This window comes from Sebastes umbrosus, chromosome 5, assembly GCF_015220745.1.
Source record: "Sebastes umbrosus isolate fSebUmb1 chromosome 5, fSebUmb1.pri, whole genome shotgun sequence".
Taxonomy (NCBI): Eukaryota; Metazoa; Chordata; class Actinopteri; order Perciformes; family Sebastidae; genus Sebastes; species Sebastes umbrosus.
The window spans coordinates 9720220-10008577 of NC_051273.1; the positions used below are offsets into that span (position 1 = coordinate 9720220).

Here is a 288358-nt window from a genome sequence, read left to right on the forward strand (position 1 = left end):
CCATTCAGTCATTCAGCAAGCGTTTTATTAAAAAACAAGACAGGCAAAATATATCTTTACTTTCTCCTTTTGCAATGTTGCCACACACAAAAATAACATTTTATTTACTAGTTGCTTTGAGCTATACCATCTTGCTCGGGGTTTTTGCTTTTGCTTTGCTGGTAAACGTGTAACTCAAGAGCAAGAGAGGGTGCTCAGTTCAGATCTGTGCAAATCTCTCCAGTGCTGTGTCATATTTATTTTAGCAGCCTAGTAGATAGAGATAGCTGCTGCTGACTGCTGCTCAATAATAGATAACCGTTCATTCCTTAAAAAAAAAAAAAAAAAAAACGCTCACTATTCATCGTTCTCCTGCAGAGAGTTCTGTGAGGGAAAGATAGAGGCGAATGAAAAGAGAAAGAAACAGAGCCGGAGAAGAAGAGAAAGAATCACGTCGTCTCATCAGCTCCAGGAACAAAGTCCGGAGAGCAAAATACCTCACACCAGTGGACCAGTGTTAGGAAAGAGAGAGTCAATTATTTATCCGGGGGGGTTGTTGGGGGAGGAGAGGAAAGACAGATTTGTGTTGGTGAGGTTGTGTGAAGATGACTCACTCTATGTGAGACAAACACACACACACACGCGCAAGCAAACACACATTTCATAAAGAATATCTTCTTTTTTTTCCTCCCTCCTCCATCTTCTCTCATCTTCACCTCTTTCTGTCATTTCCACCGGTGATGAAGTCATGCCACCACGCCTGCAGTTGTGCCCCCCTCTGACACTCTTTGGTCGGTTACTAGTGAAAGCCATTAACCCTTGAAGCAGAGGGTGGGGCGACACGCACGGTATCATCCATAAGATATGAGCTCTGGTCCGTTTCTTTAAACTCTGAAGGCATTGAGACGCGTTGCTCTGGCTTTGTCTGTTTGGCATGGAGAGGAGGTCGTATTGCTCTGGCTCTCTCTGTTTGGCAAAGAGAGGAGGTCGTGTTGTTCTGGCTCTTTCTGTTTGGCGATGCCGGGAAGCTGCTTGACATCCTCCTGGATCCACCTTCTCACATATGTTCACATTATATGTATTAATATTTGTCATATGGATTGTGTACGTTGTTTTTTCATCATGTTGTTATTCTGTACACACGACATCTAGAGCACGTCTGCCCATCCTGAAGGGGGATCCCTCCTTTGTTGCTCTTCCTGAGGTTTCTTCCATTTTTTTTCTTTTTTCCCTGTTAAAAGGATTTTTTTGGGAGGAGTTTTTCCTTATCCAATGAGAGGGTCGCACTGTAAAGGACAGAGGGTGTCGTATCCTGTACAGATTGTAAAGCCCCCTGAGGCAAATTTGTGATTTTGGGCTATACAAATAAAATTGACTTGACTTGACCCAAAGTATGACCTATAAGTAAAACCTAAAGATGAGGATTGGTAACACTATACTAGGCTGCTTAATTATGGCAAAAATCATAATAACGATTATCTTGGCCATGACTGAGAGCACTTTGTGCTCTTATAAACAATTTAATCATCAACATATTGGTTGTATAGATATGAATGTTGATGTCACACCCACAAAGCATGGTAAACAAGACGGGCTCTGTGGTTCAAGACAGCAAAAGCGCATCGCTGTAAAGGAAAAGGGTGCGCTGGATTTATAACACGAGACAAAACGAGAGCATCATTGTGAAACAAAATGCGGCAATAATCGTTTTATGTCAATTATCTTGTTTTCATAATCGTTAGAAGCCATAATTGTCATTGAAATTTGATTAATTGCACAGCTCTACACTACACACTACACTAAAACTGGATGGAAATTGTACAAGTTTGAATTACGTGGCCTCAATGTATTCTTCGTGATGTGCAGCTGTCCTCACCAAAAAAGGACAGCAGTGGTCATTTGTTCAAATGGTTAAACAACTTGTTTTCATTTTTTGGCAAGCCTCCGATTGCTTTCATGCAACAGTCAAGCCCGATATTGTGCAGAGCAAGGCCATTATTTTCAATGAAGGGTATGTCTGCTGGGCAGCTGTGTGAGCCATAGTGGTGGTAGACAATATCAAACACGGCAGAATATGTCAGAGATGGTGGGAATACTAGATAAAAAAATACAACATTTTGAGCTTGTAATCGATTACATTCCAGTGTAGCATCCTTGTTAGCTCCTATATGCTTCATCCAGACTCAGCCACGGATTAATTAACATTTGGTGTTGTAGTGAGTATTTACAGCAGCAGGATGGTGTATGAGGAATTGACTCCAAATAAACTACATTTCCCATGTCCATAGTAATAAAGGAACATGTCGCCAAGTGGCACAGAAGATACACATGTACATCAGGCTTTGATTCATATCAATAGAATCAATTGGTTTTGGTCTTTTAACAAGATTTGTTGACAATGTCTTTTCCTTTAATCATACAGGTGTCAGAGCAGTAAAACCTCCTATGAGTTGTTTTTTAAATGGTCGTTTTAGAGGACAGGTTGATATGAATATATAGCTGATTAGCTGTCGGGGCGTTTGACTTGCATTTTCAATTCAATGCTTCAGTGAAACAAATGGAGAGAGTATTTAATACTTTTCACTCGCAGACCACACTTTATTGTAATCAAATTTCATTCCCTGTCACTTAGCTACAGTTAACGGCTTTATGTCAATTACACTGCTAACGTGTATTTATGGCACTCATTAGCAATTTGCAATAGTTCCTGTGCTGTTAATCTGTTTCATATGAATTGATGGGGCTCTCACTTCTCTGAATAATACAGTGCACCAGACTCCACAGGCTGTCAGGTAATGGGTTTCTTTTATTAGTGAATCTAGCTTTAAATGTGATTCAATTTAGCTCGCCTTGTGGGTTTTTGAGCTTTTGTATATTTTTTTGTGGGCTCAGCCGTAGTAAATGCCTCTATAACGCTCTGAGGAGAACTACACACTATCATTCAAAGTCGTCCTCCCAGGTTATAAACTTCACCATTCATCAACAAAGAGTTACAGTCAAAAACTTGAGTCACTCACATTTAAAAAAACTGAGTCTCACTCCCATAAATGATTAATTTAGTCTTCTGGCATACAAGTGGAACTCATTATGGAGTTTTAATACCTTTTTTTATTACTTTTCAGTATGCAGTTGTCTTCTATAATCTACTGAGGAATTGATCGTACAGTGTGTCAGGTATAGGCTTAATGTTGCCTCCAGTAGTGAACATCAAGCAAAGAACATTGAGTGGCCCCATTATTATTATTTTTATTAACAATATGACCTACCCAGTTATGTGCCATGTCCTGAGTAGACTTAAAGCGACCTCATTTAGAAAACTTCAATGTGTCTGTAATCCTCAATACCTGATGTCATTTTTTTTTTACATTAGCTATATTTTCTCATGGTTTGGGGTCCCACAAACCCAACTGCATTATGCTTAATAATAATAATGATAATAATTGGAAAATCATCCACTTTTTTTCTGTTTTCAAATCTTCTGCCATTATTAAAACCCAATATGTAGAAAAGTATTAAAATGGTGATGGTGACAAATAAATCAGTGCTTCCCAAATCCCAAGATGACGTCCTCTAATGTCCTGTTTTGTGCACAACTCAAAGATATTCAGTTTACTGTCATAGAGGAGTAAAGAAACCAGAAAATATTCACATTTAAGAAGCTGGAATCAGAGAAGTTTTGATTTTTTTTCTTAAAAAATACTCAAACCGATTATCAAAATAGTTTCTGATTAATTTAATAGTTTACAACTAGTCAATTAATCGTTGCAGCTCTATCTTAAACTCTGTGACAATTTCACTTGCAAAACAAGCAGAACAAATATAGCACATGCAACAGTTTTATTACTCACGCAGTCAGCTGGACAAAGTGGTGGTAGCCGAAAACAGGATCTTCTCTTCTCCAGAAAAAACCCAAGGAAGGTCTTCTGGTCCTATCCTTTAGTGAGCACACACACGTTTCTTTAAGTCAGTTTTTCTCATCTAAAAGTCTATTAACAAGCTGGGTGTGCTAATTGTGATTGGCATATACATTTCACCACACTACATCTTACTGAAACAGTTTAAAATGATCACACACACAAGTATTTACCATCCGCAAACCTCATAAGTCCCATTACCCGTTGGTAAACTCAGCATCCACCATGGTTATGGACCTAATTCTCCAGTAGCTTTAATATATACACACAGCATGTCAGCTCAGCTCATAGCAGCACTTATCATCTCTCTACCAGTTGTGAATGCAACAGTGTTGCCAGATCAGATTGCCAGTTTCCAACCTAATCACATCTTAAAAGCTGCCCAATTCAATAAAAAACAGCCCAAGTCACAACTTTGCCAGAAACCCGTAAAACTTTAAAGGTCCCATATCGTGCTCATTTTCAGGTTCATACTTGCATTAAGTGTTTCTAATAGAACATGTTTACATGCTGTAATGTTAAAAAAACACATTATTTTCCTCATACTGTCTGCCTGAATATACCTGTATTCACCCTTTGTCTGAAACGCTCCATTTTAGTGCATTTCAATGGAATGCAACGGAATTGCGTTGCTAGGCAACAATTTGGGTCCATGTTTACTTCCTGTCAGCTTATGTTATTTACATACACTGCAACAGGAAATAAACTGGGACACAATTAGAATGTTTACGTTTAAAACCGAGTAATGGTCTAAATAGTGTATATTTGTGACATCACAAATGGACAGAAATCCTAACAGCTTGTTTCAAACGCGTGTATTTCTCCGTATATTGAGCGTTTTGATAGTTTACCAGTATTTGTAAAGCACTTAAACCTGCTTTGTAATGTAAAAGACCTGAAAATCTCACTTTTTACAATATGGGACCTTTAAAAACCATTACATGCACAATATAAAACACATCATACAAAACTTCGTATCTGCAAATAACCTAAGAAAATGTTAAGATGTTAGATTTATAGGCTATCAAAACCCACAAAGAGTGCAGTCAGTTAGTTAGTTATTAGTGAGCATTAGAGGGGCTGTTTTTGTTACCTTCATAATATATAGAATATAAAGGCATACCCTTCAATTTCCTCTTCTCTGTCCTTCATCTTGAGCTTGTTAATTGATTACCAAAGCTGATCAGTTTGATTGATTTGTCTTCTTTATTGACAAACAGTGCATTGTAAATGTAAGACTCAGAAAGTTAACAGCTACAAACTCACACACACACACGCACGTTGTACAAACATTGAACTGCACACTGAACAGCACACACACATTATATTACACACACGCACACACACGCGCACACACACACATACAAAGATGCACAGGCATACTCACATTATATTACAGCATTATAATACATTACAGTGGGATGCTCTGACTATATGAGCAGTAACACCTATAACAGTATTGTAGGTAAACAGAGAAAGGCAGACTACAGCTGATTACTGAGCTGTTTTTCTTTTTTCAAGAGAAACCAATATACAATACATACATACTGAAAAGTATGGCAAGCAATATAGGAAATCAAATAAATTAAAATTAAATAATTAAAAAGGAGGAAAAAAAACTTTTTCTGCATGTCCACGGAGTGTTTACAGCCAGGCTGCTTTAGTTCAGGTTAGTTTGATGAAACACCGTGCATGACTGAACACATGGAGGCTAAAATGAGATGATAAACCCTTCATTTTTGGGTAGAGAAGACCTTTACCTTCACAGTTTTGGGATGAATGCTCTCATGAAAACCCACAGCTGATACTTGCCAATACATCATTAAAAGATATAAGTTAAATAGTGCACCTAAGAGTAAAACTGAACTTGCTTGCCTTCACACTGTTAGTCGGTGGAGAAGCAGACTGGAAGCAGCAGAGTGAGTTGTGCAGAGAGGTTGTGGGCATTAGGAGAAGAAAGAGGACAGCCGGGTAGAGCAGGGAGAGAGAGGGAGACAAAAAGAGAAAGAGTAATCTCTCCACACCCAGCCTCATTTTTATTCAAACACGAGTGTCGAGCTCTGCCTCTCGCACCTCCTTTTCCTCTCTTCTACTTCCCTTCTCCTCTTGCCCCTTCTATTACCTATTCCCTTTCACTTTTTTCCCTCTCATCTCCAGCCTCTCCTACAGTATCTATTACACCAGAGCAACAGGAGAGGAGAGAAGCAGCCGAGTCGGTCCAGCCTCCAGAAAAAGAACTGCAATTAAAAGATAAATCCACCCTAAAGCTCTTAAGAGGTCCTTCAGGTGACACACCTTGCATTTCTGGGCCTATTTTATTGTGTATACTTTCCCATTTCAGTGGTTAATTGGCCAAATATAATGCAACATCATGTTGACATATTTCAAGCACAGTTAGAGTGGAGTCTGAATGGAGTTCTCTATCTAAAACATCTGCAGTAAATGCCAGGTTTCGGTGTCAGTCCCTCGGAATCAGAGAGCGAGGGCTTTTGTCTGCAGCTGCCATTTGTATCGCCGTTCAACAATGAGAAATTCATCATAGCCGTCCCCATTGACAGAAATCCCAGCAGACCAGAATGCATTGCGGCTGCAAAAATGCAGATGTATACGCCAACCTTTTTCAGAGCAGCGGGTTTCCACACAACACTAAAGTATCATGCAACACTTCATAACAAAATGACGTCCTAATAAACAACACGTATTATAAATAGAGAAACCTTAAAGGATATTCATGGGTGAATCTTTCATCTTTAGTACAGTAGCTGTGTCCCAAACCAATACTATATACTGTAGAGATGTTAGGTGGGAGAAGATATTTCGGTGCTCCTGGTTCTGCAAGTAAAACCATTAATTTTTCCATTAGACAACGACCCCAGTTACACTCAACGTTAGGATCGGATAGCTATCTGATCTCAAGAAAGATAAGTGTAAATGCGTCCAAGAAGCATTCAAGACGGACTGAAATCTGATTGTTCAAACCAATTTTGGAGATGGAGGTTAGCCTAGCTAACACCAGCTAAACTGTTATGGTTGTAACTAAACTGAAACTAAAGTTTTACCATACAGCTTCAGCTTCGTTACCACCTCCTTGTGGACTGGAGGAGGGCCGATCCTGATTTGCAGTTCGCCCAGAAAACCAAGGTCTGGCCAACAATGTCATGACGAAGTGCAATCAAAAGTGCCTTGAATCTCATCTGGACTTTTTGAGTGGTGGTGTCCATTTTTTCTTCACATGCACAGGCACATGGGTGACATGATTCACATTCCTGCCAATAAGTTTCACATTACTACTGTACATTTTAAACACAGGTGGTGATAATGTGCCAAGAAATGCTGCATTGCGCTAGTGAAAGGCAGAGAAGAAGAAGAAGACAGTAAGCAAGTCAACCTAGAAGTAAAAAAAAAGGCAGATTTAAAATGTTAAAACTAATATAATGTGTTCTGTAGACCGTTTCAAACTTGACAACATAAACATTTTAAATGTACTTCCTGTTGCAATGCTTGTTAATGCAGACAGGAAGTAAACTTGGACCAAAGCTGTTGCCCTAGCAACAGAATGGCAATGAAAAGGTCTATAAGGAAAGAAAATACATTCAACGTGCTTGTTATACCTCGAGGATACAAACAAAGAGTTTTGGCGAGTAACACTGAATACATGCACCGACGCATGTCAGTAAAACTGCAACTTTCAAATGTCAAGAGTCCAATAACAGCTCAAAAATCAAGATCTTTTGAGTATACTTGTCACATTTCCAGCGTGAACACACTACTCCATCTATACTTAAAACCTGCTAAGATTGTAGCATGTACTGTAGTATGGCATTGGGACACAGCTAGTTTCATAGGGAAATATTGAATCTTTAAAAAGTCTACAGTGTATTAGAGCAAAATATGCTGTAAAATAGAAAAAAATAATAAAGAATGGCAAAAATTTCAAGGATGGACTTTCATTGGAAGCTTGGTGATTTTGTTTTTTTAACATAAGACCCTTCACAAAAAAAGAGAAACATTTTAAAAGCATGATGTCAAAACGTCCTACTTTCAATAAAAAAGATTAAAAAATGTAATTTAGCCTTGAAGTACAAAAATGCGCCCGACATTCAGCATTGATATAATCATAAAGTGTATTAACTCTGGCTACTGTTCATTGCCTGAAAGTGTATCTCTCTGTTTTCTTGTATACGAGTCTAGTTCACATACACAAATAGAAAACTCTCAAAGGATTTAGTAACATGTTCCTCACTTTTAGGGGCTGGATTTAGGGTGGATTTAACTTTTAATAAGCAAACGAACATCAAACACAGTTTTCTCCATGAACTCTTAAAGCACTTCATCTTGTATTAATCTTTTCATATAGTGCATGATTTAACAATAAACGATCCCGTTTTATGCAGCAATGTGGACGAAACTGTTGTGTTCCTGAGAAATCCTCTCTTTGTGCTCAAACCAACACGTCGGTGTATAAATACAAGACGTGCTGTAGATCATTTACGCCTTCATTGTCTTTTCACGAACACTGACACAGGGACATGTGAAATGCCTCTGAAAGCTCACATCTAACCTTGTTAAATAGAAGAAAAAAATGAAGCAAAGGATAGACACATCACACTTAGCTACATGTTACGTAATGTATTAAGAAGCCTGCCTGTGTTGATAGCTTTTATTTCTTCTGGGTGATATTGTTTAGATGGCGTTCAATATGAGCTTTTAGGCACACTCATCTCTCTCCCCGAGCCAGCGCCGAAACTGTTTTCCCACCGGCATCTATTTACAATGAATTACGCCTCCGAACCACTGACAGTTGATCTCAATACCTCCTAATAAAATGTTCAATATGCTATCGTTTCTGGGCAACAAATTCAATTCCGGTCATGCTGGCAGAGCAGAGTTTTGCCAGAAAAGTGGAAACTGAAATGTTTAAAATAGTCGCGGACCTCTCAATGTCACATAAATAAAAGAGTTTGGGCCGTCCCGGCGCTGGAGAGCATTGGTGTGAGACAAACACAAACACGTCGTCCTGTAGGACGTGTCAGCAGTAAAAAAACGTGTTGAAAGCAAACAACTAAATACTGTCACTTCTGTCATTGTGAGCACACGGCTCCGAGGGGATGACAAATAAAAATCACGACATCCAATCAGGGCTGCAGACTGGTAATCCTCGGGATGTGGGGGCACACGCATGACCAGAGGTTTGGGCTAAAGGCGGAGCGAGCCTGCTGTTGTTTCGCAGCTGGTAATCTGCTCAGTGTTGAGATAAAAGAGATCTCCCAGTGCTTCTCCACCAGTGTGCCCCAGAGTGAGATCAGGCCTTCTTGATACTAATATATTTTGTGAAGACTAGTGAGTCAAACATCACATTTCGGCACCAAAACATGATAAATACGCCAGCGATATCCTTCTTGACCCCCCCAGCATTTTGTATTTCACTATCTTTCCTCTGACTTGTCTGAGAAATCAGTCTTTGCCGCTTGTAAATTAGTGTTGCGTAACACCCACCATGGAAAAGGTTGCTGTCCGCTGATGTGAACGTGGATAAGTCACTTCATGTCGTTTCATCTGCAAACTGACGCGACAGTATTAATCACTGATGTCAATCGGGAGGAAATGCGGCTGTCAAAACAGACTCTGACAACAGTGACATATCCGGCAGCCAATGAATGAAAAAATGAATTGATACAAAGGCCCCGCCTGCCTGGCTGCCTGCTGTAGAGCGATTACCATCTGGACGGCGGCCATACCGTTTTGACTGAAATGAGATTTGTTTCATGCGTGGACAGTACATGAGCATTGGATTTCTGGTGTGTCCATGCGTTGTATTAATGCCTGACTGGCAGTCGGCTTTAGGATTTGCAGCCAAATCACAAGAACATTGGATGAGAATACCTTTTCTCTGGCCACTGCTGTGTGTTCACAACAGGTGCGTCTCAGCAGCTGGTAATGACTCAATATCTGCAGTCTGCTCTTCTTCTTTACTTTGAAGTCTGCAGTTGCTTCCTAGACTTATTACACTGCTATGGTTTAATATGTCTTTATCTGATTTTCTTTCTGTTTCCCAGTCTGTAATTGCCTTTACTCATGGGGTGTATGTGCTGATTGTAAAACATCATCCATTATGAGTAGCCTCTGAATTAAGTATTTTAAGTAGGCCAGGCTTTGATAGCTTACTGCGTGGAGGAGTTTATCTTTTCCTTTTGCTGCATGGAAAGCACAAAAAATAGAACCTATTTTTCCAATTTTTTTTGTCTGCAGTCCACAACAAAAGTTTGTTCCAGTGACAAATCAGGCGGAGGAAGATAATCATAGAGAGCTCACAAAATACTCCAGTGGCAATTAATTGTTCAATACTGTTGGCAAAAAGTGAAAGCAAACAGGAAATAAACATCCCATATCATAATATGTACAGACTCTTCAATATGAAGATGGATTCACAAAGTCCCATTTAACTGTTGGCTCTTGTCTGGATTCAAATGGTAGCAATTTTCACCAACACACTGAAGTAGTCTCAACAAGACATACTGGAGATAACGAAGCCTACGATGGGTCTCCAGGAACACTGTTTTAAAAGACCTCTTGTCAGCCTTTTAGTCCAGCTTGTGTCCCTTCATATAAATGTCAGTTTCCTCTTCACAGTAGCGTTTGTGTGATATATCCTTACATAAAAACCAGGCCATGTCGCCCTTGACTCAAACAGTCAAGCTGGTAAAAACTGGTCTGCGGATTTCACTGATGTGAGTAATCTTGCAGGGAGATTTTGGTGGGAGAGGGAATGGCGGGTTTGTGATTGTCCCCGACAGAAAAGTCCAGACACTAGTTTTTTTTTTGCTTTTGCAGTCACAAATCATGTCTGCCTTGTTTTTCCTCTAGCACTAACTCTGCATTGAATTCCCTCCAAGAGGCATTTAGTTTAAATCAATTTGCTAAATGGTGTGAGAGAAGTCCGTCCAATGACTGAAGGAGGGACCTGCTGAGGCCACGCAGACACACAAATGGCCAAAGTGATTGTTTAAAAACACGTAAAGTGGTTTAGAGTTCCAAGACTGAAGTGTATGTGGGTAAAACAAGAAGTGTAAAGATGACAGCCTGCTCGTTCAGACTGTACACATGTCAAATATCTCGTACTGTGTCACTCCCCTGTGTGGTTACACAGATTCAGTAGGAGACTGGTCATCGACGTTGTGCGTCATCGACTGAACACTGGTCAGGATTTTCTTCTGGTGTCCGGCAAGAGACACGCCAATCCTCTGAAGATCTCTGGAAAAACACGGAGAGAGGCACAGATGTGAGGTTGCATCATCTTCAGCCACTTTTAAAGGTGGTATTTGTCAGCCCTATCTCCTAAAAATGACCTTCCCATACAACTAAACTGCATTCTCAATTATGTTTGGAAGGAAACGTATTTTGTCGTAGATTACGTTTGTCATTGACCTCATACAAATACATTTGTAATGATAGTCCACGGACGGCCGAAGCAAGTAGTAAAACGAGCGACGCGCAGAGCAACATACCTATTTAGCCTATATAACATCATATACATCACTTTATATGGGCTATATGGGCAGATGACTCTTCATAGGATTCTACACAGGCCTGAATTTTAAATTATAATTTAACTCACACAACACAACATTAGTTTGTGTTACTAAGTTTAGTTTAGTTTAATTACAAGGAAAAATTGGTCAGAAAGATTTAACGCCTATTTCATCCCTGAGTAGCTGTTCCTCATCCATTAAAAGTGTTTTAAATACAGTTCAGTGGCACAGAGTCAATTCTGTGTGGCTTTATCTGCCGTCTCCACACTGGTGCTATGTTAAAGTATACTTAATTAATCCCTGTGGGGAAACTCATCCTCTATGTTTGACCCACAGTGTAGCAGACAGGGAACAGCTCCAGGTCTGGGGTTTGTGCCTCGGTCAAAGATAATGGCAGGAGAAGTGGCCACATCTCAGAGAGAAGCCTCGTTTACCGGCCTGTTTAGGCAGGAAAAGCAACAATCGACCCATTCTTTAAATAGCTAACGACACAATGCATCCTCACACTGCATTATACTTAGTAAATGAAGCTAAAACCCCCAGAATTTCTCACAATGGCAGATGGTGAAAGGAGTGAAATGCTGATTAAAAAACTTGCTTCCAACACATTCACTAGATTCAAAGAGAGAACAAACCACAAGCAGAAACACCAGGTACGCCAGGTACATGAAATAGCGACATGAAATCTTTAAAGAAACAACAGCATCACTAATATCACTTGGAGGAAAGAGGCTTGTCATTAGTTTCATTTTCAAATTGTTTACAGCAATTACAGTTTATCTGACAGAGTTACATTGATGTTCTGTAATTGTATTTTATATCATGATGAAAAGAAGAACAAAGGATAGAAGTAAGTAAAGTCTGGGAGATTGTTCAGAGAGACAGACTGGCGTACACATGGACCAGCAGACAGCCAACCAGCCGCCCTGCCAGTTGTCCAACTAACAAGACACCGACTTGGCAGGTGAGCAGTGTGAGACGTAGGCAGGAAGAGACAGACACACAAAAACAGAGAGGCAGTTAAACGGGTAGACTCACTCGGCCGTGATTTGTGTGACGAGCGGCAAGGAAGTGAAGCCCGAGCCCAGGAAGGAGTCTCGATATTGGGTCATCTTCAACGCAGCCAGCCAGTCTTCCACAGAGCTCACCCTGCTCAGATCTGGAGCTCCGCGGTCTAACAAGGGATGATGGGGAGGACTGCAGACAGCGGATACAATAGGAGAGACAAAAATAGTGTTTCACTGAGACAGGATGAGTGTGTTTGTGTATGTAAATGAGTTCGTATCTCTACTCACCCAGGGGGGACGTTGTTGGTGCCGGCTTTGAGAGATGCAGGGTTGCGTATCATTTTGTCCAACATGCTGACAATATCGGGGAACTTTGGCCGTGCGTTCCTGTCTTTCTGCCAGCAGTCCAGCATCAGCTGGTGCAGCACCACCGGACAGTCCATGGGAGCTGGCAGCCTGAAGTCCTGCTCGATGGCATTTATCACCTGGGACACAGTGAGAGCGGGGAGGAGGGAGAAAAGGCAAGAGACAAACCCACAGAGGATTAATATATGACTCTCAGCTCATTGGTTTTACGGCCCATAACTTTACTGTTTTGGTTCAGTCTCACAAGAACACGAACGAAAGACATTTTAAGGTGACCAAAATGTTATAATTAACGTTCTTGAACTGAAAACACACTGTGAAAGGGTTAAAGTTGCAAAATGAAAACACAACTCCCAGACCGGACAACGCCATGGTAGCGACCTGTCAATCGTAAGGTATCCATGCCCTAAAGCATCCCCTGCTTTATGGTCTATTTGACTCTAAATGGGACCATAATCGACTAAATGAACATCATGCTGTATTGAAGAAGACTTGAAACTAGCAATTGAGACCATAAACTCATGTTTACAATGTTTACTGAGGTAATAAATCAAGTGAGAAGTAGGCTCATTTTCTTATAGACTTCTATACAATCAGACTTCTTTTTTGCAACCAGAGGAGTCGCCCCCTGCTGGTTATTAGAGAGAATGCAAGTTTAAGGCACTTCCGCATTGGCTTCACTTTTCAGACCCAGAGGCATCAAACAGCAGACAGACAAAGTTAGCAACTAGCTGCTGAACATAGCGGAGCATTTAGAAGCTAAAAGGCCAGACGTTTCCCTCAGGAGACCAAAATAGAGCTAAAAATTGAGTAATTACTGGATTTACAGGTCGCCAGATACACATGTCCAAATAAATACTAATGTCGCTTTGTATCTGCTAGATGTGTAAATAGCAACTTTACTGTTAGCAACTGCTAATGCATTCATTATATCATCTTTGTGAGGTTATAATATGTCAGTGTTGTGTTGTAGCTTGTTCCGCTGCCCAGCCAGAAATATCAACACTGCTTTATGTTATAATATAAAATACAGTGAAATGGCAGTTAAAGCATCTTACACCTTCTTATTGTATTATATTATATTACATTATTATATAGTTCCAGGGTTGATGGGATATGTGGGCAGGGTATAATTTTAAGAGGGATTTGATCAAATCATTCAAGGATTTGATTGCTGGGAAGCGATTTAGTGAGCACAGAGTCTCTGGGGAACTACTGCAGTTTGAAACAATTGTAGAGAAATGTTTGCCTCCACCCACACCTCCATCACCCATATTATTGAATGAGGAGGCAAAGAAAGAAGGAGAAATTAATAAATTCCAGCCACTTAGACTGCATCTACATCTTTTTTTTTTGCGTACTGATATCCAAACACTCGTCTGTGACCCATGATAATGTTCAGCTAGCTATTACGACCCACAAATTAATGAGGTCAAGTGTTGTCTAATGTAATGGAAATGTTAGACAGTGGCTCTAAACTCACATTTAATTGGATGAAAAATATATTCACGGATATATTTGACATGTATGAGACACAGGTTGAGGACTATTCTTCTGTGTTTTTAAACATGCCGACTTTTCCAGTAGGGGAAATGAGAAATATAAATGACAGAGAGGAGAAAATATTTTGAAAGAAATTTATTTTTGTGATCAGACATCAGTAAATTGCCCCCAGCATGGTGCTTGTCTGTGATACTCAGGATATCAAAGGGATGAAAGAGGCAAAAAAAGCAAAAGTTGAGTCCTGCTCTCTCGCTGCTGTTTAAGGGACACTTTATATTTTACTCTCAAGTTTTGATTTGTGACTTCCTGTTGGCAGAGAACAGTTCAGTCTTCTTTGTGACAGCTCCTTTGTGAGTTTGAAAGGTGTGTTTTAACAGAAGAATCTTGCCTCGTTCAGCTTTAATTAAAACTACAGAAAAAATGAAAACTTGGATTAGTTAAGAAGATTCAATTTCCATTTGAGAACTCCATCCTCACACGGCGTGCAGTCGCACAGTATATCATCCAGATATTCATCGCTAAGCAGTGGTGACGCCTGCTGCAGTCTCTGATGTCGAGGCAGGTAGTCTTACACAGAGGAGCTTTTGATTTCATTATGCCAGTGCAGGTATTCAGAATGATAAGGATCTGTCAAGGCTTTTCTCTGAAAACTTTTAGGCAAGAATTTTGTACTGCAGAGAGGTTGGGCTAAATACGCCGGCATAACTTGCAGAAGTGCAGAATGTAATTATCCCGAACATCACACAATCCAAAAACTCCTTTGACTCAAAGAGTAACTAGCTGCCTTGCCACCTACAAAATGTAATCAAAGAAAGAAAAAAGTTCTGTGATCATTATCTCAAATCATTCACGCCCCCTGAGCCAGGAAAGTGAGAATAACTATTTAAATATCTCCCAAACTCTAATTATGATAGTTGTAATGTTAAAAACTCACATTGTTGTGTAACCTGATGGCCTGAATTAAAAACATTTTCTGCTTGGAAAGATTTAATATCTATCTTTCATCTTTCTTCTCACCCTATACACTCTATTCTTTAGAGGCCCGATGAGTATTTTTCATGTAAACAAACCCTTTATGGCATCAGGAATCAGATGGGCTGCAACCTTTTGTAATGACAACCGTGTGGAAGCTGACAGAGTGTCAGCATCAGTATTGTTTGAATGTAACAAAACTGAGCAATATGAAAAATTAATTCCCAAAGTACTACTTAAACCATCCATATATTCAAAGGAAATGTTTAGGAAATCAGCTTATTTGCTTTCTTGGCAAGAGTAAGACGAGTAGATCGATGCCACTCTCTTTGTACAGTAATTATGAAGCTACAAACAGCCGCTGGTTAGTTTAGTTTAACTTAAAGACTGGTCTGCACATGAGGTTGCCACACAACAGTGGACTCCAGGAAATCACTGCACCCGGCCAAGAAATAGTCACACAAACCCCCGCAAAACCACCTTGGTCGTTTTTACACTTCAGTTTTTGTACATATTAAAAAAACAAAGAATAAGGTGATGAATTCTGATCTTTAGAGGCGCTGGTAGTAGGGCTGCACGATTATGGCCAAAATGATAATCCCGATTATTTTGATCAATATTGAGATCACAATTATTCATAGATTTTAGGCACATACTATTTTTATTGCAATTTCACATTTAAATAAACAGAGCGCTGCTTTCACTTCCATGTTGTGCTGCATTTCAACCGTCAAAAATTCTAATTGTCTAATTGTTTAAATTGTTATTGTCATCTATAGTGGTTACTTGCATTAAAAACACACAATTCAAATGATTAGAAAATATATGACTGTAGTTCTATTTAAATATTTGCTTTGATTAAAACAAATCTTGGCAGTAGTAGTTCTAATTATATATTATAAGCTGCTTGGAGCTAGTGTTGGGAAGTTAAACAGGTCATAATTCCCTCTCTATAATCTGTTTTACATTGCTGTGAAAACATCTCCTTCGAAAAACTGGATGTATTCAAGTTTCTCGCAGAAATCGGCATTTTACAAGATTACATCTGAACATGATAGTCGTATATTTTAACATCGCCCCATTAGTCATTTTTACTGAGTAGAGCTTGAACGCACCATAAGCTCCATAAACTCCGTGCTGTCGGTCACTGTGATAACTCTGAGCAGCATTATGGGAATGCATTACAATAACAGTCTGATTAAGTGAGTTGTTCCAGATGTTTGAAGGTTGTTCCTCCACGGCTAATTTTGGACTTGCAGTTGTTATAAATTGCAGCTTTATGTCTTCTTCACTCACAATGAAGAACTTCCACACCGACGACATGTTGTGTGTGTGTGTGTGTGTGTGTGTGTGTGACGTTACTGACTGTGACTAAGCCTAACTGATATCACTCCTCATGCCTAAACCTAGCCGATCAGAGGCCGAGTAGGGCGGGTCAAGCCTACACTAAAGCAGGATTTGTAATTCAGCTTGCAGGTAGGCCTCGATCTCTCTCTGCAAGATAGCACATAAGCGTATTTCCCAAAGTGTTAAACTATTCCTTCATATTAACGTTATTATTACAGTCAGATTAGCCAGAAGTTATAGGTAAATTAGTTTAAGGTCAATAAATTCAGAATCTTTTTTTTATGTTTTTTGTCTGCTAGTCACTACCCTGCCATTCCCTCAGTTGTCCCCAGTGTGTTCCCAACCATCCTCCATCACCTGCTCATTATCCTCCCAAGTTTACCCTGTAGCAGTGCTCTGCCAGATTTTCTATTGTGCCTTGCTGCCAAAGCGTTCCAGTCTTTTTTCTTGCCTTATTTTATGACGTCTGCCTGTTTCTGGACTTTTGCCTGCCTGCTTTCCCGCCTTTCTCCTTGCTTTTGTCGTTGACCTAGTTAATGTTGTACTAACTCCACCTGTTCTGTCTGTGATTCAAGCTTTTGAGTGCAAACCTTGCTTCAAAATCGAATCTGTTGCATTGTGTCTTGAGTTTTGGTGCTGCTGCTGGATTCTGCCTTTAACAAAGCGGATGTGCCATAAAGACTCCTTGAAATAATACCTTTTTTTTATTTTTTCAGCACTCCCCGTGAATCTAAAGTTACTAGCCCATGTCAGTGTACTTGTAAGCCTACCTAACAGTAAGCTGAGGGGAATGCGGTGCTTCAACTAAATTCAGCACCGGGGATTTGTCTGCTCGCTGCCTGAACTCTACTTGACCCCGACACACTTCTCAGGCTTTGTGCCGCATAAATTCTCTCTAAGCACCGCTGTCAATCAAAATAGCAGCGAGTGTAGTAAAACATCACAGGTCTCTTTCATGATTAATTCATGTCGAACACAGCACCTGTGGTGGCTTCCGCTGACAATTTCACCGTTCGGTGTTCTTTGAAATCCTATGTGTGTGTGTGTGGGGGGTGGTGTGTGTGTGTGTGTGCTTTTATACATGTCTGCCTGCATGTGTGTGGTTCAGCTGTGTGTGTGTAGCATGTGTGAGTTTAGGGTGTGAGGTTCATGCATAGTTAATGCCCCAGCAGACCCTCGTTAGCTACAGTGGTAACACACACTTTCCCCATCATTATACACTGTCTGTGCCATTATAAAACTGTCTCTGTCATTATAGTGGCTCTCTGTCATTACTGCTGCAGAGACTGCTTCTATTGCTGAGGAGCGACCGTAGGGGAATGAGAGGTGAGGCTGCAAGGGGAAGAGGTGAGGAGAGACAGCAGGGGGGGAGGTAAGAGGCAGAGGGGAAAAGTGTGAAATAAGGAGAAAGAGATGGTTAAGGTGATGTAGATGCTCGACAGGGAAACGGTTCTCTGCTGACAAAAACGGAGGAATTATTTATTTTTATTAGCTGAAAATGTGTGTCTGTCTTACAGTTGGAAGGACTAATTAACTCCTCATCAATGGGACAGCTAACCAGATGGAGAAATGTCTGAAAATGTGAAAGATTAGACAAAAAAAGCTGACAATTTTTCTTAAAAGAACGTTATTAAGAGTATTTCCCAGGGGATAAACACAACTGAGGCCAATCAGCAATGTTTGGTACGATTTTCCGCGGCAACAAAATTTATGTCATAGCTTAAATTCAAGACAAACTGGAGGCTTGTAAAATTCCCAGGCTCCTCTGTGTCACAGCCATTAGATATATAGTTTCAGAAAGCAAGAATTGAGATTTAGAGCCTCGGTGCTTTGAAGTGGGTTTTAGTGCCAAAACTAACTATAATCTGAGTATCACATTTCTTCTCGGAAGAGAAACCTAAAAATAAAAATGTCAGCAATCCGATCTTCTGGAACCTCCTTTTTCATGTACTGTACGGGATCCCCTTTAGGTTTAAACTGTAAAATTGAATACTCATCCTAAAGAATGATACATAAAACTGCACTTCTTTTTTAAAATGTCAATCATTTCCAGCCTAAAAAACACACAATAAGGATAAATGAAACCTCAAAAAAGAAAAAATAAGGTATCAAAATGCTGCAGCAAATTGATCACACTGTGCAGGTAATTGGAATAAAGTTGTCAAGACAATGAAAAATTCCCAGAAGAAAAGATCATCTGGAAAACAAACTCCTGATGCCTTTTTGGTCTGATGTTCCAGGGAACAAACATTTCTGTGACACTTAAATTGATATCCTCATTTTCCGTGTGTTTTCCAAGACATGCAGACACCCCGCTGTGAGAGACGGCAAAGGAAACAAACAAGCAACCCCCAACCCACACACACACACACACACACACACACACACACACACACACACACACACACACACACACACAGCCTCCAGAAAGGCAGTATGTGACATAAAAAATGGGTAAACGTATGCAATCTTATACAGTCGCAGACATCAATGAGAACACAAGAAAACAAGCGAAAGACTCTTTTTCTCTCTCACACACACACACACACACACACACACACACTCACACACACAAGCATGCAGTGACTCACATCTTGGTTGCTCATGTCCCAGTAAGGCCTCTCTCCGTATGCCATCACCTCCCAGGTGACGATCCCGTAACTCCAGACATCTGAAGCCGACGTAAACTTCCTGTAGGCGATTGCCTCCGGAGCCGTCCACCGCACCGGGATTTTACCGCCCTGAGAGAAAAAGCAAAGGGAAGAAGAGAGGGGAACATAAATGAAGGGGGAGAAAATAAGGAGAACATCTTTTGCTGTATAGTTCCACTCTTGACGTGCACACTTACACATTCATCACAGTACTAAACAGAGGCCATAGGCAGCATATATCTGCAACAGTACGTCATAAAGGTGAGGACTGACTATTAATGTAATGGTCATCACAATCCTTACAAGGACATACGGTATGTCACCATATGCTGTTTTCAATGGGAGAATGATACTGTAGTAAACACCTGAATTTTCCTAAATTTTTACCTCTACTGTGCAGGTGAATACAAAGCACATGTTTAATAGTGTAGTAAGAACGATAACATACATCCATTCCACTCTTTCTCCAATCTTATCTCCTCTAATTAAGGCAGTGTGAAGACACGGTGCTAACTTGGGAGTCCAGGAAAAAAGGAAATGCTGCTACGTGTTTGTTTGACTTCACTTTTCATAGGAATATATCAACTGTGTAAACTAGGGTTGTCATGATATCAGATTTTCACAATTATCGCGGACAAAATAATTCTCAATAATTAGGGCTGCACAATTATTCTGAATTTTATCGAAATCACAATATGGCCAACTGCAATTTTCAAATCGCAGGAGGTGCAATATGTGTTAAATTATATATTGTTGTGCTGCTGAGGTGTCCTGGCCTATACACAAAAAAAAAAAAATAATAATAATTTTGATATGTTTTTCAGTGAAAATGAGAATAATGAAGTAAAAAATATGATTCCCTTTAATATTGCAAATCATCGCAACTGCAATATCAGTCAAATAATCCCATCTATAAAAAAATTTGAAGAACAGAATAATGAAAATGCTTTCAGTCAAAGCCGTCTTTAACTTTGTTTATTGTGCGTTTTGTTTCTTTTTTTTGGCAAATGAATGAAACTCAAAATACGAGTGTAAGAGGTGGAGAGAGAGTCTGTAACCATAACTGTACAAAAACGTGATTTAAGAGTCGATGGATTATTTACACGATATTATCATATATGTATTATCAACATGATTATCAACATGATATTTTATTGATATCATGTGTGTCAAACTTTACATTTATTGTCCAACTTGTGGTAAAGATCTAAGATTTGCAAAGTCATATATTTTTCATCCACTCAGCAATTTAATTTTCTAATAGCTTCACTTTAACTATTGTTTTTTTTCAATGTGTATGGAACGGTCCAGCCTCTCACATAGTTATTCAAATTACCAGCAGGAAGTTTGCCATCTTTTGGCCACTGTAGAAATGCAGCGTTAGTGTATCGTCTTGAGTGTACGTTTATTGCGTGTTCCTTGTGAGTGTGTGAGTGTGTGAGTCCTCACCAGTGAGCTGGTGTAGGTGGGGTCAGAGGTGTCGTCCTCCAGATATCGTGATAATCCAAAGTCAGACACCTTACACACCAGGTTACTGTTAACCAGGATGTTCCGAGCAGCCAGGTCCCGGTGAACATAACTCATTTCCGCCAGGTACCTGTAACATCAACAGGATTTATTGTGTGGATGTGTGTGTTATCCATTGCCAGCTACCTGGGCTACTAGAAAAAGCTGATGGGATTTAGTGTGTGTGTGTGTTATCACCGCCAGCCACCTTTGATAAAATAGGAATGGGATTTAATGTCTGTGTACATGTACATGTTTGTGTGTTATCACAGCCAGATACCTGCAATAAAACAGATAGGATCTAGTGAGTGTGTGTGTGTGTCTGAGCAGTGTATCAAGCTGCCAAGCCGACAAGTTGTGGTGTTCTTAACTTGAATAAATAGAGTTTGTGTTTGTTCATGTGTCTATGAATGTGCGTGTGTATGTGTGTGTGTGTGTGTGTGTGTGTATGTGTGTGTGTGTGAGAGAGAGATCTCAAGCTGCTGATGTCAGATTGCGTAGAACACAAGTCCAGACAGTATTAGATCACCATATGAAATCTCAATGTGATATAATTGGTAATGTTACATAAAAATCTAATTTCACAATGTCTGAAAAAGTTTCTTCTTCTTCTTAATAAAAATGGATTTCTGTGGCAGGAGTGTGTGTGTGTGAGTGTGTGTGCGTGTGTGTGCGTGTGTGTGAGTGTGTGTGTGTGTGTGTGTGTGTGTGCGTGTACCTCATTCCAGACGCGATGCCCCTCAGCATACCAACCAGCTGGATCACTGGGAACTGCCCATCATTTTGCTGCAAAACCAAAAAGCGTGACAGGATTATTTTTATTTTCCGTTATCTGACTTTTTCACTTTAGTTATTTTGAGGAAGTCAATATGTCAGTTTTTCACATAAAATGTCATGAGAGGAGCTGTAACAAACGACTTTGGGAGAAAAATAAAATACTTTTTTTCCAACCAGATGACAGTTCCATGTTACAGAGTGTGGCTGTAATGGGATTAAGGTGATGTGCGAAACAGAACTGGTGTTTTTGAAATATGATTTTCATGTTTCAACTTCAACTTAACAATTTTAGTGATTAAATTCTCAATTTTCTATCAATATTAAGGCCCTCGGTCTTGGGTTAGGTGTTTGGGTTAGGGTTAGGATTGAGTCAGTATGCTTAAAAGTGCTTGTAACATCATAAAACAGAGTCTAAAATCTCCTGCCCCCACAATTTCCAGTATCCAGTGAGCTTTGTTCAACAATTTCTGTAACTTTCCTAATGCGTAGTTTAGACTGCACAACTTTAGTCTTGATTTTCCCTCACTGACAGTTTTGGAGCTCCCTGACAAAAGCCACAGATCAGAGGCAAATCGGTCTTGGTTCAGTGCTTGCAAATCGGCGCTCAAGCATCATGTGTGAACTGCTCAAAGATGCGAGCCAGCCAAAAGGTTCGCCAATGCATTGCAGATGCATTCCAGATATCTAGCCTATTAAATATGTGGATCTGTCGGGGACTCTGTCAGGGAGCTACAGCCAATGAGAGCGCAAGAGACGAAACACAGACCAAAGTTGTTGTTGGACCTAGAGAAAACTTGCAACACTGACCAAAGTTGCTGTTGGACCTAGAGAAAAACAGGCCCGGAATAGTAAAGACGTGTGGAGACAGGCAATTTTTGTGAACATGTGTGCCGATGACAACATCAACAAGCACGACTACGCCTGTGTCATTTCTCGTTTCATGACAAAACGTAGTTTGGAGACCTCATCTGGGATTCCTCCCAGTAAAAGATGTTGTAGTGCGTGACCCCCTGTCTCCGGTCAGTCATGTAATGTGAACACCGACTTAAAGTCTCCCGATTACAAGAGAACAAGTTGTGTAGTGTGAACAGTACAGCGATCTGATGACTTTGAAAGTCATGTATTGTGAACTTGGCTTAAACTGACACCGCATTTTTGTCATCTTAATTTGAGAACTCATGCTGCATGTCTATAGTTTGTCCTGTACAGTACGAGATGCTAGTTAAATCGGTTATTTTCACTTTGAATAGAATGAAGCAGGTTGACCAACACTGCACACACGAGGCTGTAAAACAGGCTCGTAGAGTTAATAAAGTAAGAATTAATTATGCTGTTTTTTCCCTTTGGAGAACAGTTCAGCTAACCAAAGATGTTTTTAAGCTGGAATAATTAAGCAGGGACTTTGATATTACTCATGGATGGGTTTTAGCTGTCCCGTAGATGTACAGTATGTGATATGATATAAACGTGGTGCATCATATAATTGCAAACATTTTATTCAGATCATTAGGAGGAGCTGTTTATAGAATGATGAAACCATTTTTGAGAATTAATCCTTAATGTGCATGAGCAAACATAACATTCCTGAACAGAATAATAAAAAATCAACAGTAGAACCAGATATTTTGAGGAGCTGGAGACTTGTTGTTGTTATGAGACATGTTTACGAAAACCTTTTTGCTATTTTGCTCTTTGCAGCTTTGGGCCAGACAGTCTCTGTCTCTTAGAAACATCCCTGCTGACATAGTTGCAGTTGAAGGTGCGTGTGTGTCTTTTAATTCACTTTGTGCATCAAACCGCGTCTTTGATGCTCTTCTAGCCTAATCCTCTGCAGGCAAAACCTTCTTCTACGGGCACACACACACACACACACACACACACGCAGACACGCATACACACACACACACACACAGATTGATCCTCTGGGTCTTGTGCCTGCAAGATGGTCACGCTAGGACAGCAACACCAGTGAGATCGATCATCGTGTGTGTGTGTGTGTGTGTGTGAGTGTGAGTCAGCGGATGATTTCTGAGTCAAAAGGGGTCACGCTGTGAGAACCAAACATCAAAGAGTTTCTCTTTCTGTCTTTAGAGGCACCTCGAAAGGAGGGCAGATCAAAGAGACAGACAGACTGACAGACGTGTTCGCAGGAAGAGGAGGAAAGAGCAGCGGAAGGAAAAGAGAGGAGAGGAAGAGGAGCACGAGGTTGTTTCTGTCTTTGTGTCTCTTTCTCCCAAAACTCCCTCTCCACTCCTCCCCTCTATGTCTCTTTTCTGTTTGGGTACTTTATGTGTTTGGACTATAGACCATTTCAACGGAATCACATTGCTAGGCAACAACTTGGGTCCATGTTTACTTCCTGTCAGCTGATGTCATTCACTTACACTGCAACAGGAAATAAACAGGGGTTGCGTCTGAAATCCCATACTAGTACGCTAAAACAGTATGTGAGATATTTTAGTATGTCCAACACCTTAGTATGAAACCAATACTACGTGAATTGCATACTATTTCCTATGAAATACTACAGTATGCAACGCTGGATACTACGGAGCCATAAATATCCCACAATGCAATGTGACAACGTTCAAAACAGACGTTGACGGACAGCTCTGTAACGTCAATAACGCTTCAGTTTAACTGTAAGTAGATTTCACTTTGCTAGGCGTGATATGTATTTTGAATTAATTCAGACTTTGATTCTCACAAGTTTTGGTCACATGAGGTTGGCACTGGTTACCATGGTTACATGTCTTTCATGGCAGCTAAACTCAACACTAGAAAGCTGATAAAAGTATGTAGACCTTAGGTTGAGACTCTCAACTGCTGGTTCCAAGGTCAAGAATGAACTGTTAGAAGCTAGTTCACTGTTGTATTTCCAACATGTCTTATCTGTTTTATTATTGTTGATTTAAATAATTTTAATATTATGGTTAGTTACTTTTTTCCATTTTATTTTATTATTATTTTTTATTGTCTGACTTTATTTGCCTCCTTTCAGTCCTGATGTTTATGATTTAACCCTTGTTCAACCATGTAAAGCACTTTGTAACTTTGTTTTGAAAAGTGCAGTATAAATACAGTGTATTATTATTATTATTATTATTAGTAGTAGTACTAGTCGTATACGATATCTGACATTTGCAGCTTTAATACATAAATATTTGTATTGAAATCAGAGTTTGGGGTAATTGTAGTTGTGCAGTACACATTCCTGCACTTACACTGATAAAATAGCTACACATGTATAGTATGTGTCTGTGTGTACAGTGTGTACGTGTTATTTACCCTGAGAAACGAGTCAAGTGCTCCGTTCTCCATGAACTCAGTGATGATCATCGTAGGCCGGCTCTTGGTGACCACTCCCTCCAGTCTGATGATGTTTGGTTGGTCAAACTGACCCATGATCGACGCCTCGGACAGGAAGTCCCTCCTCTGCCTCTCGGAGTAGCCAACCTTCAGGGTCTTGATGGCAACGAGAATTTCTTTTTTCCCGACCGGCTTCAGGCGACCTTTGTACACCTCCCCAAACTCACCTGAGGAAGGAGAAAACATTATGTGGCTGAATTTAAAACATTCTGTCTAAAAGCAAAATTAAAAAGGTAGAGTATACATTTAAGGCTCTTCAGAAAACAGTATGTTACACAGCAGGGAAACACAGGTACATTATTAAGGAGGATTGTTTTTTTTTAATGCTCCTTTGAATTCAGAACCCTTAAATAAATTATTACACATTAAAAGGGGAGAATAAATACTGTAACTGCATTTTAATCACATTTTATGATGTATAAATGAGTCACCAGGCGATCAGATGGGCTGAAGTTCATACCATTTATCTACCATTTATTATTAAAATTCCTCCAGCATATTGTCCTTTGCAGCAGGTGAGTGGGTCAGTAGCGAGAGGGGCAGGGTGTGTTAAACATATAAACACTCTCAGTCGTGGGAGCTGCCCTCTGCACTCTCACGGGCAAATTCACAAAGAATGGATTGTGGCCGCTGACACCACCACGAATTGCACATCACTTTCAACCGATACCCGCCCCGTCTCAAAGTCCAATTTACAAAAGATATTGTGCTAATGATAATACAGCACAAACATGTCCATAAAGTTTTGCAGTAGTGTGCGATTTATCCTTTTTTTTGCGTGTGATTGCAATTACCCATGTGGCAAAGTATAAATGTTGCCTTTGCGGCAAGAACAGAGAAGTCAGAACGATGGCAGAGACGAAAAGAAGAGTACAATTTTCAGACTGCGATCTACAGGTCCTGACCGACGAAGTGCATAGGCATTCCTCAAAACGTCAGCCAAGGAAATTTAAACGAGAAAGAGAGAAACCATATTTGAGATTTAATATCCCAGCCTGTCAGAGCTCTTCAGTTACCACCAACTCTCTGAAGACACTAATAATTCCACTGTAACTGCGTGTGGCTATTATCGCTGATCTTTGTGAATTGGACTGTTTTTAGAGTGAGGCTCATTTGCATAGAAAGGGGCCCATTTTGCACCAAATGTATGCATATTGCATCATTTTAATACATGCAAATAGCTCAGGAGCATTGAGAGGCTATTTCCTTGGCAGCACAGTACATTTCACCCTTTGCAGGTGCTTTGAGATTTACACGGTGGCTTTTTGTCTAATTTGTGCAGGTTTAGCGGTCGCAAAAGCCACGCAATCCTTTTGTGAATTCACCCCTCAGTGTCATACTGATGGCCATTCAGCAGCTTTGCTCGAGCAGATTGAGGTCAAGGGCTTTGCTCAAGGGGGCACTGATGGTATTTTTTGCAGACCGAAAGAACAACAGCATTTGAATCCCCTCAATAGCTCCTCTCCGGGGTGAGAAAAGGTTCGTAGAAGAGGTGGCAAACAAGATAAAAGGGACAATGCCATTATTATTATTGGTACAAGGTGTACACCTGAAGTTTTAGCTTGTGGTTTAAACAAAGGCAGCCGGATGACCTCATGTATAAAAGAGACTGTGCTGAAACACAAAGTTCATAGGTTCAGTCCCTGTCTGCAGTTTAAATTGTCTAGTAGGCTAAAACATTTCCTAACTCTGTTCATGAGCCTCGGAGCACCAATTTATTGTCCTGAGGTCTGTATGGTCACATAGGATTGTTAGCTAGGTAAACTACTTAGTATTAGCCTCCTGAAAAGAGGTAATAACAGGTGTTTTCAGTTATTCTGGCTGATTAGACCTCTGCAAAGTTGGGCCAGAGCTTCAGAGGTCATAAATCTCATCTACCAATAAGAATGATGAAGGTGTAATTTGTCCCGCCTTAACAGGTGCAACAAAGCAAACTGAAGACTCAAGAAGATGTCAGTCAATTAAAGTCTATACACGCCAATACAGTCCTGAAAAGAGGTCTTATCAGCCAGATCAACTGAAATCACCTGTGTGGGTGTTCAGAGGCTTTAATAACATAACGTATTTATGAAGAGTACTTCTTTATAAGTTTCATAAAGCAGTACTGTGACCCAGTAGGTGTTCCTTATTGTTAATGTTAAACTGACATTGTATGAGACTTGTTCAAATTGGACCAGTCTGTGCAATGTCCCAGAATTCACTTGTACAAAACAAAAGCCACACAGTGTGGAGGAGACAAATGCAGTCCTGTGACAAAAAAAAAAATATTATTTTATGATTCTCAGTTTTTCCAACATTACCTTTCATAGTCTTTTTTTTGGGGGTGGGGGGGGGACGGGACATAGAAATCGAATAGGAGTAGAACAGACATTGAACTGTTTTCCGTGGTCATTTGACTAGTACAAAAAAAAAATGGCGACTGTTGTTTGTTGTTATGGTAACAACAGAACACACGTCAGTGGGGCAGTTAAGTGTGGTCGTAGCTCATGGGGAGGAGAAGCCGTAGCGCTGCCGATGGCCACCAACCCACTGTTAGGCTCATTTTCTGTTACCAGTGTAGCATTGAAGCATGGTGGAATTAGCAAGCTAGCTAATAACGGCTGTGTCTAGAGGGTAACCCACAAATTGCTAAATCTGATCTGAAATCTGCAAAAACTCTCCCGAGACTCGCTGCCGGAGGACCAATCCTAACCTTAACTATTCAAGATCAATGTCTAACCTTAAACAGCTTCGCGACTTGCCATAAATTGGTTTAGTTAAGACGGAAGTTAGCCCACTACAGCTGTCGCAATGGCAACGGCACACAGAAAAATGTCCGCCGCTCTGACCTTCCTGCTACGTTGATTAGAGGGATGTCGGTTCTACTATTCTATGGGCAAAACTGTTAAACTAAAATCTTCATGTGTCTTTCGGTATTGATTTCTATATAGGTTGCTATATTGATCTGTGAATTAGTTGGTCGTGGGTGGTTGCAATGTCAAAAATATGAACCTAAAATATGAACCGTCTTGAACTTGTTCAATGTACAGAACATTTCCTGCCGTGCTGGAGACACAGATGTCTTTTGTCAAAATAAATGCAGCCATATGCTGCTTGGGGACATGAAAATTGAATATCACTTCAAAATAAAAGTCCTCATCTCAGAGATATAAATCATGTGTGAATAATGGATGAGTGATGGGAATTGGATGACAGGCTGTGTCGTCCTGTCTCACTGTGATCTCTGCTCCACATCTCACTGCTCATTAAAAACTATCTACTGTCACTGCCGTAAACCAGCTGAAGTAGAGATGGATGGAGGGCAAGGAGGATGAAGGAGGATGGAAAGAGAGGATGGGTGGAGGAAGGAGAGATAGGGGGGTGTAGATATGAAAGAGTGAAGGATGGAAATGAGACAGTGTTGATAATAAGGGAGAAGAGGAAGGATGGAAGGATGGACGTAGAGAGGCGAGATCCGGTGACATGTCACTTCCTCTTTTTCTAAAATAGAGGTGGTCAAGGGGAAGATGGAGCATTAGAAGAAATGTTCATTGGTTTTATTCTTGACTTAAATCTACAGTATATCTAAATACAGTTTAAGTAAATTAACTGGCCTGTCAGGGGAGATATTATTGCCCCTTTCTATTGTAAATTAATGTGTTTCAGGGCTTAAAGTGCTTTTTTAAAATTGTATTTCTTACAGTGTGAATGATAGTAATAAGGAAAGAGGAGAAAAAAGGGGTGTTATCACAGAGAGAGAGGGGAAGAGAGAGTGAGGTGAGATATTTTTATCATCTCCTTAGGGTGCCTTTTTCTTTTATCTTCCCTCCTCAATCTGTTGTTCTGCCTTTTCCCCCCTTGGTTCTTTGTTTTAGCATTTCTCTATACGCAAACAAACTCTAAAACTCCAGAGGGGCTGAATCACAGAAAGAGAGACGAAGATGGGAGGAAGTATCAAAGAAATACAGAAAGAAAAACAAAAAGAGAAAGTCGGAGAGAGGGGGAAAGAGAGTGAAAGAGATGTGGAAACATTTTGACTTTCTATCGCAGCAGAATGGGAGAGATTCAACCGTTTAAGGGCTCAAAGCCCGGCCACATCTCATATCACCCGGTTCATATTTTCCCCTCCCTCCCTGTGGTTTTCATCCCTCCTCTGTCACCTCTGGTTGAGGTGAGAAACCTTCCCCTGAAAGAAATAAAGCGAGAAACGGAGGGATTACGGAAAGCCTCTCAGAGTGGCTCAACAGACCAAAGCCGAAAGCACATACTCTCAGCGGTAAGGGTCTGAATCTGGTTCATGACCTTTATCACCCGGAGCTCCATGGCAATTTGGGTTTGATTGGTTTTGGTCCAATGACAGAAAAAAAAAGAAGTTATGAGTTAACTGGGGGATAACATTTGGAGTAAAAACATTCCCCCATCTATTATGGCTAATTAATCAAAAAGTAAAAAATAATTAATTATTGTTTATTAGGAAACAACAACTGGGACAATTGACCACGTTGCTAAAAAAGCCTTGTGCCTACCCTTGGCAATGGCCAGATCAACCTATTTGACTGACTACGTCCTGCTGTGTTGTGTTTGCACTCTGTTAAAATTAAGTGCATTGTAACAGAGACCCAGAAAACAACCAATACTTCTAGGCAAGAAATATTACTATGTAATGATTTTTTCTGATTAGTTTGCAGTAATTCAATTTAATTAAAGGTACAGTGTGTAGGATCTGGCGGCATCTAGTGGTGTGGTTGCAGATTGCAACGAACTGAGTTCCCCTCCGCTCACTCCTCCCTTTCCAAGACTGTGGTAACGTGAGAAGCCAAGTGCAAAACCGTGGTAACGGCGTTCGCCTCACTCAGAGGCCGTCCTTACCATAATAACACTACTTCAAAAGCAACGGAAGTCAGGCGGTGGTTGGCGGTACCACAGTTTTGCACTCTGGGCTCACGTTACCGCAGTTTCACAAGCATGTCGGAGAACTACGGTGGCCTTCAGGTAACGTAAGAATGCTTAAGGCTTTCTCTGGAGTCAGTGTTTGGTTTGTCTGTTCTGGGCTACTGTAGAAACATGGCGTATTCCATGAAGACCAGCTCCTTATGTAGATATGAAGGGCTCATTCTAAGCTATCAAAAACACAATTCTTAGTTTCAGGTGATTATAAACCAATGAAAACATAAACATTGTATTCCATTTCTGCTAATAGATCCCCTAAAATGTTACACACTGGACCTTTAAATACAAATTTACTAAGAAATATGCACAATATGAACTGAAATAATTCACTAGATTTTGACACAAGGACTTTACAAGACAGGGCTACAAGATGAGGTCTTAATGCAGGACACATCTTAGTTTATAATTGTAAATTAATCAAAGTACCAAAAAGCGACTGAGAGTGAACCTGAGCTTTTAGAGTTGTGGGGTCCTGAGGCAGTTAAATGCTGTGACGGTGCTCCTATAGTAGGTGGCATTGAGCTTTCATGAAAAAGAGTTCAATATTTAATGTGGAAATGATATGGCCTTATGATATGTCTTTGAGACCTTGAATAGGTTATTTATTGATAAATCTGATGCAAAAAAACAAAATACATTAAGCATTAATATCACCTGCAGAGCTTCAGGTTATTCTTCAGTATTTAGTATTAGCAACAGATTTTAAGGCAAAATGCGAATTAATTAATGAACAAATGTGAGTTTGATCTGAGGGGCAGTTTTATGATAGACTTTCGGATATCCAAATGTCTCTTTTTACAAATGTAGCCCAACCATTGATGAGTAACTGGATGATGCTGATGTCTGGATGTACTCCTTTTTTTACACTGCATTTTGTGAATCTATTTATGACCTTGTGTGGTGGGTTTTGGCATGTTTTACATATTTGTATTTTAGGTTTTATGTATTCTATTTCTGCTCAAATCTGTGTGTGTTCTGTGTTTCACCTGACGTTGAACTCCTTTGGGGGAATAAATCTTAAGTGAAATGATTGAAGATGTTGCATAGTTTCAGTACTCAGGGATCAATGGTAAAAGAAGGTATTTCATCTTAGCAACTGTAAACTGTCTTTTTTGTTTCTTATTGCCATCTTTTTTTTCCTTTTTTTCCATCTGACAGCTAACCCCCCCCCCCAAAAAAAAATGCAGAGGATGCTTTGGGACTCCATTTCACATCCAACTTTCTCTATTTGCCAAACATCACACAGCATTTTTACAGTTCAGATCAGATAGCCAAAGAGAATGCACGAAGACAGTTTTAATTTATTCCTGTGAAAGTTTTCAGCATGAATAAAACATCTCTCCTGACTTCAAAGGGAGAAAAAATAAAGCAAAAGCAATAATAAATTGGCATTGCACGTTTCCAGATCTTTTTCATTGACACACACATCTGGCACAGTTGAAGAAATTGATTAATTTACTGTAGACTAGCTGATGTTTCAAGTGACAGTTGTTGGTCTTATTAGAGGAAACCAAGGTTTACTTTTCTAACATTCCCTTCTGAAGCAGTTTTATAGTAGATGTGAACATGGACTGTGATTTTTTTTTGCACAGTAATCATGCATTTTCATTTGAGGTATTTTTACTCTACCTGATCCAATGACTTCTTCTATTTTGACACAGGAGGGGTCAATTTCCTTTGCAAACTCCCGAACTGCCTCGTTGGGGTCCTCGTAGGTGAAAGGGTCGATGTAGATCTTGACCCCCGGTGAACTATGACCTTCAGACAGGGTGGGAAAGGTCACCGTTGGGGTGGTACCACTGAACATGTCGGGCCTCAGAGTCACCTCTGAGGAAGAAAAATAGAAAATGTAAATATAAACGCTGTTTTAGAAGTTTGGTGTATGTAAATGTATGGCTCATTTAAAGTTTCAGCACTGGTCGTACCTCCTCCTGCGTTGTACTGCTGCAGCTTGTCACCGTATACGCTCTCCTTCAACTGCCTTCTTCTGCAGACAGAAACACAAAAGGAGAGATTTTGGGGAAAGAGGCAAGCAGAGAGAAACGTTACACAAAAGTTAGAAAAGTTAGAAATACTAATTGGATGTCTTCTCTTGAGCTGAGTTGAGGTAAAATAAATAGTCATCCTGAATGTCAAAAAAGATTCTGCTTGAGGGAAGGAAAAAGTCTTTTAAGGAATTCATTAGTATTAGGTGGCTTGTTACTGTTCTGTGTTGTCAGCTCTCGTTTCCTGCTTCACCTGAGGATGGAACCAAAGAAATGCACCCTGTAATATTTTAATACGTCAACTGATCTTCACAACAGACACCTTATACCACATAAAGGAGAGACAGCTTGTCGCTTGCTATTTCTGGGAGGTCACATTACACATTACAGACACTTCAGGCATATCGGAAAGTCCTGATCTACTTTAAAATCGTTGTGGAATCAAAAGTAAATCAGTTTTGTGCAAAAACCATATTGTCATTGTTCAAATCATGCATCTCTAGTAATTGCAAATTTTGTAAATTGCCACGTCAAGCAAGCTTAGAAATACTTTCTCCTCATCTGCATTATATCCAAAACGTTTTGTGTAATGCATCATAACAGTAAGTCTTATTCAATACAGTATGCAACGGCATATGGGGGCACAAAAAGTAAATTTAGCAGTTTATACCTGATAGGTTAATTGTTTTAGGTTTTTCCCAAATATCTCTAAAAAATTCCCAGATTTTTCTAAACTAGCAAATTGGTTTAAACCAATATTCACAGTAAAAACTGTTCTCTTGTTGTAAGAAAAATTATTAGAAAATGCAAAAAAAAGCTGTTCAAAATGCACCAGACGCCCTCAAAATAATGCATAAAACAATAAATGATTAATGTGAAAGTTTATTTTTGACCTTGGAAACATTATTTTTGACAAAAGGTAGACTTAATACCTGTCAACCACATCTCACAGTGTTCGTCAGCAGTTTGCTCAGTTGTCATGGAGATGGCTCAGTTTTCATCACATGACCAAAGTATGGAGCTTCACATGATAACAGATGGTCGTATAAGGGGGAGGGGATCCTACACCTGTTACCACGTGACTGAGGCTCCAGACTGTGAGGTGTGGTTGAAAAAGTCTGATTTCCAGCCCTACTTTTTTATAATTGATTTTATATCTGATTTTCACACATATCAAAAGATATTTAAATATATACAGATACATTCCCCGATTAAAAAAAGGGAAATGATGAGCCTTATTGAATCCTATCAAGTCTGTACATGTTCAATGCCTCGATTAAGGACATTTTGATTGGACAATTGAAAGTATGTAATCAATGTAACAGGATAGTACCTCTACCTTTTTCTTTTAAAACATCGTCTTTTTATCCATCACTCTTTTAAACATCATCTTTTTATCCATAATTATTTTACATATCTATCTATCTATCTATAGTCTTGCCTTAATTTGATTTGCACCCTGACTGCCTACCACCCCACCCCCTCTCAAGTACACACACTGTACACAGTCACATATACACTCCTTGATTTTGATCTTTGCCCAGTTCTGTTGGCTTTTTAAGTTCTTTATTATTATTTTTAATTAATTTGTTCATGTTATTTTTTTTTAAATTTATTTGTTTATGTTATTTATTTATTATTTATTTATTATTTTTAATCCGTTTTTATTTTGTTGTTTTATTCATATTTCATTTTATTTTATTTGTTATAAGAAAAAACAAACAAACAAAAAACTATTCAACTGGCCCGACATGGGACATACTGCCTCCCTACCGAGTGGGCTCCTCCACCATCAATGACTGCTTATGGATAGAAAAGGGCAAACACCCTGAGCTATCTACCAGAATCACGATCTACTACTGCTGCTGCTGCTGATACTACTACTACTACTACTACTACTACTACTACTACTACTACTACTACTACTACTACTACACCAACTACTACTACTACTAGTACCTCTACCAGTTAGGATATACCTGTGACACACACATGAATGTAGCTTGTGCGTGTGAGAGAGTGTGTACATGTATGTCAGTGTGTTACCTGGTACAGATGATGGCAATAGCTACCAATGAGACGATACACACTCCACCTACTAGAGAGCCGGCAATCAGAGAGAGCTGCTGTCCCAGCTCTGACTTATACTCATCTGCAGAAACACACAGATTGAAAAGAGACGCATTATTTCTATATTTTTGATATAGACACTCTCACATACACACAACTGAGCAAAATATACACGTAGTTTCTCTCTCTCTAATACATATAAAATATAATTTACAAGGCTCATTTTACATGACTGCAACACACAAATTCATGCACACACACACAAAGTAGGGCAGAATTTAATTACTTCACAGCCAGATTTTCACTCTTGCTCAACCTCTCACATTCCCCCTCTCAGTCCTGCACTCTCTATCCTCTCCACCACAAAACCCCCACCGACACACTCCACTGCCCACTTACCGTCGGTGAGCGTATGGAAGAGCATCTCCTTGCTGTAGGCTCCGTAGCCGGCCACGGTGCGAGCCCTCACCTGGACCAAGTAGCCGGTCCCGGGCCTCAGACCCTCCAGAACAACATTGGGTGTTTCGCTCAGGACCACTGAACTGTTCAATACTGCCGACAGGGACTGAAGAGGAGGTTGGGAGAAAGATGAATATGTTTCAAAGTGAGCCAAGACAGACCATAATACTTCCTCAGCCACAGACTAAGGGAGACTAAATTTAGTACTCAGTTTTGGCCTTCAGCTAAGACAAGATTAATTCTTCCAAAGTTCCAGTCCAAACTGAGACATTCACCATTTTCAAGCTGTGATACCCTGGCAGGACGTAACGGCAACATCTTGAAATTGAATTTATCTGGTCATTCATTCATCTTGTCACACCACACCAAGTCTCCATCACATTTTTTGTCATTTTTCATTTCCAACAATAAAAAAAGAACAGTCCAAATACCCTCGACTACAATTTGTGTCTGTGCTCCGTACTCTTAAAATATCTATACTGTATATATGTCTGTATGTCTCCATCTATCAGTTCACATCTTAAAGGGTCAGTTCATCGAAATTACTAGACATTTTTACACTTGCCTTGACGGTACAATGTCTAGTCGTGGAAATAGATTTTATTTTATTCGTCCATATTGAGGTATCTGCCTCTATAGAAATACAGTGGAGGAGGATGGAATTTTTTGTGGTGCTCAAAGCATAGAAACAAATAGTTTTCCAGAAATATTGTCCCAGTTACTCAGAATAATCCACAGACCTCACTGTGAACAGGTTTTATTGGAACTACTTCCTATTGAAGGAAAGTCATTATGAAAACTGATGTGTAGATTTTCCACTGGGTCATGTTGCTTTTCCCATATTTTTCACTATTTTGAGCAGCATAAGCAAAAATCTATTTACACTCATTGTACTGGGGTGGGGCAGGAGTTCCAAAAAGGGCATATCTCAAAAACCTCAGCACATAAAAGCGCTGCACTGTAAGGCACCACTGGCGTTGAGTGATAAAATATGTGTAACGCTTTGAGGGTGAACTGAACTGACCCTTTAAAACCGTAACTTAACACCAGCAAGAAACACTTTTTTACTGTCCTCATTGCCTTACATCCAACAGTGATGTCATTATAGCCAGGAGTACACTTCTGTATCACAGCAGTAAGGTGAGAAGTTAAAACAACTGAAGGCCAGCAAAAACAAGATTTTCAGCTGTTGTTAACTTGCTCTATTCAATTCAATTTCAATCTATTTTTATATCGTGTTAAATCATAACAGAAGTTGGTAACACTTCATTTTATAGGTCTGCAAATTTCATGGTAATTAGATGATAATTAGCAAGTAAACTATTTCAAATTGAATTGGAATTACTGCCAAATTACCCCAATATTTACCTAAAGAATTATCGAAAATTATTTTGTTTGGCTGTCTTGACTTGGGACTTGACTCAGGACTTTTATTATTATTATTTCATATCTATTATAAACATTATTTAATAATAATATTCCGCTATTTCCCAATAGCTGGTAATTGCCATTCCAGGAAAAAAATACAAAGTTAATTGATATGCTTTATTTCCATGTCTGCTGGTAAATAGATAATAAATAGCAAAAAACTTCTTTGAAATTTCTTTAAAAACTCCCTGAGTCATGACATTAGCTACCAGGTTACATTTGTGTAGACAATAAGTCACACAATGGTGAGATATGTGCCTGATCAGAAGTGTTTATTAGTTTTGGTTTTCCAACTCCGATGAACAGCAGCGCACAGCAATTTTTCAAGCCTAAGGGCCCTATTTTAATGATTATATGCTATTTTAGCATATAATTATCAACTCATGTTTATGATAAAGGAATTTTTAGATACATTTTGAGGTAAATATTATGGTAATTTGGCAGTAATTCCAATTTCAAATAGTTTACTTGCTAATTATCACCTAATACCATGAAATTTGCGGACCTGTAAAATGAAGTGTTACCCAGAAGTCTCAAGACACTTTTCATATGGAGCAGGTCAAGACCGTACTCTATAATTTAGAGACACAACTAGAGATCCCTCATGAGCATGCATTCTATGCAACAATGCCAAGAAAACACTCCTCTATAAGTACCTAGCCATGTTTTTAAATGACATTTAAAAAACTCAAAAACAGCAAGTTGTCTTTACAGAAATATTTTACATTTTACTCTCTACTGGATAATCGTCACGCCTCGGTGGGAACAGATTTGATGCAAACTATAGTCTACTGAATAAGTAAGTTCTGTAGATATACTGGGTCATTGTCTCCAGGAAGACATATCACCATTAAATTTGACAAAATGTAATTTTTCAGTGTTTTGTGCAGCACAAACGGAATTCCATTTACTCCCATTTAACTGGAGCAGTGACAGAGAGGGCAAAAAGTGAATAATTCAAAGCTTTGGCACATAAAAATAAAACCATTTGCATTGCAAGACACCACTAGAGTTGAAAAATAATATTTTGTTTTCAGTCACTCACTCATTTTGTCCCTGTACAGTACCTTCTCTCTCCTCTTTGACCTCTTTGACCTGTTCTGTCCTCCATCTCATGCGAATATAACAAAGCGATAATGCAGTTAATTAGTCATTGCTCTCAGGGACCGGTCTACCAGAGCATTTGTGCCTCTTTCCGTCCAGTCCTCCTCCTGAGGTGAATTAGACATCAGACCTATCAGGCCTATCTTTATAAACCCAAGGCTTCAACCTTTTACCTCTATCTTTTTTACGCCGGTCGTCTATGCTTCCTCTCACCCATTTCATTCAGATAAAAAGATTTTATACTGCAGCGAGATCGAAACGGTCCAGAGGGAACGACAGATACGGTGTGGTGACGGCATGAAAGGACTGGGGGAGGCAGTCATGTCATGAGGATGAAGGAGGTGGAGGGGTCGACGGCAGAGCGAGGAGGAGAGGAAGAGAGACGATGAGGAGGAAGGTTCAGGAGGGAAAAGAGGGTTGGGTCAGTGAGGGTTGGGGGTGGAAAGAGAAAGAGAAGAGAGAGGAAGAGGGAGGGTTCTCAAAAGAGGACATGCAAATGAATAAAAAGGGGTTAAAGATGATTGAGTTTTTATTACTGGTATTATTATAATTCTTAATAACAATCCCCTTGATTATCTTAATCCCTCTTTGTTGTTGCTTGTGGCTATTTTTTATTGTTACTGTTGAGATATGAGATGTCTTGTGTCATGTATTAATGTTATTCCTGTGTGCCACAGTATCTTAAAGAGGACCTATTTATGCTTTTGTGCTTTTTCCCTTCTCTGAAGAGTTTGGTTCGGTTGACCAATCACAACAGTGGGCCAGCTGACCAAATCAGAGCAGACACGGACAGAGGGTGAAAAAAGGTGCTGCAGCACAGCCGGTATGAGAAAAGTAAAGTGTTTTTTGAACATTAGCGCATGTAAACATGTTCTAGTAGAAAGTAAAAAGTATGCACCTGATAGGTCCTCTTTAATATACTGTTTTTAACATCACTATGCTCTAATTTCTTTTACTGCACTATTATTATACTGTACTATGACCAGCCAGATTCCTATTGTCATAATTAGGACACAACACATGGATAACTATAGAGTTTGCAGTGTTAAAACCTGGGGGAGAATAAGATAGAGTTATATTTGGAAGTGGCCACAGAAATGGGGGTATTGTGTTGTGCTGGGGTTTGGATTTGGAGGTGTGTGTGTGTGTGTGTGTGTGTGTGTGTGTGTGTAGGGGGGTGGGGTGGGGCTCTATGCTTGCCATAGTGAGAAGGTTAGGGGGCAACCCATCTGGGAAGGTCTGGAAGCCAGAGATAAGTAGTGGGGAAAAATCCTGCCTCCCTGTGCCATATCAAATTTACAACATTAAAACCTCATTATCTATAGAGGGGCTATGAGGGAAGGAGGAGGTGAGGGAGGGATGGAGGGAAGGAAGATGGAGAGAAGTACCAGAAAAGGTACGGTACAGCTGTCTGGTAAGAAAAACCTGTCCTCTCTCTCTGTCTCTCTATCTCTCTCTCTCTCCAGGCTTATCAAACTGCTCCCCGAGGACTTCTTCACTTGAAGCCGTGAGCTAAAATTAGTCACTTCATGTGGTTGGCTCGTCTACAGCGTAAAATGCAGTATTTCTCCCTTCTTAAGATGCGTATCAAGGAAGAAGAATGACAAGACGAAACAATGAAAAGACTTAACTGCCAGCTTTTGATTCTGGGTCTTAATTGGCTTCCATGTTAAATAATGTTAAAGCAAAGGCAGCAGCAAATAAGGCCGGCTTACAGTAAAGTCGTTGCCCTGATTTTGACAATGTAAGTGTTTTATCTGTGACTGTCAGACTGCAGCTACAGAACATCTCTCAGCAAGTGCACTTCTTCTCACTCTGTCCTAAACTCCAACTCTAACTCACTCTAATTGCTCTCCGAGAGGCAGAATCTCAACTTTCTCTCTCTCCCTTTGTATCCTCTATCTTTCTCTGGAAGTTCACTTTTACCCAAACTGTAGGAAGTAGCATCCCCATCCCCAAGTGCAGCACCCCCGCCGCTTGTTGCATTTTGCATTATTTATTTCTGTGGCTCATTACCGGTCCAAGCTTATCAAAAGTTATCAAATGTTTGTTGACATCTCATTGCGTTTTGAAGATATTGACCAATGAACTTTAAAAGGGCATGGCTCAGCACATCAATAGACCCAACTCCACAACAGTCGGGCCAACCATCAACGAAACATGTAAGATATGTTTAGGAAAGTACTTGGAGCATACCCTAAAAGTTTTATTCAAATCGACCACTAGGAGGGGCGCTACAAATGCAAAAAAAAAATGGGCGTGGCATATACAAATCAGACTATAAATCAGAAACTGTTTGTCCAAACATTACAAAACTTGCAAGATGCTATTTCATACAATGTTGAACCACGTGTGTAAAAGTATTTTGAAATCGCTCAATAGGGGGCGCCACCAGTTCCAAATTTGGCCATAAATCAATGACAGTCGTCCAAACATCACCAGACTTGGTGGATATTTTTAATTAGGCTGATGTAACATGTGCCCAAAATTATTTCAGAATTTGACCAATAGGGGGCGACAATGTTGCACAGATTTGGCCGTAAATTAATAATCATCTGCCCGATCGTCATAAAACCTGTTAGTCATCTTTAATGCTTGTATCGGAAACTGTCAAAGGTCTAGACCCCTCGCAGCTTTCAACCTCTAACGGTCTGTATTGGCTTGAACAAAAATTTAAATGTAATTATCGGTAGCAGCGTGAGCTTTTCAGATGGTTTCCTATAATATTGTGTACAATGTCCTACATATTCAGACAGCCTCTCCAGCATGAACATAATATTAATGTTTAAATGCAGTTTTTAACCAAAAGCACACTTTAAAGTGTCATGAGCGGTGACTCCTATCTTTATGACTAAAGGACATTTCCTAACTTTGACATTTTCATATTGACATACTGTTTGGCTGACATAACGTTATGAGGTGCTGTCAAAATGGGATTTATTATGTTGCTAGAACTCCATACTGTGCATTTTTGTTTGTCTAATGTTCCAATATGTAAAATTTCCCTTTTTTTATTCCACTGGCATTTATTGTACATGATCACAACAACACAATTATTTTTCAGTACCTTCTAAAATTACTGTTATATATGAGCATATTTGGATCTGCCACCAATACAGTCGAGGTTAGGGACACATAAGAAACCAATGTTGACTGTTGGTAGGAGACCAGATGTAAACTGTGGTTTCTGCTGACAAAGTCAGACAACCTAAGAGATTTTGCTCCAGTAAAACAATTTCACAAGAGAGTCTAAGAGGAGACAGTCACCATTTGCATGATCACAAGATGTTAGTTGTCAGGAAAACTTGGTGTGGACAGTCTTAATATCTGAACTACAGTGAGAAATCTGCAATGTTTCTTCTTTTAACACGCATGAAACACATTCGGATAATGGCATGAATGCATTTCACTAATTGGAAAGCAATAACACTCAGTGAGCTCTGAAAGATCTTTTTGAATTACAGTACATTTCACGGAAGAAGATCAGCAACGAGGAGAGTTACAACCCAGCTATCATTATACAGGAGATTAGACACCGGAGCTGCATGTGTTGACCATATTAGTAGCATTTCAAAATGTGAGAGTAAGACAGGAAAGAGCGGTTGAATATAATATGTAAACACGAATGAGGTAATAAGGGTAGAACTTTTGTAGGACACCAAGATTATACTGTGCATACTTAAATGCATATACCAGCATACATACATTATTACTTAATTTGGTTGAATATTTATCAAAAGCATCAACATACGTGAAGGCAAACTTAGTATATAAATGATATAATGATGAACAGTTGTGTAGGTAGCACACACTGAACCAAGAGAAGCAACCACACTAATAAAAAACGACACACACTCTCTTTCCCTTGTGCAGCACAGTGAAATTATAGCCCATACACTATGTTGTGCTGGAAAATTGGAATCTGTGAGTGAGCCCTCTGGAGGCATGGACTTTAGGACTATGCCTGAGTGTTTTCATCAAACAGAATAGATAAGAAAGAGAGTTGTCAACAGTCCTGAGCATTTACAGTTTGCAGTTATGATTGTATCCCAGAATTTTAGTGAGTTATGGAGGCACCAACTCACCGACAATATGCATTAAAAAGAAAGAAATGAGCGCAGAGACTAGCAGTGGTATCCCCTCCAAAAAAAGCCAAAAAACAATTTTCTTCTTTTATAAAAAGAATAGCTAGATGGCAAGAAATCAAATGTGGGCTGTGGATGAGGAGGCATGTTGTTCTTTTTGGTGTATCTCACACAATCCCTTGTAGGTGCATTGCTCTTTGTTTTTTAATTTGTCTGCAGTGAAAGTCTATCTGTTTTTGCAGCTGTTGGCTCAGCTTCAGAAAAGATGAGGGTATTCTTATGTTTAGCTTTGGGTGATAGATATGCTTTTAATTTAACTTGCAGTCTCCAAATGCATTGCTTCCCACTGACTGAATTACAAAGAAGACATGATATGTCTTTTCTTTGGAGTTTTTTTTTCTGTCCTGGAGCAGCAGTCTTTGATGGGAAAGAAAATCAGGTCCTGAACGTTTCACCCCTGAATCAGAAGCCCTCATTGGTGCCCCGGGTTTGACATTTTTTTATGCAGGCTAGTTTGATCATTGGACTCTGGCAGTGAAGTGCTTTGTGCCTCAGTCTCCTGGTTCACACACATTAGGACCTTGTCCACTACAGGACGGCTGGAGGCTTGATTGCTTCAGTCAGACAGAGCAGAGTGGTAGAGGAGTTTTGATTTCAGCAGCATCCACTAGCGAATAAATGGGTGCTTTTGGTCTTCTTGTCTTTCAGTGATTCAGCTAGGGAGATAGAATGACCTTCCAGTGCTCTCAAGGTGTTGACATACACAGCAAAAAGGAGTGAAGTGACATTTTTATCATCACATTCACTGTTTATTCTCTTTTGCAAAACACTGAAAACAAGCCCTTAGAGACATGGGTAAGGCGCTCAGACATCTGGAGGGAGATTGGAGTAGAGCCGCGGTTCATCCGCATAAATAGGAGCCAGTTGAGGTGGTTTGGGCATCTGATAAGGATGCCTCCTGGGCGCCTCATCTTGGAGATTTTCTTGGCATGTCAAACTGGAAGGAGACTGCGGGGAAGACCCAGATCATGCTAGAGGGATTATATATCTCATCTGGCTTAGGAAAGATTTGGGATCCACCAGGAGGAGCAGGAAGACATCCTTAAGTCCAGAAGTACTGAGACTGTTTTCTTCCATTCTTACCACAGTGGGAAGGATAAAGCAAACTCCCAAAGAGTTTTAATTAAAGGACATAACGACAACTCAATAAGCACCTTTTCTATTAATCAGTAAATCTGCTGATCATTGGCAATGGAAAAGAGAATACCAATAGTCAATTTAGATGTCTCTTGTTTCCCTTCAACCTCAACATCCTGGGGCACACAGATCTTCAACATCCAAGCCTGGATGAATGGATTGTTTCCTGCAGAGATGTGCTACTCTCTGTGGTGGTGTCTTTGGGAAGAAAAGGCTCAAACCTTCATAAATAAAGGTAACTATAAAACAAACCGGTTGTCTGTGATGTCTTCTGGCACATATTGAGACACCAAGGTCCACAGAGACTTTGAAGGCCACATCAACAGAGAGCTGAGGATATGAATCTAGGAAATAATCTCTATTAGTGGCTGCAGTCCACAAACACTGTAACATTCCTCCCCATGGCCCTTGGAAGATGTGCAACCATCACCATGAAGAGCCTATAGTGGAAAAACTGCACCCAAGCTGCAAAATGTGTCATGATATCATTGAGAAAATGAATAAGACTTGTATATAAAACATGCATTTTCATCTCCTGCAGTCATCATCATAACCTATTTAATGATTCAACTAGGATGGCAACAGAAGAACATTTCTTTGGTCTAGTTTATTTTTCTATATATAAATTAATTTGTCTAAATAATTGTCTGAGGTTCTGTTTCTTCTGGTGCTTAAAGTGAAGAGTGGCCGGCACAAGACACACAGGATGAGTTACTTGACCAATTAAATGGGTTTAATTGGATCTTCCAGAGCGCACTGATCTTAATTAGATCCCATATTGTGTGTTACAGCTATGAAACTGTGGCACCTCAAACTACATCAGTTGTTCGTGGAAGACACATACACAGCTTTGTTTGATTCAATAAACCTTTCTTTCACAGTTTACTCGGAGTGATGCAGTCTTACAATTTGACAGGATCCCACTGTAGCCACTTATTAATGAATAGATGCTCATCTTTGCTGCATGACTACGATCAACAATTGATGTGTACTGGAATAAAGAGAGGCTCTCCATCACTGTAAAACCCTGTAAGTGTCACTGCAGGCTCCATGAAATATGCATTGATCAATCCAGACCTATTAGGAAATTATACTGTATGAAAGATGATGCATGAACCCATCGTTTTAACAGACATTGAGCACAAGTGAAGGAGAAAATACATCAATAACGGGAATTAAATCTAAGAGATATGTTGACACGTTTCTGTTTTCAGGTGTCCTCCATTAATCATCACGTCATGTCTATGATGAGCAGCATTCACCACTTTCCAGCCTCTGAACTAATAATAATAATAATGATTCTTTTTATCAACCATTAGTATGCGACAGAAAATAATGAATAATAACAATAGTAATGTTTAAAGAACTTCACATTATTGAGTGATTATTATTATTTTAATGAGACATTGTGGTCAATGGACACATTCAAATACACACCACATCTGTCACATCTGTCATGGTGTCACCGTTTTGTGGTCTAACAGCGGACATTGCTTTATTTAGTTAATAATTTTAGTTATTTGCTGAAGCTGAAGAAATATCTCACAATATGAATATCTAAATCATGACAGGTGCCTCGTAGGGCAGCAATTTGTGTGTGTGGGAAAAAAAATAACTACTGCACACTGTTTTGCTTACATTAGGTCAACCCCAGTTGTAAGGTATAAAAAACCTTACAATTACGCTTGCTGGACTATTATACACGTATTTATTTATTTTTTAGAGTTTGGATTGTTTTAAGGATGAAAAAAAAACAGTTATTTTTTTATATATATATATAAATATATATATATATATAAAAACTGTTATATATTTTTATATATATATATATATATATATATATATATATATAAAAAAAAACAGTTATTTTTTGTATATATATATATATATATATATATATATAATGTCAAAGTTAACGTGATAGTTAATGCAAATTCATAACAATCTGCCTTCCAGCACCTCTAAAGTTCACTAATTAGCACATTATATCACACAAGAACTAAGTCACTGTACAACAGTTATGTGCCGGACTGTTTCTTTGCCGGGAGAACTGATTTCTCCACTGGCAACCTTACATTGACGACAGGACTTCAGTTTGTGTATGGAATAAACAAACGAGATATTGAGTTAATTAGTGAGTTAAGAGGAGCCCTGGACTGAGCCAGCCTAGTTGTTCCCCCATGTATCCACTCTTTATGCTAAGCTAAACTAACCACCCATCCTGGCTGTCACTTAATACTACTGATTCAACAAACAGATATGAGATTGGCATCGCTCTTCTCATCTCAGCAAGAAAGTGAATGTTTTTCTAATAACCTGGACGGTAATGTGTATGTTTTCTCAAGGTGTTTCATTCACCAACTTGACCTCATTTTTTGTGGTCCTTGATTGGTTAATTTACCAATTTATCTGTCCATGCATAATGAACTGTTGTAACTCCTTGTCTTTATACCTGTGAGACTGTTGCTGCTTCTCAGCGAGTCCCGATAATAGATGACTTGGATGTAGTTGATATTGATTTGCCTGTTTTATCGACTCTAATGGATTACTGTCTGTGACCATAACACCAAAAAGCACACACACACACTCACAAACATTTATCATCCCACTCTACCTTGTCAAAGTATCGCATCTCGTAGTCAAGGATAATTCCGTTGGGCTGCTCGGGCGGTGGCCATGACAACGAGAAACTGCGGCTCGTTGAGCTCACTTGGTGCATTATGGGAACTACTGAGGGCGCTGTTAAAAAAAAACACACACAAGAACACACAATCAATTAGGTAGTTAAAAGATTCCCTTGCATCCTTAAACTTCATAAATATGGAAATAGAATGTGTAATGTAATGACATATTACCAAGGATTATTTACACCCAAAGGAGAAAAATGTTTCCTCATCCAAGCTCATGAAAACAAATTACTGCACTTGTCACTGATGGGGAAGCAAGAGTTATGTCTGCAATGCATTTTCACCCATAATTTTATGAACCAGAAGCTCTTGGCTATAATGTATTTCATGGTTTCGCCTCCCGGATCTTTTTACGAGATGGTTCTCATCACATTTGTACTTCATTTGACAGCGTACAGTGAAGAGAGGACGGAATCAAGACACGGATATTGATGCTACACCAGTAACAAATATCAAATTGATGCAAGTTGTGTTGAGGATGTATGCGTCTTACACAGCTGAGTCATCAGGACATCATGGGGCAGCCATACTGTGATACCCCATGAGCCAAAGACTTCCCCTGTAGTCAGAATTTGACAGCCTGAGCGAGTTATCACCTGAAAACCTCACAGTCATTTTTAATATTGCCACAATTGACATTTTCTATATGTCGAGTGAGTTTCATATCCTAAGGTCCCATGAAATACGCTAAAACCTATTGCATAATTTAAAACCTCCCCAGTGCAGTCAACCTGAAAATAAATCTTTTTTTTTTGTTGAGTACTAAAAGATTTCAGGGATAAGAGAGTTTTGCATCCGGCAGCGGTAACAAATGCGCTCAGAAAGCGGCAGGGTGACAATGGATCATGTTTCGATTAGGAATGAGCCCGGGTTGCTGTAGATGAGGTAAATGATGTGTTTTCCATCAGAGCAAAGCGGCTTTTAAATCTAAATTTGGGTAGCGGTGGAAATATCACTTGTGTCTGTCTCTATAAAGTATTGATGGAGCTGTAACTCAGCTCACTTTATAGTCTGTAAGAATTACACTGTCAGAGACGGAGAGAGAGGGGGGGACAGAGAGGGGCGGGCAGGGACAGGGGATAAAGGCAAGAAAGACAGAACAGAGGCAGAGGGGAAGAGGAAAACAGGATGAAAGCTGTGGATGTGCAGGAAAAAACACAGAAGGGGTGAGAGAAAGGGAGACAGAGGGAGAGAGATGACACGCTTATAACATGTTTTATGAATTAAAAAGCTGTAGCTCAATTTCCTTTATCCCCCTTGCCATCCCTCCCTCGCATAATCCTCTGTGCCCCAGGGCATGCTTACACACACATACACAGATGCTTGCACACACAGCGTTCGCACTCACCGGCCTGATTGGTTGTAATGTTGATTGACAGTTGCTGGGCGGGATAAGGGCTCTTGTTGGAGACTCCGTTGACTGCCTGTGGAATAAAAAATGTAATGGTCAGCTATTCCATCGTACAGACATTAACCACCGTAGTTACTGTTGCTAGGCCTGTCAAGCTTTCTGTTCTCACACAGCACATGTGTAGTTAACAATGTTGACGGTGGCAGATTTAACACTCAATACTCTTCTTAAAACATTAAGTGTGTGATTTGACAGAGGTAAATAAAAGCAGGCTTCTCATTTCAAACTAGCAGCTGATTTTGAACGGAGTTGGTTTAAAACTGATGTTTTAATGTTTCCAGCTGACTCGTTTTAAAAGGAGAACCATATAAATTGATATATGATATTGTCCCAAAAGAATGAGGATAAAGCTGCATGTCCTTGGCAAAAAATTAGACAGTTTCACCAGTGGATGATTCATGTAGGAGACGTGGAAATACAGAAACAACAGTGTTCCTGTGTTTCACTATAGAGGTAGTTAGTTCTAGTATAGAGTGCTACAGGAATGAGTCCTAAAACCCGGAAATGAGCACTTCCGATTCCCCCATCTGGAAGTCAATGGTTTTTTTTATATATTTGTTTTGGTTAGATGCCTGAAAAAAGGTCTGTGGTTAACACAAGCTTAAGGGATTTTAACGTGTTGTTCTACAATATAAAATACATCAATAAATATCCCACTCATGAATTTTGAAGCCTTTATGTGTCTTAAAAAAGGCGGTTGCTGACAAGTGGGTAAATGAGACTACTAAACATCATCACGCCGACTCGTCCTCCTTTACAGCCCTGTTGTGTATACTTTTCCATCTAGCGACTGCATTCACGCTTCAAAAATCATAGAAGTGATGTTCATTTATGAAGATTATCTTGCTGAACAAAACGTGTAAGTATCATAAACATGTGTTCGCCACAGATCTTATTTTCTGCAATAATCCAAAACCCAATAGAAAAATCCCATTGGCTTTTTGTCGAGATGCGAGACTGGAGTTGGAGTTGAGAGACTACGTGTACGACTAGATTTTTTTCACAAGTAGCCAGTTTGCAAGCTCATTTTAAACCAATAAAAAGCTAAATCATTGTCAGACGAGGTAGTGTCAAGTTGCGAAACTCTCGCAAGATGGTTAAGTTAAGGCATTGACCTTGAATTACGAGACTGCATTTCGGCCAATGTGTTCTGCCTTTTCTGCTCTCCACACGGACTGTTTACCTGCATTCAACCGAAGCGTGCTCGACCGTGATTGGTCAATACTACTCGGACTACAAATGGAAACAAGAATGCTTCCTATGCCAAAATCTTGTCCCGTTGCCTACAGATTCTACATAATGAATGCAGAATCTGTTTATAGAGATTAGCTTAATACTAAGTAAGTACAGATGTAAGCAAACATCCTCTTGCTCATGTATTTATGGATTTGGAAATGTTAAATAAAAAGCCTTTATATCTTTATATAGGGTATATCACTCTGACTGCAGCCACATGCACTCTACTTTACGACTGCTAAGCTATGATTGGACGATCGCAGTTCAGGGGAGGGATTCAACAAAAAGTCAATTATCAGCAACAATGAGATGGTTTTCATGTCGGTGTAGCAGCGCTGCCAATGTCTTCTTGAAACGGTCCCACCGTCTGTCTCATCTTACCAACACAAAGACACAATTAACAGGTTCCCAGTGTGTTTTAAAGACCACCTAATTAGCTGCCACATATTGTTAGTCATGAGCTCAGTTAATCATTTTGACGGTCGAAACAATGTCTTCAGTCACAGCAAATCATTAAACAAAGGCGTGGTAATTAGTGACGCTAGCTTAATGGCTTACTCCGAGCTCTAATTCTGTTATTTTGTTTGTTTCTTTATCATTTCACATTTTTTATTTTGTGTTTTCCCTTTCCTTGAGTCTCTGAGTATTCAAAAATATCACTTTTGCCAACATATAAAAAAAGGTTTTCTACATTTCACTAATAAGTATTTCCGAGATACACAGATATTTCTACTATCAAAAACTAATTTTGCAAGTCAAGGTCTTCAGATGACAACCAACTGTGATGCCACCATTTAGTTTGATGAAGCAGTTGTGAGTGTTTAACTTGGTGGATAATTTAGTTTTGGGGAAAAAAATGGATGGATATCTCAATGGATATTCAGCTCTGTCTTTAATGGTGGCTGCGTTCAGTAAACACATCAAATCGCAATCAATACTTTCACAATCAGGTCAGTGTTTAAGTCATTCATTCATATATCATTATTGATCCGTCCGTCCCACATCAGACTGGTTCCAAAATGGATCAACTCAGGCTACACTATTGATTAGATTTAGAAAAGAATCATGAACATTATGTTGTATTCCTACACAAATCGGTAACCTTTCCTTTTACAGTCCCCCAATTACCAGGTATTTACCTGGTAAATACCTGGTAATAGTGGTATAGTAGTATTAGTAGTAGTAGTAATAGTAGTATAGTAATAGTATATTATATTATTATTAATATTATTATTATATATTATTGGGTAATTGCCTGTAATTACCACTTAGTATGTAAATACAAAGAAACTATAGCTGAAATACTAATAAAAACCTTCGCCATTACCCATCAACTCAACTCAGTTCTGTGTAGTTGTGACCGGTTTAGGCTGGTAATAAACTCAGATATATATGTGTACTTTCTAGGAAACTATAGGCAACCAATTCTTTGAAACACTCCCTTTATTAACAATCAATTCAAGTTACAATTGCAAGGTTTATGTTAGTCTAGGTTTAATTATTATTTCTTTGTATGTACCTACCAGTGGTGATTACTAATTATTAACCAGGTAGGACTGTAAAAGGAAGGGATACCCAAAAATCCTTCGACATTTACCAACAGGAGATTTGGCCACATTTATATAAGGAGATTAAATTTCACAATCCAGGACTAAATGGGGGGAGTAAAGTAACACGCTTCCTTCCTTTAACAATTACAACGCAGGTGACCTTGATTTAGACACATAGCCTTGATAGTAAAGGCGGATGATAGCAGAAGATTGAAGGTCCACCATCGTACTGGCTTTATAGGCTTCAGGGTGGCCTTGTGGTTTGAGAGAGCATGATATAACTGGAAATTGTGCATAGAAAGCCTCCATGTCAGCAAGCATCTATGTAGCCTCAGTATCCTTGAGCACCACAGTGAATATCTGGCAGCTATTTGCATATAACACAAGAGTTGATCCAAACCAAACTACAGACTTTCAACACGCCTTTCAAGCGTAAAGGCAGTAAGCGTGTGATACTCAAAATAAAGATTTCCATTGGAGCAGCATGCCTGCTGAATAAATAAAGCTTCAAAATGGCACAAAATGGACCAACCTGTATTTCGAAGGTGTACGATGTGTGGGCCCGCAGCTTGCTGATGTCCACCCTCGTATCCTTTAACCCTTGCCTGCCTGAAATGAACGCCACGCTGTCGTCACATGGCTGACACGCCCGGCGTTCGCTGCTGTGGCACCGGCGGCACAAGACGTTATATGACAGGTCTTCACGATGCCCGATGTCACGCGGTGGGTGCCACTCCAGCCGCACCGATGTCTGGTTGACGACTGAGACAACGTTGCGAGGAGCGGAGGGGACACCTAGAAAAAGATGGTTGGACGTTAATAGACAACATGTTTTCAATGTCTGTTTCAGAGTCAATTTAAAGCAAATCACCGCTCCACACCTGGATGCAATCAAACTTCACTATGGCAAGCACTTGAGAAATTATTAGTTTTTTCATCAAGCAGTGCTTACTAAGTACATATGGATACTTTTTTTATTATCACAGGATGTCTGGTATTTTATAGCTAAGCAAGCTGTTGTATAAGCAGAGCATCACTGCACATACAGTATGCAATAAGCTGATGTTTGGAAACGTTTCCGTTGATAAAATATCACAGTAACTAGCAGGCCAAGAAGTCTCATACTGTATTGTCATTAATGTAAATGTGTAATGGAAGGGTACCATATAAGATGTATTCATTTATACAGTATCACAGTCCTGTTACCAACAATCTTTTCGATAAGCAAATCTGACCTATTACCGAAATAATGTAAAATAAATCAACACAACCAACGATAGTGCAGTTTGAGTCCCGTAGCTCAAGATTAGATATACAAATACTCATTTAAATTGTGGCTGCCAAAGGAGGAAAAAAACATTAACTCCACCAGTACTAACTTCAGAAACATTTGAAGCGCAATATACCTCCATTTCTCTACATTTCACAGGGAAATATTTATCTAATGGCAGTAGTTACTGGATACTTTCTCAATAAAGATGTGACAATAGAGCAAAAACAGTTAATCAATTAGTCAACAGAACAGAAAATGAATGGGTATCAATTGTGACAAGTAATTTAATTTTAAAATGTCAAAACAATAAGTGGGTCTAGCATAGAAAATGTGAATATTTGCTGTTTTTTTTCTAGTCTTCTATGATGGACAAATCAATTGTGTTGTGGACTTTTTTTAGACAAAAGAAGCATTCAAATGTGTCAACTTGGGCTTTGGGAAATTTTCTGACAGTTTAAGGACCAAATGATTAATCAAGAAAATAAATTGAAGATTTTTTGATAATGAAAATAATCATTAGTTGCAGCCCAATTTTACATAAAAAACACAAGATCAATCTGTCGAATCTGAAAACATATTCACCACTGACGGCTGCAACAGAAAAGAACATGTCCCATCCCATCTTGTGAATTTGAGATCCTTTAATTCACCCTGTCTGCCAGGATTTTGTTCTACATTAAAGTACAGACAGCGGTACAAAAAGTGAAGAATCAAATCTTAGCTTAGAGTGAGATCTCTGTCAAGTAAAACACTGAGGAAACCTTTCTGCTAGTCTGACTCACCGAGTGTAGACTGTGGGTATAAGCTTGCCATTGGCCACCTATGTCAGCCGCCATTCTCTTCCCCTTTTGCTAGGGTTGACGCTATAATGGATGGTGCAGAGGGACGAATGGGTCGGGATATCCTATTGGTCAGAGGATAGGAAGCGCAAAGGAGGCACATGCGCAGAATCAGGCAAGCATCCCTCAGTCAGGACCATCCCTTATAGCATCAACCTTCCACTATCGGCGCTAAGGCTGGGTAAAATGACGATATATATCGTCAAACAATTATGTTTATGTTTTACAATTATGTACAATTTCTATATTGTTTCTATCGCAATATAGGCTAGGCCTATATTTATTTATTTTTCTCTACAATTTCACTTAAAATGTTCATTTTGCACTTGAGTTCTTAAAATGAGTAAATACTCCGTATTTTCATTTTTCAAGTATTTTATTCACACAAAAATGGGCTTTACCATTTGGTTATTTCATAGAGACTATATATTTATTGATAAAGCAGAAAACATGCTATATCATGACATATGTCGTTATCGAGATATGAAATAACCTATATTGTGATGGAATATTTTGGCCATATCCCCCAGCCCTAATCTACGCTTTCTATTTTGCAAGGACATCGTCGCTGCATCCTGTGCTTTAGCGCTGCCCAAGATGACTGTGATTGGTTTAAAGAAATACAAAAAGCCAGAGCATTTCTTCCCCTATAATACCAGAATGATAAAGTGTTGAGCCAGACCTTTCTGTAGCGCTGACACAGCACTGTGGAAATAGGTCTGGCTATGCAAGACTACTTTCTCTGTACACTGACCAGTGAATATGAGGATGATTACTTTACTTTCACTTTACTGACTTCAACTGCCAAGTGCAGTTTCCAGCCAGTACTGCTGGTACAGATGTAGGGAACTCAGCCAACTCTGTCAGAAGATGACCTAACAGCTCACCGCCAGCCAGAGAGTCTTTCTGTCTGTCACTCGTCTCTCTCTTGGTGGTTCTTTCATTTCTGTCAGCTCATCTCTTTGATCTGAGTAGAAATTCTGGCTTTTAGGGTGTTAAAGTGAGTCTTAGACGCACACCCAGAGTTTTCACAAGGTTAAACCTAGCGGGTTCACTTCTCCTTCACTGTTCACACACACATCACACGACACACAGACACACCCGCACTACAACATGTTGGAACAAGACGTGAAATGGATGTTAAACATTGGCATATGTTAAATCAGAGTCATAAGAAAGATCTGAGATGGCCCTGTGGAATATGTATGTGTGTGTATTAAACCAACGCTGCAGAATCAAAGTGTTAACAATCAATGATGGATTGAAAATCTAAGTAGCGTCATCTTAAAAACATTACTGAGAGAGAAACTGTGCATTCATAATTATACTCACACAATTATCGACACAGATTTTCACTCAATCTTACTTTTGATCTGAATGGCATACGTAAAAAGTATTTTACACTGTCAGATACTCACAGAGTTCACAGCAAATGCAGTACACATTCAAATGCAAAAAAGTAAGAAAGGGGATAATGATCATTTTAAAATGACCATTTTTACTGCTGCGACGATAGAAACTGATTCACTACAAAGGGTTATCTGTACTGCAGTCTACAACCACACTCTGCACTTCCTCACTGCAAGTGGCTTTCACAATATATGACCTAATCTGACACAAAAATACACTTAAAAAAAAGCAGTACACACACACACATCTCTGTACCTACGCAGCCCATGAGGCAAGTTGAGGGAATGATTTTCTGTCAGGCAAACTATCCGCACACTGCGCACTCACTCTTCCATTTCACTGATCTGATTTTATATCATATTGAGTTCATACCAAATAAAAATAAACTGACGCTCCTTCCCATATTGAAGTTCTATCCCACAGTTTTTCAGAGTTTTCGCTCTTCTTTTTCATCGCTGTTGTGTTTGAAGAAAAAAAAACTTGTGACTCAATTTGTTTTTGCCCTTGACTTAAAAGTACCAAGGTAATTCACAAAGCTGTGTAGGCTGAGTAGGTTGACACCTGACACCTTTTCACTGGGAAAGTTGATTTTTTTTCTCTCTTCTGTCAGCATCAATTTGAGAGTGTTCTGCTGCTTGTTTGAGGTGAGGCTTTTCATGTGCTTTCTCTGTTGTCAGCATAGGTTAACCCCACAAATTGTTCCATAACCACTGTGGCAAAATCATTTATGTTCCCTCTGTAATATGCTGCGATAAATGATCACCGTGTGATTTCAATAACAGTAAAGGAATAATATATAATAATAATATATATACATACAATATATAATAATAATAATAATAATAGTTTTAGTGTAAAACATGAAATGAGCTTTAATCCTTCTGAACTAGATTGCATCTATTGTTGACAAATCGTTTCATTTGTTGCCTCTATGGATGTTTTCATGGATCACTATGTCACTATTTTACAACACTGATTATGCCTTTAAGGCTCCTTTCACACCTAAACACATGTGCATTTGACCTTTTGGTTTGGTTTATACAGACCGGAGAGGAAGCTATCAATCGAACTCTGGGGCAACTGGAACAAGGCTACCTGAAATGTTGTTTCTCGATCAGCCTCTGGTGCGGTTTGTGATAGCAGAGAAGTCATTTCAGCATGAAATCAAAAGATAAACCACTATTAAATCAATCTGATGACTGGGAACTGTCAAAAAAGTGATCTGTGATCTGCATAGTATAAACGATGCACTGTATAGGCTATAGATTGCTGCAGGGATGACACATTTTTGTAGGCCAACCAGGAAATTAGCATCGCTCTGGTTCCTGTGTCACTTCTAGTTGCAAAAAAAACAACAAGGCGACGGGCAAATACCAAGAGAGTGACGGCCAAAAACCAGGATAGTGACAGCCAAACTTAATGCTTCAAAACGGCAGTCCACAAACCAATGGGTGACATCAAGGTGACTATGTCCACTTCTTATATACAGTCTATGGTCTAGACCAACTGAACCAAACTACGGGTGTAGTAAAGCCATCCAAACTGTGTGCAATTGGATGACTTAGTATAACATCATTCAGTCAACATAGGGAGATCAATCCTAATAGAATCCAAAACTAGTAGACAGATATCAAAACCAGTTCTTAATTGGACGGACAGGGCTAAAAGTAGTGCCTCGCCAATATTCACTGCATAATCCAAACATTATATTGAGTTTTTACATTATAGAAAAGACAGTTTTGGGTTTACCTTTTATATATTCTTCTGGCAGAATGTTGCAAATTCATTCATGAATGTAAGACAGTAAAATAATGATCTGCCCATGAATGAACCAGAGCTTTTTATAGCCTTGAAAAACATGAAGTTGTATCCAGGTCACCAGGACGTGCATACAAACACACACATGCACCTATGCACGCAGACACATACACACAGTTTCACAGTTTGAGACTAGCTACAGAGACAGTCCAAAATGATTCATGTCTCAACCTACTTTCACCATCTCTCTGTGGAACAGAGAGGCAGCGTTTTTCAAACTCTGTGCCTCGTCTTGCATAGCAATATAGCCTCTTCGACACACTAAACACATATTCACTTCAATGGGAAGCCTGAGGAGTGTGGCAGTGTTATTACTTACTGCTCCCCAAATCCCCAAACAAGGACGGGAACATTACAGCACACTCGCTCTGAATGAGGTGCATGAAATTAGGGGTGGAATGATAAATCAGAGCAGATATTGGCCTTTAATTCAATGATGAGATATTGGATTGTCTGTGATGTCGACCACTGATACGCTGTAATATGTCAGCGAGTGGTAACTTGAGTCCAGAAATCGGCCTTCACAGCCCTGAGGCATAACCACACTCTGCTACATATACAACAGAGAAAGGTTTATCGAGTATGTATTTTTGTTTTTTGTGTGTTTGTTACACAGAGAGAGAGAGGCAGACTCACTGGTGCACACGTCCTCCGGTTTGTCCATGTCACCACGGTAATAGCCGTTACGACAACCGCAGAGGGTGGCGGCCTCGATGGTGGAGCGACTGTTGAGCGGACATTGCTGACATAATCCTGGCCCCTGGAACGACTTAAAGGTGCCCTGAGGGCAAGCTGAAGAAAAAGAGAGAGAGAGAGAGAGAGAGAGAGGGGAAAAACGTATAAAAAAAAACAAATATACAACTCAGCTTCCTGAACATGAATGAAACATGACAAATAAACTGTGCTTTTTGTTTGTCTTGACTGCAAGACATTTGGCATACTTTGTTTTAGAGAGACACTTATCACAGAGACAGTTATTACTGGTAGTATAAAGGTTGACAAAGCACAGAGGGGGATTTTCTTGTTATAGCAGCACATTATCTTGACAAGATAGACAAAAACATTTTGTATAAGTCCACAGTGTCGCACTGGTTATCTGTGGTGTAGATTATAGTTCAATTCCTCTGGTTCCTTTATCTGGGTCACAGTTATTTCCCTCCATACTGAATTATTCTTTGTGACATGAAATACATATATGAATTCTTAAAGATGATGTTCCCCTTTATTTTATTCATCCGGCAATGGCTTGTTCGGAGCATACAATACATGCTCTTTATTCGGCTCTTATATACTAGTATGGCCTTCCATCATTTGCACTGCAGTCCGCTTGGGATGAGACAAGCCCAATAATGGAGGTCGGAGTCAGTAGTGTCACTTCTGTAGTGAAATTAAGGTGATGCCTGTCTCTCTCATCTACAGTGTTTAGTAGGCTGTATGAAGGCTGTCCCTTTCACTTCATTAAATGTAAATGCCACAGCAGGTCTTGTTATGTGTCCCTCTGCAGCCTTAAATTTGAGGAAGAACAGGACCCATTTTAAAGCAATGTCTGGGTCTTTGTAGTTACCTTCACTGAATCATGTACATTTAATACCCATCTGTTACAAAATAACCTCACAAACTTCCAAGCTTTTGAACAGCTTTTAGACAGTTCTAACTCTTTGTTGCTGCAACCCGATCCCATGGGAAGGCGTATAAATAGAACAACATTTTAAGGACATTCCACGTGTCGTGATAACGCATTTTAGGCTTTTTGCCTGTCATTTATACGCCACAGAATTAACATTGTGAAAAGTACCTTTTGCGTGTCATTTAATGCCAACAAAACCAAAGTAACAGCTGCTGTTAGGTTTAGGCAACATGGAAAATGGAAAAACAACGTAACTTCAAAATAGCTCAACAACTCTCTGGGACACGAACACCGGTCTCCTAGTTGAAAGTCCTGTGTTTGTTGGGCCCATCCATTTCCACTGCCGCCTGCCATGAGCAGTCTTTCTCATTTTTTATTCTACGTCACTAGCTCAGAGCGTAGCATATTCACACAGATGCATTTACATTGCAGTCAGTACAGACTACATGGTGTACACATGACATGCCAAAAGCAACAAAGGCGTTGTTATTGCACGTGAAATGACTTACAAATTACCGTGTCATTCATACGGGCTGGTTGTGCATAGCTTCCCTGTTCATTCAGGAAGAATCTTCAGGAAACGTTCACACAGTTCCACAAAAAAACAGTACAGAAATTAAAAGTTCTCACTCATCATCATGACTGTACTTCCTCTTCAGAACTGCCCATTCACACCACTTCCTGTATTGTCATCCAAAAACACAAAATTTCTGGGATGCCTCCAATGTATGCATCATCCCCTTTTTTTCCAGCTGCTCTGCTGAAAATAGCGTTGCATTTTTAATTTCTGGCATGAATGCTTAATAGCTAGACCTTTCCCTGAACATAATGTCATAGACCAGAATCATGGTTTCGTTTAAATGTATCCATCGGTATACATATTCTCCTGGTTCTTTAAACAAAATGAGCACAATGTGTAAGTAATAGTGCTGCTGATCAATGGCAGTCATGTCTCTGTTACCTCCAAGATGTTTTCTGAGACTGTGTTTGCTGGGAATTTTTATTTAACCTTTATTTTACTAGGAGGGTTTCTTGAGATCAGAATATCTGCTTTTCAAGCAAGCAAAAATGGTAGCACAGCTTATAAATAATAAACAAAGCACAGCATCAGCTGAAATATGAAAACGCTTTCAGAGCAGCTGCAATCACTTTCTAGGTTTAAATCCCTAGTAAAGCCCAAGGACAGCAACTGTTTGTGTAGATTACTTAATATTACATGCCGTGTTTGAGACATTTTGATAGCAGCTCCAGTTAACCATTGAACATTTTCAAGCAGGTTAGCAATTGAACCCTTCAAAGCTCCAATTTGTGCAGAAACACCGCCACCACAGCTGCACTACTATGTCTGTGTGACATTGGATACTAAAAAAAAAATCTAGTTTGAAGCAGTAGAAAAAGTTAACATTCACTAAACAAATTAAATGTGACATGAAATATATCATGTCAATTCAAGAGTACTTTAAATCCCAGAAGGATACCTTTAATTAATACATGGGATTTCGTAAATGCCTTTTTGGTGAGGGCAAACACATTCTGAATTATGACTACAAGTAAAATAAAAAGCCAAACAGGGAAACAGAGAAGTGTGAAATGAGAAATTAGACTGAAACGAAGGCTCTGCCAAAAGGCTGAGAAAAAAACAAATGAGCTTTTTTTAATGTTACTTGTTTCCAGTTTTGATTAATCTTTAGCACTTTGTTGTCCCTTCCTCCGCTGTAATGAATGTTCACTTTATCTCAGCGATGCTTCAGATGCTGTAAGACCAAAATGCAAATGTTATACAGATTTATGGTGGAAGGCAGAGGAGGAGTGCACAAGCAGGCTGTTACCGAGTCCATACAAACTGGAGTCCAGATGATAACGTGAACTGAGTGAAAGAAGTAAATGAGACAAAGTGCCAGCAAGTTAAGAGCTGCAGAGTGTCACTTAATCAAACATTAAAGAGAGAGAAATACAAAGACGGAAACAAAGAAAGAAATACTCAAAGATACAAGAGAAAAGACAAAGAAATGGAGCTGGAGAGAATAAGAAGAACAATAAAACTGCTGTTTTTATTCTTCCCACTCAATATCACTATTTCTGCAGTACTACTACTCTATTGTGTTCATTCTCCTGCAATGTTATACTGCTACTTCTTGGTCTTACTGATTTGTTCTAACCTGATTTACAATGGAAGATGCTCTTCTCTGCCCCCATGTTTTACTGCATATTACATTGTACATGAACCACAGAGCTTGAAGAAACTACTCACAACTCAGATATGAAGTACACTTCATATCACATTGCAGGACTTGATCAAGCTTGTATTAAATGTGAACAACTTTATACATCACTGGCCCCAATGATAGCATGGAGTAACTGTTTCACCAATTATATAACATCAGTGAACTGCACTCCTTACGTTTAAGTGCCCTCTCCTCACTGTGTGGGGTGGAGGAGGTTGTGAGTCCCGGTTTCTCTGAGTAGACCACTTTTATTTTAGTTTTAAGTTGGGATGTTTAGATTTTTTTTTTATGGTAGTGCTGAGGGCTTAAAATGTGATTAAATGTGGTGAACTAAAGAGCAAACAATTACACAAGAATGTGTAAGAACATGCACTTGAACAGTATGCAAATCCCTAAACTAGAGCTGGGGCTTATGGCTGAGATATATATCAGGATTATATCAGCTTTATAGTGAGTTTCAGCTCATTGTTTAGCTGCCTGGCTCACATTTGAGTTAGTTTTGGTTCACTTTCACCGCTCTCAGGGGTCGTTCACATGCCCCTCGTCTAAAATGCGTAGAAAACGCCAGCCGTGCCGCTTTCATCCTTCTATCCAAGGTGCTTTGGAGGTTGCACTACTGTTGCGCCTGCCATTACTAAGTAACCAGCGTGTTGTTGCAATGACGATGAAGTTGCGGTAATTTAGCAGTAAAACGAGCAGTAACATTACTGCTCGATTTCTCTGTGTCAAGTTGGCTGACCTTTCAACCGGATGTTGTGACGTTCTTGGATGGAAAGGGTGAAGAAAGTAAAATAGTCCGTGGGAGAGCCCTGCACTAAAATGACTAACTTGTCTTCCCTATATTTACCGTAGACTGATATTTACAGAAGAAAGAAAAGAGCTGTCCATATCTGCCGGCTGTGATTGGTTGTTCCTTGTCACATGACATGCAGTGCGTGCTGCAGCATTCCAAAAGTTGAACCTTTTTTATCTCGGAGCGCAGCCATCACACCCTGAAAAAAAAACTGACTCTCATGGTGTCATTTTCAGCTGTTTTCAGTGAAAAAGCTTGAAAAACCCACTGTGCACTACCTGCTCTGCACCAAATAGCAGACAGACACAGGTTTGTGTGATATCTCACGAAAAGTTATTCCTCTTTTGTCGTGCATTTTCCTACGAATGTCAAGCAAGAAGTGACGTGCGTTTCCACTTCAGTCTTTTCAAAATCAACTTAGGAAAAGATCGACTTGGTTAGGTTTAGGCAACAAAACTACTTAGTTAGGATTAGGTTTAGGTGTATAAGATTGTGGTTTGGGTTAAGGTAACTCCGGAAGTGGCGTAACTTAAGTACGGAAGTTATGTGACAAATAAATCAATGTTGACTTCTGGTTTCACGCGGGTACAAACACCGTCCTCCTGGGCGAAAGCCCCCGACTTCCTCCCTACGCTGAGTTTGTCGTTCTTTATAATTCCTGGTTCATGATTACGTGGATTACATATGAATTGATTTTGGTTGATTTTGTTTTCTTTTCGTAGGTATAGCTACAAACGGTGTATGAGAACAACCTGAGCAGCTCAAGAGTCAGATATTTCCCTCAGGAGTTGGTAGAGACCAAAAACAGAGCTAAAAGAGAGTGAATATTGGACATAACATTTGCCTTGTGGCCAGAAACACGACTTCAAGTGAATGATAATGTTGCCCCGTAAAAAAAATAGTTTGCTAACACATTCACCCTAACAACTTTATGAGGCGATAATATGTCAACGCTTTGCTTACAGCGTGTTTCCGTTGCCCCCAAGTGGCCAAAAACTCAGTTATTGCAGGATCTAAGAGTAAAAAGCTGTGGGGCACACCTGTAGCTTAGGGGTTAAGATGCCGGCCATAAACTACAACGTCCCCGGGTTTGACTCTGGCCGGGGACCTAGTTTGCAGCTTTACATCCCTCATTTCCTGTCATCTCTCTACTGTCTGTAATAAAGACATAAAACTGCCCCAAAGATACTTTTAAAATAGTAAATAGCCGTGAAAGACAGAGGCCCGTACCCTTGAAACGGCTGCAAATTATTTGTACTACTTGAAATTCAATAGCCATTATTCTTTCTCGCACATTCAAATTATCATCAGCTACAGTTTTGCCAATGTTTCCCTTAATCCCCCTATTTGTCAGACACCCTCTCTCTCCGTTTCTCTGTGTCTGTCTATGTCACGCTCCCTTTCTGTTAGTTTCTTTATATTCAGACCTTCCTTTGAAGTCGTCTCTTCAGGAGTGTCAATGACTTGTGCCTCTGTGTGTGTTTGTGTGTTTGTGTGTGTGTGTTTGTGTCTTGAATAGGCAGATAGACATCTGGCTTGTCAAGGTCATTTATTCAACAACCTTGCTCATACACATGGGGCGTGTCACCATGGCAACAAGTCTTGCTCCCTCTCTCTTTTAGATACCTCTCTGTAGCCTATAGTTATCTCTCTATCCCTTTGTGTCCAGCTGTCTCAGGATTTTCAACTATGTTACTAACACCACATGTGCTGCATGTTGTTTGTGTGTACACGTGTACAGACAGTTATATGTAACATTTTTATAGGACCAATAGGCCAAAATCTTACATAGATACATGTAAATTAGTTTGGTGTCACTGTTTGTTGTTGAAATGTCAGATTTTAGATACTGAATATTAGGACTGAGACAATATCAGATTTTCACGACACCATTATGGCCGAAAGAATTCATAGTAACGATATTGACACGATATCTATTGAAAGTTTAAAATAATAATAATAATGCTATCAGTCAAATTTATCTTTAACTTTATGTATTGTGTGTTTTGTCTCTTTTTTAGAAAATTAATTACACTTAAAATACGAGTGTAGGGAGGTGGAGAGAGAGTCTGTAACCATAACGGTACATATAAAATGATTTATAGGTGCTGGATTATTTACAAAATATTATCATATGTGTATCATTACCATGATATCAATATTACATTTTTAAATATCACAGTGTATACCGGTATATCGCGACACCCCTACTGAATATCAGTAAATGAAAAAAATATATGATTGGTACAAACGTAGGTAGTATAGATATATTTACTGTTTTCATAGTTTTATGTATCCAGTTTGGGGTGGATAGAAAATGACAAATGAATATGCCTTTGAAGATGAACTGACGCAGCTCACAGAGCAGAAAATTCATCATGCAAATGGAACAAATCTAAGAACGGATGGTGACACAAAAACAAGATGGAAAATGCGAAAGATAGGATAGATAAAAAGGAAAGCACAGAGAGTTACAGAGAAAGAAATAAATAAAGAAAGAGTTAAAAAGGCGACAAAGAGAGAGAAAAATATCATTCCCTCTGTGCCTTTAGCCAGCTGTGTGAGTCACACAGCGACCATGTGGATGACAATTGTCTAAAGTTGGCATACAGGCTCACTGATCAATTATTAAAGACTTGCATGAGTGCATGTGTGTGTGTGTGTGCGTGTGTATGTGTGCGTGTGTGTGTGTGTGTGTGTGTGTGTATGTGTGGTAAAAGGCTGCATGTTTTAAAAACTCTCAGAGCATTGTCGGGGTCCACAGCAGGGGTAGTTTGTGTGTATTCAGTGGTAGTGCTGACATTTGTAGTGTGGTGCATTCGAAGTAAGGGTCTATTTGAATATGTTTACTTTACTTTACACGCACACACACAGTACTTTGATGTCAAGCCACTTTTGCCGGATGGTTTGCACAATATGCTGGTTTGGTGCAAAATAAACACCATCTCTGTGGCCTGACACACACATACATACACAGACACACACACCCACACACACACACAAAGACAACCATCTGTTCTAATAGTGAGTCCAGTTTCCTGCCAACTTGTTATCAGCTGATTGGCAGAAGAGCACACCAAAAAGACGGCAGCTCGGTGGAAACAGACGGGACAGGTTCTGTCCCACGTCATCTTGAATCACTGCTTATGCACAAAAGCTTTGAATAAAACACACGAGGCAGGTGTACATAGACACGCCATCACGGAAACTGTCAAGTCACGCCGACTGAGTCGGTCTTTGGACTGCATCCAGTAAGTATCTAGTCTGGCCGGGTGATATAAACAATATAGCGATCACAATGGAAAATGTTCTCTGTCAGAAAATAAGAAACTTCAATATAATGTCTATAAGTCGCATTGCTTGACAACATATTAATAACCCTGTCCCAATGCAGAAACAAAGCCGTTTCTAACCAATGATATGGACGTCTTTTTTAGTCTCTTTTAGGAACAGACCGCCTACTTCCCAAAATAGGTACGAAAAGATGGCTGAGTAGCTAAAAACACCACTTTCTTTTGATGGGAGAGAAAAGCGCACCCCTTTGAGGAAACAATTTCATGTTGGCACAGAGAGCGACAGCTCAACAGTTACAACAACCTTAAAGGTAAAGAGCTGTAGTGGATAATATACGTAACAAGAATTTGGTGGTGTGAAGATACTAGGGCTGACCCGAATGCTTCAAAACTTCGACCGTTTTGTTTGTTTTTCAAAATTAATCATTATTAGTTATTCTCAGATAGATATCGCTGTTTTGTGTAGAGGTGTGTGAATGTGCAGTAGTGCGGTAGCGACGCTGTGCCGGGCACTGAAACGGGAGAGATAGAGTCAGACAGACAGAAGGAGCTTCGAATACCTTCAAATATTTCTCACCCAAGCTTCGAAGCCCAAAAAATGGTATTGGGGACAGCCCTAGAAGATACTTTGGCTACTTAAAGCCTTGTTTGGCCACGGAGTTGATGAGACAGACTCAAAAAGGGCTAACTTTAAGTCTGACACGAAACAGATGGATTAAGAAAGAGGAAAACCCTTTGCCGTCAAAGACAGGATATACCAAGAACTAAGTTCATCACCTGAGGCATCACCATCTAATAATGCACACAAAGTGCAAGTGCAAGTGCAGTCTCGCCAGCAATTAGACCCATCCACAGGCCCTAAGAGGAACACCAACAAACTGTAACATCAGTACGTGTTTCCCCAGTTTCACACATGCTGTTACTTTTTTAATGGCAAAAGACATGGTGCAGATAGGTGCAGTTAAAAACTAGATTTTAATTCATTTATTCAAATAGATATTCTGCTTTCTGCTCATGATTCTAGGTCATTCTCCTATGGGGTAATTTCAACATAAAACTCAACTAATTTATACCGTCATGAATATTCAATTTATTCAATGTATAAACTGATTGGAAAACTACTATTGTGATAAAAATGTTTTGCGCTATCTTCTTTCTAGTTTTGTTTTTCAAGGGCGACAATTTACAAGCTCAATATTTTTTTTTAGAGATCGACAGCAAAAGACTGGGAAGACTTAATCAGTCCAAATTTCACCGTAATTCCTTCTGCAGTGGCAATCAACATCACAGTAATATTGTCAGACTTAATCACTGTCTCCCATGAATCGTGTCTGGCTTACCTTCTACCCACTCAAATATTATATGAAGAAAGAGTATTTCTGTGCAAAAGAGACACTGACACCAAAGGCAAAGCTAACATTTCACAGGAGACAGATAGAATACTACTCATCAGTCCCTTCTGTGTTCTCGATCTCTTTTATCTCTCACAGTTATTTTACCTTTCTGTCCTTGGTTTGTCCTTTTTTCACTTTCTTGCTAGTCCATCTCTCTAGAGGGCTCAACTGTTGTACTTTCTTTTTCCTATTTCCTTCCCTCCCTCCTTCCTTCCTTCCCTCCTTGTGCCCCTCTATCTCTTCGACACTCTCTGGCAGTTCAGGACTAATTTGCAGGAGACTAATCTGGCTGGAACACGCTAAACTAATTAACATGGGATGAAGCAGCCTCACTTATCATTTCACCATATGTATATACATCACACACACATGCTCACACTAACCCACACACACTCTCTGGCACACACACACACAAAATGGATGAGACTCTCCAGGCAGAATAAGAAATGATTGGTACTACTTCGGAGAGGAAATGGGGAAGGAGGCCAGATATAAAAAAAAGGAGGTAAAGGAGATAGACGAGCTATTTCTGTTCCATGTTCAGCCAAGTCTGCTTCTACTAATATTAACATAGGGAACATCGTGGGCTGCACCCGTGGGCAAAAAATACATCTGAAAATGTATACATGCATGTGATTATTCAGCTAGGACTGCCAGAAATGACACACTTTGTTCTCCTGCACACAATAACACATTTGCATTTTCTACAGAATTGACTCAGCAGAGAAGTCTAGTTCGTTTTGTAAACAAAGCTACTGCAGGACTTAAATATGGCACATTTCTCATAGTGAAGGAAAACAAAGCGTATTGATATGCACACATTTTGTTCAAAAGATCATTTCCATACCATATTTGTAACACACACACATTGAATATAAAAATGAAGGTTGTAACTATTTGTTTGATTCTAGCGTGCTTGGTGGTACTTTTTTCTTTTGTTGTATGCTTTGTGATATATTGCCTGCTGCAATAGCATGTTTTCTATGGTTGATTATTAGAAGCATGTCCGCTGGATATTGATTTGCTGTCCTGCCGACTCGTTAGCTTTTGTTACAAAACAATATGAAATGTGTGTGCAGCATGCAACAGTGTTTACTGTAGCAAGGTCATCAGAACAAGTTTTAAAAAAAAGAGTTTCAGCATACATGTGCTGTGATGCAGTTTACTATTTGCAGCCGTTTTAATTTTGTCATTCATTTTTTTACGAGAACAGTTTGAACTAGCAGAGCCTCATTAACGGGCAGATTTACCTCGACACACGTTGCCGTTGTCTGGTTCATAACCCGCCTTGCAGCTGCAGCTGCCGATGGGTACCATCCACTCTCCGTCTCCGTTACAGTAGAGCTTTATGGGCACGTCTACTTCCTCAGCGTTGGGGATACAGCTTCCTCTGGCGATGACTAATGAGGTGGATTCTGCTCCAGTCAGTGTCTGCACAGAATCAGAATCATACAAAAAAGGTCTACTTGCTTGTCTGTATTCATGCCTGATGAGAAGAGTATCACAGTTTCCAGTTAGTTCTGGTTCATACCTCTGGGAAAAAAGCAAAGTTCTGCACCACGCTGGGGCATTTCTTGTAGAAGACTCTGACAGCCAGAAGGGACATGCAAGCGCCCAGATCCTGGAAGGCTAAGTGGAAGCCTCTGCCTTTGGACAACGGCCCGAAACTCCGAACTTCTGTGTTCACCTTCATTAGCCTTCCCCCAAAATCAACCTGGGAGAAACTCTCATCTGCTGCGATGGTGTCCACCTTACAGAGTCAGAGACAAGGACAGACAGGGGGAAGGATAGGAGAGGCAAAAGAAAGCGAGTTGAATGAATTCAAGAAAAACAAAGTAGTGTTTTAATCTGATGTATAATAATGGATAAATGCACTTGTGACCACATACCATATCATTTTATTACATTAGAATTCAGTCATAATTTGCTATTTCCCCAATGAACATCGCTGATGGCACCAGAGGAGGCTGCTAGGAGATTTCCAACACTGATTCATCAACACTAACGGTGTGAAACTACACTGAAACTTGATTAAATTTGGTTAATTGAAAAACGGCAAACACATAAGACTGAGTACATGACATTTGTACGGGAGATGTCAACTATGAATCCCAAAGAGCACTGGGAAAAACACATCCAATCAGCAAGCGTTATATTCTAATAGCTGGAGGAAGTTTGAACTTTGTAGACTTTGTTCACTAAATTAAGCATCTCTGGTGATTCACTTCTGGATTCTTGATTAATTTTTGATCAGTGCAGTGTTTTCTTCTGGATTGCAAATTGTCCCCTTATGACAAAGCATTTTTCAGATAATCTAATGGTTCTCTCAATCCAATATAATGAATTTGCACAGGTGTCAGATCTCCAGCCTCTGGCCTGCATTTTCTCCAGAGTGAAATAATGAGGCCCATGTTTACTACAGCACTTAACACTCCCCAGTCTTTGTATTGAGTAACATTGTGATTACTATCAAAATTTTACTTTGAAATGCTAATTTATAGAGTGACAATACCAACAGCTCTTCACACTTTGCTTCTATTCTGGACCCATTACCTTAAGAAAAGGGGCATTGGCCCAGTACTCCACCCCTTTAATGCTCTCCGACACGGTCCTTTCGGTCTCCAGGTAGTACAGGTTGAACGTCTCTTTGCAGGAGCCCAGGACGCTGGGGATGGAGGCGCAGTCGCGTACGGTGAAGCGGATCTCCACGTAGATGCGTTGCGCCGCCCTCCTGTCGATGTAGGTGGTGAGGAGCCAGTTGTTCTGGCTGGGCTCAAACACGTTGCACACCTGGTACGTCCTGATGGTGTTGAGGTTCTCATCATAGCCGCTCACCTCCTCCCACTGGGGAATGTGTGTGTGAGAGAGAGGAAGGGGCAAGGGGCATGGATGAGAGGGGAGGAAGTAGGGGAAGAGGGGAGAGGAGAGGCCAAAATGATTAATGGGTTTACCGAGACCTGACACAAATTAAACTTTCTCTTTCCCTCCCTACCATTTTATCTCTCTCTCTTTACCTACCTCCCGACTGCCCTCCCTCCTCATTCGCTTTTTTTCTCCCCTCTACCTTGTTCTTTTCTGAAGAGGGACAACCATTCATCACAATTAGAGCCGCTCACCTCAAACACACACACACACACACACACACACACACACACACACACAGCAGACTATTGTAACCAGCTAGTAGCCAAGCCACCATTTAAAAAATCCAAGGAGTTCAAGAAAGTGGGTGGAAGACCCTTATGTATGTTATTCTATTTTATTTTATTCTATTCTAATAATTTGTCTCCTGCGGACTCTTGTGAGCTACACCTCCCTGATCTATTGGAATCCACTCTATTCTGCATCAATAGCGGTTAATTGGTGTCACCTTGCAACTGTAATTAGGATTTTGACAGACTCCTTAATGGAGCACTGTAAAGTGTACTCAAACTGCTTTCCCCAAGGGTACACACACATGCATATACACATACACACACACAAGCACAATACACCTCTGCACATTGTTCTTACTCCATTGGCAGGGAACGATATCCAGCCGAGCTCAGCTGTAGCTGTCCTTGTATCCATCACTGTCTCTGTCGGACAAAAAGAGAGACAGACGGAGAGAGAGAGAGAGGTGAGACAGGGAGCTGCAGGAAGAGGACAGGTAAGAGTTTAATTAATAGTCAGCTCAGATGCCAACTTTCATTCATATTCATAAAACTCCACTTTGCTCTGTTTTCTGTAATGCTTCCCCCCCTCTCTTCTTTCCTCCCCACCCTATCATAAAAGAGATAATGGCCACAAATAAACATAAACAAATAAACAAGCCTGTGGTTATGCTAAGCATAAACAAAAGTAACACAATGACAACAAAGGTTATACAATTATAAACAATGTCAGCATGTCCTGCTTAGTCAGCATCCGTCTCATATTGCACAGTGCCAAAACATAACACTATCATTCAGTGTTATCTGCACACATATATCACATATTACAGTAGGCCTATATAATGAAGTATATGTTGAAATCCTGGTGTATCCTATAAATAATAATTCAATTATCCAGTACTTATAAAATTGCAATGATGGCTGCTGGACTGTAAATAGCAGTTGGCAACAGTAATAACAACAGAAAGCGATTTGCAGCAGTTTACAGCAGCATTAGCAATTAGAAACTGAGAGCAAATTAAGAGCTAGCTTTTGCAACAGCCATACCAGTTAGCAACAACAGGGGAATTAGCAACAGCAATAACCATCAGCAAAAGAAAGCAAGTAACAGCTAGCTTTGCAACAGCTATAACAGTTCGCTATAGCAACAGAGGGCAGTTTAGCACCAGCATTAGTAGTTAAAGTGGCAGTAGGCAGAATATTTTTGGCATCATTGGGCAAAAATGCCATAATAATCTTTCAGCATATTGTAATTCAAGTGTTCTGAGAGAAAACTAAACTTCTGCACCTCCTCATGGCTCTGTTTTCAGGCTGTAAAAAATCTAGGCTATCACCAATCACAGGTAATTTCAGAGAGAGAGAGCGTTCCTATTGGCTGTGCTCCGGTCATGTGACCAAAACTTGGCGTTCCTTCACCAGATTTACCAATGGCGGTGGCGTCACAAACTTTCTCATTTCACAGCTAAACCGTGCACTACAAGATGATTCTGAAAACATTTGAGGCGAGAAATAGTCATTACAGTAACAGAATATTGATTCATATCTGATCAGCGCTGCCTAGTTTGACTGTTTGGTCAGAGTTTGCGAGTGACTGACAGCCGGCTCTCATAGACAGCAGCTGGACAGCAGACCTCAGATCAGCTCTTACTGCTTGTTTTCCTCCAGTATGTGAAATCTTGCAGATGCCGTTAGGAGCACCGGAGGACGGAGAGGCACATGATTTTTTTCCAGGTTACCTGTGTCCTGTTCTACTGTCATAATCATATTTGCTCCAATCTCGCCTACTTCAACTTTAACAAAAGAAAGCAAATTGAGAGCTAACTTTGCAACAGTCACAACCGTTAGCAGCAGAGGGAAGTTAGCAGCATTATTAGCAGTTAGCAACAGAAGGTCAGTTAGGAACAGCCATAGCAGTTCGCAACGAAAGCAATTAACAGCTAGTTTAGCAACAGCTATAACGGTCAGCAACAACAGGGGACATTTATAGCAACAGAAAGCAATTGCCAGTAACAAAGTCTTACGTTGAGTAAAGGTTGAGGGTGAAAACAGTGGTAGCAGTCTACCGTTTCAACCACTGGCTATTGACTAGTTAAATAATAGGCTAATTACATAAAGGTGAAATCAGTCAGTGGCAGCAATAGCAATTAAATAGACAACTCCATTGTGTGGATGTGTGTAGGCAGCACTCAGCTGATCTGGGTGCCACTAATGACTACATGTCCCCACCTGAACCTACACAATCAGCTCTATCTGCTACAGCAACCTCACATAACCGGACTCATTGATTAAATCACATCCGGGTGACACACTGACACAGTACTGTGCACCAAGTCCTTTCTTAGATGGCTACAAAGATGTGTGAAATTTAAAGCACAACAAAGCTATAGCCTACTTAACACCAAAAAACTCAGATGGCCACATTCATTGTAAAAGTAAGACACTTCATATTATACATTGTAGCCTATACTGTGTTTATGGTGAAATATTGCTATGTGAGCTGACCTAGTTTAACTATTTTCTGCACTTTTCTGTTGAATATGTGCAAAGCATGGCAGGCTGGGTCATTGGAAAATAAGGAAAATATGATTTACGGTAACATGTCCATGCATGTTAATGTTGGTATAGTACTGTAAGTGGAAGGAAAACCACATACTATCAATAATGTAGGATGACAGTGTTATGGAAACTTTTCATTACATATTGGTGCTTTCAAATGGGGTCGTGTTTACCGCGTTCACGAGAAAAGCGCATATGAACGTCCCCCTCTTGGTATTCAGGACCTTGTAAGTGGAAAGTTTCTGAAAGCTCTGAGTTTACGAGTTGTGACGTGTTTGTTGACGTTGTCAGAAATGGCGGAGGCCTTGGAAGTTAATTTTTCGGTGAATAATAAGTTAATATATTGTAATTTTAATCGTATATTGTTTTTCTTCATTATTTTATAATAGGTTTGAGGAAAATGTTAATATTCCCAACATCCTCATTTTTTTCCTCTGTCATTATGCCTTTATATTTCCTGCATTATGTTACCCGCTTGCTAAATTGTTAGCCTCTGTGGCTTCTAGATGCCGACAGTGACGTTAATAGTGCCGTTTCTCAGCAGCGGTGTTCTCACGACTTACCCACTTGAACGTCAAGAATATCGTGTACACGACTTCCCATGTTGTAAACACGAGCTCTCGAGTTGCATTTGAAGGCACCATATTGCTGGTAGCAGGCCTACTGACAACTTAAAAATGTGCATGAAACGCTATTTGCAACTAAAGCCTGTTAATAGTGTTTGAACCACACAGGAAGCTAAAAATAATAATAATTTCCCTTTTGTTGTTTCAGGATTTTTTTAAACATGATTTTGCTCAGGCGGCTTCTTAGCTCTCCTACGTTACTTGTGGGTGAGCTAAACTGCTCGCAAAATTAACAGCGAGCGGACAGGCTGAAACGCTCAGGCCGAGATAAGTTAGTCGGCATGCTGACAACACAGACCCTAACACAGAGCCCTTTGTAATAAAACATGGTGAGAAGATTCAACGACATCACACCACGAGGCAGCTGCAGGCAAACAACCTCCCTTGATTCTTGACATGCTCTCCTCCTCTTGCACTCTTTCAATCTGTCACCCTGCCTCTCATTATCCCCACCCCTCCTCCTCCTCCTCCTCCTCACATCCTCCCCACCTTCATCCTCTCCTTCACTCTACTTCCCTGTCTTTTATCTCACCCTCTACCTTGGGTGCTTCTTTTTTTGCCAGCGAGCGAGCCTAATTACAGCAGAACCCAATTTTTCAGCTCCCCCTTGGGAGTGAAGGTCGTTTTTAGAAAATGAAATGCTTGTCACGCGAAAATGTAGTCGACTATCAAAATCTTGGACCAAAGCTAATTCAAACGGTGACAATTGTCACTATCTAATTTGTAGCTTCAGTGCATTTAGTGGCATGTTGTCAACAGAGATTTTCAAACGCCGATCCACAGCAGAATATAGACCCAGTTTATTTCTGCCTTGCATATTTTGCCTGTTCAGATGCCTTTGAAGTTGGGGTAAAAAAAAATGAGGCTAAAAAAGAAAAATGGTAATATAGAGACAAATCCACAATGTTGACAGAAGAGATGTTGGAATAGCTCATGTAGTCTTACAAGCTATACCTTCCAGCAAAGTCTTGCAAGAAGGGATTTTTTGATTCAGGGCTTTGCTTAAAGAATGGAACAATGGCTGTGCAATGTCATACTCCACCATACCACCATATTTCTACTTCAAAAACAGGGTATAAAAGGCATATTCTCAGGCACTTTTAGCATACAATACAAACTTTGCTGGCAATACATTTATTGAAAATTGATTACACCACCATGCCCAGGAACTCTTGGGAGGCCTCTGTGATTCATCATTTTATGTTATTACATCCTGTTCACAGCTTGAGCATTAGGACCAAGTGCTGAGAGAGTAATGTGGGTATAAACATTAAAATATATATATATATATATATACAGATAGAAAATGTGTGATTAATTTGCGATAAATCACAATTAACTATGGACAATCATGCGATTAAATATTTTATATATATATGATTAAAATATTTAATCGCATGATTGTCCATAGTTAATTGTGATTTATCGCAAATTAATCACACATTTTCTATCAGTTCAAAATGTATTCAAGTATTTAATACTCTTATCAACATGGGAGTGGGCAAATACGCTTGTTTTATGCAAATGTACTGTATGTATATATTTATTATTGTCCAGAAACAGAAACACCCAAAACATATTTCATTTGCTGTCATATTGGACAAAGAAAAGCATAAAATCCTCTCATTTGAGTGGCTTGATCCAGCAAAAGTTTAGCATTTTTGGCAAAAAAAAAAAATCTTTCGATTGATGATTAATCAGCTGATGTTTCAATTCTCTTAATATCTTTATACAATTACAAATCACTTGTGCAGGAGTATGAGAACAACATAACCGAACCATATCTGCAAACGTGCCTCGTGAATTCCCAGTTTAAAAGAGAAGAAGTCTACGCTGGGCTTATTAGAGTGCATACTCATCAGTCTAATTAACAGCACACAGCACACACCTCTCTGTGCATAATAGGGTATACTCTCCGATCAGCCTAATTACTTCTGACATATTGGTGGCTGTGATAGCAGTGTGCCCACCTCCCCCGCGGTGTTGCACCTCCTCAACCAACGCTACACGGCTGAACAAAACCAAAGCCATTTTATGGCAGAAGAAACAGCAGGTAAATCTGTGCGATATTGTAGCAGTCAAAGAGGCTGTTAAATCTTTGTTGTGGCCCAAGAGGGAGGAATAAAAGTATTTCCATCACAGACGCTGAATTAGAAGTAATATTACGGTTTCACTGCCTCCACCTCTTTATTTTTTTCTATATGTGTGTGTGTGTGTGTGTGTGTGTGTGAGATGTACAAGTACAAGTGGTCAAATGGCAAGTGAGATCGGTTCATCTTATGCTAATTAGCCTAGTGTGTTCTAACCAGATTAGTGTACTGTTCAAAGACTGCAAATTAGTGCTGATTTATATCTGAATGTGTGTGTGTGTGTGTGTGTGTGTGTGTGTGTGTGTGTGTGTGTACGTTATACATTGTATGTGCCTCTGAGAGAAAGAAAGAAAAGTAAGCCTGGGAGCATCACACTCGTGGTTAAGGAAGCACACCAAAATAACACGCAGATATGCACATACACACTCGCCTAACACACGCTAAAAGCCCTCCTGGAGTGAAAGACGTCATGCCGCCAGCAGAGGCGGCTGTTGACCAATCAGGCGTTGAAGTGAAATGGCACAGCGTCACAGAAGAACAACTCAGTCAAGAGCACACACACACACACACACATTCAGACGTAGATGTGCACTTGCAGTAATCAAATATACGTAGGCTATACATGAATACACTCTCATACACACAAACATACTGCAGGACCCATGCAGAGAAGCTTCTCTTTTATTCCAACCTCACATGCCCCCAAAATCAATTATGAAGACAATTATGAGGCTGCTCTGAAAATCTGAAAAACTCATCCGCACTTGTAACCTTTGCGAACATTTACCTCTCCACAGGAAGTGATGTAATTAGAATTAAACACTAGAATGAACAGCTAAACAAGAAGATGGTCTGGATCTTTAGAAAGAAAGAAAAAAAGCAAGTGTACATAATAAATCTTGTCAAGTTTTAGCTCCTGTCAAAAATGTTTTCTTGTATTGGGCCCACAGGAGCTCCAGCAGACTCAGTATTATACTCTAGTGTCTCAAAACTGCACGCTGTTCCCTTCAGCTACACTTTGGCTCGTACACAGCCTGCAAAGTCTCACCCGATAATTTTCAACATTCAACATCAATCTGAAGTATACTGGCTAATGGGCTGACCCTGTTGTCTTAAAACAGCTTGCTCAGCAGTTCAAAAACACATTGTATCAGCAAAAAACAGACATAACTATGCAACAACAGTAGATTTACACGAGGAGCCGCGGATGTTGTGGACAACATTACAATTCTGCATCAATAGCATGACACCATCATGTCATAAATTAAAGAGAGAGTTTGGTTTTGGGGCATCTTCTTTTTTATCCATTTACCCAGAATGGAACAAACACATACTGATACTATTTTAGGTGCAATTTGAAGATATACTATACAGTATATTACCCTCAAATTATTAAATTACTGGCTGTCTATGGGTTCAGGAGCAGCTCCACTTCAAAAGTAGGGAAATACACCTACAGTACAGTACTTTACTGTATGGATAGTGAGTCTAACTCAACTACATGTTGTAAGACTCGTCAAAATCGAAGCAATTGGCTGTAATATCCTGATTTGTAGCCCTTATGGGTGAAGCTCCCCCCACCAAAAAATGGCACCTATTTTTTCGTTGATGTAGCCAATAGCGTCTTTAGTGAGACCTTCCCTGCCGGTCTTTCAAACTCTACACCTCCAGTTCATATTGCAGGCTTTGTGCTATACATTTGTCTTCAAGCCCAAATAACCAGAGCCCCCAGAAGACATCATACAATGCAGCATGCAAGTTACGTTAGTGAAGTTTGTCACGTGTTTTGTAGTGACGGTTTCCGTACTGACGTTACGTTGTTTCCTGTACTTAGTTTACATACTTATTTTAAGCCCAACCACAACGTTTCCCCTTAACCTAACTTTGTGGTTTTCTTGCCTAATCCTAAATCAGTGGCTTTGTTGCCCCCTGCTGGTACTGCATGCTAATACAGGTGTTTAATATTCATGTCTTTGCAAGGCAAAACGTGACACTGACACGCTATCCTCTGGTGGAAAGGCGGGTCTATTACAAGCTTTGGCATAATATCAGGTTGTAAACTGACCTTTATGTGTCAAATTGGTGGAATGTCCCTTTAAAACCTGTCTTAGTTGATGAATTTTCAGCATTAAGGCATGTAAGTACACTTGAGTACCTGATTTTCTGATATAAATTGAACGATTATTGATTAAAATGAGGTAGAAACTGTCTAAAAATCAAAAGCAAACAATGCCCAACTAACCAGTGTTTCCTTTGATTTTTTTTGCATCATCTACTACATGTTCCCATGGTCCAGTGGGCTCTGTGACTAGTCCATTAAGCATTGGACTACAAACCTAAGCTACGTCTTAGGCTTCTGTAATATCTGAGAGAACCATAGGTTCTGCTGTATCACATTTATCAGTCATCCTCTGCTAACTTTTCCTGCTAATACTGGTATTAATTTCCTACTTGATTTCTCCTCCTCTGTGTGCTGCACAAAACAAATTAGACACATGGGGCTCCTGGTCTTCATGTATTAATAGCTAATCTCTGTTTATTTGCTTTCAAACACTGCAGGGACTTCAGGACCCAGGCATGCCACCATATGTACCAGTTCCGCGAAAGGCCAACCTGCAACCTGACAGTTTATTAGTGTTGATGATGAACACAAAAGGACTCCGAGCCATTAGTTGAACTTTTTGGGGGCAATTAAGAGGTTGTTCAAGTGATAAATCTCACTGAAATTCTCTACAGTTAAATGTCTTCCTCTATACTTTTATTTGATTACTTTAAGTACCAGTGTTGAGAAATCTTACTGCTTCTTTCTGGCAGTCTATTGGCTTTGTTCCCATTTTCCTTTTTACTAGAGGTGATGTTTTTTTCAACCAAGGTTAGTTTGTGTCAGGAGCACAATCCTGATGATAAAATATTCCTGAGTGAAAGTTCCACTTGTGGTTGCTGAATTGCTCTTTGTGGTGTTCAGCTCCACTCTTATTTATGCACATTCAAACTCCTTTTTGTAGTTCAAGACCCTCCATCCCTACTAAAATAATAGACCATGGCACACGGATCATTCTGAAGAGAGCAATTCTGGTGAACAACATGCAATACATTATAAAGTTACATCATAGTGTTACAGTAAAACAGGCAAATATGGCTTTGAAGAAACTCCTTAAATAACAGAATATGAGGAAAGCATCAGATGATTGACTTTATTTTTTAACACAAACAAAAGGGTTTAGGTTAATTACTACGATCGCTACAGGTCGCTGCTGTGTTCTTTTATACCTTCTTTCGGTGATCTACCACGTGAATAGATGAAAAAACCTACTATTGGGTGTAGTATAGGCCCCTAATGACCCACATCTATGGTGCTTATAGCGACTGATAACTCCTATTTAATAGCCTGACAACAGTTTAATCGGCTGAATCAATTGACTAAATTGGTCATTTAAGTGGGTTTACTGTAGTCATATAGTGCTTTACTTCTTATTTAATGAACCATAAGGGCTGTAGCTGTAGATTATAATATGGAAGCCTGATACTAATGCCTTTGTAGATAACACCTATTGATTTTACGTGTCAGCCTGTATCAGTGTATCAACCTTCACTATCACTTCATATAAGTAGGTAGTAATGTGATAATCTTTCCGCCTCATCTGATCTCTTACATGACAGCAACACGCACCAGTGCACTATGTTGACACTGTTGTGATGTTGTGTATATGTGACATGTTGTGTGATATATGAAGGTGATATGTTGCTATTTATCATTGTGATATGTTGTGTTGTTGTAACTGTGCTGTTGCATACTGTATTGTCACAGATCCCACCAGCTGTGGTTAATTGAAATGAACTGATTTAAACCTGCAGTAGGCAGAATGGTTTTGGCATCATTGGGCAAAAATTCCATAATAACTTTTCAGCATATTGTAATTCAATTAGACTTCTGCACCTCATCATGGCTCTGTTTTCAGTCTTTAAAAAATCTAGCCAGTGATGGAAGACTTTGACCAATCACGGGTCATTTCAGAGAGAGAGCGTTCCTTTTGGCTGGAGGCAGCTGTCAATCGCTTGCAAACTCCGATTAAACGGTCAAACTAGGCAGTGCTGATCAAATATGACAGTACACTACAAGATGTTTCTGAAAACATTTGAGGTAAGAAACTCTTTCAAAGATTACCTGTCTCATTCACTACTGTCAGGATATAGTGACCGTTTTATAAAACTAACTTTTTCTAACCATATTTGCTCCATTTCTACACACTGCTGCTTTCAAGCTGCACTAATCAGTTTTCTTATATTCCAGTAACAATGGAGCAAATTACTAAGAAATCGCACAGCTTGCCACAAATATTCATGTCACAAATTATCGCCTAACTCAGCAGTTCCCCTCAGATCTGTGGAGAATTTTAGCATCTTCTTGCTCATTTGTTTTGTTTTTTATGGCCAGCAATTTTACATTTTCTTCAAGTTTTTTCCAGCAGCAGCAGACAGCTGTTTCCAGCAAAAGTAGCTGGAATAAACCCACTGTGTACGCTACATGCCCAACACCAAACGCCAGACGTTAGCGACTAGCTGGGGAGCATAGTGGAGCATTTAGAAGCTAAAGAGCCAGATGTTTCCCTCAGATGTTCATGAAGACCAGACAGCAAAAAAAAAAGAGTGAATATAGTACTTACACTCATAAAGTGATGAGAACAATGGCTCCGATTGAATGCTAATGTCGCTCAGCGTCTGCCAAATGTGTAAATAGGCAGCTGTTTCCCTAACGCACTCACCATATCAACTTTATGAGTTGATGTCAGCGTTACAGCTTGTTCAGCTCCCCACAAGTGGCCGAAAACATTTTTTCCAATATATCTTCAAAAAATGTGTGACCCTCCCATAACGCCAACCCAAAGCACCAGCAGCGAGCATGAACCACCTGACAACAAGGTGATAAACAGATAATAAATGGACACGGATTTAAAGACATTCATCCATCCATCACACTCGTTGTCGACGTTTTCAGGCCAAATGTGCCCACCAAGCAGACAGTGTGCTCTCTCTCTCTCTCACAGCTACAGATCTGTAGGATCAGATGTGTGCACAAGTGTAACCAATGCCTTGAGGTATCAGCTTGTTTTTCTCTTTGCTGACACGTCGTTGTTGCTGTGAATGGAAGCCGGGAGAGGCGCAGGGCCGCTGTGTTAAAAAGAACAACCGAGCTGTCACACATGAGCACTTATCTGTGTCACGGTTTCTTATTGAACAAGCAAACACACACAACACACACACACACACACACTTTCAGCCTCAGACTTTGTGGTCCCTCTCTTTGTTTCTTTCTCTGTCTTGTCCCTCACAGTCTGATTTCACCTCTCCTCTCATTCCCCTCGCGCATCTGTTGTTAACAGCCTTGACCTAGAAAATTTGTGGTGTCATGACTTCACTTGATGAAAGAGGACATGCCCGTCACTGTCGGAAAACATATTATGTCATCGCTGTCCTATATAGAAACCTTTTATCTGAAGAAGGCCTGTTAAATCCCCTGATTCCTGTGCATTTTAACAATTTACAGCTTCCTCCATCGATTCTGACAAAAACAAATCACAGTTGAGAAATGCTGGCACATAGCTCCTATAATGTGAGATTTCTTTACAATAGTATAGTTTGATGATTTGTCACAAAGACATAAAATATGTTAGATAAGTCAATACAACACCGTAAAACAGGGCAGACCTGTCAACATAGTCTTTAAAGAAGCAAGGCAGGTTAACACAGAAGATGTATCGCGGTCCTCGAGAATATGATTGCTTGTCACAGTAGAGGCTTGTCACTATAAATACAACTGCAACATATTGAGTTTAGACAACAGGGTGCGCTAGTCACTGTAAAATTAAATATATAACTAACTTATTGTCTTTTAGAAAATAGGAACGGCACAACAATAAAAGGAGAACATATTGGGTTCGTATTTTTAGAACTGAGCCCTGATGAAGCCTGTCTCTCTCTCTCTCTCTCTCTCTGGAAGAAAGCTTAACATGAAACTGCCACTACCACAAAAAGAAACGTGCACACACACACACACGCACACGCTCGCTCAGAGACACAAGCACTGTGTGAAGCATCCAGTCTGTCAATGTGGCAGAATCCTTTGTGCCTTTGTGACTAACACAAGGGGAACAGGCCTCTAACTGACATGCTGTGTTTTTTAAGGAGAGCGACGCCTGTAGACGCCACATTAGACGTCGTACCATGCCGGGTCGTTTGTGAATGTTGAGTGCATCGATGGGATGGGTAATTCGCAGAGCTACATGAGTGGGCACCGGTGAGGCCGATGTAGCTTCTGTAAGCACAAATAAAAGTTTATGTGCTCATTTGGCAGCATATGGTGAATGGGAGGGGCAGCCATTTGTCCTCTTTTGTTAAATGGGAACATAAACTGATAAAATAAACTAGAATTACTACCTTGCGGTTGTATGTCTCCGCCACCCAGTCAAGTTGCAGTTAACATCCATGTCTGTCCAAAATGTCATCACTTTATGATGTCATCCAAGCCCCCAAGAAGAGCGGCGGTCGTTGATGCCAATTTTCATAGTGGCCAAACAGCGGTACTACAACTTCTGTGTCCGTCACGTGATGCCATTGGGGCCCAAAAATACATTTTCCCATTCACCTGTTAAACCTGGGGTGTTGACAATGCCATTTGTGGTTACCATTACCACAACGTTCAGGGTAATTTACAGTACAGGTAATTTGTATATCCACAAAATTAATTTGTGTGTAATCCACGTAATTGTGAACCAGAACGACAAACGCCATATAGAGAGGAGGTCAGGATGGATGGGTGGTCTACCCACAAGACCACCCGACCAGAACTCAATGTTGATTTATTTGTCACGTAACTTGTGGACTTAAGTTACGCCAGTTCCGGAGTTATTTTAACCCAAACCACGATCTTTTCCTAAACCTAACTAAGTAGTTTTGTTGCCTAAACGTAACTAAGTTGTTTCCTGTGAAGACGGGAGTTTATTTTTAAAAGACTGGAGCAGAAATTGACATGTGGACATTCGTAGGAAAATGCATGAAAAATAAGGAATAACTTTTCGTAAGATATCATACAAACCGTTGTATGAGAATTTGTTGCAAAGTTACAGTTACAGATACAGCCTCATGTTTCTTAACCTTACTGATCCAAATGTTCCATGCAGCAAGGAAGCATTATAAAGATATGGGGAACAAAAAAAGCAGTGGTTAGGATTAGTGCTCAGCAGCATGAGGTTCGGTATCTGAATTGGTATCGGGAGAGGGCAAAGTCGGATTGACGCATCCCTAGCTGCTGCTTTCTGTTTGATGTTTATCTGCAGAATAATAATTGTACTGTAATGGTGATTAATGCACCCCTCAGCATGAGGTAACTTGATATAGTGGGGTTTGATAGGAGATGAATGCTTTAAAAAGGTCAAATATAAACCCTTCCATTAAGTTGGGTAACTCACAAGAGATAGATTAAAAACGAATGGTCAATGTTGAAGCAGAGATATCCGGATTTTTTTGTCCCTAGTATGGGTCAAACTCCACAAATGCTGAATCTTAAATTTCCCATTATACAACCGACATCATCATAAATGTGCAGTCTCCAAACCCAAACCACAACAAAACTGATTACATTATTTTCTCAGACTTGAAAGTTGGCTTAAACCCCTTCATATCTGTGTAATCTTCTATCACTCACCAGCTGTTATGCCTTTTGCAGAACAGACAAACCAAACACTGGCTCTAGTTAGGGCCATTTGCGTTTTTGCATCGACCACTGTAGTTTTCCTTTACGCTTGGTACACGGCAGAAGTTTCAGTTGGTCGCAACCTCATCGCTAGATGTCGCCATATCCTACACACTGCACCTATATGTGTAAAACAAGTGGAGTTGCCCTTTAAGAAGGTTACACTGAATGTAAAGTAATTGTCTCCTGTCTGGCTGATATTATGAGAAGAAAATTGTATCTTCTGCATTTCATCGGCTTGTAATGATTATAATGCAGTTTGGGTTGTAACTGTTAATCAGGTTTATTATTCTGTTTATTATTATTCTGTTCTCCTTTAAGGGTCATTGTAATTGATACTACTACTCCCCATAGTAGTTATTATTATTATAAAAATAATGGTGTAAAACCATATACCGTGATACTGTGAAACCACGATACTATTTGAGATGGTTATTGTACTGTGAAAATCTCACACAGTTACAGCCCTAAATGAAGTAATGCACTTCAAGTGAACTTTTACTGACATCCGTTTGATCGTCAGAAACCGTCACTTTTGATATGACAGAGTAACGCTGTAAATGAGACTACAACTTCAACTGTCACAAAACTCACAAACTCACAAAACTACATTGCAAAATCCAGTAAGGCTTTAACGGCATCAAGAGATTTCCAATGTTTTCACTGTGTGCGTCTCAGAGCTGCCAGTCAGAAATGAAAGATGAGTGGGACACGATATCAGACGAGGCAGAACTGAGAGCTACACATTGAAGCATTACAGCTCCAAACACCAACATTTAATCTCCAAGCCCCCGACATCAAAGCCCTAATCCCCCCACATTTTTCATCAACTCAATCTTGAGTAAATATACTTCCATTTTATATTTCTTTTGCATTTTGACATGTAAACTGACAATAATTTAGAAACCCACGGGAGTCCATCAAAGTGGGGTGTCAAAATGATTTTAAATGTGACTTGCGATCAGAAAAAGCCTGATGGAAAAAGGACTCAGTAGCTGAATAGAACTTAGCTGAAAGGAAATGGGCCACAGTGTGTATTGTGTGTCTAAGTACATCTACACCGCATCTCAAACGGTGACAAGCTCATCCTATTCACAAAGAATACACCCACAGCAGCATTACAGCCTCTCAAGTTTATATAAGTGTATTGAGAAGGCAATGTGCAGACTGAAAAAGAAGTCCTAAAAGAACACAGATCTCGAGCTCATTGAAGACTCCAACAAGACATTTTCAGCCGAGCCTACAATTATTAATCTTTGTATGACGAAACATTTGAAATGTTCTGAACATGGTCGAGTTCTTCAGATAAGCTCATTTTTAAGCCAATATTAGACTTAGACAAATAATACTAGGGCTGTAACTAATGATTATTTCTGTGATGACAATTATTCTCTGAATTAACTGATTAATCATTTAGTCTATAAAAAAGTGCAGGTTGGCATATTCAAGGAAATTCAGTTTAATATAACAGAAGAAAGAAAGGAAACTATCATATATTGGCATGTGAGAAGCTGAAACCAGTGATTTTTTGGCAGTTTGGCAATTGTCCTGTTTTTAAAATGGTTACCAATTACTTTTCTGTACATGAACTAATCGATTATTCAGAATTACCGCCTCATGGTTGTATGCCTCCGCCAACCAGTCAAGTTGCAGTTTACATTCATGTCTGTCCAAAATGTCATCAATTCATCATTTTATCCTGTTAGACATTTGTGTGAAATTGTCATAATTAGCATATGAATTCTTGATTTATGGCCAAAAATGTGTTTTGTGAAGTCACAGTGATGTTAACCTTTGACCACCAAATTCTAATCACTTCATCTTTGAGTCCAAGTGGACGTTGGTACCACGTTGAAGACATTTCCTCAAGGTGTTCCTGAGAATGGGTTGGATGGACAAACGGACAACACGAAAAAACAATTCCTCCTGTCACGCCTGTTAGAGGTATAAAAACTAACTTAAAACGTTACAGCTGTAAGACCAAACAGAGCTTTGATGCACATAATGAATCTATTTTAAATATCACGTTTCTTTTCTACAGTGTGTGTACAGTATGTGTTTGATGAGTTCGGCCACAATAATATCGTTATGATGTCAGCGTCAACTTATGTTGTCGAAGACAGCCGAGAGCATTAATGTTGCACTTGTTCTACTGTAATTTAGTTCTTATTTGTGTCTTTTCCATCAGTTGACATATTTGACACCCTGCCATACATGTCCAGCAAAAATGCAATTTTGTTGTCCAATGTTAATTATTGCTGAGGCATGCCGTTTACTGGATAATGATAAGACTACTAAAAGAGGACAGTCAATGTATCACAATAACAAAAAGCCCTTTTCCCAGCTGAAACAACTGTCATTAATGTTCCTGTGTCAAGACATCACCGTCCTCTGAAGTTCTGACCCCGACTGACAATGAAAACATGCCCACAGTATTTTTCTTTTCCTTGTCCTTTGTCTTTTGAGTTGCCAGGTTACATTGAAAACATAGTAAGACTGAGTGATCTGTTAATGCTGACTTTCGTTAAGGGAATCTATGTTTGTTTCAGAAGAAACAAGAAGCCTCCTGTACACACTGACATTCAAAGAAATACAGAAGAGTTGGCAGGTACAGTATGTTGTTGATATTCAGCAGTGAAATGTCAAAGTAATTTGAAAATGGATATATAATTTACTTTATGACATTGTATACCAGTACAAGCATGGCCAGCACGAAGCCCATGTACCAGTTTTAATCTTATACCATCCCCCTTCATATATAAGAAGATAATTAAAAGCACACAGTCTCCAGCTTTAAGCATTAAACTTTGCTTTCCCTTGCTTGGCATAAAAGAGGTTGCCTAATCATCTAATTTGTATTCTATTAAGGCAGACCATTAGTCACAGATCTGTTTATCACATGTCAGCATGTGTCTCCGCTTGTCTCCCCGGAGACAGCCAGAGGAAAGACAGAAATGAACAAAGAAAGAAAGAGAGAGAGAGATATCAGCTGACCACATGCCACCGTGCCTCTGCCGTATCTCCCCCAACAGTCTCAATCCATCAGCGGGTCAGTCTGTTGACAGATGTTCAGCCTGGAAGACATCCGCTCGCTCACTGAGACCCCTTGTGCTAACTCGGAGTGTGCAACATGCCTAAGAGACACATGCTCGCACAGTATGACGCTTGGTCATGTCAGCGTGGAGCTGCACACCAGACTCACTGTAGACCACGATGTGAGGGGGGGGGCCTGCTGGCACGACCCCTGAGAGGAAGAGCAGAGCATGAGGCAGCACTGGGTCGGTGTTGTCTATATTACTACATGCTACTAATGGATATAGAAAGTATATCATTAGTCTATATCCTCCTTATAGTCTCTAGTAGTGTTGTAGTACTCGAGATAATCGGTCTTGGTCTCGAGACCGGACTCAAGACCACTTTTTGAAGGTCTCGTCTCGGAATCAACGGCAAAGAGGACTCTGTATTTTATTTCCAAATCGATCAAAACCACAACTGCAGGATCACTAAATTGCCTGTGCATTGTCTGATTTATCTCTTAACATCATTACTGCAATTGCTCATAGAAAACAAAGGAAAATCCCAACACATAAAATCCATCTCTGCAATGCATTTTGGTTATTTTATGAAGACATTTCTCATGGTACATGCATATAAAGTATATATGGTAATAAAAGAGGTGAATGAAGAGGAATCTTAAAGTGTTTTCTGTGGGTGTTTTTATGGGAATGTGGATCTTTCTGATTAATTTGAGAGTGCCTATGGTTTGCATGTTGCACATTTTATTGTAAGTGTGTCAAGTATGTCGAGTCTTTTGAATTTCTGCGAACACCACAGGCTTTTCTCATACACCATCATACCAATGATACCAAATACCAAAGTAAAAAACGAAGTAGCTTTTGTCACGTAACTTCCGTACTTAAGTTATGCCACTTCCGGAGATATTATAATCCGAACCACGATCTTTTCCTAAACCGAACAAAGTCGTTTTGTTGCTAATTGACACGTGTTGGTGGACATTCGTAGGAAAACATACGTAAAATGAGGAATAACTTTTCGTAAGTATCGTATGAACTATTGTATGAGGGTACATTGAAGAGCAAAACAATTGAGGTAGAAGTAAATTTGTTTATAGTGCTCACACAGAAAAACAAAAACTCACAAATAATATACAAACAGATGATTGATTAGGCAACCATTTTGATAATCAATTAATCATTGAAGTTCTTTTTTTTAACCAAAATTGTCAGACACTCTGGTTACAGCTTCTCAAATGTGAGAATTATATAAATGTTAACTGAATATTTTGGGGTTTTAAACTGTTCAGATAAAATAAGACATTTGAAGACATAATCTTGGGTATTAGTAATTTGTGAATGCCATTTTTCACAATTTTCTGACATTTTATAGACCAAAAAGAAATCATTTGGTTTGAAAATACTTGCAGCTCTGTAACGTCTGTTTCTGGAATCAGCATCTTTATTATAAATAAGTATATAAAAGATTTAACCTTTGCGGATTGATTTAGGAAGAAAATCAAGAGATGGCACATTGCTGAGCAAACTGTTAAATAATTGATTCTTTCCAAAAGGATACTAAAAGACAACACCCAACCACAGCCTGTTCACCCGGCTACCGTCTGGCAAGCGATAGTAGCTGCCGTACCAGCAGACTACAGAGCAGCTTCTTCCCTCAGGCTGTGAGACTCCTCAACTCCACCTCATCATCCTCCGCACTCCACCAGAAATACATGACATGGAACTTTCTGTTATGCTGCTTTTGCACATCCCTGAACCTCTACCTCTTGCACTACCCTCATTATTCCCTCTATAAAACAAAGTCTTTATTCTGCACTGTAATTTAAAACATCCATATCACACTGACATCGCATGTACTGCACATACTTAATGGGTATATACGTGTATACATACTGAATATGTACATAATTAACTGTACGTATTGATTTATTTTATTCCAATTTAAATATTAGTATATGTTCTATGTGTATGCAGCATGAAGGGGCTACAACTTGCATTTCATTGTGCAACCCTGTGTGTATAAAATAATAATAATAATAATAATAATAATAATCTTTATTTATATAGCACCTTTCAAAACACAGTTACAAAGTGCTTTACAATAAAAACAGAACATACTTAAAACAAAAGGATAACGAAATGTACTGAAAGCCGATAACTAAACAACAGTAAAACAACTAAAATGTAATAAAACATAAATAAAATCACAGAAAAGTATTTCTAAAAAAGTGATTTTAAAGTCGTGACAGAGTTTGCAGCCCTGATCTCCTCAGGCAGGTCAGTAGGTGCCCGGACTGCAAAGGCTCTATGATAAATAAATGAACCTTGTAACCTTGAATGGTGCGCTCCTAAAATTTAAATTACTTTGGTCTGTAAGTGATTACACAAGCGATTCAGCAAAAAACATATAACACAATATGCAATTATTCCAACATAACACAGTAGAAAACTTAATAACACAACATGGACGGTTTTCTACAGACTGATATCATGTTGGATAAAGCAACCGAAGGGTTCCTTTTGTATTGTAGCATTATTGAACCCCTCCTTCTGTATTGCGCCACCTGCTATTTCATCATGCTCACCCGCACCAATAGAAACAAATCATCAACATATCCTCTAAAATAATTGGCCTGCCCACTCCCAACCTGCCACCACTCGCAGAGCACTGACCACAGCACACGACCCGTGCCGCCTCCTCTACCCGTACTTCACCCTCCTCGCCTCTGGTCGCAGACAGAGACAACTCCTCTGCAAAAAGAACGGCTTTGGGAGAAGTTTTGTGCCCTCAGCCATTACTGCTTTAAACAGCCTGGACACTATGTAACAGACTTATGTTGTGTTGTGTTGTTGTGATGTTCTTGTTGTTTATATCTCTATAAGTGTTACTTGCTCTGAGTGTCTGATTGTGTACAGACTGTGAAAAGAAATTTCTTCTACAGATGGACAATAAAGAATGAATCTGAAGTCCTGACGTCACATCTGGGCTCGCCTCGGTTCTACTAGCTTGTGTAACTCAATGCAATCTCTCATTGAACATTTCATTCAGTCTTTATGAGAAAATAAAGCATGTCCACAAGTGAAATTAGCATCCACTTGCACTTGCTATTAGAAATTGAAATCGTTAAAAGTAACCACAGACTATCGACTCGTCCATGGACACGCCTCTTTTGGCGAGCTGTGACATTTAACCCTGAGATGGTTAATAAAAACTACAGAAATACTAAATAAACAAAGATATTAGATAGTTTTGTTTTGTTTAATAACCGTCCATATCTAGACATATGGAGTGATCCATATAACCGTTGAGTAAGGCTCTATTCCATAATTTTGTTATTTGCATTATTGTATATACTCTATATGCATGTCAATGATATTTTGAATGCAGTTTTCTGACCTCTGGAAGTTCCAATTTCACCTTGGTTCTCTATACACAATCGATTTAGCATATAAAATAATCATAATAATATAAATAATAAAATATTAAAGGTGCAGTGGGTAGGATCTGGAGACATCTAGCAGTGTGGTTGCAGATTGCAACCAACTGAAACTCCTGTGCCAAGAGTGTTGGAGAGCTACGGTGGCTGACGCTGAAATGTGAAAGGATCTCTCTGGAACCAGTGTTTGGTTTGTCCGTTCTGGGCTACTGTAGAAACATGGCAGCCGGTTCATTTTAAAGTAACGAAGTAACGAACAGGTGATTATACACTAAAGAAAACATATTCATTAATATTATATTACATTTCTGCCAATAGATCCCCCTAAATGTTACACACTGTTCCTTTAATGTAAATGTGCCATTATGTCATACATATTTTTAAAAATACTATTGCCATGACCATTGAGCATGGAGAATTCAAGAAAAAAGAAACTCACAGATTACCTCTTTAAAATTATAACAGTGACAATTTAACAGTTTACAAATTTACTTGGAAATTAAATTTAACCGATTCTACTGTATGAAATAATATGCAAATAATTCCAAATTAAACTTGATCATCACTGTTCCAAACAGTGGAACAGACATTTTTTGATTGCTGTATGAAATGCTTTAACATGTACCATTTAATATCTCCTGTTACTCATTTAAATGCTGAGAGGCCACTTCAAACATTTTGGAGAGGTGCTGCGAAATCAAGTGGCAGCACCGAAACAGGCATGAAAAACTCTTCAAAATCCATTTCTCTCTTCATAAACCCACCAGGTTTGTGTCACAGAGGTGGAGAGATCGGATTGAGACAAGAGGTGTAATTTAAGTAGCTGAGTTTGCCAAAAGGTCGCCTGTACCGTGACACGCCACAGTTATTTTCTGAGCCAGTGAGGGTGATTATGTAAATTATGTGCATGCAAGCTAAGGTAAACCAAGCACACCTAAACAATTTGAGCAATGTGAGAGATATGTTTGGCCGTGGGAGGGGAGTTTGAAGTTTGTTAGAAACCTGAGGAGGATCAGTTGCTGGTTGGGGGGCGTTTGAGAAACGACGGGGGGGTGGAAGGAGAGACGGGAGTTAAATCTGAGTTCAGGTGATCTCAGAGAAAAGACACAAAGTGAATTTGTTAGTATACAGCTTCAGAAATGACTCAGAGTTTACTCTTTTTTCTCTGACTTTAGTTCAACCATCAGCAGTGTTTCATGTCACTTTGATGGGTACCACGCTCATCATCTTTGCCTCGAAGATGCTGCGTTTGTGTGTGTGTGTGTGTGAGAGCAAAGTGCATGCCTTTATGTGTGTGTGAGGGTCGTCAAAGTCAAGTGTTGGTGTCTAGTCAACCGCATTGCTTCGCCTGAGTGCATTTACACACACAGAGTTTGATGCGCTGTAATAGAGATGTGCCCGTGTCTCCTCCTGGATCCACCCTGAGGGCTGCAACACAGCTGCATCCAGCTCCACACATCTCAACCTCTGCACCCTTCACTGCTGTCTTTTACTTTCGGTGAGTCTCCGAGCACAGTTTGTCAGTCTTCAAGTATAAATTGGGTCCCCGACTGAGTGTTGGCCTACTCTTCGCTGTGGCCTTCCTAAGTCCCTTAAATAGTACATTCAGCGAATCATGTGTAGAGTAAGTGATGTACAAGTTGGACTCCTCCATGTAGGCATACTGAGTTTATGTTTGATAAAAATCCTGACAAAATAATAGTTCAACATTTTATCAATGTCATCAGTCGGGGCAAGATTATATTTGTCAGACAGATCGCTTAGTTTTTAACAAAATGCATATTTGAATTTGTTCACAGCTGTGTGGGTACTACTGTAGCTTCCATATCAGGTCAGGGCCACCAAATAATTATTCCCATGTGACATTTATTGTGAGCAACATCTTTTTTCTTTAACGAGCATTTCGGCAAAACTACTTGAAAGTAGCACAGCTATGCAGCAAGTTAAACATAGGCTACTTCCAATAAGAGCTGAAGACGTTTGAAGAGTTTACCTTTGAAGTTTTTATTAGAAGAAGCAATTTTGAAAAGTAGGCTACTGGTATCTCAGTACAGTAATTCAATGATATATTAATTATAAATTTAGAAAAAGATGAGATAAACACTGAACTACATAGAGAAACAAGGAAACTTACTGGCTTACTGACTAATTGTCAGATTAGTTATCTTGTACCTCATGCTAGGAAGAAGAAAAGTATTATCAATCAAAGATCAACATTAAACCCCCAAAGGAAGTATAACACCGTAACTATTCTACTGAACACATAAAGAGTCCACAAGAGTCAAAGTAAAATGAGATAAGTAAAGTAAGATATGTTCCCTTCAGATGGAAGACGTGAGGTCACGGTTTCGACATGGGAAGTCATGTACACAATATTCTTGGTAGTGTCGTGAGAACACCGCTGCTAAGCAACGGCAACATGGACACTACTGTCGGCGTCTAGAAGCCAAAGTGGTTAACAATTTAGCAAGCTTGCAAGTGGGTAACACAATGCAGGAAATGCAAAAACATAATGACAGAGGAAAAAGATGAGGCCGTGGGGAATATCTACATTCTCCTCAGACATATTATAAAATTACGAAGAAAAACAATATAAGACTAAAATTACATGAGGCTATATTAACTTATTATGCACTGAAAAACTAATTTCCATGGCCTCAGCCATTTCTGAAAACATCAACCAAAACGTCACAACTCGTAAACTCTGAGCTTTCAGAAACTTTCCACTTACAAGGTCGTGGATACCACAAGAGATTCATATGGACTCTTCTCGTGAACACGGTAAACACGACCCCATTTGAAGGCATCATAAAAACAGACGAAGCTCCAACAAGACATTTGGGGACAAGATGACGGTCAATATTTGTCAAAATGGCAGATGGAACAATGTCAGTTTAGCCAAAGAACGTACAGTATATTGCCAAGAAGTGGAGTCAATTGTTCGTTCCATTGCAACAGCAGCGCCCAGCAGCAGAGCACGCTTCCGCCATTTTGGACTGAAAGCAACCAGACGCCAATGAAACGTCCGCCTACAAAGCGCCGTACAAAAGTAAAACAAACTAATTTCTATTCTATTGTCATATTCTACCAAAATGGCCTGTGTTGAAAAATAATATAAACTGTTCAGGTACCATTGTCTGTGTTGTCGACACCAGCGCAAACGGGCCTGACGGTGAAGGGCAGTCATTGCAGGCTTCCTGGTAGCCTTATGAGAATTGGCAGAGCATTTTGGCAAATTTTTCCTGGGTGCTACCCACATATTCAGCTGTGCTGCTCATCCCACAAATGCATGATCCTTACAAGTTGGACATCATTGTGAAGGTAAATAAACAGGCTTTCCAACTATGTAAAATACAATGGCAATTAGCATTGTAACAACAGAGAAATAATACCCCAGTTTATTATAAATATAATAAGCGATTTCAGTCCAATAAGCAGCATTGGCTGGGGTTTCGTCTTTTTATAATACATTTGAAGGAATTTGTACTATTTCATCAGCCTCAGTAAGAGTATCATTACAGGACTTTTTATTGAACTGTAATACAATGTAGTCTCTATATTGCTGGTTACTCATTTTAAGTCAACAACACTTTATATAATAATAAACTAAAAAGAAACAAATTAATGTAGTCATTCTGATAATAGCTGCTGCGTAAAATAATGAATTTATAATTTGGGTCAGTGGAGGCTTACATGCGGTGCTCACCTTTCTCTATGTGAATCTTTATGAAACTCACTACCTATGAAGAAAAAAGTCGATAGTGGGTGTGGGATCACCGTCATACACAAGTCAATATACATTGTTGGTATAGCGATTGTAGATGCTCTCTTAGGTGCATCTGTCTGCATTAAGGGCTCCTGTTAGAGATGAATCTCAGAGTGAACTCTTGCTAAACGTATTTCTGCTGTGTTCATGTGGTGGCTGAAAGAAGAATAAAATAAAACTTCCCTAACAAAGAATGTGCAGTGCTGTAATCTACTCTGCTCATAACCACTTGGGCTCGCGGAGTATACACCAAAGAGGCCGGTGCTCCAGTGAAGGAGATTTCACACAAACGATCAAGTATATACTGTACGTTAGTGTGTGTAGTCCAGGCCATGACCCACATCAAAAATTCATTTTCTCATTCTGGGGTGAAGAAATGTGCCACAGCTCAGAAGTGTCCAGGTGGACCAGTGGCTTAAAGCACACACTGTATGTCTGCAATACTGAATCTGGCTCATCACCAACAGGATGTTGCATGCCCGGTACCTCCCATCTTTTCTCTTTAAAGAATAATAATATAAAAGTATTTTGATGGATGAATCAAAGGCTCACACAACTGCTGATGGAAAGAAAGCTGTTATTTTGCTTACTTGTGTATACCTGCGTATGTGTTCACAGCTATAAAATTTAAATTCCACAGTAGTCAGAAATTGCAGGGCTGGATTACAAGCCTGCTAACAGCCACTCAAACACTAAGAGCTTGTTAAAATGGCTCCCTAGTGGGAGGGACCTGACACTTATTGGCTCTCTGCTCCATATATCAAACTGCAGAGGGCTAACCGCTGGGTTCATCGTCTCTGTATTTATGTCTTTTCCTTTGCTTTAACTCGTTTCCTCTCCTCTTTCATCCCTCTTTTGCTCCCTCCATCTCTCGGGAGATTTGCTATCATAACTGATGTCACGCAGAGTAAAACTGTCAAACTAAAATTGCCCCCGTTGCCTGTCTGCTCTGCCCTGGATTCGGCTTTGCTCCTGTTGTGATGAGAATTCAGTAAGGAGGACAAGAACGGAAAAAATGTGTCCACAAAGAAGCCTGAAATGTGGGGTCATGATATGTGCACTGTTCAAGAGTGTGACATTTTGCCAGACAAAAGCCGACATTCGGAGTACACGCGTCAGACCTGAACAATAATCTTTTTCTTTTCCTGCGGTCAGTTTCCTTCTGTTCCTGAGCAGAGCCGCTGAACGGCCCACTGCTCCGGCAGAGCAGCTTAGCGGCCGGCACAACAGAAGCCAGCAGCTGTAAAATGCAGGTGTGGATGAAACCAAGCAAGTGTGAAGCTGCTATAAAAGAGCACAGTCAACCTAGCGTGAGTTTGTAAAGTTTAAACTGAAATAGAAACACCTGCACTTTGTGCAGGTAGAGAACTACAACTATGAACTGACCGCTTTTTTTTTTTTAATACTATAAATAAAAAGGAAAATGCTTTTGAAACCTGCAGTAGGCAGAATGTTTTTGGCATCATTGGGCAAAAAATCTATAATAACGTTTCAGCATATTGTAAAAAAGTGTTCTGAGAGAAAACTAGACTTCTGCAACTCCTCATGGCTCTGTTTTCAGGCTTTACAAAATCTAGCCCATGACAGGAGACTTTGGCCAATTACAGGTCATTTCAGAGAGAGAGCGTTCCTATTGGCTGTTCATTCATTGGAAGCAGCTGTCAATCACTCTCAAACTCTAATCAAACCAAAGAGCGATGATCAAATATGAATCAATATTCTGTTACTGTAATGTCTATTTCTCACCTCAAATGTCTTCAGAAACATCTTGTAGTTTACTGTTTAGCTGTAAAATGATAATGCTTGCTCTGGCTGGTGGGTGGTGCTTGGTATTTCCTCAACTGATCTCAACATGGCTGCCGGGTCACAAACTTTCTCATTTTACAGCTAAACAGCATCCGACAAACACACGACTTTGAACCAGGAGACCTATCTTCAAGACCGGTGTTTTGTTTTGTAATTTACGTTTGTGATGTGTTTTCCGTAGTTATGTCACGTTGTTTCCGTACGTATTTTACTTGGTTTACGTACTTATTTTAAGGCCAACTATGATGTTTTTCCTAAACCTAACTAAGTGGTTTTGTTGCCTAAACCTAAAGTGAGTGGTTTTTCTTACTTCTTTTCTCTGTTTTATCATTGTAAATAAATTATTTTTAGGTTTTTGCCTGTTGGTTGACATCACGTTGTATATCAGGAAACCTGTTTTTGACTAAATGTTGAAAAGATATATGTTCACAGTTTTTCAAGTCCATTTTAAAACAGTCAGGTGCCCATATGAATATTGAAAGAGGTTTTTCTTGCCGTAATTATTCCTCCTGTTCATACCAGCCATTAAAAGATCCCTTCCTAATGCATTTCCAATCCAAGTGATGGAGGACAAAATCTGTAGTCATCTAATATGAGGCTTCAGCAGTCCAAATTGGACAAATCAAGTGGATATCTTCCAACGATCTTTCTTTTTGTTATTATTCGTCCTCTGCAGCTCAACACAAAGAGGGAATTTAATACTAAGAAGATTCTAACTTTGAAAGATATCAACTTAATTTGTCTAACTCAGACTGCTGATGCTTCCTATTAGCTTCAGGTAAAGGTTTTAATATTTTTTCCACTGAACGAGGGCTGTCGATTTTTACATTGGAAGCACAGTACAAGGGAAAACGGTCTGTATCAACAGGAGGAATGATTACAGCAAACGTTCATATGGGCACCTGAATAATGTTTTGAGACAGACTTGTGAACCTATCTTTTAATTCATTCACTGATCACTTTTATACTGTTTAACATTACTAACAAATCAAAACTGATTAAAATTCCTGATGAGGCACTTTTCCCAGCAACCTTTCCAAGGTGAGGCAAATTCATTGATGTGCGTTGTCTCACCCATTTTGTCCTCTCCCCCCTTTTCTGTTGCTTCACCAGTGACACAGTCCTTAATATCCAGCAAGGCTATCTGTGAGACCATATGCCCACGGCAGGAACCCTGAAGAGGCTGGCAGAGGGCCCACTCTCAACCAGCAAATAAATAATGGGCCATTATGTTCAATCATATGCTGAGCCATAAAGGTCTAAAGCTCAGAGCTGCAGTATGCAGCATGCAGAAGGAAGAATAACAGACCAGAATAGAAGGGTTTACTTTCAATACTACTATGATACTACTATTTATTGCTCAATAGCAAAGGTTAGTTAGTTACAATACTCATTACATTACACAGCGCCATCAAAGATGCTTTTAAACAGGTTCAAAGCCTCCTCACCCACACGTCACATCCTCTGTGTTTAACACATGTAAAACAATGTGGTTGAACAAATTGTTGGTATATAGTTTGGAGGTATAACTATGAACATCTAGCTTATGTCACAGGATACCTAACACTAGCCCCAGTGACAGCACGCAGTCTGTCCATTCAGTGAAGCTAAGGGACTGAAAACACCTTCCAACTCTGAACAAAACCTGTGATTGCCGGTTGTAGGCTTAAGGCCTTTATGCACCAAGGTTGTGACGAATAAACGACACCAAAATGTGAAATACTTGCCTGCGAATATTATATGTCTAGGGCTTTTATTGTGAAAGGTAAAAACGGACGAAGTGGATCTAAAAATTACGTTTCTTTTTTGCCCGGTAATATTTACATTCTGTGTTAAAGTACTCGTGACAAAAACAACAGTTTGAAAAAATATATTGACCTGTGAATTAATCCCATGAAAAAAATTCCGCCGGTGTGTAACGGCCTTTACCAGTGACTAGCTAACAAAAACAATATGTACGTAAGACAATTTCTGAGTTACTATGAGAAGTATTTTTCCTCTAATCGCCTCCCCACACCTCCAGCTAAGCTAACACGTCCTAGACCAGTATGTCCACTGAACACGAAGAAGAACGAAAGCGAACCTCAAAAATGTCAGTTTCGGAGAGTTACTGGGATTAGTAATGGCAAAATAATTACTGAATTTCAGACTGTCATACATTTCACTACTTGTTACTCATAAAAAAGTCATCACAAAACTTTAACCCGTTATTCAGTAATGCATTACTGCCTAACTGATTATGTTAGCAATTAACTAGTAAACTCACTGCGAGGTAGAGCCAACACGTTCTCATCCCAACTCGTGACATGCTGACGCTTTGTCAGACCCCACGGCGTCACTTTTTGGTCGTAGTAAACACGTGCTTAATGTTGTGAATTAAACACAACCACTTGCTTAGGTTTAGGAAAAAACAACATGGTTGGGCTTAAACTACTACGTTTCTACAGTGAAAATTAAACTGAACGTTGTGAACACGAGACAGGAATGAACAGCTGATTGTAACGTGAAAGTGAAACTTAACGCATGGGACACGAACAGCAGCCTCCTGGATGAAAGCCTTGTGTTTGTTGGACCCATCCACCACCCTTCCCTACCGCCCTGTGTGTCTCCTTCGCTCTTCATAATACGACACCACAGCACTTTCTCTCAGCGTTTACTGTTGCCGCAGATGGGTTTACATTGTAGTTAGTGGAAAGACCGGTGCATCTCATACTGGCACTCAAGGGGTGCCTTGCGTGGCGGTTTCGAACTCCGACAGCTGCGACAAAGCATTGGTATTTGACGCCCTGGGAATGAGAACAGGCTGGTAGGGTGCAGAGGCAAAGCACAGCGCAGGTATAATATGCCATTAAAAAGTGTACAAGGAACGCCATTCACTGTTTCTAGGCAACAACAACAGTTGCAGCTGTTATCTCATTGGTTGGTTCATCGTTAAATTCCGAGCAGTGCGCCACACCAAGGGTAGCGCTTCCACCTATATCTCCCCATAGGAAAACAATGGCACAGCCAGCCAATTTTACCACTAATTAACAACATTCACTGATACCAGCTTTGCAGATGTTAGGATTTTCGTCTTTCCACTGTTTTATATCATTGTAAATTAAATATAAAAAAAAAAAAAAAGTTGTGACACCTCGGGCTCTGGGAACGTGATGGGTATTTTACAATATATTCTAACATTTTATAAATGAAATAAACAAACAAACCTAAAGAACCTTAATCTGGAGCAGTCTTTGCTTCCCTTTATGCCTAATTTGCATTTAAAAGAAGTGAATGCATATTTCAAATTCTCTCATTCCTCCTGTTTTTTTTTCTTCTCTACGGCCGGCAGGTAGAGAAGTCAGCGAATGCCTGAGGTCGAGATTAAATAAGGTGTTTTTTATTTGGGAAGTCTACCGCAAGAGCGTAGAGAAATTGTTTTACCGTTGCCTGAAACAAAACACTTTTGCCTTTGCCTGAAACAAAGGGTAATTGTTGCTATCGCTTACCTTGCATGTTGAGAAAGAGAAGACAGAACAACTCAAGGAGCATGCCATTTCCATCTGTCTAATACAGCGGCGTATTGATGTGACTCTTTGAGCTGCAAATTAGCTGAAGTGACAGCATAATGGATCCAAGTGAAAGGAAAAGGAGAATTTTAGGTGAAAACAAAGGGTTCTTTCATTCCTTTTATGCCCACCAGTGCTCTGTATCAATTATAGTCTCATATCAGGGAAATATAATCTATTTAGACTGGTTTGTTATGCAAATAACCTGAGGAGTTTGGGTGGTGGAGTGTTTTATTATGCGCAAGCCTTCTGCTTCTCTCGGCAGCTAAAATCAATTTACGCCTTTTTAAACATGTCAGCGATGGCAGCTGTGGAGGAGAAATAGTGATTGTAGTTAAATGTTTGTAATGAAGGTGCTTTAGAGGCTGATTGACTGTTGTTGATATGAACGGTATATTCACTGAGCAGGTTGCAGCGAGGACCTGTTTCACAGCACTTTCTAGATGCCTATACAAGTAAGCCTATCAGACACCAACGCAGATTTTGCATGTCAAGCTTAAAGATGCTGTATAATCCCATCAACTCTACAGGGAATTTTAGTGTCTCTCAGCAAATTGTTTTGGTCTTTTGGTCTCACCCCTCAACCTCATTTCCAACTGCAAAAAAGCTCTGATAAACTGACCGTACGCTGCCTACGGAGCACAAATGACAGACAGACAAAGTTAGCAACTATCTGGTGAACATAGTGGAGCGTTCAGCAGCTAAAGAGAAAGATATTTCCCTCAGGAGTTGGTGGAGAACAAAACAGAGCTAAAGAAAGAGTGAATATTGGACTTCATCAGGTGGACGGAAATGCTAATGTTGCTCTGTATCTGCTGGATGTACTAATAGGCAACTGTTTGCACACACGTTACATGTATATTGACTTTATAAGGTGATAATATGTAAAAGTTGTGTTTACAGATTCATCTGCTCGATTCATGTTTGATCAGCGCTGCCTAGTTTGACCGTTTGATCGGAGTTCACAAGTTTCAAGAGCAGTGATTGACAGCTCCTCGCCTCTGATTGGTTGTTTTCCTTCTGGTGGCCCCTTTGAAATCTTGTAAATGCCATTAGTAGCACTAGGAGAACACAGAGGAACATTTTTTTTCACAGATTATCTGTCTCATGCACTACTGTCAGGATATAGTGACAGTTTTATAAAAAAATACTTTTTATCATATTTGTTCAAAGTTACCAACTGCAGCTTTAACGGCTTTAGGAATCTTATAGGATTTAAACCTGTAACCTCTACAATGCTGTGAATGTACTTCAGCTCTAGTGCCACATTGTCTTCACTCAATTGCAATACTGCAAGCACAAAATGCCAAATAAGGTCTGTGTATATATGTATGTAATTCAGTTGCACACTACGGGTTTTGCTATACAGTCAGGATTGACTTGAGAACTCGGCAGCCAAAAGACTGTTGAACTGTAACATTTTAGAACAATAAAAAATGAATAAGGCAGGCCTTGCCTAGTAAAACAGCCTGAATATTTAATTATTTGGCCTATACATTGCAGGGACTGTGTCTAAGTACTATTAATACAGCGTTGAATGGCTGTGTAACTTTAATGGACTTAAAAGACTTGCATCTGGACTTGTGATTTGCAAATGAAGACTTGTGGTTGACTTGGGACTTAAAGGTACTATATATATATAATAATTTACATGTATTAATTGCTTTGTATTGCCATTGTGTGAACAGATTGTAATGTAACTTAAAAACTGAGACCTTCCGCGACTTTCTCGGTTGCCTATAACAGCCTGCGGACTGATTTCTACGTAAAGGACTCGGGACGGATTTGCTTCGTAATGTTAGCTGATGAAGTAATTGGCAAATGGCAAGCTAGTTCGTATCATGGAGATTGGACATTACAGATAGTAATGGTGATGTTATGTCACGTCACTGTTTTGGCCAATGCTCAGGATGAATGCTCGCGCCCGCGTAGTGCGAGCAACGGGATGCTGACTGCAGTTCACTTAACGGCCACAAGTGTCATTAATTACAAGGATTTCTGAAAGTTACATATAGTGCCTTTAAAGGCCACTCTATAAAAACTGGCTATAACTGCATATACAGTATAAACTATTTTAGATCACGTTGCACAAATATCATCCACAACAGACAGAGACACTGTGACCCAAACATTTGGTATGGAAACGCTGCCAAAAAGTATATGCATTAAAAAATGCTGTCTTTCCTCAGTAATTGACATGACTCATCACAAAAAGTTCTTCCCAGAATATAAGAAGAGGATGGTTGATTTGTGTGAAAATTCACAGCCAAGGTGTGAAGATGCATAGTTAAGGATATATTTTCACACTAATAGAACTTATTAATCACATCTCAGTAAACACTGAGCGTGTTTTGTTGGAAATGGACTTCCTGATCCACTGAAAGCTGTGATATTGAGGTCTGATAGCCTGTGTGGGTATAGAGAAGCACAGCAATCCAAAACCAGACTGACTGATCTCAAATTGCTTCTTGATGCCCAATTCGCCGTGAGAAACACGGCACCAAAGCCCGGGACTCTGAGTCTCTCAGCAAAAAGGTAAATATTCCCACAGGTTCCAAGTACCTCATGGAAGAAAAGTGTATTCTGAAACAATTTGAATGCTACGTGGAAATAAATATTTAATACTGACGGGAGGCCCTGAGGAAAAATAGACTTGGAAACGCTGGAATAAAAACCTCAGGACCGGTGAGAAGGATCTTCTTCCAGGCTCCCACTTTTCCCCAGTTCAACTATCTGTCTGTCACATTGATAACCTGTCGCCATATGAATATAGAAACCGCATCTTTAAAACATGAGCTGGCAGAGCGTGGTGCAGGGTACAGTATGCATGGGTATATGGATGTGTGCTGTGTACGTGCAGTGTGTCATCTGCATATCTCTTCGCAATAAGTGTGTGATAGGTTTCCCCCGAGGAGATAATTTGTTTATTATTAGTTGCACACACACACACACACACACACACACACACTGGTATCGAACAAAGTCACAAATTACAGCTTGTCATGTTAATAACACGATCTACGATGTTTAACCTTTAGCACTCCCACAGGATGACAGATGGGGCACGGCACGTATGTGTTCAGGCTTCGGGGGGGGAAGAGGACCAAAATAGTTGACATGTAGGAGCAGAAATGATATGTGCAGTGTAACCATATGTACAGTCGGTGCATATTTTACATGTAGCCATGCCTCCGCAGCACACAAATTCAGGATTTCTAAATAAGGCTCCGACTACAGTAAGCAGCTCTTGCATGCAAAAAGTCGAAAGAAATTAACTCCTCGACCCCTCGACACTCAACACTGACACAAATCAGCAATTTCAGTGACAGAGCCTGCTGCTGACGGAGCGTTTGGTTCACACACAGATGACTTTGCCTCCCTCCCGGCTTGTTCGTGGGATATGTAGCACTTATACCCAACAATATCCGCTGGGTCAGGGATTGCATTGACTTTCAAAATTACAGGGTCAAATGCTGGATTACTGTACTGCGTTTTGGGCTCTATGAAAAGGTGTAGATCCTGAGGGAAGGTAAAGGTCAGTGTATTCGTGCAGCAATTTCAGGCAATGTAGAAGACAGCAAAACAGCTATAGCCAGAGTGACGTGTTCATTATACTTTTCTTCACAAGAGCAAACTTTCACTTCATGCTTTTAAAGAGCTGCTGTTGGGAACATTTGTAAACAACAGATATGATCAAGACAAAAATATTTCAAATCTAGCAACGTCCTCCATATATATACACAGCAGTCATTAGGGTTTGGGCAAAAAGAAATGTCAAGAGAAAACAGAAAAACACAGAGGCAGATGGAGAAAACACTAAAGTATGACAGATGCTGGGTTTGTGAAGCAGATGTCGATTCATTTATCAACAGAAGATTTATCTGCAACTATATGATAATTGATTGCATAACAATTGATAAATCCTTTCAGTCAATTTTTTTAGCAAAAATGCTAAACATTCTGGGTCCAGCTTTTCAGATATGAGGAGTTGCAGCTTTACGTCACTGTCATATATGACAAGAAACAGAATATCTTTGGGTTTTGGAGGGTAGTCGGATAAAACAAGAAATACGAAAACACCTCCTTGGGATCTGGGAAGTTATAATGGGCATTTTTCAGTATTTTCTGAAATTATATACATAGATTGTCACTGTATATAAGAAGTGGACGTAGTCACCGTGACGTCACACATTGGTTTGCCATTTTGAAGCCTTGAGTTTGGCATTTCGGCCGTCGTCATCTTGTTTTTTTGCAACCAGAAGTGACACGAGAGGGTGGAGCTAAGTAAAACTGAACTCTGAATAAGATATTTTATTTCACCCACAATGTTACAAATAACTTTCATGAACTGAAAACACACTGTGAAAGGATTAAAATTGCAAGACTAAAACACGGACAACTCCCAGACAGGACAACGCCGTGGTAGCAACCTGTCAATCACAAGGTAGCCACGCCCTAAAGCATACCCTGCTTTATGGTCTATTTGACTCTAAATGGGACCCTAATTTACTAAATGAACATCATGCTGTATTGAAGAAGACTTGAAACTAGCGATTGAGACCATAAACTCATGTTTACAATGTTTACTGAGGTAATAAATCAAGTGAGAAGTAGGGTCATTTTCTCATAGACTTCTATACAATCAGACTTCTTTTTGCAACCAGAGGAGTCGCCCCCTGCTGGTTATTAGAAAGAATGTAAGTTTAAGGCACTTCAGCATTGGCTTCACTTTTCAGACCTGATTTTAAATACAAATTGTTAATCAATTAATTGAAAAAAATGCATCAGATTAATTGATAATGAAAATATTCGTTAGTTGCAGTCTAATAACGATAACATACATTAAATGAAGTTGTGTGTCTTGGACCGTCTTATGAACTAATTTTTGATTAGTTCATATAGCCTGTCGTGACTTATTCATCATAATGTATTCAAATCGTATACTTGATTTCTCCACTTTTTTGTTTCTTTCTATGCAATGAAGGCTACAGGTTATTGTACACTGTATTCAACAGATTAGGGTTGAATCTATTAATTTATTAATAAGTGGACAGACAATTAATCAGCAACAACTATGATCATCGATTAATCATTTGTCACTTTTGGCAGTTCTGTACTACAGCTTCTCGTTACTTCTTTGCTGATACTGATATATCTGTGAGAAGCTAATATCAGTGAATACCAGTGAATGTGTCGATCGGGCTCTAGAAAAACAGTCTGAAAGTTAACAGAGAAGTGTAAAAGTGTACACAGAGCAGAGATAATAGCAGTGACTGTGTCAGCAGTGGGTCTATTTTACACCATCAGTCTCAGATCAGCTTATGCATCAGTTCATTGAGCACCTACTTACCATGAAAGGGCCACCGTGACCACAAAACAACCCACCACCCACACTGTACCTATCTGTCTCTCCTCTCCATCTTAGCCTCCTACCTATCTCTCTCTCTCCCGCCTACCCCCATACACACACGTTCAGTTTAATCAAAATAGACCTGCCCTTCAACGCATTTACATGTCTCGTAATGGGGGAGACTCACTACGGAGCCCGTCATTACGCGCACCATTAAAACACAGCAGTAGACTAATCTAGCGCTTCCATAAGGCAGCAGCAGCAGCAGCAGGAGGAGGAACAGGAGGAGACGCGGTAGAGGACATGGGTCCCTGACTGTCTCTCTCACAGTGCTTTAAACTGGCTTCGATCCTACATACAGTAACTGGTAGAAAATTCAACATGCGTCTGGGTGATCACGCATCTGCAAAGCACGACTTGCCGGTATTACACACGGAAGCTGTCTTGGTCCACTGCTATTTTCCTTATATATGCTTTCATTAGGTTACATCATCAACAAGTTCAATACACATGACTACATTGAAAAAACCTGTAATTTTACCTCACAGGACAAGGGGGGTAGCTGGTCTATCGCTGCCTCGACTGGTCAGTTTGTTTGTGTTATTGTGTGACTTTGGGTAGTTTGGATTCACCAAAGTCACACAATAACACAAACAAACTAACCGATCGAGGCAGCGGTAGACCAGCAACCCCTGTGTCCTGCCAGGTAAAATTACAGGTTTTTTCAATGGAGTCTGGTGGCTTTGGTGAGAGCATAGATGGATACAACGGCTGCAGTTCCCCGTCTGAAAGAGATGTCTGACGGCAAGGTAAAGAAGCAGTAAAAGTATACACAAAGCAGGATGCAGAGAAATTGATTCATGCTTTCATCACTAGCAGTTTGGACTATTGTAACGCCCTCTTCACTGGCCTACCAAAAACGTTTATAGGAAATCTTCAGCTAGTTCAAGAACTCTGCCGCCAGACTTTTAAGAAAGACTAAGCTCAAAGCTAAAGAGAGTTACTCTCCTGAACTGCCTGAAACAACAATAAATAACAATAATACATCCGTCCACAGCTACATCAGATATGCAAGCTCTCTTGAAATCTTTACAAATCATATATTTTTTATCTTTCTCTACTACCATTTTTACTACTTTTATTTCTCTGAATTTTTATTGGATCTTTTATTCTATCTTTATGAACTAATTTATTTTTTGTATTTTTTTTCTATTGCGTTTTGTTCTTAATGCCATACTGTAAAGCACTTTATGTATGAAAGGTGCCATACAAATTAATTTATGATTATTATTATTATTATGGGAGTAGAGGCTGATAGGGGAACGCTGCAGGAGGAACAGAGGAGGAAGTAAAAGGAATGTGAAGAGGATCAAGCATGAAAACAGCATAAAAAACGACTAATCGACTGCAGAAATCTTAGTCGACTAAGACCAAAACGATTGATTAGTTGACTAATCAACTAAGAGGGGGCAGCCCTATTGAAGACTGGTAAAGAAGATACAGGGGAATAAGAAGACGAGGAGGAAGGGGATCTTGAGGAGGGAACAGCAGTGGCAAGAGCAGTAGGAGAAAATGTTTGGGGAGGAGGGAAGAATAATGAGAAGGAGGGAGGAGAAAGGGATGTTTGAGGAAGAGCAACAGGAGTAGAAGTGGATGCTGCAGCTGGAGATGATGCTTGGAGAGGTGCAGCACCAACAGCTGATGTTTGGGGATAATGAGCAGGAGCAACAATAAGTGATTTTTTGGAAGAAACACTAGAAGCATGAACACGCAATGCTCAAAGAGGAGAAGTGGGAGGTGATATTTGTGGAAAGACAAAGGGTGATTCTTGGGGAAGAGCAGCAGGACCGTCAGTAGAGGAGGTGCTTGGAGAGGAGCAACAAGAAAAGCAGTGCTTGGGGAGGAGAAGAAGAAAGAGCAGGCGTGGTTGCTGAGAGGCTGGTATAGAGTAGGTGAGTCTTAAGAAGTAGAGGAGCAGGAGTAGAATTTGATGCTTGGAGAGGAAGAGCAGGAGGTGATGCTTAGGAAGAAGCAGCAGTAGCAACAACGCAGTGATATTTGGGGGAGAAATGGCAGAAGGAGCAGTCGGTAATGCTCGGGGAGGAGCAGCATCAGCAGCTACAGTAGTCAGAAAGGGAGCAGCAGGAGGTGATGCTTGTGGAGGAGCAGGGGTTGATTATGTGTGAGGAGCAGCAGGAGCATGATAATGCTTCGGGAGAAGAAGCAGGAGGTCATACTTGGTGCAGGAGGGAGAATCAGGAGGTGATGTTTGGAGGGAGGTAAAGGTAGGTGAGGATTAGGAGAAGGAGCAATAAGAGCAGCAGGAGTCAAATTTTCTTGGAGAGGAGCAAACGCAGTTGGAGATGCAGGGGGACAAGCAGCAGTAGAGCAGCAGCAGCAGCAGGCGATGCTTGTGGAGGAGCAGGAGCCGGGTTCTGCGTGGTGAGGAGCAGCAGGAGCATCAGCTGGTGATGCTTCGGGAGAAGCAGCAGGAGATCATACACGGAGAGGTGCAACAAAAGAGACAGCCTGTGATTTTTTGGAAAGGAGCAGGGGGGAGATGACGCTTCGGGAGGGGGAAACAGGAGGAGCAGGAGGTGATGCTGAGGAAGAAGAAGCAGCAGTAGCAACAACACAGTGATGCTTGGCGAGAAATGGCAGAAGGAGCAGTTGGTAATGCTCGGGGAGGAGCAGCATCAGCAGCTACAGTAGTCAGAAAGGGAGCAGCAGGAGGTGGTGCTTGTGGAGGAGCAGGGCTAGATTTTGTGGGAGGAGCAGCAGGAGCATGATAATGCTTCGGGAGAGGAAGCAAGAGGTCATACTTGGTGAGGTGCAGCAAGAGAAGCAGGAGGTGATGTTTGGAGGGAGGCAAAGGGAGAAGCAGTAGGTGATGCTTTGGGAGGAGTAGGAGAAGGAGCAAAGGCAGTGGGAGATGCAGGAGGAGAAGCAGCAGTATAGCAGCAGCAGGCGATGCTTTTGGAGGAGCAGGAGCCGGGTTCTGCGTGGTGAGGAGCAGCAGGAGCATCAGCTGGAGATCATATTTGGAGAGGTGCAACAAAAGAGGCAGAGGCATTTTTTTTTTGGAAAGGAGCAGGGGGAGATGACGCTTCGGGAGGGGGAAACAGCAGGAGGAGTAGGAGGTGATGTTAGGGAGGAGGAGAAGGCAGCTTCATGGAGTGACTGAGCACCTGTGAGCTATAATTATGATTCACTTTGCCGCTCCAGGTGAGCAGCAGTGAGTGTGTTAATGGTGCTATACTGAAGTGCACTCAGGAGGGAGAAACACAGTAATGTTTGGCACTAAACAACATGTACATATCATAGCACATTACAGAGTAGATTATGGGGGAAATACCTACTAATATCATAATAAGGCTCTATGATTAAAAAAATGGAATTGGAATTAAAATGATTGTGCTATTTCATGCATGGTGGTATTTTGCATGAATATTATGCCCCTAAAGATATGCATGAATGTAGAATAAACATTTTCTGAAGAAAAAAAAAAGCCTGCAGGTTACTTTCTTTCCTGTGATTTCTTATTACAGAAATAAGACAGTTGCATTCCTACACTGCCCAAAAATCCTGCAGCTGAAAGGCAAATTATCCCTCACATTAAACATTAAAACTCACAGGCAAATATCACTTAAATGCATGAATGTACAATAAACATTTTCTGAAGATTTTCTGTGATTTCTTATTACAGAGAAAAGACACAGTTGCATTCCTGCACTGTCCAAAATCCTGCAGCTGAAAGGCAAATTATCCCTCACATTAAACATTAAAACTTGCAAATAACACTTAAATGTCACACTAGAAGTTTCTAGACTAAAAGCTGCACAAAGTTGAACTGTAAGTCTATAAGAATATGACAAAAAGCAGGTGAGTTGACAGCTTTAAGCACAGTTAAATGAATTCAAGCTTGCACCATCTGAACAGTGAGAAACGTCCCCCCCATCTCTCTCTCTGCACACCTACCTTCCACTGCAGACACTGAAGTGATCACACAGAGAAACACTGCGACCCGAGAGACCTGCACGGCCAACATGATGACTCCCAGCCTGTCCTCTCCCATTATATATCCTGGCTGACAGTAGAAAATATAAAATCCCACAGAAACACGCTGTATTCCTCCGGTAAACAGTCACATCTCTCAGTGTTTGTGTGTGTGTGTGTGTGTGTGTCAGTGGGGACTGGAGCGGATACTCTCTGCTGCTGCTGGATCTCCAGCTCTCTTCTCGCCTCGCACACCTTTCTGTCCAATCAGGAGACAGCTCAGCGGATCGTAAACCAATCACCCGTCCTCTCCCACCTGACCCGAGGCTGCATGCCCAATGGTCCTCCGGTGTGCTGCTGGTGGCTGCTGGTGTAACAGCGACACCCAGCGGCCGAACTGCAGTACTGCTATTTAAAGAGAGGCTGATGCACACAGACCTGTATGAGTGGCTCATGCCTCTAATGACAGGATGGGGTTGGGGTCTTTAAAGTAGCAGTAGGCAGAATATTTTTGGCGTCATTGGGCAAAACAAAATCCATAATTAAAGCTGCAAGCAGTGATGAACGGGCCCTCGCCCCTTGCGCGTCGGGGATGCTGGCGGGACGCCGACCGACGCGGCCAGGCACCGTGAAGCCGAAACTCTGACGAGCGCCACGATGCCTGCTGCAAGGCTCTACGACAAGCGGTTCACGAGTTAGAAGGGGGGCGTGGCTAATGTGTAGGGGGCGGGCATAACCTTCACCAATGAAACAGGCACTCTCTGCTGAGTGATATGACACCTCCCACAAGACTCTACGACGAACGGTTCATGAGTTATGAAAGGGGGCGGGGCTAACGTCTTGGGGCGGGGCTATGAGTATAATTTTTCATATACATGTCATCAGTACTGGACCACCATCATACCTGAGAGATTTGGGGCAGATCGGACTATGTACAGTTGAGTTACAATAACTGCCTGTTTCATGGCGAATGGCTCAAAATGGCCGCCACGCTACGGTCCGGTCGTTAAGTGAACACTCATCATTTTAATAACTTTTCATCTTCAAGGTCTTAAGATGGTCCTGACCAAATTTCAAGTCGATCAGATCAAATCTGTAGGAGGAGTTCGTTAAAGTACGCGGCCTATAAAACGCTAAAAATGACATGAAATCCAATATGGCCGACTTCTGGGTGGGCGGAGCTAATGAAATCCAATGAGGAATATGTTTCAAATGATGAGTGGGATATGCATACCAAATTTCATGAATATCGGATCAACTTTAGATTTCGACGCGTTAGGGGGCGCTATAGAGCCCGCTGGCGACGCCCGTTCCCAATCACTACAGAACATTGCAATTTTCGCCACTCCCGACGCATGTTCCAATTTTGGTGAGTTTTGGGGATGGCTAAGGTCGTCAAAAACGCGTTCTTGCAGCAGAGAAATAATAATACCGACAAAAACAATAGGTTCCTTGCACTTTCGTGCCAGGACACCGTTGGGTCCTGGCACTTTCGTGCTTGGGCCCTAATAACCTTTCAGCATATTGTAATTGAAGTGTTCTGAGAGAAAACTAGACTTCTGCACCTCCTCATGGCTCTGTTTTCAGGCTTTAGAAAGTCTATCTCCCGTGATGGGAGGCTTTGACCAATCACAGGTCATTTTATTGAGAGAGCGTTCCTATTGGCTGTGCTGCGGTCATGTGACTGGAACTTGGCGTTCCTTCACTACATTTAACAATGGCAGCGGCGTCACAAACTTTTTAATTTTACAGCTAAACTGTGCACTACAAGATGATTCTGAAAACATTCGAGGCGTGAAATAGGCATTAACATAACATTATATTGATTCATATTTGATCGGCGCTGCCTAGTTTGACCGTTTGGTCGGAGTTCGCGAGTGATTGACAGCCGGCTCTCATAGACGGCAGCTGGACAGCAGACCTCAGATCAGTTCTTTACTGCTTGTTTTCTTCTGGTCTGTGAAATCTTTGCAGATGCCGTTAGGAGCACTGGAGGACACAGAGGCACATGATTTTCAGGTTATCTGTCTCATGTACTACTGTCACGATATAGCGACCGTTTTATAAAAATAACTTTTTTTAATCATATGTGGTCCAATTACTACTACTATAGTAATAGCAACTTTATTCCATCAAAATAAAACCATATATATATATAATATTTAGGCTACGTTTGCATACTTTTTGTTTTTACTTTTTACATAGTGTTATGTATGCTTAAACTAGGGATGCACCGATACCGATACTGGATCGGATATCAGGCCGATATTGACTCAAATAGCTGGATCGGGTATCAGTGACAATGGAGCCGATCTATTCCAATCAATTCTATGTTTATATGCTATATACATTATATACTGGAATTTTAATTCCTGTTTAAGTTTTGACCAATTTTGTTGTTGCATTAAAAAAAGTTTACACCTGAATTGTAATTCCTGTTAATTTTGAAGATTTTTAACCTAGTTGTTGGTGTACGATTTATTGTTTTAATAATAAATAACAATTCAGTAAATTTATATCTGTGTGTATTTGTTACATTTTGTTTTTACAAAGTTAAGAAAGCAATGTTTAAGTGAAGCCTGGTGTTGTCTTACACATAAAAGAATGATCCCAGTCACTTCCACACAGTGAGGCATACAGCTTATTAATTAAACACCGGTATCGGATCGGTACTCGGTATCCAAAGGTATCGATACCCAAAGCCCAGGTATCGGTATCAGTATCGGGACTGAAAAAGTCGGTGCTTTCCTAATTTAAACCAATATATATATATATATATATATATATATGTACATATATATATATATATATATATATAATTGTTTGTCATCACTATTATATAGTCATATTATTTCTGTATATTAATCTGTGTTCTCTTTAACATTGTGAAATTTTAACACTATTTAGGTGGAGGCTTCAAATAAGCCCAGTTGGGTTTTTTTGCCTCTTCCTGAGCTGTATATTATTTATATATTTTTTGTTAAGTTTGTGTAGTCTTAATTTGTGCAGAATAAATAAACAAACAAATAAACAAACTTTTAGTACATACTGCAGCTGCCCTTACAAAGTATGTACGGTTTCATGCAGCATGCATACAATTGGGACATAATACGTCATCATAACATTCCGCCTTGAACTTTGACCCTCACTATATCCGCGGCACAGACAATTATGGGTAAGAATAGCCAGAAAAGCATGCTGGCTTGCATACTGCAAAATGTGACTGGATGTAGTAGGACTTCCTGGTATTGTTGGCATACTGAATTTCACATACTATGTATTGGGACATACTAAATCTGTTTCTGGCTTACTACATAGTATGGCAGTATGGGTATTGGAACGCACAGTTAGTGTCTTTGGTGATCTATAAATCACATTATTTATCAATGAACTGCATACTCTATAAGGAAACCAGCAATAACCTCAGACATAACCCCAATGGAGGCAAGATAGCTAATAATTCATGATATACTGGGAAAGACTTGTGTTAAATTTTATGAAATTACTAAACTTAACCAATAGAAAGTATCACTGCTCAGAAGCCATCCTTACCATAATAACACTACTTTAGGAAGTCAGACGGCTGCTGGCAGTACCACGATTTTGCACTCTACAGCTCACGTTATCGCAGTTTCTCAAGCGTGTCGGAGAACTACGGTGGCTTTCAGGTAACATTACGTCTCCAGAGCCAGTGCTTGGTTTGTCCGTTCTGGGCTAGAATCACGGCAGAGCAACATGGCGGACTCAATGAAGAGGACCCGCTCCCTATGTAGATATGAAGGACTCATTCTAAGCTGACGAAAACACAACGATTCTTAGTTTCAGGTGATTATACACTAATGAAAACATAGTTGTGAATATTATTTTCCATTTCAGTTAATAGATCACATGAAATATTACACACTGTTCCTTTAACTGGAAACAAAAGAACTATTTTTCATCATGAAACTCTCGCGATACATTTAGACATAAACTTTTAAAGGATTTATTACACTATTGGACTACCCTGGATTGGGGGCCTCTTTTGAAAGTGACCACAATGACCCCCCAAAAAGATCTATTAATACACATATTACAATCTATGTAACTTTTCATATACCCCTAGCAGTCAGTGAAAGTTCTTCATATTTCCAGCATCACACTGGCAGAACAATGGGTGGTGGTAAAAGGTTAACTTCTTCAATTATTTCCTTCCAGGTGACATTAAATACAGTTTCTTTGTGAATGTCACTATGAATTGAATCTTTCCAGACAGTTACAGTCATTCTGTCACGACTGACTCAGCTTTTAGTCTGGCTTCATGTCACCCTACATAAAAAAAGATTTCCTACATACTGAGGTAATACAGATTTAAAATTTTGGGGGAAAAGAGAGCATCTGTGTTGGATCTGAATAAAGGTAAAGGTAAATGTACTGGAACTGGTATCAGGAGAGAAAGAGTCGGATAGGTGCATGCCTAGCTGTATCATGGAGAAATGAGTGAACAGGAAGTACGAAAAAGTTTTTTGGCCTCTCTGCAACAACAATCTAAAAGTTGAAAACTGAAAACTCAGAAACATTTCAGCCCCCGATGGCTGTGGATCAATTTTCTCTTGAAGTTTCTGTCCTGTCTCTCGCCTCCTTCATCTCCTGCAGCTTCCTGTCTCAAAGGGAAAAAGCTGCTCAACAACACGACAGAACAGATCATTGCTGTGACACTGTGGTTTCCAGCACAGACAGTCCATTTTCAGTCCCTCAACATGACGTTTCACTCGCCAATAACTTTCATGACACTACACCATGTACCACTACAACAATCAGCTTTATTCAGTGGCATCCTTGTACACATTGACCAGCATTAAAGAGTTGTGTATATGTCTGTGTGTAACGGAGAGGCAGACAAACAGAGGGTGACGCTTCTTATCTTAAAGCCAGCAGTCGGAGGCATTTGAAATCGTTTAGGAAAAGCAGCGACATCTCTAAGAAAACACATTAGCACTGAGTCTGTTTCTTTTTAAACCACAGGTGGAGACCCAAAAAATCGATTGTAGACCTGCCGGCTGCCACATGAGCAGAACAATTATGTTTAAGCTGTCTCCAGAGTTACGTTACATCTCTTAAATTTGTGCAGCAAGAGTTGTGGCACTTTTTAGTTGTGAGGTAACTCTCACCTGGGGGACCCAACACGGACAGACAGCTCAGCTCACAATGCTGAGCGTCGATACATTTTCATGTCTAGACAAGTAAAATCAACAGACTGCGGCTGCTACACGTGTCCTCCCACGTCTCAGTGAAACTTCCTTTACTTCCACATCATTCACAATTACAAGGACAAGACACATTTCAGGAAAGACATGTGATGTAGACAAAGGACAGATGTTCAGATCAGATGTTGAGAGATGAAATGTGAGCCCTGTACACTGAAAACATTTAAGACTTTCCCATCATTTAAAGACAGAAACTTGTTCTGCTTCATTCTGTTGTATGCATCAGGAAAATCAATCATTCATTAACTCCAAACCCCCAGACTGACTGGTGCAGGATTGTCATCCCCACACACACAAAACACATGGCCCTGTTTTTTCTCCAGCTGGGACACATGAGACTTGTCAGTGCCTGTTATAAAGAGTTATAGGTTTATTTATAGCTGTAGTGCAGCTGGCAAATTGAGTTTTTCTGGAAAAAGAGAAATCAGGGAGTGAGTCGTGACTAAATCCGGTGGCAACAGAGCATCAGGCACAGGCAGTGTGGAGAAGAGAGCAACTGGTGCTTTGTCATATCTGAAAAGCTGTATCAGATGACTTTTCACTGAGAGGAACAGAGAGGCCTTAAAGGGGTACTCAAGTGATTTAGTACTGCACCTCTATAAAGTTTGGGGGACTTGCAAGAGATTTTTCAATAGCACTAAGAGTCCTGCTAGTGTGTGTGTGAGGCTGTACTTGGGCACAGTGGTACTTTGTGAGCTAAATGTGAGCATCAGCATACTAACATGCTAACATACTGAATGATACCAAGCAGGTGTAATGTTTACCAAGTTCATCATTTTAGTTTATGTACAGCTGAGGATGATGGGAATGTCATTTGGTTTAGAGAAATACATACATTTTAGACTATATAAAGATGAATGACATGAAAGCTCCACAAAAGTGAAGCCAAAACATCTGGATCGCCCCCTGGTGGCTGGCTGCAGTATAGGTCATACATTCTAAAGTCAAACTGCTCCACCCTCTGAGCCACAGCCACCACAGTCCAGTCCATACACAGTCTATGTCATAAACCAAAGTATTGGACACATTTAAATTTTGACCTGATGATGGTGCTAAATTAAAAATTAAGGGATCACCAGAGTGATTAGATTTAATCCTGTGGGGAGTGTTTGCACCACATGCCGTGGCAATCCATCCAATAGTCCAATAGTTGCTGAGACATTTCCCTTAAAACCACAAATGTCAACCTCATTGTGGTGCTAAAGGAAATGTCAGGGCATTACCAAAGTCATTAGGGTTCATCCTCTGGGGGACATGAATGTCTGAACCAAATTTCATGGCAATCCATCCAATAGTTGTTGAGATATTTCAGTTTGCACAAAAGTGGTGGACAGACATGCTTCTAGTGGGGCTAAAAATGGTCAAACTTGAAGTCGTAGAGGCAGAGAGATCCTGACTTTTAGTCCCTAGTATGTAAGCTCCATAAACACTGGATCCTATATTTGCTGTAATGCAACTCAATTATTTACTCTGACCCTCCCTGCCAGGTAAACACTCAACATCTTTTATAACAGTCTTTCTGTTATACATTTTTAGCCTCCAAGCCCAAGCTGATGACTTCCCTATGACATCCTCAGGCTTATTCTCTCAAACTTTATAAAGCTCCATCCAGAGCCATAGAGGACAATAAACAATGTTGACCTCGGTGTGTAAAACCAGTGGAGTGCCCCTTTAAATAAAGATCTAGCTTCTTATCAATGAATGCTCATCAGTAATGATCAAATCAAAGTGTACATGGCAAAATCCACTGCTACAATCAAACAGAGTTTAATGAATGAAATGTGTGATTAAATACACAGATGAACAAAAATCAGCTTTATACACAATCCCAGTGTGTAAATGTGTGTATGTGCAAGAGACTTGTGTGAATCAGGAGTCCCATATGTACCAGTATAGTAGTGTAGACTGCAAGAAAGGCATGCCGAGTAAATGATGCATCACCAGGCAAATGTATATCACATATCCTGTATTGTATGTACAAAACCGTTGTTTTCTTAGTGATGCTTTTTTTTTCTTTTCTTTAAAGTATGCAGTTAGAAAACCTGGTGAAAGGGTTGTCACAAACGTACTCGGGGCAATGTCTGCTTTCAGAAAATGTAAAAAAAGTGTTCAGTGTATTAAGTGCTTTGGTTTGACCTACCGTATATCAACCACTGTGTTGCTTCTAAGACTTCATTTAAAGTTACTGGACGCAGGTGTGCGTTCAACAAGGAGTCCTCTCTACTGCGTCTCTGTGGAGATTTTTGTGGCAACCAGAAGCGTCAGAATAATGTGCAAGTTTTCTGTCTTCGTTGCAGGAAAAAACTGACAGGACTTAAGGAAACTGCACGTCTGTGCTTTTTTACAAATGATTCGATGACGCTGCTTGTTTCTTTACGAAGGTGATTTGTTAAAAAGGTGGTCATTTCCCTTTTCCTTTGAAATGGTTGGGTATACAGTAAAAGTGAGGTCAAATCTTGCAATCACAACATCTCGTACATTTCAGGAGTGTGATAATTTATCTGCAATATTTCAAACAAATCCTACTGAATGTATCTGCCAACACACACCGAAACATCTGGACGACTACATCACAGATTATGGGGGGGGATTCATTGCCAATATTATACTGTACATTCATGGCTCAGTATGGTGCCAGTCTTTTAGCTAATGTACACAAACATTTACAACTTACACAATGTTTGTTAAGGTAGACAACCTCGACTTGAGTTAAAAAACAAAATGAAATAAAAAAAAGCCTTGTTGAACGCACCACATATCAGGGCACTAAACATTTTTTCTGCCGCCTGCTGACTGGAAACTGGCGCTACATGGACCTGATAGAGTGTCAATAAATCATCAATATCCCCATCATTATCTTCATCATCAACCAGCCATCATTCTTTTCGTCTTCTTCTTCGCCTTCCTCATCTCCGTCTTCTTCCAACAATCCATTGAAACCAGCTCAACAAACTGAATCACATCCAAACTAAGACATTGAAACCGAGCAAAACTAAATAAAGAGTATTGTCACTGTCAAGTTTTGCTCCTCTTGGTCAAAGAAAATGTCCATTCATTCCCCAAAATGTCTTTTTTCCTTTTTTGGCAAAAGTTACGTTCCAATCTTTCCCCCTTTTTGTCCGTCCCGCGGTTCAGCCCTCCTCTAGACGTCAGAGTCTGACTGGAGGCAGCGGCGGTCCATCATCGCTGAAGCAGCAGGATGGCCGACGGGAGCAGGAGTAGGAGGCCACAGAGGCGGGTTTGAGACGCGGCTGCTCCTCTGACTCGGTTGTTGTCTGGCGGGTAGGCGTACAATCCCGGCCTGTTCCGAGGACACTGACCACCTACGCACATCCCGCTACCTGAGCCGCTGATGTCATCACCTAGGGAGGTCATTAGAGAGAGACGGCAAACACATGGTTAATGGGAGATTGCTTATTACTTTTTTAAAAACAGATGAGAAGGAGATGAGTTTTTGCTCCTGATAAGATCCCACTTTTCAGTTCGTAAGAGGTAATTACTAAGTGGGGACCATTTGACCTTCATGAAATGGAATCAATGTTTTTATTACATTTATTAGTCATGTACTGGAAGTATTTGCTCTGGTTTAACATGGGAAACAGACCCTTAAATACCTTCATGTTATGTGTGAGACTGCTGAGATTGTGAAAAGGCAGAAACATAACAGAATTGACAAGCTGTGCCATGTGTAAAATATTAACACTAGGAAGTACATTCAGAGCAGCTTTTAGAAAGGGACCCACTTGCATCCTGGAAGTCCACGTCGTTGCCGTCCAGTGCGTTTTTCAGCCTGTTGCTCATGATTTTGAGTTGCATGATCTGCTGCCGGATGATCATGTCTGGCTTTGTGATGTCAAGCTCCACTTCTGGGTTGTTGATCTGATTGGCCAAGCCGTCTCCCATCACCTCTGGAAGGTACCTGATTGGACGAGAGCATGGATAGGGGTGGAATGTGTGGCAACACCATTAGGGCATTTCTGGTGTTTTTCAGTATGGGTATAAGGCCGAAAATCTGGTCAATGAAAGGGTATTTTTTTTAAACACAGCTCTATTGGAATATTGTGTTTACTTGAAAACACATGCATGCACTCACTCAGTTACTCTGCACAGCTGTGCTCAATTTTGTAGTAAAAAACAAAAACAAAACAGGATCAATATCGCTGCAGCAGAACCAGCGCCTATATTTCCCACAATGCAACTCGACCACTGACAGTTTGATTGGAGATTCGGGTGTGTCATGGCAGTGGCAGCTAATGTAGCCTCAAGCAGAAATGAGGAGCAGTCTATCAGCTTTTTATTACTTGAAACCTAACTGCCTTCCACTGTTATGTATTATATCACACAAAACTATTAACAAAACCAAAAATCTTCCTAACTACTAACTATTTTTTATTCTCTAATTGAACTTAATTAAAAAATAAAATGTCTCAATCTAATTCCAACCTAAACCCATTTTTTCGCTTGCTTTCTTGATAATCCAGACACCGTGTTTACTGACTGTTTTTTCAAAATTTCTCGCAAATGATTGGTCCAAAATCTGCCAATCAAACTTTGGTATGCATGCAAGACCTGCCACCAGAGAATCAGGCTTATGTTTCAATGCATTGATATGTTTTGGGACTTTTACTGTGCCAAATGTCCAGAACATCATGAGTCTACATTACAGCAAGCACACCTGTCATATGAGCATGTGAGACAGACTTGTAAACCAATCCTTTAACTCTCAAATGTCCCTTTAAAGAAGAGGAGAGAAGTGAGATGTGAGGAGTCAAAATGTCCTCAGGTTAAAAAATCTTTGTCTTCGCAAAGATAGAGGTACAAAAAACACCCACACACCCACACCATGTGCTTAGTGGTGGGATTTAATTTACATTCTTGCAGCTGTTTAACAATTCAAATAACCCAATTTAAACTCCATACTCCAACACTATATTATATCTTCCACTCTGAGAATTTATTAGAGTTATAAATTAGTGTGACATTTATTGAGCTCTCAAGAAATCCACGAGATGTCGCTGTAGAGTTTCACACAGTTATCATTCACTCTCTTCCCTTAATCTGTCACACACAGCCAGCCATTCATCTATATTTCATGGCCTTTCTCACATTTCTTTCTGTCACACACACACATTTATATAGCTATATTTCACGCTATTTGACTCATATATTTCTGAATGTTCTGCTCAGCACAAATCTCATCAGTTGGCTGTAATCCAACCCCTTTAAAGGATGCGAGGTGTGTGTATGTGTGTGTTTGTACGTGTGATTGATATGCATACATATCAACATGGTATCAAATTGTTCTATAATCCATTTACACGTGGATTAAGGGAGGCGTTGGGGGTGTACGTGTTTGGCCATGACTGCTTTGTGTCGCAGGATGTGAATCTCTTTTTGAGGCTGTTGAATCGCTGAATGTGGAAGAAATGTCAGTTCATAACACCATTGAATAATTTTCCATTCAGCACTGTTTTCAGTTTGTCTGAGAAGAAATAGCTTGTTGCCTCTTCTTTCGTGACACAAAGGATACAAACAGCCTTCAACGAGAAGAGAAGTGGCCTGTTTCATAACAACTTTTAGTCGCCTCCGCTCCTCGCTTTATACTCCTGACCTCCGAAGCCTCTTCAAGCTTTTAAGCGCTAAAGTATACACACGTTTTCTTTCAGTAATGTATCTTGTTTCCTTGCCGCGTCAATACAACTTGTGTTGAACAGATTTCAGACCTTGAAAGTCTTTTATTCAACACTACAATCGAGTTTTCTGCAGGAGGATGGGTGAGTGGTTGGTTTAGCAACATCGTTAACAACAACATGGGTCCAAGAATTGAAATCAGAAATGTAAAATGTAACTGACTTATGAAACACTTTTTTGATGCAAACCAAAGAAATATCTTAATGTTGAGGTTAAACGAAATCTAGTCGTCTGGATTTGATGAGATCAGGTAGGCTGGATGTAGTTGGTGCTTGAAGCCACATATAAACCTAAACAAGCTTGTGATTGGTCAGTTTTTCTCGGAGCGGGTTTCTTCCTCACCTGGCTTTGGTAATGCCATTCCAGCATTTATCCTGACCGGCGCCTCCTGCTGCCAGTTTGCTGCAGATTGCGAGAGGGAGCTGGGTCCAGTACTGCCGCATCTCCCTCAGCTTACTGGACAGATCTGACACCTGAGGACAGACACAGTGTTTTTTGTTTTACTGGTCAAAGTGAGTCTCACATCCCAAATCCTATAGTTGGGGTATACAGACCAAAACAAGTCATAATGGGTTTTAAATCACATTATCACCGAATACCTGTTGTTCATAAAATAAATGTAAAATCTATTGTAATACATGGAGAGCTTTCACAAAGGCACTCAGATACAACATTTACAATAAAAACCTCTGATGTAGTCTTCTTATAAGAAAGTAAATTTTGCAAACATAGCCAGATGTTCCAGGTTTTCTATGAAATAAATGCAACTTTTCACAGACAAAGAAATCAATGGTACAACTGATCTCACAATAACCCTTGCATTTCACTCTCTACATCTTTATCTTGACCGCCAAGGACAAATCCTGCGATACAATAAAACCAGCCCTAAAAATTGCATAAGTGCTATGACTTTTATGAATAGATGTATAGATACTTAAGTAGACTTTCTCTCATCCACATTTAGGCTCTTCTTTGTTTGCTGTGCTTTAAATAATAATAACAATATCTACCTACCACAGAGTTAGACATTATCTAAACATACAGTACATGTACATGCACACACCTGCATCTCCAGTCTGAGCCCAGCGGTTGGAGAGGGTTTGTACTCAGAGGATGTCAGGGAGCCGCTCTTCTTCCTCTGCTCATGAACAGTGGGACTTCCTGTTCCTGGTTCACCTGGAGTCCCGCATGTCTGGTACACCTACACACACACACACACACACACACAGATACACAGACGCACGTCAGCACAAACACGTACTAAAACCTGTGAACTATGAAGTTGTGAATATATAACATCGCACAGCTCTAGAACTTACTGTTTGGACTGTATTGCAACATTGTGCGGGAACTAAAAACATCCACTAGATGTCGCAATATTCAAGTGTTTAACACTGTGAGGATGTTCGGGCTCCTGGTTGCCATGTGCGGGTTGCCTGATGGCCTACATGTTCAAGAACATAGCATTGATATTGCCTACAGTTATCACTATTGACGGGGCAGATATAAATAGAAATATTACACTTGATTTTATATAGCCTAAATATGTTAAAATGAATGTACACATATATAAACAGAGCTTGAAAATAAATTGCACTTATCGAAATGTAAGAATAGAACAGCTTGGCTTTGAAAACAAGGCCAAGACTGTTCATAGCAGCACTCACTGCTTGTCCAATAAACTGGCACTGATATATACATCAGTAAAATTATGAGAGCCCAGCAATTTAAAAATGCTGCCAAGCCTTATTTAAAGGATACATCTATAAAACCTATAAAATGTAGTGGCTAAGCCCATTAACACTGGAGCACATTGTTGAGCTCAGGTATCCTCGAGGTAAAGTGCTTCTTGAGGATAATAATTTAGATTTTGCACACTCCTTAATGATACTTAACTGATCTGATAAAGAGGTGAAAGGTTTGAACAATAATTCTAAAGGGTGCAGGACTGCAGACGTGAGCTGGCATTTGACTGGAGATAAAATGCTCCCAAGGAAATTTAGGAAATGACGAGACAAAGTGAGACATCTTACTTTTGCTGTGAACGCGTCCATGTTTTCCTGCACGTAGTGAACGGCCTCGTAGATCCGAGCAGGGATGGAGGAGAGAACCACGTCGAGGCTGGGCTCTGTGCTGAAACTAGACGCCACCTGGATCATGGTGTCTGGATGACGGAAGGAGCAAAAGACAATACATAAACTGTGCATCCACTAAGCCTTATAAGAACATCTGGATTACCTCTCTAGCTTTACTCTACAATGTCTTACTGTCTGAAACTCACCTATAAGATTCTGCCACTCGGGGTCCAGGTCAGCTTGGTTGGCCAGGCAGCCCTTCATGACGTTGGAACAGTAGTTGGAGCAGGGTTTGACAGAGGCTATGCCGCGACAGTGGGGGCAGTAAACCATCTTCATCAGGGCCTTCATACACTCTGGACTCAGATGAACCTGGGAGGTCCGACAGGACAGTTAGCATGACAAACCTCAGATCCAGTAGTGAAAGAAAGACTTTTAATATTGCAAAAGTGTGTTTATAAACTTAATACTAGGTCCCTTTTCTTCCCTTCACCCTTCCTGAATCATGCTTTTTATTGTTTCCTTAAGAAAAATTATTGCAACAACCTAAACCATAACAAATAAAAGATATGTACATATAACAACAGATAGTAACTGTAAATTGAAAAACAAAGTATTCAAAAACAAGGCAGGAGAAAAGAAATGTAATAATAATAATAATAAAATTAAATAAAATAAATTAATAATATTAATTAATAAATAATGATAGAATAAAAATTATAATAAATTAAAATGATTATTTTTTTAATAAAAATACAAAAATAAATAATAATAATAATAATAATAATAATTAGAAGAAGAAGAAGAAATATAGATTAATACAAATTAAAAGATAAATAAAATAAATTCACACACCAGATTCCCAACACCTACTTATATCCCTGTGGTCCCGCCCCCACGTTAATCCACCCGCACTTCCTTTCACCCTTAATTGCGGAATCGGAAATGTAGTTGTGTCCCAATTCATTTGTCTGTTTAGCTCTTCCCCTCTCGTCTTCAACAGGGAATTTACTCCATGAGGGCCATAACAGAGTACAAACAGCTCAAGGAACATGATGAACAGCAGAGGGCGGTATTGCAACGTTAGAAGGGATGAAGTGGTGATGGCCCTTCTTGTCTTTAAACAGTACATGGTTTCTGTTACACTGTCAGCTTCTGATTATGTACGCGAGTCATGAAAGGTGTCCAGTGTCACAGTGAAGTTATTTTACCACCATCCTGCACAGATGTGATGGAGGGACAACTCCAAAATGAGGGCAGGGAGTTAAGGGATCACACCAGTATGTTTGCAAGATTTAAACAGCATTTTTGCTGACTATTTTTAATCACATGCTACACAGTTTTAGATATTTGGATGCATTTTCCGACTGGCCTTCATGCATTTTATTTTTGTGCGGTATGAAAATCAGACCACAGACTGGAGTTGAATATAATCCATCACTGTCAACATCAAGTCTGCATTAATTTGTGTCAATGCTACATTATCGTCATGTGGTAATGTGGTTTAAGTGCTGACGTAAAAAGCCTGCACTCATAACCATAATGTAGCTTTGACAAAAATTAATGCAGGCATGATGTTCACTGTGATAGATTACTCAACTCAAGTTACTTTCAAGAATGTGATCTGATTATTACATCGATTGGAAATGAATAGAAACTAATTGAGGCCTGGAACTATAAGATAAAAATACATTAAAATGTCTAAAAGACAGCAGAACCTTTTGCAAAATGATTAACTGTGTATGTAAAATGCTAAATATGGGAGTTAAACATGAAACTGTGGTCCCTTAAATTGCAGAATTGAGATGGACCTTACACAGTAAATCTAGCATACTTACTTATCGGGCATGAATGGAGACAGAAGGGTGTACAAATGCTCTTGTGCCCATATAAGCTGTGTCAAACATTAACAATGGTATTTTCACAACAATACACATAGAAGAAAACACATCTGACACGCAGCGTCTCAGCGTCTCTGAGCGATGGCAAAAAAAACCTGCACCGAGAGCTGTAAAAACATCATCACACCCGTAATTTGACAACACTGTTGTCACCTCTCCAGATGAGAGCTTTGTTTTCTGTTGGCAGAGTCTGATGCTTCATTTTTTGATGATCTTTGTGTTTTTCATTTTTAAGGGTGGAGACGTTTTCTCTGACAGTTTGGGTGTGACAACCACGCATCCATCATATCTGCTTTCTTTGGACTCAGCCCAGCAGGCCTCAGTGTCTCTCTCACACGCTCACGATTTCCTCTCACGACTAAGACACAAACACTGACTCCTGAACTCTCAGTTTCTCTCACACCAACAACTCATCCCGTCTGTCTCTCTCTGTCAGACTCACTGTGTCTCTCCTTACGTCTCATGTACACACACACACACACTCACCTGTGAGACCTTCCTGACCACCTCTCCGCTGACTATCAGCCCCTGGACAAACGACCTGGCTGTGACAAAAGCCCGGATCAGTTTCGCCCTCATGTCCCGGGGGACGTCTCCAAATGGCCGCAGCGTCTCCTGTTGCTTAGCAACACATTCAAGGTAGTCCTCTGACAGGCTGACCTGCCAGACAGGAGGTGACAGGGAGAAAAAATGTAGGAGATGTATATTATTACTAGTATTTTTCGACCTGCATGCAGTATAGAGAGCGAGATGGGGGATGACATTTAACAAAGGTCCCTGGCCAGACTCCAGGACATTGTGATTACATGATCAGCCTCGTGAACCTTAAAAAGTATTTCATCGTCATGTCAACAGATTTAAAAAATGCATCTATACGAGTAGAACACAGATCAATGTGAATCACTCGCAAACCCTGATCAAACGGTCAAACTAGGCAGTGCTGATCAAATATGAATCAATATTCTGTTACTGTAATGCCTATTTCTCACCTTAAAAGGTTTTCAGAAACATCTTGTAGTGTACTGTTTAGCTGTAAAATGAGAAAGTTTGTGACCCTGCAGCCATATTGAGATGTGCTGAGGAAATACCAAGTACCGCCCACCAGCCGGAGCACAGCCAATAGGAACGCTCTCTCTCTGAAATGACCTGTGATTGGTCAAGGTCTCCCATCACGGGCTAGATATTCTAAAGCCTGAAAACAGAGCCATGATGAGGTGCAGAAGTCTAGTTATCTCTCAGAACACTTGAATTACAATATGCTGAAAAGGTTTGAAATTGAAATTGTTGCCCAATGATGCCAAAAACTTGTTGCCTACTGAAGCTTTAAGGATAATGACAGATGAAAATAGTGCAGGTGATGCATAGACGATTTGCAAATGTTTATTCTCTTTATGAGCCAGAACAGAAGCAGGAACTGAGGAGTGGCAGTCTAGCCAGCAGCTGAATGTATCAGGAGAACTAGTTCACAAAATCCTTCAATCGTGACAAATTTCAATTATTTCCATTCAAACATCTTTTAGTATAATTCATATGATTGTTAATAAGGTATCATTAAACATCCAAAACACAACTGAGACTGCCATTTCAATCATTATCTTTTCATCATTCTGTATACCAGTCTCTCATTCAAAATGTGTCAAAAAGTTGAACTTGTTCACTCACATCTGTGGGAGCGGAGATTTTAAAGGTGCGCTCCAGGAGGCGGGACCAGAACTCAGACAGGGTCTCGTCCATGTTGAGAGCGGAGCCCCGGTAGTACTGTTTTAGGTCGTTGTAGAGATCGGCGTAGAGACGAGTGTTCTGGGAGTACAGGGGACCGAGCGGAGACAGCACCTCCTGGAGGGAGCGCTCAGAGCGACCGTGCAGCTCAGTGAAATAGGCTAGAGGAGGAGAGAAGACAAAAAAAAGACAATAAGGAAAGATAGAAGGAGAGGAGTTGACAAGCAGAGAAATAAGAGGAGGAGGATGGAGGAAGTAAACAACAACAATAGATGAGCTGAGTACACAGAGAAATATTAATATCTAATTGGAGTCGTGACTAATGTAAGTCCAGTATTCACTCTCTTTCAGCTCTGTTTTGGTCTTCACCATCTCCTGAGCTGCTAAATGCTCCACAATGATCACCAGGTAGTTGCTGCCTTTGTTTATTGTGCTTTTTGGTGCTGGGCAATAGTATATTTAGCTGACATTGGTAGAACGCTAGCTGTGTAACATATAGAGTGCATGCAGAGTGGTTCATACATCTTTTAACTAAATATTTCACAAAACTGGCTAAATATGCCATCGTACTTTTCACTTGGAGAAAAAAAATCATAAATAGAGCTGTTTTACATTAATCAATCAGTTATTAATTCTCTAATTCCACAGTGCATACGGTCTGTTATCTGCCACAAAAGTAAAAAAAATGTCAACGTACTCAAGACAAATTACGGACTGAAGAGAAAACAAAAAACAGATGGAGGAGTTTCGCAAATACATCGGACATCATGGAGGTTCCCATCAGAATTAATTAACTTCCTGTTGACTCGCATACGTACACAGAGTTATGTGGAAACAAGGCGTTATGGGGTTTTAACAGAGATGCCTGTTGACTCTGTAAATGTCACTAATGAGAACGGAGAGACTCAAAACAACCTTCTGGTCCGTAAAACCAAAACTAAAACTCTCTGTGGAGCTGAGAGGAACTGCAGAGCTGGGAGATAATTCTGTGTGGAGTTGACACTATGAGCCCCTTTCACATTAAACATAGACATCTGATCCATTTTTATTTAAAAATATTAGTGCAAATGTGTGCTGTACTCTGTTTTATGTTTTGTGACTGCATTCTAAATTAATTTCATTCATTTATCATTTTATTCATCTACTTAGTTTTATTTTCATTGTAAATCTAATTATTTTATTTCAATTTTATGCACTGCCATATGTTCAATGTGGGGGTATGTTCAGTGATGTATGTACAATGGAAATTAAAATTAAAAAAATATTTGTGGACCTTTAAGTGTCATTTTATTATATTTTATAGAAACAAATATCCAATAAATAGCAATTGAAATACTTGTGAAGAATAAAGAATGAATAAGGAATTAGATATCAATGGACAATGGCTTTGAATGTACTGTAGTTAAATTTCTGCCCATTTATTTAGCATGTTTAAAGGATTCCTTGAAATTGTCTTTGCAGCCAGATGGATACAAAGCGATAGAGAGGTCAAACAGAAAGAATAAGGGAGTCAGCTCGCTGTCTCTACAGTATATTGGTCTGGGCTTTTCCCTCATGCTTCAAAGACGTTGGACCGGTGCCAGCCTGCTCTAACCACAACCAGATGGGCGGCCACATTACTGCTACTGAGGTGGCCTGCTGCCTTGAGACTAATAATTCTGTCCTCCTCCTCCCACCGACTAGTCTTCCTCCTGCTCTTTTTCTCTTCTTCTTTATTCATTCTTTATTTTGATTCACTGTTTTCTACTCTACTAATGACACATTTCTCACTTGCTGCATTCGTCTGTCTCCCTATTGTTAGCGATGGCACCTCTCAGTCTTTCCGTCTTTTCTTCCTCCCTCCATCCCTCACTTTCTCTGATGTGCGGTGATCTGCAGCCCTCGGCTCCTCAGTGGGTCAACTGCTCATTAGCTGAACCAGCCACAGCCCCGGGGGACACCCCTCTGTGTGTGTGTGTGTGTGTGTGTGTGTGTGTGTGTGTGTGTGTGTGTGTGTGTGTGAGTGTGTGTGTGTGTGTGTGTGTGCCCCTTCGAGATCAGGGGATCAGCTTATCACGTTTCATTGTGTCTGGCTGACTCCGCTCTCATTATAACACCCGGTCAGGGGTCCCCTTGACGCACAGGACACAAACACATCCTCCCTCGCACCGTTGCCTATTGAAGCTGCAGTATTGAACACAGTCAGAGCTCGTAACCAAACACAAATTCACGAATGCATAACGCACTAATGTCATACTCCTCTGGGCCCACTGCTGAAGCTTTGGTATTGAGCTCAGCCCATAATGAGCATCTGTCCTGCAAAACACACAAACACACACCCTACTTACTGTCGAAGCTCCTGTGGAGAGCGTTGAAGGCAGACTGCAGCGACCTGCCGGCCTCTCTGATCAGTCCCTCGGTCTCTCGGGCGCTCAGACCGCCCAGGTTCTCCTCCATGGTGCTGGTACAACAAGTTGGACCCTGAGGACACATCCTCAGATGTTCACCTGGCAAGACACAGAGTCAGAGTTAATTAAATTAATTGTTTTATTTAAGCAAATTACATATTTTAATCACTGCATATGTCTTCAGCTCTTCAACAAGTACCGTTACCACCAAATCAATAGACCAGGCTTCAATAGATGGAAATGAAAGACACAGTAATTGTAAATGCAGGTGTATGGTTGTTATTATCAATACTAGTGGCTCTATGTATCTATGGCAACGGTGGTCGCTCCACCTCTTTAGTCCAGACTGAAATATCACAAAAACTATCGGATGGAGGTCCAGACATTCACGGTTCCCAGAGGATGAAACCTACTTATTGATCCACCTGACTTTTCGTCCAGCGCCACCATGAGGTTGACATTTGTGGTTTCGAGAGAAATGTCTCAACATTTATTGAATCGATTGCCATTAAATTTTTGTCAGACAGGATGAATTGCGACACATTTCTTTAATCTAACGTCTCATCAACATCATTTTTAAGGTGTCCAATACTTTGGTTCATGACTAAACTACTTTAATGACATTCCCATCAGCTGTAGTATAACAGCTTTACTGTACGCTTATTTCCATGGGAGACTTTCTCTTTGAATTCTCCCAACATTTTTGTAAATATTCAGATAAAAATCTCTCAAATTTAGCCTGTTAGGAACTACAGTATGAAAACAGTTCTGTTTTAGCCTTGTGACTTGTCTCTTGACCCCTTAAAACAAGGCAATGTCTACTTACACGGCCTTGTGAGGAGTTTAAAGTCTACCAGTTGTGACCAGTTATTTTGTTTGAATACATTTTAGAGGCCTAAAATCATCTCCACTGTCGTTTGTCTCGACTGTCAGGTTGGGAACCGGCTGCTGTAAAGGGCTGTGCAATTCTACAACATGATCTGAAAGCATAAAATTCCCCAATATTGGAGTTATACGGTTTCCGTATGGCAATAACAGTATGACACATTACAAGATGTAATCAGTACTAATCAACAAAGTAATCAGACATACAACAACATACTGCTTTTGTGTTAATCCATCAATAATTTGAAAGGAGCAAGTATTCATTAAGTATGGATACTTGTGTATATTGTTCTGCTAATATTTATTTACTTTTACTTAATTACAATTTGAATGCAGGACTGGAGTGTTTTTCAGATGTGGTTCTGCTACTTTTAAAGGATTTTAGTGCCTCTCACACCACTGCATGAATCATTTATTGGATTCCTTTTATATATATATATATATATATATATATATAGTTACCAACCAGAAAAGCACTCTGTACAGTAAATACAGTATACTGTACTTTTCTGTTCTCACTTTCAGTGTACTGTGTGCTCTGTAGTTTGTGTGTCTGTACATTCGTTTTGGGATAGTGTATGAGTACACTGAGACCAGTTCAAAATCATTGTATTCCTATTAATCTTATTAATAAACTTAATTTTGATTCTGCAATGCAGGTGTCACTAGTTTGAATTCAGCCGGAGACCTTTGTTGCAAGTTATCCCTCATTTTCTGCCCCCTCTCCAGTGATGGAAGAAGTACTGAGATGTTTTACCAATCAGAATCGAGTATTCAACACAGAAGTGTAATAAAATAAATGAATACATATGTATTATTCATATAATATTGGAATATTATTAGTGATGCAAGCATGTAAGAAGCTTTCCCATGGAGCTTATTTTAAGTTTTTTATACTGTTGGGTAGTTTTTCAATAACAATGCATTACATTTTGAAAACAAATGTTTTAAATGTAAAATTTTAATCTGAAATGTCACTAATAACTATAACCGTGAGATAAATGTAGTGGAGTAAAAAGCACAATGGAGTATAGTGTAGCATACAATCTATATAGTCAGGTAAAGTAACCTTTTCATTTGTGGTTTTGTGTCAGCTTACACGACAAAATGTTTGTTTGGCCTTAAGTACAACAAAGAAACTGCAACGATGATTGCTAAGTAAGTGAGAATAGTAAGATTGTATTTAACTGACTCTTTTTGTCCTCTAGCCAATAACTAAATGGACACGCCCAGCCTGAACCTGTGCCCTAATTGTGTAGAAATTGTAGAATAGGAGGCTAGAAAACTGCTTGTCTTCAACATTTTTTTCTATTCTTATGGGAATACTCCCACGGGGGGAGAGTAAAAATAAAGATCTTTTTCACACACACATTCAAATGTACCTCTGCGCACACACACACACACACACACTGAGTCTGCCAGACTGCCTAGAAAGCAGTCTGCAGCATCAGTCTCTTGACAGACTAGACGTGTGTGTGTGTGTGTGTGTGTGTGTGTGTGTGCGTGTGTGTGTGTGTGTGTGTGTGTGTGTGCGTGTGTGTGTGTGTGTGTGTGTGTGTATGCCCACGCCTGGAAAGGTTAAGGGTGAGTAAGTACCCCACAGCTGTGTGCATCACTGCTCTCCTTCTTCTTAACAGGTCCTGGGTGTGTGCAGGTGTGTGTGTGTGTGTGTGTGTGTGTGTGTGTGTGTGTGTGTGCGTGTGCGTGTGTGTGTGTGTGCGTGTGTGGGTGTGGGTGTGTGTGGGTGTATGTGTGGGTTGGGGGGCAGAATTTGTCTACCAGGGTAAGTGGAGCAGAAGAGGAGACGCCTTAATCATCACTCCTCCATGAATCTTTCATTGGCACTGGCTGTGTGTGTGTGTGTGTGTGTGTGTGTGTGAGAGAGAGACAGAGATACTGGCTTCCATAGTACAGGAAATAGCCGTTTATGTACATATTTACTTTTCCCACATCCCTTTTTGGGATATTTTAAGATGTCTTTTTTGCTTTTTCACAAATACAGGAAGAGGACAAGTGGAAGAGGCATACAGGTCTGCAGCTGGAGTTGAAAGCTCTCTCCCACACACATACACACACATATACACACGCACACACACACTCCACATATCGACCATGACACTCATCTAATATCATAATATATATATAATATATAAGTGTGAAGTGCAGGTCAGTCAGTCTGAGATGAGACACTCCACTCCTGCATGCTATTGAACTACCCTACAATACAAGTTCAATGATATCGGCATTTCAAAATTGGATTTTAGCAAAAAGACTTGTATTAGTTTTTCTGCAGTGACAACCCGCCTACATTAGTGGTCTCCATGGGGTGTGAAATGTTGGTGCCGACAAACAAAATTAGTGCCATTACTATAATTTGTATGGGTGAAGGAAAATATTGATTCAAATAAGAATTGCAATTTTTATCTTTTATGTGTTCAGGCCATTAGATAGGCATTATCAGTCGCTATAAGCACCATAGGTGTGGGTCAATAGGGGCCTACTATACCTACTATGTTGTAAAAGCGAAAGTGAAACTTAAAAGCAACACGTTCTAACACTTAATGAAACGTCACCTTTTGAACACACTGTTCCTTTAACTAGAAACTAAAATCCCAAAACTATAGGATCATAGTCTTATGGGGCCCTAAGGCTCTGGGGCCTGGTTGGCAATCCAGTATCGGTGATTCTTGTTGCAACCCCGTCCTAAAATGTCAGTCAACCACTGCCACCGTAGAAAACGCCTACCTAGAGGCTTCAAGCTTTCCACAGGTATGTCAAGAGAGGAGAGGACAGGAGATGTGTGACACCGCTGAGATCTGAGGTATCAATCAATGTCATTTTCTTTGATCGGGTCACCTCTCTGAAAACGTCTTCACACAGTCGGGCAGAAAGAGGACAGATTCCTCTGCTGGGATTGAAAAACACACCATCAGTGTTACACATGTGGGTCAGAGACAGCAGACACCGTCTCTGTGCGCTCATGTGCGGCAGCTAATGTTAGCGTTTAGTTGTTGGTTTGCTTACCAACCTAGACGACGCATGCAGGGCGTTTACCACAGACACATATGCTTTACTGCATTCCTGGGTTGCTGGGTAATGGAAGCAGCTGGCATCCTGCTATAAAAACTTAATTTACTTGGGAAAGACAGAACTGAGCACAGCAGTGACACACTAACACATGTTCAAAACGCAAGCTTGCCAACGTGCTAATACATGCACACGTGAACATAGGGCAGGTTATCTCACAAAGTATCTGGGAATAGGAGCCTTGCTAAAGGGCTTTGTGATGGGAAATGGAAAGCCTTTGGGCAACCATCTGCTCATACTGAGAGATTATCAAAATGGTGGAATCTCCTTTTAAGCAAAGCCTTGAAGACAAAACAGAGCTTTTACAGTTTTTCTCAATTGTTTACACACAAATACTGGTACTTGACACACAATGACCACAACATGTAACTCATGCACCAACCCCCTGAACCAATTCTGCTAAACTACAAGCACAATTCCTGCTTTACACTCAAATTGCAGTTCTAAAACACACTTTTTTCAAAACACTACACACAATTCTCTGCATTTGGCACAATTTTCATGAAGAAAATCTCGTTTTCACAAGGAACACACTGTCATTCAAAATTCTAAAGTCAATTGCCCTACTATGCACACTGACTCATCACATGGGCAAACACCTGTCACACAGTGTAACAATTAGCAATCAGTTGATGCTTTTCATGGCTGGATTCAACATGCTAAGCGATATTTCCCCCGCTGCTTGGCCAGGGCAAACATTGCTTGTGATGTGGATGAGGTGCTGTGGCCAGACCGAAACAGAAGAGAGGATGCAGCATAGTTTTTTTTACTGTAACTGTATACAGTAAATTCCTCTGTTGTTTTGTATGTAGACCACTGTATGTGCAACTTTGTGTTGGTTGGGATGTATACTGTGTACATTGTTTTTGTGGGGAAAATAAAATATATTTGTTACCGTGTATTTGTGTGTTCTGAGTATAAAAACAATATTCTAAAATATTACACACTTATGTATGCACTGTCTGTAGTAAGTGTAACACTGAACAAAAAAAAGGCCTAAGTCATCATGATGAATGGAGAAGAAGTGTTTTCCATTCATCATAGTGTTTTACATTGAGCACATCAGTGTTCAACTGGTTCTTATAAATGTCTATTCATATGATGGTTTGTGTGTGTCATTTGAAAACAAAATACCATTTTGAGAAGAAATAACATTGTTTTGAATGTAAAGTTTCATTTTGCAGGAGAATTGAGGGGTTTTGCCCATTGTGTGTGTGTTTTTTGATTTGTGTGTAGAGTTCTGAGAGTATGAGGCATGCTTTCAGAAAATGTGTGTAAACAATAAAGAAAAACTGTAAGTGCTGCTGGGAAAAGGAGTATGAACAAGAAGAGGTAGAGGAGAGGAGAGGAGAGGAGAGGAGAGAAGGGGAGAGGAGAGGAGAGGAGAGGAGAGGAGAGGAGAGGAGACGAGACGAGACGAGAGGAGAGGAGAGGAGAGGAGAGGAGAGGAGAGGAGAGGAGACGAGGGGAGGGGAGAGGAGAGGAGAGGAGAGGAGAGGAGAGGAGAGGAGAGGAGAGGAGAGGAGAGGAGACGAGGAGATGAGAGGAGATGAGAGGAGAGGAGAGGAGAGGAGAGGAGAGGAGAGGAGAGGAGAGGAGAGGAGAGAAGGGGAGAGGAGAGGAGAGGAGACGAGACGAGAGGAGAGCAGAGGAGAGGAGAGGAGAGGAGAGGAGAGGAGAGGAGAGGAGAGGAGAGGAGAGGAGGGGAGAGGAGACGAGGGGAGGGGAGAGGAGAGGAGAGGAGAGGAGAGGAGAGGAGAGGAGAGGAGAGGAGAGGAGAGGAGACGAGACGAGGAGATGAGAGGAGAGGAGAGGAGAGGAGAGGAGACGAGGGGAGGGGAGAGGAGAGGAGACGAGAGGAGAGGAGAGGAGAGGAGAGGAGAGGAGAGGAGAGGAGATTTGGTTTCTATAGGTGATTTGGTTGCTCACATTAGTTTTTTTTCCCCTCAAGCTTCAGTATATATTTATTTGAGTTCACATCCTGAGGGCACACACACACACACACACACACAGGCTTGTACTACACTTGTGGGGACCCTCATTGACATACTGTAACACATTCCTGTAATGCCCAAGGCCTCATTCAGATGAGAAAAACAAGATACTAAGAGCACTGCAAGAGGGGGAGAGATGGGAGACAGTAAGAGCTCGATGCTTAAACATAATCAAAGTTGATGGACAATGTTTCCCTGATGATGAATTGTTAATGTAAAGATATTATCTACTATTATCTGCCCGGAGAATTCACCAGTGTTTTTGTTGCTGCTCTTTAAATTTCTCCTAATGCACTGCAGGGATGCACTACTGTTTTTGTTTTGCTTTGTTTTGTGTTTTTAGCATGCAGGGACTACGATTGCAATGCATTTCATTGTGTGAACCTGTGTCTTTGTGGAGCATCTCTGGATCTCATCCCACCGACTGACCTCACCCATCTCATTACGAATGCCTGAGCACGTTTTGTAGTATAGGTCAGGTAGAGCTGCCTTCTCTTTTCGCCTGAGAGACACACTGTAAACAAGCCTGAACATTGCCCTTGGTGCCCTCTTTCAAACTGAGGGGGGAAAGCATTACTTAAACAAGTTTTAACCTTCAAAGAGGCTTTTAATGAAGCGGGGTTCAGAAAAACAACTGGTCTCCCTCTCGAGGTCTAAAACAGAAAGTGGCCGTCTCAAAGATACAGTAGAATTACAGGAGCACAGAAACACACTCTGTTATAAGGAGCGTTAGTTTCTGCCCTGCAGTGATAAGATAAACTCCCTCTGGGTGAGTGATAGTGTGAGGCTGAGTGTCCAGAAAGAGTTTTTTTTCTGTGCTGCAGCATCTTTTTTCAATAGGCTCTTTTCACAGTCATTTTGACACGTCATAGCAGGTTAAACACAGGTGATAAAGTTAATTATGGTACCATTCTATTCAGTGTTACACAGGTATTCCAGTCAGCCAGCATGCACACTACCTGGACCCTCGCCCACCTAAATGCAACAGGGCCATAATTAATGTTATTAATTACACCTGTGTTTCCATGCAATGACATGTCAAAATAGCTACTGTGAAAAGGGCATATTGTTCCCAATGAGGACAGCCGCTCCGAGTGCTTCTAATTGAAAATCTCTGAACTTTTTAAAAAGGCGCTGGTGTCGTCACTGTGGATGACAGTGTTAGCGTTCCCCAACTCCCTGGTGTGAAGATTTTGACCTTACCTTTTATTGCTTCCTAGAGGGGACCTGATCAGCAGAATTTCCTGTAGCTCTGTAAACAATGATGAAACTTGAGAGTGCTTCAGAGCTACAGAAGAGACAGCGTCTCACCTCTGATTGATATGAATTTGACGCTCCTGGCAGTAAAAATGTGTTGAAGATAAAATAGAAAAAGTAATCCAGCTTTAAAGCCTCTTGTACAATCATTGTCCACTTATATTTTAAACATTTATGTATCCAGGAAAGAACTGCTTGGCCTCCTATCCAGTAAAAGTATGCTTCAGTTTATTATAATCATCATCACAATCAACCCTGAGTGCTCCTCAGTTCAATCACAGCCGTCTATTTGTGGCTCATTCACATTCTCCTCTTCCTTTTTATCAGCAGTTCAGGGACTCAAACCGACAACCTTATGGCCTCAATCTGCTTTCTATAAACTCTGAGTCAGAATCTATTTAAACTCAGATTACCCTGCTTAATATTTGAGGTATAGTTTCTTCACCTCGTTAGGCTGGCATGAATCCTGATGAGGTAAATTCTTTACTATTGATTATGTGGAAACGTCTGATGTAATATTTATGGGTATAAATTCATTAAACGCTAGATATTGTGCCAAGTAGAGATCACAGTTTCCCACAGCCCTCCTGGTGTTAAGTGCTGCGTTAGAGAAACTGCAGAACCTTGTTCTGCTGCAGGGCATTTTTACACTTAATCATTAGTGGATCCATTTAATTCGAAACTTGTTTTTGGTTTTGCCTGCAGACGTTTAACAGCTTACACAGGTCGCCATGGAGACCACATCAAGACAACACTGCTCAGCCATTCATTTCCTTTTCCCATCAAAAGCATCTGGCTCTCACTTTCTTCTCGGTGTCACGCCCTCCTGCTCTGTCTCCCTTTTATTCCACTGCATTCCTTGTGGCAGCTCCAGCATACCTGAGCCTGTCTCAACAAGTGAGCCAACAATCAGTACATGTGCCAAGCAGGTGAACAGGTACCCTACCCTGCATCGCACCGCACCGCGCCGCACAGCACCGCACCGCAGGCTGCAGAGAGCTGCATCAAAACCACTCAGTAACAGAAAGTGTGGCATCACAGACACTTCAGAGGTGACGAGCTATCTGCCTCATGTTGCAAACAAAACATCTGTTTATCTTGGACGATGCTCAGACACCATGAACTAAAGCAGAAACTAACTGAAACTCAAATTAAACTCCCATCAATCCAAACTCTCAAATATGTCAAATTTTCTAGTTTTGGCAACACCCAGATTTAATCAAAGATACAGCAATTTATTAAACACTTGACGGCAGCTGCCTCTGTAACTACGTTGACACATTCATTATTATTTTGTTTATTGTCATGGTGCCATGCTGCTGCCTTGTTTGTGTGGCACAAGGCAGTGATCGGTTTGGTTAATCATTGGTATTTCCCCTATGGCAAATTGCATTTTTAATGTTCATGGGAAGATTTGTTTTTTTTGATTGACAAGTAGTTTTTTTATCTTCGCTAAAATAACATGGCAAGTTGTTTATACTGATTTCGGTCCAGCATTCATCATTGACTGGAGTTCGGTTGCAACACATTTTCCCCAGAGAATGTGAGATAATTTGAGCTGCTGGACCTACTGTAGCTGAGCTCCAGTGGATTGTTTTAGAGTGCAATAAATTGACCTGATCTTAGTTTAACTGTGATGAATCGCCCTATTTAAATTAAAGTCCTGATCAAACTGGATTCTACTGAGAGCCCATAACGTTATCAGCTCTAACCGCCGTATGAGAGCAGTGCAGAGAGGCGACGGAGGGAGAGTGACTTCATTCTCTGTTCAGGTAGACATTACTCCTCTATATCTTTACATAGCAAATAGTTAATTAATGCTCTTAATATCGTACAGAGAACCTTTAATAGGAATGATTTGGACATTTTTTATTTGCTTTCTTCACCAAAGTTAGATGAGAAGATCGAAACCACCCCCAGATATGAGAGTGGTATCGATCTCCTTATCTCACTCTCGGAAAGAAAGCGAATAACCGCATTAACCAAAATATCGAACTGTTTCTTTAAAATCAGGGGAATCAAATAATCCTACTTTAAGTGAAAAAGATTAAAACAATACATCAACATAAAGAAACATATAGTGTAGGTATATCGCAGGTTACAATAATACACGTCACACTTCACTTTACTATAGCATTTTTTCCTCCTTACATCAGGACACCGTGTTGCTCCTTTTTAAATACATTTAATGACTTTGCAGTTTTTGATTTGAATCCTCAACATCTGACAGTGGTTGAGTTCAGTCAGTGTATCTCCTAATTTAATCATAAACCACTATATATACAACATAATCTATACAGGGTAGGATTGATACTACTAAATGCAAAAGGGCCCATTCCCGTCACTGAAAGGGAGCTTATGAGAACACACACACACCTCCCTTTGTGGCCTTGATTAGGTGGATCAGGGTCACCAGACACACAATTAAGAAGATCAGGTCACTGTCACGCACACCAGTTATTAAAATTATATGTATAAGCTTTTGTCCATTGACACACACACACACAAACACACACACACACGCACACAAATATCACACCCACACATACAAAGGGAGGACATTTAATGTTACTGTAACTGTAGGTTACGCAAAAAGGAGAAATGTATACATAGAGTCGTGTGAGTTTTTGGTCTTTCAGAAACTGTAGAACATTGCTGCTAAAATAAATAAACATCCTAACTTATCCCCCGATGTTTTGAATTAAGATAAAGATTTTAAATAAAACACACACTTTGGAATTGTAAGTTTAATCATAATTAAGCGTGTAAATGGCTGAACTTTGCTGAACATGGTTTAAAGTTGTTTTTCGGTTGCACTTTCTTTAATCGTAAGTAATTAAAGACCATTTCTGTACCCTGATAAATACAAGATCAATGTAGTTTTACTTGAGAAACTCAAGCGTTGTTTCCAATATGTGGGATTGTTGAGGCATCCAGCAGGTTAAATGAGACGTGTAAATCCAATTACACTCTCAGCCACAAAAACGCTACCTCACACATCTAACCTGCACCAACGCTGCAGACTAATCTTTCTCAGAGGACGGACAGTATACGCTGGAGCTGAATCAGCACACTGTAAAGCATAACTGAAGTCTCTCAAATGACTAGTTTCCAGATGTTAGACCGTTGCTCAACCTGTTTCAGCTGCTGACAAAGAATAAAATTAGAGTTTGTTAAACAGCTCTCCTGTAGGGTGGAGCATCTCTGTCAGTTGTAAGTCAGCCAGAAATACAACCAGTCAGATGTTCAGACTACTTTTAAACAAATCTCCACATTAGCCAAACTGATTTGAAAGAGAAAACAAATGTGATCGGTGAAATTATTAACCTAATTACCTGTTGTAAACATCTAACTCAGTTTACAGAATGACTTCCCATGGTTTAATCCGTATAATGATGGATTATTGCAGGTGCTCACATTTAGTTTCACCTTCAAATAAAGTGGTTTAGATAATCTGGCTAAAGGGTTAGGCTTGTTTAAAACACGTTTCTTGCCCTTTTGGACTACGATGTAGCACTGTTTCTGTGTCCTCATATCTCATTTTGTAAGTACAATGTTGTCATAACTGATAGAAATGATGGCCAAAACAACACAAAATAGGACCAAAGTTGTAATAACCCAGAATTATCTGGGTTACAGTATGCAACGCTGGACACTACGGTGGCATAAATATCCCACAATGCAATGTCGTAGATGTTGACAGACAGCCCTGTAATGTCAATAACGCATCGATTTGAGTGCAAGTATAACATTTCACTTTGCTGTAGGCGTAATATATTTTTTAAATTAGTTCAGACTTAATGATTCTCACTAATCATTGTTTGGTCACATGAGATTGGTAGGAGTTACCATGGTTACGGGTCTCCAACCGGCAAGGAGGCTCTCAGGAAGTGACAGCATAAATTGCAGATCATGATCAGTGCATCCGAGAAGATACATACTACTGTTTATTCACACAAAAGTATGTTCAACGATAGTACATATTGAGTATGTAGCGCATAGTATGAGATTTACGAATACTATGTATACGCAGCCATGGTAACTGATGATAAAAAGTTATTATAATTCATAACATGATTAATATTTTTTTAGATATTTCTATCTGGACCAACGTGATGGATCAACCAATAGACATATATGTATATTTATATTATTAATATCATGATGGAATGAGTCTGAAATACATTGTCGGTCAAAATTATCATTGACGTCATCCATGTTCAATGTCATTCAACTAGACAGGCTGACAGACAGACTCGTCAACACAAGACAAGACACCTTTGCAATTTCTCTCAGCTTTCGTTTTCGATCCATGTCACATTTTATTTCCTCTAACGTTTTCCACCCATCCCTCCTTTTCTTTTTTCTCTCCTGCTGAGATGAAAGTTTGTCATAGGAAGTGACCTCGCACTGTGTTGCCACGGTAACAGTCTGTCTTGTAGTAACGGATCTGACCTCTGACCCTTGAAGCTGTAAGAACAGACACATACATACAGTACTATACATGATACATAGCACGTTATACTGTGATCACATCATGTATGAAATGTAAAATCAGTGTTAGAAGATGTAACTACTGCTCTGACCAACACACACACACACACACTCACACGCCCTGAGTCTGCCCCAGCTCTGCCATCACACACCACATCAAAGCGGCTTATTGCTGAGCAGTAAAAGTGGCGCACTGGTTTGAATTTATTCCCTTCAGTCAGACGTTTACTCGCTGCTTCCCTTTCTTAATGAGCGTCTTACAATAACCCTGTCACTTACTGCGGCAAATTACTGCTACCTAAATGAGGGGCTGATGGTGCGTCTGTGTGCACATATGTGTGTGTGTGTCTCACACTCTCTTAAGGGCACCTGTATGTGATTTAACGTTCCACATGGCCTTCCTCCCAAAGTACACTTTTGCCTTTTTACTATCCACCGAAAAGCGAGGGGGGGGGGGGGGGGAGCCACGGAGCTGTAATGATGAAAGAGGAGAGAGATGGAGGCATAAGAAGGCACTAAAATGGAAATGAAAGAAGAGCGAGAGGTGGGAGAGAGGAGTGAAAGATCCTCGGTGGAGACTGAAGAAGAAGCAGAGAGAGAAAAAAAGGGGAAATGGAGTAAATTATAAAGCTGTAATCTACTTCTAAGTGTCTAATAAATCTCGAGCTTACATCTTTTCTCTGTGATTTTGTGATTTAAAGTCACACTAGCTTTTTTTTTTGCTGATATATTCACAGTTTCTCACAAATGACAGCGTAATTGATTGATACGTCATTGAACATGATTCTCGATCATCGCAAAAAAATGACCTACGCTGCAGTTTTGTGACAGGTCATCACAATTTTCCCAGAGCAAGCAGAGCTATTCAAAGCTTTGGTCAACATGCAGATCAATGAGGTTTGCTTGTCTTGCAGCTTATATCAATATTTGCATGTTTACTGTATAGAATGCTGCAAAAGTCTCTTTTAAATGCAGATTGTGCTTAAAGTCAAGGTGAAATGATTAGTCCATCTTTTGATGATTGATTAATCTTCAAGGGATAGTTTGGGTGTTTTAAAGTGGGGTTGTATGAGGTACTTCTCCATAGTCAGTGTATTAAACTACAGTAGATGACGGTCGGCACGCACCAGCTTGGAGAAAGAGACAGGAGTACCGACAAAGAAGCAAAGCAATGTCCTGCTGTGGACGGGGCCGGCAGCAAAATGTTTTTTAGCCACCTAAAAGAATCAATATCCGTTGAAGTGTATGCTATATTTAGAATATTTTCGGTGGTTTACCTTGCTGTGAGACAGGTATACAGTCTATGTTTCCAATGGGGAACTGAGGGTGCTTTCACATCAGGGACATGGGCCTGAAGTACACTTGTCCCCAAAGTCCAGTTCGATTGATTAGTGTGAACGCTCCGTACCGTACTCTGGGACGGTTTGTCGATCCGTGCCCAAGTCCACTTGAAAAGGTGGTCTGGAGTACAGTTCATGTGTACTCGGGTACGGTTGGCATCAGATGTGAAAGCCAACCGTACCAAAACACGGAAGTGGACCGCTATTTAAAGGTAGGTTCCGAAAGGTTCCTTAAGAGACGGACGGGGTGTGTGTATGTGGGGGGGAGACAACGTGTAGAGTCGGCCTATTTTCACATCAAACTTGGTGAAATAAGAGTTTATTTCGGCCAAACCAGTTGGTTTTGATTGTTGGAAAGACTAACGACAACAATATTGATGAGTTTTATTTTGTTTCTGTCAAGTTTGAATGAAGTGTTTTACGATGCTCTGCCACTAGAACAGCTGATCTCAACATAATCAAATACACGTGGATGATGACGCAAGTGTACTCGGGTACGGAACAACTTTACTGATGTGAAAGCTGACCGGAGAGGGGGGGCAATCGTACTCGGGCACTGTACGGATCAATCTTACCTAATGTGAAAACGCTCTGAAGCCATTATCTATGCTCTCACCATAGCAACCAGACTCCCATGTTTTTTCAATGGAGTCTGGTGGCTTTATCGAGAGCATAGACGATACAACGGCTTCAGTTCCCCGTTGGAAAGGGCCGTCTGACGGCATGGTAAAGCACTGAAAATATTCTAAATATAGCGTACAATTTAAGTCATATTTTTTTTATGTGAGCCTTTCTTTTGTTGGCTAAAATATGTTTTGCTGCCGGTAGTTTTTAACATTTTATAGACTGACTTATTAATCAAATAATGCAGAACATTATCGCCAAATTAATTGATAATGACAATAATTGTTTGTTGCAGCCTTCATTCAGCAATACTAAGAGTCTACAGCCATGCTAGCAGCTCTGTGAGGCTGTACTTGGGCACAGTGGTGTTTGAGATATACGCTAACATCAGCATGCTAACATGCTCACAATGAAAATGCTGTTTAGAGATATTTTAGTCTGAACCAAAGTGGTGGACGCTAGTACTTTTTAAGTGCCACCGTTTTGCTCAGTCTTTATATAAAACATTAAAACATGGTCAAACAAATACTGTGTTTATTGTTCCCAATATAGGCATGTTTAATGAGATAAAACACATGCAACACAGAGGAATGAAAAATGCAATTGCTGATGCTTTGAAGGTCTTGAGAACGGACTTGTAAAAATGAAATAAAAAAGGGAATTAAAGGGTGAAAAAAATGAGAGAATGTGAGCTCAAAAAAAGGATGAGGAGGGAAGAGGCAGAGAGAGACGGAGAGGGAGGTGTAGGCGAACAGTGAACCTTTCCTTATTTTATACTATTACTGAACTAAAAATACCCCCCGGCCCCACAGTCCAGCCCTGTCTGCTGCCCAGCGAGTGTGTGTGTGTGTGCACACATGTGTGTTCACATGGCACCAACTTCACCATATAATACCATAATTCTATGTCATTTCTGTGAGTAGTTAAAGGCTCTTAAGCTAACTACTACTTTAACTCCCCTTCACTCAGTCTGTAAAAAGGCACAAGTGCCAACTGGTGTGTGCCACGCTGCGGAGAGTCAGCGTCTGACGGTGCACGTTTGTGCAAGTGTGTGGATAAGTCTGGTGAAGGCAAAGATCAAGTCGGCTATCTTTGACTGCTGGGATTAGCCCTTATTTACTGTTGACCGTAAACAAGAGATTGTGTTGCCCTGCTGTGAGAAATTAAAAGGAGATTCAAGAAAGAAATAATGAGTTTTTCGGTAAATGGAAACACGCTGTAGGGTCAAACAGACAGAGACAAATATGGAATAACTCAGTGAGAGATTGTGTTATTATTCCCTCCGTGGCAAGGTCAGTGCATTAGCTGTCAGGCTGTGAGCTACAAACTGTTAACACATAGATTAACAGGCCGGGATTAGCAGGAGATTAGACATCAGTCTCTAATCCAAATGCACAGTGTTGGTGGTGGTGACGGGAAGGTAGCAAACGAGAGATGTGTGTGTATATGAATGTGGGTGTTTGTTAAGTGTGAGTGGGGGTAATAGGGGCACATCAGAGGCAGGCTGCTCTTTCTCAGCAGGGAGCATCAATGTAGTCGGGGGAACATACCAGGCCACAGCCCGAGGTCGGTCGTTTCCAGGTCAAGTCTTCAATGTCAGAACAGTGGAGAAACTGAATGAATGTGGCACTCGCTGCCTGATTAGAGCTGCTGGGAGAACAGACATGCAATTTTGGACTGAAGAACTGAAGGAGCCAGTTTGACTAGATAAATAAAAGCATTCTGAACATGTTTGAAACTTTGTTAGATGATGTAATACACACAAACACACACGCACACACACTGGGTTTGAAACTTACAAAGTGAACTTCTGTTCATGAGAAATATAATCACTATACTGTAACTCTCATGCAGTTGTTAAAGAGGGGTTATTATGGAAAACAAGAGCTGTCTAAGGGGAATTTCTGCAGTTAGAGCTGTTATTAAAGTGCTGATTACAAGCGCTCCTAGCTACCTTGCCAATTTCTCACTGCGATTAAAATTGCGTCATTCAAACAAGCTAATATGAGCCGCCACTTGGTGCAAAGATATTTGGTATCTCCGCTAACCTTTCCAATTGAGGGTCTGAACATAGACTGTATATAAGAAGTGAAGCCGTGACGTCAGCCGTTGGTTTGTGGACTGCCATTTTGAAACCTCAAGTTCGGCATTTCGGCCGTCGCCATCTTGGTTCTTTGCAACCAGAAGTGACACGAGAGGGTGGAGCTATGCACAACCGAATGCAGGCGACCAAAATGGTTATAATTAACTTTCATGAACAGAAAACACACTGTGAAAGGGTTAAAGTTGTAAGATGAAAACAGGGATAACTCCCAGACCGGACAACGCCTTGGTAGTGACCTGTCAATCACACGGTTAGCCACGCCCTAAAGCATCCCCTGCTTTATGGTCTATTTGACTCTAAATGGGACCATAATTTACTAAATGAACATCATGCTGTATTGAAGAACGCTTGAAACTAGCAATTGAGACCATAAACTTGTGTACAATGTTTACTGAGGTAATAAATCAAGTGAGAAGTAGGCTCATTTTCTCATAGACTTCTATACAATCAGACTTCTTTTTGCAACCAGAGGAGTCGCCCCCTGCTGGCTGTTAGAAAGAATGCAAGTTTAGGGCACTTCAGCATTGGCTTCACTTTTCAGACCCGGAGGTTGCCCACTGAGTCTGAATCAGGTTTGTATGTTGCTAGATGTGATCTTTCAACCCTATCGCCAGACAAGAAATGCGATACTGGACGATTCTACAAAAAAGAGCCAACATTTGTGAAATTCTTGCTTTCTACATCTGTGCATGGCAACTATGGCTTAAGGTCTGTAACAGGACACAAACTGTCCTCTAGTCTGATGGGCTAAGCCACCACCACAACAACCTCCACACCACTTACTCTCCACCTTCCTATATATTGGACATGCGACTTCCTGCATTGGTAACATTGGCATTGCACGTAAATCATGCAGTGCAGCATTGTCCAATATGGCTACTGGGCTGGAAGTGACCTTTGCAGAGACTGAACAACTTCTGAACAACAAAACAAAAAAACATCACCAATGTGCTTTACAGATATAGAGTAGTCTTACCAATTTATCACAAAAAATGGGGTTTCTGCAAGGCCAGGGAAAGTTCAAGATGCTAAGCACATAATCACGCTTTGTTTTACTGCTGTATAACATGACTATACATCTTTTGCAAAGACAATGTCTGACAAGATTCAAAAGAAAAGTCAGGAAAAAATGCAAAGCAGAAATTATTCACAGAAATTCATTATGATGTCTCCCATGGTACCTTTGGACAAGACTCTGTAAGTACTGTGCTGGAGCTGCTGCACAAAATGTTGTACAATTCGAAAAAGTCATACGGACACCCCGGTGTATCGTCAGGATATGACGCGCAAATGCGTCTTCAAAATGTTATGAGCCATGGAGCCGTTTTTATGCAGTTCGCCTCCTCTATCAAATAAACTGTCACTCCCGATGGCAAACTATCTAATAAACCAGAAATGACATAAAAATAACAATAAAAAATAACAGGAAATAGCCTCTGTGCTGACACTCAGGAGGTTAAAATGATAAAAAGTCGGAGGGAGACTGGCTGTACGGAGCACAGCAAGGCTCCTAGAAACACAAACAGCAGCAGGCGTGCATGGAGTTTGGATTTTCACAGAAACATATCTAATTATAGGCCTCTATCCGAGCCTCACATGCACACACAGACACACATGCAAACACACACTGTGATGGATTCTCTCTTTCATGATATCCCAGCAAAAGAGCTTGAACACTTGGATTCAGGTGAAAGCTACAGCACGATCACTTATTGATCTGGCCTTTTAAATACAATCACCTTTTCACTCCACTAACATGTAATGTGTCATGATCACTGCCCTCTGTTGCTACTGGAGAGCGGTGCCAAGCCTGTTTGCAGAGCCGTGACTGATACACCTGCCACAGACGCCCAGTCACACTCAATAAGATCTGCCTCTGATAAAACTCTCCACCGGTCGGTGATCCTATCAGTCCTCTGGGTGTGAAGGCATATGTGGTTGTGACCTCTCAGTTAGGACACTGTTACACTTACAAAAACAATCCTCTATTCTACAAAAAGCACTGTTGCTTTTTATTTCCTTCTACAGAGACCATTCAAGCTATAAAACGAATAAAAACCCTGCTGGGGTTTCAGGAAAAAACGTACAAACTATGTGATTAGCCGTAATAATGTAATATCTCCCCTGGTGAGTGTACACTACATTGAACCGATGTACTCATTCAACACGCTGAGTCTAATTTGACAGTTAAATATTCTGGGCTGCTAACTGAATACAAATTCTCAGGTGAATATGTCTCTTGGTAATTTTCATGTTTTTACTTGACAAATTAGATTTTCCTTTATTGGTCTTATGCGGCCCGTCAAAAGTCTCACCTTCTCCGAGCTTACTTTGTGTTGTAGCAGCAGCTTGATGTTTCTATGAAAAACTTCAAAGCATCGATGCCGAACTCTTCAGTATGATGATGAATGTTATTAAGTTATCAACATTATTCAAGCCGGTATCATGCCAAAGCGTGTAATTAAGCCGCCTGTCCACCAGAGGATAGAGTGTCAGTTCTTGCAGAGGCATGAATATTACACAAGTTTATGAAGGTGCAGCACCAGCAGGGGGCAACAAAACCACTTAGTTAGGTTTAAGAAAAATGTCTTGGGCTTAAAAGAAGTATCTAAACTAAGTAAAATATGTATGGAAACTACGTAACAAGTATGGAAAACATGTCACAAACATCATTAAAATGACGTCACAAACGTCACTAAGAACACGACACAAACGTCACTAAAAAACACATCACAAATATCACTAAAAACACCTCACAAACGTTACTAAAAAAACACATCACAGACGTCATTAAAAACACCTCACAAACATTTCTAAAAACACGACACAAACGTCACTAAAAAACACATCACAAATATCACTAAAAAACACAACACAAACGTCACTAACGTAACTTACAAAACAAAACACCGGTAAGAAAAACGTCCTGGTTGGGCTTAAAACAACAACGTAACATAAGTTGATGTTCAGTTTTCTATGAAACAGTTTTAGAGAGGTGTTGATTCAATGTTATTGTCATTTTGGAGGCTGCAGTTTGTGGTGCTGTTGAACTGTATTGCATTGTACTATAGCAGGTGTTTCTATTATTGTGTCCACCCCATTTATATCAATCAGAGTAGGCTGAATAACAGAAACACCTCTCCGTGTCCTGCAATAAATCCTCCTTCATGAAAGTAGGATTTATTGCAGGACTGTTGTATTAGGCTGCATTGGTTTTAGCTGGGTGTACCTAATAAACTGGCAACTGAGTGTGTATTATATTTATATAATAATAGAGAATAATCAGTTCATTACACAATCATAAATCCATGTCATGGAAAACTGGCCTGATTTTGTTTATATCTGACCAACAAAGACTTGAATTACAACAATCCAATCAATCCTTGTAATAACCAATTAATAGAACTCAGTAGTCCTTTAAAGCCTCTAGTACATCGGTCTGTGGAGAACCCACTGAGGGCACTGCACTCGTGTCCTTCCCTGAAATTACAAACCACAATGCATGACAGTTAATAAGCCGAGCTGCGAGCTGTGAGCTGAAACGCAGAGTGAACGCACTAAGCCGACACATCTCATCCACTAAAGTCGTCTCTATTCACTGTCATAAGAAGTTATTAAAAATGCTTCAAGTGCAAGTGAAGGCTTGTGAGTGCACTGTAAGTTACTGCACATCTAAATCTGCATATAGCGTGGTACTATATTACTTAATGAAACTCAGTTTATTATTCTTCTTTATCTGATGAAGATGACGAAGGTGTCAATGCGTTTTAGGGTTACAAATAACTTTTATTTTCATTATAAACTATTCTGCTGATTTTTTTCCCTCAATCATTCAATTAATATTTGGTCTACAAAATGATAGGAAGTAGTTAAAAATCACAATTTTCCAAACCAGAGTTGACATAGTAGTAATCAAATTGCTTTTTTTGTCCAACCAGCAGTCCAAAACCCCCAAAATATCCAGTTTACTATCAATAAAGATGAAGAAAACCAGCAATTATTCAGATTTTAGAAGCTGGAACTGGTAAATTGTTAACATGTGTGCTTTAAAATGATTAATCGATTAATTTTCTGTCAAATTTTCTAATCAATTTATCAACTAATAAGCATGTCATTTGATTACATTAATGTAACTGAAGAATCAGCACAGAAACCTCCAGTATAACCAGTTCTGCACCAGTTCATTTCACTATATAAATGCCTGGTATACCAATAAATCTCCATCCCCTCAGTCCAGAAACACACACACACACACACACCGTGTATAGGACCCCGTGGAGCATTATGTATGGAGAGCGTTGACTCATAAAGCAACCGAGCCACTGCCGAGTCCACCACATCAGACAAACAGCGCATCTTTTCATTTGGAAAACAGATGGACGCTCGACTCCCAGAGAGGGGGAGAAAGATGAGAGGAAGAGGGCTGGGAGGAGGAGGAGGAGGAGGAGGAGAAAGTAAAAATAGCGGCTGATAAGAAGGAGGAAGTAAACATTAAAAGGGAGGAGAGAGAACAAGGAGGAGAGGTGAGAACTAGAGCGGGGTGGAGAGAGTAGCAGAGGAAAAGAAAGACAGAGGTTATCGAGAAACGATGCTGGTTTGTACCACATTGATTTCAGGTGCAAAGATTGATGTTAAGGCATCGAACGGTTTGTGCTTTTGCTCCTCAGTTCTTTTCTCCCTCATCTACCACTCCTATTCTACATGATCAATGTGGGGATGCAGGAGGGCTGTAAGATTCTCCCCCTGGCATTCGTCACCTCTACTTGATTGTATGTTGGCAATGGAGGAATTTAATCTATTGGGTCTTTACCCACAGTCGTTCTGGATAATAGCTATGTGTTCATATGTAAATGTGCATTATTAATGTGGGCTGCATTACATATATCAACAAGCTTCAATTTGGCATTTTATAGCCAACCACCCTTAGTTACTGTTGTCAAGCTCTCTGTACTTGCACGGCACATATGCCATTTACAATTAAAATGAATTCTTACTAGTTTTTTAAACATTTGGTTGTCCTTGATATTCAAAGAGAAGTTAACAAAAGCATTTTAGCAGACAACAGTTGATTGTGCTGTTTAAAATGATAGTTAAATAAGCTAACGTTTGCTCATGTGAGTTGGTTGAAAACGCAGCACGGGTTGACTGTTTAATGTTTACAGCCGACTCATTTTAAAACAAGAATCTTGTAAAAGAGGTCTTGAATAATAATAATCCATGTAGAAGACACAATTTTTTTTTTTAAATGTTTCTCCTCATGCCTAAACCTAACCAATAAAACCAACCAAGGCAACAAGTACTAGCCGATCAGAGGCAGAATAGGGCGGGTCATGACTTTCCCATCCTAAGAAACAAATGACAGGTATAAAATAGTATCTCATATATAGGCTATTGCAGTGTAGTGCTAGTAAGTCCTAGTATTATAAGTATGATAAGAAAACATGCAAGATCAGACTGTTATTCTGTTGTAACATAACCTTGTTTGACTGCTTAACGTTAGCCCAGGCTATGGTTTAACTTTACAAGAAAAGGCTTTTAGGATGAGAACTAACCGATGAGTCTGCCAAATGTAACACTAGGGTTGTTGGAAACTTCCCCAAATCCAATAAATACCAGTTCAGAGCTGCTAATATTAGCCTAAACTGTGAAAGCATCCAGGAACAACTCCCACACAATAGGGAAATAGCCTACTACACAGTAGATGCACTAGCCATGAATGGGGCTTTATTAACTAACTGTAACTGTAACCCCATAAACTAATATGTTTTTAGTTAATGATGCTCTTTGACCTCTGAAGAATCGTTCGGTTACTACTCTAGATAGTAATCTAGTTAGCTGAACATGCTTACATTTGCAGCTTACATTAGAGCAGAGAAACACACTTAATCTATTCGCTTTGCTCTTGTCTTTTTGGTTTAGAAAAGGCTAAAGAAAGCATCCTCAAAACACTTTTAATGTATAATATAGAGTGCTCCAGGGATGACGTATTTTGTAGGCCATCCCGAAGTTACCATCGCCCTGGGATCCCTTGACAAAAAGACAATGGAATTTTGGATTAATTCAGAAAATAAGCTTTGTGCAAACCAAACGTTTATGATTCTTACACGTTTTGTTCAGCAAGATAATCTTCAAAAATGAACACCACTTTTATGATTTTTTAGTGTAGATGCAATCGCCAGAAGTAAAAAGCTAATGTTAGGCTATAGATGAACTACACCACGGTCGCATGAGCGCAAGTATACACAACGAGGTTGTAAAGGCGGACGAGTCGGCATGATGATATGTAGTAGTCTCATTTAGCCCCTTGTTAACACCCACCTTTTTGAAGACACATAGAAGCTTCAAAATTCACGAGCGGGATATTTACTGACACATTTTATGTTGTAGAACAAAACGTCAAAATCTCTTAAGCTTGTGTTAACCACAGACCTTATTTCAGACATCTAACAAAAACCCATTAAAAAACCCAGACGAGGCAACCGGAGGTGCTAAAACTCATATCCGGGTTTTAGGACTCATTCCTACAGCACTCTGTTGCTCTAACCACACGCACACCTCCTCAGCATTTTTAGAAATCCAAAGCTTGACGGACTAACGTTAGACATGCCAAGTTAAGCTATGATTGGTAAATTGCTGTTTGGTGGAGGGGTTTATTAGCAAACTGTCAATTGTAAGACACTTAAAAAAATATGTCCTGTTACCTGCACAATCACATATTTTTAAGTATTTCATAAAAAAGCATCATAAAATGACCAAATATGGAGCACAGTAACCAGGATCAGTATCCAACCAGTTGTAGCAACATCCATCCCCTATCAATGAAGGAGAGATGACAGGACAGAGCCTCCTTCCTTCCTCCTTCTGATCTCCTCCCCTCACATCCTCTCCCCTCTCCTCCTCCCCCTACTCACCTCTATCTCTGTCTGTCTCTCTCTCATGTCGCTGCATCAGACATCATGAAAGATTCACAGCTCTGCTTTTAACAGATCTAGCCAACCAAACCCCCCTCTGCTCTCTCACAAACACAAGGCAACCCTCCACTATCTGATCTGAGCCCGTCTAGGAAAACAATGCGGAGATGGAAGCAGGAATAAGACAGACAACAAGGGAAAGGAAGAAGGACGAGTGTGAAACTTATAGAAGAGTATAAGGAGATTTCGTGTGCGTGTGTTTTTGTGTGTGGACTGGGTTTTCGGCGTTCCACTTGGTGGCTTGTGCTGTGAGCGCCTCAGTGAGCATGTGATGTGTGACAGATGACGGACAGTATCAATTTCCTCTCCCTCACACACACATACATAAACGCTCACACACACACAAGAGACAGACGGACGCTGTGGACAGATACGAGCCAACATCACCAGATGTTGCAGCAGGTAAAATATTGACGCTGGCTTGAATTCACACGTGCATTTTTTCTTGGGCTTTGTAGTATTGCAGTATTCTCATAGGTGATGGAAACATAAAAACCCATAGAACGGAAATGCAACTCAAGTAGTGGAATTATAAAATGCCGCACACAATTTCTCTCCACACATTCTTCATATAATTGTTGGACTGTAACTACGGATCATTTTCATCTATTATTTATTAATTAGGGCCCGAGAACCAACAACTGTAGGAATTATTATTATTTTTCACACAAATGAATCGCACTTAATTACAGCTAGCTTTGTATTGTTCATTTGGGAAGTTTTATTACCTCCGCCAAGGCCGAAGGCCTAGGAAGGAGGTTATGTTTTCACCGGCTTTGGTTTGTTTGTTGGTTTGTCCGTTTGGATTTATTACTCCAAAAGTCCGTGATGGATTTGAATGAAATTTTTTGGAGGGGTGGGGTGTGGCATAATGAACAATCCATTTGATTTTGGTGACGATCCGCATCATGATCTGGCTTTGGGAATTTTTTTTAATCACTCCGCTCAGCCTGAGCATTAACACCACAGGCTTTAAGACATGCGCAGTGTAACTGATGACGCGTTCATGACGCATCACCCTGTCTCTTTCCTTCTGCCTGCAGAGAGAGGGACAGAGAGAGAGCGGGGGGTGGAGGGAGGAGAGGACACCTGTAGATTCTGCATTTTTTCACAATAAACTCTGTGAAAACCGTTGAGTTCGACCAAAGCACACTTGGTGATTGTTGGAAAGAGTAACGACGACAGTTTAGGTGAGTTTTACTTTGTTTCTGTCCAGTTTGAATGAAGTGTTTTACGTACAGCTGATCCCAACATAAACAAAAATGCAAGTGGATGACGGCGCAAGCTGCACGGAGAGGGGAGGCAATCGTACTCGGGCAGCTTGGCGGAGGTCTGCGCCCTCCGAGTGCCATTCTAGCTGGTGATGTTTCAACCCAACACAGGATTTCCTCAGGCTAATACACACCAAATCATTACTTAATATATCTGGATGAGGAAGATCCGCGTTGGGGTGAAAATAAAACTTGCTAACAAAAACTTAAGGGATTTCTGATGCCTTTGTGCAGGTACAGTATGTTTCCACAGCACTCTCATTGACGTTTTTGATAGACAATAGATTGTATTTTCTATTGCATATTTTCTGGAAATTCTATAAAAATATGCGCTAAATTTGGATGGAAACTTAGTAATGAATGATGATATTGAATTATTCCTCAGCCCCAGGTACTGTGTATCTAAAGAAAGGGCATTGACATTGTGTAAATATAAATGAATGGAGGCTCCCTAGTTGACTCGGCCTTGTTAAAGAGTTATTGACCGGTAACCAAACCTGTAATGTATCTTAATCTGCAGGTAATCTGACCTAAAACACAGTGTCTCACGTTAAACTCAAACACACATCCTTCCCATGTTCTTTTCAAACAGGCAACAACGTGACCAATACTCAATATGTAGGCTACATAACACACACACATACACACACACACACACAAACACACACAAGGCGTCAAAACTCAATACCTCCCAACACAGAATATGAAGCGTGCAGAATCCCTCTCTCTGTTTCTGTGTGTCATATGATCACATGGGTGTGTGCTGCCCTGCATGGACAATGCATGTGTGAATGAAACTAAGTGTCTTCCCAGGAGAAGGTGTTGGCTTTCACTGACTTTTAAACACACACACACACACACACACTATAGGACGAGGTAGCCTTTAACTATTGACCAGGTACAATGTGTGTGTGGGTTACATGTAAAAACGCTTGCAGGCACAGAGACAGACAGGCAGACAGCAGGAAAGACGACTTCCATTCATGGTGTTAAAGCTATAGGACAAAAGGTGTGAGAAGAATAGGGACTTTTCTTAAAACTCTGTGCAAGAATTAAGAGCATCTGCATGTCAGATTACACACTGTTTACTTTGGAATTATGATATTTATCATATCCACTTACAAATACAATTTATACATGACTGGCAATAACATGCATTTCACATCCAGATTGTCTTCTAGGTCTGACACGCACCTGGTATTGTAGTGTTTCATCCATTCTTTCCCTTGCCGTTGGCTACATGTATATTCAGATGATACACTTCCTTTTTTGAATCTGCACACACATTTTGAAGCTCCGTTCCATTAAAAAAAAAAGTGAAAACCCTGAGCTTCTATGTTGCTGTGGAGCAACAGATGGAGAATTTTGATTACTTATCTCCATGCAACAACTAATTGCATGTCAGTGATGTTTAAGTTGTTGGTAACCGAAAAAGTTCCAGATTTCACCAGCGAAATCTCCAAGTCTCCACTCACGAGCTATGAGTAGCTCGCTACCCATTTCTAAGTGGCTCGCTTAAGCTTCAAACTAGAATATGCACATAAATTTGATAACACAAAGTCACTTTGTAAACCTGTTTAAATATCTATCCGATCAAATTCACAGACATCCCGCCACCTTCTGACACGAAATGACAATCAGATATCAATTATACAAGTTTGACATCAGTGACGCCGTATCATGTCAGACTAGCAAACCAGATTTGACAGTGACCGCTGAAAATTGTCAGACTAATAAAAGGCAAAAAATATACTATTTTCATGAGGGATGGGTAAGTTTTTTTTCACAAATGTGAATGATAAGTGTGTATCAGTCCACCGCAAACTTTTTATGAGACTTTCCAGATGGTAGCAGTCTACGAACAGAGAAGGTAAAGGAGCTGAAAGCAATGCTTTAAAGACAACAGCCTCTGTTTACCTAACTGATGAAGAAGGCCAACGCAGCAACAGAGACTTTGTTTAGTGGCACACGTCCTAACGAAACGCAAATGGTCCTTCACCTATGGAGGGATTGTAATAGAGGCGTTGACTGTGGTGGCTGAAATGTTATTAAATGATCATAAAAGTAAGAAGAAATTATGTCTGCTATTGGCGATGTACAATTTGGTGCTCTGAGTAGCCACTTTCATTTTGACAAATTATCTCTCAGGGGAAAAAAGGCTGAAGACCCCTGGAGTCAAGGGTTACATATGAAACCTCAATACTCTTTGACTACAGCAACATGTGTGCAGTAGAAAATCAACACTACAGTAGAAACTGTTCAGCCTCAAAAGTTGACATTGAATGCTTGGTCTTTAAACACTGTACTGACGTTTGTAATGTATGTTATTTTACTTTATGAAACGTTTTTGTAGAAAAATATGTTTATATTTCTCAATCTACGAGGAAGTATGGTTTTAGTACTGAAATGCAGGTATTGGTATTCAAAAAATTCCAAACCATACCTAACCAGAAGTACTATCCTCTATATTGAGGGATTTGTCACCCTGTGGTGTCACCTTCCCTATCACTATTGTGCTCTGCAGATTATGCTAATCGTGAACTGCTCGTGACTGGAATCAGCTGGGTCTCGTCCCAAATCATTAAGACACTGTTTGCTCCTCCAAAGGTGAACCTGCATGAACAGGAAGGGGCTGAAAAATGTTGTTTCTGATGTGGATGTTTCACTAGTTTTTACACCTGTTTCCCTGCAGTAGAACACGTTTAAGTTTGAATCTATTAATATCCCCTTTAGGAGAACTGTCCAATGTATCAGTATCAATATTACAGGCAGGACGGAAGACTGTGATTTACAAAACCACACATTCATACACATTAAAATAAAGCTAAATTAAATTAGTTTAGTGATGATTTTTAATTACACGTACTGATTATTTTAACTTAAAAAATCGTTTATACAGTATTATATTTATACAGGATATTAGTAGGGCTGACCCAAATGCTTCGAAGCTTCGGAGCTTTGACCATTGCCATCGTAATCGACCTCCAAATCAGTATTCGAATGCTTCGTTTTTAAAGATATATATACTGTATATGTACTGTATGTAATGTATAAATCCCCAAATAGCCCATTAAATAAGGAGTAATCTCTCAACATTATTCATATTCATATTCAACCTTCATTATTATTAGTTATTCTCAGACGGATATTGCTGTTTGTTATGTTTAGAGGTGTGTGTGTGGACAGTAGTGTGGCAGCAGCACTGTCCCGGGCACTGAAACGGGGGAGATGGTGACAGAAAGACAGGAGAGTATGGCAGCCTGCTGCGCCACGCCATACGAAGCTTCAAAGCAAAAAAAAAATAGTATTCAGGACAATCCTAGAATAGGATATTATATTATATATTAAAGACAGATTCCAGTTCGGTTATCTTTAAAATCTTCTTAATTTCATCCATCATTGCTCTGTCTGTCAGTTTTCAGACTTTTTATATGTTCTGACAGGCAACAGAGGCATCAACCCTGAATATTTTTATAATCATGTCTGTTTCAAGTTTCAAGTTTAGTTTATTTATAGAGCAAGTTTAAAAACAACAGAAGTCGACCGAAGTGCTGTACAATGTTCTGCATGGAAACCAGTTACTTTTGAGCACTTTTGCTATGACATGCTTGCAAAAATAATGGTGGGTGAAAATGCAAACCCTGAAATATAGCTGTATTATGGTGCAGAAAAGGCATCCATATGAATGAATCAGCATTCCAGGTGCAACCACGACCACCTCAGTCAGCTGCACCAAAATGTAATGTATATGAGGAACCCTCACCCTGCATGGTCAACACTTAACACCCTCCCTCCAGAGCGAAACTGACACACGGGAGTGCGGGGGAGTCTGTTTCTCCCTGAATGGAAAAGCTAAATTTACCAACCTTGGGTCTCTGAGATGAAAAAGATTGAAGAGCCTCTGTTCCTATCTGGCTGTCAGTTTTTTAATGGGTTCTGGGAAGGAAGGAACTCTTGCTCAAATAACTAGAGCAGATCAAGGTCCAAGTGACTGAAGCATTGTGTTTTTCATCTGTCAATAAAAGATGAGTTTTTAATGGAAAAGGAGGGAGAGAGCCGTGTCGGGTCTGACGGAGACCTTGAGTGACTCACTGGCTCTGTCTCTGTCAACCCACCTCGCTGTCTGTCTCTCATTTTCTGTCTGTTTCTGTCTCCACCTTTTCTTCGGCTCACTCTGGTCTTGTTTGTTGGGTCTCTATTTCACACACGCACATAACTCACCCGCCCATACAAAGACTACTTTCATTGACACAACATGAAATGACCTTCAGATCATACACGCTGAGCACATACGCACACCTCAATCTCACCTCTCTTTCATCGTCTACACCTTTAGATGAAATACAGGAAGGGACATGGAGTCAGATGATTGCTTAACGGGGGAAACAAACTCCATTTCCACAATCTGCACTTTCCTCAAGGCCAGGACAATTTAATCAGTATGTGTGAAGAGTGGCGACCACAGAGATGAGATACAGAGACTTGTGATGTGTGACGTCTGGTTGACTGACTGTCGAGCTGATTGATTAATTGACTGGCTGGGTAATTGACTGATTGATTAAATACCTGATTGCTTGAATGGTTGGATGGCTGACTGACTCACAAGAGAGGGTATACCACGATGAAACAAAAGAATAGAATAACCATCCCAAATCTCTTCAACTTTGTTACTGCAGATTATGCTGCGAGCCCGCTGAGCTGTACTTGTTATTCCATATTGCCCCGGGCTAGCCTAAATTATTAGTTTATGCAAATGGCAAAACAGGCCATTTCAGCATCTATTGAGTCACACACACACACATTACACACACACACCTGCAGTCCAGAGCAGACAATGAAAAATGCCCCAGAACACATTAGTGCTATTCAACATGGAGTTACAGCAGCCACGAGCAGAAAGCAAATCCATATTCTCCTCTGTTAGTTTATTTGAAAAGCTGTTCACACCTGCAGCGCAAAACATCAGCAAACAACCACAAAATGCCCTGAATAGACCATAATAGCTCCATGAACGAGACACATAGCTTACACACCCACCTGCAATCCTGCCTTCAGCAGCAGACAATGAAAATGCCCCAGAAAGGACTGACACTTGCAGGAGGAGACATATAGACTATACTGGGAAACACCTCAGTCAGGATGGGTGCATTGTTCAGTGTGGGAATAAAGAGGCTAGAGAATTGCAGATGTATAAACTGTCCATTTTTTGCACAAATGCAAAAAGGAAATATGTACAAATGTTAACATTGAAATAAAGGATTGGTAAAACAAATGATTATTGTGATCACTCTGTGGTCAAATATGGAGAGTTGACTGTCTGACAGTGGCATGATGGGATAAGCATTTTTGGAAGGATAAAACAAGTTAATGCAACTTAAAACTTGGCTAAACAAGCTTTAGGGTGCAGGTTTATTCATAATGCACTAACCAAGCATCTCATGCTGTTGCCATAGGAGATCCCACAAAATAAGGTGATGTCAGAGAAAACTCATCTTTCTTTTATATTTGATCTATTTCATGTTTTAATTATAATGATAAAAAAAACTGACTTAATAAGTGCTGTAAAGTGCATTACATTGTGTGTTTTTTGTCCTCTAAACTCACCGGAGATCTCTGTCTGTGGGAGTGTAATAAAAGAGGCTAGAGAATTTGCAGATGTATAGCCTAATATAAGCATTTTTTTGGAAGGATAAAAACAAGTTCATGCAACTTAAAACTTGGCTAAACAAGCTTCAGGTTGCAGGTTCATTCACAATGCACTAACCAAACATCTCATCCCTTATATGCTGTTACCATATAGGAGATCCCTCAAAATAAGGTGATGTCAGAGACAACTCATCATCCTATTATATTTCATCTATTTCATGTTTTAATTCAAGTGTGATAAAAGTGCATGACATTGTGTGCGTGTGTGTGCGTGCGTGTGCGCGTGCGTGTGCGCGTGTGTGTATTTGTCCTGTAAACTCACCAGAGATCTCAGTCTGAGGTACCTCCACTAGAGTGAAGCCTTTCCCGGTGTAGAACTGCCTCAGGTCGGTGCAGCTGCGGTCCGCACCGGCCACCGGGCCCGGTGCTGCAGACACACACAGAAACACACCGAGGAGCAATCGGAGACGCATCTTCTCAAATGTATAGTCCCCTTTTTTTTTCCCCCTCACAAAATCCTGAAGATTTCTGGTCTGCAGGACTTCTCTCAGAAGACCTCCTGTGTATCTTCTAGTGGGTTTTGTTTTTAAGAGTTTTTTTCAGTGCATTTCAAAGTGCACATAAAGCTGCGGTTAACTAACGCAGAAGAAGGCACACCGTGGTGTGTTAAAGTCCTGGGTGTTTCTGCGGGAGAAGAGCTGCTCTGCTCGGCTGTAGGTGTCAGGTACACCCCGCTCCTCCTCCTCCTTCCTCCTCCTCCTCCTCCTCTTCTTCAGCGCTGCTGGCTGTGAGCTGCAGAGATGTCAGAGACAAAAGAGAAAGAGAGAGGAAAGGAGAGTGTGTGTGTGTGTGTGAGCAGGTGTCGCTCAGTCAAAGCTGGTGCAGATCCACCACCAGGCTGCAGACTACCAGGTCATGCTGATGGAAATCAGCCAACAAAAAGAGTAAAATCCCTTATTTTTAAATGAGGTTTCACACTGTCCGGTTAAAACCTTCTCTCTCCAGGCTTTGGGACAATGAAATGAGTGTTTGAGGGAGTGTTGATGCTCTCTCTCTCTCTCTCTTTGTGTGGATATGAGTGTGTGTCCTCTGCTGCAAGCACCAGAGACTACACAGCGACACCTGCAGGTCCTCGTGTTATTATTATTATGGGGGGGAAAGTGTAAAAGAATGATATTTCAGGGATTTCCCCATCAAACATGTATAATATTTATTCTCATTAATTGGAAAATGACAATCTGGTTTCATTATTCTTATACACACAATCCTCAGAATTAAGGCTTAAAATTATAATAAATTACAAATAAGGAAAAAAAAAGTTTCTCATTGCATGAAATCAAATGGGGGGGTTCATGTTTTGAATCCTAAATATCTTTTGGTATTCTTCGCATGGTGGAAAAACAACTAGTCTTCACTAGCCAGAAGTCTGTAATTTTAATAGAAAATAAATGAATAAAATAAATTAGGTGATGGGTCGAAGCGGAGCACAAATATAAATCACTTTAAAAAGCTATAAAAAAAAAAGATGTATTTGGGAGGTATATGGTTGAGGAAGAGTTGTGATAAGAGTTGTGTTAAAGGTTGGTTTATATCTACTTTTTAACTCCGGATGGATATGTGGGTTGTAAATAAACTTGGGATGCTGTTCATATATTTAATTTGGGATGTAAATAAATCTAGGATAGTTTAGATATTATATTATATTATCATTCTATGATATATGAGTTAATAGAGGAGAAGTGAGAAAGGGGTAGGGATATATAAGTTTATTTCTACCTACTCCTTTTCGGACACTATTACTCTTGTTTTGTTTGTTATTATTTTGTATCTGTTTTTATTTATTTTTATGTTCGAATTAAAGTCTTTCATTCATTCATTCATTCAAATGGGAAACCTTTATGATGATTTGTGTACATTAGATAAATATGGTTTTAAAAAATACACCATTTTGTGTTGACCTTAAAATCACAAGAGGCTCAAAGATCAGGTGTCTATTCTGTTATATTTTACACTATTTTAAACACATAATCAATTATAATTAAAAAAAAATGGTATAGGTGCTTTACATGGAAAGATTTGAAAATCAGGCAAATAGTTAAAGTAAAGGGAATGAAACAGCATAAAATATGATGAAAAGCATGAAATAAAATAAATAAAATACACAACACAGAGAACTTTACTAACATATAAATACATAAAAATATTTTGAGAAGTGATTTATCAGTCAGAGTTTGAAAGCGAAATGGATCCTGACTAAATTATTCTTCTAACCACAGTCGGCCTGCAGCATTGGAGCATCAGTCAAATCTTTCACCACGTCTGTCTTAAACAATGATGTCAAGGTCAGGATTTGAAGTTCAAGGGTACTTTTACTTCTGTCAGTAAATATATGAGATGGGAAAGAAAGGAAGGAAGGAAAAATTCTGTAAAAGAAAACCTGACTCACACAAACACACACAGAGTCGTAGACACGCTATGCATACCTGCAGGGAAACCAGCAGCTGGTAAGGATTCAGTGCCTTCCTCTGGCAGGGTTCAGGGTTGGTGGATGTGACCGATGAGCTGTCAGACACTCTATCTTCCTACATCCTACATCCTCCTCCAACAGCAGTGTTGGGTACCAAAGGCTGGCCCGGGAAAGGTCACTGGCAGCCCAAAAATCTGACTCACACCTCAGGAACGCAGCTGGAATTAAATCAAATTGTCGGTGAAATTAAATTCACAAAGGGTTTAAATACGCCTTAATTACCTTTAAATTGGTTGTGGCAGAGGAGTGTGAAGGTAACAGTGTTAATGCGTCAGGCTCAAGGTTAAGGCATGTTAATTAATTATACATTAGCAGAACTCAGTGTACTGTACCTCAGTGTCTATTATTTATATTCTTGTCAGAAACTCTTGAACACAGTTTTGATATTTTATCAGTGCATGAGGAACCATGTAACGCTCAAAACAGTAAAAACACCACTTAAATATTTTAACTGTTTATGCATTTCTTTTAGCCAAGTTTTAGCTAACCATTTCAACTGTTTATGCTGTTTACTTTTTTTGGTTGTATCCGCCGATTTTTTCTCTTCTGTGAAGTGTCTTATTTTCACCCATAATGCATTGCACAACAGGCTACATTAGTCACTCATAAGAAAGCTTTATGCAACAGGTACATTTAAGTGTCTATAGTTAGTCTGACTTATATTTAAATCAAAGACTAAGGTCTATTTTTAAGCAACTGGCCCCAATTCATGACAAGTCCCATCACCCAGGGCTACAGACTGGCCATATATTATACTGCTGAAACTACAATGTATGGACATCTTTGTCTTAGTACCATAGTAAGGTAAGTAATGTACTTTAGTTCCAATTAATGCTACAGTATATTATATATTGTAGACAACAGTGTGCCTTCAACTTTGAGGCAACAGTTTGAGGTAGTTCCTTTTGTGTTTCAACATGACAATGCCCCAATGCACAAGGCCAGATCCATAAAGAAATTTATTTTTTCCCCCCTCAGTTTTCCCCCTCTTACCTGCAAAGAGCCCTGACCTCAACCCCATCCAATCCAACACCTTAGGGATGAACTTTGAATGCAGGCCAGGCCCTATCAGGCAACATCAGTGTTGGGCCTCTCTAATGCTCTTTTGGCTGAATGGGAGCAAATCTCTGCAGCTTTACCAGAAGAGTAGAGGAGGTTACAGCAACACCTATGGTTATGTAAAAAGATGCACAACAAGACCTTTGTGGCATTATATTTCCCATCTATTTCTTCCCTCATTTCCTGTTATGTCACTACTGTTGACTTGGAAATAAAGCCATACAAATGCCCCCCAAATATGTGTCAAGATACTATGATCTTATGTTTTCTTTTGGCCATGTAGTGTACATTGCACCCAAGACATTAGCCAAAATTGGCAAAACCCTTGTTGTAGTCAGGACACAACTAATGTATCCTTCCTTTGCAGCACGCCAGTCAATGAGACTTTTTCCACAGCTAACATTTTGACTTGAAAAGCAGAGGTATTATTAATAATATTACATGGCTCTGTTGGATTTAAGTGTCCCACTAAGCCTTGTGTAATGTGTCAGTGGGCCAGCATGCAAAATACTGACTCTGAAACAGAAGCAGCTAATTCAAACATAATTAAATTTATCATTTACACCTGTGCTTCCCCCACTGTGACACGTGTGAAAAAAGGCCTCTGGTGCTCTCAGCTGGTCCTTATCAACTTGTTAAGATCTTCTGTAATCAGCAGCTTGAACATGTTGAGGCACAGGCCTTTTTATTATCACTAACCTGGCACATTTTTGCAATCGTTGTCCTTCTTGAATTGAAGTGAAATGTCACAACTTTTACCTTAAAATTGTGTATTGTGGAATTTACTTGAGTCAACGAGCACTTTGTTGGCTGTTTGAGGACAACGTCCAGGTCAAATACACCATTTGTTTTTGGCTGGAACATCTAATCTTAGAACAAAATGTTCAGACACACCTTCAGGTAGTGTGTCCTTCCATGGGCCAACTCATTCAAAATAGAGGAATCAGAGCCCCACTTTCACATAATCCCCCACATGCTCAGCTCCATAGTGTAATGTCAGGGCAAGTGTTAATCCAGCAAATGATTTAGCACCTTGGCAGGCTCAGTGCCGTTAGGATTAATGTGTTAAAAAGATTGGCACATACCAGCCACTTTAGCCCTCAGGGAGAAAGACGTTTTATATCAGTTCACACAGAGAGAAAGTGATGAGTAATATGTCAATGCCATCTTTTCTCTCCGACCGTCTTCAGATCCAGAGGAAGAATGACATCTTCCAATTGTAAAAAATGTATAGATGGGGCGCCTGGGTTAGCTCAGTTGGTAGAGCGGGCGTCCATGTATCAAGGCTTGGTCCTGACCGCGGCGGCCCGGGTTGGAATCCGGCCTGTGGCCCTTTCCGCATCCACTCTCTCTCTCTCCCCCCTTTCCAAGACTCTATCCACTGTCCTCTCAATAAAATGGAAAATGTCCCCAAAAAAATAACTTTAAAAAAAAAAAAAAAAAAAATGTATAGATGCAGCCAGATTTTTTGGATGAATTAGAGGAAAAAGGTAACTGAGCTCCGGGTCAACAAAATATTGAAGGTGTCAGATTAAATCACCACTGGAAACCGGTTTGAACTGATATCAGACAAATATTCAGGCCGTTAAATCATGCAACAATGAAGATACTGTCTGAGGACGAGTGCAAGCGTCCTCTCAATTTTCTTTTTGGCACCACGTTTGTGCAGGATTTCGGTGTCGGCGCGGGCCACCGAGCCAGCGATGTCTAAACGTTGTCAGTTAAAGTAACCGGTCTTGTTTGCACAAATTACAAACTATAATCCTTTTGTACTCAGACATAGCAAGAACATTTCCTCCAAACAGAATCTCTATCATGATTTGAACCTCTAAGATCTTTACTGAAGACATAATATGAGGCTAGTCAAGCCAGGCCAGATATACACACTTGAATTAACCACATGACTGAGTGAGTTTCATCAGTTTAGCCCAGTTCTTGAACTCTTTTTAAACTCAGTCCTGTTTTCTTCTTCCTGCCCTATTTTATCGGCCCTTCTCTAAGCCCACACACTATAGAGTGGAACATTTTAATACTTTAATACTCACCATTTTTCAATCTATTCCCTCCTTTGCACCTTGCTCTCCACTCACACACTTAGCCTTTTAGTATCACGCAGGTACTTCTTTGGACTCTGGATTTCAAAGTGCGTGCTTGAGATGCATCCGAGCGTGAAGATGTCAGGGAGAAAAATAATGACAGACCAGGCAGCTTAGCTTGCTACGACCTGTGATGTGTTAGTATAGTATTTTTTCTGTTCTACTCAGTCTCACGTCTCTAAGTCAGAATGACAGATATTTCCTTCTCAGCTGATTTTAATCATTGACACTCTTCACTCACATGTCAGCCATTCTGTAGATAGCACGACTGAACAAGAAGCGATAAACATCAGTGGACGCACAACACTCTCTACGTGTCTATCACAAAGCTTACACGTTACATACAGTACTGTACACACACCTACAAACAATTAATCACACATGGTGAAAATTTAATAGCTTACCTGCCACAAACTATCTGTCATTCAAGATAAGATCTCTGAGCCGTAGCTAGTATACACTGACATAATGGCATGGGAGAGAATGACTGCTATGATCCAGATCAATGTTAACCTGCTTCAACCTGAAAACAGAGTGAAGTTCATACTGAAGGCCAAAGTCAGTTTGTGTAAACATGAGAGAACAGACAGGAGAGAAGGTCTAGCGAGGTTGCAGATTGCAACTTCTCCCATGTGCCAAGCATATATAGGAGAACTACGGTGGCCGACGTGAAAACGCAAATGGCCCTAGCTAGAGGCAGTTGTTTGAGTAGCGTAGGTCGTTTGGAGAATGGCGGAGTCAGTGCATGGAGTGTGTGTGTACGTGGGAGGTGAGTGGTGAAGCAAGAGAGAGAGAGTGCGGTGGCGAATGTGTGTGAGCGAACAAGTGAGCTAGCGGAGCAGAAGACAGAGTTAGTTTAGCTTATAGAATATCAAGTGAATAGTGGAAGTTGCAGTTTGTGCAGAAATAAATGCTGCAGCTCGTCAAGACCAACAGAGGTTTCCTGTGTCCTGTTTCCTGGTGGCTGAGTGGAGTGACGGGGGTTAACTCCGGAGCGTGTAACATTATCGACTGCGGCCCAAGCAGGAAAAGTTAACAGTGTATATTTGTCTGTCCTGAGCTACTGTAGAAACATGGCGACTGGAGATATAAACGGCTCATTTTAAGTTTACGAAAACATGACGATTCTTAATTTCAGGTCATTATACACTAAAGAAAACGTACTTATTATTATTATATTCCATTTCTGCCAATAGATCCGCCTTAAATGTTACTCACTGTTCCCTTAAAAGGTGATAATATGACAGGGCTTGTAGCTTGTTTCAGCTGCCCCTATACGTGGCAAAAAGAACAGTTTACCAGAAGTGGTTTAGAGCATTGAAGGGATGATTGGGATAATACGGGGTGTGTTAAGGTTAGTTAGATGATTCAGTGCTCTCCTTTCACACAGAAACGTACTGATGTTAAATTGCCCGTCAGCAAGACACTTAATCCCTGATTGCTTCAGCAGAGCTGCTCTTGGCATCAGGACGCTGCCAACCACTGTGGAGTTGATCAGCTTTCGGGGTTAAATAAGTCCTCAACACCTAATCCACATTTAGACTAGTGCCACACCACCGCCCATACAGATTCCATCAGCAGTCATTGATATTCAAGGCTCCTTTACACCCAGAAGCTTTAGAAAACAACAATGGACTTTTCTCATTCACAATCAGAGTAACTGAAAGATTTGAACACCTGAGGGATAGGAGATCCATACAGCTTATTCTGAATGGAGTACTTACTGCAGAGAGTGAAAAGAGCTTGTTCTTCAATCTTAGATCGCAGAAGTACCGACACAGAACTTGAACTAGAACATGATAATGGCAAATCAGAGAAAAAAATCATGGGCCCCTTTCCAGAGAGACCCAGATTTACAAATAAATGATGTCTCGTGCAGGGGATGCATTTTCCTAATTTGACTTTTATAGTTATATCATAGCCTTTTCAATCCAGTATAAATCCAGTTGTGTTGTTTTGCAGTAGACAGGTGTGCTTCCTGAGCGACTTCCACATGGCTCTAGAAAGCCTGTAGTCATGTAATTTGATGTAATGTGTGTTTCGAAGGCTGCAAACACTGGTGAGGATAGCAACATAGATATGATTGAAATAGCGCAGCACTCGATTATGACCCTTGGACAGGGTTAAAATAATCAGAGGTCTGATTTCATTAGTGCTGGCAGAGAGGAAGGATATTATTCAGCAGAGCAACCTCACCAGCTTGTTGAAACAACATCCTGCAAATCCCTTGTCTCATGAACTCTGATTCACTCTAGTTTCACCCTCTTCACCTCTCATCCTGCCTGATGCCTACTCTTCTGTCTCTATGTTCTTACTGTATATCTTCAGGGATGTGCAGAGTATCCTTTGCCCTGTTTGGCTGAAGTGCATTTGCTTCCAGGTAATTAATAGCAGTATATTGCATCGTCCAGGAAAGAAAAAAAACAGAAGAATTCTCCATGAATGAAAAGAAAATGATAAACCAACAACAATGAATAAAGAGACAGTGAAATACTGCATTTAAAGACATCTTGAAATAACAGTTTTACACTGAAGGAGAATGTATGGGTGGGACTAGATAGTGCCAACATCAGGATGAGTAATGGGAACACTCCTCCTTCTCACAGTCGTTTTCCTTCGCTCTCTCTCTCTCTCTCTGTGGCAATTTGCATTCAATGATGTCTTTATTTCCCATCATCCCCTGGCAGTTTCCTGTGCCAACCGAGCGATCTGTGCCAACTTCCTGACCATGCCAATCCAATCACAGTAATCTCTCAAAGGGCCAGAGGCCAAAGAGCTGCAGCTGCGTTCCCATATACATGTATGCATAAGGCTCTGATGGCACCAAACTTCTATCTGTTTAAACCCATTTTACGAGGTGGATGTTCTGCTATAAACAAAAAAACAACCCAAATATGTTTCTAAATTAAGTTTTTATTTCATCTTAAGATAGATGGCAGAAATTCCACAACCATATTTTTCATCTGCAGTAAGTGCTCAGCTACAATTACAGCTAGCCGTTTACAGGTATCCATGTTTAAACAGGAGGACCACCACTCCGTGTCATATTTTATTTTCTATCATATACATTTTTTCAATTAAAGTTTAATTAAATTAAATTATCATTATTATTATTTACAATTTATTTGTTATTTTACACCTTGTTTCACTCCTGCTTTTGGCTCCCACATGCATCTTACACAATATATAAAAGACAAAGTAAAATGAGTATTTGAGAACAGTTTATTAATAAGGATATTAAGCAGAAGATTAATGACACAACAGAGTAGCAGGACACAGTTTATTACAGTAGGTTTATTTAATGGTTTAGTTTATTAAATTAGCAGCACAGTGGTTTTCAGAGCGTGGGGAGAGAAACCATACTACTGTAGCTAACTGGTTGTTTGTTACATCCTGGTGTTCCTGCATACTGCTGCAACAACAACATGTTAACTGTTAAACCTTGATAAAGTACATTTAATGATTTCCCTTGACAGTGACACGCAGCACAACTCCTTCCATGGCACACCAGTGTGCCTCAACACACATGCTGAGAACCATTATGACAACACAGTACTATATCGGAACAACAGAGAGTCACCTCTATGCTTGATATGAAAAACATTGCTCGGTATCATGTACAATTATGCACTAACAAGAATCACACTGTGTTCACTGCAAAGATTTCTCAACATTTCAAACCACAGATAGCCGTTTGTAGCTCACAGTTAACGGAGAGCTTCCACAGAATGACGACTGGGAACATCAAATTAGTAATTTCACCTTCACAATCCAAATTATTTCATTATAATTATTACCCAAAAGAGCTGTATATTCTCATTATTTTATGTTTTGCAGGTTTATTAGCATATAAAATATATTTTTTTACATTTTCAAAAATCCCAAATTGCTGTCAATACCCCTCTCTGGTCTTATCCCAGGTTTATAAACCAGTTTCCACTTATCTGTACAATATGTGCATTGGTATGTGTTGGCAAGAGCTGTGAAAGATGAAGGGATTGGCTCAAATTCAAAATCTCATCTCATTTGGGTATAACTTTAAAGGTGCAGTGTGTTGGATCTAGCGGCATCTAGCGATGAGGTTGCAGATTGCAACCAAAGTGAAACTTCTCCGGTGTGATAAGCTTGTAGGAGAACTATGGTGGCCGACGCGACATGAAACGAAACGTGAAAACGCGAATGACCCTCTCTAAAGCGAGTGTTTGTTTTGTCAGTTCTAGGCTACTGTAGAAACATGGCGGCCGGCTCCGTGAAGAGGACCCACTCCCTGGGTAGATATAAAACAGCCCGTTCTCATTCCCAGGGCGTCAAATATGATTGATGCTTTGTCCCTGCTGTCGGCATTTGATACCGACACACAAGGCACACGAGGGGGGCGGGAGAAAAACAAGGCTTTCATCCAGGAGACCGCTGTTCGTATCCTGTGCGTTACATTACAATCAGCTGTTCGTTCATGTCCCCTGTTCACAACGTTCAGTGTCATTTTTACTGTACAAACGTAGTAGTTTTAAGCCCATCCATGTTGTTTTTTCCTAAACTTAACTATAGTGATTTTATCGCCTGAACCTAAGAAAGTGTTTTTGTTTAATTCACAACGTTAAGCACGTGTTAACTGTGACTGAAAAGTGACATCAAGGAGCCTGACAAAGCCTCAGTATGTGACAAGCTAGGATGTCCGGCTCATTCTGAGGTACAAAAACACAACGTTTTTTTATTTTCAGGTTATTATACACTTAAGAAAACATACTTATTAATACTATATTCCATTTCTCCATTAGATCCCCCAAAATGCTACACACTGCTCCTTTAAATAGTAATCAAATAATAGCACATTTGTTGACAGATAATGATGTAAAAGCATCCCACTAGCTAACATTTGGGCTCACTGCCCAGATAACGCACACACATGTACAGTAGGATCTTAATGGTATTTCTCAACCATCAGTCACACTCCTTCATGAATAGACACATTTATATGGGAATTCTGCTATTTTCAAAAGATTATGGGACAAAATGATGAGGAGAAATTCAGTCACAAGCTGGCAGAAATGCACACAGTGTCCTTCAGCTGGTTCATTTGCTCTGGTTTGAATGCATTAATCAGTATTCCAGTTGTCTGTCCTGCTGTTGTGTGCAGTTTGGGGGGTTTGAGATTCAACAGACAGCCGGGAGGACTTGATAGTGCTAATTAACATGAATTATATTTAATTCACACGTTTGGATCTGGGCTCAGCTCTACTCTGATCACTCTCTTGACACTCCATCTCTTACATGGATACAGAGATAACACATGTATGAGACTCAGAAACGTTTAGTATTTTGTTGGACGTCTTAAATATTGTCTTATTATTGCAGTTTTGGAGACCAGTCAGCCTTTGAAATCACCGTGACAGTTCAGCTTTTGCATATGACAACGAGATGTCAAATTATTCATTGTTCAGGCAGACAGTTGTGTCTTCTTGCTCTTACATGCGGCCCATATTTAGTCTTTTCTTGTATTAGATGCTTTGTATTGTTTAGGACACTTTCCTTTTTAACAGAGCTTTCTGTTGAGGATGGCTGTGGCAGTGAAATTGAAGTTGAAATGGAAGCTTGTCTTGTTTTCCAACAACTACCAAGACTATAAAACGGTATTATATGTGTAGAAATGTCAAACTACCAGAGGACACAGTTTTTTTGGGTGAGATCTCAGCTATTAAGGAGTCATTTTTTGGAGGAAATAAACATTTGAGCAAGTGTTACACCGTTAAAACTCTCAGCATACTTGCTGCAGAAATAGTAATAAAAATCACCCAGCTTGCACGAACAAAAGGCATGTTTGTGTGAAAAAAAGTGCCGGATGGGCTTCAGTTTGCACAGACTTACAGGCCAAACTGTCAAATGCTTCATTATGCTGCGTGGCCATCTGTAAACGGTCTGAAGTATCGCATAATTGGTTGTTTTGCCTATCTAGTGCTGAGTTCTCTTCAACATTATCACATCCTTCACTGTAAGTACACTGCTGCTACAGTAAAAAAAACCTTCAGCCTTCAGTATAGCTGTCATGGATCTTTGTCTCCGTGGGGGATACGGTACATAACGTAAAGGTCAAACTAAACAAAACACCCCTGAACGTCCAAGTCAAAATCTGCTCTGTTCTATGTTAATCTCTATTTACACATCAAGCCATTGTTATCTATAGAAATTCTTTATATAAATATATAATATATATATATTTGTATTTACATCTCTCTTCAAAAAAAGTCAGTAGTGCTGTGCAATCTATCCTATCAGAGTTAAATACACATAAACAAACACATGTAGAGGTCAGTACAAGAGGTAACATAGAAATGCATACGGTGCACCTGCAGCTGTGAAGAACCGACAGCGTGTCCCACCCAAAAACAAACACAATCAGAGTGGTTGAGTGCTCACAGAAACTCCAAATACTCAACTTCACCACAAAACACGTGTGGCTGTCTCTCAGTCTTTTTGTCTCTGTCAGACTGTCTCTCGGTGATCAGCGGTGTTGCCATGGTGACAGCAGTAGGAGCAGCAGGGTGGCCAGGGTCAGAGGTTCACCAGACAACGTGTGGGCTGAGCCTCGAACAGCCACCTGACAGAGAATATGAAATCAGATTATATGAGAAGGAGCAGAGTAGAGGAATAGATGAAGGAGAGAATGGATGTGAAAGGACCTACCTTTGGAGGTGAGAGGTTATGAGGAGGGACGGGGCGACGAGGAGGAGGAGGAGCCATGTCCTTTGTCGCTGGACTACGACCGCTGGATGTATCACCTGTCTCATCACCTGAACAGATGCAGAGAAAGACAGTACATAACAGTATAAATACACAAAGTATAGCAGTGGCTCTGTACCCAACAGCCTTATCAGATGAGTCCCCCTTTATCAACCCCACCTGTCCTGCCACAAATATGTTAATTTTAACTGTAAACTGAAGGTTATTTAACGCTACAGTATTAATAATATGAAGTGGATTGTGTTATTTAAGTCTTTTTATACACGACATAGTGATCCTGGAATTATCCACCCTGGTCTCACTCTCAGGGCGTCAAATACCGACGCTTGGGCTGCAGCCATTGGCGTCTTGATACTGAGGCACCGAGGCACCCTTTAGCGTCTGTATGAGACGCACCAGGCTTTCAACTAACGCCAATGAAAGCCCATCCATGTCAGTATTAGACGCTCAGAGCAACGGGCTTAGTATTAAGAGCAAGAAAGTCTGTTAAGGGCAGGAGGGAGGGGGTGGTGGATGGGTCAAACAGACACAGGTATTTCACCCAAGGGACCAGCGTTTGTGTTCAGTGTGAAAACAAAAGTTGAGTAAATTTTACTGATGATGTAATGTCACTTGACGTTACGTCAGAGTCAAGACATTACGTCTGTAGCTTAAGTGCTTAAGTGACATTACAAGCGCACTTAATTTTATTTAATTATGTTTTTTCTAACCCTAAACAAGCAGTTTTGTTGCATAAACATAACCGCCATTGTTTCCCAATGTTAACCACGCGAGAACCTTCTGCGTCAAGATACTACGCGGCAAAATATGTAGAGTAGGGAGATCATGTTTTTTTTTGTTTTTTTTCAAGTTTCCATTCATACTGCTACCACAGCTGGACTTTTCAGCCATTTATTCATCATTACAAAGCCCGCCTCCAGCCTGTTTTACTTCCTGTTTTTTGGTTAACGTTCTTTCTCAAACAGAAAATGGGGGGGTGGCTAATAGTCAGACGGAATTCATTGCCATGGCAACCAGATTGCATTGTTTTTCAACCCAGTTTAGATTAAACCAGTTTAGATGAATTTCCGCCGTTTGCAATGCAGTTTCAGGACGTTTTGGAGGTGCACCGTCCACCAGCACCGGCCGCTCTCGCCTCAGCTCCAGCCTCAGCTCCAGCACTGACACCGCACCGGGCTGCACTGAGGTTTGTTTATTTCTCTAACAGACTTTTCTCTTGTTTTCTCTTGAGCTGAAGTTGTACGCTCCCCGGTGTAACCTCCAAAACGGCTTTGGCTGCTTTCCGTTAATTAATCTCCAGGAGGAGGAGACGGTAAGGAAGAGAACAAGTGAGAGAGATGGTCAGTGTATTATTTCGTGTAATCCACTGCGTTGATTGGACCCGTTCTCGGCACACACAAATGCCATTGTGAAAGTAAACACACTAAAGTGGAGGAAACTAAAAATAAAATGAAAACCCTCAGTTAGCTAATGCAACAAGTCGGGCTATCTAACTACAGCAAGCTAGCTAACTAACTAGAAAGACAGATAACAACAGACAGATAAAACAGATTTATCGGTTTCCAGCTGCTCAGACTCAAACGAGCATGAGAGCACCTGCACAGGCTTGGAGGATGACATATAACCTGCAGCTTCATACGTCATATTCCCATTTCAGCAGCAACTTTCTTTTTTCAACTTTGAGCACAAAATAAAGTTGTTTTTGGCAAACATTGTGGCTGATCAACTTAGTCAGGAAATGACTCAAATAAATATGAAAGATCATAGAAATGCCAAAATAGACTGGAGGGGGCTTTAAGCCATCGATTTTGACTTTTCTGCCCACTTTGCTATCCATTTTTCACACAATCTTAATCATAGCAGGTGGTGTTAATGTGTTACAAGTGACTCAGATTGATTAGAAGTGTGTCTTATGCAGTTAGCTCACCATAGCTGGTAGTTTATTGGTTATACTAAAGATGTGAAGTATAAGATCATATTATATCCCCCTTTTTTTTATTTAATTTTGCTTTGACTTCTCTTTATTTCTGTTAACCAATTTAACGGATTTTTTTAGTTTTAGTTTTAATTTAATTATTTATCGCCTTTTTCCATTTGCTCTTATTATTGTTGTTTTTTCATTTACTGCCCTGTGTGAAGCACTTTAAAACTCTGTTTGCTCTACAAATAAATATATTTTATCCAAAAGAATGTATTATATTGCATGACAATAATCATGAGGAAATACAGTACTTTGTTGATCTAGTTTTACAAGCAATGAGGCCACATTTCACTGACATTAGTGTCTGACAAGATCAATTAAATGATGACATTTGCCAGGCCTTTGCAATCATTTTGAAAAATCTAAATTAAGAGTAGCCCCATAAATAAATAAGTCTATAAATCAACAGTCTGAGTCAAGAGTTGTGGAAGTCATTTCTGGTTCTGTTTTTAGTCGCATGATTGCACAAGATCTTGCATTATTTATGGCTGTTTTTTGTTGTTGTTTAGACCTGAAAGATTTATGAATTTCACCCCACCCACCCGCAGCTTCGCACTAATACTGTTACCTTGCACACACAAACACACACAAACACGGATGTGTGGAATGATGCTTCATTTAATGGGCATACAGCCGGACTTCACCAGATGCTGCTTTCATATGCATGTGTGTCTGTGTGTGTGTGTTGGCGGTACTCCAGCAACTCATCAGAGGAACTCAGGTAAATGAGTGGATTAGGACAGGAGGGAGGAAGACTCTGCCGCCGGCTATACCCACACACACACACAGTATCAGCCAGAGACATTCTCATACTCACCTGCGCTGTCACAAAAAACACTCGCAACATGCTCTATCTTGGCACACACACACACACACACCTACACACACACCTGCTCTGGCAGAAATCTGATTCGGTCTCTTACAATACACATTGTCCTGCAGTACAATAGACAAAGAGCCCCTTTCAGTCGCTGAGGAATGAGGTGAGTTGTTGATGTTCACACACTCACACAAATATTATATCTCACAAAAATACAGACATGAAGAAAGTAGGAAAGCACCCATATAAACACACACATAAACATAAGCACACACACACACACAAAATGTTAGAAAAGGGAAAACACAGACATTGACACTCTCCTACAAAAAAAAAAAATCTGTTTCAGAGACGCATGATGTGTTTTTGTTTTTGACTGTCTGTGATGATAATCCAGATGATTATCTCACAGCAGAACGTTTACTAATTAAGAGTCCTTTATTGTGGGCTCTCTTGACAAATAGCTGCATGGAGCAATAGAGGACTCTGGGTTCATGGCTGTGCATGTGTGCGTGTGTGTGTGTGTGTGCGTGTGTGTGTGTGTGTGTGTGTGTGTGTGTGTGTGTGTGTGTGTGCGTGTGCGTGTGTGTGTGCGTGTGTGTGTGGTTTGTGTGCATCTGTTCCCACCAGACCTGACAACCTTGTGCCACATCTGACTTGAACCTGTTTAGGGAACAGAGAGGAATCATATTTTTATTGCCTTTACACTATAACAAGTGTAGTGTGGTATCTTCATGTCTCAGTTTTAGAACAATATCTTTTACTTTTGTCGTCATAGCTCTCAAAAATTGGTAATCATGCCAACAATCTGGCCTTCTTTTGCTCTTATAGGGAGCTGGTTTAGATGAAAAAATGAATTAGGCCAAAAGGAACATCATACAACATTTTCCTTAATAGTTTACACTGAAGAGCCTGAGCAAGGTGAGTGAGTTACACTCATATTTGAAGGTAAATTAGGCAGCGAAATGATGATTTTAGAGGATTAATGGTAAAATAATATCAAAATTTGTGTTACAAATAACTGTTTGATATGTAAAGGTATAACACACAATTAGGGTCGTCAAAGTTAACGTGATAACAACGCAAATTTGGTTTAATGCCACTAATTTCTTTAATGCATACTGGTATCATATGAAACTAGAACACTTAAGGAATCCATTGGTACCAACAACGTCATACTAGGTTGTTGAGAAGGAGGCTAAATAACGCTCCAAACCTGCACCAAATTTTGGTGAGGAAAAACTGGCATGGCCATTTTCAAAGGGGTCCTTTGACCTCTGACCTCAAGATATGTGAATGAAAATGGGTTCTATGGGTACCCACGAGTCTCCCCTTTACAGACATGCCCACTTTATGATAATCACATGCAGTTTTGGGCAAGTCATAGTCAAGTCAGCACACTGACACACTGACAGCTGTTGTTGCCTGTACGGCTTGAGTTTGCCATGTTATGATATGAGCATATTTTTTATGTTAACGCAGTACCTGCGAGGGTTTCTGGACAATATTTGTCATTGTTTTGTGTTGTTAAATGATTCACAATAATAAATATATACATACATTTGCATAAAACAAGCATATTTGCCCACTCCCATGTTGATAAGACTGTTAAATACTTGACAAATCTCCCTTTAAGGTACATTTTAAACAGATAAAAATGTGTAATTAATTTGCGATTAATCATGGACAAACGTTTTGAATTTGAATCGATTGACAATCCTAGTAACAATAGATTAAAACAAATATTTTTTTTCAAAACATATGTCAATATATCTACAGTATATGGTTAACTATCAGTATAGAAAGTACAAGATATCAACCAGCCACAATAAAATGCTACACATTAAAGGACTAGTAATAATGACTAAACAATAACATATTCAACAATAAACCCCTAAGTTTTTTCTGCAAAATGGGTACTTTGGATATTTTGATAATATAAATATATTTTGCTGATGATACTATGTTTTACGTACACTTTTGAATGCAGGACTTTTGCTTCTTAGATATACTGTGGTATTGCTTAAGTGGACGTTTTGAATACTTCCTCCACCACCGACTAAATGTTAAACACAACTGAAGATTAAAAGCTGCGTCACAGCTGGCTGCCATATGAGTCACAACACTGCCAATTATTTTTCCAACTAAGAAATAAATTTTTTTAGTCAATAACATATATATATATAAAAAAAAAAGTGAAAAAACTTCAACTGTCTGAAATACAGATATAAAAATGATATAAAACAGAGAAGGGCAGCAAATCCTTACATTTTTGCCTGATAAATGATTTATTGATTATCAAAGCATGACGATACGATAAGGTTCATAATTAGACACAATGTCTTAAATCACTGTCACTCCAACTTTGACAGGCTGCTTTGCATGTGCATATGTATTATCGTGTGTGTGTGTGTGTGTTCTGAAAGCAGGTGCCAACACGCAGTCTCCTCCTACATGCCCTTCGGCATGTTTGTCTCTTAGCAACAATCCAGAACATGTCACATGTGGCAAATTGGCTACAAATACGTGCGCACACACACACACACACGCTGCCAGAGATGAGTGATGAACAATGTCACTGGTCATACTCATGGGGTGGTTTAACCTTTACTAGAATGAGTAATGAGCGTTTGTGTGTGTGTGTGTGTGTGTGCGTGCGTGCGTGCGTGCGTGCGTGCGTGCGTGCGTGCGTGCGTGTGTGCGTGCGTGTGTGTGTGTGTGTGTGTTTGTGATAATAAGAATGCAGGAGTGACATTTGGAGGATCCTGTCAGAAAGTTGCAGTAGTAGATAGCGGATCCCATGTCAGCCAAAAGTTTCAGCCTTCTTCATTGGCGTCTAGCTTCCACCTCCATTCACGGTTTGCATCCTCAGAGGAGCTGAACTGACAGTTTACAAGGAAGGACAACCATGTATTACAATGGCTGAAGAGGAGAGCATCAGTGATACATCATCCCCTCCTATCCAAGCAAATAAATGTGTCCTCTTCACCACTGACTTGTAATTTAGATACTTTTCTGAAATAATAAGATAAAAATGGAATTGGATTCAAGCATTTGCCAAAGGGTGACAGAAAGCAGGTGGAGCAGGGCCATAAATCAGAGCTGTGGTGACCCAGAGAAAACAGACTGGCTGCCAAGCGCTCAGTGCATCTCTCTCTCTCTCTCTCTCTCTCTATCTCTCATACACACACATATGCCGCTTTCAAAGGATTTGGTGAGGTTTAGTTGCAAAAAGAACATTGTAAATGACTGAAAACTGACTATTTCTATACGTAACTATGATCAAAGTCATGTGGAAAATACCACAAATGAATAACAAAAATGCATTAAAACACAACGTAAATCACTGAATTCAGTCCGAAAATGTGTCTTTTATTATTTATTTTTTTTTAAATTGAATTTCTTTACTTTTCTATATTCAGATATTAGGCTGGTCTCTTAAGCAATTATTTTTTTCTCAGTCAAGAACACTTTCAAGTCCCATGCTAAATCTAACAAACTCATGATCATTAGAAAATATCCAACATATTTTTTATGGTGATTTAATTTGGTAAGGCTTCAGTATTTTATTGAATAAATCTTTTCATTTGGATAAATAAATAAATAAATGTTCATCTGTGTCAAATATGAATGACAGTAAGCTATTGTTGATAAGAAGCAGCATGCCTTAAAATAAACACATTTTTGCAAATGTAATGCTGGTGTATTTTACCCAACTGAGATACTTCTATTGTTTTGTTTTTGATAATGTTTCTGCATTATAGAAGCCAAACATTCTGCATCCAAATGATTATCCAGCCAAAATCACCATCAGTACCCGCGGTGCTTTGTTCCATTGTAATGTTCAGACTTTAGCATCCCTGCCTCACCTGTAACAAGCATCCCAAAACATCCATTACCTCAGCATTACTGTGTTTAATTCTATTTTCATGCATTCCTGCAGTCTGCCGTCTGAAACTAAACCCGACTGACAACACAGCATCTTCCTAGTAACAGCAGACAACACTGTGTGTGCGCGCTGCACGTGTGTGTCCATAAACACGGTGTGTGTCACAGAAACATGTTAGTTATGCTTTGATCGGACTGATCTGTGTGCAGAGCACAACTAAATCGCTGCATTTTAACGTGTTAAAGGAAGCCTTGTCTTGCCTCAGAAGGTAACCTCAGATATTTATGTGTTTATTATCTATATACAGTATGTGTGTGTGTGTGGATGGAGTGATAGAAGGAAGCAGTATCTGATAAATTGAAAAGTGAACTAACAGCAAAGGTGAATGTGTGCGTGTGTGTGTCTGTGCGTGCGTTAATGATCACGTTTGATATCAGATGCCTGTGGTGTTTTGTACAGAACTGTCAATTTAGGCCCCAATTACGCCCAATCGTGTTGCTCCTCAATCTGTGTGTATACAACAGACATTCATTCTCTCTCTCTCTCTTACACACACACACACACACACACACACACACGCACACACACGCACACACACACACACACACACACACACACACACACAAACACACGCACACACATGAAGCGAGGTGACCTTGAAAAGCGTCTGGATAGCAGGTGTGTGTGTGTGTGTGTCAGTGTGTGTAGGCGTGTAAATGTATCCCTAGCATTTCCAGCTGAATCAGTAATGAGCATTTCATTACTTCAGCCTCAGTTCCCCAGGGAGGAAACACACACACACACACACATACACACACACACACACAGAGCAGGAAGAGCATGGTTAAAGGTAGCGGTGGATTATACCCTCAGCAAGTACTTATCGGAATCAAATTATAAAACGATACCGAAATAAAATAACTGAGAGGGAAAGAAAGACAAAGGAAAGAAAGATAGAAATAACAGTCGGCTATATGAACTCTGAACATCATAGTGAATACATCTTGGTGATATAACGCAACACCAATGGCTACTTTCTGAACACACAATAAGCCCGCCAACACACTGTACTGTATCTCTTAATATTCTTTACTGCTGTCATCTTGTTATTTATGGACTGAAAGAAAGAGTATTATGAAACTGGCTGGCCTGTCAACTTGCTCATTTAGACGACAATCTATAGACACTGAATTCATCAAATGTGTCCCTGGTGGGTAATTTGCCTCGATGGTTTCAAGCATTTTAGTAAGCGTATACAGAACTGTATTATACTGAGTGATAGTGATGCTCCTTATCTCAGAGAGAAGGAATGAGAAGTCTTAGCAGCTCTAAGGCTTGAAGGGATTACTCAAAGATGTTCAATCAGTGTTACATTTATATAAAATAGCACTTGTTGGGTTTTCACTTTGACAGGCTCTTTGGTTTTAGCTACCAACTGGTTGACCAAGGAAGCATTGTGTTGCTACTACTCTAATTCTTCATTTAAACAAAAGTCTACAGCCAAGCTAGAGAGGCTGTACATAGCCGCAGCGGTGTTTTGAGCTAACAATGCTAATATGCTGATGTTAAGCAGATACAATATTTACCATATTTGCTTAGTTGAGCATGTTAGCATGCTAACATTTACTAGCTATCAATAAAACACAAAACACAGCTGAGGCTGATCGGAAAGCCACAATTTGTGCAGGTTTTTGGTCAGAAACCAAAGGATTGGACAAATTGAAATTGATGAGAAGTTAAAGGTACAGTGTGTAGGATTTGGAGGTATTTAGTGGTGTGGTTTCAGATTGCAACCAACCGAGTACCCCTCCACTCACTCCTCCCTTTCCAAGACTGCAGTAACGTGCAGCTGCCGAGTGCAAAACCGTGGTAACGCCGTTCGCACTGTTCAGAGCCCATCCTTACCATAATAACACTACTTTAGGAGCAAGGTAAGTCAGATGGTGGCTGGCGGTACCACGGTTTTGCACTCTGCGGCTCACGTTACCACAGTTTCACAAGCGTGTCAACTATGTTGGCCTTCAGGTAACGTAAAAGCGCAAAAGGCTCTCTCTAGAGTCAGTGTTTGGTTTGTCCGTTCTGGGCTACTGTAGAAACATGGTGGCACAACATGGCGGACTCCGTGAAGAGGACCCGCTCCTTATGTAGATATGAAGGGCTCATTCTAAGCTAACGAAAACACAACAATTCTTAGTTTCAGGTGATTATACACTAATGAAAACCTAGTTATGAATATTATATTCTATTTCTGCTAATAGATCCCCCAACATGTCACACACTGTTCCTTTAAGAGATCACCAAAGTGATTAGAATTCATTCTGAGAGAGACCTGAATGCATATATAAAAAGTTCATGGAAATCCATCCAAAAGTTGTTTGAGTTGTTTGTTATTTGTACCTCATGGTGGCGCAAGAGGAGAAGTCAGGGGATCAGCAAAGTCATTAGGGTTCATCGTCGGGGAAACATGAATGTCTGTATGAAGTTTCATAGCAATCCATCTGAAAGTTGTTAAGATATTTCAGTCGAGACTAAAGTGGTGGACCGGCCAACCTTGCCATCCCTTGAATCCCTTTTTTGGTTAATAAAAAAAAAAAAATCCCATAATTTGAACTGGCAAACTCAATTGCTTTGGGCGAAATTGTAACATGTTTCTTCAAGCATCCCCTCAAGTCCATCATTTCTTACTTTGGGTTGAAAAACAGGCAGGCGGTGATGCAATTTTTATGATGGAAGATCAATACACGGTTGCTGAACTGAAATATGAAAGTACCAAAAATGATAAACCTCACTGGTGTATATATAAAAAAGAGACTTTATTAATGTTACTGAAATGTCTGTTTACTTTACTGTTTACTATACATACTGCATATTAAAGTGTTGTGATGGAGTGAAAGACTCACTTCATAATCAAGTCAATCAACTGGCTGATCTCCAAAAAACTTGTATTTATTGACTGATTGTGGACGACAGCCTGGTCACATTGTCTAGTTTGCATCACCGTCATCTGCTCCATTGGTCCCAAATTACCTATGCGGGGACGTAGTTTAAAAAGTAATAACCAGGTTAATGGCTAGTGCTTGTTTTCAAATGGCTATAATAACGGTTAACGGTTTGACTTGCAGTGAAGCATCTTCCCAAGGTCACACTCAGCGAGGTTAAGCAGAGCCTCCGGTGGAATCATAAAACCTTTGGAGGAAACACGTAGGGGAAAAAAACATGAGCTTAAGACTGCAGCGTGAATGCAGCGAGGGGACTGTGATTGGAGGTGGATGAAAGGATGAACGAAGCGGAGTGATTGGTTGAAGGTTGTACATCAACGCAGGCCAGTGGGGGTGTTTGTGTCTGTGGATGCTCATTTGAATACAAGCTGGAGGTGCAGCTAGAGAAGGCGAGACAAAGCAAGGGCTCCTCTCAAAAGGTCAAGTGTGGGAATAACAGCATCACTGCAGAGAGGAGGACTAATAAGCAGATGATGTCTAATCAGATTTGCATGAACAAACTCACTCAGGTGTAGAGACAAGCAGACAGGTTGATAGACAGGCATCCAGTGAGACAACGGGACATGAATATATAAGGATGCTTGATAGAGGTTACGGGTGTGTTGAAAGCTTGAGTGCAGGGAGTCAACCGTGCACGTAGTTCCTCAGTAGATATTCTCCGATGTGCAGCATTTCATGTACGGTTCAAATCTTTTATCTCTCTTGGGGTGAGTTGAACAAAGGGAGAGCCTCGAGTCGCCTTGAATAAGAGAGACAGTGAGAGCAAAGTGAATGTGTAATTCTTTAATGAGCCGCATCTCCTGCCCCGAGGATCTATCATTTTAACTCTACTGCTTATTAACCATCGCCACATGCTGAATACACACACACACACACACACACACACACACGCTCTATCATTGTGAGTTCCCTTTCCCTTCTCTCGACACCCACTGTTACCCCCTGTCGCCCCCTCCTGTATCTGCTCCTCCCTATCTCCTTCTTCCATCCCCTTGATTTCCGTGTGTGTGGGTGTCTTTGCGTGGGTGTATGTGTTGTGTATGTGTGTGTGTGTGTGTGTAACAGCTCTCGTCAATATACCCCAAGCTGTGAGAGTTGGAAAACAAAAGCAAAATAAAACCAAAGAGCCGAGGACAGACAAAGAGCAGCAATTAAAAGAGAGAAAAAAGCCAGATTATAAACAACACAGCTAATCTCAATGATCGTACACATTTGATTTATATGCAATTACTTTGCTTTGCCAAATGTATTTTTGGTAGAATCATAATTGCTTTTTCCAATCCACATCCATACCAGACAAAAGTCAGAGGGAGCAAGTTGGTGAATATATTTCTATAATTTTGTTATCGTTAACGATCCCTTGAAAAGACCGAAACCAACAATGCATTAGTCCATCTCTCAATACTTTCTGACTTCTGTAACCTGTCAGCTCCAAGCCCATTCGTTACTGAAGATGTGTATCTTAAAAGACATCCATCTATCCATCCATCCATTATCTGTAACCGCTTATCCTACTCAGGGTCACTGGAGCTGATCCCAGCTGACATTGGGCGAAGGCAGGGTACACCCTGGACAGGTCGCCAGGCTATCACAGGCCTGACGCATAGAGACAGACAACCATTCATGCTCATATTCACCCTTACAGGCAATTTAGAGTCAACAATTAACCTAACCTGCAAGTCTGTGGGAGGAAGCCGGAGAATATGCTAACACGGTGAGAACATGCAAACTCCTCACAGAAGAGCCCAAGCCAACCCTCTTGCTGTGGGGTGACAGTGTAACCACTGGACCACCGTACCACCCCTCTTAAAAACAAGTAATGATTATATACTTAACATAAAAAAGGCTACGTAAATTCCTAACTCCCTAAAAGTTCCTAAATCCCGTAACTCAAACAGGAGTAAGTGTATTTGTTCGGGGCTAATTTCAGCCATAGCGTGCTAGTTCAGGCTGTTCTCGTACACTGTTGGAAGATATACCTATGAAAAGTAATGCTCTGTAATTTGTATATATCCCACAAAATCTATTTGCATCTAATCCACGTAATCAGGAATTACCAGGAAGTATAAAGAGCAAGGGCCGCGGGATATCTGGGTGGGTCAAAAAGGACTGTGAGTCACCTAACTTCTGTACTTAAACGCTACTTCCACAACCTTTTCCTAAACCTAACCAAGTAGTTTTGTTGCCTAAACCTAACCAAGCTGTTTCATGTGAAGATGGCAGTTTATTTTGAAAAGACTGTATGCATGTAACGAGCGTAAATTGACACATGTTGCTGGACATTCGTAGGAAAACGCAGAAAATAAGGACTAACTTTTCGTAAGATATCATATCAACCGTTGCAGGAGGATACATTGGCTAGTAATTATGTGGGATTGACTCAAAATGAACTATAGTGCTCATGTTCATCTTTATAAAAGGAACATGTCATAACAGCATGGCTCTCTGATGTGTTTTTAATAGTTTTTGGACAACAATGGAGGTCGTACCTTTGGCCTTCATTGTTGTCCAATAAGAGGCATAAGGAATACTGTAGGATCAATTCATTGTTGGTTTCAATAGGATTTGTTGACAGTATGAAAATTATAATATATATCTTTCTATATTTTCAAATCAGCCCTGACCTTTTCAGTGTGTAAGTAAGACCACGACCACCGTGCTTTAGTTTCCAGGAGCAGAAAAAATACAGTGTGTTGATGGTGAACATTTTGCTGATATATTCAGTGTGGACAGTCAACAGATGACGAATCTGTTTAATATACAGTAAACACTTCTTTAGGTTAGTAACAAACAAACCATTTCCTATCCACTCCTGCATATCCCTCATTAGTTGTATATAAGTAAAATTCTTAGGAAACAGGAGTACTCTCTTGTGAAAATAAAGCATGACAGGAAAATGCTCAGTCTGGATTTCCAGAGAAAGCAGCTGTATCAGAGGGATTCTGATTGCATTCATAGCATATTTTACACCCTTGTGTTCTCCAGTGCATGCGTGTACAAGAAAAGCAGTTTCATTTTATAGCCCTGATCAAACCGATCCAGAGGCTCGCTCTGGGAACTTTTATAGTCACGGGTGCAGATTCGGAGCCTCGCCAGGCTTTTTATCGTTCTCTCCGGCTCCCTTTCGACAGATGCTTACGAATGCAGATCAAACTGTCCTCAGGCAGAGGGGGCAACATGGAAAACACTGGCCTTTCCCTTTAAGATGAAATGGCTTCTAAAGGCTTTGTGAATGTGGCCCCAGGGAAGTGGGGGAGAGGCCAGAGGAGCAAGGAGGAGATGATGGAGGAGGCAAGACAATGAATAGAAAATGGTTCAGCAAATTTACAGTATCCGGTTGTATGTCCATTATTTAGTCCAGGATTGTGATAAGAACCAAACAATGACTGCATTTTGACTGCAAATCAAACTATGCTTTAACCACATCCCAATGGAGGTATAACGAGATTACAGAAAGCACAATGTAAAAATACAATAAGTCACTTTTCCAAAAGAGATGGCACAAGATCTGCCACACCTCCTCGCTTTCTCTATCTCTCCATCTCTCCCTCCCTCTTTCTTCATTGTCATCAAATAAGGACCCATGGGAGGACGGACCACCTGGTAACCATGGTTACGGGGATTGAGTGCCCCTCGCGAGTACACATTCTCTTACATACATTCACACACACACGAAAAACATCCTGTTCTTGGTAAAGATACAAAGAGCGTATGAATGTATAAAGTATGTAGTGAAACCTGCTTGAAATGTGTTTATCCATGTTTTTATTTGCAGTTTAGCAGCTTTTTCTTTTTGGACAACATGAATCTGTAAGACATATTGTCATAGTGGGGATTTTGTAAGCAGCTTCAAACCGATGTGTTATATATGAAAGCTTCTTTTAAGGGAAAAGGATCGGTGCTTTCCAGACTTTACTGAGTGATTAGTGGTTGCAATGTGACTCATGGACACCTGGAGGAGGTTTTAGTATCCACCACCGCATCCATAGCCATTATAATGACACAGCACGGAAGAGAAGAGAAGAGAAGAGAAAAGAAGAGAAGAGAAGAGAAGAGAAGAGAAGAGAAGCTGTGATTACATTTACATTATTGACATTATAGGACCTGGATATGTCTGGGGAGACAGAGAGATCGGAGAAAAGGGCAGTTGAAGACGGGATTGTGCTGGTTTGAGGGGAGAAAATCAATCGGTTTAATCTCTGTGAATTCAAGAGGAGGGGAGGATGAGAAATGACTAAACAAAGAAAGAAAAATAATAAAAAAACAGAATATTAACTCCGTAACAGACTGTGTTTAATGGCATACGTGGCATTTTTTGTGATTATTATCGCATCACGTTAAAACACATGTAGATAATATTAATAAATAGCTAATCTATCTGATTGTTGACAGTAATGCAGAACTCCATAGCAACTTTAGCATGAATTAGCAGTGATCCTTTTAATGGCAACCTTTGACCTTGTGTATCTATGGGCATATATCTTCTTCTATTCACATCCCACATAAAATACACTCTTTTGCATAACCTTCAGCATAACTACAATGTAAGAGAAAAAAAACGACAGTATATGCTTTTTCTGGCTGGACTTCACTGCCTTTTTGTAAAATGGCACAAGTAGCGCTAACTTAAGCTCCCTGCCTTTAACTGCTCATATGTTGAAACGTCTGCCTTTCTTCTTTGCTTTTGATCCGTGAACAATGTTTGCCAACTGATTCTCCCTCTCTGTTCTGAGATCAACTTGTGAATGGACTTAAATCAAATAATAATAGGATGTCTCAGCATGACTAAAATAACTTCCCCACTGTTAAATAGGCCACATAAATAAAACACATGCTTGGCAATGAGGTGTTGAGTTCTGATGTTTGATTTCAGCTACTTGGCTGATATCGCCTAGCTGCACCCCACCTCTACTTTCTCTTGTCCCTCTTCAGTATTCAACAAAGCTCAAATGTCAGGAGAATTAATTAGAAGACAGGGAGGATATTTCCTTCATATTATCAATCCTTGTTTATATCTGCAGCCGAGGGATAGACAGAGAACTTTAGCTCAATCATGTGTGCGTAAAAGAAAACAACGGGTCGATATTGAGAAAGATATTACGAGTCAAGAAGCAGCACACGACCGGATCCGTTTCAGTCAGTCAGACAGAGAACTGGGCCATCCATAAAACATAGTGGATTACACACAGAGACGTTGCAGTAACAGATGTACCGCCTGCACACACACAACTACACTTAAATCTTACATGTAAAGCACATGGCGAGCACGCACAAGAGGCCATAAACATTCATTTGTGTATGCACGTCCACATCCACACACTCTCTTTCTCACGCAAGCAGAATTTTCTTTCCGTGCTCTTCCTCTGCTGTGAAATATAATAAGCTCCACATTTCAGCCATTCAGACTTAGAGATTTGTAGGCAGAATCTTAAAAAGAAAGAGAGAGAGAGTCAGAAAGCGTGGACGGGCAGATTTAGTGGCAGATCTATCCAAAAGAAAATCAGTGCATTTATTCATTTGATGGTGTTTTATTTATTTATACGTTAGCTCAGAACTACTGATTTAATACAGTCCAGGCATAAGAAGGACAAATAATTCAAAAAAAAATAAATGAATCCCCGTGATTTGTGTGGTGTGGTTGATACTGCATCACTCTTTCAGCTTCAGCGCGTGCGTGAGGCTTGTTTATATGCATAGAGATGCCGACGACGAGCGGGGAGACATGCATAAAATCCCCTTTTGTCACTCTTTATTGTGATCCTTTCTCCTGGAACTCGTTGTGGCTTGAGAGACACGATCCCCATATGCTGCCACCACCAGCTCGGTAAATCATAACTAGCAATTTTCTCTGTAAATAGCCAATGTACCAGTTTCAGGCCCAGCGGGAGGCGTGAGCTTCCGCCGATCTGACACATTAAGGTTAGTCTAAAGGGTAAGACAAATGTACCAACACATACTATTACTTTTAGAGCCGTTAAATAAGGGGGCGATGCAGTATAAGACAACAAACCTTTTAAATGTATCTTGTCATTAACAAATGTATCTTGTCATTAACATAGTCTTCCATTCACAACTACTATTTCAACAGTTTTTTAAAAATAATCCTTCCAGTCTTAAACCTTCCTCCTGCGTTTGGGTTCACCTTACTACACCGTAACGATATAATCTTTATCTCTCTTGCAAGACAGACTGAAAAGGTTACAGTAGATGGAGCTAAAAATAAACATTACTGACTGAACTGGCTAAATCAAAGAGAAAAAGATTTAATTATTTAGCTTTTTTCCTGGTAGCAAATATCCCATGGCCTGGTACCAGTCCACGGCCCAGGGGTTGGGAACCACTGACCTAAAGTTCAGTATCGTAACAAGCTACACTCGTGCTTTGTGTCACTGTACGTATACACACACACATACTCATGAATCCAGTAATGACGAGGACAGTGCAGGGATAATTAGTGTGACAATGACCTTTGACCCTATTACAATCTGCCCTCGGGGAGAGGGACCCCACCATCCAGTGACATCACCAGGGTGTTGTGTTCATGTGGGGGACACGACCTCTGATCATGGGTAACAAAGAAAAGAACGAACACTGCTTTAGTAAATTATGACGATCAATCCCAGGAAGCAAGAACGCCTCCAACACAAAACTTCTATTCTGTTCCAGCACAATTTCCATTCTGTACAGAAGAAACTATAGAAAACACCAACAAACACTGTTAAAACATTTATTGGTTTGACCTGAAAATAATTGGCCTGGGTCACCCCAATATGACCATAGAAAGTCCAGTCACATACCACTTGGGTGTCATGGAAAGTTCAGTCACCATAAAGGTGGTCGGGGTCTCCTCGTATGTTGACCAGTTAATCAACGTATGTGTTTTTCCAGCTAAAGATAGACACGGACAGTGAAGCTTTCCATAGCGTTAAGAGGAGGGTGTGTAGCTGCAGTGTGTGAGCAGCGTTTGAGGACTGTTTGTCCTTCAAACCTCTGGTAAGAGATGACATTGATGTTTGACAAAACACTGGATCTGTTTGCTCTTATTATTATGTGGGAAAAGACTAGTTTGGAAGAAGATTGCTACAGTTTGCAAAATATTTGGTGTAAACCATCTGACGAGTCTGATAAAAGTACTTTAAACTTATTCTCTGAATTAGCTTTTTACTATAAGTGATGGGGTCATACATGAACACACTGCCACAGTACAATGACTATGTTTACATGAACACTAATATTCCACTACTATCCAGAATATGACAATATTCAGAATTTGATATTAGATGTAAACAGCATATTCCGTTGGGATTTTCTGAATTAGGCCTTATTCCGAATGGAGCATTTTCCAATTAAGACATGTGGGATATGCCGATATTATTCAGATTTTAGGAGCATTCTTTGGACATCTATACAGCGCATTAGGAATATGCATCTCAATTGGGGATTTTATGGCAGTTTGCGACACACGGCCTCTTGCCTGTTTACAGCCAGCTCTGTGTGTTGTATACAAACCAACCAGCCAACAAAGTGCAGAGATGCATGGCCAAAAGAATAGTAGGAGAAACACACCTAATTTTAAACATTATGAAAGACTTGGATATCAAAATGTTTGGATATGTGCAAATATATATTGGATATGTGCAAGAAGGTGGTTGAAGGAATGAAAGAGGGAGGCTGTGTTCTCACGGTCGAACAATTCCGCCAACGGTTACGTTAATATTACGGAGTATGCACAGCTGCATGTAAACAGGAATATTAGTTGAATATTAATTTTCATTAGCCATGTAAACAGCTTAGTAGGAATATCATTGAAAGTCCTGTGTTTGTTGGACCAATCCACCTCCCCCTTCTACCCACCATGACCAGTCGTTCTCACACTAGCTCTGAGCGTAGCATACTTACGCGGATGCGTTTACATTTCATAGACCTTTTCGTGCCACCGGGCTGGCTTATATATTAAATCCCTTTCATATTTACAAGCGTCTATAATACACAATTGACTTTTTTGACTATACTACCACTACTACTACTACTACTACTACAGTGCTCCAAAACAGACTTCTCACATTGAAAAGGGTGGTACAATTTAAGTATACCCCTTATTTTTTGGCCTTATCCTTCCGTTACCTTATAGTAAGAAGAGGATATTCAGGGGAAACACTGGACACTAAAATGTTTTTCAGGTCACGAACAGAAATCATTACATTTGGTCAATAAACCTCAATATAAAGCAACATTTTCTCATCAACAATTTAAATTTTACAGCAAATGTGAACTACATCCACTCTGTGGGATTGCCTCAAGGCTCCTATGGGTCCCCAGATCTCCCTGTTACACCCATGTATTATGCATAAGCACGAGCCCGGTGAACAAGTCAAGAGATAAATGAATAATTACGGTTTATTTTTTCCATTTCTGTTTTTGGGATGACCTGGTTGTCGGTGCATCCTTTATCCCGACCGAGGAGGAAATAAACTGCTGAGACCAGCAGAAAGAGAGAGAGATGGAAAAAGAGAGAGAGGAAACAAGAGAGAGAGAGAGAGAGAGGGAGAGAATTGACGCTTTGGCAATGTTGTTCACCTAACAGTCATGCCAATAAAGCATATTGAATTAAATTGAATTGAATTGAGAGAGAGAGAGAGAGAGAGAGAGAGAGAGAGAGAGAGAGAGAGAGAGAGAGAGAGAGAGAGGACAGTTGAATCCATCTCTCAGTACTATCCTCAGGGCATTTCCCCACTGGCACAAGATGTGTAGAGGCTGCAGCATTTTGAAACCTCCACCATGCCAATGAACAGTGTGTGTGTGTGTGTGTGTGTGTGTGTGTGTGTATACATACTGTATATGCTGATGTTTTATGTATAAAACTGAATCCCTTTCCTTTGCACAAGCAAAAGACAAGCTTGCAAGTGTGCATCAATTCATGTGTTTATACTGTATGTGTGGGTGTATATTTGCTAATGTTTTTTCCACTATTTTTGCATGTGTGTGTGTTTGTGTGTGTCTGTGTGTGTGTATGACTCACCGTTCTCCACACCAGACGCTTCACAGCCATCTTCATCATCACAGTCGTCTCCGCTGCCTCTCTCTGTCTGTGCGCTCCCTCCCTCCTCTTCCTCCACCACCTTTCCTCTGGTTTTGCTCACCCAGCCAAGGTCCACTAACAGCTCCTAAATAAAACACACACACATATGCAAATGTCCATTAACATTACACATAGCTATAGATGGTCTGACTTCTCATTTAGCACCATAATCAGGTCACCTTTACCAAAAAGAAGTTTATTCAATTGGGCTATTAGTATACTTCTTTTAAACTTAAAATAAGAGAGTATAATTTCAGTTTAATTTGTATGTACTTATCAGAGATACACTTATCAAAAGTATACATAAGTATACTTGGCTCATACTGACAAGTATACAGAAAGTCTAAGTATACTTGGCTCATAGGCCTACTTGTACTTCTATCTTTTGATCAAGATCTACTGAAGAAAAGTATAATTAAGTATTCTTGCCTTATAGGCCTACAGAAAGGTATACTTGGCTTGTAGTTGTGCTTACTTTTTGATACAATAGCCCATTAAAGTGTGTGTGCTCTTTGATTTATGACTTAGTACTTGCAAAACTACATGTATACTGCCACATGACATTCTGCCACTGCTGAACTTTGTGTTTAATGATAATTAGCTAATGTTAGCATCCTAAAAGGCTTAACCGAGATTGTAAATATTGCCTGAGTAACATCTATCATGTCACTGTGCCTAGCATAACTAACATTTAGCTCAAAGCAAGTACAGCCTCCCAAGCTGCAGACTCTTAGCTGACCTGAGTTACAGCGAGTGCAAAGGAGAATAAGCTTCAGCTCACACATTACAAACATTACAAGCAGCAGATAGTAATGAGGTCAAAGGTCAGCATCCTCTGATAATACTTGTACAATCATGATGCAATGATAAAAGACAAATGCTCAAATTAAAACAAAACAGGGATGCTTTTTCCGTTATATTTTTTTCCCTCTAAGGGCACCAAACAGCCACAGAAACATCTTTGCACAAACACTAAATAACAAAAAGACCCATACACAGACGGGTCAGAGAGCAGACTAAAGGGTAATTGAGGTCATGCTGTCTCTGCATAAATCTATGTTCTCTACTGCTCAGTTAAGTCCCAGCGTGGATGCTGTGGCATGTTACATAATTGCGATGACAGATGGAAAACCACATGTCTCCTAAAGCTCAAATATTGATTGGGATTGGAAACAAGATCCACTCAGTTTTTAAATCAAATATTTGGGTTTAGAAACGGATTAACTCATAAAAGGACAAACTTGTTGTCCAAGTAAGACACTATAAAACGCCAAAATGGGAGTTATTTGGTCTCCACACACATACAGGAACATATAATTGGTTCACAGTATGATGAATGTGTATTGCAGAGAGTCAAGGTGGGTAATATATAAATTCCAGCCGAGGGCAGAGATAAGGCAAACGGCAACCCGTTTTATAAAGGAAAAAGATACATGGTACTGACATTTCATTCTATTTTACTTTAGATAACGTTTCTATAAGCTGCATGATGCCACCAAGATTGCAACATCTATTGTAATGATTTATGTTACCTCACACTGAAATATGTCTTAAATACTACAGAGGCCAACCTGAGAGACAACTGTTTTGGATTTTATAATTACATTTTTTCTTTAGAACTTTATTGTCATGCAGGGTAAGAGGAGTTTGCCTAAGTTACTTAGAGCTGCCAAGAGGTGCTGCAGCACAGCCGGTATGAGGAAAGTAAAGTTAACATTAAAGCATGTAAACACGTTCTAGTAGAAACCCAAAATACAAGTATGCACCTGAAAATAAGCATAATAGCTCCTCTTTAACAAACAGGGATATAAACTGCTTTTATTATATGTGCATGATATTTAGTTTTGAAATAGAAATGGTTGATATTGTCGACCTCTGTTTTCCTAGGTTGGATACATAAGGAGGGACATCTTGCCTCCACTGTACAGCCGGTGTGGGGTAGCACGTGGAAAGAAGGGGAACCAAGGTTATTGTACGACAGCATGTCCAAAGGGACATGGAGACAGACTAGACTGTGCAGTGATTCACCATCATGTCATCGGACTGCAGATGAGGGCTGAGGGAGTACAAAATCACATTACAGCAATGTTTCCAGCAGGGTTGTTTTTCTTTAGTCATGTGGCTCCAGTGAAACCATTAAACATATAAGTCAAATAATTCAAGGGGTGCAGCTCCACAGTGGTCTGTCCTATCTAATTAATGACAGGAAAACAACTTACAGTTAGTGGATAAGGTGAAGTCTTTTGGTCTTATCTTAGTTTTACAAACACACAAAAATAGACAGGATGACATTAATAAAAAAATAATGAGGGATGGAATGGCAATTATAATATTACTTCTCATTCCAGCTATCCCACAAACAACATTTTAATTGGTAAGGTACCATTATTTGGTCAAAATATTTTCTAACAGTAAACAAAGATGATGATTGGTGGGCAGTGCCTTTCCCACTTAAAACAGCAGTGGAGCAAATATGGATTTTAAAAAAGTTATTTTTATAAAACGGTCACAAAATGTTGTATGTACACAGGTGTAGCTGACAAAATAATGTGTGCAGCCAATTAGGATGAACCCTCTATAAAACACTGTAGCAACTGCTGCTTTATACTGGTCACCAAGAAGCGCCAAACCCCTTACTTCCTGTAATCTGCTGTCACTTGAGGAGTGGTGAGACCTCTGTCCTTTTCCTATGCAGGGACAGCCCTCACATGAGGCTCATTCTGGTTGGCTGAGTATGTACAGACACATTTTAATTGCAAGGATAGGCGACTGGCTGCACTAATAGAATCCCATTAGAGGGCAAAGCCTGTGTGAAACACATCCCACTGCTGCACAGGTCTAATTAACACATAATACATAATTGGGACAGTGAAAGATAAGAAGAGACAGACACACTGAAAGACAGACATCCAAAACGCGGCGGATGAAATAATTAAAATTCCAAGGATGCTTCTTTCGTCTTGTTTCGTATTTTGTTCCTCCTCTAATCCTAGCTATGTGAGTGTGTAAATTGCACGCATGACAGGCATGAATAGTTGTTATTAAATGGCGTGCATTAATGTGTGTGCCTCAGATAAATGGCTTCCCCCACAGAAAAAGCACCGGGGCAGCCGGCGTGAAAGAAGCACAGCCTAGGCAACTGGATTTCCAAAGGTGGCTCTGAACTTGTTCAAAGGCAATAACAGCCCACAGTGTGTACAGCACTTTACACACAGGGCTTGTTTGAGTGCACAGACTTGCATTCTCTCTATTTATCAAAAAGATGGAAAGGCTGCACGCCCTCTGGAACTGAAAGTGGTTTGCAATGCAGATGAGCTGTGTTATATCTGACTTTCCCCTTTGGTTCATGCTGTGGCCTGTTAGCATTACCATCATCAATTCAGCACGCATACATTACAAGTCCAAAAGCATTGATCTAACTTTTCCTATCCTCATAGTGCGTCTGAGTGAGTGTTTGTGTGCATGTTAGAAAGCTTCACAGCAGCTTCAATGGTCTTTAAATCAAAGAATAACAGGACGTGTACGGCCTGCATAGAATTAATGGGCCTGAGAAGGCAAATCTCATACACAAGTGATTGCAATGGTGCATGTGTGGTGTGTGTTTGTGTATATGGCAGCGGGGGATGCTGACTTGGCGTTTCCTCCATGTAAATGCAACATGATTAATGGACTCACCACCAAAATTAGACAGAGCACAGAAAGAGCTTCAACAAGCAAAAAGAGAAAAATAAACCACAGCATGTCCCATCTCAGGATATTCCCATGAATATGCCAAAAACAACACCTAGGTTTACAGAATTGATCAGGTTTTCTTGAACAACTACAATTTCCACTCTTGACCTTACATAACTCCTACATCAAAACATGTCACTGGTATCCCTAATCCATTTTAAATTGGTTTCTTAAACGTACAAGCATACACTGAAATCCCTGTATTCATCAATGTCATGGCTAAAATGAATATTACTTAAAAGGTGGTGATATTCTGTAGTTTACTTAATTAACAAATCACATGAAAGGAACAAAACCAACAATAAATTAATTTTTCTGCTTGTGTATCCTAAGGTTAATCCTCTGTGCCATAGAGCGCCAAAAATGAATAAAAAACTGCTGCCTTAAATTCTTTCTAGTGCACCACATATGCCGCTGAAAATAGTCCCCAACAAAAGCAGAATTTATTCCAGTTTGACCTGTTTGTTTTAGGAAATTATAAAGCCTTAAAAAATAAATAAAGTATATATTCATGACCCGTAACATAAGACTGCTTGGGAATACATCCAGATCTTTGGTCTAATCATGTAATTTGTTGACAATAACACAAATACAGAATATTTCCAGCCTTATCCTTTAATGGCTGACATACCAAACATTCCTCTGTTGACTTCTTTGTGCATTTGTTTGGCCTTTCCCTCAGTATGTCCATCAGTGTTTACCGTAGACTGTATAAAATATGGACGTGGTCTCTGCGGCGTGACTCATATGTTTCTGAAGAGCAGCTGCGAAGCTCAATGTGGGTGGCTCCGGCCATTGCCATCTTGGCAGAGACGATTCAGCCTTTATTTATTTCTGCTGTAGATTTGGGCATTTTACCATAGGAGAGCCTATTGGGATTGACTCGCTTTTGGAGCCAGCCTCAAGTGGCTGTTGGAGGAACTGCAGTTTTTGGCACTTCGGCACTGCCACTTGGTGTTTACTTGTCTGCCTTCCTGTTTGTCTGTCTATCAGCCTGTCCGACTGTCTCAAAAGGACCCCGAAAAACAGCCACATGGTCCTTAACTCAAATAATGAATCATCATTGTGGATAACCTTGATGCATCATTTTAAAGGAATCATATTCACATGATTTTATGAATCATTCATGCAAATCGCATCACCGTATTACCATGCTGTGCAGCGCTTTGGAAGTGCTGCATGAATCCTATTTAATTGTTGAATTCATTAATTTATTATTGCATGTTATTATCTACATCTGTTCAGAGTGCTGGCATTTAAATTCATTGGACTAAGCGGCGGTTCACACATGCGGTGATAACGAATGATTGAGAGGCAGATGAGCACGAGGACACATCACAAATACACAAACACACACACATATCCCAGAGCCCTGCAGCTAGTTTTAACACTATCACACCTATCACAGACAACCACCATCAGGGTGAACATAATATTTCACTATAATAATGACAGCCAAAGATCAAACTAACAATAGCACCATTATTTAAGTATGAATGTGAATAAATCAGTCCATTAAGCGCAGGAAGACACATTCCTGCAGAATACTAACAACCTTCATATGTCATGGTGTCATGGCCAATGTGACTATAGAAGATATTAATGCTCTATGGAAGAGTTATGAAATCAGCCACAGATCCTCTTGCTTACATAAACAATAAGGTTCTCCAAAATACAGTTTTTAAAACAGAGTCTGCACAGTGGGATACAGTAATACCCCAGTCCAATGCAAAAATATGTCATGACATGACATATGACATATGTTACAAAGTTCATGCTGATGCAAAATTGACATATTTGGCCTGATGATGATGCTGCAAGAAAGAAAGAAAGCTCATATTTCTAAAATGGAAAATGTCTGGGGGGCATATTTCATCTGCCCATGAGATTTTCTGAGTATAAGAGGACATTTTTGTCTGATGGTGGTGCTAGAAGAAAGATCAGAGGGTCCCCACAAACAATGGGAGTCATCCTCTTGGAGCAGAGGCGCCTTAATATTACTTGAGGCCCCGGGGCAACGGACATTTTGGAGGCCCTCCTCTCCCTTCACCATATGCCACAGCAACTTTAATTCAGAAGCCACGGTCAATGGACAGTGACAACGGAATATGAAAGTCAACATTATAAGACAAAACTGGGTTATTGAGACAAGTAGGCCAGTGTGCACAGTGGCAACACGAGAAGATTATTCCTTTCAATTAAAACCCACAAACATCACAGGTAAAGCACTGGTATATTGTATTATTATCGCGTTAACTTTGACAGCCCTAGTATCAATGTTATATCAAGATGGCTTGCTCTGGATCAAAGTGTTGATGAAAAATGGACTGGCAAATCAATATTGCTATTTTGCCATTAGCATTGCAAAAAGCTAAATGTTACCTGTGAACACAGACTTTAGAATGGTTTCTCTCACTGAAAGCAAGTAAAATCATTTCAAGGTTTGTTGAGAAGACAACATAGTGAGAGTGGTGTGTCTTATTTTTAGTGTGTGTACCTGTGTTAGCTGCTCCAGCCTTTGTTTCGCCCCCTTCAGGACAGGATCTGTATTACGGACGGTCATCTCTGGGTTTTCCTTCTGGGCTTTTAAACTGGTGCCAACCACACGACCTGCATAGCTACAGGAAGACAGAACAAGAGAGAGACATCAAGTACTTTCTGTCCTAGTTCCGAGTGTGAGTGTGTGTGAGTGTGTGTGTGCGTGTGCGTGTGCGTGTGTGTGTGTGTGTTGCTCTCCTGCCCCAGTTTTCCCACAGTCACTATACTAGTGTGTTCAGTCAGGGTGTAGTGATTCACTTCATGTGCAGGGACACACACATACGCACACACACACACACTGTAAAATTAAACTCCTGGCAAATGAAACAAAGAAAAACAGACTTTTATTCAAGCAGAGGAGTCACTTGAGACGTTCAGTTAAGGTGACATGAGTTCATTGTGGTAAACTGATCTAAATCTTAATCGACTTGTTGAAGAGAATTTATTAAGAACATGTTGTAAATGATTCATTAAACTCCATGAACAAAATGTCTCTTTAATTAAAAAAATTAACTTGACTGCTCATACTTCTTGACTTTTACTAACTTTTAATGTCAAAGGCAGTATGTTTTTATGGAGTTATGTGGTACTTTTAGGGACGGATTTGAATCGTGTAAATTTAATCTGATCTTTGCTACTGGACTCCCGGCATCCTCTACACAGTGTGTCAATTTTGCTTCCATAAGAGCAGAGGTTTTTACCTACGGGTGGCTCTAATTGGCATAAGAGATATTTTAATGTACAGGATATGGGCTTTTTAAACAAAATGTAATTTCTTCTCACTGTTTTTTCTGGATGATTTCCTCCACTCTACCTACTCTGAACAGATACCTTTTCTGCAAATACTGTGTATGCATGTAAGAACTTCATACTGAACTCATTTAAATGGCAATTTTACTGAAGTAAAAGTTGTAAAACTACAGTGTAGAAATAAAAATACTCCGTTACAAGTAAAAGTCCTGCATTCAAAATCTTAGTCATGTAAAAAATACAAAAGTATTAAGATCAAAATATACTTAAAGTACCAAAAGTAAAAGTACTCTTTATGCAGAATAATATATAATATAATGATTATAATTGATGATGCATTAATGTGTACATCACAATGTTGTAGCTGGTAAAGGTTTGGCTCATTTAAAGTACTTTACATAGGTCTACAGCTGGCTATCTTAACCTATAATAATACATCATAATTTATTAGTTGATTTACATTTTTTTTATTATGAATCTGAATCTTCAAAGTAACTAAAGCTGTTAAATAAATGTAGTGGAGTAAAAAGTACAATATGTTCCTCTGGGATATGGTAGAGTAAAAGTATAAAGTAACAGAAAATGGAAATACTCAAGTAAAGTATAAGTATTTATTAAGTACAATTTTGAGTAAATGTATTTAGTTACATTCCACCCTTTAATTGGGTAGAGTGGCCTGAATGGGGCAAATGAACATCATCACTGAGATTGATCCTTATCATATCGCATATTGATGTTTCTTGCTGTAGTGGGATATATCACATCATTTAGTCTGGGTGAGGGGGTTGCGGTGGGTGGATCAAAAGAAAGATGAAGTGAGCAAAAAGCAAAAACAGAAGAAACAACACTTCATGAGTCATATTTTTCCCCGAGTCCCCAAGTTCCAAACCAGCTTTGCTAGCTAATATAATCAGCCACCAACTCAGTAACCGCTGAGTCCACACCCTCGAAAACACAAACACACTCTGGCTATGGCAACAAGGGAAAAGGGTTGTGGGAAGCAGAGAGCAGACGCATGGTGGATGTCAACTTGACTAATGCCAAGAGATGGTGTGGTGGTGAAGACCCCAGCCTCTGGAGCCACGCTAACCCTGCTGGTCTGGATTCAGATCCCACCAGAAACTTCAGCCTGATGCATGAAGTCTCTAATTAACTTCCTCAAATGGTTTCATTCTCACACAGATTGTGTTTTCATACATATTTTTTTCTGATAAAAGGGTCACGTTCTGGTTAAAGTTTTATTCAAATCAAAGTGTTCATTTCCTGCAGGCCTGACTCACAAAGCAAGCTCAGCTTGGTCTTTTTGTGTTTTGGCTTCTTTGAGCCTGAAATTGGCAATCCATTATAACTGGTCTCATATAACTCTTTATGAGCTGTCTCTGTGAGATACGTTTTCCAACCCAGCTATGAGCAAGCTCACATTAAATATGCAGCCAATCGCATACAACATCAACAGATCAAGAGCTGCATGTTTAATTCAAGAGAGGGTGAGACTGCAGGATCTCATGGGAAAATTGGGTCATTAGGGAGGCAAAAATAATATGACGGAGTCGGGGAAAAAGCATACAGCACACAACTATAAAAAATATAATCAACAGAGAGGGAACTAAATAAAATATAATATATAAAACATGATACTGCTGACACTTTCAACATAGTCAGAGTGGGTATGGGAAAAAAAATAATTACCACCAGTTTTGCTCTTATGTTTCATGATGAGATGCTTTATTACAGATATGGTGTTTCTGCTGTGCAATGCAGAGAAGATTTACTGGAGGAAAACTGAATTGTAAATGATAATGACTACAGGAAGAGAGCAATTGATGAAGGTCTGTGTGACTGTGTATATAAATTAGTGGGAACTACATTTCAGTGTGCATATTCTACATTTTTTAAAGATGGATTTATGGTTGACACACGAGGTGAACAGACGTCCCTGCACAGGTTTTGATTTATAGTTCAGCGACAGATATGCAATGCTAGACAGATCTGTGTGTCATCAGGTCGTATTATATATTCTACAGTAACTACATTCTTTCATTTAATTTGTGATGCAACTAGGGCTGTCAATCGATTAAAATATGTATGATTAATCGCATTATTATCCATGATTAATCACAAATTAATCACACATTTTTTATCTGTTCAAAATGTACCTTAAAGGAAGAATTGTCAAGTTTTTAATACTCTTGGGAGTGGGTAAATATGCTTGCTTTATGCAAATGTATGTATATATTTATTATTGGAAATCAATTAACAACACAAATATTGTCTAGAAACCCTCACAGGTACTGCATTTAGCATAAAAAATATGCTCAAATCGTAACATGGCAAACTCAAGCCCAACAGGCAACAACAGCTGTCAGTGTGTCAGTGTGCTGACTTGACTATAGACTTGTCCCAAAACTGAATTTGATTATCATAAAGTGAGCATGGCTGTAAAGGGGAGACTCGTGGGTACCCATAGAACCCATTTTCATTCACATTTGTTGAGGTCAGAGGTCAAGGAACCCCTTTGAAAATGGCCATTACAGTTTTTCCTCACCAACATTTAGTTTGTTTAAGTTGAAGTATGGAGTGTTATTTGGTGGATGGTACCAATGGATTCATTAGGTGTTCTTGTTTCATATGATACCAGTATCTTCACTCAAGCTTTAAAACTGAGCCAGTGTCAACCTCCAAAAGATCAACTGTGTTAATGTGTTAAAGAAATTAGTGGCGTTAAAACGTATTTGCATTAACGCGTTATTATATTGTTAACTTTGACAGCCCTAGATGCAATCGATCGTTCGCCTTGTTTCTCTACTCAATGAGACTATAGTTACACTTTTTCACCTCATATTCTAAAGTGCTCAACAAACGTGCAATAGGCAACACTGAGCCGACCAACCACTGTCTATCGTGTGTGCGCATCACTCGTCCTGCAACAAACACTCTGTATATAAGCTGGAGCAGTTAATTTGCTAGTGGGTGGGCCATTTATACATTTTCTCACATCCTTTGATCTTAACATGCTCCAGAGGAACTTATCCACACTGTACACAAAAAAGTGAGCAAGCCTTATAAATCCAGAACGTCTGGGTAAACCACTAATCTTATGAGACAAAACCACATCTCATGGGTTTCTTTTGTATTGCTTCATAAACAATAAAAAGTACATTTCAAACACTATCACCATGGAAACTGCTTGCATTGATTAAAACGATGCACCAGTGAACAGCAAAAGATCACACAGTGCATCCCTGCTAATCCCTGCAGAAAAGGAATTCTGGTTTTACTGTATGTTTGATAAAAACAGGATGTGATGCTACATGTACCGACATGCCCCAAAAGTATCGTACGTAATGGGAACAGGATATTGGGCTACATGTAAATGCATTAACACATGATGAAAGGTTCACCCACCCCCTTCCTCTTTCATGGAAAGAGGAGGAAAAAATGACAGGAAAGATGAGGGAGGATAAAAAAAAAACCTCAATTAAAAACCACAGACTGTGGCTTAGGGGGAAATCCCAAGATTCCTCAGACTCGAGCAAATATTTTAGGGGATCAGTATCAACCCCACACATCCAATGAATCTGCTACACACCCAAGACTGGCAACACCTCACACATATTATGGCATATTCATGCTTTCCTTTACATTCATTAAATGTGTGTCTTCATTGGCAACAATGAAGCCAAGAGTGATAGGCTATTGATTTGACCTTTATTCATACAAGGTCGGCTGAACGTACTTGCTCTTTCGCCACGACACCCTGTTCACAGTTACACTGACAAATAAACTAACAGACACATACAGAACAAAAGCATTAATATAATTAGTTAAAGCGCTGCAGACCGGTATGAGGCCGTTATCATGTATGGCTTACAAAGATGTATAAAATGTTTGGCTTTGCAGATAATTCACAAGACCAACAATAAAGCAGTCATTCCTTCCAGGCATTAAAAGATACATACAAGATGGCAATTTTCCAATGAGACATTTGTGGTAATCACCAAGGGTTATTGTGTCTCACAGTAAAGGAGGAACAACCGACCTAATCATGAAAAATGCAGTGGCGGGTATTGTAATTATCTCCAGTAATTAATCCAAGAGTTTAATGGTAAACGGAGTCTAAGGACCTAAAGGTGGAAGCAGGAGCATGTCGATTACATCCCCATAATCAGGAACTGAGGGGAAAATGACTTCAGCAATACTTTTCCTACAACTCAGGGAAATTGTTTCTGTGCAGAAAGCCAGGCTTTTGTTGCACCTTACAAAAGTTTTATGTTTAAATGTACGTTATTTTGTGACCTCCTTAATACTAAAACCAGTAACATTGGAGATGTGCAGATTACTATAATATATATCTCTAGATATTGAGTACAGTATAAATGTTGTTGTATTTGCATTAAAGTGGGGGTAAGCAGTATATTTTTGGCATCATTGGACAAAGATTCCACAATAACCTTTCAGCATATTGTAATTCAAGTGTTCTGAGAGAAAACTAGACTTCTGCACCTCCTCATGAATCTGTTTTCAGGCTTTAAATAATCTAGTCTGTGACAGGAGACATTGGCCAATCACAGGTCATTTCAGAGAGAGAGCGTTCCTATTGGCTGTGCTCCGGCTGGTGGGCGGTGCTTTGTTGCGACACTATTGCAGAAAAAATGTCCAGAGACAGACAGACATATTAACACCTTACAAAGTACTCAAAACCACCTCTGTGGTAGTTCCCGCTACAGTCGGTGTCTCCTAGACCACATATTGCCATGATGACTGACACACAGACAGACTCACAAGGTGAAAACAATACCACCCACAGGCTGCGGCGGCTGGTAATAACATGTACGGTGGGGCTAGAATTGACACTAAAAGCAGATCGACGTGGAGAGCTCCGAGAGGAATGCCTTCAGCTGGTATTGATTAGCAGTTCCAGGATAAGTGACAGACAGGGCAACAATATTTATTAGGGTCACAGTAATCTCCACCACAAATGCAGAAGGACCACATGACTATGACTATGCAAGATGTAATGGAAAGATCAATTATTAATGGGCTATGCTCTGTAATGATTAGTGCAATAGAAGGAAGAAGAAAGGATTCATGTTGTTTCACCCATTGGCTGTCTAACATCTACAGAGTGAAGAGCTGAAAAGGGAACAGAGACCCAGAGTTGGCTGTATAAACTATTTGTTATTTGCAGGATGAGACATTCTTAAAACGCTCTGCCAGCGGCAACAAAACATCTGTTGAATGCTGAACAGATATCATTTTCATTTAATGCTTAACAGCCATCAGATTTACTGAGGCTGGAGGTGAAGAGATGGTGGCTTTATTTGATTTAACTTGACTGCCTTTCAGTATTGTTAAAGGTTCTCAATTTGAAACTCAGAGCATTAATAAAGCAGCAAACAACTATTTGTTATGTAAAGATATAGAGGAGTAATGTCTACCTGAGTAGAGAATGAAATCCCTCTGTGTGTGTTGTAATCAGAGTTTCTCTGTTGCTTTGCTACAGAAAATAATTTCAGTAATAAATCACACCTTGTGGATTGTGCTTTATATTCAAGTGGAGAGGAAGATATGAACAGCATCTGCACATCTAAAGCATTTTCTCACGTCCAATACCTGCTGTCCTGCTGAATGTATTGGAAACTGTCGGTGCTGTGAATGAGCTATCGGCCAGATTACAGATTGTCTGGATTCTCTGTCTGTGTGATGAGATGATAATATTGCACAAAGTGTGCATGCAGCAGACGACACGGAGAGTGACGCTTAATAAGATCTGGAGAACGACAGACATAAATCACCAGCACCATAATGACAAAGCTGCTCTGCTGTTGCCCTCGGTTACTGCAGGGTTGTTAACGGTAACGTTTAAAGCGGCTTTGGCATGCGTGGGAACACACACACACACACACACATGCACACTCACACAAACACAGTGAAAATGAAATCACCTGAGATAGTGATCTGATCTGAGGGAGGTGGGTAATTATAAGAGTCACAACCTCAATCGCTGCATTCCTGTGGAGTCATTTACCCACACACACACACACACACACACACATACACATACTGACACCTGAGGGTTAAACTTGTACCTCTTATATAAGACATGGAAGCGATATGCTGCGGTTTGGATAGGTTTGGAAATTGCATTTAGTTTCACTTTCTCTATCCTTCATATTCCTCTTTTCCCCCTCCGGCCAATTCTTTCTCTGTCTTTTAACAGCGTTTCCCTGATACTGTAAAGCATCAATGGGTGGTGCAAAACAGATTTCAATGCATTAAAAAACACACGAAATATATCAAATCAACGGGTGTGGCAGGTCTTCAGAAGTGGAAGCAATGGCTCATTCCTTATGATGGTGATAAGATGCTTCCCTCTTCTGGAGAAAATCCGCTATTACAGCTCTAACTGGCCACATGAAGATTACAGTTTAGTTAATTTAACTGCAAAACACATATATTTACAACGTTTAACTGTAATTGAATATACCAGCACAGTTATGCAATACCAATTCATTCTCATAGCGTCATACCTCTATATACTATCTTGTTCAGGGGCCAGTCAATCAAGAGTTCACTCCACTGCATGTCACACTCATTTGCACCATTTGACCCCCTGCTTGATTTAAATCGGAAACATTCATAGAGGGAGAAACGGCTGCAGTAAATCAGCTTCAGATGGGGGCTGTGACATTAAGAGAGAACGGATGGATAGGAAGCCGCTCAGTACAGCTGCACTTTAAATGTCATTGTATGATCTACGTTTCTTTTTATATTATGTAGAACAGATATTTTGAGTTTTTACTGTTGTTTTGAGAGCTATTGTGTCTATTATGATGGAAAAGCAAACAATGGTGAAGATGGTGATTAGAGCTCCGATAATTAATCGATTAGTTGTCAACTAGTAAATTAATCGCCAACTATTTTGATAATCGATTTATCTGTTTTCTTAAAAAAAAAAAAAAATTTAAGAAAAAAAATTAAAAATTCTCTGGTTCCAGCTTCTTAAATGTGAATATTTTATGGTTTCTTTACTCCTCTGTGACAGTAAACTGAATATCTTTGAGTAGTGGACAAAACAAAGACATTTGAGGACGTCATCTTTGGCTTTGGGAAACACTGATCAACATTTTTTCAACATTTTCTGACATTTTTTAGATCAAACAATGGTAACATTTTATTTTACAGATGCGTAAATTTCATGGTAATTAGGTGATACTTAGAAAATAACCTAATTGAAATTTCTTTGGAATTACTGCCAAATTACCCCAATATTTCCCTCAAAATTGATCGAAAGTTACTTATAAACATGATTTAATAATGATATGCTGAAATAGCATATCATTGTTAAAATAGGGCCCTTAGTCTTGAGAAGCAGCTGCTCTTCATCGAAGGTGGAAAACCAAAACTACTAGAAGAAACTTCTGATCAGGCACAAATCTCACCATTGTGTGACTTATTGTTTACACAAATGTAACCTGGTGGCTAATGTAATGATTCAGGGAGATTTTTAAGAAATTTAAAAGAAGTTATTTGCTAATTATTATCTATTTACCAGCAGACATGGAAATAAAACATATCAATTAACTTTGTATTCTTTTCCTGGAAATGTATTAAATAAATTACCAGCTATTGGGAAATAACGCAATATAATTATTAAATAATGTGTATAAAAGTAATTTTCGATACATTTTGAGGTAAATATTGGGGTAATTTGGCAGTAATTCCAAAGAAATTTAAAATAGGTTACTTGCTAATTATCACCAATTACCATGAAATTTGCGGACCTGTAAAATGAAGTGTTACCCAAACAACTTATCGATTAATGAAGAAAATAATCGACAGATCATTCGACAATGAAAATAATCGTTAGTTGCAGCCCTGATGATGAAGGTGATGTTTTGTATAATGTGCTTACTGTACGAGTGTGGATTTGTATTGTATGGACTACTGCTGCTCACTGATGTCATATTGACTTTGCATCGCGTGTACCATTATGGGATTATGTATGGGATTTAGTTAACAAAATAAAAGCATTGTGCCTGCCACATGGTGTAATTTTAATGGTTATTTTAATAAATTAATGTGTATATCGTAATGACCCACTGTCATCTCGCTCTGCGCTCTGCTCAGTGTGTACATGAGAGTCCCATCTGTTCGTGGATATGGTGGACTGGCTAGGAGCGACTGGACGACAGTCTGCTGCCAGTTGTTTCCTGCCATCGCTTCAGTTTATGTATACAGCCAAGGGCTTTCGGTTTGGGTTGGCAGCTGATAGCAGTGTTTACTCATGGGTCTCCAGATTGTTAAAGTCGTTCAAGGTTACTCACTGGTAGTGGTAGTTCTGAAACTTTGCCTTAAAGTTGTTAAATATTGTAAACAGTTATTTTGTACACATTTCTCCTGCTTGTTTTGCTTGACGCCTACTCTTATGCTGGACCCTTTTTCACCTAAACAGGGGCCTAACCATCTTCATCATCATGCCAGCTCATATCCGTACGAGAGAGGAAAGCTAATAATCTACTCTTCTCTCCTTTATCATGCACTCTCAGACTTTCTCATCATTCTGTGTGTTTTGCCGCCTATCTCTCTTTTTCTCACATAGGCTACACACACTCTCACCAACACAGACATTTGTAAGTGAAGTGGGTCAGAGGGCGGAGGAGATGAATGGAGGTCTGAATAGAAGGATGGAGAGATGAATGGATGGCTGAATTAATGAATGAATGGGTGGATGGATAGATGCAAGAGAGAAGAAGATGTAAAGAGGTCAGAGAGGCACAGACTGGCTAAACTCCAACACAGTTATATCTCTTTTGTTCCTCTAAATAAAACGCTAAAACACATTTCACAGATACAGAGAGTCTGAGGATTTCTGACGTTGTGTATAACACAACATTGCACTTCAACACAAAAGACATTCTATCCATTGTGCTTAATTTTCTTTAGAAACTGCTCTGGCACATCAGGCCACTTGTTATGTTATCTAACTACATATTTTCTTTATTACAAAAACAATCCCTTCTTTAATGCACATTTTCCCTTGACGATAGCAGGTCATTAACAATTGAATCCACAATCACACCTCATTTCTCAATAATATCGCTTCTGTGCACCTGGGTTCTGGCTAAATATGATTAACTGCTCTTCACGGGTCCAATTTTATTCATTTTCTTAAAGTACCGTAATTCTTTGTCTTTAGGCAAAGTTTACTACAAGACGAAGAGAGAGAAGTCATTATAGTTGAGGGACGTTTAGGAAAACTGTTCACTGTTCTCTTTGTGGTAATCACAATTAAGTGATATATTCTGATGTCTGTTGAAACATATTATACTGTTATTTTGTGGCATCAAACCAGCCACACTATTAGATGTTTATTTATTTATCTATTAAACTAGAACAATTGTGACATTATCGAGGGTGTAGTCATCTGCATTTCTTAAATGTAAAAGATACATTAGTGTACATCACAAAATGTATTACTGTAAAGAGTGTTATTCATATACAATGACATATTTCATTCCTAGGTCATTTTGAATTAAACAATATATTTAAAGGGGGTCCAGCTCCACTTTTCTTAAAGAATACATATGCTCATTTTCAGGTTCATACTTGTATTTTGGGTGTCTATTACAAAATGTTTACATGCTTTGATGTTTAAAAAACACTTTATATTTATCATACTGTCTGTCTGATTATACCTGTATTCACCCTCTGTCTGAAACGCTCTGTTTTAGCTCCTGTCTCTTTAAGACCCCCTGCTCTGATTGGTCAGCGTTTACTTTTCCTGTCCACATTTTCGTAGTCGCCGTCCTCACAGCGCAATTGCAGTCGGGGACTCACTGTGTGTGTGAACTACACAGAGTTCAGCGCCACTTCTACTGGTGACTGTATAGCTGTGACATCACAACCTTATGAAAGTCCTAACAGCACCTTTAAAAGCACAATTTCTGAATACAGGCTTTGTGCATTTCTTTGTGGATTAAGTGTTTTGAGACTCTCACAGTATTTATACAGAACCTTGACCTGTTTTATAATCAAAAAAGACATGGAAAGCTCACTATACAATACGGGACCTTTAAAATATCATTAGAGGCAAAGAAACGAGCCATTAAATACAAGGTTTACTGGCCTTCACTGAAGCACTGGTGATAAAACAAAGTGTGTGTGTGTTTGTTTGTGTAGGATGTCCTTGCAAGACTACATGGCCTGTTTCATATCGTTGATAGACCGTTGATGGGAATCCTTCTCCATCACAGCAGCTGAGCAACTGACGGTGTGTGTGCTGAGATAGGGCCCTGTGCAGTGAGATGTCAGATGATCTCATATTCTGTGTGTATTGCAGGGTGCAAGTTGTTACGTGTGTGTGTGTGAACGTGTGTGTTGGTGTGTGTTTGTGTGCACGCCTGTGAGTGTGTGTACGTGTTAGTGCGTGCGTGTGAGTGCACATTTGTCTTGTTACCAGTTCAAGCTGCCAATGTAATCACCATGAGAAAGACTCTGGAAACAAACTCTCTAACCTCCACAACCCTGTCACCACACACACACACACACACACACACACACACACACACACACACACTGGCAACTATTAGGAGACACACACACTTTCTCATATGCTGCACTTTTGTCCCCTTTTTTAATTTAAAAATCATTCTGACTTAATATTAGAGGCAGTCATGGACGACTACCCGAGAGAAGAACTCATTACTGGTATTTAAAACTCATAAAGTTCAGTTTCAGATAAATGTAGAAAATACAAACCCACCAATGTTAAGTTAGCTTCTCAACAACAACTCAGGAGATTTCACTTCAGTATACTGAGTAGACATAAAATCCAAGGTGGCACTTCACATCTGTCTCAAACACCTACTGGGTTGTCACTTAACACCGAATTATGACTGGATGCTACGGCACACTGGGACAATTGTACCCCCTACTGTACATCAATATTGCTGCAATATACTGAAACCTCTGGGCAGGTGGCAGTACAGAGAGCAATGCTGAGGCTCAGAAGGCCTCCTGAGTAACACATAGGTCTGAAAACCTGGCCTGAACATGGTCCAAAGTCCAAAGTGAATATTTTTTACATCAAAACTCTCTCTCTGCGTGTACTTCCCTTGCTTTTTCTGTTGCTTTTTGCATTTTCATCACTTATCCAATATGGAATTAAATGAGCATTAAAAGGAACAGTGTGTAACAATTGGGGGGATCTATTGGCAGAAATGAAAAATAAAATATATGATTTATTTAGTGTATAATCATCTGAAAATAATACTTGTGTTTTCGTTACCTTAGAATGAGCCGTTTATATCTACAAAGCGAGCGGGTCCTCTCTTCACAGAGGCTTAGGCCGGAGTCGATAACGTTACTCGCTGCCGCCGTTCTCTCTCTCTTGCTTCACCCCTCAGTTCCCATGTACACACACACTCTACACACTGGCTCTGCTCAAAATGACCTACGCTACTGTTACATCAACTGCCTTGCGTCAGCCACCGTAGTTCTCTAACACACTTGGCACACGGAAAAGACTTCAGTTGGTTGCAATCTGCAACCTCACCGCTAGGTCCTACACCCTGCTCCTTTAAATGCCAGAAATGGGTGCCTCACTCGAGTAGTCATCCAGGACCTTGTATGTCAGAGCAGCTGCTCTGTATGACTTGTGTTTGGTAGGTCCTTTCTGGGAAAAAAATGTTTTGCTATAAAGTAATAACGTATCACACACACCTCTCTACGACGTCTTGGCCACTCCAGCATGTGTGCTGCTCAACCTCCATCTCACTTTCACAAAGCATCTCTGGCAGCTCGGAGAAAAACCACTGGTACCGCTGGATAGAGCCCTCAAACTCCCTGAAAGAGAGAGAGTTGTGCACAGTTGAATGCTTGGATTGTTGGTGGTTAGTAAGACCAGTGTACCACATGCTTTTATTTGTTCCAGTTTAGACCTGTCATGTCCAGTTCTCTGTGAAATCCCTTCTCTGGTAAGCAGCGTGGGGAATGGAAACAAGCTTACAGCACTTTTGATAATGGCTGCATAATGAAAATCTGCCATGGAGTTTTTCATTTAATGACTTAGCTGATCTCAGGTTTTATTTATACTTAAAGTCCCACCTTAAGGGGATGGCTATATCCTTAAGGAGGAACGACACATAAAACAATGAAGAGACATAGATATAAAGATAAAGAGAATTAAAAGTTAATTGACAACAGCTGAGTTGCACTTTACTGGCCTAATGTTTACACTGACTCTTAAAGCAGCAGTGGGTAGAATGGAGCAAATGTGATTTAAAAAAGTTATTTTCTAAAACGGTCACTATATCCTGACAGTAGTGCATGAGACAGGTAATCTGACAAAAAATCGTGTTCCTCTGTGTCCTCCGTTGCTCCTAATGGCATCTGCAGGATTTCACAGACCAGAGGAAAACAACCAGTCAGAGCCGAGCTGGAGCCTGCCGTCTCTGAGCAGCTGTCAATCACTTGCGAACTCCGATCAAACGGTCAAACTAGGCGGCGCTGATCAAATATGAATCAATATTCTGTTACTGTAATGCCTATTTCTCGCCTCAAATGTTTTCAGAAACATCTCGTAGTGTACTGTTTAGCTGTAAAATTAGAAAGTTTGTGACCCGGCAGCCATGTTCAGATCAGTTGAGGAAATACCAAGCACTGCCCACCAGCCGGAGCACAGCCAATAGGAACACTCAATATGAATGCTCTCTCTCTGAAATGACCTGTGATTGGCCAAAGTCTCCCGTCACGGGCTAGATTTTTTAAAGCCTGTAAACAGAGCCCTGAGGAGGTGCAGAAGTCTAGTTTTCTCTCAGAACACTTGAATTACAATATGCTGAAAGATTATTGTGGAATGTTTGCCCACCGATGCCAAAAACATTCTGCCTACTGAAGCTTTAACTCACAAGGTTTCTTTCGACACTGACTCTTCTTTATAATTGCTAATGAATGGACAGAATGGAGTAAATGACTACTGCAAAAAAACAAGAGCAGACAGGTGATGTGATACCTGTAATTTTTCTTATGGACAAATATTCCTTCAAAGTGCAACTGATGCAGACGGATTTACCTGGAGAGTTTTTTCAGGCTGCGACTCTTGTCTCCTCTGGAGCCTTTAAGAAGGAATGTCCTGGTGGGATACACAAACACACACAAGCACAGAAAAAACATGTTTGAATTGATTTTCTTCTGCAATGACTGAAGGTCAACAGGTAAACAGAACCTCTACTCTGACCCTTCTCACATTTAATTCATCTTCTGAGGATCTATTCTAACTTAGCCCAGATAGTCTAACCTCTGACAGGAGCTCATACATTTCATAACTCACCTCCGGGATTGGGGCTGCAGACGCTGATGAACAGCGGGACCCGCTGAGGGAGGCAATGTCACATTTGACCTCTGTGAGGTGACTGATGTAGAAGGGCTCACAGAGGTCGTAATATGTGAGGTAGTGGGATTTGCACTTGGCATCATGGGACCAGCTGCCTGAGGTCCACACACCTTCTCTACCTGAGGAAGAGACAGTTTGCAGGGTAGTGGTTTGGCTGCTTTTCAGAGGAATACTAAGCTCAAGACCGTATCCCAGCCTCCATTCAATAGCCTTGGATTAGCTCAAGTACCCCTTCATCGACACCATTCATCATGTCATAAATGTGCTCTTTTGAAGACATTTTAATTTGAATGTTATTTAAAGGTGGATATTGCTACAATTTATTTTATTACAAGACAGTGATCCTGGCATTGTTGATGTTTACAGTAGGTTTGGTCCCTCTTTTTTCAGTAGTTTCAGTCAAGTTTGCATTACCTCTTGGAGAGGCAGTCTCTTCTTGCTTGTTATCTACTTCTTGCTAACTCTCAATTGCAGAATATGGTGTTTTAAATGATCCAGATTGTTGGGAGCCGTGTCCTCTTGTGCAGTCTGCCTTTCACAGCTGGCAGACAATCTATTGGTTATTGTGATGATAAATATGCTATAAATATACAAGATCACCCCAATACCAATTTGTAATCCTGTTTCCTCTGAAACAAAAACACATACACACATTTGTGGCTCCATGTGTTTCAGTTTAAGAGGCAGTCAGAGTGGCAGACATGTGTCAGGAGGATGAATGTCATCTGAATCAACTGCTCTGCTATAGAAGTGGACTGGATATGTCAGTTGTGGCTCTCTCTCTCTCTCTCCTCCCAGCTAGCAATGTTTTGTTTGGTTGCATTTTAAGTTCTATTAGATGTGCTTTCCACCTTACACTACTACACTCGCCTACACCACTGATAATAATACTGACTTACATGCTCGGTTCCGTTTTCTTCAAATCGAAACGCCCACTCAGCCGTTGCAAAAAGCAGTGACGTTGGTTACCAAAGTAAGCTAATCGGAGCTAATCAATAAGGTTATGAATAATGTGAACGCTAGCACGAGCTGAGTCAAAGTTAGCTGGGCTAAGTTTGGAAATAACTTAAAGGGTAAATTAAATTTTTTTTGACGTGGGGTTGAATACTCCAGTGTTCTGCGAGGTAAAATTACTGTTTTCTTGAATGTAGTCTGGTGGCTTTAAAGAGACCGATATAACGGCTTCAGTCCCCCGTCGGAAAGGGCTGTCTGATGGCAAGGTAAAGTGGCTGTGGACAGCCCTTTTCGACGGGGAACTGAAGCGGTTATATCGCTGTCTTCAAAGCTACCAGACCAGACTCCATTCACAAACTATATCTATATCTATATATATACGTATATATATATAATTAATAAAATATATAGATATAGAAGTACCCACTGGGGTATAAGTACCCCTGGTTTGGAATTACTAATCTAACAGTATTAAACTGACAAATTAACCTCAACATCCAACCCGATGGAGCACAACACACAATGCATTATAGAGGTCAGTAAAATCAGTTTCATCAACAGTGGTCTTACTTGTTTACAGAAATTACCGCTGTCTTAAAATTCATGTTGCAATCATCTATTAACTTTAAGTGCTGCACATACGCACTGTTAAAGGGTTAGGGGTTAGCCTTTAGCGATGTGTCTAATGAATAGGAAGCTTGATCAAATATTCAATTAAGTGGTATTTTCGTATTAGCCACAATTAGCAGTGTGATTATGCTTGTGTATGTTTGTTTACCTCTCAGGAATCTACTCTACTAAGTCCACAATGTTCCCTCAAAGTTGGACGGCTACTCTATTTCCTCCTCCAACAGTGTGTGCATGCATGCGTGTGTTTGTGTGTCGTCTGTTTGTCCAGAGATTAGCCACAGAAACTTTCTCATCACTCAGAACCAAGCTGCATTCTGGGTATTGGTTGTCCCGCCAACCACAGTCTTTGTCTGGCATTGGATCTGTATTCACACTCGCACACACACTCGCACACACACAAACACAGACTGAGGGGAACCCCAGATTCTCTGAAGAATGAGGCTGTTTTTAGCCCATCTAGGTACAAGGCTTTTGTGAGGAGATCCAACTGCCAGGCTGAAAGAAAACCCACGGCCTTCCTCGCTCTGTGTCCAAAATTCAAATGACTTTATTATTGGGACATATTCCTAAGGATGGCTTAGCAATCTGTTACTGATCACTTTTTTTAGTGGTTGTATTATACAGTTTTAACAATTAGTATAAAAACCTTTTTTGATAGACTAGCATTAATATGCATAATGGAAAAGGTTATGTTAGAATTTAAAGTATCAAGCAAAACACACTTTGATAAATCTTCCCCTCCATCCCCTCTGCTTACTGTGGCTGTGATGCGTGGCCCGTGCAGCTGAGCGTGCAGTATAGCATCATTCACATGATTTCGGACTGCTAACAGCGCTAACTCCATGCTGTTGTGGTTGCTGCTGGTTGCAAAGGTAGCAGCTAACCGTTGGAGCAACACCACCAAACTCCCCCAGGGGGCGCCAAGCTCTGATACACCCACCTAGAATAGAGAGGATGGACAGGAAAAGATGGGAATAGGGAGGAGAGGAGGAGGAGAAAGGGTGATAAATGTGAAAAGAAGATGAGTGGAACGAGAACAACAACATGTTATATTTTAAATGTTTCCTAATGCTTCTTTAAATGAGCCAATGATTGAGATGACTAGCAGTTTCTGTCTCACAACAGTATAGTCAAGACAACATTTTCCATAAACCAAGTTGCCTTCTGTCACTTGTCCCTCTGCCTTTCCTTGACTTTTGCTGTGTGCGTTTTCCTTTCCTTTCCTTTCTAAAAACGATGGGAGTTGTTTTACCACCACGCTTTCTTTGCTTCCAAGAAACTCTCAAGCAGGATGAACAGTGCCATCTTCCAAGTCTCTCTATTGTGGGCGCTGTTAAAGCTGTCCGGCGAATTTCGAAGCAGCCCAGTTAAGATGCACGGAAGACACTGCCAGTTCTCTTGGCAATGCTCTTGTTATTTGTCAGTCTAACACTTAATGTGGGAATGATTTATTGATGATAAAAATGCTGTGAATGAGTGATTCAGAAATGTGAGGGATGGGAGCATTACTAATTTTTTTTTCTCACCAGAGGCAGAAGGAGACAAATACTCTGAGGCCTCCCATGCATCTAAAACAGTATCAGCTACACACACACGACCTGAAAGGAATAACATTAGATGACCTTTTGCTAACCTCATAATACTAAAGCTGGCAAGAGTGTTGCAACCATTATATATGTATGGAATACATTTTGTAATAGTCTAGTGAACACTGGGTGGTGTATGGGTGCAGGAAGGCATATAGGAGAGCTCACCAGGACAGGTGGAAGTGATTGGGGAGTGACTGGAGACCAGGGATAAGCACACAGTGTTTGACCGTGTAGCAATGCACTTGTTATGGTTTGTTCTATTGTTATAGTATTACAATAAACAGTTAGCCACAGATGTTGTCTGTATTGAGTTCACACGTCCAAACTAGATTTCAGCCAGTCTAGCAATCACTCAGTGGCTTTGAGTAGCACAATATTTAAATTACAAATAATTTAAAGAAGCAAAACATTACTGATATGATATATCTCAAATATGTTTTTCAAAAGTTGTTCTTAAGTTGCAGGAGGTTTAAGGGCATCTTGCCTGAATCTGAGTGTTCACGATACCTTAATAAATTAAGTTTGATCGCCGCCATGTCCCTTCAGTCTTTCCCCGTCCAACACAGTGGCCGGACATTGCTTATCCAGACATCTATACATATTTGAATGAATCACATTAGGCTAAGTGTTGTCTGTACAAATCCAACCTGTTAGCCTATAGGGCTGAGATTTAGTTGGAGACGACAGTCTGATGCTGCTATAACTGTAAATGTATGACTGTATTACTGCCACTAGTCACTGTCACCAGCATCATTTAGTGATTTACCACACTGACAGTGAATAATCACATATCGTATGTGCCTTGGCATAGCGGTTATTACTATTACCGGTTTGTTTAAAGTAGACATTTGGAAACATGCCTTAACTTCTTCTCTTTACGCTGGGACATGGGATTGTTTTCCCCTGAAAGGAGGCGTAGTAATGCGAGCCTACTATGGACGACTTATTGCTTATTTAAGTATAGACCCCCATGTTACCATGCCCAACTTTAAGCATCAGCAGTAATTAAATAAATGTTTACAGCCTGATACAAAACATGGTTTTGGTCTTTATAGCTAATAACCCTGTTCATGAAAACTGTACCGGGGGTGAATTTTGATATAACTCACCCGTTTAAATGATATTAAGGTTTAAAGTTAAAGGGCGTGGCAGCTTTGAGTGACAGGTGTTGGACCAGAGCCACTCATTTTGAGCTTCACAACAACTCTTCAGAAACCTATGGGTGGCGTCACAGAGACTATGTCCATGTTTTATACAGTCTATGGATATAACGTGCTGTATAAGTGTATTTTTGAACTTTGGACAGCACCAGGAAAACGGCTTCCTCCTGCCTCTGGTCTTTATGCTAAGCTAAGCTAATTGCCTCCTGCCACTAGCTCCGTACCTAATGCACAGACGTGATCTTTCTATCAATTTTCTCATCCAGCATACACACATATTAAAACAGATACACACACAAACAGTAAATGCACAAAACACTTACCAGACATCCTCTCATAATGTTGACACACAGTCCGGTACAAGGCCGTATCAGTGTCATCCCTCTGCAGTGGGAACAGTACTGCATCCTCACTAAGCCTCGCCCACACTCTCTAGATAACGTCGCCTTCTCGGTCGCATTCACAACCTCTCCCGCCAGTCTCAGCAGCCGGCTCAGTGCTCGGCCCGCCCCAAGCGCACGGGACAAGCTGCTGACCAGAAGGCGAGGATGGGGTCCGAACGGGCTGACGTCCTGCCGCGTCATCCGCAGGCAGTCGTCGTGATCTGTGGAGGCGGAGGAGTAGGACTTTGGTGACATGTGGCCGATTCCAGGGTTGAGCAGGCGCCGGTAGACCAATGGGAAAAGATCATTGTAGAACCGACGCACACTGTTGTCCAATGTGGAATTAGAGTCTCCAGAAAGGTGCCGTTTGACGTCGCTGAACAGCTGAAACACAAGGGGGCGACAGTCGGACGCCAGAGCAGAGTAAGCGCTGTCAAACAGAGTGCTGGTCAGGTTAGATGTGAAGGACACGAGCGACTCGAAGGTCTCTGGAACAAGAGAGAGAAAAGAGAGAAAGGGAGTGAGACAAAGATACATTGTATTGTACCATGTGCACTAGTGAAAAACATCCATTATAATTAGTCATGAATATAACTGAAAGGAATATTAACACCATTATTAACTGTTAGCAAAAGGAGCTAATTTCTTGTCAATGTAATTACCCCTTTTTCGGGTGATGGTTCAATTTAAATCAACTGAAGTTGAAGTTGACAAAGTGAAATTTTGACCTTATGATGACCCTAGATAAAAATTCAGGGGATCACCAAAGTCATTGGGATTCATCCTTTAAGAATGAAGATTGAATGTCTGTGTCAAATTTAACGGCAATGCATCCACAAGATGGATTGCAAAATTTCAGTCTGGACCAAAGTGGTGGCTGGACCAACCGACTGATCAACATCGCCATCCCACGCCACTGTTATTATGTAACATATAAACATATATATGGTCATATATGAAGCAAACATATGGAGTGTGTAATGTAGCGTTTATATACAGTGAGTCTATGTAAGATTGTTTATGTAAGATGTGGCATTTCCATATCTGTGCATACAGTATATTAGTTTTCCTTGTCATACACAGTGTCTGTCTCACTAACCTTGGACTGACTTTATCCTGCTGCTGCATGCGAGCCAAAATAGCACACGACTTAATTCATCCCTGAGCTCGTTTTCACTACCCTGTTATCTATAGGCAGGTGATAATGAGAGGCCCAATCTCAGGATCTACTGTGTTTCCTACGTCTAATAAAGTGGACGGCACTATTAACAGAGGCTGCGTGCCGATGGGGTGTGTGTGTGTGTCTATGTTTGAAACTTCCCAAGTAAAAAGGGTGACGTCAATCTGATGGCATCCTGACACAGACACACAAACTGGGAGTAAGAGAGAGAGAAAGGTATCTGTGACTTTCACTAAGTCATTCAATCAGCCAGTGTTGTATGCATGTGTGTGTGTGTGTGTGTGTGTGTGTGTGTGTCTTAACCGCTTTGTATTTCACTATCACAGCTGCAGCCACCTGACTCTCCAAATGACGGCAATTTATTAGGGAATTTATCAAATAACTCACAAATTTACTAAATAAGATCGCTCTCCAGGAGCGACACGGTATTTGTTTCAGTTCAAACTAATTTTAATCCAAACAGATTAAATGAAATGAAGTGACATTGGTGGTGGTCGGAGCAGCACCGAGTGAGAACGTCTCACTTTTATGTGTTTGCATACCCATGTCCTGGCAATAGCAACACGAATACAGACGGCATCGAGTGACACAGCAAAGACTATTCTGGGGTCATGTGATTAGCTCTTTACCCTCAGTGATTGGATGACAGCTGCGATGTGGTGGAGGGGGCACGAGGGCCTTACAGTGCCAGGAGAAACACACGCAAGCATGCAGACACATATTCACACACACACATATACACACACACACTCACACTAAAGTAATCCTCAGGGTGTAAATAGAGCCTGACTACAACCGCTCTGGGCATGTCTCAGTTTCTCTAGCGGGTTTTAATCACTGTGCTTTGGAGAGAGGGGATCCTTTGAGATTCAGCTCAGCTGTTGAAGAACACTGCTGTCAACTGTTTTAAAATGAATTTCATTTGGTAATTAAAGGGTTAGTTCACCCAAAACACAAAAAGCATATTCTCTCACTAAATTTATTTAGCTGTGCAGCTAGTTTCTGTTTTATTTGTCTAGGTTTTGTGATATATAGCACTACTTTCTTGCAAGGACAGTGAGGTCTCCTGAGAATCCAGCATACTGTTTATGAAAAGTTATCAATTTTAGCTTCCACCTAAAAAGAGTAATGGCTGAAAAGACCCATAGATGCCTATGGGTCTTTTCAGCCATTACTCGTATGTTTTGCCGTCCTTTGATGTCAAAACTATACCCGAATAAATAAATGCTTTGAACATTACTTATCATCTTGCTCTGCCGAAAGAATGTTTTCTTTTCTGCAAATTTATAATTAATCGATTAGATGTCAACTATTAAATCAATCGCCAACTATTTCAATAATCGATTAATCAGGTTGAGTAATTTTTTTAAGAAAAAAAAAGGTTTAAATTCTCTGTTTCCAGCTTCTTAAATGTGAATATTTTCTGGTTTCTTTACTCCTCTATAACAGTAAACTTAATATCTGGGAGTTGTGGACAAACCAAGACATTTGAGGACGTCATCTTGGGCTTTGGGAAACACTGATCGACATTTTTCACCATTTTCTGACATTTTATGGTCCAAACAACTAATCAATTAATCAAGAAAATAATCAATCGACAATTAAAATAATCGTTAGTTGCACCCTACTCCATTGTACTAAGGTGGTAGCAGTATTTTCAGAGAACAATTTCTATCGCAAAACTTAACTCGCACATAAAACTATCTGCATGGGTAGAGATGTCTTGTTTTTTTGTGATTTCTTTTTGGGTGAACTGACTCTTAAAATGTTTAAATCGTATTGTTTGAATTTCAAGCAAATGCTAAACTTGTCTCCTCTCACTTGCTGCAATTCAGCCCTTCTTTCTTTGTGTATGGGTGTTTTGCATTAATTTTACCCATGGGTGGTTTAGCCATCCGTCGGGCATAAATAGCAGCTGAAACGGAGCCGGAGTGCGTTCAGATGTAGCAGGAGAGGAGAGAGGGAGAGATAGAGAGACAGAAAAAAAGAAGACAGAGAGGTACATGTTTGCCATGTCTGTCTGCTGGCTTTCATCAACTCTACCCGTCTCATAATCTCTGCCCCACATGCACACAAACACACATTCATGCACGCAAACACACACACACACACACACATGCTCCCACAGACTGGTGAATAGCGTTGAGAGACAAGTGGACAAGCAGAGTATTCTTCCTCCTATTCAGAGCAGCCCGTTAGGGACCGGCTGTTGCCCAGGGCAACAACACTTTGCTGCGGATACGTACTGAATGTAAACATTCTCCGTCCCTCGCTCTCTCATTGGTCAAGAACAAAACCTGATTATCGCAGAGACAGAGACAGACGGACAGAGAAAGAAAGAGCAGAGAGTTGTAACAAAGTTTTCCGCTGCTCCCTCTGAGAGTTTGCTCTCTCAAAGACTCAATCGGACATCAGTTGTTTGTTTGGCTAGCCACTGTGGCGCCTCACAAAATAAAACTGGCCTCCCACCACCGCCCTGACACAAACTAGATGTTTCATGACGAACACACAAAGTGAGAATGGCAGGGGGGTACAGGCACTTGACAGAACTGTTAAAACACCAAAATCACCACTGCTATTAACGTCACTTTGATTGACGCTCTTGAATCACCCACAAACAGTATTGGTGCTTGTTCATCATAATAAGGACAATTATTAAAGGTACCATATGTATATTTCTTTGTATTGCTAATGTGTGAACAGATTTTAACGTAACTTAAAAACTGAGACCTTCCCCAACTTTCTCGTCCCCTATAACAGCCTGTAGACTGATTTCTATGTAAAGGACCCGGGACGGTTTTGCCGGGAAGATTGTGCCAACAGTGTGTAGCTAAAGTTGCAAAATACTGTCGAGTGGATAACGTCAGCTAATTCATCCAGACTCCCAGCCTGATGTGGCTGGTAAATTGGCTAGCTTATTGGCAAAATACTTGATCAGCTAACGTTACAAAGCAACCAACGCAGATACATGCAGCGTAGAAATTAAATACATATCAGCATTCATGTACATTGTATGTGTACATTGCTCTCCCTTCACATCTTCATCCCACAACTGACATTTTTTCAATTCCCCATGCTAATTCTATTCAATAACGCATGAAATTAATTAAAGAGGACCCATTTTGTACTTTTTCCCCTTTCCTTTAGTGTGTTATATAGTTTTTTGTGCATGCAAAAGGTCTGCAAAATTATAAAGAGTCCAGGCCAAAGGGAGTTACTCTCCCCCAATGAAACACTGCTCCTGAACTGCCTGAAATGCCTTGATTGAAGTCCCGCCTTTTCTTTCGAAAACATAATGATGTCACCAAGTAACACATTTGCATAATACCTGCATAGTGGCTAGTTTGGCACGCCCTCAAACAAAGGTAGTTAGAGCGGAGCTGGAGCATAGTCTGAACAGTTTGGTTTGGGTGACAGTAGGTTACAATAGAGTGGGCCAGCTGACCATTCAGAGCAGATCGGGATTTCAGGAGAGGGGGTCAGGAGCTCAAACAGAGCGTTTCAGACAGAGGGTGAAAAGTAAAGTTAACATTAAAGCATGTAAACAAGTATGCACCTGAAAATGAGCATAATAGGTCCTCTTTAATATGTGTTCTCTAGTTTATTACAGTTTCCCTTCTCTCCCTCACCTTGGTAGGCCTTGGTGTGTCCAGCGATCAGGTACTTCAGTTCAAAGCTGTAGGAGCGCATCTTCTGCTGCGTCTCGCTCCGAACAGCCGCCATGTAGCTGTCCTCCATCTTACTGGTGCAGCAGCTGGGCCCGGGGTGGACACACACTCGCAGAGACTCGTCTGAAAGACAAAGAAGAAATAGCTTCAGGCCTGGTCATATTTCTCGCTGATAAATTCAGTCACAGAGAGGTTGCATCTCATCGAAACCAAGAATGGTGGGTGGAAGGAGTTCTGTCATGAAGTCTGCATTTATTTCTATCAACCTTCACTCTGCACTTGGTTAAAAATTTGGAGGCAAACTCGCCAAGTTTTTCATAATTAACACAAACAATGACATATCTGATAAATACTTCTTCTCAAATAAAGGTTCAGAATGAATTCCATCAATACACTTTGGTGTCATAATTTGCCATTTGTCATGTTTAGTGTTTTGTTACTCACCTCTCCTCTCATTTTCGATCACTTCACTTCCTGTCTTTGTGTGTTTTCCCGCCAGTTTTGATTGCCTGATTAGATTCACCTGTCCCTCGTTAGTCCTGCACTCACCTGTTCCCACTTCCCCAATCACTCATTCACTACATAACATACCAACCAACTTCCTTGGTTCTTTATCAGTTCGTCATCGTTGTTATGTGGTGGTCTGTCACCTGTTTGCCTGTAACCTATTTGTACTCTTGCCACTAAACTCAATCTCCAATAAATCACTAAAGTAATCCTGCTGCCTCCTCAACTATTTGCAACTTGGTCCAAATCCTGTTTCGAGTATTCCCTGCACCGCGACACTTTGGGCTACTCAAAAGCTACTCAGAGCTACAGATTTGTCCCTAAAGGTTGTTTTGAGGTTCATGTAAATCCCACATGGTGTCACTAATTAAAGAACCAATAAGAATGCATCTAGTTAATCAGTTAAGTGAGTTAATCCACTAAGAGACCAGTAATCTAAAAGCACTCAGTGCACACGACTTTATGACTTCACAAAAATAATTCTACAATGAGACCGTTGGGACCGGACATGATGACATGCACAGTGGGTGACACTTCACCACTCACACCAAAGTGTGTGTGTGTGTGTGTGTATGGCAAGAAGCAAAGTCTCATTCATCACTGAAAAAAAGTCTTAGCACAAGGTCCACTCACTGGAAATTTTCCAGAGCTTTCAGCTGACTCACATGGCTCTCATCTGCAGATGGAGTGTGCTCATTAGGGTTGCCCCCTCTTAATATATTAGTCAACTAATCGGACATTTCGGTCTTCGTCGATTAAGATTTCTTTTGTCGATTATTTGTTTTTTTTATGCTTTTTTTCACACCTTTTCATGACTTATTTCCAGGAAAGTTATGAGCACATCTCTGGTAAACACAAGATTTAAAGTGGTGCTTTTGTATGATTCTTTGTGGAGAAACTCAGTTTTACAGATCTGTCGATTAAATCAACTAATCGATTAGTCGAAAAGATCGTATGAGTGTTAGTCGATTATGAATTTCTTTGGTTGAGGACAGCCCTAGTTGTCATAGAGATGGATCCATTGTTATCACGTGGTATATATCTATGGCATTTCGGTCACTTGATAACAGGTGGCTGTACAGTATATGTGGGGGGAGATTGTTTATCCCTGTCTCGGAACGATCTGATATTATATTGATTCTTTGGACAACGATACAATATTTGCTGGTAACACAAAGTCTCCCAGGATACGATTTCGATTCAATTCAGGGGCTTGCGATCGATATGAGACGGTATCATATATCCATCAGTTACATTTATATCAACTCACAAAAAAACAACAAAAATATGATTTGACAATCTTATTACTGGGCTCTGTATGAAGGAGTTCTGCTTGGACATAAATGGAAACGTTGACACAGATGTGCTATGCGAATTTCAAAATAAAGGCGTATATTAAAGATGTCTTTCAAATACGTTTCATTTCATTCATTGAATCGATCCAGAAGGATGGATCGTTACACCTATAATCAATAGTAGGAAGTGTTTGTATGGATATGTCCATCAAGGAGAGTGCTGCTGTTCAACTGTTATACAGCCTCTCTAAAATTACATTTCTTTCAAGTTAATTCATTCATTGGCCAAACCTGATCAAAAGACTGTGTTGTTTTAAGATTCTACTGGAGTAACCATCTAAAATTAGGAGACATCTCTGCCTGAAAGGTCACCACTGTTGTTTACTAGCTGTCAACAATCACAAGTTTGTGCAGCAACAGGAGTATTGTAGGAATATTACAGTTCCTTTTGTCTAAATCCCCAAAGGAGTGTTTCACAGTTGCAGCAGAGATTGTTCATTCAGTTGCAGCTGACAGACAGATGTCGAGATTTCCTCAACGATTAACATCTGATTCATATGCGTTTTCATGAACTCTATAATTATGACAAGGAGGCAATTTATGTGTGTCGAGATTACAAGAAAATAAAGCACGTTTATTTCTGCATCATCCACCACTTGTCTCCATCCGCTCCATGGGGAAATCTGCAATTACTGCCAACAAAATGACTCCAAGACATCACCTTTTCGTGATTTCTTTTTGAGTGCAGTCACATTAAAAATGTTGATGTCCTATTCAACAATTTAGAAGTGGTTGCTCACTCACTGCAATATTATGCAAAGAGACTCTCATAAACCAGACGACATCTCACATTTACATTTAGAAAAACAGCATCTTTAACACCACCACTTATAGCCAAGTATGCTTTCAAGAGCTCTATATAAGCGCTGCTGGCTTTAAAGGTGAGTTTGCAACGGAAATAGCTTCTCTCTTTAAGAAGTGGTGGCCCATGCTGCACAGTGATGAGCTCTTATTTCTAAAGCTACAAGACACAGCAATGTTTGAAGTATTCAAAATATCATAGCAGGAAAGAAGTTGAAATTTGATTTAACACTAAATGGAGTTTGTTCACATTCATTTTAGTCATTTAAAGGGAGAATATAGTGATTCTTTTAAATTATTTTGAGCACAGGAAGCTGCTTGAATCTGTAAGTGCGTGATACTCAACAGCAAGTTTATACTCATTTGTATATTTAATCTATAGAAATCTTTATGCTACTTAATTGTACTATGGTTAAGAGGTGTATATGTCTAGTGATGAATGAAGAATTTGGATCCTTTATTTAATTAAGGAATACTTTGTAAAACAAATATATATATATATATATATATATATACACATACTATATATTATATTATTATCAGCAAAATGATAGTATTAAAAGTAAAGGCAGTCATTATGCAGCAGAATGGCCCTATGAGTGTATATATATATTATGATATACATTATTAGATTATAATGCAAACAACATGTTGATGTTGTGGAGCTGGTCTACTGTAGGTGGAGCTCATTTCAACTACTTTATATGGTAGTTTAATCCATAACACTGCATTTTAAATGTATAAATAAATAATCATGTTTATTTAAAGTGTATATTATGATATACATTATTGGAATATAATGCATTATATATATATGCATTATTGGATTATAATGCAACAACATGTTGATGTTGTGGAGCTTGTCTACTTGTAGGTGGAGCTCATTTCAACTACTTTATAAGGTAGTTTAATCCATAACACTGCATTTTAATGTATAAATAAATAATCATGTTTATTTAAAGTGTCGATTTGCACAGTAACATAGCTGTCAGATAAATGTAATTGAATAAAATGTGCAATATTGCCTTTGAAATGGACTAGTAGAAGTAGAGCATAAAATGGAAATACTCAAGTACAGGTCGACTACCTCAAAAGTAAAGGAGGTAGAGTGCTTCAGTTAATGTACTAAGTCACATTATGACATATTGTATTTCCCAGCATGATATTTGCAGAGAGGCTGACTGACCTGTTGCTGCCCTGTCTGGCACCAGCTCCACCGGGCCTATTTGGCGCATCATGTAGGCTGTCTTCACCTCATGACAGCTGTCCGCATCGGCTGATCTACAGCCGCTCTCCGGCACAAAAACAAAATAAAACACCCAAATCACCCAAAGCAAGTCCACGTTTTGCAAGGCTGCACGGAACATCGCAACATGTCAGTGAGGAGATAGGAGAGTCTGGCTGGTTAATATGAATTCCTTAAAAAAGTCCCACAGTGCAGTGTGACTGAAAACTTCATGTGCAGCCAGTTAAGTTAGTGTGTGTGTCTGCTCAGCTTCAGCGCCTCCTCTCTCTCTCTGACTCTCTCACTCACTCCACCTCAATTACTTAATTGACATGTGCACTCAAAATACTTCCATAAATACTATGTGGTTTGAGGATGTGTGTCTGCTATACAGTTACTATGGTAATGTTAACAATAACTTGTTACAGTTAAGAAAATGACAATAAGAGCATAAGTGCCATAACAATCATAAGGAATAAAGGCAGTTTACACCTAATGCAATAATAAGTTATGTGGTCATAAACCATCTGTTTATTTATTTATTGTTGTTGTTTTATTTACTGACTGTTACAGCTCTTTCACACACATACAGTTTACAACAGCTGCTTCTGCAGATAAGCTCCATTAAACTTGACTGATGTGTTGTGAGTGAAGTGGACTCAGAGGAAAGGGCTGTTTGATAGTGGTACATGGGCGCCACCTGCTGGTCACTGTGCTTCATAGCAGAGTCATATAAAATAATCACAAAACCTGAGATCGTAGGTTCGAATCCCGCTCGTATCATGATCTAACTCTTTATGATTATGAAGAACTATGTATGACAGCAACTACAGTCTCTTCTGCACTATATTCACTTTTTAATAGTCGTGTATCACAGCTGTTACCCTGCACTATATTCAGTTTTAACAGTTTTCTTCATCTCCTAGTATTTTTATATCTAGTATATTTTTTTGTGCTTTGTACTTTGCACTACTAACTTTTTTACTGCCTTTTTACCAACATGTTTTGCACTATGGAACTGTGATGCTGGAACTGGAATTTCCCTCGGGATCAATAAAGTTACTATCTATCTATCTATCTATCTATCTATGTCGTATGGGGAGTTTACATTTAACATTGAACCCAAACGCAGAGTTACAGACAGAACAGGTAGTTTTTAAATAAAAGCGAGTTTTAATAAATCAAGCTGAAATAATCCGAACAACAGAAAAAACACCAGGCATCAAGAAAAAACAAAAAAATGCAGGGAGGGGAACAAAGTACAAAAGAACAAATAGAAACAAACAACAAAAACCAAACAGAGGACAAAACCAAAAATCACAAACCAGGGAAACACGAGGAACACCAGGATCAGGGCAGGAGGTAACAAGTAACACGGAGGACAAGGTAGACTGGGCTGGAGAGACAAACGAACCGACTAGGACAGAGGGGAACACACAGGCTTAAATACAAGACATGATTACACACAGGTGAAACAAATCAGGGCAGGGCAGACAATCAACAAAAGGCGGGAAAACAAACAAAGGTGGGAAGTAAAACCAGACAAGACACAGGAGGAGTGAATTACAAAATAAAACAGGAAACAGGAATGAGAATATAAAAGAAACCAAAACACAAACCAAAATCACATAAACATAACTAATAACAAAGACTGGCACAGCCAGAACATGACAATCTATCTATCTATCTATCTATCTAACATAGAAATGTGAAGTAGGCCTGTGTAAAAGGCCCGCTAAGCAAAACTAAGGAACTCATGTGATGATGAAGAAGACAAAGAATATGACAAATATGTTAATATTTATCTACATAGTTAGAGATAATCCTGTCTGTCCTCTTGTCTGTATTAAAAGTTGTAGTTTTTTTTCCATAGGTAAACAAGAGCTTCACCTCAATGAATAAAAATTCAACCAACTACATTAACCAATAATAATACCAGAGGAAATATGGCTTCATGTATGGGAAACCCAGTTTACTTCCACTAACTCCTTGTTTTGGAGAGATTTTTGCTGGAAAAATGTGGCCTGTTTCTTTATTACCCCCAACCAGAAATCAAAATTTAGTGGGTCTCAGCACTCTTGCTGGAGAGAGGTTTTGGCAGACAATGCACAGATTTTTTGGTTTTGTCCATACATGTATGTTAAAGCTTCAGTAGGCAGAACGTTTTTTGCATCATTGGGCAAAAATTCCATAATAACCAGTGTTGGAAATTAACGTTTTTGTCTACTTGCTACTGTAGACAACTTTTTTGAGTAAAGTTGTCGTAATAATTCAACTAAACAATAATATGAGGAAGAGGATGACGGAGAAGAAGAAATCAAAACATAGAAGCATCCCAAACCACTTTATATTTTTAAATAAAGTTACAACAACAACGATAGTGATGATGGTATTAATTATAAAGTGTTACATAAATAACTTAAGGCATAACAAAGTGCAATAAAATGTAATGAAATAAAGTGCAACATAAATAACAAAATGAAGTCAAAAACACAGAAGCTTACAAAAACAATAATGATGATGATGATGATGATGATAATAATAATAATAAAGTGTAACATAAATAATGTACGGTATAATTAAAGGGCCACATAAATAAGAAGAAGAAATCAAAACCACAGAAATGTCCCAACCCGTTGTATACTATCTTCTGAAGCTTTTGTCAGACTGAATTACCACCGTCCCCACCCTACTTGTCATTGCCTGGCTTTTTTTTTTTTTTACCGTAACCTCGTTTCTCCAGCACAGCCCACAGCCGAAAGAGCTGGCTCTTTTTGGTGAGCTGAGCCAAATGATCTGGCTCACTAAAAAGAGCCATAATTCCCATCACTAGTTAATAGTGGCGATACACCCCATCTTTGCAAAACGATAACATCACACTTGGATGAAAAAAACAACTGCCCCGTGTGAGGCTCGAACTCACGACCTTCAGATTATGAGACTGACGCGCTGCCTACTGCGCCAACGAGGCTACGAAGCATACTACAAAAAGCATTCATATTTAATATTAAACTGACATAATGCTATGCCTGGCAGTGCAACTGTTCGGTAGCTTGCTTATCTAAAGGTCATACTCGGGTTCAATAGGGCAAAGATAGGTTTCGGTTTCGTTTTTCTTTGTGTAAAAGATATGGTGTGTTCACAGAGAATCGGGAGGTTTCACTCCTATCTGTTTTCAAGAGACTTTATTGCAGCTGGGAGACAAAGAGACTGTCCACTGTTATTTTATTCTTTCGATAAAAGACGTATTTCGTTTAAAACAACAGTCTTAGGCTGCTAAATCACCCTAAACTCCTAGAGATATGGTTGGTGTAGCTTTACATAGTTCCTGTCTGTGTCCATCCCATAGACCAGGGGTCAGCAACCTGCGGCTCTTTAGCCCCTCTCCAGTGGCTCCCTGTGGATTTATAAAAATGGAAATGAATTACTGTTTTTTGTTTACATTTTCATTTTTATTTATCATGTTGTAGGTCTATGGTATGACGGTACGACAGAGTATTAGAGGAAAAAAAATAAATCTGAGATTTCGAGAATAAAATCACAAGTTTATGAGAAAAAAGTCATTGTATTATGAGAATAATATTATAAATTATGATGTAAATGTTATGTAAATGATAAATAAATGTTATTTTCTTTTTTTTCTCGTAAGGTTATGACTTTATTCTCTTAATATTACGACTTTATTCTCGTAAAATATTAAGATTTTTTTCTCGTAAAATTGTGACCTTATTCTCTTAATATTACTACTTTTTTCTCGTAATATTACGACTTTTTTTATCATAAAGTTATGACTTTATTCTCGTAATATTACGACTTTTCTTTCTCCTAAATTTATAACTTTATTCTCGTAATATTACGACTTTTCTTTCTCCTAAATCTATAATTTTATTCTCGTAATATTACGACTTTTTTTCTCCTTAATTTATGACTTTATTCTCGTAATATTACGACTTTATTCTCATAATATTACGACTTTATTCTCATAATATTACGACTTTATTCTCGTAAAGTTATGACTTTATTCTCATAATATTACGATTTTTTTCTCGTAAAGTTATGACTTTATTCTCTTAATATTACGACTTTATTCTCATAATATTACGACTTTATTCTCATAATATTACGACTTTATTCTCGTAAAGTTATGACTTTATTCTCATAATATTACGATTTTTTTCTCGTAAAGTTATGACTTTATTCTCTTAATATTACGACTTTATTCTCATAATATTACGACTTTATTCTCATAATATTACGACTTTATTCTCGTAAAGTTACGACTTTATTCTCATAATATTACGATTTTTTTCTCGTAAAGTTATGACTTTATTCTCTTAATATTAAGACTTTTTTCTCATACTATTATGACTTTATTCTGTAAATCTCAGATTGTTTTTTCCCTCAATGTGGCCCTAATACTCCGTAGCACATTGTCTCTTTGGCCCTCACTGCATTAGACTTATATACTATATACTTAGACTATAAACTGTGTTACCTTCATCACAATGCTCAAATGTTTTGCGGATCCAGACAGATTAAAAAAATGTGCCTAAAATGTCTCTTTTGATAGTAAAGGTTGCTGACCCCTGCCATGGGGAATATGAAACGACCAAGTAAAAACAGCTCACATGAGCATTAAGGTGGCAGATCAATAGAGTTATTGATGGTTATTGTTTAGGACTTATGTGTGCCAATCAGTACGCAGATTGTTGGTCTTTGACACCATACTGTTATGTTTCCTATGCTGCCTTTAAATCTATTCTATCTTTTCCCCCACGGTCCCTGAACGCACCGTGCTACTCGCTGCTGCGGCCCCTTTAACTCAGATCTCCCGCGTCCCACACTTAAAGCGGAAATAGAAAGCCTTTCTTTTCTCTATTTAAGCGCGCCAACAAAGACTGTCACAGGACGCATATCTGTACTTTGATCACTGGACACCACACCACCCGTCTTTGTCTCCCCATCGTCTCTACTGTCTAACATGCCAGAGGAAACGTCCGCCGCGTCGAGCTCTGGGAGGTAAGACTTGTATTTCCTCCTCACAGCCAGCTAGCCTCTAGCTACACAACACAGCTAACATGACGACCTTGTGTGGTTAGTATGATGTAGGTTACATGACAACTGCATGTTGTATACCTCCAGTGCATGACAGTGAGTAATGAAGCTACAGGGGTGGTTAACTGGACCTGGTGGAGGCTACAACGCTGCTAACAACACCACTATCACTATCACTATGCTGGCTAGCTGGCTAACAACCACACGGTGCTAACAACAACAAAGCGCAGCTAACACACACCTAGCTTAACAGATGTGAGTTCATCAGGTTGTGTTTGCATTGACTTGAACTCTTCCTCTTCCAGTATGGAGGAGAAGCCGTGCTCCTCCTCATCTTCATCAGCTGCTGCTGCTGCAGACAGGTGAGTGAGTATCCACACAGAAAACAACGATGCATCTGTTCACACATTAGTATTCAGACATTGACCTTTTTTTATATATTTATATATATATATATATATTTATTTATTTATATATTTATTTATTTATTTATTTATATATATTTATTTATTTATTTATATATTTATTTATATATATATATTTATTTATTTATATATATATATATTTATTTATTTATTTATTTATTTATATATATATATATATATATATATATATATATACACACACACACACACACACCCCTGCAGCTCGGTTGATGTCGCGGAGGAGGCAAAGAAGCTGATTGGTACAGGAAACAGGCATCTGGTGATGGGAGATGTTGTTTCTGCTGTCAGTGTCTTCCAGGACGCCTGTGGCATGCTGTGAGTATAACCAAGATCATATTAACACTTTATTTATTTATTTATTTATTTATTTATTTATTTATATTATTAATATTTGTATTTATTTTTTTTAAACAATATTTGTATTGAATTTTACATATACTGTATACACATACAGACAGACTAACAATATTAATAATTAAATTATACAATTAAATGTTTGGTGAGAATTTCAAAGAAAGAGAGACATGACATTTCATGTATTTCAGTTATCTAACAAAGAAAACAAATAAAAGATAAGACAAAATAAATAAATACCTCAAAGAAGAAGAACAAAAACCAACAATTTCAGCAACAGCACACAGCAGTTTCAATTTGACTGTGCCCCTTTGACATCCAAGAAACTCCAACAAAGGTTTCCAAACATTTTCAAATTCTGCTGCCTTTCCTCTGGTTATGTATGTAATTAATATTAGTGATTTTATTTTAATTTTTTTATTTTAAAACGGTTGGCATCACCCGATTTGTTATAATATTTGCTCATTGTGTGTTTTCTGCCAGTGTTCTGTGTCTGAGAAATATGAAGTGAAACTTTATTTACAACTTTTATGCTTTTTTTTTTTTTTTCAGTCTGAAATGCATCATGCCCTTAGTTCAAATCATGCCTCAGCTTTTAATTATATTCCAGTAGTGTGCTTTTATTTTTTTTATTACGTTACAGTAAGCTTTACCTTGATCACCACCTTTCCCCAACAAAACTTGCTCCACTCAACACTTGTGTTTATCTGCCAGGGCTGCAAAGTACGGGGACACTGCAGATGAGTGTGGTGAGGCCTTCTTCCTCTGTGGGAAGTCCCTACTGGAGCTTGCCAGGTTGGTTAACATCATTGCTCACCAATAAACCTTGTTGATACTGTATGTCAGGTGGTGTTACTGAACAATTGATGCAGAGTGATTGATGTTGCATCACTTTGATAATGCTTTTTTATTTATTTATTTTTGGTATGATGCAAGCCCAGAAATCAGTGTAGTTCTAGCATTAATTGTGCAAATGCTGACTGTACAATTCATAAATAGGGTTCAATTGGTGACAATTTTTCTGGATTTGACCTTTTAATTTTCTTGTGTTTTGGCTAGGATGGAGAGCAGTGTCCTTGGTAATGCCCTGGAGGGAGTCCCAGAAGAATCTGAGGAAGACGAGCAGCCCAATGGCTCGAATATTGAGAGTGCCAACAATCTTGATGGTCAGTATATTATCATAAAGGGTTGCCTGATTAAGGGAATGGGATTTGCATGCATGTCCATGAATCCCAGTCCTAGTTAAACGATTGACTTTGATTTTTAGCATGGCACTTGTACATGTGTAATTTGTTACTGTAGTTACATGTCAGCTGATTAACAAGTGTTTGGTGCAGGAAAGAAGCCGAACATAATTTATAAAAGCGGCATTAGAATGGAAATTGCCTCATGTTCCTCTCAGTGACTTGTGAGCTTTCTGGCAAGTCTTTGTCATAGATGAACTGGTATTTATCTAATGTGAACCTATTTTTCACACGCCACTGTGGTGCAGAAAAAACTAGAGATGAGCTACGAAGGCAGGTGTATGATGCAATGGCGGAGAAGGAAAAGAATGAGGCGGTTGACACCAAGCTGGAGTCTGAGGATGGAAAGGGCAACACTGAGTCCTCAGGCAAACATGTGAATGGATCAGGGGAGCCCTCAAGTTCCCCTATAAGTGGTAAAGCAACAAGTTCAGTCCAGAAAGCTAAAGTGAATGGAGTTGAGAAGAGTCAAGTTGCTCCTGTGAACGGTGTGGAGGAAAGTCCTGCTGCGTCTCCCGTAAAAGAAGCCACGATGGAGAAGGTAAAGGATTCAAAAGAGCAGAATGGCAAGAAGACCGACTCCAAGCCAGAGGCTGAACAGGACGATGAGGAACCAGAGGGCAGTAGATCTTTGGATATAGAGCACTGTTTGTGTTGAACAGTGGAGCACAGTCTTGGTGTTTGTTGATATAAAACAGGCCACATTAAGAGGTGTTACAAAAGGTGATGGCAAGTGTTTACGGCACTTTAGGGGAAACATTTTGGGGTTTGTTTTGGAACACATTTGCCTTCTTTTTCCACTTCAGTCACAGCCTAGAAAAATGATCTAGCAGACTCTAATTATCCTCCTGTTGCCTCCACAGAGGATGATGATGATGACGATGATGATGATGACGACGATGAGGATGGAGAGAAAAATGGACAGGATAAGGTGAGGTCCCATACATAAAGTCTCTTTGACATGGATTAGGAATATTTTGATTTTGATGTATGCCTTCACCTTTTTTCAGGAAGAGGATGAAGTTGGGAATTTGCAGTTGGCGTGGGAGATGCTGGAGGTGGCTAAATTCATCTACAAAAGGTAAGGGCAACATTGCAAGCTAATGGTAGTGTAAGAACAAGGGCACAACATCAAGTCCATCTGCATTTAAGAAGTGACTAGAAAGATTCATACTGGACAAGTGAGTTCAGGCAGGTCACTTCATACACATTTAAACTTTATAGTCTTAAGGAGGGCTCTACTTGATGACATGAGATGATGTGCAGTAAAATTTTCTGTTTCATCCCCTCAGAAAGGAAGGCAAAGAAGACCAACTGATGGCAGCCCAGGCATATCTGAAACTCGGAGAAGTCAGTGCTGAATCAGGTATGTTTTCATGCAGCATTTCCAGGATGGACTTGTCACTTACACTTTGTGGCCCACTTTTCTCCTCCCCTCAAAGACCATCTTCTGAATTAAACCCTTGCATTACTCTGCCATGGCTTCTTGTGGAATAGTAATATCTGGTGCTTATGTATGGGGCCATCAATGTTTTGGAGTTTCATAAGTTTTTGCCATTAAGTGACAGGCGTAGGATGCAATGTTTGTGTCTAGGGGCTGAAAACGGTTCCATGCAGTTTAAAAACACGCGTAACACATGCACATTAGTGTTGCAAATGTTGACCAGTTATCACTGAACATATTTAAATATTGCTTTCATTCACCACTAGAGTGGCAACTAGTACCACTGCAAGCTAAATCTGAGTCGCATGTGCTCCCTTCCTCAGGTAACTATCCCCAGGCGCTAGAAGACTTCCAGGAGTGTCTTGCCCTGCAGCTGAAGCACTTGCCTCCCCACAGTCGCCTGCTGGCTGAGACCCACTACCATGTTGCCACTACACTGTGCTACATGGATCAGTACAGCCAGGCCATCCAGCATTACAACAGCTCCATAAAAGTCATCGAGGCCCGTTTGGGTAAGAGTACACTGAGTTTTCTTTCTCTGGAGACGCAGCATGTTCAGAGCTGCTGCCATGCGTGTGCACTTACCCTTTTTTATCCTGAGTGCTGTCTCATTTTTTTTTTTAATAAGGTGACTGACAGATTGTAGAAAATCTGTCAATCCTCTGTATAAAATACTACACCGTTTTCAAAAATTGAACCTCAACTTATGGCAGCGGATGGTCCGCCATCATGTTTTTGTTTGTACTAATCGATCATTGTCTGTCTGTGTGTAGCCATGTTGCAGGAGGCGATTGACGCAGCAGATGGGGCTGCAGAAGAGAAGAATGAGATGGACGAGCTGAAGCAGCTTCTGCCAGACATCAGGGAAAAGGTTGAGGATGCCAAGGAAAGCCAGAGAACAGGCAGCGCTGCCTCTCAGGCCATCCAGCAGACACTAGTGAGTACACACAGGAGATGTACATAGCGATAAACAGTGAAAATCATCCAGTTTTGAAACTATTCTCCTGTATAGCTCGGTCAAGTTTCCAGTGTAAAAATCCACCTGGAGGTTATTAGAGCGCAGTATAGATGCAATCAAAACAGCTTCATCTCCTGGGTAACTGACTAACCTCTTGCAGGGCGGAGCCTCAACCTCATCAGCATTCCTATGTGAAAATGGCGGCCCTTCATCATCTTCTGCATTTGCAACAGCCAGCCAGGTAAAGACATTGTGTTAGTGCGCAAACTCTTGTGTGTCCTGGTTACTGTGTAACACGAGTGAATGCCCTACAAAACGTCTCTAAGCGAAACAAACATTTCGATTTCAGATCCCAGTTAAATCATCTAACAGCGCCTCGTCTTCCAAAGCCGTCTCCAACATCTCCCACCTTGTCAGGAAAAAGGTGAGGCCCCACTGATCTCTTGCCAGTTTCTGCCAATTGTGTTTTTTTCTCCTCTTGTTTGCTGCCAATTTCACACCAGTGATGATCAGAGGCCAGTCAAAATGTCATGATTTTTGCAGTCCATTCTGCCCTTTTGAAACGCAACCATTTAATAATTAAGGGATTCAAAACCCTGAGAGTCGACTCCATGCTGGCTGAATAATCATCTGTATGTTGAAACTGGCCATATACTGCTCACTTTATGTTGTAAGGTCCATGTGCTTGCCTGCTTTGATTGTAGGAATGTTATGCTTTCTGCTAATGTCAAGCTTTAGCTTGTGTGTGGTGGCGTTTGTGGAGCGTGACTTGTGTTGATTACCTTACTGTAGCTGTGGCATGTGTGTAGGTTGTTGCATTGTGGCTCTGCTTACTGCTGTAAATGTAGCTCTGATTTGTGTGCATGATACTCTAAATTGTGTGACCTTGACTTATCCACATTTGGTTTCAGTTTCCCTCATTAATATCAAACCTATATTTTGTTTATTGTTTTTAAAGGTTGTTTGCATTGAGTAGTCGTGCACAGAAGCGTTGAGTCTCCTCTTCCCCTCTCCCCTTTTGACCGGTTTTATGTTTCTGCACAGAGGAAACCAGAGGACGAGAGCCCAGTAAAGGACACTGATGCTAAACAAGCGAAACAGGAAGCCACAGTTAATGGTGCTGACTCTAGTGCCAGCAATGGATTCCAGGAGGGAAAATCACAGGAGGCGAGTGGATAGGCTCATGTCTTATGTACTGAGTTTCTAGGAGAGCACTTCAGAAAGAAGCTTGTGCTGTGACAATGCTAACCTGCTTAGATGGAAGAGAAAGCCCGACATACAGTAGTTGCTACTTGGTTTCTGGTGGGGTTCCAGTCCTGTCTTAATTTGGGTTCTGGTTGTTTTTCAGTAATGAAAGTCATCTGAAAAAGTGGTGAAAGTGATGCACTGGTTAAAGATATACTGGGACCTTTGGCTGGGTGCAGGTCCTAGCACAAGACATAACAGTGACCAGACTTAAGCCTCAGTAGCAAATGATAATATTGTTCATTCACAGAGCACGTGTAACTATTGTGCAGCGTCGGCTGTTTCTGTGGTTGAATTGTCATAAGTGCAGAAGATGGGCTTCAAACTGTCTTCATTAGTTAAAATTCACATCTCTCTGTGAAATGTCTATTTCAGAAAGAGAACAAATGACAGTTTGTAACTGAAAGTGTTTTCAAGTTCTATTAGTAGATAAAACTGCAGTGTTGAGACCACCAGTAATCATTTTCTCTGAGATGGACAGGCAGCGCGCCGAGTCCTTCATGTTTGTGTGGTTGTGATTAATATATATTTTTTCTTTTTGTTTCCTGTAGTCTGCCACCCAGTCGTCCTCTGTCGGGTCTTCGGCGTGACCGTCCTTGTCTCTTCCCTGATCTTCGAAAACCAGCACAGCATGCCTGTCCAGCCCCCTTCAACACTTTTGTTTCTGTAAATAAGATCCATTTTCATAGATTTGTCTGTCCAGTTTTGTAAACTTGTAGTAAATAAGAATAAAAAATTTGCAGATGTAAGTTTGTATCGGAGTTCTTTTAGATTTTCCGGGACTTGAAACTTCACACAATCGTGACGAGGATTTAAAAACTAAATGCCGACTGCAGTTTTTCCCATTTAGATGAAATGAAACATGCTGTAATAGTTGGATGGCCACACTGGTGTCTTTTAAACACACAAGCCAATACCTTTGAGTTAGGACAAGGGTTTTGCCACCATTATAACTTTTTATATTTAAGCGGTTCATTTTATAAATGACGACTTATTTGTGTAATGAATGCGCAACATAAAAACGGGTGCTCTAGACCTGCAATAATTAGTCATCCATATTGCATGTGACTTTATTTTGGTTTTCTCAGTATCAGTAGACGGTCTGGGTTTTGGGACTGTTGGTTGAAAACACCGTAGGCTCTGGGAACTTGTGATGAGCATTTCTCACCATTCCTACATTTTCATTGTCCAAGCGATTTTTAATAATCAGATATTAATCATTTAATAGTTAGTTGAAGCTAAAAAAAAAGATATATGTTAACAAACTTGAGGTGCTTTTATCAAAATGTACAGTTTAATTTTAAAATGTGCTGCTACATATTAAGACCACTTCCACAACAGTTCATATGTTGCATCCTGATTGTAGAGATGTTTTCTGCATGGCATTGTTGTCCTTTTCAACTCTGACTGGCCTCTGTGGTTGGACGGTGCTGGTGATCAGTGAAGGACAAAGAGGAGAGTTCATCCACTACTCTGGGCTGTGGAGCTGAAACAGGCAGAGCTGCATTTCCGTGGACAGTCGCAGGATGTGAGGAGGACGCCTGTATCGAGACACAAGGTATTAAAAAGTGCACCACATTCAAGCATGTTTATAAGAAGGGCTACACAAGTAACGTGTTGTGCTTTGAGCCTTGTGTATAACAGTAACGGTAATTCCATTGCAACAATTACTCTCAGAATTGTCTTTCTTTCTGTAATTAAATTAAAAAAAATGTCATCCTACCACAGCTGGATATTTATAGTGACTGGTGCTGGTCGGGTCCGGCTTTGCCAGAGTCTGAACATCTCCGTCTCTTCCGTTGACCAAACGTACACACAGCTGCATGTTGCCCACCTTTTTAAATTGACAGAAATTCACATACATTTAGGTGTTTAATTTACTACCTTGTTCCATCTCTACCTAAAAGCTGCATCAGCCTGAAACTTCAACCTAGATTTCTTCCTAAATAGTATATTTCCTAATAGTATAATATCTGATAGGTAACTAATAATGGAAGGTACTTTTTATTTGGTGTTTGCTCCAAATCCATGTTGTCTTTATACCTGGGGCACTGAGTTGAGCTGGGCAAAGCTTAAGGAAGGTCTGATAGGCAGACTGCGCACTGGCACCCTCCAGTGGCCACTACGGAGCTGGTGGTGGAGAGAAAATAATCAAATGTTATGACATTTACTATAAACCAGGGCATTCTGTAATGGGGCAATGAGACATATGGTTAAAATGCAAAAAATAGCAGATGGCGATTTATAGACTTGCATGATAATCTTTCACAGATTAATGATAAACTCTGCCAGGTGGTGCAATCAATTTATTTATTACCTTTGCAGGTGCAGACACCACTGTTTTTATTAATAAACATCAATAGCATGATATTAACTGAACTGAGGCATTACAATGGAATCACAAATTCCAATTAGTATAGAATTAATTTCCACATTTCTTTGAGCAGTATACAGCATGCAGCTACCTGGTTGTATTGGTCAAAGAGTTCCATTCGTGTCCAGCCGCAGGACGCCAGTTTGAAGACGTCCTGGCTGTGAACATCCAGATCTCTGGCTGCCTGCAGCTCCACCACTAGAGAGAGGGAGGGTGATGGTTGGATCCTGGAGGGGTAAAGGGTTCATGTACATTTTTTAGATTTTCTTTTGTGACAATGAGGACGGCTTGATTCCCTCTTCTCAGGAAAATAAACCTCACTTGAATGTTTCTACCACTTGAAATTAGGGCTGTGTATTGGCAAGAATCTGGCGATATGATACGCATCATGATACCGGAGGGGTAACAATTCAATATATTGCGATACCGTAAGAAAGACGATATATTGGGAAAAAAATGTCTGAAATAAAGTCTGAAAAATGTTGGAAAAAAAGACTGAAAAAAAAGTTTAAAACAAGTCTAAACAATGTCTGAAAAAGGTAAAAAAAAAAAAAAAAAAAGTCTGAAAAATGTCCCAAGAAAAGTCCGAAAATGTCTGAAAAAACAAAGTTTGGAAAATGTTGTAAAAAAAAGTCTGAAAAATGTCTGAAGAAAAGTCTGAAAAAAGTCTGGAAAAAATGTCTGACATTTTTTTTGGAAAAATACTGGAAAAAAGACTGAAAAATGCCTGAAAAAAGTCTGAAATAAAGTCTGAAATTTTTTTTTTGTTTTGTTTTGTTTTTTAAATCTAATTTTAGGGAAAACTGCCACAGTATAAAGAACACACTGCCATATGCATAAAATCTGAGTAAAATTGGCATTTATCACATTCCCTGTAACATCCAACATTATAGCACTACTTGGAGAGGGCACATACACTGAGAGCATCATTGTGAATTAAATAAAGTATTGGCTGAATTAATCTTAAAAATCGATACAGGGTTTTTGAGAATTGATACAGTATCACAAAACATAATATTGCGATATTTACGATATTTTCTTACACCCCTACTTGAAATAATGACTATATATACTTTATATGAGCCAGGTGTTGAGCTCAGGCCACATACCTACCCCTTCGCAGAAGGCATGCATGAGAGTTTGTATAGTGTTCTCTCATTTTTGGTTACCTACATGGGATAGCTATAATGAAGAGCAGAATACCTTTTCCCTATTATTTACCAAGTTCTGAAGTCATGTCCTCCAATCACTCTCACTGCTGTATATTATAATAATAATAAGCAGCTCTTGTTCTCTAGGTGTTGCTCCTACCTGGGTACAGGCTGTTTGACCGACAGGAGGGCGTAGTTTCCAGGGCTGAGGCCGTGGGTGTACGACACGGACACTCCTGGCATGCACTGTACGGTGGGAAGGGCAGTCGGCGGTCCGACCTCCTGACCTTCTGAGTAAAGAGCCACCACCATTCGCAGCGCCCTCTGAGAGACATCCACTCCCAGCACCAGGTCGTAGAAAACCACGAAACCAGCTCTGAACACAGAGGACTCAATTTAATTTTGGGCTAAAACATTGACAGACTAGTAGATGGTTTAATGTGATATACAGATACTTTATTTATTACTTAAATATGCTATTTGAATATACAAATCACTGCATGATGTGAGCTCAGTGTCTCAAATTCAACTGACGCAGGGTCGTAGGGGGCCGGACCCAGAGAGTCCAGGGAGTCCAACATGCATCTTCCCGGTGGAGAGGAGAAGGATCTGGACTGGAGCTGAGGGACACATGGAGGAACAGTATCTGAATCAATGTCACAGACAAACATTGTCAAATATACTTAGAGCTGAAAACCAGAAGAGTTGCCCTGTTCTGTTGTGTTCTTTTGGTAAATGTTTTTGACTACAAATGTAAAATGAGTACCAGTGAAAGAGGTGCATGAATGTGAGTGTTGGGTTGGAGTGGGAGTGGAGTTGGCGGAGGAAGAGGAGGATGAGGAGGAGGCTGTCTCCTGGGCCTGGGAGCTTCTTTGCTTCTCTGCATCTCTGCCTGTAAACTGGAAATCTGCATGAGGTTTTCCCTCTGAATCAGCTCAAGTTCAGTCCTCACTGCTGCTGGAGAACACACAAGCAACCACACACATTTTGCCTTTCGGTACACCGTGTCAGCAGCACAACATACTGTAACATGTTATACAATAAATATGAATCACAATATTCCTAGATGATGAATTCAATTCCTATAGCTGCATGTATCTCAATGCAAGGTGGAAGGATTAGCTATTAAGAGGTTTTATAAAGCTATAGGAGGATTCTGTGTTTCACTACTAATTTCTTAAATTACCTTTTGAACCACAGGCCTCTGGCTCAGGCCACTGCTCCAAAATAACGTGCCCAAAATGAATGGAGTGTATCTCTGCAACTACATGGTCTATTTCAATAATCATGGTATCATGATAAAAGTAACACGTGTGATTTCTGCAGCGGTGTGAAAATATGTAAATGAAGATGGAACACGGACTAATTGAAAGATTTCATGTCCGCCTAACAAAACTGTACACTTTTAGAGTGAATATCCCTTTGGAATGATGCAGTTGCAGCCCAAAGCTTTAGCAATAACCATATCACAACAGAGGCAATCTTCAAATTGGCCATTTGGGTACCATCTGTACCATTTGAAATTTTCTCAGGCAACTGTAAAACTCTTAATTTAATTGTTACTATATTTATTAATTTCATCTAAATGCAACTGTTTTGGGCTTTATTTTAAAATTAATCAATCAATCAGACCTCTATAGCAGTGATTCTCAAAGTGAACCCCCAGGTGTTCGTAGCACTCTGTCAGGGGATCCGCAAAATAATTTGTTATAAATTATAAAATTGTGCTGTATCATTAAAAAGCCCATATCTTCAGATGGGGATCATTTGCTGCAATAAAACAAGCATATTGTGTCCATTACTCCCACGCACATTACCTTTGGGCCAATAAAAACTCTGATAAGATTGTGACACACAGCATTAGTTAATTATTTTTAAGTTGAAGCACTTTAAAAGTCAGCTTTAGACTGGTAAATGGGTAATTATAAATATCTGGAGGACTATGCCAGTCTTGCTACTGTTCATTTTCTGAAAGCTTTTAAGATCAATTACTTGAAATGCAGGATAATAAATGCTTTCAAGCTGAGTCCAAATATAATTTGAATGAAATCACTCCTCTGTTTAAAGGTATATAAATTGTATTAACATTCAATAACATAGCAAATATCCCTGCTGGGGACTAATAAAGGATCATCTCATCTTATCTTAAAGGTATTAAAGGTAATAATTATAGTTAGAATACTTATAGATAATAATAATTATAGTTAGACAAATTTAGGAAAATATAATTAGAGTATATGTATGGCTCAATAAGGAAGGCGGTTAATAATTAATAATTGACTTATGGAGAAGGGGTGGGATTAAATAAATTTATACTTCTTCTCACTCCTTTTCGAATATGTAAATCAAGGCATCAAGTGTTGACAAGTTATTTTTCTTACGCTTTTCATTGTATGTACGTAAATACTTCTTGTTTCTGACTGTACACTTGTTGGTATGATCATTCTTTATCTTTATTTCTTTATTTCGAAATAAATTTTGAAATTAAATCTTATCATGATTCAAATTGAATGTGTTTCTGTTTATCACTATGAAGCATGTCTGAGGTTATACTTCAGTTTAGGTTTCACAAATAAGGAAATACTTCATCTTTTGGCACATCAGCACCACATCATCATCAGTTCAGGACCTTGAAAAGATTGTGCAAGAAACTGTGTTGTCCTCTTACCCGTTTTGTTGGTTGCTGGTAATATGTTTTCCTAATATTACAACTTTTTTTCTCCTAAATTTATGACTTTATTCTCGTAATATTACGACTTTTTTTCTCCTTAATTTATAACTTTATTCTCGTAATATTACGACTTTTTTTTCTCCTAAATTTATGACTTTATTCTCGTAATATTACGACTTTTTTTTCTCCTAAATTTATGACTTTATTCTCGTAATATTACGACTTTTTTTCTCCTAAATTTATGACTTTATTCTCGTAATATTACGACTTTTTTTCTCCTAAATTTATGACTTTATTCTTGTAATATTACGACTTTTTTTCTCCTAAATTTATGACTTTATTCTCGTAATATTACGACTTTTATTTCTCCTAAATTTATGACTTTATTCTCGTAATATTACGACTTTTATTTCTCCTAAATTTATGACTTTATTCTCGTAATATTACGACTTTTTTTTCTCCTAAATTTATGACTTTATTTTCGTAATATTACGACTTTTTTTACTCCTAAATTTATGACTTTATTCTCGTAATATTACAACTTTTTTTCTCCTAAATTTATGACTTTATTCTTGTAATATTACGACTTTTTTTCTCCTTAATTTATAACTTTATTCTCGTAATATTACGACTTTTTTTCTCCTAAATTTATGACTTTATTCTCATAATATTACGACTTTTATTTAGGTTGAAAAGTTTTAGAATACAAATAGTTTCAGTGGCATCTAAGAGTACAAATGGTAGCATTATGCTTAATCTGTGTTATGATAAAGAGGGGGTCCTCCTCCATAAGGGGTCCCTGGCCACAAAAAGTTTGAGAAAAACCATAACTCATTGGTCTTTTGAGCAGCTCATTGGATGAGAGCAGTAACATGATTCCTCCACTAGGTGGAGACATAGAAAGTGTTGTCACATCTCAAATGCTCCAGCGACGTTAGCCATTAGCAGCGTTGATATGCCCTTGAACACAAGTTTTGATAAAACACAAAACAGCAAAGGTAAGACATAATTTATGATCATGGCGAGCGCGCATGGGACACCGACCCGGATAGATTTTTTACGTGTAAGAAGTTACAAACAGTCCCTTTAAAACAGTTAGCTTTTCACAGTAATAAAATAAGAGTTTTTATTTGTGTCCAACCATCATAGTTATGGTGTCGCTCCCTGCCCAGCTGCATCCTGAGGATCTCCTCCTCCAGTCTCTGGTTCTCCTGCTCCACAGCCAGCAGCTCCCAGCTCGGGCCCCGCTGAGGAGGCTTCACTTCTGGACATGAGGACAACAATGATGTAGGCCAAAAGGTAATTTACTCTGTTTTATGCCACATATCTGGAGTGTGTACCAATAAGTTTTAAAATGATATATTACCAATTCGGGGTTTGTGTTTTGCATTCAGCATACTATAACTAGGGTGACCAGGTGTCCCACTTTATGAGGGACTGCACAGCATTTTTATCCCTTGTCCTGTGTCTCACATATTGATACTATATATCCCACAATTTGATTTTCAAAAGTCAAACCACTGCAGGACAGACGCTTTTCTAAAATATGGCTTTTATCCAATGGCATGAAGAAAGGCTGTCATCATGTGGGTAAAGTGCAGGTTAACCTGTCTTTGCTAAACTACGGCCAACGGGGAAGAGTCACAAGCTATGCAGATTTAGGCAGAATATGATGGAAACTACCACAAAGAAAAGGAAATGCAGCTACAACAAAGACTGGGAGACTACTTATAACTATGTGAAGCTGGTGGAAGGGGATTCTCAGTTTCAAAATTAGTTATTTTTCAACCAGAGGGCAAAGAGGTTAGTAGACCCTTACCAGGATTCATCCTAATGATTCATCCTAACCTTTCTGTTCACACGCTTCTAGAGATGTTACAAGGGGCAGAATGGAAATGTTTATTTTTTTAAAGTACATTATATTGAAATTGAAGACTTCCACTCAGGATTAGTAACGTGTCCCACACAAACATGCTTTTAGTCCCACACTTGGTTTGTTGGGATCTGGTCACCCTAGCTATTGGTGCCTTCAAATGAAACTCGTGAGCTGGTGTTTACAACATGGGAAGTTGTGTGCACAATATGCGTGGCGTTATGCAAAGGCATAATGACAGAGGAAAAAGATGATGCCGTTGGGAATATCAACATTTACCTCAGACCTATTATGAAATTACCAAGAAAAACAATTTACAAGTAAAATTACAATATACTAACTTATTATGCACCGAAAAATGAACTTCCATGGGCTCCGCCATCTCTCACAACCTCAACAAACACGTCACAAGTCGTGAACTCGGAGCTTTCAGAAACGTTCCCCTTATGAGGTCGTGAATACGACACGAGGGGGCGTTCATATGGACTCATCTCGTAAACACAGTAAACACGACCCCATTTGAAGGCACCATATAACTGATCAGATGGAAAGAAATGTTGGACCAGAATCCAATAACCATGGACTCCAGTCAGTTTTTAGAGTGGAAAAATCAAGCTGAGTAAACTTAATAAAGGCTCCACTGAGCACAGCTGTGTTGACAGTGTTATACACTAACAAGCACTATACTGTATGTTTTCTGTTCATCATTGCTCTGAGTCTTACTCTTCTTTTTGGCCTCGCCGGCTGTCGCTGGTTGGTTTTTCTCCAGACTTTGGGCTTCTGCCTGCAGGTCAATCATTTGTGCCACAATGGCTGGATCAGACCCACCTGACTGCATGTATGCCTGCCACAGGGCTCTGCAACAAAGAGACCTGATTTACCCTCACATTAACCAGGCAGCTCAGTAGAACTAAATCATATTCATGTAGCCTAAAGAACCTGATTTTCTTAGTGGCAACCAGACAAATGGGGGAAAAACTGCATTCCATCTTGTTTTTCCTTCCAATACAGCGTTTTTTTTTTAAATAAATGACTCTTGAAGGATGTAGGTATACCTTATCTGTGTAGAGAGAGGGCCGTCCGCACAAGAAATTAGCTCAAAGCTGTCAGGATGCATCTTTTGATTCCTGCGTGGATCTGGCTGAACGGCGGGTACGGAGACCTCTTGCAAACTAAAAAAACAACAAAAACGAGTAGATCATCTAAATTAGATCATATTGTGTATGGAAGGTTTCCCAGCCGTAATCCACCCTACAATATGAAAATCAATTTATTCTACCACAAATGTTGCAATGAGGAACTACCCGGGCATAAAGAAAATACATCATTGATGCTCTGAGTCATCCTGCAGCAAGAAAAAAAACATATTTTACTAAATATTCATCTTGGAGGCAGAGCACCACAGATGCAGTCATTTATTTTTGAATCCTCCATCCAACATAATTAACCCTAACAAATACACATTAAATAAACTCTTTGTTGTATCCGTGCCTGCTCTGGCAGCACAGTTAGTGGTTACACACTGAAATGTTGCAGGTTGGATCTCTCTCTCTTTTGAACTCTCAGTCGTGTATTGATAAGGACCTCTAAAAGCCTAACATATAAAACACAAACATCGGTACACACTTACTGTGATGCACGAAGATGTTCAGCGAGTTGTTGCAGCGTCTCCTCGTTTCTCTCCTCCTGCTCTCTGAGCTCCATCAGCAGACTCTCCAGGTGAGTTGTGTTGCTCTGCTCAGACAGGACACTCACCTGATGGGCCAGCTCTGACACACACACACACACATTCACACTGCCTTAGAGCAATCTTTGACATCAACATTGAGTGTAAATTTGAGAGGATGAAATTTAACACAAAGGCCGAGGAGGATGTTTGGTTCACAGGGTGTATTTATCCCTCACCGTCTCTCTGCTGCTCCAGCTGCTGGTTGTGAGCATGTATCAGGGCCAGTTCGCGCTCGTGGTCCGTCGCCATTTCCCTCATCTCCTCCAATCTCTCACTGTGACCCAGCTGACGCCCACTCGCCTAAATGACCATGTTTATAAATGAACAGATTCATGCACAGCGTTGGTTCTTAAACATGTCACACCCTGGAGCAACATTATTCATTTCTTTTTGTACTCTTGTCTTGTACCCGTCTCCACACAGTGACCCATGCTGACACCACTGGCTGATGACTTAATCCATTACTTAAGAGATTTTACAGTATAGAAGAAACGTGCACACTTATAGCACCATGGTATACTGTTAAGTGCTCACCCGGTGCTATAAGATGAAAGGCTTAGACGAGGACAAAAAACTGACAGAAGACACATAGCCCACCTCAGTATCTGAGGTCCTTTTTGTCCATTTTGGCTGATTTTCTTCAATGGACATCCTCAACTTGTGAAACTGGAAGTCAAGAGAGATTTTTTTTTAGTGTATTTCGGACACTTAAAATGTGCCATTGATAATAATTAGTTTAAAATACTCTTGTGTATATGTCTCTATAATATAATACCTTACTTCCTTTTTGAAGTTGCCTTTCCCATGTGTCATGACTGACAATGATATTCAAACATGAATTTTTAATCAAAGGCCATGAAAGCCACTTCAGTGTTCGGTAAAGTGACAGTTAAAATTAACGTGTACTCAAAATGTCGCCCTGCCACCTTCATCCCTGTTGGGGTACTTATGAATTATCTTGTGAATCTTAGGTAACATAATAACGCTCGCTGGGAGTTAACCGTGGATAAATGATTGTTTTGTCATGGTGTTTTAGATGTTGCTGTAGTGCAGGTGAGATGGAGACTGGTTGGCTGGTGCAATGGTTCAGTTTTACCTCATGTGTGAGATGTTGCAGAGCAGCGCTCTCTGTCTGACTGGTTGCTGGTGTGTCCTCTGCTCTTGCCGATTTAGGTTTGACATCAACGCTCCTCCACCTGGTGACGTTTCTTCGTTGACCTCTCAGCTGCACACACAAAGACACATGCAGCGTTTTCCATCTGTATCTTAATCCCAATAACAGAGATGCCCTTTAATTCAGTTTATTGGTTACACAATATATGCAATGCAATACTGCAGCAGCAAATAATCTGTTTGAGATAACAATTCCTAGTGCTTATTTATTTTGTTAACTCTATTGCATAAACATTGTACTAATTTTTTTACCCTAAATTTTCAGTGCATTTTTTGACCTATCAACATGCCGAGCGGACCTCCCTACAACATCAACGCTCAACTTTATGGGAAGTTGGTGACTTCATGTTATTATAAATATATAATACAGTTTCATGCGCATCTCCTGCAAGAATAATGAGATATTCAAATATATACATGTAGCAATGTTTTTAGGTAAATTAACTCATTTTGATCACACAAATGGCCTCTTTGGTTTCTTTGTTTCACCACCTGCTCACACCTTGCTCTCCCTCATCAGTATGACTCACTTACCTGAATGAGATCAGGGGTTCTTGTCTGTTTAGGGTCCACACATCCAGTTTTGTCTCTCATGAGAAGTTCAGAGCTTCGTCTTTGCACCCGAAGGTGTCCTACCTCGCTCCCAATGCAGAACAGTGCTTCGTGTTTGTCAAGCAGCCCAGCAGAGCGAAACACCATGTTACAGTCTCTGCAGATCAATTCCATCTCCATCTGGTGTCAGAGCTGGTGTTTATCAAGAACGAAGAAAAAAAAGGTTTGTAGGAAATCCTACCCAAAAGACTGTGGGGGAAAAACACAAAGAAACAATATTAGGCCCCCCCAAAAAGTCTTATTCTAAATTAAATCAAAGGATCGGCTCACTTAAAGGTTGTAAAACATGTTTGGTTTGTTCCTTAACTACGGAGTTACTGACTTGTATGTTTGCTGGTAACTGTCACCATGCCACTCTGTTGTAAGGGTGTGGTGACCTTTCTCTAAACATACCACATTACCCCTGCCTCTTTGTTAAGTATCAGTGTCATTTTATATGAATGTGTCAAAAGTGCATTTGAATACGTTTTCCCATCAGAATGAAGCCTGCATTAACAGTGACTCTGGGGATTTTCTGTCTGAAGGATTTTTCTGCACTTTCCACTCCAGCCACATTAAGCTAACACCGCCCATATGTTTTCTTCTACCCATTTGTATATTCATAACATGCCTTTTTCAAAATTCTCAGACTGCCTGATGTTTTCTCACTCTCGACTGAGCACTCTGAGAGGCTGACTGCAGCTCTGCAGAGGACGTCTGGCTCCAAAGCATCAACTGTAAAAGACCCTAGACCTCGGTGAGTACACTCTGATTTCAGCAGTAAAACAAACTGAAGTGATATATAACAATTCTATGTAAATAAAATGTGAGCCTGTTTCTACCAAGGTTATAAAAGTTTTGAATTTTCAATACGTTTTTATTTTATTTTAGTTTTGACTATTCAATTTTATTCTAGTTTAGTTTTAGTTGGTTTTCAGAGTGCGCTTCCTTGTTTTAGTTTTTATATATTTAGCTTTAGTTTTACAGTACTTTTCGTTTTTGTTAGGGCCAGCTATAATGTCTCAGAAGTATGTAGCTATATACAAACAAAATACACAGAGAACTGTGTAGGAATGGACATAATGTTTCATCTTCGCTCTACTTCAGTGACACAGTTGTGTCATAGCGCCGTCTCCTTAATTAAGTCTGTTAAATTTCTGTGGTTCAATGTCCCGAGAGTTTATGGGAATTCATGCTTTTTTTTGCAAGTGATATATTAATTATAGGTTAAAAAGAAACTGAATTGAATTTACGCTGATTTTTATTATTTTTTTACCAGGCAATATAGTTTCACTTTAGTTGTACTTTTTTTCTTAAAGAATATATTTTTTATTTAGTTTCAGTTTAGTAAAAATATTTTTCACTGCTTAATTTAATTTTCTTTTCAGTTTTAGTTTACTATAATAAACCTGGTTTCTACCAGGCAAATTCAACTCCATTTTAAATGTTGTACTACCTACTGTATATTCAGAACCAAACACAATTGAACTGGGTTGAACGCAAAATACACACTTCGTACACCAAGCTTCTCTGAATATATCTGAGAAAGTGGAGAGTTTAACTGAGAAAAAAAGACATTAAACCATCAATTTGCACCTTCAAAACTTAAATTTCCTGTACATTTTCAATTCTCTCCCTTATACTCCATTGAGTATGAATGAGTGTGAATGGTGCCCCCTGCTGACAGCTGTGTGTACAATCAGCTTTACTGTTATACTGAAGGTTGTGGTAACTTCATCACTGCAGTAGCAACAGATATTTGTCTCCAGTTGTCTTTATTAAATACTCTGTATGCAGTGTAACGTAAACCATAGAGATGTTCTTGATATGTGAAATTTTAATCTAATTATTGAGTCAGGATAGAGGAGGTCTGACCAGTGAAAGTGCAGAAGGCAAGCGCTCTAACCTGTGCCAACCAATCCATTTATCTGGGTAGGATTGTGGGTAAGGTTTGAAAGCGAAGCAGTGTCTTTAGGTATGTTTGTTTTTGTGAGCTCATGTATGGGCAACAGAGAAGTGGATGTTGTTGCAGGAGTGGTTTGAGAAGTTTTTATGGATATTTTGATTGTTTTTTGTAGCTGAAAACTCTTGCAATTCTTTATAATGGTTTAACTGCTGTATGTCTCATACTCAAAAGATAGATTATGGTTGGGCTATCACTTAAAGGAGTATCCAATATCTTGGAATTTGCGCTTATAAACTCATCCATTCAGGATGGAAGGATTTTATGCACCACAATTAAAGATTAAATGGAGGGTCTTTCCCCTTTTATCTTTAACAACGCTAATATTTTCACTTTAATCTTTCAATCTCGCCCTTAGTTCCAAGGCTTCCTGTATTAACTAACTCTCAGTGCTGCATTTAAAGGCCAGCATCAGACTGCTCTGAAGCAACAACAGCCTCCATAATACTGAGATAGACTGCTGCTGCTGAGAGCTGAAATATTCAACATCCATCCACACCTCTGACAGAGAGAGAGAGAGAGATAGTTGAGGACTTGAACTCCATTCTCTCTCCCACATCTCTTCTCCTGCTCTGCAACTCACACTCACACACATGCCAGTCTGTTGCTAAGCAACTGTAAAATAAAGCGGTAGGCTCTGAAGTCAGAGAGAGAGAGAGAGAGAGAGAGAGAAAGACCGAGAGGAGAGAAAGAGAGTTCACAAGTACCGCAATCCACTACTGTTTGTTTGGCTCTGTACATGATCCCACCACAGCTCTCAGTATACCATCTGTGGATCTGCGAGGACTTCTGGTTCTCCATCAGCCGACCAATCAGCGTCGGCTGGGAAGGCTAGGGAGGCTGAGGGGGGAGGCGGGCCCAGCGGTTCCCTAGGTTACCTGTGTGATGGACGTCCAGCCTCCTGCAGCGGAGCGCGCGGCAGTGTATCAGTGATGCTCCTGCTTCCCCCCGGAGACTGTGGAGAAATCTGGAAGAGACGGAGAGAAAACACACAAGAGCAAGAGGAATGATAATTATTTAAAGTCCTTCGCGGTCTTCCTCCTGCATCTCTCTATACTGGAAAGATGAAAACCGGAGAGCTGGGAAAAGCCAGCTAAAAGGGAGAGGAAAGGATTCCTGAAGAAAGGGGGATTTGTTGGTAAGAGAAGCCCCTCGCCACTTTTTCTCTGTCTGTCTCGACTTCACCAGTCACCTGTCCTTTGCCAGCACTGTGAATTACGGGATAGTAGGTATAAACGGGGCTTTTCTTTGGGCTGTATGTTATATATATATGTGTGTGTGTGTGTGTGGGTGAGACAGAGAGAAAAGACAGATTCTCTGCATGCTGCGTGGCTGGTAGAGGAGGTTACTGTACATTACATTGGATGCCTGTTTTACAGTATGCTTTAGCTGAGTCAAGAGCTGCTGGTCTATATGGGAAATATAGGAGCCAGTGATTAAGATGACACCCTACATATGAGCTGTGTCAGTCATTTTTGGGGCTACAGTTACAGCTGAGGCCAGGATTTCTAGGCTTGCCTACTGTATCTGCATAGGAGGAGGAGTATTAATTACATAACGCTCCATCTATACTCCTGTATCAGGGCTGTGCAGCATCACGCTGTCCCACTAGTCCAGAAAAGCTTCACTGCTATAGGCATGTTTTTTACTGTTTACCTAGAAAGACATAGAGGCAGCTTCTAGTGACATAGTCTGGAGGAATCCATCTATCTGTGTGTACTATATGTCCTGGAATTAGAAGATTTACAGTGGTTTATTGGTGTGGACAGATGTGTGAGTTAACAAGTGGGATGCAGGTGAAAAACTCTGTGTTACAGTTTGGAAAGACAATGTGACTCAGGTCTGTAAGTGCAGTGGCAGTCGTGGTAGTCGTGCCAGCTCTTCGTGCCACCAGGATTCCCTAAAACCTCCATTAGTCACCTCGGGTCAGGCGACAGCCGGCGCCTTCGTGCCCTCAGGACTCAGCTGTGCACAGTCAGGGGACTTGGCTTTCTGCTCGGCTGCTCGACCACCTGAGGACGCCTCAAACACTTTTAGGCTGCTTTTAATCAGGTGTGAAAAGTTTCATCTGCATGAAGTCTTTATTTTTTTTGTTCTGCTGTTATGTTTCGTGAAATTGACCCAATATAAAAAAAATAGATTCTGTGACGTAGAGAGGTTTCGACAGCTGAGGTACCCTGTAGGGAATAAATTATTAGGCTCTTGAATTAAGACCAGATGGAAAGTTACAGATGTGTTTTTGTACTTTTGTGAATACAGAAATGCAGCAAAATAAAATACTATACTATACTATACTCACATAAATATTATCACAGATTTAGGAAGGCACTGAAATTTAATCCAAAATACAATTAGTTTTGGATTATTCTCGCACCTCTTGATACATACACTTAATACGGGCACGTAGAGCTGAGAGGATTAGTTGATCATTCCATCAACAGAAAATGATTGGGCAACTACTTTGATGATCAAATAGTAGTTTAAGGCATTTTTCAAGTCAAAATGCTAAATATTCAGTTGTTCAATCTTCTTAAATGTGAAGAATTGGTGCCTTTCTTTGTCATATTTGATAGTGAACTGAATATTTTTGGGTTTTAGACCATTGATCGGATAAAACAAGCAATTTGAATCTGTCACACTGTCACAAGACTTGTTGGTTGCAGCATCCATATAAAAGATCTTTGATCTGGTTTAGGTCCTTTGTATTAATGTCGACAGTCTCTCCAAATACTAAATTATATATTACACAAGCAAAAACAACTTTAACAAGTCATGCAGTCATTTTTGTGTAGCATGTAGTTTACCCATTTAATTGATTCTGCTCATAGTTTTAATGCATAATCAAACCACTTTCAACAACTACTAATTTCTATAAAAACATAGTGACCCACAACAAAAACTAAAGCTAGAGTTAAGTCATTTTTGCACTGCACTGTCTTTGGTGAGATATGTTAAACAAGTTTAATTTGACTGTTTTTAACACAAAAACTCAACAAATGACAATATAAAGAATTTACTATACATCCACCAAAATTACCTGGCAGTGTAGAGACGGCTTTGAAATATCATTTAAACCATAATGTAGGGAAGAACACTTTACATATAATATAAAAGAACAGTTAAATTAATAAATAAAATGTGAGAAAGTTTTTAACCAGTTTAGTTGTTGAATAGTCAAAAAGGTCTGTGGGTAATTTGAAAAACCTGGATACGGCCCTGACTGCCCTAAAACCGAAACTACTTTCAGTCAATTGAGTTAAAGGTGCTAAGCAATAATATAACAGCAAACAACTATTTGCTAAGTAAAGATAGAGAGGAGTAATGTCTACCTGAGCAGAGAAGGAAGTCGCTCTCCCTCTGTGTGTGTCGTAATCAGAGCTTTTCTGTGCTTTATTTACGTCGCCAGGCCGGCCACGCAGGCTTTTATTGAATGTGAGTCCCACTGGCTAGCTAACCGCCGCCGCTCTGCATTGTGCTCATATGGCGGTTACAGCTGATAACGCCGTCCCGACCCATGGGGTCGTCGTGGAAGCGTAACTCCCACCCTCCAGGTTAACTCTGTTAGCTCTGTCAGCACTGTTGCCGTTGTTTGCACCATTAGCTGCTTGCTGTCGCCATGTTGAGAGCCGTGTGGAGGCAATCCTTCAATCATAGATGTGCTCTGAATTTTGAATTTAGCACCTTTAAACAAAAGCCGAGCTTAAGCTTGATTAAAACAGAAATGCATGCCTCCCGAAAAATAAAATAATTTTATCATCAAAATCCTCAAAAATTGCATTTTGTATTACATATCCAGATCATTTTAAGAAGCTAGATAGTCAATAGATGGAACTGACTTCTTTATAATACGTTTATGAAGAGGATGTTGTGCTTCCTCCGCCTATGATCGCTCTCTCCTCCTGAATGGAGACATTTTCCTTCCAACCATCTTGATGTAACTGACTCACGCTGCTCATAAAACTCTGCTCCATCTTGTCAAGTGGAAGAGAACTGACTAACATGGCAGCCTAACAGGTTTCTGAATTAGTCATAAACTACAGAGATTCTGTATACAGTTAATAGGTTTTATGAAGCTGTACAGTGATTACAGGTTTGATATCAGTGAGTCCACACGATGAATTCTGATCCTCGCTGCAGATATAAATCTACAGAATAAATCTATCAGCTTGGCTAACAGCTCAGATGGAGGCTGCGGGCTTCCTGCTTTGCTATCAGTGAGAGTTAATCAGGTATTCCTTAGCATTACGGTAGCTACAGTTGGAGGTGTTTCGGGTCTCTCGAGCTACTGCCTGTCTGCCTGCCTGCGTAGGAGGAAACATCTCATCTTCACAGCTCTGTCTACTGCAGATAGAAAAGCTTTGGGATTCGTTTCTGCTTCATTAGACTGCATGCAGAGCAGTGGCAGGGAAGATGACAGAGAGAGAAGGGGGGATGAGACAGACCAGGAGCCAGATTTGAGCCCACAACATCACAAGTACATGATATTCACCCTTAGCCCACGGATTCACTGGGATGCCCCACAGCTGAGAGCTTCTTCGAGCCAACTGTACAGTAACATAGTGATTAAATCCCTGAGTCCCTGAAAGCCTCAAATCTCTCCTGACTGAAGCTGACCGGAAAAGGTTTTGTTGAAATAAATCCTGTTTTAGCACAGCCTGTATGATCACAGGATGACAGTGTATCAGTGACAGTTTGTCAGCTGCAATGTGTCAACAGGAGGTGCTAAATTGTAATTAACGCCAAATTCAACTGTAAAGTTGTGCTGAAATTACATCTTTTAAAAGTGGGATTGAAAATCTTAAAATTCAACCAATATTGCGTTAATAGTGCACTCATACCGGGACTATTTAATGTGTCTGAAATGTCCAATGATGATTAACTAGAAAGATGCCGTCTTATTCACAATACACACATTAATACACCCACACTTACTTGTGGGGGCTCGTACTGACATAATGGATTTCTAATCTCCTAGTTTAGCCCAACTGTAGCCATCACCACAACTACATTAATCCTTTCTTGCCGATAATTAGATGAGAAGATAGATAACTTTCATGTCTGCAAGCTAAATATGAAGCTAACTAGGAGACAGTTTGCTTAGCTTAAAGACTGGAAGCCAAAAAGTAAAAATGGGACATTAAACAATACTTGCATAATGCACTTGCAAATAGAAGAAAATGAACAATGCAAAATTTAAACAGCAGCCAATATATTTAAATATGAAATACATGTGTCTGTGATTGAGAAGGTTTTGGGATGATGTGGCTTTAGACTAATGAAACTGCAGAACTGAGGGCCGTTACTGGTGTTAGATGACGCTGACACAGTATTTGGTCCATGCTCAGGAGAGGTGCATCATAGGGAGTTGCTTATGCATCATTTTTATACACCTACACATATCTAAAATGATGCACAAGACATCTAGAAAATTTAGATGTGATGGTGCAGCCTATAAAAAGAAAGTACTCTATGTAATGTGGTGTTTTCAACTGATGTCCAGTATGGTACCTGTTCAATAGTGTGTTATAGATGCATGGATTCCTGTGTGGAGGATGTGGATGGTTTTGATTTGGTGTCCAGCTGGTGTATATATACATATATACACACATATATATATTTATATCAAGATGATTATCCTGTCTGCTTTCAAGGTTAGACTCTCTTTCTAAAGGTGATTTTGTCACGATGACACTGTGTGGCCCCGACTGTATCACACTCACGCAGCACTGTGAGGTTCAGTTTTAACATCCTACAAAACGTTGCTAAGCAATATCATCCAAGAGTCAGCATGGAGGCTGCAACTGTATTTGTTGCCTGGCAACATTTGCTTATTGAACATCCTTATTGGGCTTCAGCAGTTTAATTGCTAATGGGAGATACTGGTGACACGCTGGTCCGTGTCAATAGAGTCTGAAGCAGTTTGTAATATTTGATGTACTTCGTTGAGGGGGGTTCGATTTGATCTATCTGCCTGAGGAAGAAGTGTGATGATGTTTCTGACTGCAACTGACAGCTTATATCATCACTCCCAGTAACATCATTAATCACATTGTGCAACATGTCCAAAATCCCCAGTAAATTACAAGACGTAAATCAAACTGTCTTTCCCTTCTTTCTTGGAGGAACTGTCAGTTTGAAGATTGACGGTTTCTGATAAGAACTTCTGGGAAGGTTTTACTCTGATTGAAGGACGAGGCGGGTGGCACGGTGATGCAGTGATTAGCACCGTCGCCTCACAGCAAGAGAGCTCTCCCCGTGTCAGTGCGGGTCTACTCCGGGTCCTCCTGCTTGCTTCCACAGTCCAAAGACATGCAGGTTGCCCGTAGGTGTGAATGTGAGCGTGAATAGTCTGGCGACCTGTCCAGGGTGTACCCCGCGTTCGCCCAACGTTAGCTGGGATCGGCTCCAGCCCCCCTGCGACCCTGAATAGGAAAGGCGGTTACAGATAATGGATGGATGCCATGATGGTCAGAGACTAGCTCTTCATTAGGTGGAGGGATATGATTCTGGTGCTGAGGACAACTTGATTAAAGTCTCTACACACCCATGGTTCACAGGTGTTTTCACTTTTAGCTGATTAGACCTCCTCTCAGGACTGTGTGGCTGTTTACAGATCAGACTAGAAAAACACTATTTGTGCCTCTTATGTGTGAGACATATAATTTTTCTTTCAAAACCAAGAAAGTTGCTCACTTATGATGTAAGTAAAAAAAATTACACAAATATAAAGTGATGGAAAGTAATATTAATGTAGATTAATGTACCTGATGCATCTCAATGGACAATGGGCCTTTTTTTTAATTCCGGAAATACCTTTAAAGCAGCAGTACTTATTGAAAAAAAAACAGATGCTTTATGATTTTTATGTGATAACACATTAGAGCCATAAACTGAGCTTCATTGACTCTGCTGTTGCACCTGTTAGGGCAGGACAATATACACATTTATGGTTGTTTTATGGAGATTGGTTATATCAGCAAACTGCCGGCATAGTTATGCCCTGAAGAAGAGGTCTAATCAGCTAGAATATCAGAAAACATCTGTAAACTAATCAAATTAAAGTAGGTTCAGTTCCAACTGGGGCACCCTGACCTACATATACAGACAGACAGGTTAAAAACAGTCATACAACACAACCACAGATAGAGAGAGAGACTGTTAGTAAGATGAGTTTTTCTAGTCTAAGTGTAGATGAAACATTTCCTAAGTAGTCTGGCTTCAGAAAGACTCTCTCTGTGTGTGTGTGTGTGTGCGTGTGTGTGTGTGTGTGTGTGCGCATGTGTGTGTGTGTGTGTGTGTGTGTGTGTTTGCTTGTCTGTATAGTTACTGTATGGTTGCATCATTCTCAGTAGGATTTTGAAATGGTGAGAAATGATCAGAGAGGGGAAGGAGAGAGAGAGAGAGAGAGAGAGAGAGAGAGAGAGAGAGAGAGATTAGGGAAACAAAGCTCGCCAGGTTTCCACTGATTTTTGTGACATTTTCATGGCAACACTGAAAGATATTTACCTCATCTGTCACAAATCAAGAAAGCAGCATGAAGAAGTGATGACACACCTTCAGTAAAGAGACTCTGAGAGTGAGTCACTCAAACGACGAGCTTTGAACTGTTTCCATTATCAGACAACATGGAGGCTTGTTAGTCTGTGATCACCTAACAACAGCCCAATAATCCATGTGTCTGTTTGTCCTGCAGCTTCAGATAACCAGGGTCTGTCAGATTCAATGCTGTTGTCCACAATAAGGAATCACTAAGTTCATTGGACTGCCAATCCATGTGTTTTTGATTTTATAATGACTTTTTTAGCATTACCTCTAATTCAAGATACATATATGAAATAATTTTGGCCTATCATCCCTGGCTCTCAATCACTCCTGAACTCTGATCAAACGGACAAACTAGGCAGAGCTGATCAAATATGAATCAATATTCTGTTACTGTAATGCCCATTTCTCTCCTCGAATGTTTTCAGAAACATCTTGTAGTGTACTGTTTAGCTGTCAAAAATGAGAAAGTTTGTGACCCAGCAGCCATGTTGAGATCAGTTGAGGAAATACCAAGCACCGCCCACAAGCCAAAAACATTCTGCCTACTGAAGCTTTAATGTTAAAATACACAAGTCCTGCATTCAAAATCCTTCTCAAGTAAAAATGCAAACATATTATCAGCTATATTTACTGAAAGTATCAAAAGCAAATGTACTCATGACTTAAGAAAATGTCCCCTCAACTGACATAGGCTATTTTTTATATATGATATTATTAGATTGTTAATACATTAATTTGCAAACAGCATTTTACTGTTGTGACTTGAGGAGGGTCACAAGATAAATCTGAGATGATTAATGTGGTACTTTTCTCAAATATATGCTTTTTTTGTGGATACTTTTACCTCTTTGTGCCTCAAACTTAAATTGTCAAAGATCACAAGCCAAACAGTTTGGGAGCCACTGATTCTTTTAACATTATGTATTTTTTACGTAAAATGTTGATCTGAAAGGTACCTACAGCGATCAGATAAATGTAGTGGAGTAAAAATACAATATTTGTCCCTGGAACGCAGTGGAGTAAAAGTACAAGGTAGCATAAAAGAGAAATACTCAAGTAAAGTACCTCAACCTGTACTAAAGTACGGTACTTGAGTGAATGTACTCAGTTACTTTCCACCACTAATTATCTGCACCTGTTTCTGCCATATGAAGAACACGGTGCCTCTCCATCAGGAGCTCACCTGACTTCATGAGGCTGAATCATGTTGGGATTAATTTTGCATTATAATTGTGCTCCAGGGCGTACATAACACAACAGGCTATGGAACAAAGGGCTGCTACTGTATGTTTACAGCCGTGCAGTTTCTTTGTTTATATCACCAAATGTCACAACAACAAACAAAACAGAAGTTCGCCCACAAAAAACATTTTATTTAGTTTGATATACAGAAAACAATTAATGGAAATCTAAGAGCAGGAGAGTGTTCATCGTTTATTAAAAGGAGGAAATAAACTCACTTTATGTGGGTTAAATATAAATTCCTTTATTGTGATTGATGATCAGTCGAATGCGTGTTCCTCCTGTTGACAGTGGAGACAATCAAATGCTGTCTGTTGAGAATCAATATATTTTAGATCAGGACAAGCAATCAAAAACGCTTCACTGAAGATCTAAAAATAAAGCTGCAGGGGTGGAAATCCACCTGACGTGTGTGTGAGTGTGCCTCTGCATCTAATATCTGCCAGCAAAAACACAAAACCCACTTATAATGACTAAAGTTTAGAGAGGCAGACATTCTGCACCAAATTACATGACAGTTGTTGAGATATTTCAGTGTGGACCTGACAGACATTACCAACCCCAGAGCCTCGCCGCTAGCCTGGCTGAACTGTTGTGTTTCTCCTTCTGTGATGGTCGATTGGTGTTTCTGTTATTCTTGAAGCAGTTACATTTTTTGATTTGGAAATCAGTCAGTACTGAATGGTCTTAGGAGCTCCATACAAGTCACAACATTAATATCTTTAAATGTAAAGCTTTTAAAACCAAAGAGGTCTCATCTATCCATCGTCTTTATTTGAGTTTCAGATAAATCATTTGTGAAACCTGCAGAAACCCTGACTCCTCTCCTCCTCTCTCCTCTGTTCCATCTTCTCGTTCTTCTCCTTTCCTTTTATTTCATTTGTTTCCTTTCTTTTCTTCTAATTTTCCTTTCCTCTTTCCTCTCCTCTTTGCTCTTCCTCCCTTCCCTATCCTCTTTTGTTTACTCATCTCCTTTCTCCTCTCCTCCTCCTCCTCCCCTCTCATCTCATCTCCCCTCACCTCTCTGCTCCTCCCTTCTCCTTTCCTTTTCTCTCCTTTCCCTTTTGTTTACTTGCCTCCTCTCTCCTTTCCTTTCCTCTCCTTCCCTCTCCTCTCTTATTTCTTCCCCTTCTTTTCTTTTTCTCTCCTCTTTTCTCCTCCTCTCCTCTCCTCTCCTCTCCTCTTCCTCTTCCCCCTCTCCTCTCCTCTTTTTCCTCCTCTCCTCTCCTCTTTCTCCTCCTCCTCACCTCTCCTCTCCTCTTCCCTCTCTCCTCTCATCTTTCATCTAAAAGTCAAAGTCCTATCATCTTTCTCCTCTCCTCTCCTCTCCTCTCATCTCCTCTTCTCCTCCTCCACATCCACCTCCACCTCCTCCTCCCCTCTCCTCTCCTCTTTCCCCTCTCCTCTCATCTTTCATCTAAAAGTCAAAGTCCTATCATCTTTCTCCTCTCCTCTCCTCTCCTCCCCTCTCCTTTTCTCCTCCTACACATCCACCTCCACCTCCTCCTCCTCCTCCCCTCTCCTCTCCTCTCCTCTCCTCCCCTCTCCTCTTCTCCTCCTCCACATCCACCTCCACCTCCTCCTCCTCCCCCCCTCTCCTCTCCTCTTCCCCCTCTCCTCTCATCTTTCATCTAAAAGTCAAAGTCCTATCATCTTCCTCCTCTCCTCTCCTCTCCTCTCCTCTCTTCTCCTCTCCTCTCCTCTCCTCTCCTCTCCTCTTCTCCTCCTCCACATCCACCTCCATCTCCTCCTCCCCTCTCCTCTCCTCTCCTCTCCTCTTTCCCCTCTCCTCTCATCTTTCATCTAAAAGTCAAAGTCCTATCATCTTCCTCCTCTCCTCTCCTTTTCTCTCCTCTCCTCTCCTCTCCTCTCTCCGCTCCTCCTCCTCCCCTCTCTCCTAGCTGCAGCTCTGTAGGTTACCATAGCACCCGAGAGAGAGAAAGTCAACCCACACAGAGTCTCCTGCCTACCACTCATTCTCTTCCTCCCTCTTCTTCTAGTCTGCCATTGTGTCTTTTCCTCTTGCTCTCTCTCTCTCTGTCTACCTCACCTGTCTCGCTGTCCTTCCTGTCTCCTGCTGTTTTCCTCAGCACGACGCCTTTAACGTTTATTAATATTGTTTACGTCTCACAGGGAATTTTGTACAACTGTGTTCACCTGAGTGTGTGTGTGTGTGTGCAGGCTTATATGCATAGATGCTTGGTTATGAATATGCAGATATGTTCTGCCCAACATGACAACTCAGCCTCACTGTCCGCCCACACACACAGGATGCCCATGGACACACACAAACACACACACACACACACACACAAATCCACAGGAGAGAGTGGGCTCTGACTGGGTCCTCCAGACTCTCCAAAGTTGTTGACAGTTGCAAGCTAAAGCGAGCCGCTAATGTGTGTAATGTGACATCTTCTGTTTTCTTTGTTTGTTTGTTTTTCTGTCTTGTTCTTTCTGGCTAGTTTAAGTGTTGGTAAGTGCTGTGTCTGTGTAAATGCTAACCGAGCATTCATTGCAAATTTGTGTTAGTCATTGTTTGTAAGGTTTGTGATTGTGTGTATTTGAGAAAGAGAGAGAGAGAGAGAGAGAGAGAGAGAGAGAGAGTGAGTCATCTGAGAGCCGACCATTAGCCAATTAGATGAGGCGGTTTGGAGTTGCAAGTGAACGACAGCCTGCGGTTATAACGTTAAAGCCAGTTTACGTGGACGACTATATAGTGTCATGCTTGTATGTGCGTGATAGTCAACTCAATTTCTATAGCCCAGAATCACAAATGTGTCTCAGGGGGCTTTACAACTTCGGCAACATAGAACAGCCTCTGTCTTAAAGGGGAACTCCAACTATTATACACATCAAAGTCTGTTTACAGGTCTTAAGCTGGGGACACACCAACCCGACATCAGAGAACTAGCGGCGACTAAGGCCGCCTGTTGCGTCGTCTCACGCCGCCTTTGTTTTGGCCGACAAGAACACACCGCAAAGACTACAGCCGACGCCAGTTAGCACGGACGTTCTGCTCCTGTGTGAGAGGAAATAACTCCCCACACCAGCAGGTCACGGTAGTCTGTATTCGTCATTCAAAAAGGGGAAACCGAAAGACAGAGGTCACAGGATATACAAGCCGTTGTTATGATACGTACATGCAATAAAGCAGCGTTTGCCGACCGTTTTCACACCGCTCTCCCTCACCACTTAGCTTCATTCAAGATGGCCATGTCGTTGTGAAAATATCCGTGTGTTGGAATGATCAGATGAGATGAAGATGAGAAAGGAGAAGAGCCTTCTGTGTTTTTCCTCTAGACTTTACTCGTTAGCTTGCTTTCCTCACGTCCGTCTCTCTTCTTGTGCACTGATTCGTTTAAGCTGAACCGCCAATCACAGTGATTTCTCTCACAGACGGGCACCACCACCGATTAAACATGCAGAATCACCCGAAAAACCTCCGACACTGGCAGACTAGAGCCAACGATGCAGGACACACCGCAAAAACTAGGCCGACAGACGCTCATCAACGGCCCTAAACTGTCTGATGGCTGACAGTCGGCTTGGTGTGTCAGGGCCTTTAGGAAGTACCACTGCATATCTGAGTTGTATAAAGCCTTTGTGACTCCAGAGGGAGCTGTGCAAAGTCTGATAAATGTCCTCAAGTGATGTTACTCCATGGAATTCTGTTAAACAACTTTGAGTGAGGGGAAAGAGAAGAAAACAGAGGGGAGGACAAAGAGGAATAGAGGAAGGACATGAGGTAAAAGAGAGGAAACCAGTCTGCTATGGCAGTCCATCCACTGTCCTTCCCAGTGATCTTTCACAATACCATCTGCTGTCTGCTCCATTCAGTATTTACTGTATTAAATAATCTATGTGGCCTGACGATCGGCAGGATGCTGCACTGATGAATATTGGTTGAATGTCAAATTCAACCCGTTCTCTCTCCCAAGTCGTCAAATACCACCGTTTGGTCAGTGCCCCTCGGTATTGGAAACCGACGCACGGAGGCGCCCTTTAGTGACAGTTTGTGACGAAACGGGCTTTCAACTAACTCCAATGTAAACCCACCTGTGGCGTTATTTGACGGTCGGAGCAAGTGATGTAGTATTAATAACGTGAGAGTCCGCTCGGGGCGGGAGGGGTGGTAGATGCTTCAAACAAACACTAGACTTATGAGTTTATGTCCCGTGTGAAACTAAAATTAATGTTGTCTTATTTTGTCATGTCAGTCTTTAGTCACGTGACTCGTCAGTATTGTCAGTCCCGTGAGTCAGGTGAGTCAGTCAGTGATTTTGACGTCAACCACGAACGTTTCCTAACCCTACATAAGTGGTTGTGTTGCCTAAACCTAACTTCCTGTCAAAACGGAAGTTTATTTTGAAAGGACACTATGCATGTAACGAGCGTATATTGACACGCCGTCCCTTGTCCGTCCAAAAGTAACGTAAGAAGGGGTACCCCGTGCGTCGGTCTCAAGGTGCCAAGGTACACTGACCGAACGGTGGTATTTTGCGAGTTGGGAGTGAGAATGTGTTGTCGAATTTGGCAAATTTGGTCAATCCTGGAAACCAAAAAAATGAAAGAATATCATTATCTACATAACACACATACAGATTGCATTGTTTTTGAGCACTGGTGGTGATGTTTCGATGAGCAGTTCCCCGTTTTGATCTTTGCTCTATACTAGTCCCACATATGAAGTAGTACATGTACAATGCAGGTTTCAAAATGTCCAAAAATTGGCTTTAATATGTTTTTTTTAGGAAGGTTAGACCTGAAGGAAACAACACTATATAAATATACCTTTCAAGGGCACCATTCATTTTTTTATTTTTCTTTGCCACATTTTCTTTTTCACAGTCGTTGTCATTTTGGAGCCTAATTATTAAATGTAGTGACGCATCGTGGATAGATTCGGTTCAGGCCTTCAGCAAAGGTTTATGTTGTTGGTGTTTTAGCATCAAATATAAAAAGCGTTGTGAGGGGGCGTGGGCTGTCCTTGGTCAGAATGTTAATGGAGTTTTGCTCGGTTGTTCAGCACAAACAATGCCACAGGTGTGGGTAGGAAGAGAGAAAACATGTGTCATCAAATGCAGCAAGTAAGTTAAAAACACAGCTGCTTCCTTGCTGATGTGTTTAAAGTAACTAGTGCGTGTATGGAGTGTGTAAGGTAGGAGTTAGGCGTTAATGATCACAGATTACAACAGGTTACCAAACAGCTTCTGAACATGTGTGGACAGTCGAGAGTCATGTAGATGACAGTTTGGAGAAGTTTGTTGAAATTTTAACACGGCTGTGGATTTGTATTTGTGTTTATTTAACCTTTATTTAACCAGGCAAGTCAATTAAGAACAAGTTCTTATTTACAAAGGCGGCTTAGCAAAAGGCAAAGCCTCTTGTATGTTAATGAGTTGTTAGGAAATGATCGTGGCGAAGCATGAAAGGTTTGATCATTGTGACAGATTAAAGGCTTTAAGGTGCGCGTGCATGCGCTTGTGTGTGTGTGTTTTTGTGTGTGTATTCCTGCGCATGCAGCCGGTGAAGCCCTGCTTCCAGTGTTGAATATCACATTGATTATAGATGGATGTGTCGTAATCACTTTGTGGACAAAAATCGTGTCCCCACTAGGCTAACTGATTTATTTTAAGGTTAGGCTTTGGCTTTTGGTTTAGATCAGAACAGTGACAGTTAAACAGTTTCAGTGTATGACTGATTTTACGTGTTCATCAGAGTGACGGCCTTGAACACATGTATTTCTACACATTTCTTGATGTAAATGCTCGTATGATGTTCTAAACAAGCTGCTGACTTGCTAGCTGAGTGGTCACTGTCTCAATGGCATTTTTACATTATTTAAAGTCAATATGAAATGCCTTTTTAACCCCATTTAAAATCACATCCCGGTCTTATTGTACACCTATTTAACAATATATGCAATTTATTTTTTTACAAAAAATCAATTTCTTCGTATTTGTATATCAAGATTAGGGCTTTCAAAGTGAACACGATAGTAACGCGTTTAAATGCCACTAATTTCACTAATGCATTTACACAACATGTGATATTCTGTTGTAAAGCTAGAGTGAAGATACTGGCATCATGTGAAACTAGAAAACCTAATAAATCCAATGGTACCAACCATGTCATACTAGCTCGTCACAAAGGAGGCTAAGTAACGCAAAACTGGCCAGCGCCCATCAGCTGGAGCACACTTTCTCACACAATTACAGTATGATAATCACATGCAGTTTGGGGCAAGTCATAGTCAAGTCAGCACACTGACACACTGACAGCTGTTGTTGCCTGTTGGGCTGCAGTTATGATTCAAGCATATCTTTTATGCTAAATGCAGTAGCTGTGAGGGTTTCTGGACAATATTTGTCATTGTTTTGGGTTGTTAATTGATTTACAATATTAAAGATATACATACATTTGCATAAAGCAAGCATATATGCCCACTCCCATGTTGATAAGAGTATTAAATGCTTAAATACAAATCTCCCTTTAAGGTACATTTTGAACAGATAAATAATGTGTCATTAATTTGTGATTAATCACGATTAACTACGGACAATCATGCATTAATCGTGATTAAATATTTGAATTGATTGACAGCCCTAATCCAAATCAAATGATTTTTTTCTTTCTGTGAACCAAATATGATGTGTGATTACATAAGCTAGTACCAACCAACTTCAAACAATATTATCATGACATCCATCCATCAATCAGTCGGCAACTTTTAGCGACAAAGAAGCTGTGTGTGGATCCACAGTCCTCTGTAGCTCCGTATCGCGCTACAATCTAAGCCTGCCCACTTTTTAGCGGTCCAATCAGATGCAAAGGAGTTGATTTAAATCCCTCTTGTAACTGTAGACCGCTCAAATATTCCGTTTCACTGGGGGATACTCACAGTAGAGAAGCTAAAGACGCTCTAACTTGTGTTTCACTGGGACTTTATACATGGAGTGAACGTGACCTTTGATCATTTGAACATGTCTGATTTGTGAAATGTACTGAAACGATTTGTTAAATAAATACAGCAGGTTATGGAATATACTAAATGAGATGGATGGATAGATAGATAAAACTTCCTCTCCTCTCTTCATCACACTCCTCTTTTCCGCGCTCTGCTCATTAGTTTCCATGGTAACAGAGTGTTGCTGAGCTGGTCGTCAGGCTGCCCACTCAGCCCGCACAGTTCTCAACACACACACACACACACACACACACACACTCATTCACCCATAGATACACTCACACATAGAGACACACAAATATGTATTACAGTTGCATTGACTCAAGGACAAACAACACAACTCACAATAATCACACACACACACACACACACACACACACACACACAAGCTATAAGCTACAAGTGCTTTGCTGTTTTGAGGCTTTTATACCATGAGAAGGCAATCGTTCGCAGTTTGTGTGCGTTCATGTGTTTGTCTATATATCCTCCCAAAATAGAGACAGAGGGACATTTTTTAACCCTTTAGCAATAGTTGGGTCAGTGGTGAGATGCCTGCAGTTGGTCCCAAACCCGGACATATACAGGCACAAATACATCTATATTCCTATCAAGTTGGTCCTCAGAAGGATAGAAATCCAAGTAGCACACACATGCACAAAAGTGAGATACTCAGATATGGTGTGTATGGGGTAGCTAGCCCACTCAGAGCGCTGCAGAGACAAAGACAGAAACAGAAATACCAAAGTAGGTTAGAGCAAAGCATTCTGGGATAGCAGGATACCCCCTGGGCTTCTGCAAGAGGCTCTCTTTCTTTCTCCCTCTCGCTTCTTCTAGCTCTGACTCTTTCTTACACTTTTTTTTTTGCTTTATTTCTCTCTTTTGTATTCTTTCTCCTCACTAATTTCATCGTTTTATGCTAAAAACACAGAGGTGGGTGTTTTTGGCATGTTTTTTTTCTGCAAGTTAATTGCTGCTTTATTTCATGTGCAGGAGAGAGAAAGTGAAGAGAACGTTTTTTTAAACCGACTCAAAAGTTGTATTTCTAAATCTGCTCTTAATCTTTATCTCTGTTGAGCCTTTTGTAACCTTGTAACTTGGTGATCTTTCATCCGTCCCCTTCTGTAACACATTCATATAGCTGTATTGTCAGTTTCTTGTTCCAGTTTCTGCCACTGTGCGGAGTCAAGACAAACATTACATCTCTTCTCTGGGATGAAATACTCAAAGACATGCCTTGATGTTTTATCAATATCTGATATTTCAGGTGCTTTCATCATTACAAATCAACTTGTTGTTAGCATTCCTCACTGGAAAAAGAGCTTGTTACTCTATGTTCAAGATTTCAGAGGGCATCAGTGGTAGTACATTCACTCAAGTACTGTACTTAGCTACTAGCACTTTACTTTCCATTTCCATTTCATTCTACGCTACACTTCTACTCCACTACATTTTGGAAGCCAATATTGTACATTTTACTCTACTACATTGTTTTTGCTAACTTTAGTGAGCCTACTAGTTACTAGCAGATTCAGATTATTAATACAAACTATAACTCAAGGAATACATTATGATGTATTATTATGAATTAAGCCTCCCGGCAGTATATAAAGTAGTTGAAATTGGCCCCACCTTTACCAGCTGCAACATTTGTAACGCCCACACATTAATGCATCCCTAATTAGAATCCAGTGATATAATACTGTATATGTATATATATATTTTGAATGTGGGACATTTACTTGTAACAGTATTTTTACACTGTGGCATTGATATGTTTACTGAAGTAAAAGATTTGAGTCCTTCTTTCACCACTGGAGGGCATGTGTGCTTTTGTCAAATACAGACCTGCACTGGATGATTGAGCCTCCAGCACTATACAGTATATAGTTGGTCACCAAAGCCTTACGTATAGTGCCAAGTGCCAACCATCTCTGACCTTATCCCACAGTATAACTATTTCCTGTAACTTTACATACTGAAAAAACTAGGCCGACGGACTTTCACTGACGGCCCCAAACTGTCCGACAGCCGACCGCCGGCTTGGTGTGTCAGAGCCTTAAAACAAATGTGCCAAAATATCCAAAAAGTAGATGGCCCCTTTAATTATTCATTGATTTGGTTTCATGTAAAGTCAAATTATTCTCAGACTGGAACAAATGAAGCCAAGAGGTAAACACAGGGCCACTCGGTCTAATCAGAGCTGTCTGTTTCTTTAATCTTTTCTTTTCTTCTGCCACCGTTAGCATGTTCCCAACACGTATCAACACTTCACAGCAGTTTATTAAAGAAATAAATCACCTCCTGGTGACAGTAGAGCAGTTAATTAACTTAGTAGCTTTTGTCATAAACGTTTAATCATTCATTCATACATTAATTTAGTTTCACTCACTGATTCATTCAGTTGATTTCATTCATCCGTGCCTTTCTTCCTCTTTCTCTGTCTTTGTTTCCGTCAGCAGATTGTAGGGAAAAACAGATGAAAACAAAGAGATGGGCAGAGAGAAGGGAAAGATGGATGGAGCAGAGGGAGGAAAAGCTCGTTGGTTGGCAGATCTGTTAGGAAATCTAGTGAGTAGTTGAAGAGTTGCTGGCTTGATCCCCAGTGCCTGACCGTGCCCACTACAACGCTTTGAATTACAATGAAACTCCCGAGGGATGCTTTCTATTCCTCGCTAAAGGAGGCTTAATTACTAACAGGTTTTATTAGTGTACGCCATTAATAAACAATGCCTCACCTCCTGACTGTAAAGCAACCTGTCAATACAAATATGTTATGATGCATTTAAGGTAAACCAGGACAGTAGCTCAGATTAGTTGCATCACATTTATATCCGTTGATTTCTTTTATTTTTTAAAACACTTCAGGCTGTCAGATTTTTGCTGACGGTTTTATCAGATAGGAACTGGAACTGTAGAGTTAACAACCCACCATGACTTCCCTTTCTGCTTACATGAGTGAAGACCAAAAAGCTCATTCTCCAAGGTATCATTACAAGGTTTTTTGTATTCACCATGCATGCAACATGCCCTGTGAATCTATACATTCACCCTGAGGAGAGGAGAAGAAAGGAGAGAAGAGGAGAGGAGATAGGAGATAGGAGATAGAAGATGGGAGATGGGAGATAGTAGTTAGGAGATAGGAGATAGGGGAGAGGAGAGGAGATGATAGAAGACAGGAGAGGAGATAGGAGATATGAGAGGAAATAGGAGATAGGTGATGAGATAAGAGATAGGATAGGAGATGAGATAGGAGAGAGGAGATAGGATAGGAGATAGGAAGAATCAAGGGAATATGGGGCCATTGTTAAATTCAAAGGAAAGAAAACGTAAATGACAAAGGAGAGAAGAGTAGAAAGAGAAAGGAAGGGGAGATGAAAGGAAATTAGAGATGAGAGGAAAAGAAAGGAAAGAGGAGATGAGAGGAGGAATCACAGGGAGTATGGGATCATTGTAAGTTTCACCGCCTTGGGCGACACTCTCCATGCATCCCTTCTCACGTGGCTCTTGCCCTCCCATCTCCTCCTTCTCCTTGTTCCTCAATCTCCTCTACTCTACACCCCCCCCCCCCCCCCCCTCCTCCTCCCTCCTCCATCCTCATGTCCCTCCCAATCAGGCAGCAGCATGCAGATGATGGGATGTATGGATTGTTTTCTCTCTCTCCTCCTCCTCCTCCTCTTCCCATCTCATCACCCCAGTAATGCACGAGAAGAATGCATCTGGCTTTATGCCTTACATTTATGTGTGTGTATGAGTGTGTGTAGATTGTGTTGTCGTTTTGTGTATATATGTGTGTGTGTGTGTGTGTGTTTCTCTGTGTCAGCGTCCCAGAAAAGGCGGACCTCAGGGAGTTGTGCTCCACTTTCACTCCTTTATTAATTCACCCTTCGCTCCCACTCTGTTTGCCAGGATGGACGGGATGGAAGGAGGGAGGAGGAGGAGGAGGAGGGTGTAAAGAGGAAAGGGAGGACAAATGAACGAGTTCAAAGGAGAGTCAAGACTTGCGTTCAGAAATTACAGAATATTAAGTGGAAATTAGACATGAGGGTACGGTGTAGTATTCTTTGTGTCTGGCTTTTATAGACACTGTAGTCTGACTCACCGGATGTAGACTGTAGATATAAGGATGCCATTGGCAGCATATTTCACACGGCGTTCTCCTCTACTACCGCTATCTGTGCTTCCTAATTTGAAAGAGCACCGTCGCTGCATCCTGCGCTTAGCGCCGCCCAAGATGACTGTGATTGGTTTTAAAGAAATACAAACAAGTCTGAATGTTTTTTTCCCCCCTATACCAGAATGATAATGTGTGGAACCATTTTGGTTATTTTAAAAAGCAACCAATTTTCACCACCAATCACTCCTCACATCCTTGAGAAACTGCAGCTTTTCATCCAAAACGAGGCACTGGCTTTGTTTCTTTTTTTTCCACAGATAAGAACAGGGTGAAGCGGCCAACAGACTGTGGGTGGGCAGGGGAGTCGGCATTCAGAGTATGTAGAGAGAAAAAGACTTTGTCTGTGGGAGCTTTTTGAAACTGTGGGGAGGTTCACAGAACAATTTCCTTCCGTTCGTTTCTCTGTTCCTCCATTTATTCGGTGTAAAATCTCAGATGCAATGAGGAGATTTTGAGGATGCTTTAAGGAAAGATGCTCATTTCACTGCTGTATTCCTGCTCTGTCAAAACTAAATGACTTGTTAATTGATTGAGGGAAAACTGCTAAGTTTGTAAGGGACTTCATAATTAATTTTTCCCTTGTGCATGGGTTAAACGTTTGCCATTAAAGGCTTGTACCCAAAGTCTGTAATGTTGTTATTAAGGACCAGTGGCGTATTTTTATTCAAAGGTCACTGTATCCTGACAGTAGAGCATGAGACAGGTAATCTGAAACAAATCATGTGTCCTCTCCCTTTAAGGTACATTTTGAACAGATAAAAAAATGTGTGATTAATTTACGATTAATCGTGATTAACTATGGACAATCATAAGATTAATCACGATTAAATATTTTAATCGATTGACAGCCGTAGAGATAATGTATCACCAGTGATACTTAACACAAACATGAGAGACTCCATGGACTGTAATGGTGCTCAAAATCACAAGGGTCACCAGCATGAATTAAAAAGTTCAGCCCTCAGACGACGAGTTGCATCACCCACTATGATAGTAGAGAAGACTACTATAGCAACAGTAACAATACAAAAAACTAATAGTGACAACAAAAGGATATGGCTGGTAACAGAGATACTAATATAGAAACAGTGAGAGTGTACAGAATGCAATTTTAGGCTGCAAAGAGGCTTTTGTTTTGAAAGAGGAAGAATAATTGACAAGTCTGAAATTACATGGTGGAAGGGAATAAACTCTCTCTATAGAATACAGTATATTTATATACAATACTTGTATGTGTGCTGGTATCTAGGCTAACCCTCTCTTTCTTTCTAATCATAATCATACATTCGACAGGCCTTTGTCTCCATAACGAACCTCACAATGACTCATGCTACATCGCCATGGTGACGAGCATCTCCACATTATTGGATGTCATTTGGATTGCTTGGACAGACAAACTGACACGCAGGCAGGCAGGCTGCTGCTGCTGTCATCTCATTGTTGTTTCGACTTACTGTTCATCTCGCCACGGGTGAAAAATAATTTTTCATTACCGAGCAATAATTCCATTTCATTTGTGGTCTTTAGAGATTTAGTTTGGTGTTAATGAACTGACTGTAAACGAGGGAGAATGATGTACAGGTTTTGTGCTGAGGGCACCAGTAGTCACAGCAATGTAAAGAGTCCAGTTTTAGAACATTCTCAATATAAATCAATTTAAACTCGTCAAGAGTCACTTTGCATAACTGTCGTGGAGTGCTCTTCAACTAACACCATCATATGTCTACAGATGCTAGTTAAGTGTGTGTGCATGTATGTGTACATGTGCTTATGTCTGCAGTGGAAAAAATGAAATAGAAACTCTCACGAACCCAGGAACAACAGCTGTCAGTGTGTCAGTGTGCTGACTTGACTATGACTTTCCCCAAACTGCGTGTGATTATCATAAAGTGGGCATGTCTGTAAAGGGGAGACTCGTGGGTACCCATAGAACCCCTTTCATTCACATATCTTGAAGTAAAAGTTCAGGAGACCCCTTTGAAAATGGCCATTAGTGGCATTAAATCGGTCTAATTAAGACAGCCCTAATCAGTTAAACAACAACAACAGCATAATATCAAAAATGCAATTAACCCAGTTGTAAATATATCTTAAGACACTATCTAAGAAGTGGTGAAAGATCTATAACGCCATGTTGAACTCAAAATGTAAATGTGCACCTACTTTCTAGACAACTGCTCATTAGGATGTTAGGCCTGATAAAAAAAAGAACTCAAAGCCTTATAATGAACAGTTTTGCATTTCATTTCTTTTATAAATAATTTATTTTCAGAGGAAAAATAGCAAAATCGATGACTTGGACAATGATTAATTGCTATTATATTTATTTTTTCTTTTGAGTTTGATTGATTTTCAGTGCAAAAAAAAAGCCCAGATAAGGCTTTTATTTGCGCTGATCAGTGTTAGAACTACAATTAAAAGGAAAAAACTGTATCATAGTCTGAGGAGTGCTGGCAGAAGGCAGATAAAAGAAATCACACGATGCAGGGACAGAAAATCATTAGTGTAACCTTTCATTTTACTCTTGACTGAAGACTGCTATTGTCTTCCATCAGTGCCAAATAGTCACTTTGTTATTACCCAGATGTGACAAAGCATCAACCCAACACTGTCACACTGAGATTGTATGCATGTTTTATCTTAACTGTTTGTGTTAATAATGAAGAGAGACAAGTATTTTCTTTTTTAAGTGACAAAGGAAAGGGGGTTGAAGTCAGCACAAAGCTTTTATTGTAGTTTGGGGATTAGTCAATTATAATATATCCAGTTTTTTACTGTTAATATTTTGACAGTTCCCCAGTCTTTGTTTTTGGTTTTGATGCAATCAATAAATACTTTTATATTCTTGCTAAAAACGACAGGCTGTCGAATCCTGTATCTAAGCACCGATGCTCAAATAAGGGCATTACAACAGTTAAAAATGGAGGCAGGCAATAAAGAAAAGATCAAGTTGCATAACTGGAAAGTTGATATTTTCTGTACTATGTCAATTCTGTGATAAGTGAAAATCCTCCCTCAACTACTGCTTAACAACCGTAGCGATGGCAGACCTGGATTGGATTTCTCCACATGTTGAAGCAATGTGCATTGGGTGATAGTAAGAGTAGTCCGCATAGCCAGACTTGTCCCCAGTGCTAAAGAAAGGTCTGGCTCTACACATTATCATTCTGATATAAGGGGAAAAATGGGAGGCATGTTTTTGTCTGTCTCTATCTGAACTCAAGGACGCATTCATTCAGAAATAACTATGAATTTCTTTGGTAAATCTGCCCCCCCGTTGTCATTGTAAAGTGCTGTAAAGGCTTGTAACAACTGTAATAAGGGGGACCTTTGAGTTAGCAAAGGGTTAACTGATTCACAAAAACGTGATTTTCTCTTTATTGTCTGTTCGCACAGGAAACCTACATGAAGACGGCACAAGAAGATTCATCGAGAAAGCCGCTACTGACTGCTTAACCGAACGACAAACAGACACAAACATGTTCAGCAGAGTTTGGTACCCATAAGGCCTTGCGGGGGGCCCAGTGGGTTGGGTTACAAGGAGGCAGAGATGAACCTGACCAACCACAGGCCGTCACCTGGGGATATAAGCTCCACCCACCACTGATCTTCAGGGTGACTGACAGCTGGACCAACGCCTCATACGCCGGCATCTGAACCTTCATTGGCCCACAGTACAGGTAGGAAACGAGGGGGGAAGGAGAGGAGGAGCTTTTGTATCACAAGTTCTCAAAGTTGTGTTTGTCCGTATCAGCAGCTTTCTTAATTATCACCCTGACTAAGGTGGGGGGTTTGATGAAAAGGGGAGCTGAGGATGAGGTGTGGGAGGTAGGAGGGGCTAAAGAGGTTTAAGATAGCGAGGTAAATGGGTAGGAGGCGTCGACCACATCTAAAACAGTGTTTATACCTGTTGCCTCCTCCTGGCTGCATCCCACTGCCTCCCCAATCTTCATCCAAGAAGTCTGTCTTTTGTTGTCTCAAAGCCATCATAAGATTGTGGATAATGGCGCACACTTTCAGACAGTGTGTCCTTGAAAGTATTCGTGATTGAACATAATTGTGTGAAGTGTGAATCAAGCTTAAGAGAGACGTTCAAACCCTGCATACTTTTTCACTTCTGCACTTGCACAATTGCTCTTTGTTTGATTGTCGGTTTTGGAAAGTTACAAAAACTGTTAGACACAGTTCTTCCAATGCAGATTCATTTGAAGCATTGCTGAGGCTCTTCTGCCCTCACGTAGCTGTACAGCTGCAGTCAGCTAAACACGCTTCTAGTATAAATTGAAGACAGCAGTTGGCCTTTGAGTTGTTTTACTGGAAGCATTTTTTGAAACTGTGAAAACAGTATTGGGAAAATAAATTCAATGCTAGGGATAACAAATAAAAAAAAAAAAAATGAAACTTTAAACAAGAGTTGGACCGAAGTTACTGTAAAAATGAAATAGTGCAGAAACAAGGAAACTAAATTCACAAAAGTATAGACTTGAGACCTGTGAAAGAACAACATTAAATCATCAAAGAACGTAAATTACAGTGATTTAATCTAGTACACAAAGAGTCCACAAGAGTAAAAGTAAAAAGAGTAAACTACATAACAGTTACCTGCCTTCACATAATAAGAAATTTGCTCTTCGTTCACCGCGAGGTAGGGCGCACAGCCCGGCAGAGGCAAACTGCAGCGCAGGTATAATACGCCATCAAAAAGTATGCAAGGAACGCCATTCACTGTTTCTAGGCAACAACAACAGTTGCAGCTGTTATCTCATTGATTGCGCTTTGGAAGGTCAGCAGCAACCGAGGTCAAAGTTGAAATAATTTGAACTTTGTGCACACCGCTTGGTGGCACCGCTTGGTGGCGCCGCTCTCCCCACAGGAAAACAATGGCACAACCACATTAAAAAGAGCATCTACAGATAATGCTCCAAGTAGGACATTTGAGGAGAAGATAAAAAAAAAGATGTCTGTCGAGATTTGTTTGGTCACAGATCTGACAAAGGCCTGGATGTAACGATGTCAGTTAAACTGCTATAGAAATGTCACTGTGCCAGTAGCGGTTGCTATTAGCTGCACAATGTTCAACTGAAACCAACTGCTGGTGACAGAACAGACATACTGTATAAACACACACATTGCACAACAGGGTTCCCAGCCACCCACAGAAACACTGCAAAGTCCTTACGGCTGTACTATTAATGGAAATCATGTTCCTATGTAATTTGAATGAATCACCAATCTGCTATTGTTCGCCATGACTCCTGTGACCAATGTCACACCATGTGATAATAAGCAGCACAAGCACACAGGTACTCAGGTGACAGTGAAACTGCAGCTGTGGCAGCAGTAGCAGCTGGCAGATCAGCATTGTTTTACCATATGAGCCACTGAGGTAAACTTTAAAACACAAACCTGATCACGGTTAAAATCAGACAAATTGTGAAAACAATGAGTTGATGCTGAGACAATGTGTATTATGTGTTGTATGGAACTTTTTCAGATTCAAAGCTGGTTATATTAACCTAGAACAAATCTTCTATATCGTGGCACTTGAGAAAATGCCCAAATCATTCATAACTGGATGAATTTGCTTAGCAAATCTGATTTATAATAGTGAAATATCTTGTGTGCCAAGTGGAGAATTAGGCCACTTTGGTCACGATTAATCGCAAATGAATCGCACATTTTGCATCTGTTCAAAGTGTACCTTAAAGGGAGATTCGTCACTCTTATCAACATGGGAGTGGACAAATGTGCTGCTTTATGCAAATGTATGTATACATTTATTATTGGAAATCAATTAACAACACAAAACAATGACATATATTGTCCAGAAACCCTCACAGGTACTGCATTTAGCATAAAACAATAAGCTCAAATCATAACATGGCAAACTCAAGCCCAACAGGAAACAACAGCTGTCAGTGTGTCAGTGTGCTGACGTGACTATGACTTGCCCAAAACTGCATGAAATTATCATCTCGCCAAAATTTTGCTTAACTTTGTAGCGTTATTTAATAGCGACAAGCTGGTATGACATGGTTGGTACCAATGGATCTCTTAGGTTTTTTAGTTTTATATGATAACTTGGCTTCACTCTAGCTTTAAAACTGAGCCCGCTACAACCTAAAACAAGTTGTGTTAATGCGTTAAAGAAATTAGTGGCGTTAAAACGAATTTGCGTTGTGTGTTGACACAGCTTGATGCATACTCTATGGGAACGGCTCAGTGCGTAGTTGGTGGTCGAGCGAGACAGAGAGACAGAGAGAGAGAAAGAGAGAGAGAGAGAGAGAGAGTGAGAGAGAGAGTGATGGTGGATCAAAGCATTCAGGTGTTGGTGATCGCAGCACAGGAGAAACAGTAAAGTTGTCTCGTGGTAGTAAATGTACAGTGTAGGTTTCGGTTAGTCCGTGAACAAATACTGCAGCTCCTCAACATCCAAGTAAAGATCCTGTTTCTTGCTTCCCAACTTCTGGGTAAAGTGAAGGGGTTTTAGCACCAAGTGAGCATCAACTTCGGCGCTGGAGGCAAAACTATTAAAAAAACGTTTTCCGTTTCTTTATTCTCCCAGGCTAAATATTGTCTGTATGAATTGAAATGTATTGATAGTATATTTTTGCATGTAGGCAGGCACGTTCGTGTATGGAGCCTCTTAAATTTCCATTTAGATTTAGTTATTTTTTGTGTACAAGTGGACATTTTAGAAGTGCTAGAGTGGACACTAAATATATTTACAATTCATCCTCTGTAGACCATGAACATCCAGACCAGATGCCACAGCAATCAGGCCAGTTGTCCAGACATCTTGCTCTAAACAAAAGTGTCATTCGCGCCCAAAAATAGAAAAGAAAACATGTTATTTGTAGACAGCAAATTTGTTTTAGGGTCAGAGGGAACTTGGGTTGCTGTAACTGCTGCAGTTATGAAACAATGAAAAAACTTGCTGTGGCCATTTTAAAGTTGAAAACATGAAAGAGAATTTTTAATAGACCAAACACTCAGCATTTTAAGTACCCAACTGCTCTCCAACTAACCGTGGAGGGCTTATGTTACTGTAAAATATACACATTAATCAAGATTTAGACACATTTTCATTGGAGGATCAGTGAAATGACAAATGTCATTGAAATGATGAAGATAACATCTTTTATTGATGAGCATATTGGTACTCAACCAGTCACCATAGCAAGGTTATGTTACTCTTGTGGATAGACTTTCTCATTAAGTTCCAAATGTCTGCTGTGGGAATAAAGTTTATTGCCCACAATGTCTGCAGACAGAGATGAATCAGTCACCGGTTCCCATCTTGCTTTTTCCACATCCTTCAGAATAATCTGCTTTAATAAGTTAAACAGAGGGCAAGAATCTCTCTATTTGAATTGCACACTGCTGAATAAGTATGCTGTACCTTCATGTGTTTTTTGACTCACAAAAGCAATTAAAAACAAAGTAACTATTAAAATTTGATCTATGATATGTATCACCCTATAACAGCCTTTTTGTGTGTGTGTGTGTGTGTGTGTGTGTGTCTTTGTACCTGTTAGTGGGTGTTTGTGTGGGCGTACATGGGTCAAGTTAAACGTAATAGCCTCATTGAGTTTCTCTCTCTCTCTTTCTCTCTGTCTACTGTTGCCATGGAAACCAGTCCTACTCATCCCTGTTCGCTGAGTCAGGAAAAGGAGAGTGTAGTTTGACGGGGATGGTCCTATCAGTATCACTAGGTGGCATCTCAGACCCATCTACCAAACAGCATCTAGCAGTTTTGGAGATATCACATTTGGTGAAATCACTGTGAAAGACTCTGGTTGGCTTTCTTGTTTAGGGGGACAGACCTCCCGCAGCATTTGACTGATGTCTCATTTGGCCCTGTAACTTCTATTTGGTTATATTTTATAATGTAGGCGATGCCAGAATCTTTTTCTTTTTTAAAGATGAAAGATGAAATGGGCACTTGAACTTCCAGGAAGTAGCTACTTCCTGGTAAAAAAAAAAGTACATCTTTCAGTAGTGACCTCAGACTGCACCTGGGGTCTAAATTGAGTCATCATAAATGTTTTAAATGCCTTTGTTCGCATAATAGATCATTGTCCTTTTTTACTCCATAATTTATATCCCACTGGTTCACACTTAAGGGGTTACTTCTGTATTTTTTTTAGGGCTGTCAATTAATCAAAATATTTAATTGTGATTATCGCATGATTGTCCACGATTAATCACGATTAATCACCAATTAGTCGCACATTATGTATATATTTATATTGGAAATCAATTAACAACACAAAACAATGACAAATATTGTCCAGAAACCCTCACTGGTACTGCATTTAGCATAAAAGAATATGCTCAAATCATAACATGGCAAACTGCAGCCTAACAGGCAACAACAGCTGTCAGTGTGTCAGTGTGCTGACTTGACTATGACTTGTCCTAAACTGCATGTGATTATCATAAAGTGGGCATGTCTGTAAAGGGGAGATTCGTGGGTACCCATAGAACCCATTTTCATTCACTTATCTTGAGGTCAGTAACGTTACGTCCAACTTGTTTTTATCACTGGCAGGCTCAGATTGTTATTTTAAGTGTCTGACAACATTATGGAAAGGACCCTACAGAGAAATAAAACCTTTCCTTACCTTTCTGTTGATCCGGTCTGTTTGTTATTGAGTCCGAGTCCCGCTCAAGGAGAAGTCTCGTTGCGATATCTAAGTATTCGTATACTCTGGCTCAAGTAAATACGGGCGGCCATTGAATTGAAAGACCTCATCCACATTGTTGAAATCATCTAAATATTCAGCCATGACAATGAAAATCTTTTAGATAACACTAAGTTATGCTTTCTGTTCTCCAACTTAACAAACTCTGCCCAGCTGGCACTCACGTTTCCACCATGGATGTATTCCACTATTCCACCGTTGTCTTCCGGCAGCACGTCACCTCGCCAGATTTCAGAACGAGATATTTCCTTGAGCGAGACTCTTTCCATAATGTCAGACAAACAATCAGAGCCTGTCATGGCAAAAACAAGCACTTTTAGTGGACGTAAATGACGGTGCCAGCTTGTCCCAACAGGATTACAATGCAACCTGCGAGCAGCTGCTGTCTGCTGTGTTCTCGCTGAATACTGGACCAGTTTGAGTCCCTATTAGTCAGTTAGACACAAAAACATGGGAAAATAAGATCCAGGTTGAAAAATGACCCTTTAAAATGAATCCATCAGTGTTTAATGACCCGACCATGTGATGTGAAATAACATGAGGCAGGTTCTGTGCTCATAATTTCTCCAGTAGGCAAACAGCAGGGATTTCATACACTCGGTTGCTAGTTTATTAGGTACATAGCTGAAACTAATGCAGTCTAATACAACAGTCCTGCAAGAAATCCTTCATGAAGGTTACACTGTTTAAACTGTTTCAGAGAGGTGTTGATTTAACTGTATATGATCCTTTTGGAGGCTGTAGTTTAGGGTGAATTGCATTGAGTTATACTGACAGGTGTTTCTATTATTCTGTCCACCCTATTTATATCAATTAGGGTCGGCTAGATAACAGAAACACCTCTCTTGTGTTTATCTTGCCACAAAACTGCCTCATCCTTTGGGAACTATGTGTTTCTCATGGAGCCCCCCATAGACTCAGTGGGGCGCTCACCGAAATGACTGAGCTGTAATTAACACAATATAAAGGGTAGTGGGTACTCTGGATGGCGTGATTCACAGGCACACACAGTGTATGGTGTAAGATTATGTTTGCAATATTTGTATTTTTTGGGCAGAGTGCTTCTTTAAATAGCTCCTTTGTGTGAGAGGCATTTGCCAATGATGACTCCTTTTTCTTCTCCATAGAAGAGGACAGTAGAGCAACAGAGAACAGTTGAGCAAGTCCATATTAATTGAAGCAATTGCAAATGAATCCCATGGGACTGTATCTTCAGTCTGAGCTGAACTGAACAGAGTTAATGGCTTTTGTGAACAACTCCTATGTGATTCACTCCTGGGGCCACATTACAGGAACACCCGAATGAGAAAATCCTATCTTAATCCCACTGAAGAAAGCAATTTAGTTTTTTTTTTCTTCAAGACGGAGGGAGTGTTGCTGAATGCAATGTCTGTTGTCAATCACGCTGCAATGTAACAATCTGTAAATCACCCTCAATCTGCTGCAGAGGAACCAGATAACTTCATCTGATAGCATGATTCGAGACTGACTTCCCCCTGAGCTATTTGAGCACCTTTCACAGCTTTGTCACGAATTTCAAAGTCATGACTTACTTCATAATTGCAAACGTCCTCAAAATTGCAAAAAAAAAAACATTTTTCAGAAACTGGAATGTGTGAAAGTTTACTGAGCCGTGTGAATAGTCCATTATGACAGATATGCCATAATCGGTGTGAAATCGTTTGGCAATTTCCTCGGCATTGTTCCAGGAAGTTGACTTCAGGCTTACTTGGAGGAATGTAGATGATACAACTAAATACAAATGAATGCCGAATCTAAGTCCATTTACACGAAGAAGAACTCTTTTATGACACACTGTGAATTTCAACAGGTAATCAGCGTAATTATACCATTATTTATTGATTGCAGTAGGCAACGTCCACGTCCACCAATGACAAAGTGCCTTAAACCTGCATTCTTTCTAATATCCAGCAGGGGGCGATTCCTCTGGTTGCAAAAAGAAGTCTGATTGTAAAGAAGTCTATGAGAAAATGAGCCTACTTCTCACTTGATTTATTACCTCAGTAAACATTGTAAACATGAGTTTATGGTCTCAATCGCTAGTTTCAAATCTTCTTCAATACAGCATGATGTTCATTTAGTAAATTATGGTCCCATTTGGAGTCAAATAGACCATAAAGGAGGGTGTGCTTAAGGGCGTGGCTACCTTGTGTTTGACAATCACTACCACGGCGTTGTCTGTGTTTTCGTCTTACAACTTTAACCCTTTCACAGTGTTTTCTGTTCATGAAAGTTAATTATAACTTTTTAACCTTTTGGTCATCTATAAATGTCTTATTCAGCGTTCAGTTGTACTTAGCAGCCAAAAAACAAGACGGCGATGGCCATAATGCAGAACTCGAGGCTTCAAAGCAGCAGTCCACAAACCAATGAGTGATGTCATGGTGACTACGTCCATATCTTATATACAGTCTATCCTTGATAGTGACGCTATCCTATTGCATGCTGTAATGACATGAAACAATACACACAGTAGGTGTTTGATGTGGCTCACACATTATAGATATAATTTAATTAAAGCAAGAACGTGGGTAAGCGTAGCTATTGTTATCACACTGTGACTAAGATAATGTGATTATGTGCTTAGTTAAAGTGTGTAAGCATAATCACAGTAACGTGTCGTTGTTGCTGTGTGACAGTGGCATGAGAAGACATACACTGGGACAGGGGCAAAAGCCTAAAAGCCTATTTGAACTGCAGAAGCATATACCAGAGCCCATGCAGGGAAATAAATAGAAAAAACAGGTACAGAGAAGTCCTTTAACACGGTAGAGAGGGTGTAGAAGTAACACACTGGGTAACAGAGCTGCCTCCTGTTATTGGCTCAACTGGGATCATTTGAGGAATTCCCTGTTTGGCCAGATTACAGGCAACTAGTGCCATTTGGAGAGTTTACCGTTCAGTAAAAAAAAAAAAAACTTTTTTGGCCCATATTGATTTTGGAGTTCGCCCAAATTCATTTTTAAGGGTTTTATGAGCAGCAGTGAAGAAGTAGAGCTTTGCAAACAAATTTAAATATGGAAATCACCCAAAATGGAGATATGTTTTAATCCAGTTAACTTTATTTTACCAGGATAATCCACACAGTTTCAATAGTGCCTTCCAGGGAGTCCTGGGTACATAATAAACAATTGAATAATAAAATAATTAAAACTATTCAGTGTACTGGTGTCCCGATTTCTTTTACATTTGTTATCATTCACATTAATTTGTTCTCTTGTAAACCTGTGCAGCTGATAGTGGTGCAATGTTATTGCAGGTTGCTCTTGAACGCAGTATTTATTGCTTTCCAGCAGATGTGAGTCCCACAAAGCCTTTACTGCTGACCTTGTGCGACCATTAGGGGCCATTGGTAAAGCCCACCTGAGCTCCGCTCTGTCAGGTATGTTGGAGGAAATGGTAGATAAAGAGCTCTGTGAGTACAGTTATTTTAATTCTGTCCACTATGCTGTCAATAACAGCCATTTTCAGAAGTTCATTAGTCTTTATGTGTTAATTCGGAGGGTGCTTCGGTACCCTAGTGGTGTTGAGAGTTGGGAGGCCATTCCACATTAATCTAAGTGAGTAAAGAGAAGGGCTTTGGACATAGTGATGAGGATTTCCGAGAGGACTCTACATTCATCTTACAGAAGGTAACATTTAGAGACATGCCATTTCCAACCAAGTTAATTCCTTCATTTTGACCCCCCTGAATGAAATGAATGATCACATTTAAGCACCTCTAACACATAACAACCTGCACAGCCCGCGTGACGAAAGCTGCATGTTAAATTAAGTTTTGAAGTGTAAAAATACACTACATGCTACTGCGTTTTCGTGTGCTATAGTTTTGACATTTTTGGAAGTATTATTGAGAAATAGAGGTCTTGTCGTCACATTACTGCGCCTGGCCACTTGCCGTTTTTACTAGGGCTGTCAAGTATTTAATACTCTTATCAACATGGGAGTGGACAAATGTGCTTGCTTAATGCAAATGTATGTATATATTTGTTATTGGAAATCACTTAACAACACAAAACAATGACAAATATTGTCCAGAAACCCTCACTGGTACTGCATAAAGCATAAAAAACATGCTCAAATCATAACATGGCAAACTGCAGCCCAACAGGCAACAACAGCTGTCAGTGTGTCAGTGTGCTGACTTGACTATGACTTGCCCCAAACTGCATGTGATTATCATAAAGTGGGCATGTCTGTAAAGGGGAGACTTGTGGGTACCCATAGAACCCATTTTCAGATCAAGGGACTTCTTTGAAAATGGCCATGCCCGTTTTTCCTTGCCAACTTTTAGTGCAAGTTTAGATCTATTTCTACAGTAGTTTCATATGATACCAGTATCTTCAGTATCTTCAGCTTTAAACTGAGCCCGCTACAACCTAAAAATCGCAAGATGCGTTAATGCGTTAAAGAAATAAGTGGCGTTAAAACAAATTTGCGTTAAGGCGTTATTATAGTGTTAACTTTGACAGCCCTAATTTTTACACTTTGGTTTTTATTAAACAAACAAGATATAATGTGTTTATTAGTGAGCTGTTTTCACGTTTTGTGCTAAGCTAAGCTAACCTGCTGCTAACTGTAGCCTCACATGTAACAGACAGATATTACAGTGGTATCGGATTGGTCAACATATTGAGCAACAGTTTCATTTTCATCTATCCGTTTGCTCCTCTGCTGTCTCCTCTTCCTCTCCTCAGGTGTCCTTTCTTCCTCAGCGATGGCAGGAACGGTCGCCATAGCAACAGAGAGCCTACAGTGAAGTGAAAGGAAAGAGTGAGTGAGAGGGAAAAGAAAGAAAGGAAAATAGGGAGATAGAAAGGGAGGGAAGGAAGAAGGGGAAACTTTAATGTTGAAAGCTGCACTTCATCCATCTTTGCCTCACAGCGTCTGTCTTTCTCTCTACAACTGTTTCCTTTTTTTTTTCTCGTCATAGATTGGTTTCCTAGAGCTTCTCCTGGAGCTTTCATCTGTTCCTTCTATCCATGCCTCCAGCTTTTATCTCTAATCCTTCATCTATCCCTCTGTGTCCTGGAGTTAAGGGCCAATTATACCTTCTGGGTCTGAGAAACATGGTTTATGATGCACACAACTACACTTCCCCCTGTGTGCGTGCATACGCAGCAAGACTCCTCCTCCATCGTAAACAGGGAAGGATTTGATTCTTGCTTGAGGTAAAAAAGTGCTTGTTAGCTGCATTATTTACTTGTTGTTTGACATGTTGCGGGTTCATTTAAAGTAGAAAATCAAAGACACACAGGGGGTCTCCTGCTGGAAGGTGGTCTCATTATTATATGGCTTTCATTATACTTTTTATCCTGCAATTTCAAGTTCCTTAAATCCACTGAAATCTATAATATTCTTAAAGAACTAACAGTTTCTTTAACAGTTTTAAGACAGTTGAAAAAGTCAGTGGATATTGCACCACTGAAATGGAAATGTTTATGTCCCCCGTGTGGTGTAGGCCATGTGCTGGAGGAAGAATGAGAGAGTGTGTACGTACTGTATGTGTGTGTGTGTGTGTGTGTGTGTGTGACTCTCTGGTTTAATCTCATTCATATATTCATCAGCAGGCAGAAGTGCTGACGCAAGTGAGAGGGAGAGGAGGCATACTGTAGAAGTGAGAGGCAGAAAGTGTGAGATAAAGTGAAGAGGAGAAAGAAATCCTGAAATGTATCCATCCATCCATCCAGAGTGAAGTTTGATGTAGGCATTAAACATACAGCACATAGATGAATAGTGAATGGAGAGACTTTTAGAAAAGAGGGCAGGGAAAATCTATTTCTCTTTAGGCACTTCTCTTCTTTCCTTTCTGTCAGAATTATTTAGGATCAGAGGGCAATTAAATCCTCAAATGCAGACCAAAATAGCATTGTTAATTCACACTCTCACTGTCCACAAATGCATTTCAGCTTGCAAGCTCACATCACAGTGTACGTACCTAGCTCTCTGTTGTGTCTATCTCTGTTTACTTTTGTGCTGACAACATAAAGAGAGAGCTGAAACAAAGGAAAGTGTACAGAAATCTGATAAGACAGCAAATCAGGCAAACAGCGGAAAAATGCAGAAATGATGGAAACTAGAGATGTGGGAGAGAGGAAGACATGAGAGAAGGATGACAGGACAAATTAGTGACCTTTGACCACGTCAGCCATTACCCATAATGCATCAGGAGCATGTCCATACTGTGGACAGCTGGCTGAATCTCACAGTTAACCAGGTGTGACACGCATTGGCTTTTCACATCTGTAAAGAGCTGTTGTACAGTAATAACACCATGATTACATGCTGGATAGTTAAGCATGACATGGAGATGCATGCATGAAATTGTATGTGTGTGTGTGTGTACAGGCTTGTATAGTGTTTTTCTATGGGTTCATGTGTGCTTGAAAATGAATTTAAACAGAAAATCAGCCCGTTTGTAACAAACATTTCCATTCATTCTGTGTGCAAATATATTTTGAGGACACATCAGGGTATCTTTATTTACACAAGAAAGTATTTTGTACAATGCAGTCGGCAGTATGAATACTGAAGACCACATGAGAAGTAAAAAGGTATTATAAAATAAAATACAGTGTGTAATTCGGATTATGTGCGGTTTGTGTAGCGAGTAGTAGTAAGTTTACAGAGTGTGTTAATTTAATTTATCTTGTAGGTGCCAGATAGAGAACAATGGCCACCCCTCACTTATTTAATTCCACCTACGCACACACTAAAACTGTCCTTATTTTAAAACTGAGAAAAATTTAAACCTGCAATAACAGATTTTTTTTGGCCACTTGGGGGAGTGAATTATCTGACAGTTCTTATTTGGCAAGCTATAAATTGTGGATAGTTCAGCCTCAAATAGACATTTTACAGTTTTTCTTGTTTAGCAGTAGTGGTTTTATATTGTAAAATGATCCCTACTCATAGAAATATGTGAATATCTGTGTATACAGCTCAAACCTAAAGAGACATTTCTTTATTTCCCAGAAGTGATCCAAGTTAAAAAGCCTTGAACCATCCAGCATGAGGAGGTGAACACTGTAGACTTGGGGGGTCACATCCTTCAGTGTGTGCAATCAGCTACTCCACATGTTTTACCAGCTGGTTTTGCACCTTTTTTTCACTCACTGCTGGAGGGGGGTTACATGAAGGCTGCTCCTAGTTAAGAGGCTTAAACGGGTTGCACCAAGCTGGCCAAGATTATCACCTTTGCTTTGGGCCTGATGGTGTTGTCAGACTTGGGCCAACTGGAGAGTTTGTCGGAACCTGAGGCTGTTTTTCACCGAGTTTGGTTCGTCTGATGAAGTGAAAAAGCTGCTGTTAAACTCAAAAACAGCAAGAAATGTGGTGCTCAAAACAGTGGTGTGGGGTTTGTCACCATTCATGTATGGTATGTTTCCCAATTAAGACACTGAACCAAAATTGAAAGCCATACAGTGGAGATTAAATAACATGATTGGTTTAATTTAGCATTATGTTGACACGTCCTCCTATGCATTTAAGTGGCATAGTAGCAAAAATAGTAGCACAAATCCGCTCTGTTTGTTGTAAAAGATTGAATTGGGCCACAACGAAAGACAGGCATGACAATATCAAAACCAAAAACATCACAGAAAACCCAAACAACACTTTTAAAATTAGCTGCAACACTTCCCCAGCTTACAACTACTCCCTGGCTAACACCAAACTTTGCGATGACGAGGAGGTTGAGATGGACGCTGGCTTGAAGACTCTCAGGTGATAACCGTGGAAATTATTGACTTAAAATTTGACCGCCCAAATGCACCATTAGGTTTTGTCTCACTGGAGACTGAGCACTTCATAAGAGTTCAGCCTGATCTTCAGGTCCTCCTTTGAAGCCCCAGAGCTGGGATGCAGCTAATCATGCCAGTAATTGTTGAGATATCAGGACTAAAATGTTGGACCGACAAACAAAAATTGAAACACGTTCTCTGTTTGCGGTACAAAACACTGCTACACTGCTTTGCCATCGAGAAAAAAAATCTACAGTATGTCTGTTTTGTACCAAAATAAAACAGTAACTTCAAAACAATCCACAGCTTCTCTGTACATGCAATTCCTCTAGTTAGTTCAGCAACTCCAGTGCTCAAAACTGTTGTCTTAATCCTTAATCATCCTAAATACAAGAAACAAGTCGCTACGGTTTACTGCACTCCAGTTACCTAGCAACACCCATTCACAAAATGCCATATAAGGCGTAATGCAGTATGGAGGCTGAATGTACTCTCGGATTCAGAGAGAGAGGCACATTGAGAAGACATTAAAGAGACGTGGCCTTTCAGAGAGTAAATAATAAACCAGGGAATAATGTGCTCTGCTCTGCTCTGTGTGGTAGAGGTCTTCTCAAGAAACATTAGGGGCTTCTGGTTGCTGAGCAGGTTGTATGACCGCAAAACAGTCAATTTGACCTTTGTCACTCTACATGCAAGATATCCCAATACCTTTCTTTCTTGATAACAGTCCAGTCGACCTGCAACCTTACAAAGACCCACAGTCAATGTTTTCAAGTCAATTTAAGTCCTACATAAGCTGGAGCTGCTTTTGCTTCTTACCCTGTATACAGTATCTCTGCCATGCACTGTTGGCAGCCTACCACGTTGTCCAAATACCTGCTCCTACCTGCCATGTAATCCCATGTGTTTCCCGTCTTTCCGCAGCACGTCCCTCCATTGTCAGTCAGTCGTTCAGCCTGCTGGTCAGCCGGCCAACCAACTAGCCAGCCAATTAGTCATCTCAGTGGGAGCAGACTAAAACTTGGTCTCTTCCCACACCTAATACCAAACAGATCTTAAGGCTTACAATGCAGACAGTAATGGGCACCGTGCAACAAGACAGCTTCATAAACTGCAGCTTTTTGGCCCCAGAAAAAGAAAATAAAACACAGTGATTCATGAAACTGTGTTTCCATGGCAACCATGGATATTTCATATTGGCAGGAAGAAGACAGTGGGACAAGGCTGCCTACTGTTCTGCTCTGCCCTTGTCTTCTCTCTTCTGCTCTAATCAGTTATGGTTGTATTCGTACAGTAGATCATCGTGGCTTCAGACTTGTTGAGAAACAGATTATACAGGCACTCAAAATACTGTTGACCCTATATGAAACCATTTTAAATGTGAATAGATCTCTTTACATAGATCTCTTTGTCCTGAAAATTATATTCCCAAACAACTAAATTGCATTCTCAATTACGTTTGGAGGGATTTTGTTTGTAAGTCCACAGACAGCCACAGCAAGTGACGTAGTACAACAAGCGACCGTTAATGGAAGTTACGTGGAATAATAACGTTATTGAAAGTTATGTGGTATAAAAACGAGTATAACAAGCAAGAAAGTCCACTACGGGCGGGCACACTGGACTTTCCACCACCGCTGATCATGTCCGTCTCCTGAAACGTAGTAATTTTAAGCCAAACCATGATGTTTTTTTACTAAACCTAACCCAGAAGTTTTGTTGTCCAAACCTCTGTAGGTAGTGTTGTTGTGTATTTTGTTTTGTTTTGTTTCAATTTACAACGTTAACCACGTTTTTAAAACTGTTCAAAACTGTGACCGTAATCCGGGAGAAAATGTTTCCTTCAAAACATAGTAGTGTCATGTTCTGGCTGTGCCAGCCTCTTATTATTTACTTTTGTGATTTTGGATTTGGTGTATTTGTATATATTTCTGGTGTTTCCTGTTTTATTTTGGTAGTTCACTCCTCCTGTGTCTTGTCTGGTTTTACTTCCCTCCTTTGTTTGTTTTCCCGCCTTTTGTTGATTGTCTGCCCCGCCCTGATTTGTTTCACCTGTGTGTAATCTTGTCTGTTACTTAAGCCTGTGTGTTTCCCCTCTGTCCTTGTCGGTTCGTCTTGTCTCCCCAGTCCCGGCTACCTTGTCCTCCGTGTTCATTGTTTCCTCCAGCTCTGGTCCTAGTGTTTCTCCTGCCCGTGTTCTCGTATCCTCTGGTTTGTAGTTTTGTTTTGTTCTCGGTTTGATTTTGGTATGTTTTCCTTGTACTTTGTTCCCCTCCTTGTTTTGTGTTTTTTTTGGATTTTTGTCAGCTAAATTAAAGCTCGCTTTTATTTAAAAACTTCCGTCCTGCTTGTTTACTCTGCGATTGGGTCAACGTTGTAAACAGATCACGACAAGTAGGGCTGCTTTACATGAATGAAATAAACATTTCCTAAACCTACAGTGTTTGAAACTGTATCAAACAAACAGGACTTTCATCCAGGATACTGCTGTTGGTGTCCCACATGAATCCAAGTCGATGTTGAGGTTTTACCATAGTTTTGTTACGTAACAAGCGTAGTTAACCCCAACCATAATCTTTTCCTTAGCCTAACCACATAGTTTTGTTGCATAAGTAAACCTAAAATAAGTAAACCGACGTTGGAAGTTTGTTTTGAAAAGAGACACGCCGTACCTGACAAGTCCAAAACTGACGTTAGATGGGTACCTAGAGCGTCATAGTTTGAAGTGTAGAGCCACTGACTGTATTTGACGAGTTGGGAGTGAGAATGTGCTGAAATGTGAAGTTGTCAGTTCATGTTTTGAGTATTTATTCACACAATGGTATCATTTTTGCGCTGCATTTATTTTTGCCCTTTCCATAAAAGTGAGATTGCGTTGGCGAGTTATTGATTGATTTATACATTTTAGTTTATTTTCTCCTTGCACATTTGTACACTGTAAAAATAACTTTAACCAGTTGTTAGTTTTTTAAACCTAAAGCCTAAATGCTGTTATGCAGATTTGTTGTGGTAAACCAAATTTCCAACTCCATGGTGCGATTTTTTCAGTGTCATTTATGACTTATTTGCCCGTCTAATCCAAGAAGCGTTATTACTGGTGTTGTCATGTTGGTGGCTTTCTCCCTCCTGGCTTTAAGTAAAGTCAGTGGAGTTGAAGTGGAGACAGAAGGAATTCAATTCCAAATATAAAGGACGGCCTGGCATTGATTTATAATTTACAGTGAGGTACCTCATGCAAGGAAAAGACACATTTCTGCTTTTTCATAAGGTGCTCAGGAAAAGAACTGGGAAAGCCTGTGTTCTCTGTGTGTGTGTGTGTGTGTGTGTGTGTGTGTGTGTGTGTGTGTGTGTGTGTGTGTGTGTGTGTGTGTGTGTGTGTGTGTGTGTGTGTGTGTGTGTGTGTGTGTGTGTGTGTGTGTGTGTGTGTGTGTGTGTGTGTGTGTGTGTGTGTGTGTGTGTGTGTGTGTGTGTGTGTGTGTGTGTGTGTGTGTGTGTGTGTGTGTGTGCCCTTCGCTGCTTGGTGATTGGAGTTGAGTTAGTATCTCCATGAATCACATTATGATCTCATATCACTTATTCATAGACCTATGAATTATAGAAACCTCAATGAATCGTTCACCTATATGCAACATCTTTATGCGTGCTTTAGTGCGGGCTGTATGGATGCAGTTTTATTGTGTTACATTTACTGAACACTAGTTGCTCTGCTCTCCTCTGGTGTACAGTATTGTGTTTGTGGGGTTTGGTATGGTACAATATGGTTCTGTATGGACTGGTTTCATCACACTAATTATACTTTCACACAGTGAGAACGTTTAGTTTTGCTGTGCTGTCTCCCATCTAGAAGTGAAATCTCTAAAAATAAAAATATAGAAAATGCTTTGTGATGCTGGAACCAATGTGGATTGTTGATGAGTTATTTTAACTAAACCAAAACCACAGAGAAACACGGGAGTCAATAGAGTTTCTTTTGATAAATGTTGACTTTTGGGAGATATAACTGATTATTTGTCTTGAACTTGGTTGTTTCCGACCGAAGTACAGCCCTGCTTCGAAAACAATGTAAGGAGCTACGTCGGTGGGGGCATGTTAATTTAAGGTAATGGGGAAAAAAGAAAATGAAATACAATCCAAGAGTAAATAAAAGTAAAAAGAAATAAAAGTTAGCCCAACAGGAAATCAGCTAACAGTTATTCAGAATGTTGTGTTTGCGACACATTAGCCTCAGACTGATCGCAGGAAAACTAAATGAACACAGATCACATTAACCATCACAAAACAGCTCTAATAAAAATCACCTACTGATAATGATCCAACCAGGGCATGTGGGGAGTAGATAAAAGATGTCTTTTAATATTTGTTTAGTCACACATCTGACAAAAGGGTGGACGTAACAATGTCAGTCAAACCAAAGAACATATTATTGCCAAGAAATTAAAGTCAATTATACGTTCCATTGCAACGTCAGCGCCCAGCAGCAAAACTACGCCTCTGAGCGATGGACATAAATGGAAGTTAGAAAAATCCAGCACACAGCTTTTGAGAGCAATCTCAAACATTTTCATGTCAAGGACCTCCAAAAAATAGATGTACAATAGACCACAGAACATGGATGTATAAGAAGCTGTGTGTTTACGTCATGCTACTAGCACTACTAGCTACTGTCCATAGCCGGTTTGGGAACAGAGATGTTAATACATCCACCACGGTACAGGCTTACAGCATACAGCCCTTGGGTGTATTATAAGATAATAAAAGTGATGAATTACAGCCAATATATCCATTATTACAGGCGCATACAGCTAGCAGGAAGCTGGCAGAACCAGATATGTCATATGAACGTGCAGGGCGGTGCAGTCCTGTGGGTCTAATGCACGTTCATTATGTCGAGGAAAATAACTCTGGATTCAGCTATTAGTTAATATTACAACTTTTAGGATATAACGATTTAAATAAAGGCTTTAAGTGTTCGCACTGGGGCGTTTATTTACCTAAAAAACAATTACCCTCTCATTTACAGACGTCTCTTTATACTTTCATGGCAATGGACTTATTGGCGTTTTCGGTCCAAAGTGGCGGCAGCGCTACCGCAACGCATTTAACGGACATTGTTAAAAAAGCAGCAGAATTTCGCCTCTTTGCGTCTATACTCTTTGGTTAAACTATGGCGGTTGCTACTAGCAACAGGATGTTCAACTGAAACCAACTGTTGTTGGCAGAATAATGTGCGTTCAGTACTTGGTCATTTTCTTCCTGGTCCCACACACTTTACAGGGATTTACAATAATCTGTCATCATTATATTCATGTTTAAAAAGACATTGACCTATGCACAGAAAGCGTTATTAAAAATGACTTGAACTTGACCCAGGTGACCTTGATTACAGCTGCTACTTCTCTGAAATCCAAACCTCATAATGTGACATTGCAAAGCTATTGATTCTTTAGTACATTTTCCTTTTTTTTTCTTTTTACATCTCCCTGCAAATTTGTGTTGCCAAGTGATTTCGACTAAAGCTCCTCTTACTTGCTAGAATTGTATTTGTTGCTTGGCAACATTAACTTAGTGAGCGTCTTAACAGGAAGCAACTATTGAGGCTTCAGCGATTTAATGACACAACTCTTTCTGTTGGCTCTGCACCAGGCTGTCAGTTCGCTGCATGACATCCTGCTACCTGCAGGGCACCATCTCATACTCATATAGTCTCTTTGGGAAGCAAGTGTATGTGTGTGTGTGTGTGTGTTTTAGATACCCCTCTCTCAAGCTGCTTGTGAATACACAAGTCTCTCTGCATCTACCCTCCCCTGAGACACATATGGGGCCATTATTGCAGAGCTGGAAATCCTGTTGTGACATTATGAGCATCACTGTTCTATTTCCATCCAACACTTACAGAATAGGCATGAGGTTTTGAGAAGGAGCAGCAATTTGGTACCAAAAATAGGCTAGCTCTCTAAATGTACAGCAGTGCGACCTATGCTTTATAGCGGAGCCGTGCTTGGCTCTCTAAACCAGAGCGGCCCAAAATAGGTCCTGTGGGCAAAATCAGCTGAATCCGAGCTGCCTGAAATAGGACCTGTAGGCAAAATCTGGCTCTCCTAAAAGGAGTTTGGCCCACAAAAGTGTTACACGGAGTGTAAAATGTGCTGTTTCTCATGCATTGTGTTTAAATTTGATAACTTCTCACCTGAGGTACTTGACAACAAGGCTCTTATGAGCCTTTAGTCATGCAGTATTTACATTTTAAGCAAAATCTGAGAATGTTTGTAGATGTTACAGTGAAAATGTCTTGTCTTGAGGCCTGCTTCTTGTTTTAAGTTGCCCCTTTGCCAAAGATTTTGTATTTAATTTCTCCTTCACAGAAAAAGTAGGAATGCGCAACTAATTATGCATGTGAGTTTTCACAGTCAGTAATCCTTGAGTATTGGTGTTTGACAATGTTTGTGTTTGATGGTGAAGATTTATCAATGAATCAAAAATGCAGCAAAATAATAGTATTCCTATAAAATAATCAATAAGAGCAATTCATTTTTTACCATCATAAACAGACACAACATGAAGCTCCTCATATTGATTTTAAATCGCTGTAAAGCCTGGCCTCCTGTGGCTCACTGCTTTTATAAAACTATGGTAATGTTATACATCACTGTAATCAAACAGATGGCAAGTGCAAGAGTACACAGCTGCATTTAGGAATTAAAGATAGCAAATGTTTAAGGATTCCTCCTTATCAGTCTAAACAAATACTACAATTCTTTATACTTTTTTCTGTTTGAGCTGTCAGCCGTTGTCTAAAAGTAGACCACTTTATTTTATGAAATTAAATGTTTGATTCTTCTATATACACACTTTGACTAAAAAGCCCCAAGGCCCCTCTAAATTGTTGCCTGGCAACAAATGCAGTCCCAGCTGTTAAGCAGGACTTTGGCTTAAACTTTTTCATCCCTGGAAGTATTAACTTGACATGGGGGTCTATTTTAATGGTCTATAGCACATGATCTTAAGTACATGGCGCAAGTGCATTTAGGGCGTGTCCAACTCCACTTTTGCTAGTTAAGCGGTTCATAATCTTGGCGCAAAGTAAGGCACAAGGGGCAAAGGGGTGGTATTTAGTCTCTTAATTAATCATAGGTGTGTTTTGGGTGTAACAGGAATCAAACCAATCAGAGTGTCATCTCCCATTCCCTTTAAAAGTCAGTTGCGCCTGCACATTGGCGCATTGCTTTTTAAAAGGCGGATTCGGCAAATTGGAGAGCCGTTGGCAGCATGGGGGCAAAATTCATTATAAGATAATAAGCACTAGGCTAAATATGATAAACATTTATTGATAAATAATGAAAACTGTATTACTTTCCGATGCAACCCACGGGGGGCTCGGACCGGCTGAGCGGAATCCTCCGAAGATGCATTATTCACGGGCTTGCAGTCGGGCGCTGCCATAGAGGCGGTGCGTAACACGCGGATCCTTCAGCCTCAAAACGCCGCCGTTTAGGGCGAGAGGGTCCGTAAACTTTGAAGTAGCCTACGTCTACAATCAGACACAGAGAGGGATAATGAGATGAGACGCCACAGAGGCGTGTGTGCACCGTGATCTCTCTGGCCACCGCTTTGCACCGGGTGTAAGATAGGGCCCATGGTGTTTAAGTTGGTGTTTTGTCAACTTCTATGGGTTTGGACGATCCTCAAGGTGACCCAGGAAACAGAGAGAGAGAGAGAGAGAAAAGACTTGTTGACCAACAGAGTGACTGGCTGGCCAGCTTCCTGTTTTCTCCCAGACTGTTGTTAAACTCAGTCAATCTTGGAGAGTCCCAGCGCTGCCATCTGGGTTTAACTGGAGCTTCATCCTGGCTCTGCCAACTGGCACAGATGGCATAAGGATACTATGTCATTTGTTTGAGTAGAGTTGAGTACAGTGGAGGGAAGTAGAGCTGAATGTCCTCAGTCATGTTTAGTTATCAAGTGTCAGAGGTCAGTCTAAGCCATGATTTGAACCATATTTATGTCATATACCAAAACATTTTATATCTTGTACTTCAGAAACCTTATTTTACTGCTCCAGTTTTAAGCCTTCTGTTGTTGTCATGACCTCCCACACGCCTGGTAGTCCTTCTGTAGTATCAATTATTGCCTTCACTCACTGTTTGGATTCAGATCATGAGACTTTAAAACTCATCCTGACCGACACTGCCCCTCTTGGAAGGCAGCTATCTTTTCATTTTAGCATCCCATTGAGGCAGAAATAATTGAAGGATAACACTGCAACAATCAGAAATCTACTAAACTGATCACAGCATGAAATAAATGTCTGATTTTATTTTATTATTTTATTTTAGTTTTTAACCTTTGTTTGGGTAGATTTTTGCAAGAATGTATTGCTCCACACTGGCACATTTATATTTGACAAATTACACCTGGAAGCTGCCCAGCGTAGCAGCAGATCCACTGAAGCAGTTGTGGGTTAAGTGCTGTGCTTAAGGGTTCCTCAGCAGCGGTTACAAGGGAAGGACAAACAAATTTATCCTGATGGTCCTGGAATAAAGCCACAAGCCTGCTCCTCTAATCTCAGTCCTGTATCCCTGGGAATTATGTCCATACTGGATGACTCCACATCTCAGGATTTAAATTTAAGGGCTTAACATGGATCATGACTAGGATCATTTTAAACTCAAGTTTTTAAAGTGGGGACAGTCATGTGGTCATGAATGATCTGGTGCTTGTCAGTGAGTTTTATGGTACTATTATTGAGCCCTGTCTCCTAGATATGACATTCTCATACAATGAAACTGCATTGTGAATTACATTTCGAGGGAAATGTTTTTTGTCACAGATTATTGGTTTTTGACATCACAAATATGTTTGTAATGATAGTGAAAAAAACAAAAACAGGTCTTTCATTCAGGAGACCGCTGTTCGTGTCCCGTGTGAAACTGAAAGTCAACGTTCACTTATTTTTATTCATATCCGTAGCTTAATAACATAACAAACATCATTTTACAATAATTTTAAGCCAAATCATGATGTTCTTTTACTAAACCAAACAATGTAGTTTTGTTGTGCTTTTTGTTTTGTTTCAATTTACAACGTCTCAGGTT

The 288358-nt window shown here is 40.1% G+C and overlaps 6 protein-coding genes and 1 non-coding gene across 16 annotated transcripts in view; 2 read left to right on the forward strand and 5 right to left on the reverse strand.

Annotated features, from left to right (window-relative positions):
- Positions 1–5076: 5076 nt before the first annotated feature.
- On the reverse strand, positions 5077–105031 carry LOC119488288 (ephrin type-B receptor 1-B-like). Of its 3 annotated transcripts, XM_037769808.1 has the most exons (20): positions 104828–105031; positions 67247–67311; positions 66287–66577; positions 65265–65483; positions 64984–65164; positions 55038–55193; positions 49594–49856; positions 46213–46288; positions 44792–44916; positions 34304–34469; positions 33881–33986; positions 31775–31836; positions 31479–31676; positions 24840–25087; positions 21493–21560; positions 20718–20865; positions 19209–19358; positions 12718–12914; positions 12461–12619; positions 5077–11144 (listed from the first exon to the last, which is right to left on the reverse strand). In XM_037769808.1, the coding sequence occupies exons 1-20, from the start codon at positions 104922–104924 to the stop codon at positions 11033–11035; spliced, it is 3087 nt and encodes a 1028-aa protein (XP_037625736.1). In that variant the 5' UTR covers positions 104925–105031; the 3' UTR covers positions 5077–11032. The 3 variants fall into 3 exon arrangements, with proteins under 3 accessions (XP_037625736.1, XP_037625737.1, XP_037625738.1); XM_037769809.1 differs by lacking the exons at positions 5077–11144; positions 12461–12619; positions 12718–12914 and adding an exon at positions 17913–18190; XM_037769810.1 differs by lacking the exons at positions 5077–11144; positions 12461–12619; positions 12718–12914; ... (6 more) ...; positions 33881–33986; positions 34304–34469 and adding an exon at positions 40596–43254.
- Positions 105032–111842: 6811 nt separating this feature from the next.
- On the reverse strand, positions 111843–154578 carry LOC119488289 (glypican-1-like). The gene is made up of 10 exons (XM_037769811.1): positions 153860–154578; positions 123805–123963; positions 121421–121638; positions 120245–120418; positions 118064–118229; positions 117816–117946; positions 116846–116983; positions 116125–116255; positions 113835–114010; positions 111843–113453 (listed from the first exon to the last, which is right to left on the reverse strand). Exons 1-10 carry the CDS (start codon positions 154008–154010, stop codon positions 113272–113274), a joined length of 1626 nt encoding a protein of 541 aa, XP_037625739.1. The 5' UTR covers positions 154011–154578; the 3' UTR covers positions 111843–113271.
- A 10910-nt stretch (positions 154579–165488) lies between these two features.
- LOC119489019 (glypican-5-like) lies at positions 165489–218859 on the reverse strand. The gene is made up of 11 exons (XM_037771124.1): positions 218555–218859; positions 214667–214828; positions 209798–210345; positions 207483–207665; positions 205079–205260; positions 204821–204880; positions 203470–203592; positions 190955–191075; positions 184666–184810; positions 165901–166007; positions 165489–165814 (listed from the first exon to the last, which is right to left on the reverse strand). Exons 1-11 carry the CDS (start codon positions 218733–218735, stop codon positions 165719–165721), a joined length of 1908 nt encoding a protein of 635 aa, XP_037627052.1. The 5' UTR covers positions 218736–218859; the 3' UTR covers positions 165489–165718.
- A 2632-nt stretch (positions 218860–221491) lies between these two features.
- On the reverse strand, positions 221492–221564 carry trnam-cau. The gene has a single exon. It is a non-coding gene; the product is annotated as a tRNA-Met (tRNA).
- Positions 221565–223426: 1862 nt separating this feature from the next.
- On the forward strand, positions 223427–230088 carry LOC119488869 (nuclear autoantigenic sperm protein-like). 7 transcript variants are annotated; one of them, XM_037770832.1, is made up of 15 exons: positions 223428–223612; positions 223954–224010; positions 224296–224409; positions 225163–225243; positions 225508–225614; positions 225941–226312; positions 226556–226623; positions 226703–226773; positions 226985–227058; positions 227460–227648; positions 227910–228073; positions 228255–228335; positions 228444–228518; positions 229121–229261; positions 229891–230088. In XM_037770832.1, the coding sequence occupies exons 1-15, from the start codon at positions 223575–223577 to the stop codon at positions 229927–229929; spliced, it is 1671 nt and encodes a 556-aa protein (XP_037626760.1). In that variant the 5' UTR covers positions 223428–223574; the 3' UTR covers positions 229930–230088. The 7 variants fall into 7 exon arrangements, with proteins under 7 accessions (XP_037626767.1, XP_037626760.1, XP_037626762.1 ...); XM_037770834.1 differs by lacking the exon at positions 229891–230088 and adding an exon at positions 229443–229557; XM_037770833.1 differs by having other exon boundaries at positions 223429–223612; positions 229139–229261.
- Positions 230089–230457: 369 nt separating this feature from the next.
- On the reverse strand, positions 230458–239804 carry ccdc17 (coiled-coil domain containing 17). 2 transcript variants are annotated; one of them, XM_037770840.1, is made up of 13 exons: positions 239735–239804; positions 239314–239437; positions 239039–239177; positions 238464–238580; positions 238132–238265; positions 236677–236799; positions 233631–233821; positions 233399–233484; positions 233025–233240; positions 231805–231940; positions 231383–231469; positions 231063–231173; positions 230458–230880 (listed from the first exon to the last, which is right to left on the reverse strand). In XM_037770840.1, exons 1-13 carry the CDS (start codon positions 239786–239788, stop codon positions 230737–230739), a joined length of 1662 nt encoding a protein of 553 aa, XP_037626768.1. In that variant the 5' UTR covers positions 239789–239804; the 3' UTR covers positions 230458–230736. The 2 variants fall into 2 exon arrangements, with proteins under 2 accessions (XP_037626768.1, XP_037626769.1); XM_037770841.1 differs by having other exon boundaries at positions 230459–230880; positions 233631–233818.
- Positions 239805–243558: 3754 nt separating this feature from the next.
- The window catches only part of lrrc7 (leucine rich repeat containing 7), a 137882-nt gene continuing 93082 nt past the window's right edge, over positions 243559–288358 (forward strand). Inside the window, exons 1-2 of the mRNA XM_037769360.1 lie at positions 243559–244002; positions 266192–266475. The gene's annotated coding sequence lies outside the window, so the exon portion shown is untranslated. The remainder of the gene's footprint in view (positions 244003–266191; positions 266476–288358) is intronic.

Bases quoted from the DNA above. Each gene is read 5' to 3' on its own strand.
- LOC119488869 (XM_037770832.1), top strand. From the start codon at position 223,575: ATGCCAGAGGAAACGTCCGCCGCGTCGAGCTCTGGGAG. The intron at 226,624-226,702 runs GTGAGGTCCCAT...ACCTTTTTTCAG, and splicing joins AGAAAAATGGACAGGATAAG to GAAGAGGATGAAGTTGGGAA. The intron at 228,519-229,120 runs GTGAGGCCCCAC...CCTTTTGACCGG, and splicing joins CCCACCTTGTCAGGAAAAAG to TTTTATGTTTCTGCACAGAG.
- LOC119489019 (XM_037771124.1), bottom strand. From the start codon at position 218,735: ATGTTCCGTGCAGCCTTGCAAAACGTGGACTTGCTTTGGGTGATTTGG. The intron at 214,829-218,554 runs GTCAGTCAGCCT...TTTGTCTTTCAG, and splicing joins GCCAGACAGGGCAGCAACAG to ACGAGTCTCTGCGAGTGTGT. The intron at 204,881-205,078 runs GTGAGTTATGAA...GTATCCCACCAG, and splicing joins CTGCAGCCCCAATCCCGGAG to GACATTCCTTCTTAAAGGCT.
- LOC119488289 (XM_037769811.1), bottom strand. From the start codon at position 154,010: ATGCGTCTCCGATTGCTCCTCGGTGTGTTTCTGTGTGTGTCTGCAGCA. The intron at 117,947-118,063 runs GTGAGTTTCAGA...TCCGTCATCCAG, and splicing joins CGAGTGGCAGAATCTTATAG to ACACCATGATCCAGGTGGCG. The intron at 116,984-117,815 runs GTAAGATGTCTC...GTGTGTGTGTAG, and splicing joins TGGACGCGTTCACAGCAAAA to GTGTACCAGACATGCGGGAC.
- LOC119488288 (XM_037769808.1), bottom strand. From the start codon at position 104,924: ATGGGAGAGGACAGGCTGGGAGTCATCATGTTGGCCGTGCAGGTCTCT. The intron at 34,470-44,791 runs GTAGAGTGGGAT...CCTCCTCTTCAG, and splicing joins AGATGCGATACTTTGACAAG to TCCCTGTCGGCAGTATTGAA. The intron at 19,359-20,717 runs GTGAGGACTCAC...TTTTTCTCTCAG, and splicing joins CCACCTACACCAGCTCACTG to GGCGGTAAAATCCCGGTGCG.
- ccdc17 (XM_037770840.1), bottom strand. From the start codon at position 239,788: ATGTCCATTGAAGAAAATCAGCCAAAATGGACAAAAAGGACCTCAGAT. The intron at 233,822-236,676 runs GTTGGACACAAA...TGTGTTCTCCAG, and splicing joins GCGACACCATAACTATGATG to CAGCAGTGAGGACTGAACTT. The intron at 233,485-233,630 runs GTACTCATTTTA...TGTGTCCCTCAG, and splicing joins TTCATGCACCTCTTTCACTG to CTCCAGTCCAGATCCTTCTC.